This window comes from Bufo bufo, chromosome 7 (genome assembly GCF_905171765.1).
Source record: "Bufo bufo chromosome 7, aBufBuf1.1, whole genome shotgun sequence".
NCBI lineage: Eukaryota > Metazoa > Chordata > Amphibia > Anura > Bufonidae > Bufo > Bufo bufo.
The window spans coordinates 135420904-135709261 of NC_053395.1; the positions used below are offsets into that span (position 1 = coordinate 135420904).

General features: G+C 42.8%; 1 protein-coding gene across 2 annotated transcripts; it reads right to left on the reverse strand.

Annotated features, from left to right (window-relative positions):
* Nucleotides 1–76374: 76374 nt before the first annotated feature.
* Nucleotides 76375–206712, reverse strand: NRP2 (neuropilin 2). Of its 2 annotated transcripts, XM_040441380.1 has the most exons (17): nucleotides 206489–206712; nucleotides 167597–167774; nucleotides 157211–157392; nucleotides 150626–150856; nucleotides 149273–149428; nucleotides 147866–148035; nucleotides 139505–139660; nucleotides 129212–129356; nucleotides 125767–126110; nucleotides 125239–125383; nucleotides 108345–108449; nucleotides 106566–106706; nucleotides 103456–103721; nucleotides 99126–99222; nucleotides 96667–96705; nucleotides 78654–78716; nucleotides 76375–78531 (listed from the first exon to the last, which is right to left on the reverse strand). In XM_040441380.1, exons 1-17 carry the CDS (start codon nucleotides 206559–206561, stop codon nucleotides 78236–78238), a joined length of 2787 nt encoding a protein of 928 aa, XP_040297314.1. In that variant the 5' UTR covers nucleotides 206562–206712; the 3' UTR covers nucleotides 76375–78235. The 2 variants fall into 2 exon arrangements, with proteins under 2 accessions (XP_040297314.1, XP_040297315.1); XM_040441381.1 differs by lacking the exons at nucleotides 76375–78531; nucleotides 78654–78716 and adding an exon at nucleotides 86477–87690.
* Between the last annotated feature and the right edge of the window lie 81646 nt (nucleotides 206713–288358).

Genomic DNA, 288358 nt, shown 5'->3' on the forward strand with positions numbered 1-288358 from the left:
GGGCACGTCGCATATGAGGCGGTGAGCAGGAAGGCCGAAGTTACACTGCAGCACTGACAGGCGAAAAGCAGCAGGGTGAGAACGCCGAAAGCGCGCACAGATGGCCCGCACTTTATGCAGCAGCTCTGACATATCGGGGTAATTTTTAAGGAATCTCTACACCACCAAATTCAGCACATGCGCCATGCGTGTAGCTGGCACAGATCGACCACGTCCTTTCCCTGCAACAGGAGCTCCACCAGCAGCACCATGACCTGGACCACGTCCCTTATTTGACGCTCTCCTCATATTTCTCGAATTTAGGATCTTGCCCTAAATGGGTGTTTAATTAATAGTAGAATAGAACGACAGTATGTACAGAGTGTATCTCACATGCCCTGAACCAGACTAGGCCTCAATTAAATTTGTTTGCCCAAAATGGCGTTATTTCAAATACCTGAATAGAAGCCTTGTATTTAAAGGGTGTATCTCACACGCCATGACACACACTAGGCTGCAATTAAAGATTTGTGCCCAAAATGGCTGTATTTCAAATAACTGAATAGAACACCTGTATATAAAGAGTGTATCTCAGACGCCCTGACCAACACTAGGCCGCAATTAAAGATTTATGCCAAAAATGGCTGTATTTCAAATAACTGAATAGAACCCATGTATATAAAGAGTGTATCTCAGACGCCCTGACCAACACTAGGCCGCAATTAAAGATTTGTGCACAAAATGGTGGTATTTCAAATACCTGAATAGAACCCCTGTATTTAAGGGGTGTATCTCACAATGACATCGGCAGCAAAGGCTCCTAAATAATTTTTTTTTTGCCCAAACGGTTGTTAGTTTAATAACTGAATATGACAGCAGTATATAACCCTGGAATTTCAAACGTCTTGATGATGTAAGGGCGCAACAATTGTGTATTTTGCACCAAAAAGGGTGTTTTATTAATAGAAGAATATAAGCCCTGCATATACAGTGTGTATCTCACACGGCCTGACCCACACTAGGCCGCAATTAAATATTTAAGCACAAAAAGGCGGTATTTCAAATACCTGAATAGAACCCCTGTATTTAAAGGGTATATCTCACAATGACATCTGCAGCAAAGGTAGCCAAATATTATTTTTTTGCCCAAACGGGTGTATCTCACATGCCCTGACCCACACTAGGCCGTTATTACAGATTTGTGCCCAAAATGGCTTTATTTCAAATAAGTGAATAGAACCACACTATGTAAAGGCTGTATCTCACAATGACATATGCAGCAAAGGCTGAAAAAGAAACTTTTTTTTCCCCAAACGGGTGTTTTTTAACCCCTTCAGGACCGGGCTCATTTTCACCTTAAGGACCAGGCCATTTTTTGGAAATCTGACCAGTGTCACTTTAAGTGCTAATAACTTTAAAACGCTTTGACTTATCCAGGCCATTCTGAGATTGTTTTTTCGTCACATATTGTACTTCATGACACTGGTAAAATGAAGTCAAAAAAATTATTTTTTTTGCACAAAAAAATACCTAATTTACCAAAAATTTGGAAAAATTTCCAAATTTCAAAGTTTCAGTTTCTCTACTTCTGTAATACATAGTAATACCCCAAAAAATTGTGATGACTTTACATTCCCCATATGTCTACTTCATGCTTGAATTGTTTTGGGAATGATATTTTATTTTTTGGGGATGTTATAAGGCTTAGAAGTTTAGAAGCAAATCTTGAAATTTTTCCGAAATTTACAAAAACTCAATTTTTAGGGACCAGTTCAGGTCTGAAGTCACTTTGCGAGGCTTACATAATAGAAACCACCCAAAAATGACCCCATCTAAGAAACTACACCCCTCAAGGTATTCAAAACTGATTTTGCATACATTGTTAACCCTTTAGGTGTTGCACAAGAGTTATTGGCAAATGGGGAGGAAATTTGAGAATTTCATTTTTTTGTCTAACTTTTCATTTTAACCCATTTTTTCCACTAACAAAACAAGGGTTAACAGCCAAACAAGACTGTATCTTTATTGCCCTGACTCTGCCGTTTACAGAAACACCCAATATGTGGCCGTAAACTACTGTACGGCCACACAGCGGGGCTTAGAGTGAAAGGTGCGCCGTTTGGTTTTTGGAAGGCTGATTTTTATGGACTGGTTTATTTACACCATGTCCCATTTTAAGCCCCCTGATGCAGCCCTAGAGTAGAAACTCCCTAAAAGTGACCCCATCTAAGAAACTACACCCCTCAAGGTATTCAAAACTGATTTTACATACGTCATTAACCCTTTAGGTGTTGCACAAGAGTTATTGGCAAATGGAGATGAAATTTGAGAATTTCATTTTTTTGCCTAATTTTCAATTTTTACCCATTTTTTCCACTAACAAAGCAAGGGTTAACAGCCAAACAAGACTGTATCTTTATTGCCCTGACTCTGATGTTCACAGAAACACCCCATATGTGGCCGTAAACTACTGTATGGCCACACAGCGGGGCGTAGAGTGAAAGGTGCGCCGTTTGGTTTCTGGAGGGCTAATTTTGCTGGACTGTTTTTTTTACACCATGTCCCATTTGAAGCCCCCTTGATGCACCCCTAGAGTAGAAACTCCATAAAAGTGACCCCATCTAAGAAACTACACCCCTCAGAGTATTCAAAACTGATTTTTCAAACTTTTTTAACCCTTTAGGTGTTGCACAAGATTTAATGGAAAATAGAGACACAATTTCAAAATTTCACATTTTTGGCAGATTTTCCATTTTAATATTTTTTTTCCAGTTACAAAGCAAGGGTTAACAGCCAAACAAAACTCATTATTTATGGCCCTGATTCTGTAGTTTACAGAAGCACCCCATATGTGGTCGTAAACCGCTGTACGGGCACACGGCAGGGCGCAGAAGGAAAGGAATGCCATACGGTTTTTGGAAGGCAGGTTTTGCTGGACTGTTTTTTTTGACACCATGTCCCATTTGAAGCCCCCCTGATGCACCCCTAGAGTAGAAACTCCAAAAAAGTGACGCCATCTAAGAAACTACACCCCTCAAGGTATTCAAAACTGATTTTACAAACGTTGTTAACCCTTTAGGTGTTCCACAAGAATAAATGGAAAATAGAGATTAAATTTCAAAATTTCACTTTTTCGGCAGATTTTCCATTTTAATATTTTTTTTCCAGTAACAAAGCAAGGGTTAACAGCCAAACAAAACTCTTTATTTATGGCCCTGATTCTGTAGTTTACAGAAACACCCCATATGTGGTCGTAAACTGCTGTATGGCCACACGGCAGGGCGCAGAAGGAAAGGAACACCATATGGTTTCTGGAAGGCAGATTTTGCTGGATTGTTTTTAGACACCATGTCCCATTTAAAGCCCCCTGATGCACCCCTAGGTTAGAAACTCCAAAAAAGTGGCCCCATTTTGGAAACTACGGGATAAGGTGGCAGTTTTGTTGGTACTATTTTAGGGTACATATGATTTTTGGTTGCTCTATATTACACTTTTTTGTGAGGCAAAGTAACAAAAAATAGAAATTCAGAAATTTCATCTCCATTTGCCATTAACTCTTGTGGAACACTTAAAGGGTTAACAAAGTTTGTAAAATCAGTTTTGAATACCTTGAGGGGTGTAGTTTCCAAAATGGGGTCATTTTTTGGAGTTTATACTCTAGGGGTGCATCGGGGGGGCTTCAAATGGGACATGGTGTCAAAAAACCAGTCCAGCAAAAACTGCCTTCCAAAAACCATATGGCACTCCTTTCCTTCTGCGCCCTGCCGTGTGGCCATACAGCAGTTTACGACCACATATGGGGCATTTCTATAAACTAAAGAATCATGGCAATAAATATTGAGTTTTGTTTGGCTGTTAACCCTTGCTTTGTTATGGGAAAAAATGAATTAAAATGGAAAATTTGCCAAAAAATAGCTGTTTTGGCACTGTTTTTATTTTTTATTATTTACAAAGTTCATCTGACAGGTTAGATCATGTGCTATTTTTATAGAGCAGGTTCTTACGGACGTGACGATACCTAATATGTATACTTTTTTATTTATTTAGGTTTTACACAATAATATCATTTTTGACACAAAAAAAAAACATGTTTTAGTGTCTCCATAGTCTGAGAGCCATAGTTTTTTCAGTTTTTTGGCGATTGTCTCAGGTTGGGTATCATTTTTGCGGGATGAGATGACGGTTAGATTGGTACTATTTTGGGGTGCACATGACTTTTTGATCGCTTGCTATTACACTTTTTGTGATGTAAGGTAACAAAAAAATAACTTTTTTGACACCGTTTTTATTAAAAAAATTTTAGTGTTCACCTGAGGGGTTAGGTCATGTGGTATTTTTATAGATCAGGTTCTTACGGACATGGCAATACCTGATATGTCTACCTTTTTATAATTTATCAGGGTTTTACACAATAATATTTTTGAAACAAAAAATCATGTTTTAGTATCTTATCATAGTCTGAGACCCATAGTTTTTTTATTTTTTGGGCCATTGTCTCATGTAAGGGCTCATTTTTTGCGGGATGAGGTGACGGTTTGATTAAAACTTTTTTGGCGTACATGCAACTTTTTTGATCACTTTTATTACCTTTTTTGGGAAGTAAGGTGGGCAAAATTTCAATTTCCTCATAGTTTTTATTTTTTTATTTTTATGACGTTCACCGTGCAGGGAAAGTAACATGACCGTTTTATAGATCAGGTCGTTACGGACGCGGCGATACCTAATATGTGTAGTGTATTTTATTTTTTTTATTTTTATTCAGTGATAAATGTGTTTTTTTGAAACTTTACTTTTTTCACTTTTTTTTACTTTTTTTTTGACCCAGACCCACTTGGTTCTTGAAGATCCAGTGGGTCTGATGTCTGTATAATACAGTACAGAACAATATATATTGTTCTGTACTGTATTTTACACTTGTCTGAACAGATCTATGCCTTTTAGCATAGATCTGTTCAGCACCATGGACAGCAGGACGCCTGAGAGGCGTCCTGTTGCCATGGGAACCTTCCCCGTCTGCTCAGTACTGGTCAGAACTGCGCAGACGGGAAAGGGTAAGTACAGGGCTGAGGGGGGCTCTCTGGGGGCTCTCTCCCTCTCTCATCGGGGGGCTGCAAAGGCACAGCAGCCCCCCGATGGGAGAGGGAGGGAGCTCCCTGCGCTGTTAACCTTTTCCATACAGCGGTCCGTACGGACCGCTGTATGGAAAGGGTTAAACGGCTGACATCGCATCGCAGATGTCAGCCGTTTATACCAGGGTGCCAGCAATGTGCTGGCACCCTGGTATCCCCACTAGACACCAACGATCATTGAAGGGGAGGCGGACGGGGGATCGCGATCCCGCCTGCCGCACCGCCCGCCTCCCGCACCTTACCGCACCTCCGCACCGCCTGCGACACCCCCCCTGCACCACCCGCCCACATAACATCATTCAGGGGGGCAGGGGGGGTGAAACATCTTTATTTTAGGCATACTAAAGTTTCTGATCCCCGCGGTCAGGGACCGCGGGGATCAGTAACCGCAGAAAGCGCTACAAACCGCAGGTCTGAATTGACCTGCGGTTTGCAGCGATCGCCGACATGGGGGGGTCACAGGACCCCCCTCGGCATTGACCTAAGGTGCCCGGCTGTGTGTGACAGCCAGGATCTCAGCGCTGTCACCATGTCTGCAGACATGGTGACAGTTTATGCCATGACGTGTATACTCATCATGGCGCGCTAAGTAGCAGTGCGCCATGACGAGTATACTCTTCATAGGTGGGGAATATTTTCACACTTTCTCCTTCTCTGATCGCTTCCCTGACAGGAATTGGGGCGATCAGAGAAGGAGAAGCACATAGTCCCTCCCTAACCCCCCCTTACCTGCCCCGATGCGCTGTGATTGGTCCCTCTGCAGTAATGGACCAATCACAGCGATCGCGGGCGGGTCAGAGCTCCAATACAGCTCCTGCCGGCTTCTCTGGTTGCCTAGCAACCCCAGCACGCCGGCTTCACTGAAGCTTCAGCGCTTCGCTCCCTGCGCTGACAGTGAAACCCGATCACGTACATGCACGTGGGGATGCGGTGAGGCACCACATTCCCCCACGTACATGTACGTGATGTTGCGTGAAGGGGTTAATAACTGAATATGACAGCAGTATATAACCCTGGAATTTCAAACGTCTTGATGCTGCAAGGCCTGAAAAATTGGGTATTTTGCCCAAAAAAGGGTGTTTTATTAATTGAAGAATATAAGCCCTGTATACAGGGTGTATCTCAGACGCCCTGACCCACACTAGGCCGCAATTAAAGATTTCTGCCCAAAACGGCTGTATTTCAAATATCTGAATAGAACCTCTGTATTTAAAGGGTATATCTCACACGCCCTGACCCACACTAGGCCGCAATTAAAGATTTATGCACAAAATGGCGGTATTTCAAATATCTGAATATAACCCAAATATATAAAGGGTGTATCTCACAATGACATCTGCAGCAAAGGCTGCCAAATAAACATTTTTTGCCCAAACGGGTGTTAGTTAGAGTTGAGCGAAAACCTGGATGTTCGGGTTCGAGAAGTTCGGCCGAACTTCCCGGAAATGTTCGGGTTCGGGATCCGAACCCGACCCGAACTTCGTCCCGAACCCGAACCCCATTGAAGTCAATGGGGACCCGAACTTTTGGGCACTAAAAAGGCTGTAAAACAGCCCAGGAAAGAGCTAGAGGGCTGCAAAAGGCAGCAACATGTAGGTAAATCCCCTGCAAACAAATGTGGATAGGGAAATGAATTAAAATAAAAAGAAAAAAAATAAAAATGACCCAATATCAATTGGACAGAGGTCCCATAGCAGAGAATCTGGCTTCACGTCAGCAGAGAATCAGTCTCTTCATGCCATAGCAAAGAATCTGGCTTCTTGTCAGCAGAGAATCAGTCTCTTTATGCCATAGCAGAGAATCTGGCTTCATGTCACCCACCACTGGAAGAGGCCACTGTCACATATTTAGGCCCCGGGCCCCAGACAGAGGAGAGCGGTCCCGTAACAGAGAATCTGGCCTTATGTCAGCGCAGAATCTGTCTTCATGTCATAGCAGAGAATCAGGCTTCACGTCACCCACCACTGGAACAGGCCACTGTCACACATTTAGGCCCAGGCACCCAGGCAGAGGAGAGAGGTCCCGTAACAGAGAATCTGGCCTTATGTCAGCACAGAATCTGTCTTCATGTCATAGCAGAGAATCAGGCTTCACGTCACCCATTACTGGAACAGGCCACTGTCACACATTTAGGCCCAGGCACCCAGGCAGAGGAGAGAGGTCCCGTAACAGAGAATCTGGCCTTATGTCAGCGCAGAATCTGTCTTCATGTCATAGCAGAAAATCAGGCTTCACGTCACCCACCACTGGAACAGGCCACTGTCACACATTTAGGCCCAGGCAGAGGAGAGAGGTCCAGTAACAGAGAATCTGGCCTTATGTCAGCGCAGAATCTGTCTTCATGTCATAGCAGAGAATCAGGCTTCACGTCACCCACCACTAGAACAGGCCACTGTCACATATTTAGGCCCAGGCACCCAGGCAGAGGAGAGAGGTCGCGTAACAGAGAATCTGGCTTCATGTCCGCACAGAATAAGTCTTCATGTCATAGCAGAGAATCAGGCTTCACGTCACCCACCACTGGAACAGGCCACTGTCATACATTTAGGCCCAGGCACCCAGGCAGAGGAGAGAGGTCCCGTGACAGAGAATCTGGCCTTATGTCAGCGCAGAATCTGTCTTCATGTCATAGCAAAAAATCAGGCTTCACGTCACCCACCACTGGAACAGGCCACTGTCACACATTTAGGCCCAGGCACCCAGGCAGAGGAGAGAGGTCCCGTAACAGAGAATCTGGCCTTATGTCAGCACAGAATCTGTCTTCATGTCATAGCAGAGAATCAGGCTTCACGTCACCCACCACTGGAACAGGACACTGTCACACATTTAGGCCCAGGCACCCAGGCAGAGGAGAGAGGTCCCGTAACAGAGAATCTGGCCTTATGTCAGCACAGAATCTGTCTTCATGTCATAGCAGAGAATCAGGCTTCACGTCAACCACCACTGGAACAGGCCACTGTCACACATTTAGGCCCAGGCACCCAGGCAGAGGAGAGAGGTCCCGTAACAGAGAATCTGGCCTTATGTCAGCACAGAATCTGTCTTCATGTCATAGCAGAGAATCAGGCTTCACGTCACCCACCACTGGAACAGGCCACTGTCACACATTTAGGCCCAGGCAGAGGAGAGAGGTCCCGTAACAGAGAATCTGGCCTTATGTCAGCGCAGAATCTGTCTTCATGTCATAGCAGAGAATCAGGCTTCACGTCACCCACCACTAGAACAGGCCACTGTCACATATTTAGGCCCAGGCACCCAGGCAGAGGAGAGAGGTCGCGTAACAGAGAATCTGGCTTCATGTCCGCACAGAATAAGTCTTCATGTCATAGCAGAGAATCAGGCTTCACGTCACCCACCACTGGAACAGGCCACTGTCACACATTTAGGCCCAGGCACCCAGGCAGAGGAGAGAGGTCCCGTAATAGAGAATCTGGCCTTATGTCAGCGCAGAATCTGTCTTCATGTCATAGCAGAGAATCAGGCTTCACGTCACCCACCACTGGAACAGGCCACTGTCACACATTTAGGCCCAGGCACCCAGGCAGAGGAGAGAGGTCCCGTAACAGAGAATCTGGCCTTATGTCAGCACAGAATCTGTCTTCATGTCATAGCAGAGAATCAGGCTTCACGTCAACCACCACTGGAACAGGCCACTGTCACACATTTAGGCCCAGGCACCCAGGCAGAGGAGAGAGGTCCCGTAACAGAGAATCTGGCCTTATGTCAGCATAGAATCTGTCTTCATGTCATAGCAGAGAATCAGGCTTCACGTCACCCACCACTGGAACAGGCCACTGTCACACATTTAGGCCCAGGCACCCAGGCAGAGGAGAGAGGTCCCGTAACAGAGAATCTGGCCTTATGTCAGCGCAGAATCTGTCTTCATGTCATAGCAGAGAATCAGGCTTCACGTCACCCACCACTGGAAGAGGCCACTGTCACACATTTAGGCCCAGGCACCCAGGCAGAGGAGAGAAGTCCCGTAACAGAGAATCTGGCCTCATGTCAGCGCAGAATCTGTCTTCATGTCATAGCAGAGAATCAGGCTTCACGTCACCCACCACTAGAACAGGCCACTGTCACATATTTAGGCCCAGGCACCCAGGCAGAGGAGAGAGGTCGCGTAACAGAGAATCTGGCTTCATGTCAGCACAGAATAAGTCTTCATGTCATAGCAGAGAATCAGGCTTCACGTCACCCACCACTGGAACAGGCCACTGTCACACATTTAGGCCCAGGCACCCAGGCAGAGGAGAGAGGTCCCGTAACAGAGAATCTGGCCTTATGTCAGCACAGAATCTGTCTTCATGTCATAGCAGAGAATCAGGCTTCACGTCACCCACCACTGGAACAGGCCACTGTCACACATTTAGGCCCAGGCAGAGGAGAGAGGTCCCGTAACAGAGAATCTGGCCTTATGTCAGCACAGAATCTGTCTTCATGTCATAGCAGAGAATCAGGCTTCACGTCACCCACCACTGGAACAGGCCACTGTCACACATTTAGGCCCAGGCACCCAGGCAGAGGAGAGAGGTCCCGTAACAGAGAATCTGGCCTTATGTCAGCGCAGAATCTGTCTTCATGTCATAGCAGAGAATCAGGCTTCACGTCACCCACCACTGGAACAGGCCACTGTCACACATTTAGGCCCAGGCACCCAGGCAGAGGAGAGAGGTCCCGTAAAAGAGAATCTGGTCTTATGTCAGCACAGAATCTGTCTTCATGTCATAGCAGAGAATCAGGCTTCACGTCACTCACCACTGGAACAGGCCACTGTCACACATTTAGGCCCAGGCACCCAGGCAGAGGAGAGAGGTCCCGTAACAGAGAATCTGGCCTTATGTCAGCGCAGAATCTGTCTTCATGTCATAGCAGAGAATCAGGCTTCACGTCACCCACCACTGGAACAGGCCACTGTCACACATTTAGGCCCAGGCACCCAGGCAGAGGAGAGAGGTCCCGTAACAGAGAATCTGGCCTTATGTCAGCACAGAATCTGTCTTCATGTCATAGCAGAGAATCAGGCTTCACGTCACCCACCACTGGAACAGGCCACTGTCACACATTTAGGCCCAGGCAGAGGAGAGAGGTCCCGTAACAGAGAATCCGGCCTTATGTCAGCACAGAATCTGTCTTTATGTCATAGCAGAGAATCAGGCTTCACGTCACCCACCACTGGAACAGGCCACTGTCACACAGTTAGGCCCAGGCACCCAGGCAGAGGAGAGAGGTCCCGTAACAGAGAATCTGGCCTTATGTCAGCGCAGAATCTGTCTTCATGTCATAGCAGAGAATCAGGCTTCACGTCACCCACCACTGGAACAGGCCACTGTCACACATTTAGGCCCAGGCACCCAGGCAGAGGAGAGAGGTCCCGTAACAGAGAATCTGGCTTGATGTCAGCACAGAATCTGTCTTCATGTCATAGCAGAGAATCAGGCTTCACGTCACCCACCACTGGAACAGGCCACTGTCACACATTTAGGCCCAGGCAGAGGAGAGAGGTCCCGTAACAGAGAATCTGGCCTTATGTCAGCACAGAATCTGTCTTCATGTCATAGCAGAGAATCAGGCTTCACGTCACCCACCACTGGAACAGGCCACTGTCACAGATTTAGGCCCAGGCACCCAGGCAGAGGAGAGAGGTCCCGTAACAGAGAATCTGGCCTTATGTCAGCGCAGAATCTGTCTTCATGTCATAGCAGAGAATCAGGCTTCACGTCACCCACCACTGGAACAGGCCACTGTCACAGATTTAGGCCCAGGCACCCAGGCAGAGGAGAGAGGTCCCGTAACAGAGAATCTGGCCTTATGTCAGCACAGAATCTGTCTTCATGTCATAGCAGAGAATCAGGCTTCACGTCACCCACCACTGGAACAGGCCACTGTCACAGATTTAGGCCCAGGCACCCAGGCAGAGGAGAGAGGTCCCGTAACAGAGAATCTGGCTTTATGTCAGCACAGAATCTGTCTTCATGTCATAGCAGAGAATCAGGCTTCACGTCACTCACCACTGGAACAGGCCACTGTCACAGATTTAGGCCCAGGCACCCAGGCAGAGGAGAGAGGTCCCGTAACAGAGAATCTGGCCTTATGTCAGCGCAGAATCTGTCTTCATGTCATAGCAGAGAATCAGGCTTCACGTCACCCACCACTGGAACAGGCCACTGTCACATATTTAGGCCCAGGCACCCAGGCAGAGGAGAGAGGTCGCGTAACAGAGAATCTGGCTTCATGTCAGCACAGAATAAGTCTTCATGTCATAGCAGAGAATCAGGCTTCACGTCACCCACCACTGGAACAGGCCACTGTCAGATATTTTTAGGCCCCGGCACCCAGACAGAGGAGAGGTTCATTCAACTTTGGGTTGCCCCGCAATATAATGGTAAAATTAAATTAAAAATAGTATTGAATGAGGAAGTGCCCTGGAGTAGAATAATATATTGTTAAGGGGAGGTAGTTAATTTCTAATCTGCACAAGGGATGGACAGGTCCTGTGGGATCCATGCCTGGTTCATTTTTATGAACGTCAGCTTGTCCACATTGGCTGTAGACAGGCGGCTGCGTTTGTCTGTAATGACGCCCCCTGCCGTGCTGAATACACGTTCAGACAAAACGCTGGCCGCCGGGCAGGCCAGCACCTCCAAGGCATAAAAGGCTAGCTCTGGCCACGTGGACAATTTGGAGACCCAGAACCATCAGTCAGTACGTGGAGGGGTGTGCACAGGTACTGTTCTACCATGTTAGTGAAATGTTGCCTCCTGCTAACACGTTCCGTATCAGGTGGTGGTGCAGTTAGCTGTGGCGTGTTGACAAAACTTTTCCACATCTCTGCCATGCTAACCCTGCCCTCAGAGGAGCTGGCCGTGACACAGCTGCGTTGTCGACCTCTTGCTCCTCCTCTGCCTTCGCCTTGGGCTTCCACTGGTTCCCCTGTGACATTTGGGAATGCTCTCAGTAGCGCGTCTACCAACGTGCGCTTGTACTCGCGCATCTTCCTATCACGCTCCAGTGTAGGAAATAAGGTGGGCACATTGTCTTTGTACCGGGGATCCAGCAGGGTGGCAACCCAGTAGTCCGCACACGTTAAAATGTGGGCAACTCTGCTGTCGTTGAGCAGGCAGCATGTAGTCGCTCATGTGTGCCAGGCTGCCCAGAGGTAAGGACAAGCTGTCCTCTGTGGGAGGCGTATCGTCATCGTCCTGAGTTTCCCCCCAGCCACGCACCAGTGATGGACCCGAGCTGCTTTGGGTGCCACCCCGCTGTGAACATGCTTCATCCTCATCCTCCTCCACCTCCTCCTCATCCTCGTCCTCCTCGTCCTCCAGTAGTGGGCCCTGTCTGGCCACATTTGTACCTGGCCTCTGGTGTTGCAAAAAACCTCCCTCTGAGTCACTTCGAAGAGACTGGCCTGAAAGTGCTAAAAATGACCCCTCTTCCTCCTCTTCCTCCTGGGCCACCTCCTCTTCCATCATCGCCCCAAGTGTTTTCTCAAGGAGACATAGAAGTGGTATTGTAACGCTGATAACGGCGTCATCGCCACTGGCCATGTTGGTGGAGTACTCGAAACAACGCAACAGGGCACACAGGTCTCGCATGGAAGCCCAGTCATTGGTGGTGAAGTGTGTCTGATCCGCAGTGCGACTGACCCGTGCGTGCTGCAGCTGAAACTCCACTATGGCCTGCTGCTGCTCGCACAGTCTGTCCAGCATATGCAAGGTGGAGTTCCACCTGGTGGGTACGTCGCATATGAGGCGGTGAGCGGGAAGGCCGAAGTTACGCTGTAGCGCAGACAGGCGAGCAGCGGCAGGGTGTGAACGCCGGAAGCGCGAACAGACGGCCCGCACTTTATGCAGCAGCTCTGACATGTCGGGGTAGTTGCGAATGAACTTCTGCACCACCAAATTCAGCACATGCGCCAGGCAAGGGATGTGCGTCAAACCGGCTAGTCCCAGAGCTGCAACGAGATTTCGCCCATTATCGCACACCACCAGGCCGGGCTTGAGGCTCACCGGCAGCAACCACTCGTCGGTCTGTTGTTCTATACCCCGCCACAACTCCTGTGCGGTGTGGGGCCTGTCCCCCAAACATATGAGTTTCAGAATGGCCTGCTGACGTTTACCCCGAGCTGTGCTGAAGTTGGTGGTGAAGGTGTGTGGCTGACTGGATGAGCAGGTGGAAGAAGAGGAGGAGGAAGCTGAGTAGGAGGAGGAGGAGACAGGAGGCAAAGAATGTTGCCCTGCGATCCTTGGCGGCGGAAGGACGTGCGCCAAACAGCTCTCCGCCCGGGGCCCAGCCGCCACTACATTTACCCAGTGTGCAGTTAGGAAGATATAGCGTCCCTGGCCGTGCTTACTGGTCCACGTATCTGTGGTTAGGTGGACCTTGCCACAGATGGCGTTGCGCAGTGCACACTTGATTTTATCGGACACTTGTTTGTGCAGGGAAGGCACGGCTCTCTTGGAGAAGTAGTGGCGGCTGGGAACAACATACTGTGGGACAGCAAGTGACATGAGCTGTTTGAAGCTGTGTGTGTCCACCAGCCTAAATGACAGCATTTCATAGGCCAGTAGTTTAGAAATGCTGGCATTCAGGGCCAGGGATCGAGAGTGGCTAGGTGGGAATTTACGCTTTCTCTCAAATGTTTGTGAGATGGAGAGCTGAACGCTGCCGTGTGACATGGTTGAGATGCTTGGTGACGCAGGTGGTGGTGTTGGTGGTACATCCCATGTTTGCTGGGCGGCAGGTGCCAACGTTCCTCCAGAGGCAGAGGAAGAGGCCGAGGCGGCGGCAGCAGCAGCAGAAGAGGCCGAGGCGGCGGCAGCAGCAGAAGAGGCCGAGGCGGCAGCAGCAGAAGAGGTAGCAGGGGGAGCCTGAGTGACTTCCTTGTTTTTAAGGTGTTTACTCCACTGCAGTTCATGCTTTGCATGCAGGTGCCTGGTCATGCAGGTTGTGCTAAGGTTCAGAACGTTAATGCCTCGCTTCAGGCTCTGATGGCACAGCGTGCAAACCACTCGGGTCTTGTCGTCAGCACATTGTTTGAAGTAGTGCCATGCCAGGGAACTCCTTGAAGCTGCCTTTGGGGTGCTCGGTCCCAGATGGCGGCGGTCAGTAGCAGGCGGAGTCTCTTGGCGGCGGGTGTTCTGATTTTGCCCACTGCTTCCTCTTTTGCTACGCTGTTGGCTCAGTCTCAGCACTGCCTCTTCCTCCGAACTGTGAAAGTCAGTGGCACGACCTTCATTCCATGTGGGGTCTAGGACCTCATCGTCCCCTGCATCGTCTTCCACCCAGTCTTGATCCCTGACCTCCTGTTCAGTCTGCACACTGCAGAAAGACGCAGCAGTTGGCACCTGTGTTTCGTCATCATCAGAGACGTGCTGAGGTGGTATTCCCATGTCCTCATCATCAGGAAAAATAAGTGGTTGTGCGTTAGTGCATTCTATCTCTTCCACCCCAGGGGAAGGGCTAGGTGGATGCCCTTGGGAAACCCTGGCAGCAGAGTCTTCAAACAGCATAAGAGACTGCTGCATAACTTGAGGCTCAGACAGTTTCCCTGATATGCATGGGGGTGATGTGACAGACCGATGGGCTTGGTTTTCATGCGCCATCTGTGCGCTTTCTGCAGAAGACTGGGTGGGAGATAATGTGAACGTGCTGGATCCACTGTCGGCCACCCAATTGACTAATGCCTGTACCTGCTCAGGCCTTACCATCCTTAGAACGGCATTGGGCCCCACCAAATATCGCTGTAAATTCTGCTGGCTCCTGGGACCTGAGGTAGTTGGTTCACTAGGACGTGTGGCTGTGGCAGAACGGCCACGTCCTCTCCCAGCACCAGAGGGTCCACTAACACCACCATGACCATGTCCACGTCCGCGTCCGCGTCCCTTATTAGATGTTTTCCTCATTGTTCCCGTTCACCACAATTTTGAGAATGGCAAATTTGGGAATAGTTTTTCAACCCAGAACAAAAACTCTGCTTTTACGGTCACTACAAATAACTTGACCAGCTAAAACAGTACAGATTTGGTTGAATAGAAATGTCAGGCCTGTTTTTTTTTTGCTCTGTGTGACAGGTATAGGTTTAATCACAGAATCAGACTTCTATCTGTACGGTAGTGTGTGTCTTAGGTTTTTCTGAATGACACTATCAGCACCTTCAATGTAAGATATCCTTTTTGGGATAGATTTCAAGTAGGCCTCATATACCAGAAACTAGTTATTTTGAGAATGGCAAATTTGGGAATAGTTTTTCAACCCAGAACAAAAAGTGTGCTTTTACGGTCACTACAAATAACTTGACCAGCTAAAACAGTACAGATTTGGTTGAATAGAAATGTCAGGCCTGTTTTTTTTTGCGCTGTGTGACAGGTATAGGTTTAATCACAGAATCAGACTTCTATCTGCACGGTAGCGTGTGTGTTAGGTTTTTCTGAGTGACACTATCAGCACCTTCAATGTAAGGTATCCTTTTTGGGATAGATTTCAAGTAGGCCTCATATACCAGAAACTAGGTATTTTGAGAATGGCAAATTTGGGAATAGTTTTTCAACCCAGAACAAAAAGTGTGCTTTTACGGTCACTACAAAAAACTTGACCAGCTAAAACAGTACAGATTTGGTTGAATAGAAATGTCAGGCCTGTTTTTTTTTTTGCTCTGTGTGACAGGTATAGGTTTAATCACAGAATCAGACTTCTATCTGCACGGTAGCATGTGTCTTAGGTTTTTCTGAATGACACTATCAGCACCTTCAATGTAAGATATCCTTTTTGGGATAGATTTCAAGTAGGCCTCATATACCAGAAACTAGTTATTTTGAGAATGGCAAATTTGGGAATAGTTTTTCAACCCAGAACAAAAAGTGTGCTTTTACGGTCACTACAAATAACTTGACCAGCTAAAACAGTACAGATTTGGTTGAATAGAAATGTCAGGCCTGTTTTTTTTTTTGCGCTGTGTGACAGGTATAGGTTTAATCACAGAATCAGACTTCTATCTGCACGGTAGCGTGTGTGTTAGGTTTTTCTGAATGACACTATCAGCACCTTCAATGTAAGATATCCTTTTTGGGATAGATTTCAAGTAGGCCTCATATACCAGAAACTAGGTATTTTGAGAATGGCAAATTTGGGAATAGTTTTTCAACCCAGAACAAAAAGTGTGCTTTTACGGTCACTACAAAAAACTTGACCAGCTAAAACAGTACAGATTTGGTTGAATAGAAATGTCAGGCCTGTTTTTTTTTTGCGCTGTGTGACAGGTATAGGTTTAATCACAGAATCAGACTTCTATCTGCACGGTAGCGTGTGTCTTAGGTTTTTCTGAATGACACTATCAGCACCTTCAATGTAAGATATCCTTTTTGGGATAGATTTCAAGTAGGCCTCAAATACCAGAAACTAGTTATTTTGAGAATAGCAAATTTGGGAATAGTTTTTCAACCCAGAACAAAAAGTCTGCTTTTACGGTCACTACAAATAACTTGACCAGCTAAAACAGTACAGATTTTGTTGAATACAAAATGTCAGGCCTGTTTTTTTTTTGCGCTATGTGACAGGTATAGGTTTAATCACAGAATTAGACTTCTATCTGCACGGTAGCATGTGTCTTAGGTTTTTCTGAATGACACTATCAGCCCCTTCAATGTAAGATATCCTTTTTGGGATAGATTTCAAGTAGGCCTCATATACCAGAAACTAGTTATTTTGAGAATGCAAATTTGGGAATAGTTTTTCAACCCAGAACAAAAAGTCTGCTTTTACGGTCACTACAAATAACTTGACCAGCTAAAACACTACAGATTTGGTTGCATAGAAATGTCAGGCCTGTTTTTTTTTTGCGCTATGTGACAGGTATAGGTTTAATCACAGAATTAGACTTCTATCTGCACGGTAGCGTGTGTCTTAGGTTTTTCTGAATGACACTATCAGCACCTTCAATGTAAGATATCCTTTTTGGGATAGATTTCAAGTAGGCCTCATATACCAGAAACTAGGTATTTTGAGAATGGCAAATTTGGGAATAGTTTTTCAACCCAGAACAAAAAGTGTGCTTTTACAGTCACTACAAAAAACTTGACCAGCTAAAACAGTACAGATTTGGTTGAATAGAAATGTCAGGCCTGTTTTTTTTTTGCGCTGTGTGACAGGTATAGGTTTAATCACAGAATCAGACTTCTATCTGCACGGTAGCGTGTGTCTTAGGTTTTTCTGAATGACACTATCAGCACCTTCAATGTAAGATATCCTTTTTGGGATAGATTTCAAGTAGGCCTCAAATACCAGAAACTAGTTATTTTGAGAATAGCAAATTTGGGAATAGTTTTTCAACCCAGAACAAAAAGTCTGCTTTTACGGTCACTACAAATAACTTGACCAGCTAAAACAGTACAGATTTGGTTGAATACAAAATGTCAGGCCTGTTTTTTTTTTTGTGCTATGTGACAGGTATAGGTTTAATCACAGAATCAGACTTCTATCTGCACGGTAGCGTGTGTCTTAGGTTTTTCTGAATGACACTATCAGCACCTTCAATGTAAGATATCCTTTTTGGGATAGATTTCAAGTAGGCCTTAAATACCAGAAACTAGTTATTTTGAGAATGGCAAATTTGGGAATAGTTTTTCAACCCAGAACAAAAAGTCTGCTTTTACGGTCACTACAAATAACTTGACCAGCTAAAACACTACAGATTTGGTTGAATAGAAATGTCAGGCCTGTTTTTTTTTTGCGCTATGTGACAGGTATAGGTTTAATCACAGAATCAGACTTCTATCTGCACGGTAGCGTGTGTCTTAGGTTTTTCTGAATGACACTATCAGCACCTTCACTGTAAGAAATCCTTTTTGGGATAGATTTCAAGTAGGCCTCAAATACCAGAAACTAGTTATTTTGAGAATGGCAAATTTGGGAATAGTTTTTCAACCCAGAACAAAAAGTCTGCTTTTACGGTCACTACAAATAACTTGAAAAGAAAAATCCCAGCAGACGAGTCTTCAATGCTTGCAAAGTTTTATTGCCTGTAACAATAGTCCATCAAAGGGACGCGTTTCGGCTCAATTGCCTTTCTCAACAAATAGATAAATATACATGTTCAGCAACTCATATATATATGCGTATCAATGATTGAGGAAAGGAAAATCACAGTGAGGTGAACGCCCATAATAGGGGCGGTATGTACATGGTCACATGGTAACAAAATCAAGGTAGTCAATCAGGGAATCATTGCTGCATTGGGTGTTTTGGACAGGAATATGCACACTTTCCTGATTAACCAAACACCGATCACACCTGTTTTTTACGTACTCCCTAAAGTACATAAAACTTTGAATGATCCCCCTGGTCGCCCCATTGTGGCCTCGGTGGGTTCCATTTTGTCTCCCTTGGCAATAGTGCTTGAGAAAGTCCTTACACCTTTAATTAGAGGTATTCCATCATACCTGGCAGACACACAGGACTTCTTGCACACTATTGCACAATTGGGTCCAGTTCCTCTGGACAGTTTACTGGTTACGATTGATGTGGTCAGCCTGTATACCTCCATAGAACACAGTGGAGGTATTCAGGCTGTCAGGTTATTCCTAGAAAGGAGTAATTACTCCCCTATAGAGCGAGTATTTTTTGAAGAGCTGCTTCACCTCGTCCTATATGAGAATTATTTTATGTTCGAGGACTCCTATTATTTACAAAAGCGGGGGACCGTGATGGGGTCTAATGTGGCCCCGCCTTATGCAAATGCATATATGTCTCAATTTGAGGATAACTTTGTATACAGCAGTCAGTGGTATCACAACCACATTTTGGTGTGGAAAAGATTTATTGACGACATTTTTTGCATATGGGCGGGGTCACAGGAGACCCTCACGGTATTCGTTTCATACCTGAACCAAGCATGTACGAGTTTACAATTTACAGTCACAAGTGACAGTCGGATGGTCAGCTTTTTGGATACAAGGGTTATCAAGGATGTGAAAGGTAATTTGTCAACTGATTTATTTCGAAAGGAGACAGACAGAAATAGCATCCTCCACTTTACCAGCGCCCATCCATCTGCTCTAAAAAAAGCTATTCCAAAGTCCCAGTATCAGAGGGTCAGACGAATTGTCTCTGACCCCTCAGTACTGGGCCATAGAATAGAAGAGATGACCACAAGATTTGAAGAAAGAGGGTACCCGTCATCCATCCTAACTAACACCATAAATGAGTTGGATTCTCCCCGTAGCTCTGAGAATAAACAAGACAAAAGTCTACGAGTGGCACTGATTCATAAATTCCATCCATTCAATTCTAAATTAGATAACATCGTTAAAAAACATTGGTGTTTACTAAGTAAAGCATACCCTCAAATTAGGGAATTCCAAAATCCGCCCCTCATTTGTAATAAGAAAAACCCTAGCTACAGAGATAAGCTAGTACGAGCGGATATTGGAAGCACCCGTGGTACTCTTAAACAAGGGGTCCTGGCTACACAGCGGAAGGGTACGTTTCCATGTCTCCATTGTTTCCAGTGCTCTAATGTCATCAAAGGGCCCAATGTTCACCACCCACATACTGGACGCTCACATGCAGTTGATGGCTTTTTCACTTGTGAATCAGCCAACGTTATATATCTAATAAAATGTCCCTGTGGGTTACTTTACATTGGGGAAACTATGCAGAGCGTCAAAGACCGCATTGGAAAACATAAATCCACCATTAGGACGAAAAATTTGCTTTTACCAGTTCCCTCCCATTTCGATAAGTTTCATCATACAGTCGCTCAATTAAAATTTCAGGTGATAGAGCAGATTTCTAGACCCAGACGGGGTGGCGACATTAAAAAATTACTTTTGCGTCGGGAGGCGTACTGGATTCATACCCTTGATACCCTATATCCGAGAGGCCTCAACCGCGACTATGAAATTATGCATATCTGACTTCTTGTAGTGCTATTTTTTCTGTTCATCTCAATTTTACTGATTTTTATAATCTTTTTTGCATTATTATATTTTTTTCCAGTCATCTACTATATAAATGAAGGAGTCCCTCAGCTGTTTTGGTATTTAACAACATTATTTCGTTTTCATTACGATTGACATGTATTTTGTTACCTGTTGCGCTTTTTGATTCCCTGATTGACTACCTTGATTTTGTTACCATGTGACCATGTACATACCGCCCCTATTATGGGCGTTCACATCACTGTGATTTTCCTTTCCTCAATCATTGATACGCATATATATATGAGTTGCTGAACATGTATATTTATCTATTTGTTGAGAAAGGCAATTGAGCCGAAACGCGTCCCTTTGATGGACTATTGTTACAGGCAATAAAACTTTGCAAGCATTGAAGACTCGTCTGCTGGGATTTTTCTTTTCATCACACGTGGTAATTATCCTATCCCGTGCGGCGAGCACCTCAGCGTGTGCCGGCCAAACCTCTTGCTACTACAAATAACTTGACCAGCTAAAACACTACAGATTTGGTTGAATAGAAATGTCAGGCCTGTTTTTTTTTTTGCGCTATGTGACAGGTATAGGTTTAATCACAGAATCAGACTTCTATCTGCACTGTAGCGTGTGTCTTAGGTTTTTCTGAATGACACTATCAGCACCTTCAATGTAAGATATCCTTTTTGGGATAGATTTCAAGTAGGCCTCATATACCAGAAACTAGTTATTTTGAGAATGGCAAATTTGGGAATAGTTTTTCAACCCAGAACAAAAAGTCTGCTTTTACGGTCACTACAAATAACTTGACCAGCTAAAACACTACAGATTTGGTTAAATAGAAATGTCAGGCCTGTTTTTTTTTGCACTATGTGACAGGTATAGGTTTAATGACAGAATCAGACTTCTATCAGCACGGTAGCGTGTGTCTTAGGTTTTTCTGAATGACACTATCAGCACCTTCAATGTAAGATATCCTTTTTGGGATAGATTTCAAGTAGGCCTCATATACCAGAAACTAGTTATTTTGAGAATGGCAAATTTGGGAATAGTTTTTCAACCCAGAACAAAAAGTCTTCTTTTACGGTCACTACAAATAACTTGACCAGCTAAAACACTACAAATTTGGATGAATAGAAATGTCAGGCCTGTTTTTTTTTTTGCGCTATGTGACAGGTATAGGTTTAATCAAAGAATTAGACTTCTATCTGCACGGTAGCGTGTGTCTTAGGTTTTTCTGAATGACACTATCAGCACCTTCAATGTAAGATATCCTTTTTGGGATAGATTTCAAGTAGGCCTCATATACTAGAAACTAGTTATTTTGAGAATGCAAATTTGGGAATAGTTTTTCAACCCAGAACAAAAGGTCTGCTTTTACGGTCACTACAAATAACTTGACCAGCTAAAACACTACAGATTTGGTTGAATAGAAATGTCAGGCCTGTTTTTTATTTTGCGCTATGTGACAGGTATAGGTTTAATCACAGAATTAGACTTCTATCTGCACGGTAGCGTGTGTGTTAGGTTTTTCTGAATGACACTATCAGCACCTTCAATGTAAGATATCCTTTTTGGGATAGATTTCAAGTAGGCCTCATATACCAGAAACTCGTTATTTTGAGAATGGCAAATTTGGGAATAGTTTTTCAACCCAGAACATAAAGTGTGCTTTTACGGTCACTACAAATAACTTGACCAGTTAAAACAGTACAGATTTGGTTGAATAGAAATGTCAGGTCTATTTTTTAGGCGCTGGGTGACAGGCTCAACTTGCCCCTGATGTAGTATATGGCCAAAAAATAACCACACTGTTGATGGTTAAATGCACTTGGGTGACACAGGCTCAGCCTGCACCAGATGTAGTATATTGCCAAAAAATAACCAGACTGTTGATGGTTAAATGCACTTCGGTGACACAGGCTCAGCCTGCAGCTGATGTAGTATATGGCCAAAAAATAACCAGACTGTTGATGGTTAAATGCACTTCGGTGACACAGGCTCAGCCTGCAGCTGATGTAGGATATAGCACAAAATAACCACACTATTGATGGTTAAATACACTTGGTGATAGCTTGTGCTGGCGCACCACAAGTCACAAAATGGCCGCCGATCACCCCAGAAAAAAAGTGATCTAAAAACGCTCTGTGCAGCCTCAAAAAAGTGAGCAAGTCAATATTAGCACTTCAATGATCCACAGCTGCAGATCGATCACAGAATGAAGTCTTTTGGAGGAGTTAATCTGCCTAATCTCGCCCTAACGTCGCAGCTGCAACCTCTCCCTATGCTTGAATCAGCAGAGTGACGTGCAGCGCAACGTGACCCAAGCTTATATAGAGGCTGGGTCACATGCTGCACTGGCCAATCACAGCCATGCCAATAGTAGGCAAGGCTGTGATGGCCTCTTGGGGCATGTAGTATGACGCTTGTTGATTGGCTGCTTTGCAGCCTTTCAAAAAGCGCCAAGAAAGCGCCGAACACCGAACCTGAACCCAGACTTTTACGAAAATGTTCGGGTTCAGGTCCGTGTCACGGGCACCCCAAAATTCGGTACGAACCCGAACTATACAGTTCGGGTTCGCTCATCCCTAGTGTTAGTTTAATAACTGAATATGACAGCAGTATATAACCCTGGAATTTCAAATGGCTTGATGCTGCAAGGGCGCAACAATTGCGTTTTTTGCCCAAAAAAGGGTGTTTTATTAATAGAAGAAATAAGCCCTGTATATACAGGGTGTATCTCACACGGCCTGACCCACACTAGGCCGCCATAAAAGCTTTGTGCACAAAATGGCGGTATTTTAAATATCTGAATATAACCCAAATATATAAAGGGTGTATCTCACAATGACATCTGCAGCAAAGGCTGCCAAATAAACTTTTTTTCTTATTATTAATAGAAGAATATAAGCCCTGTATATACAGGGTGTATCTCAGACGCCCTTACCCACACTAGGCCGCAATTAAAGATTTCTGCCCAAAACGGCTGTATTTCAAATATCTGAATAGAACCTCTGTATTTAAAGGGTGTATCTCACACGCCCTGACCCACACTAGGCCGCTATTAAAGAATTGTGCCCAAAATGGCTTTATTTCAAATAAGTGAATAGAACCATACTATGTAAAGGCTGTAGCTCACAATGACATATGCAGCAAAGGCTGCCAATTAATTTTTTTTTTGCCCAAACGGGTGTTTGTTTAATAACTGAATATGACAGCAGTATATAACCCTGGAATTTCAAATGTCTTGATGCTGCAAGGCCTGAAAAATTGTGTATTTTGCACAAAAAAAAGTGTTTTATTAATAAAAGAATCAAACCCCTGTATTTAAAGGGTGTATCTCACACGCCCTAAACCAGACTAGGCCTTCTTTTAATTTTGTTTGGCCAAAATGGCTGTATTTCAAATACCTGAAAAGAACCCCTGTATTTAAAGGGTGTATCTCATACGCCCTGAACCAGACTAGGCCTCAATTCAATTTGTTTGCCCAAAATGGCTGTATTTCAAATACCTGAATAGAAACCTTGTATTTAAAGGGTGTATCTCACACGCCCTGACCCACACTAGGCCGCTATTAAAGAATTGTGCCCAAAATTGCTTTATTTCAAATAAGTGAATAGAACCACACTATGTAAAGGCTGTATCTCACAATGACATATGCAGCAAAGGCTGCCAACTAATTTTTTTTTGCCCAAACAGGTGTTTGTTTAATAACTGTATATGACAGCAGTATATAACCCTGGAATTTCAAACGTCTTGATGCTGCAAGGCCTGAAAAATTGTGTATTTTGCACAAAAAAGTGTTTTATTAATAAAAGAATCAAACCCATGTATTTAAAGGGTGTATCTCACACGCCCTGAACCAGACTAGGCCTCAATTAAATTTTTCTGCCCAAAATGGCTGTATTTCAAATACCTGAATATAACCCAAATATATAAAGGATGTATCTCACAATGACATCTGCAGCAAAGGCTGCCAACTAAAATTTTTTTGTTTGTTTAATAACTAACCCTGAAATTTCAAACGTCTTGATGCTGCAAGGCCTGAAAAATTGTGTATTTTGCACAAAAAAAGGTGTTTTATTAATAAAAGAATCAAACCCCTGTATATACAGGGTGTATCTCACACGCCCTGACCCACACTAGGCCACAATTAAAGATTTGTGCACAAAATGGCTCTATTTCAAATAACTGAATAGAAAACCTGTATATAAAGGATGTATCTCACACGCCCTGACCCACACTAGGCCGCTATTGAAGAATTGTGCCCAAAATGGCTTTATTTCAAATAAGTGAATAGAACCACACTATGTAAAGGCTTTATCTCACAATGATATATGCAGCAATGGCTGCAAAAAAACCTTTTTTTTCCCCAAACTCGTGTTTGTTTAATAACTAAATATGACAGCAGTAAATAACCATTGAATTTCACACGTGCTGATGCTGCAAGGCCAGAAAAATAGTGGAATTTGGCAAAAAAGTGTATTTTTAAAAACCCAGAAAATGATGGCTGCGAATCCAGATGTTGTATAACGAGATGTTGACTAATCGAGTGGTTTTTTGGTAACAGAATATGAAAGCTGTATATATTAAACTTGAATTTAACACTTGCAGATCTGTAAAATAGTGGATTTTGGCAAAAAAGTGTGTTTTTAAAAAAAATTATGGCTGTATTTCTAGCTTAAATTGCACACTGGCTAAGCCTGCAAATGCACCAGATGTTGTAAATTGCAAAAAAATTGTTTTTTACAAACAGATTATGTGTGCTGTTATTAACCGCCTCCGGACCGCCTAACGCAGGATTGCGTTCCGGAGGCGGTCGTTTTGCTCCTCCTTGACGCGCCGGCGCGTCATCTCGTGAGACGCGAGATAATGCTCACAGCCGGCCCGCGCATGCGCATTGCGGGCCGGCAAAAGTTAAAGGAGTATTTCGTCACCAGCCTGCCAGCCAATGATCATCGCTGGCAGGCTGGTGATTTTCAAAAAATCAAATCACAAGCCAGTTAACACATTATAATTATAAATATAATGTGTTAAATGGCTTCTGTGCTCCTCTGCTGGTCCTTTTCGTCGGTTGGTCCCAGCAGAGGAGCACACATCACTGTGAGTACACACCAAACATTACACTTAGCCCAGATCACCCCCCATCACCCCAATTAACCCCTTGATCACCCCTGTCAATCACCCCTGTCAATCACTAGTGAAAGGGAAAAAAGTGATCAGTGTAAACTGTCACTTTTTTTTTCCACTAGTATTGACGGTTAGGTTTTAGGTTAGTTTAGGCCCCTTTGTTAGGTAGTTAGCATCGGTTAGCGCCCAGCCCACCGCACCGCAGTCACTGATTCGCTGATTAGCGTATCACTAATCAGCATTGGTACTTTTATAGTATCTGTAAGTGATCAGAACTGATCACAGTCAGATCTATAATAGTATTAGTGTCACCTTAGTTCTCCCTCCACCCAAAACGCAGTGTTTGCCCGATCAGTCCTGATCGGTCGCCCACACATGCGTTCACCCACGCCCGCCCCGCCGCAGTGACAAAAATTTTTATTTATTTTTTTATCACTGCACAATCACTTTACAAGCGCTGCGGCAATAAAAAAATCAGTTTTGATATTTTTTATCAATCGCAGCGGCTTCCGGTACTTCGCTAGCCTCCCATTTTTTCTTGGGTAGTCTCAGGGAATACCCCCTAAATTTAGTTGACAAAATGGCAAATAAGGGGTATTCTTCTGAAGAGGCCTACAGGATTCTGACCCAGTCGGATGAGGAATGGGAACCCTCATCTGACGAATCCAGAGGGTCAGAATACGAACCTGTAGAAACAGTGGCAGTCTGACCCAAAGTTCGGACGATGAGGTTGAGGTCCCTGATACTACCAGGCGTACCCGGCCCCGTGTTGCTAGACCACAGGTTGCGCAGGATCCGCTTCAAGGGCAGCAGAGTGGGGCTGGCGCTGTCGGATTACGTGGTGAGGCATACACCAGCAGCGCAGCCCATCCTAGACCTAGTACCAGCACTGCCGTAGAACATTGTGAAGTGGCGAGCACCAGAAGGGCAGTTGAAGCTGGTACGGTGGCACGTGCATTAGTTCCCCGTCGCAGCCAACGCACAGACAGGCCCGTAGAGCCCCTAGAGTCCCTGAGGTGCTGGCAAACCCTGATTGGCAGCCCCCAACTTCAGCCGCACCAGTAGTTCCCCCTTTCACTGCCCAGTCTGGAGTTCGGGTTGAGACAGCTCAGATCGGATCGGCACTGGGGTTTTTTGAGCTGTTATTGACTACGGAGCTCTTGGACTTAGTCGTGGCAGAAACAAATCGGTATGCCACTCAATTTATAGCCGCCAACCTGGGAAGCTTTTATGCCCAGTCTTTCCGGTGGAAACCCGTCCAAGTTTCCGAATTTAAAACTTTTCTGGGCCTTCTCCTCAACATGGGCCTGACAAAAAAGAATGAATTGCGGTCATATTGGTCCACAAACCCAATTCATCACATGCCCATGTTCTCTGCTGACATGTCCAGGACACGATTTGAGACCATCCTGCGTTTCCTGCACTTTAACGACAACAGCACCTCTCGTCCCAGAGGCCACCCAGCTTTTGACCGGCTCCACAAAATTCGGCCCCTCATAGACCACCTTAACACCAAATTTGCAGATTTGTATACCCCTGAGCAAAACATCTGCATAGACGAGTCCCTTATACATTTTACCGGACGCCTTGGCTTCAAACAATACATCCCAAGCAAGCGCGCCCCGGTATGGGGTCAAATTGTATAAGCTCTGTAAAAGGGCCACAGGCTATACGCACAAATTTCGAGTCTATGAGGGTAAAGATCAGACCCTGGAGCCGGTCGGTTGCCCTGACTACCTGGGGAGCAGTGGGAAGACAGTCTGGGACTTGGTGTCACCCTTATTTGGCAAGGGGTACCATCTTTATGTGGACAATTTCTACACAAGTGTGCCTCTCTTCAGGCATTTGTTCCTAGAACAGATTGGCTGCTGTGGCACCGCGCGACCTAGTCGCCGGGGCTTCCCCCAACGGCTCATTACCACTCGTCTTGCAAAGGGGAGAGGGCTGCCTTGTGTAACGAAGAACTGTTCGCGGTGAAATGGAGAGACAAGCGTGACGTTTACATGCTCTCCTCCATTCACGCAGACACGACAATCCAAATAGAACGAGCAACCAGTGTCATTGAAAAGACCCTCTCAGTCCACGACTATAATTTGCTCATGGGAGGGGTGGACTTCAATGACCAGATGTTGGCTCCTTATTTAGTGTCCCGCCGCACCAGACGCTGGTATAAGAAGGTGTCTGTATATTTAATTCAATTGGCTCTGTACAATAGTTTTGTTCTCTACAGTAAGGCTGGGAGAACAGGATCCTTCCTCAAATTTCAGGAAGAGATCATCAAGAACCTCCTGTATCCAGGAGCCATCCCGAAAAAGATGTCGTGTCTGTAGCAGGAGTGGAATAAGGCGTGACACCCGCTATTTCTGTCCTGACTGCCCTGACCACCCTGCCCTATGCTTAGGGGAGTGTTTCCAGAAGTACCACACACAGGTACACTTAGCATAGGGATTGCATTACACAGGACAGGCACACAGGGCTCTTAGGGCCCTTTCACTCACAGCTGCTGCAAACCTCTCCTTTCACCTGGGACAAAGTGCATAATGTACTTCGCCACATCTCTGGGCGATTTGCGCTTTTCACATTGTCCCATGGGGAAGGAGAGGTTTGTCCTATAAAGGTAAAAAAATAAAAAATAATCACCGGTAAGCAAAAAAGTTCATGTTCTGTTCCAAAAGTTCAATAAAGTTTATAAAAGTTAATGTTCTGTTCAAATGTTATATAAAGTTAATGTTAACAAATTTATTGCGTTGCGGCCTGTTTTTTTTTTTTTTTACCTTCTAGGTGGACCAACCGATGAACGAGCTGCAGCACTGATGTGCATTCTGACAGAAGCATTGCGCTGCTGTCAGATTACACAAAAGTCGGTGTATGCGGCGCTGCAAGACGAGATTTCTCCTCTGCAGTAAAAAAGATACGTTTGCCGAGGCATATGAGCTGAGGGGCGGTGTTTATATGCTTTGGCAAACACTTTGTATATAAAAAAAATTAAAAATCCCGGCAATGATTTATTCATCCACATCGATTGATGTGAATGGAGAAATCGGGTTTGCCAGGGCATACGGGCTAAGTGGGTTTGGATGTTGGGCGGAGCTCCTATGTCCTGGCAGACGCCTTTCCCCTCCTTTTTTTTTTTTTGGCAGAGTTTTTTTTATCCACATTGATCGATGCGAATGAAGAAATCTGTGCCGTTAATTTTTTCTTTCAGCCCAGAGGCTGAACGGAAAAAAAAAATCTCATTACACGTATGCTCAATATAAGGAGAATAGCAGAAACTCCTAATGCTGGCCATACATGTAATGATTGCGGAGACCCTCAAATGCCAGGGCAGTACAAACACCCCACAAATGACCCCAATTTGGAAAGAAGACACCCCAAGGTATTCGCTGAGGGGCATATTGAGTCCATGAAAGATTGAACTTTTTGTCCCAAGTTAGCGGAAAGGGAGACTTTGTGAGAAAAAAAAAAAAAAAAACAATTTCCGGAAACTTGTGCTAAAAAAAAAATCTTCTATGAACTCGCCATGCCCCTCATGGAATACCTTGGGGTGTCTTATTTCCAAAATGGGGTCACATGTGGGGTATTTATACTGCCCTGGCATTTTAGGGGCCCTAAAGCGTGAGAAGAGGTCTGGAATCCAAATGTCTAAAAATGCCCTCCTAAAAGGAATTTGGGCCCCTTTGCGCACCTAAGCTGCAAAAAAGTGTCACACATGTGGTATCGCCGTACTCAGGAGAAGTTGGGCAATGTGTTTTGGGGTGTCTTTTTACATATACCCATGCTGGGTGAGAGAAATATCTCTCTAAAAAGACAACTTTGTATAAAAAATGGGAAAAGTTTACTTTTAGAGAGATATTTCTCTCACCCAGCATGGGTATATGTAAAAATACACCCCAAAACACATTGCCCTACTTCTTCTGAGTACGGCTATACCACATGTGTGACACTTTTTTGCAGCCTAGGTGCCCAAAGGGGCCCAAATTCTAAAGAGCACCTTTAGGATTTCACAGGGCATTTTTTAGGCATTTGGATTCCAGACTACTTCTCACGCTTTAGGTCCCCTAAAATGCCAGGGCAGTATAAATACCCCACAAGTGACCCCATTTTGGAAAGAAGACACCCCAAGGTATTTCGTGAGGGGCATGGCGAGTTCATGTAAAATTTTATTTTTTGTCACAAGTTAGTGGAATATGAGACTTTGTAAGAAAAAATAAAGAAAAATCATAATTTTCCGCTAACTTGTGACAAAAAATAAAAACTTCCATGAACTCACTATGCCCATCAGCGGATACCTTTGGGTGTGTACTTTCCGAAATGGGGTCATTTGTGGGGTGTTTTTACTGTCTGGGCATTGTAGAACCTCAGGAAACATGACAGGTGCTCAGAAAGTCAGAGCTGCTTCAAAATGCGGAAATTCACATTTTTGTACCATAGTTTGTAAACGCTATAACTTTTGTGCAAACCAATAAATATACACTTATTGCATTTTTTTTATCAAAGACATGTAGAACAATAAATTTAAAGAAAAATTTATATAGAAATGTAGTTTTATTTGAAAAATTTTACAACTGAAAGTGAAAAATTTCATTTTTTTGCAAAAAATTTGGTCAATTTTGATTAATAACAAAAAAAGTAAAAATGTCAGCAGCAATGAAATACCACCAAATGAAAGTTCTATTAGTGAGAAGAAAAGGAGGTAAAATTAATTTGGGTGGTAAGTTTTATGACCGAGCAATAAACCGTGAAAGTAGTGTAGTGCAGAATTGTAAAAAGTGGTCTGGTCATTAAGGGGGTTTAAGCTAGGGGAGCTGAGGTGCTTAAAGCTTGGATTTCAATGTCCAAAAAGCTCAGATGTAGTGCTGGTGCACTGAGCTTGCATAAAATGGCCGCTGCCCACCTAACTGACTTATAAAAGTTATTTTTTTTTTCGGTCACTGGGCTCAGGGCAGGATAAAAAAATTGTGCCCTGCACCCATACAACACAATGTATGTAGATCGCTAAGTTAGATTCACGTTTTGAACAAACATTCTCTCCTATTCTTTCCCTGCAGCATCCTCTCACTACACTAAGCACAGCAGAGTGACGTGCAGTGCTACATGACTCCAGTCCAGCTTATATAGAGGCTAGGTCACATGCTACACTGGCCAATCACAGCCATGCCATTAGTAGTCATGGCTGTGATGACTTCTAAGGGCACAGAGTTAAACGCTTGTTGATTGGCTGCTCTGCAGCCTTTTAAAAAACACCAAGAAAGCGCCAAACACCGAACCCAAACTTTTACTGTTCGGGTTCGGGTCCGGGGTCCAAAAATCCTAAAGTTCGGTACGAACCCGAACTTTACAGTTCGGGTTCGCTCAACCCTACCAGGCAACTGTCTGTTGGCCATAGTGTACAGTAACTGTATCAATAATGTAACAAATGAACTAAGAATGTGCCAGCAGTCTACAAGATGCAGACGACGATAAATCAGACCGCCCTTTAATACTGAGGCACATTTATTCTAAATATAATCATTGTGTCAGCAGTTCAACAAGATGCAAATACGAAAAAATGGTGGCTCACTCACTGCGACACTTCTGGAAAGGTGCACTGCCCTACAGCACTCCCTAATGCTGGTATAGTGGAAGAAAAGAAATAGATTGGGTTTGGGCGTCATTCAATATCAGGAAAACATATGTTGAAGCTGGATTATATCAGAATAAAATTTTTAGTAAATAATAAACACATAATATGTACAACATGTTGCATTTAAAAACAATCTGCATTAAAAAACACAATCTGCATTAAAAGACCTTATTCTAAAAGTCAATGGCACTAAGGAGGGGCTGTTGACGTTGATTAGTATCCTAAAGTATATAGCCCAAAAGGAGTCAAGTCAATTGAGGATGTATATCACAATGAGCTTGGCATCAGGATCATGTATTAAGATGTGTAGGCAAAAGCAACTGTGCTCATATTAATATTGTACTTTACCGCTTTACTTTAGACTCCAATATGCAATCTCCAGTCTCTGATTTTAGTATTTTTAGCATTTTTGGAAAAAACGCATCGAAAACGAGAAGAAATCACATATGCGTTTTTTCCGTTTTTATGTTTTATTCATGTTTAGGATAGGTATTGACACAATTAATGATAAAGGCACCATTTTAAACAGTATGAGTTTTATAAAAGGTGGAAGTATATGTAACCTTGTTTTATAACAATTATATTATGAAGATTCGAGATCATTTCCCAAAATGGTCATCTAACAGGAACATTTATTTAGATATATATATCCTAGAATGAGAAAACCGGGATCCACATCCATGTTTTCTAGATATCCCTCACTGTCCCAACATGCATTGTTCCAATAAAGGATAACATATAAAAGAGGACATTTGGCCAACACTGTTCACACCACTGAAGAAGGGGTCGTTTTACCCCGAAACGCGTCTGGTAATAACAGTGAGGGACCATCAAGACAGAAGAGCTTATATTTGTATATTTCCTCATTCGGAATAATGGCAACTTCGAAGTAAACCACCTACGTCGAAAGAGATTTGAAAACCCTGCCTGAAGCTAAGTCACATGACCGTGCAGTAAACCACGTGGGACGCCATACAGGTCCTGGCAGGTCACAGCGGTGAAACAACACCAGACCACTGCAACATACAACTAAGAGCGGGAGAACTCTACCTACAGGTCCTTGCACAACCGAGAAACACGCTACAGCTCCGGTATGCAAGTGGACCGACAGTAAAAGACGCAGGAGTGGTAAAGTACCATATTAATATGAGCACAGTTGCTTTTGCCTACACATTTTAATACATGATCCTGATGCCAAGCTCATTGTGATATACATCCTCAATTGACTTGACTCCTTTTGGGCTATATACGTTAGGATACTAATCAAAGTCAACAGCCCCTCCTTAGTGCCATTGACTTTTAGAATAAGGTCTTTTAATGCAGATTGTGTTTTTTAACCCCTTCACGCAACATCACGTACATGTACGTGGGGGAATGTGGTGCCTCGCTGCATCCCCACGTGCATGTATGTGATCGGCTTTCTATGTCAGCGCAGGGAGCGAAGCGCTGAAGGTTCAGTGAAGCCAGCGTGCTGGGGTTGCTAGGCAACCAGAGAAGCCGACAGGAACTGCATCAGAGCTCTGACCCGCCCGCGATCGCTGTGATTGGTCCAATACTGCAGAGGGACCAATCGCAGCGCATTGGGGCAGGTAAGGGGGGGTTAGCTTCTCTGATCGTCCCAATTCCTGTCAGGGAAGCGATCAGAGAAGGAGAGAGTGTGAAAATCTGCCGTACATTAAAACCCCTTCCCGACCCCTTTTCACCCCCCCCTGCACCCCTGAATGATTTTATGCCAGCGGGTGGTGCAGGGGGGGTGTTGCAGGCGGTGCGGGCGGTGCGGCAGGCGGGATCGCGATCCCCCCCCGCCTCCTCTTGAATAATCATTGGTGGCCAGTGGGTATACCAGAGTGTCAGCACATTGCTGACACTCTGGTATAAACGGCTGACATCTGTGCTGCGATGTCAGCCATTTAACCCTTTCCATACCGCGGTCCGTACGGACCGCTGTATGGAAAAGGTTAACAGTCAGGGAGCTCCCTTCCTCTCCCATCGGAGGGCTGCTGTACCTTTGCAGCCATCTGATGGGAGAGGGAGGGAGTCCCCAGACAGCTCCAAGGCATCCCCCCTCCTTCCCTTCCCCGTCTGCTCAGTTGTGGCAGACGCGGAACTTTCCCATGGCAACAGGACGCCTTTTCAGGCCTCCTGCTGTCCATGGTGCTGAACAGATCTGTGCTAAAGGCATAGATCTGTTCAGACAAAGTGTAAGTAAAATACAGTACAATACACTATATAGTGTACTGTACTGTATTATACAGACATCAGACCCACTGGATCTTCAAGAACCAAGTGGGTCTGGGTCAAATTTTTTTTTTTTAAAGTGAAATAAGTAAAGATAAAAAAAAAACATTTATAACTGAATAAAAAAATAAATAAAATACACTACACATATTAGGTATCACCGCGTCCGTAACGACCTTATCTATAAAACGGTCATATTACTTTCCCCGCACGGTGAACGCCATAAAAATAAAAAAATAAAAACTATGAGGAAATTGAAATTTTGCCCACCTTACTTCCCAAAAAAAGGTAATAAAAGTGATCAAAAAAGTCAGATCTACGCCAAAATAGTACCAATCAAACCGTCACCTCATCCCGCAAAAAATTAGCCCCTACATGAAACAATGGCCCAAAAAATAAAAAAAACTATGGGTCTCAGACTATGGAGACACTAAAACATGATTTTTTTTTTGTTTCAAAAATGATATTATTGTGTAAAACCTAGATAAATTATAAAAAGGTAGACATATTAGGTATTTCCACGTCCGTAAGAACCTGCTCTATAAAAATACCACATGACCTAACCCCTCAGGTGAATACTGTAAAAAAAATAATAAAACCGGTGTCAAAAAAGCAATTTTTTTTTTACATCACAAAAAGTGTAATAGCAAGCGATCAAAAAGTCATATGCACCCCAAAATAGTACCAATCTAACCGTCATCTCATCCCGCAAAAATAAGACCCAACCTGAGACAATCGCCAAAAAACTGAAAAAACTATGGCTCTCAGACTATGGAGACACTAAAACATGTTTTTTTTGTTTGTTTCAAAAATGATATTATTGTGTTAAACCTAAATAAATAAAAAAAAGTATACATATTAGGTATCGTCGCGTCCGTAAGAACCTGCTCTATAAAAATAGCACATGATCTAACCTGTCAGATGAACGTTGTAAATAATAAAAAATAAAAACAGTGCCAAAACAGCTATTTTTTGGCAAATTTTCCATTTTAATCCATTTTTTCCCATAGCAAAGCAAGGGTTAACAGCCAAACAAAACTCAATATTTATTGCCCTGATTCAGTAGTTTATAGAAATGCCCCATATGTGGTCGTAAACTGCTGTAAGGCCACACAGCAGGGTGCAGAAGGAAAGGAGTGCCATATGGTTTTTGGAAGGCAGTTTTTGCTGGACTGGTTTTTTGACACCATGTCCCATTTGAAGCCCCCCCCCCCCCCCCCCCCCGATGCACCCCTAGAGTAGAAACTCCAAAAAATGACCCCATTTTGGAAACTAAACCCCTCAAGGTATTCAAAACTGATTTTACAAACTTTGCTATCCCTTTAGGTGTTCCACAAGAATTAATGGAAAATAGAGATACAATTTCAAGTGACTTCAGACCTGAACTGGTCCTTAAAAAATGGGTTTTGGAAATTTTCTGAAAAATGCTTCTAAACTTCTAAGCCTTGTAACGTCCCCAAAAAATAAAATGTCATTCCCAAAATGATACAAACATGAAGTAGACATATGGGGAATGTAAAGTTATAACTATTTTTGGAGGTATTACTATGCATTATAGAAGTAGAGAAATTGAAACTTGGAAATTTTCAATTTTTTCCAAATGTTTGGTAAATTTGGTCTTTTTTTATAAATAAAAATGAATTTTTTTTACTCCATTTTACCAGTGTCATGAAGTACAATATGTGACGAAAAAACTATCTCAGAACGGCCTGGATAAGTAAAAGCGTTTTAAAGTTATTCACACATAAACTGACATTAATCAGATTTGCAAAAAATAGCCTGGTCCTTAAGGTGAAAAATGGCTTGGTCCTGAAAGGGTTAATGCAGATTGTTTTTAAATGCAACATGTTGTACATATTATGTGTTTATTATTTACTATTAATTTTATTCTGATATAATCCAGCTTCAACATATGTTTGCCTGATATTGAGTGACGCTCAAACCCAATCTATTTATTTTCTTCAACAAGATGCAAATTGTCATCTGAGACATGCTTTAAATTGTTAGGCGAATTCTACCAAGTACTAAAATATCATAAATGTGGATGTAAACTTCTTTTTGGTTACTTTACAGGATTTAGAAGTTCTAAAAGGGAAATTTTGATGGATTGGTTATGGCGCCATGTTGCCTTTAAATAGCCTCTGGGTACCTGTACAGCCATTTTTTTGAGGACCATACATTTCTAATTTCTCTCAACAGAGCTGTGTGAGGGCTTATTTTTTTGCATTCCTTTTTATTTTGCTTTTGGGGGAGCAGGATAAATAAAAGGCATCAATTCTGCTGTTGCTTTTTGGGGTTTGTTATTGCAGAGTACACTTTGCTGGAAAAATATGCTATCTTTATTCTGCTGGTCGGTATGATTACAGTGATACCAATTTTATGTTTATATTTATTTTTTTACATCTTACCACTTTTACACAAAACATTTTTTTTAAATCCTTTTTTTGCGTTACCATTTTCTGAGAGCCATATATATTTTTTTATATTTCTGGTGATGGAATTGTGTGGGGGTAGGTTTTTTGCAGGAGGAGGTAACGATTTCATTGGTACAATTTTTTTTTTCACAGCATTCACCTGAGTGAAGTTTATTGTGTAAGTTTTACACAATAAAAGAGTTTTTGAAATGAAAAAATGTTTTTGTTTCGTCATTTCTGAGAGCCATATTTTTTTTTACTTTTCTGGCAATCGTCTTTTGTGAGAATTAATTTTTTGTGGGATTAGGTGACAATTTCTTTGTTACCATTTTGGGGTACATATAACATAGTAACATAGTTTGTTAGTCTGTCCATCTAGTTCAGCCTGTTATCCTGCAAGTTGATCCAGAGGAAGGCAAGAAAAAAACCTGTGAGGTAGAAGCCAATTTTCCTCATTTAAGGTGAAAAAATTATTTCCCAACTCAAATCAGGGAATCAGAATAAATCCCTGGATGACCCTTTTCGGGTAATCTAATAATTATAACCTGTAATATTATTACACTCCAGAAATAAATCCAGGCCCCTCCTGAATTCACCACCTCCTCAGGCAGAGAGTTCCATAGTCTCACTGCTCTTACCGTAAAGAATCCTCTTCTATGTTTGTGTACAAACCTTCTTTCCTCCAGACGCAGAGGATGTCCCCTCGTCACAGTCACAGTCCTGGGGATAAATAGATGATGGGAGAGATCTCTGTACTGACCCCTGATATGTTTATCCATAGTTATTAGATCTCTCCTTAGTTGTCATTATTCTAAAGTGAATAACCCTAATTTTGATAATCTTTCTGGGCACTGTAGTCCTCCCATTCCAGTTATTACTTTAGTTGACCTCCTTTGAACCCTCTCCAGCTCTGCTATGTATGCCTTGTTCACAGGAGCCCAGAACTGTACACAGTACTCCATGTGTGGTCTGACTAGTGATTTGTAAAATGGTAGGACTATGTTCTCATCACAGGCATCTATGCCCTTTTTGATGCAACCCATTATCTTATTGGCTTTGGCAGCAGCTGCCTGACACTGGTTTCTACAGCTTAGTTTGCTGTTCACTAAAATTCCTAAGTCCTTTTCCATGTCAGTGTTATCCAGTGTTTTACCATTTAGTATGTACTGGTGACTTGCATTATTCCTTCCCATGTGCATAACCTTACATTTGTCAATGTTAAACCTCATCTGCCACTTCTCTGCCCAAGCCTCCAATCTATCCAGATCCATCTGTAGCAGTATACTGTCCTCTTCTGTGTTAATTACTTTACACAGTTTAGTGTCATCTGCAAAAATGTATATTTTACTGTGCAAGCTTTCTACAAGATCATTAACAAAAATATTGAAGAGAATAGGGCCCAATACTGTCCCTGAGGTACTCCACTAGTGACAGTGACCCAATCTGAGTATGTACCATTAATAACCACCCTCTGTTTTCTATTACTGAGCAAGTTACTTACCCACATACAGACATTTTTTCCCAGTCCAAGCATTCTCATTTTATATACTAACCTTTTATGTGGCACAGTTTCAAATGCTTTGGGGAAGTCAAGATATACGTCATCCATTGTTTCACCGTGGTCAAGTCTTGAATTTACCTCCTCATAGAAAGTGATTAAATTAGTTTGACATGACCGATCACTCATGAAGCCATGATGATATGACGTTATTGCTTATTTTTATTGAGGTACTCCAAGAAAACATCTCTTAGAAAACTTTCAAACAGTTTACCCACGACAGATGTTAAACTTACCGGCCTATAGCTTCCAGGCTCTGCTTTTGACCCCTTCTTGAACATTGGCACCACATTTCCTAAGCGCCAATCCTGTGGAACACTCCCTGTCAGTATAGAGTCCTTAAATATCATAAAGAAGGGTCTGCTATGACATTACTTACTGTAATTCTCTTAGGATACGGGGGTGTATGCCATATGATCCCAGTGATTTGTTTATTTTAATCTTATAAGACGCCGCCACACTTCTTCCTGGGTCAGTCAGTAGGGATGAGCGGACCCATGGATGTTTGGGTTCGCTGGGTTCGGCCGATCTTCGGGTCAAAGTTCGGGTTCGGGACCCGAACTTGACCTGAACTCAAACCTAAACCCGAACCCCATTGAAGTCAATGGGGACCCGAACTTTGGTGCACTAAAATGGCTGTAAAAAAGTCATAGTAAGGGCTAGAGGGCTGCAAAAGGAAGCAAAATGGGGGTAAGAGCAGGACAATTGCCCTGCAAACAAATGTGGATAGGGAAATTACAAAAAATAACAATGAATAGAATTTAAAAAAAATTATAATAATCTTGAACTAGGAGGCGGAGGTCAAAGTGGAGTAGGAGGTTGATGAGGCGGTAGACGTGGTGGTGTAGGTGGAAAAGGCGGTGAAGGGGGAGGAGATATCCAAGACTGTTTTATTTAATTTTTTTCTCCTTTATTTATTTATTTATTTTTTATAAATTTGGGAAGGCCCCAAAACATTGGGAAATGGAAAAGAGAACACAAAGAGAAAGTCCGCTGGAGTATAACAATGGCTGGGTATGGCCGGTATACCTTTCTATTCAGCACAAGGTACAGACAAGTCCTGTGGGATCAATGCCTGGTTCATTTTAATTAATGTGAACTTGTGGCTGCACTTGTCTGTGATGACGCCCCCTGCTGTGCTAAACATACGTTCAGACAGTACACTGGCCACAGGGCAGGCCAGCACATCCAAGGCGTAAAGGGCAAGCTCAGGCCATGCGCCCAATTTGAAGACCCAGAAGTTGAATGGGGCAGATCCATCAGTCAGTACGTGTAGGTGTGTGCACACATACTGCTCCACTATGTTGGTGAAATGCTGCCTCCTGCTAAGATGTTCCATATCAGCTGGTGGTGTTGGTTGTTGTGGCATGCTGACAAAGCTTTTCCACATTTTGGCCATGCTAACCCTCCCTTCTGAGGGGCTGGCGGTGCCCCAGCTGTGTTGGCGACTTCTTCCTCCTCCTCTGCCTTCGCCTTGTGCTTCCACTGAGCCCCCACTGTCAGGTGGGAATACCATCAACAGCACGTCTACCAGCGTGTACTTATACTCGTGCATCTTCCGATCACGCTCTAGTGACATAGAAGTGGGATAATAACACTGAGGGCGGGGCCATGTTGGTGGAGAACGCGAAACAGCGCAACACAGCACACACGTCCCGCATCGAGGCCCACTCACCCATGCGTGCTGCAGCTAAACCTCCACTATCGCCTGCTACTGCTCACACAGTCTCTCCAGCATGTGAAAGGTGGAGTTCCACCTTGTGGGTACGTCGCATATGAGGCGGTGAGCGGCAAGGCCGAAGTTACACTGCAGCGCGGACAGGTGAGCAGCAGGGTGCGGACGCCGAAAGCGTGCACAGACGGCCCGCACTTTCTGCAGCAGCTCTGACATATTGGGGTAATTTTTCAGGAACCTCTGCACCACCAAATTCAGCACATGGCAGGCAAGGGATGTGCATCAAAGCTGCTACGAGATTTTGCCTGTTATCGCACACCATCAGGCCGGGCTTGAGGCTCAGTGGCACCAACCACTCATCAGTCTGTTGTTCCATGCCTGCTCACAGCTCCTGCGAGGTGTAAGGTTTTTCCCCCAAACAGATGAGTTTCAAAACAGCTTGCTGTAGTTTCCCCCTGGCTATGCTAAAGTTTGTGATGAAGGTGTTACGCTGACCGGATGAGGAGGTAGAGGAGGAAGCGGAGGAGGAGGCAACAGGAGGCAACGAGAAACATCCTGTAATTCTCAGTAGTGGAAGGACATGCGCCAAACTGCTATCTGCCTCTCGCCCAGCCGCCACTGCATTTACCCAGTGTGCAGTTAGGGAGATATAACATCCCTGCCCATGCTTACTGGTCCACGTATCGGTGGTTATGTAGACCTTGCCACAGATGGCGTTGCGCATTGCACACCTGATTTTGTCCGCCACTTGGTTGTGCAGGGATGGATCGCCTGGAAAAGTAGAGGCGGATGGGAACCACGTACTGTGGGACAGCCACCGCCCTAAGGTTTTTAAAAGTCTCCGTCTCCACCAACGGAATAATTCCAACGGAATTACAGCATTTCAAAGGCCAGAAAATTTTAAATGCTGGCATTCAGGGCCAGGCATTGCTGGAGGGTAGGGGGGTACTTCCACTTTATCTCCAGTGTTTGGGGGATGGACAGCTGAACGCTTCCATGGGACAGTGTGGAGATGCTTGGTGACGGTGGTAGAGGTGGTGGTGTTGCTGCCACATCCTCTGTTTTCGGGGTGGTGCCACTGTCACTCTAGAGGTGGAAGAAGAGGCTGAGACTGCAGCAAAAGAGGGAGCAGGAGGAGCCTGAGATCTTTCGTGGTTTTTGAGGTGTGTACTCCACTGCAGCTCGTGCTTTGCATTTAGATGCCTGGTCATGCAGGTGGTGCTCAGGTATAGAATATTTATGCCTCGCTTGAGGCTCTGATTGCACAGCATGCAAATCACTCGCGTCTTGTCATCAGCACATTGTCTGAATAATTGTCACACCAGGGAATTCCTTTGAGCTGGCTTTGATGTGCTCAGTCCCAGGGTGCGGTCAGCAGTAGCAGGCGTACTGGCTAGGGGAAGGTCACTCTGCTTTTGCACTCTGCTACCTCTTTTGCTGTGCGGCTGGCACTGTGTGAGCACCATCTCTTTCTCCAAACTGCACACGTCACTCGCATGACCTTGATTCCATGTGGGGTCTAGGACCTAATCATCCTCCAAATCATCTTCCACCCACTCTTCACCCCTACCCTCCTTGCCGGTCTGCACACCGAAGAAAGCTGCAGCAGTTGGCACCTGTGTTTCGTCATCATCAGAGATGTGCTGCGGTGGTCCTCCCATGTCCAGATCCTGAAACATAAGTGGTTGGGCATTAGTGCACTCAATCTCTTCTACTTCTAGGGCAGGGCTAGGTGGATGGCTCACGAAAACCCAGCCAGCAGTCATCAAAAAGCATAAGAGACTGCTGCATGACTTGTGGCTCAGGCTGCTTGAAAGACAGATGCCCATGGGCTGCAGGTGCCAACTCTGCGCTTTCAGCAGGGGACCGGGTGGGAGACTGTGACGAGACCAATCTCGCCACATTGCATTGGAGAAGCCTGGTTGCCTGCCTGCTTCCTTTAGACTATGGCCCCATGTTGAAACGCTTGATTTCCCCCTGCAAAGACTATGTGAAAGAATTTGGCTCCATGGCAATGAAACTGTATTCGTGTAGTCTGAGTGCCATTCAGCTAATAATTGAATGCACTCAGACCTGGGCTATCTGGGGATATGTTAAATGTCTATGTTTTATGCAATAGCTGCACAGTTAAATATTCTTATGTCTTTTATTGTCTTTTGCTACCATGTGGCTAATGGCGTTTTGCCTCTGCCCTTGGAGATAAATTTGATTACGGCACAAAGCAAGTAATATTCAGCGATATTTTCATACTTACCTGCCCCAGGTCAGCCTTGGACTCTGCTGCACCGCCGATGATGACAAGAGGGAAGAAGAAGGGAGCGCAGCCTCAGAAAATGACGGCGTTCTTCCATCCAGCCGCAGGATCTTCTCAAAATGGCGCCAATTCCCGCCACACAGAAGGAGAGCTCCGTTCTTCCTCTGCAGCCATATGCGATCAGCATTCTTCTGGGTCTCCCTCTTCAACAGGCTCCAGCCCTCAAGCATCCCAGGAACCTAAAAAACAAAAGATGGTGAGTGAACAGCAATCATATAATCCTCCCCTTGATACTTACCCTGAATCACCAGGCAAGGTCCCTGAATTAACAGTAGCCACTATGCAGGATATGCTGGCAGACCTGATAAGATCTATCCATGGCGATTTTAAAGAGACAATCTCTGTTATACATGCAGATATAGTCGCCATAGGAGAGAGAACCGCTCATTTAGAAGAAAAAATGGAGGAATTTGTTACAGCACATAATTCGCTGGTAGATAATAACAATGTGGTTGAAGATGATATAGCAGCCATTAAACTTCAAATTGCTGATCTGGAGGATCGCTCCAGAAGAAATAATATCAGATTCAGAAGCATTCCTGAAAGTGTTCTGGACTCTCAACTACAAGAATTTATCTCAGATCTTATCGTAGCATATCTACCAGATACCCCTGGATCAGAGTTAATCATCGACCGGCTACATCGGGTCCCTAAACCCAAAGCTCTTCCAGCCTCTATTCCAAGGGACGTCCTTGCTAGGATTCATTTTTACCACCTAAAAGATTCCCTGATGAGAGAAGCTCAAAAAAAGAGGAAAGATATTCCTGAAAGATTCTGTAATGTCCTCCTATTTACCGACCTCTCACCAGCGACACTAAGCAGGAGACGTGATTTTCAAATTTACACCAAAGCGTTAAGGGATAACAATATCCCCTACAAATGGAGTTTTCCTGTTAAGCTGATTGTGAGATATCAAAACTCATCAATTGTCCTAGTTTCTCCTCAGGAAGCGTCAGAAGCCTTTTCCAAATGGAACATTATTGTGCCACCAGAGGGCGCCAAAGACAAAGTAATGAACTCTCCTACCAACAAGTCCTCTCCTGATAGAAAGCACCTCAATCTAACACCTGAGTGGACCAAAGTAGGAAGAAACCCTCCGTGATCTCCATTCTGGACAGTAACTATAGTCTCTTAAGCTTATTGCTATGTTATACAAGTATTACGGGGTTCCACACCCTGCCGCTCTACCTCTCAGAACACATATTCCACCTAAGTGTTCATATCCCCTAATCCACTGTTTCCTTTACGCCTCTCATACTAAGTGATAGACATCACAGTTTTGTGGTCATTGTTAGACCCTTATTATGTTATTGTTATTTATTACTTACTTTGTTTTTTATGTTTTAATTTATTATTTTACAAGGTTACATATAAGGGATCTACCCCTATCTCATCAAATATCTGAAAACAAAGGTACAATTCCACGGTCCCCTCAATTATTATACGGTAACATTTGGGTACTTTATTCTTTAGTACTTGTTTTTTTATATGTATTCAGGTTAGAATCTTTAGCAGGTTTCTTTGAAGTTTTAAAATGGCCAGTAATGGTATAAAGATCCTCTCAGCAAACGTTAAGGGTCTAAATAGCCCTTTCAAGCGTGTTGGAATGAGGTGAGAAGACAGAGAGCTGACATTATTTGCATTGAAGAGTCTCACCTTAATGAGGAAGACTCCCACAGATTTTGTCACCCCTCCCTTCCGCACATTTTTATGTCTCCAGCTACTAAAAAAAAGAAGGGTGTGATTATAGGTTTTAAAAATACTATTGCCTTTCAATGCCATAATATAATATCATATAAGGAGGGTAGATATATTATCATTATTTGTGACATAAACAACTCTAGATACACAATAGTAAATCTTTATGCTCCCAACTCTGATCAGATAAATTTCATCAAGTGCACCATTAAATTGGCTCAGGACTCCAAACAGGGATCCTTGTTGATTTGCGGTGACTTTAATATGTGCCCTGATTCTTCAATTGATAGGCTTCCAGCCCCTCTCCCTTCTCATAAAAACTCGCACCTTCACGACTTTTTATTTCAGGAAGGACTTCTTGATTTTGGAGGGTCCATCATGCAAATGAAAAAGATTTTAATTTTTTCTCACATCCGCATAGTACATACTCTAGAATTGATCTTTTTATTTCAGATAAGTGACTTCTTCAAAAAGTGTTAGATGTATCTATTTCCAATATAACATGGTCTGATCATGCATTTATAACTCTCATATTAGATGACATGTATAACAATAGAGTATACTCCCCTTGGAGACTTAACAACTCATTACTCCAAAATTCCTCTTTTCGTACAGATGTAGAGAACTCACTAAAAGAATATTTTATGACTAATGATAATAATTGGATATCAGACACCACATTATGGAGCGCGCACAAGGCGTTCATTAGAGGGGTACTGCTAAAACATGCGGCTATTCAAAAAAAAAACTGAGGGAAAACCTTGGATAAATTAATAGCTGACATTAAGTCCCTAGAGGAATCTTCTAAATCTTCTCTAGACCCAAAAAATTTTAGCAAATTAAAAACAGCCAGACATGACCTCTATCTTCACCTTCATGAAAAACATGAGTTCCACCTCCGTAAAATTAAATCAGAACATTATTCACAAGGTAACAAAGTTCAAAAATCCTAGCAAATAGAATTAAAAAAAGAGAAGTCAAAACAAGAATTCCCTTTCTATATGACACTCAAGGCAAAAAACTGTTTAATCCCAAACATATAGCAGAGGAATTTGCCAAATATTACGCAAATCTATATAATTTAGAAAGTTCAGCTGACACTGTTCAACCTACTACTGAATATATCAATGACTTCCTTAGTGGCATCTCCCTTCCATCACTAACGCCAAACCAAAATCAAACCCTCAATTCTAAAATTACACATTCAGAAATTTCTGACGCAATCTATTCCCTCAAGAATAACAAATCCCCTGGCCTAGACGGTCTTACAAATGAATATTATAAGAATTTCTCACACATTTTAAACCCCTTCCTGAATAGAACCTTTAACTTAATAGCAACACAAAAATCAATTCCAAAAGACATGCTAAACGCACTGATCATTACCCTCCCAAAACCTGGTAAACCTGCAGATAATCCGGCAAATTTCAGACCCATATCACTTTTAAATTCTGATATAATGATTTTTGCGAAAATACTGGCAAAAAGGTTATCTAGCATTCTGCTGTCACTACCAGAGCTTTGGGACGTTCTCACAGCTCTGTTTCTCCACCCCTGTGATGATGTCACTACTAGAGCTGGGAGGAGTTCTCACTGCTCTGTTTACTTTTGGTTTCCTTCCTCCCAGCTGTTCCTCATGCGTTTGATTTCCCTCTCTTTATATCACCCCTCCTCCTATTGTAGGGCGTGGATTATAGTTCTCATTTCAGTTGTAGCTCTTGCTTTAGTATCTTCACTTGTAGCTATCAGTTCACTGGACCTGTGTTCTGCTGCAGCAAGCACTCCAGATATTGCCAGCTGTCCTTGGATCCGTCTTCTCTGCGGCTGCAACACCTTCAGCTAAGTGTACAGACATTGTTGTGTACCTGATTATTTTCTGACTGGATCTGAGGTGGCCACAGTTCCCTCCATATACTGAGTAGGGCACCGGTGGCCGTGCCCCTTCCACTATTGTAGGAGTTACAGTGGTCATCAGTCTTAGGCACGTGGGCATGCCTCGTTCCGCCATTTTGATCCGGGCATGTGCTTTAGCAGCATAGGGAGAGCTTTGAGGGTCGGACAGGGGTCACCCTTTATCCTCCCTAGTTTGGGTCCAGTCAGTAGCTCTTTTACTGTGTATACTATTGTTGCTCACATACAGCCGTGACATTATAATCCACCAAAACCGTCCTTTTTTGACATGGATCCGCTTTCTGGCCTGGTTGACCGCATGCAGGGTCTTTCTTTGGAAGTAGTGGATCTCCGTCAATCTATGACTCAGCTTCAAGCATTGGGCTCTGCTCCGGCTCATGGAGTCTGTTGGGAGCCAAAGGTCTCACTTCCGGAAACGTTCTCCGGCGGCAGTGAGAATTTTGTTCGCTTCAGAGAGGCATGCAAACTCCATTTTTGCTTGTGTCCCCACTCCTCTGGTAATCAGGAGCAGAGGGTGAGGATTGTCATCTCCCTGCTCAGGGGTAATGCTCAGACTTGGGCTTTTTCGCTGCCATCAGGGGATCCCTCCCTTCGATCCGTGGAAAGATTTTTTGTGGCCCTGGGGCAGATTTATGATGACCCGGATCGTGTTGCTCTGGCCGAATCTAACTTACGTGTTTTATGCCAGAACAAACTGTCTGCGGAGCTTTATGAATTTCGGAGATGGGCAGCTGATTCGGGTTGGAATGATGCTGCACTCCGGAGTCAGTTCTGTCATGGTCTCTCAGAGAGATTGAAAGATGCGTTTGCTTTCCATGAGAGACCAACGTCCTTAGAGTCTGCCATGTCATTGGCGGTACGCCTTGACAGGCGTCTAAGAGAAAGAAACGAGACCTCTCTGTCCAGCCATTGTCAGTCTAGGGGCAGTGGTGCGGACTCATTCAGTGTGCAGGGGCCTCATCCTGTCTCGCTCCCCTCTGAGGAGGAGCCCATGCAGCTAGGTCGACTTGCCCCTGATAAAAGAGGATTTAGTCCTCAGAGTATGGTGTGTTTTTGTTGTGGGGGCATAGGTCATTTGGCAAATGTTTGTCCGTCTAGGAGATTCTTGAACTGTACTAAGAGTGATAATAAGAGAAAAACCTCAAAAGGTAAATCATCAAACTCTGCTTCATCTGCTACTTTGGGCAAAGTTGATGTAGGAATTGATGCTTTTTCTCTGACCTGCAGTTCCCGTTTTCTCCTGTCTGCCAGGGTGGCGCTAGAGAGCAAAGTCATTTCTTGTGAGATTTTTGTCGATAGTGGAGCGGCCGTCAATCTTATTGACACTCAATTTGTAGCCATGCATGGTTTTCAGGTTTGCACATTAGAAAAGGATATACCTGTTTTTGCTATTGACTCTGCTCCACTCTCACAGAGATCTCTGAAGGGCATTGTTCACAATATCCGGCTAGCTGTAGGTGACACTCATGTGGAGGATATATCTTGTTTTGTCCTTAACGGATTGCCTTCTCCTCTAGTTTTGGGGTTACCCTGGCTCACTAGACATAACCCCACTATTGATTGGCAAGGAAGGCAAATAAATGAGTGGAGTGACTTTTGTAGAGAGAATTGTCTCACAGCGACTTTTGCAGAGGTGTCTACTAAAACTGTGCCATCATTTCTCTCTGATTTCTTGGACGTGTTTTCCGAGAGCGGTGTTCAGGAGCTACCTCCTCACCGGGAGTTTGACTGTCCCATTAACCTCATTCCCGGCGCCAAGCTGCCAAAAGCACGCCTCTACAATCTCTCACAACCGGAAAGAATCGCAATGCGAACTTATATCTCTGAGAGTCTCGAGAAGGGGCATATTCGTCCCTCAAAGTCACCTTTGGCCGCGGGTTTTTTTTTTGTTAAAAAAAAAGATGGCTCTCTGAGACCTAGATTTTAGGAAGCTGAACCGTATCACGATTCGCGATCCCTATCCCCTTCCTCTGATCCCGGACCTCTTCAACCAAATTGTTGGGGCCAAGGTGTTTTCCAAATTGGATTTGAGAGGCGCGTACAACCTGGTCAGGGTCAGAGAGGGGGATGAATGGAAAACGGCCTTTAATACCCCTAACGGGCATTTCGAGAATCTCGTTATGCCTTTCGGCCTGATGAATGCTCCGGCCGTCTTTCAGCATTTTGTTAATAGTATTTTCTACCATTTAATGGGGAAATTTGTATTGGTGTATCTTGATGATATTTTGATTTTTTCCCCTGATGTTCAGACCCATCAGGATCATCTTTTTCAGGTTCTGCAGATTCTGCGGGAAAATAAATTGTACGCCAAGCTGGAGAAATGTCTTTTTATGGTATCGGAGATTCAATTTCTGGGTTTTCTCCTCTCTGCTTCTGGTTTTCGCATGGATCCGGAGAAGGTCCGTGCTGTACTTGAGTGGGAGCTTCCTGAGAATCAGAAGGCATTGATGCGCTTTCTGGGTTTTGCGAACTATTACAGAAAGTTCATTTTGAATTATTCCTCTGTTGTCAAACCCCTCACTGACATGACAAAAAAGGGGGCGGATTTTTCCTCTTGGTCGGAGGAGGCGCTTGCAGCCTTTTCTAAGATTAAAAAGAGTTTTGCGTCTGCTCCCGTCTTGGTGCATCCCGATGTTTCCTTACCTTTTATTGTTGAGGTGGATGCTTCCGAGGTGGGTGTGGGTGCGGTTTTGTCCCAGGGCCCTTCTCCTGCCAAATGGCGACCCTGTGCCTTTTTCTCTAAAAAACTCTCCCCGGCAGAGAGAAACTATGATGTGGGAGATAGGGAGTTGTTGGCCATCAAGTTGGCTTTCGAGGAATGGCGCCATTGGTTGGAGGGGGCCAGGCACCCTATCACCGTTTTTACCGACCATAAGAATCTGGCATACTTGGAGTCGGCCAGGCGTATGAATCCGAGACAGGCCAGATGGTCTCTGTTCTTCTCCAGATTCAATTTTGTTGTTACATTCCGACCTGGGATAAAAAATGTGAAGGCTGATGCTCTCTCTCGCTGTTTTCCGGGAGGAGGAAACTCAGAGGACCCGGGTCCCATTTTGGCGGAGGGGGTAGTTGTTTCTGCTCTATATTCCGATTTGGAGGCCGAGGTCCAGGCTGCCCAGACTGAGGCACCTGCCCGTTGTCCTTCTGGGAAGTTGTTCGTGCCTCCTGAGCTACGTCACAAACTCTTTAAGGAGCATCATGATACGGTTCTTGCTGGTCACCCCGGGAGTAGAGCCACGGTAGATCTCATTGCTTGGAGATTTTGGTGGCCGGCTCTTCGTAAGTCGGTGGAGGGTTTTGTGGCTGCTTGTGAGACGTGCGCTCGCGCTAAGGTCCCTCGTTCACGGCCTTCAGGTTCCCTTCTCCCGTTACCCATACCTTCCCGTCCTTGGACACACCTGTCCATGGACTTTATCACGGATCTTCCTCGTTCCTCGGGGAAGTCGGTGATCCTGGTGGTGGTGGACCGTTTTAGCAAGATGGCTCATTTCGTACCTTTCCCTGGTTTACCCAATGCTAAAACGTTGGCGCAAGCTTTTGTCGACCATATTGTTAAATTGCACGGCATTCCCTCTGATATTGTTTCCGATAGAGGCACGCAGTTTGTGTCCAGGTTCTGGAAGGCTTTCTGTTCTCGCCTGGGGGTTCGGCTGTCCTTCTCTTCTGCTTTTCACCCGCAGTCGAATGGTCAGACTGAGCGCCTCAATCAGAATCTGGAGACATATTTGCGCTGTTTTGTGGCAGAGAACCAGGAGGATTGGTGTTCATTTCTCCCTCTTGCTGAGTTTGCTCTGAACAACCGTCGTCAGGAATCTTCTGATAAGTCACCATTCTTTGGTGCATATGGGTTCCATCCGCAGTTTGGGACATTCTCGGGAGGGGCTCTTTCTGGTTTACCTGAGGAGGAGAGATTTTCCTCGTCTTTGTCTACTATTTGGCAAAAGATTCAGAGTAATCTTAAAAAGATGAGTGAGAGGTATAGGCGTGTGGCTGATAAGAGACGTGTGCCTGGTCCGGACCTGAATGTGGGTGATCTGGTGTGGTTGTCTACAAGAAACATTAAACTGAAGGTTCCCTCCTGGAAATTGGGTCCCAAGTTTATTGGGCCTTATAAAATCTTGTCAGTCATCAATCCTGTTGCCTTCCGTCTTGATCTTCCACGGGTTTGGAAGATACATAATGTATTTCACAGATCTCTCTTAAAACCAGCCCACGGTACCCTCCTCTTTGCCTCCTCCTCCGATTTTGGTTGATGGCAATTTGGAGTTTGAGGTTTCCAGAATTGTGGACTCTCGCATTGTCCGCGGTTCTCTTCAGTACCTCGTTCATTGGAAGGGTTATGGTCCTGAGGAGAGGATGTGGGTTCCGGTGTCGGACATTAAAGCCACTCGCCTCATCAGGGCATTTCCTAGGGCTCATCCTGAGAAGGTGGGTCCTGGGTGTCCGGAGTCCACCCGTAGAGGGGGGGGGTACTGTCACTACCAGAGCTTTGGGACGTTCTCACAGCTCTGTTTCTCCACCCCTGTGATGATGTCACTACTAGAGCTGGGAGGAGTTCTCACTGCTCTGTTTACTTTTGGTTTCCTTCCTCCCAGCTGTTCCTCATGCGTTTGATTTCCCTCTCTTTATATCACCCCTCCTCCTATTGTAGGGCGTGGATTATAGTTCTCATTTCAGTTGTAGCTCTTGCTTTAGTATCTTCACTTGTAGCTATCAGTTCACTGGACCTGTGTTCTGCTGCAGCAAGCACTCCGGATATTGCCAGCTGTCCTTGGATCCGTCTTCTCTGCGGCTGAAACACCTTCAGCTAAGTGTACAGACATTGTTGTGTACCTGATTATTTTCTGACTGGATCTGAGGTGGCCACGGTTCCCTCCATATACTGAGTAGGGCACCGGTGGCCGTGCCCCTTCCACTATTGTAGGGGTTACAGTGGTCATCAGTCTTAGGCACGTGGGCATGCCTCGTTCCGCCATTTGGATCCGGGCATGTGCTTTAGCAGCATAGGGAGAGCTTTGAGGGTCGGACAGGGGTCACCCTTTATCCTCCCTAGTTTGGGTCCAGTCAGTAGCTCTTTTACTGTGTATACTATTGTTGCTCACATACAGCCGTGACATCTGCCTTCTTTAATTTCTAATGACCAAATTGGATTTGTTCCTAATAGACAATCATCAGACGGTACTAGAAGGTTTATAGATCTATTAGATGTGGCATACACCACTCGGACGCCTTCTCTGCTTCTCTCCTTGGATGCGGAGAAGGCATTCGATAGAATACACTGGGATTATATTTATGCAACTTTAAAAAAGTTTGGATTTGGGGATTTCTTTCTATCTGCAGTTATGTCCTTGTATTCCAATCCCAGTGCCTCTATATATTCGTCTAGCTTTCTCTCTGCCCCATTCAATATCAAGAATGGAACCAGACAAGGCTGCCCTATGTCATCCTTGATATTTGCTCTTGCAATGGAACCCTTTGCTGAACATATCAGATCCTCCCCGCTTATTAAAGGGATACTAGTAGGAGACATAGATCATCGTATAGGTCTCTTCGCAGATGATGTCTTAATAATTACATCAAATCCAACTACGGCATTAACTGCTATTAATGATATTATTTCCATGTTTGGCAAAGCATCCTTCTATAAAATAAACATTAATAAATCCCAAATACTAGACTTAGGTTTATCCCCGGCTTCCAAACGTTTAAATTTCCAATTCATATAAATTTCCCTGGGCAGATGAGTCTCTAACATATTTGGGCATTTAACTTGCTTTCCCTACCAACAAATTATTCAAGGTTAACTTCTGGCCTTTATATAATAAAATTAACGACTCCTTAAATAACTTAAGGATGGACTCCCTCTCATGGCTAGGAAGAATTGCTGCACTGAAAATGGTCATCCTTCCCAAAATTATTTACATGTTTCGCAATATTCCAATTTCCATTCCCACTGGATATATAACCAAGCTTCAATCATTAATTAACCGCCACATTTGGGGAAAATTTAAACCCAGAGTGAAAGCACTTATCCTTAACAAACCACTCAAAACAGGAGGTCTCAATGTTCCTTCTGTTAAACATTACCATGCGTCATCTATACTTGACCAATTGAGATATTTGATTAAAGACGACACTTCAAAAAAATGGGTCTCATTAGAAAAGAGTTTTATGGGATCTTATGACATAAATTTACGTCTTTCCGCTTCAGCGGCCTTTGGTATCAAAAATAACTCTCCATTATCAACTTTGACTGCAATACTTAACACCTGGTACTCCATTGCTAGAATAGATAAGCTAATTCCTACCTCATTATTTTCAATGCCTCTGAAAATTTGTGAACTTGCCATCCCAGACATACGGTTAAATAATTGGGTAGATTCGGGCATTACTGATGTTAAACAACTATGGAAGTATGGTATCTTTGTTGAATTTGCCCAATTACATAGAGACTTTAATATCCCCAACTCGGATTTCTATAAATATCTAAGGTTAAGACACTTACTAAAATCTCCAAGAGTTTTTATCCATAACACCAATAACCAGGCATTTCTAAAATGGATACATATGTCCCAAAACTTGGACAAAGGCATCACTAAGGGTTATCAGCTCTTGAAAGAATCAAGCATAAACCCATTACAACATACCTTGGACCTCTGGAATTCTGAATTGGGCTCTGTCCTCGCGGATTCTGATTGGACAGAAGCCTTCACCTCCGTATCCAAACTGTCTAAATGCTCTGACCATTTAGAGGGGGCAAGGAAAATATTATATAGATGGTACAGAACCCCTACATACTTAAATAGAATCTTCCCTGAGATTTCTCCAGAGTGTTGGAGATGTGGCCAAGCTCCAGGTTCTTTTTTACATTTGTGGTGGGATTGTCCGAGTGTTAAAGTTTTATGGGATTCAATATTTAAGTTCATCTCATCGTTAGCTTGTTATCCTATTAGACCTTCATCTAAGATGGCTCTTTTGTCTGTAGGATTGATAGATCTTCCATGCCACTTTAGGTCTATAGTTAGCCACCTAATATTCACAACTCGTTTAAAAATTGCTGCTTGTTGGAAATCTGGGAACCTCCCTAATATTAATAGAATCTTCAGATCTCTAGATAATAGCTGCTTATATGAAGGTTTGTGGGCATCTTCTAGGAATATGAAGTCTTTATTCCTAAAGAGATGGGAAGTTTGGTTAAATCATAGCAATTGTAAACTACCTCCTAATGCCTCCATTAGACTATAAGTCTTTTCTCAATGTTATTTGCCTTAGATACAAGTACTTATCTCTTTTTATATGTACCTGTCAAGCTTTTTTCCTTTACATGGTTAATATGATCTGTCATATGCTGCGTAATAACTTCTAATTCTTTAGAAGCTTCACATTTGCCTTAACCTTACTTGTTTCAAATATGTACATGTGATTGTTATTCATTCATTCTGTAACCTATTTTTATGAAAACCTTTTAATAAAAATTATTGTAAAAAAAAAAAAAGGGTTTATTGTACTCACAAGCGTCTTTAAAATCAAGCGTATAAAACACAAATCCTGCGTCCTCATACAGCCTGACCCGGGTTTCGCTCCATTAGCTTCATCAGGGGCGTACTTCCAAAACCCTTAAAATTAAACTATCATTGGTCCACCATATATAAATGATCCTCAATCCACCTTAGTCTCAGTGTATTAAAAAGACTAAATTACCACTGTATTTTTTACAACTAGAAGCCTGCGTTTTGTAGTTTGGACTAGTCACCTGACCTCCACCCTTTCATTCATGAAATAGCTAGACCTACCTCCAAATTTTTATTTTATTCTTCTCTCTAACCCATTATTTAATTTCCTATTCCTTCAGGCACGCTTTTAGGTTGAACTCAACATTCAGACCTCCTGGTTGCAAGGTATTCATCCCATAAATCCACCTTACTTCACACTTGTCAATTTTAGCAAGCGGATCTCCTCCTCTCCAGTTTCCTCTAACTTGCTCAACGCCAGCAAACTTTAACCCCTCAGGTCTGGGGGTACTGATGAGCTAATCTCAGGTCTGGGGGTACTGATGGGCTAATCTCAGGTCTGGGGGTACTGATGGGCTAATCTGAGGTCTGATTGGGGGTACTGATGAGCTAATCTGAGGTCTTATAAGGCTCTGAGTGGGCTGATATGAGGTCTGATGAAAAATATTTTTTCTTATTTTTCTACTTTAAAATCTGGGGTGCGTCTTATCATCGGGTGCGTCTTATAAAGCGAAAAATATGGTATATATATAAATTAACACTTCCTTCAACAATCCCCCTGTTGTCGGGAACATGACAATAAACTTTTGGGGGAAGGGTTGGGATGTACAAGGTGGGCCATTTATATGGATACACCTTAATAAAATGGGAATGGTTGGTGATATTAACTTCCTGTTTGTGGCACATTAGTATATGTGAGGGGGAAACTTTTCAAGATGGGTGGTGACCATGGCGGCCATTTTGAATCCAACTTTAGTTTTTTCAATAGGAAGAGGGTCATGTGACACATCAAACTTATTGGGAATTTCACATGAAAAACAATGGTGTGCTTGGTTTTAACGTAACTTTATTCTTTCATGAGTTATTTACAAGTTTCTCTTTGTTTACAGCCATTGACATGTTGCCGAGGTTAACACGTGAGGAGCGGATAGAAATTGTGTTGATGTCTGGTGAACGCAGTAACCGGGTCATTGCAGCAGATTTCAATGCAAGACACCCTACGAGACCACCCATCTCCCATGTTACAGTTAGAAAACTGCTTGCTAAGTTTCGTGAAACTGGTTCAGTGTTGGATTTGCCAAAATGTGGACGCATGAAATCTGTCTCTAATGAAGAAACATCAGTGGCTGTCCTAGCTTCATTCAGCAAGAGCCCACAGCGTAGCACTCGCCGCATGTCACTGGAGAGTGGCATTAGTCGAACATCCCTTCGGCGGATATTAGCTACTCACAAATGGCACCCTTACAAACTCCAGCTACTGCAGCATCTCAACAAGGATGACCCAGATCGGCGCACTGAATTTGTAGAATGGGCAAAACAAAAATTGGAACAGGACCCTCAGTTTACGCAGAAGATTTTGTTCAGTGATGAGGCAAACTTTTATGTGAATGGTGAAGTTAACAAACAAAACCACCGCTATTTGTCTGACACTAACCCACATTGGATAGATCCCTCCAAGACTGTTGGAACAAAAAAATTGATGGTATGGTGTGGTATATGGGGTACAAAGATAGTGGGGCCATTCTTCATCAATGGAAACCTCAAGGCCACTGGATATGTGAAATTGCTACATGATGATGTGTTTCCCTCTTTATGCACTGAAGCTGGCACGTTCCCTGAGTTTTTCCAGCAAGATGGTGCACCACCACATTATGGGTGTCAGGTCCGAGCATTTCTAGATGAACAGTTTCCTGGAAAGTGGATTGGTCGTCGTGGGCCAGTTGAATGGCCCCCAAGGTCTCTCGATCTGACCCCCTTAGACTTTTATCTTTGGGGTCATCTGAAGGCAATTGTCTATGCTGTGAAGATACGAGATGAAACTGAAACTACGGATACTGGAAGCCTGTGCTAGCATTTCTCCTGCGGTGTTGCTATCAGTGTGTGAAGAGTGGGAGAAGAGGGTTGCATTGACAATCCAACACAATGGGCAGCACATTGAACACATTTTATAAGTGGTCAGAAACGTGTAAATAACTCATGAAAGAATAAAGTTACGTTAAAACCAAGCACACCATTGTTTTTCTTGTGAAATTCCCAATAAGTTTGATGTGTCACATGACCCTCTTCCTATTGAAAAAACTAAAGTTGGATTCAAAATGGCCGACTTCAAAATGGCTGCCATGGTCACCACCCATCTTGAAAAGTTTCCCCCCTCACATATACTAATGTGCCACAAACTGGAAGTTAATATCACCAACCATTCCCATTTTATTAAGGTGTATCCATATAAATGGCCCACCCTGTATTTGCCTCCTCAACTGCACTCACTGTTGGTGACAGTTCAGGAAGGACTGAAGTATAATCTGTCCCTAAGGTACTTAGACATCACCCATCACGACCGACACCTCCGACCTGCCCTTCACCGTAACCAGCCATCTCTAGCCACAGAATACACTGTTTTCTCTCTGGATCTTGGTCTGGAACTTTCTTGGTATCTTTCGATATGATCTTCAGGTATCAGCCACTCCTAATGTAATATAGCGAAATGACTTCACCCTTGCAGTCTCTAGGTTAATCCACGCAGCAACCGTGGACTGGCCTTCTTTTTTTCTTTCTGTCAGTGTTGCTCTTCTGGCGTCAGCCACCCCCCAATGTCAGTGCCAATCATGTAGCACCTACTTCTGGCTGGCTTCCTTTCAACATAAGTACGACTTCCATCTTGATTGAAGAATCAGTTGTTGGGGAGGTTCTTCCATGGACAGATACGTAGGTCTTTACAAGGAAGGTCAGAAATTCTGGTAAGAGGTGATGTCATGGTACCTAAATTCTAACTGCGGGAAAGAACACCTCACTACCAACATTCAGTCCAACCCTTACAAACGTCACCGTTGTTTGGGTTAAAGTGGCAAATGAACTTGGTAAAGGAGGGGGTGTGTCCCTAGGGAATCTACTCTTCCCCATTCACAAAAACAAGTCACATCCCTCCCAACACCGCCAAATTAGATTTAGTGTGTGTACCTATAGAGACTCATGCAACCTGGCATATTGGGGTATCGTCTGCCACACATTTTCACCTAGAGTGTCCATGGGTACACAATTAACCAACATGCAAATAATCAATATATACACAAAACTATGAGGTTACAGGATGGCATTGGGTTACATCCCGGACCCTCATAGGAAAACCTAATACAATATATATACACACACACACACACCACACTATGGGGTTTCAGGATGGCTTTGAAATTTCCTCCTGAACCCTCATAGGAAACAGTATGTCCATGAGGTCCCTGGCTTCAGGACTTTGTTGGAGCTATGTCCCGAGCCTCCTACGATTAACTTCATGAAGTTCTGTCTGGTTCTGGTTTAGTTGGTCCGCAAGTCTCTTGACCCTCCTGTAAATTAGACACAGTCCCATGTACATGATGATTACCAGAACCAGAAGAACTATCACCAGGTGTATCAATAGGTTGAAGAAGGATGTTGCCTTCGGACTGTAGCCGAACAGACTTTCCCACCAGGAAAACTTGGAGTCCTTTTCTAAGGCAGTAGCGATCACAGTTATTTTGTTCTTGTCATGCGATAGAAATGGTGGCCTGTTTCTCTGTCTCTCGAAGATATTGAAGTATTTTGTCCTCTGAAGTCTAGCAGGAGATGCTTGAGTTCTATCCCAAAGCCAAGAGGAATCTTCTGGAGTCTCACTGGAACGTCATGGCTGCTCTGCGACGTCTAAACCTAGGACGGGACTAAAGGTGCAATATGCTCTGGGGAGGAGTTCTCCTCTCACAGTGCAAATAGTCCCATAAATTGTATAAGACATATTTTGCCTTTGCATTTTGCCTTCATCTCACAGGACCCCTCGGTGTTCCAACATTGGTGTCTAAGCACCCGATCCTGACTACCTTGACAGAGGATAGCATCCTCTTTCTTCCAACATCCCTCTGTGTCTAACAGATAAGGATGGCCTCCCTCATAGGTTAGAATGCCCGATGGGAGCTGTGGATGAAGTACCGTCCGGTTATTTATAATAATTCCTAGGTAATGGCACTGTATCTCTGTCTAAGATGGCCTGATACAGGTGCCAATGACTAAGCAGTGCAAGTGAGGTTCTGAAATCCGTGCCACTGGACCACCCACCAGTTGGTGTGATTGGCTGCGAAAGGGGAGATCAGGGGACTTACCTGTTGACGAAGGTTGAATGGGAAGTGGCCGCTGTACAAGGAAGATACAATATGTTTAAGGTTGTCCGAGAGTTCACTTTGGACCTGTGAACACGCCAGAGCAAGCTGAGCTCTATCCTGCTCCTCCGAGAGACCCACAACTAACCTTCTAAACTTTTCTCGTAGAGCATAAGATAGAGAGGTAGTGGCATCTATGTGCGAATGCTGCAAACCCTCCAGGACGTGGTTTATATCAAGCTGAGTCTTGAATCCTTCCCCGGCGTGTCGCGCAACATCCCCAAGTTTACTTCTCAGGACTTCCATATCCATAGTGTTCAGGGCGCCCACTCCCAAAGCACCTCCGCCTAATCCCATGGCAACCAGATCTCTCTTCCCCCTGAATTTCCTGTGTCAAGGGTCATCTTTTCTTTCCTCTTGCCAACCACTGATAATGTCAATTTGGTTCCTCAGAAACTTCCCACATCCGTGGTCCCAATAATCAACTCTGAAGTCATCCACGTAAATTCTCCAGGTGAATAGGACCATTTTGCACCCGTGATGATCTTCCATGGGGATGACAGTTGAGGAGATATAGGATCTGCCAATTGATGGATAGGGGCGTTGCAAGAGTCTGAATGCAGTTTCACAGGTTGGAGACCTGTCGTTTCATAGGGGATCTTCACCACTGTTACACAAACTGGCCCTCTACCTCTGAATGGATACCATTGGTCACTTTCTCCAGCCTGTAACACTAGTTTTCCTACGGGTTTGGATTTGGACCGATAGACCCACTGTGTAAATGTCCAGCACCCTTCATCTACTGCCTCGCAAAAAGGACATTTAAATGAACCATCTATATTGATGTCAAAGTTAATATCCCTGCCACTGGGGTCTTTCCAATCGGAAGACACATACCTACCCCGGTATTCCTCAGTCATAGGGGTATCGTCCATCCATACATCCACAGTAGGGGTATCCACCCCATTGCACACTAAATCCCAACTCCAGGGATTAGTGTCCAACATTACCATCTGGGTATCTTGTTCCCAGTGGGCATAGGTGACGAAATAGTATCCAGTTCTCCTGAACACTATTGTCTCTCATGATGGTGATCATGAAAGACCGTATGGATGGAGATGCCTTTAACTGAGCATACCTAGGATCCTTGCCATCAGTCTGTACCTTTTAAACTGTGGCTCTGTAAAAGCCTTCCAGTTTTACCAGACCACTCTGGTCATTCCATAGGGCCTGACCAGAGTTACTGCAGTTTAACTTTAACATCATTATACTGGTTTGTATGTAATCTGTGGACAAATGTCCCTGAACATAACTGGGAATCATCTGGGAATCCCTCAACATATAATAAGCTTTTAGAGTACCCTTTACCCGAATGGGTCTATCAAAATATGTCCTTACCCTCAACCCATCATGGCTATCCTTCCTTATGAAGGTAGCTTTAAGGATATACCAGCCACTATACTCTGCGCCAGTGACATCTTTAGGACTCAGCACCCCTTCCTTGGTACACAACACCGTGGTAGTGTTGGCTTCCACTTGCTTGTAAGGGTGCAAGTGAGGGTCCCTAGACACCCATCTTAAAGATTTGATAGGTGTAGGGTCTTGAAAATGTCAGGATTCCTTGAGGCAGAGGGCATGTAAGTCATGTTGTATGACAGACACATTCTCCACAGGGGTATAATGTTGAATTACACCATTGGCAAAACCCTCCCTCTGGAAACCATACAGATACCACTGTACCGGTGTAAAGGAGAAGTTCTCGTATGGTTCCAGGATTTTGCCATCCAAACATTCCACCATTAAAAGACCGGGTTTACTAATTGATATGTTGGCCATACCATTATTAACTCCCAGGCCCTCCCCCGAAGAGGCTGAGCCTGCCATCATCATGCTTACCACCAGTGTCACAAGCTGGAGATGTACCATGTTCAGAGGATCCCTAAATCTTTTCTGGCTAGTCGGAACCTTGGCAAGTCTCCCTCCCGTGATCTGTCAATTCAATGTATATGTAAATGAGTACACATGGATTGCACCATCGAACCACCAAACCCCCCCTCCTCACCCAACCCTAAGCGGGTACACGTTATTGAGTTAGGGAGGCTTGGGTGGCCTTGTCCTGGTTGATATGGATCCACAAAACTTCCTGCCTCCTACGGGACTTTTTCTTGGTCGACATCGGCCTTTGCACCTTTAGCATTGTGTCACCCATTACTTTAAGGACCTGATAGGGTCCTTCCCAGTTTGCATCCCAAGGACAGGCCCGATGGAAGATTATTACCATCACCAGTTCTCTTACAGAGGGCATCGTTGTCTCTCCCTGTAGATACGGTTTGTGAAGCCGTATCGCTGCATGAGGCAATAACTTTTTCAGGTTCTGTTGAACCTGTTGGAGAAACATGTCTCTAGCGGTGGCGTTCTTCCTGGGTTCTGACACTAGAGCTTCATTGGGCAGGCATAGGGGCATTTTGCGTTCGGTCATGAGTTCAAACGGTGTGATACCGGTACAGGTAGCCTCGGTAGCTTGGATTCCCATTAGCACAGCTGGAAGAGGGGTCACCCATGAGGAACCTTTCTCCAGTAGCACTTTGGAAAGTCGTGTCTTAATGGTTCGGTTCATCCGCTCCACGATGCCCGCAGACTGAGGGTGGTAAGGCACATGAAACCTTTGCTTTATGTCTAAAAGACCACAAAGCGCTTTCATTACCTTACCCGTAAAATTGGTTTCTCTGTCTGACTCTATCACTCTGGGGATACCCCATCGTGACAGAACCTGTTCCTAGAGAACATGAGCAGTGGTTGTAGCTGAATTGTTGACCATGTGGATGGCTTCTACCCATTTAGAGAAGACATCCACTACCACCAGTGCGTAATGACAGTTACGACTTCTTTTTGGTAAAGGTTCGATAAAATCAATTTGTATTGCGGACCACGGACCCCGGCTTCAGGGCTGACGCCCTTGGGTTAACCTGAGCACATACCAGGCACTGTTGTGTAACTTTCTCTACTGTATTGGACATTTCCGGCCAAAGTGTCCAAACAGTTGGTGGTTCAATCTCGTCAGCTCTGCTTGCAGAAGCTGCAGAACAATGGGAAGAGGAAGTTGCTGTGTACCGGTATCGTAACACAGGATCCCTTGTTGTGTTGACCAGGGATGCTGTAGAGATGTGAGTTGTGTCATTAGAAGAGGATCTTTGGCTTGTTCCTCCTCAAATGACACCGGGCCTTTTTTCAGATCGGTACGAAGTGCAATCCAGTAAGCTGGTAGTTTCCCAGACGATCCCAGGCACTGCAATGCCCCATTCCCATAGTTCCTTCAGGACCGACACATGAGCCAGGGGTTTGTTTTGGCTGTCCACAAATCCTCTTTTCCATGTGTCCAGGTGCAGGGTGAGAGAACGAACTACATATGAACTGTCTCTATATATATATATAGTTAGTTTCTCTGGGGATTGAAGAAGCAAGGCTTCCTTGACCGCCTCCAGTTCTGCCCGCTGTGCCGACATGTGACCTGGTAACCTGACGAGACTCTGGGTACCTGTGGTCTCATCCAGCACAGCAAAACCTGTGACATACGTCCCATCCATGTAGAATCGAGAGCCATCAACAAAGATGACTCTGTCTTCTGGATGTCTATCGGTCCAGAACATTTGTGGCGCGTTGATATGCGCTGGTTGGCCACAGTCATGTTCGGTTGCAGTCAGGTTCAGTAACTGGGAGAGAACATACTTGGCTTTGTGGTTCACCTGCAGATTCCGGCCACTGAGTTCCAAAATGCACCTCCCGGATCTCTGTTGGGAGACTCCAGGGAGTGTATCACGGAGCAAGAGGGCCAATGGAGAGTGTGGAGTCTGCAAGGTGAGTGGCCTGAAGCCTACAATATGCTTGGTGATTTTGAGGGCATAGTGTATGGCTGCTAATTGTTTGGCACACTCATCGAACCCTCGTTCAATGAGCGAAAGTAACCTGGAGAAGTATCCCAGCGGTCTAGTATCATACCATATCTGCTGTAGGAGGACTGCTGAGATAGACTCCGTCTCTGCATGCGCCTGTATGGCTATTTCCCCTTCAGGATGGGGAGTGGCCAGTACAGGGGCAGAGGAGAGGTCCCTTTTCAAAGTAGAAAAAGCCTCTTCCTGTGCATCAGACCAACCTTTGATTGAAGGGTCTTCTCGGAGGAGTTCATAGAGGGGTTTCACTTTGAAATCCACTATGAACTCGCTCATGAAGTAGGCGACTCACAGGAATTTTCTCAAATCCTGAAGAGTGCCAGGCCTAGGTAACTTTACCATGGCTTCCACTCTGGCTGCCACGATTCCTTTGGCTCCAAAAGAAATTTGTACCCCAAGGAAAGTCACCTCTGTTCTGGCCAGATTTGCCTTGTGGGGACTCAACTTGAGTCCTGACCTGCCCAGGAGTCCAAATAGCTCTATCAACAGAACCAAGTGTTCTTCTATGGTTTCTGTGTGCAAGAGCAAGTCGTCCACGTATTGCAGAAGACATACCGGCTGTGAAAACACATTCAGCACGGCCGCCAATGCCTGGTGAAAATACGTGGGACTACTGTGGAACCCCTGGGGGAGTACACCGAACATGTCCCCCACTGTAAAGGCAAATTTGTACCTACAGTTTTCGGTGAGTTCGATTGAAAAGAACCCATTGGCAACATCTATGGTCGAGAATATGTGACTTTTGCCACTTATTCTGGCCATGATGTCGGGAGTCTGTGCCACCACTGGAGCGGACATTGGGGTGTATTTGTTAAGGACCCGGAGGTCTATGGTGAGCCTCCATGCATTGGCATGCATTGGCCAGAGGGCATTGTTGCATTTAGAATTTCCCTCTATGACCACACCCCTAGTTTTCAATTGCTGGACGGTGTCCAAAATTGAATGGGTGGCTTCTGGCGGAAAGCGGTATTGGCGTTGAGGTGGAGGGTCGGGACCTTGTATGTCCACCTGAACTCCAATCAGTCTGCCACAATCATTTTTGCTCTGGGCCCACAGATCGGGGTACTCATACACAATAGGCTCCAGGTCTGGATAATGCGAGACCTCCGGCCATTTGTGTTCAAGTACTTCAGTAGACTTCTCTACTGTTGGAAATAGTGGTCCCAGACACTGGCGTTGGATGACAAACACCTTGGATTGCCTGGGACCCTTCCATACAATACCATTTGCCAGATCCAGGATCCACCCATTTTGTGTCATTACGTCGGTTCCAATAATGTTGTCAGAACTGGGGTAATACCACATTGGTATCCTAAGGGTCATGTAACTGGTAATCTGGACAATTACCTTTTCGATTCTGTGGGCCTTCACCCCCCCCCTTGTTGGTGATCAAATCCGATCACCACACACTGAGGGCTGTTGGGATGTAAATCATGTTTGACATTGGTAATGGAGATTTCCGCATCAGTGTCAAGCATGATTTCAGCATCCTGGTTCTTTATTTTGACTTTTATGTGGGGTCTCCCTGAAAAATCCAGTATTATGTGACATACTGGTGCCAGATCTTTAGGGACCCCTGATCTTCAATCAATTTCTACCAGACTCCTAGTAGGTACCTGTGAGGTACATACTGCCCCATGTGGGTTCTTGCCTTGGACACTTGGTGTGGGTTCCTTGGATTCCACACCCCTTACTGAATGCCCTGGGGTATTCACAACAGCCACGCGTTTTGGTGTCTGGGCTTGTGAATGTCCCAGGTTTTTATCAACATATTCCCCCACTGATTTGGCATAATTAGGTTTCATCTTGAAACCATTATTATTGCCCATTCTCTCAGGATTTGTCCGGTTATTACATGACCATTGTGGACAATTCCTCTTTATGTGCCTGTATTGTAAACACAGGAAGCATAGAATGCCTCCTGTCTTTTCCAATGGCAGGGCCGTGGGGCAAACAGCTGAATTAGCCTGGTGTGCTGTACCTGTTCATCTTGAGATGTAACGTGTACAGGCACACGCTCCCTCACTTTGACGGATTTCTTATTGTGCAGTGTATTCTGTCCACACTGCTCAATAATCATAGCTGCATCTGTGACGGATGGCTCCCTAGCTGCACTCAGCCGGATTGCAGTATCAAGGTATGGGAATTTTTCCACAAAAATACGTATCATACCCTGTGGAATTCCGATACCTTGATCCTTTGTAACCCTCCTGTACATTGCTTCAAACCAACTACACAGAGACAGAGGTTCGTCATGTATAGTGGGTCTGAACTTAGACAGGATATCTGGAGTGATATCCCAATGGCCCGTTGCCAGTCTCATGAGTATAGAGAGATGTTCCTCCTTATCATAAAACTGTCCATTCATGGGTTGCGTCCTCCCCGTTACCTCATACCTTTGGTTTAGGTGTGTAGGTAACCACAGCTTGAATAACTCCAGCCAATATTTGGGAGCCACTGAATACTTGTTACAGTGACCCTCGAACATATCACATGAAGTAAACGGATCTACACTGGGATCGTATTTTGGGATCTCCTTGCAAATCCGTAACAGGAAGTTTATCCTTTCCATACTGGAATGGTTAGGATAAAAGTCTTCCTGTCTTTCTGGACATATTGGAGGATTGGAAGTGATAAATGGCCAACCACTTTCCTCTACCTAATTGTTGTCCTGATCGTGGAAGCGGCTGCAATACCTCTTCTCCCTGAGTGGTTGGGTGAAATGTAGCGTCCGTTCCACCTCTCCCCTAGTGTCTACCGCATCGGATGTTTGATCCGTGGGAGACCTTGGCGCACTTCACTCGGCAGTTGAGCCAGCAGTTCCTGTTTTGTGGGCAACATGCTGTTAGCACCAGGTCATGACAGATTTTAAATGACCTGCTGCAAATCCGCAATGGTTTACGTTTTCGCAGTCAGGTCCTCTCGAAGTTGAACAATCATGGCATCCGTAGATACCGCATTGTTCCTGAACTGATTTATTTCAGTGTACAGTCTGAGCAGCTCTTTGTCCATGTCGGAGTAAAAACTCTCCTTGTCCGAGAGTCTAGACTCTAACACGCAAATCTCTCTGCCCCTCTCGACTGTACACTGGCCCTTTTCTTGCAGTTGTGTTTGTAATGTGTGTAACTGTTTGCTGTGTTGGAAACTTCCTCTGCCCTTGTGCTGGTAAGTGTTTCAAGATGTTCTGGCTTCCAAATGGTATCCTCAAATGTGTAAACCAATTTGGCTAACATTTGGAGCCGTTTTTTGTTAAAACACTATTATTAATACAGATTTTATCATGAGCGTATGCCTGGTCCAATAAAGTGGACCATAGCAGCTCAGTGGATTTGTAAGTGGTGGGGATGATGGGGTTGAATGTGCTACGTTTGCTGAGGTGTTGCACACTTACACATATACAGTATATTATATACATAGAGATGTATGCTGACAAGGGGGCATACATACATCTCTATGTATACACCTACACCCCCTGGACAGGCCCATGCAAAAGGGCCAATATATATGCATATATGTAAGGCCATATATACATATATATATTTAAATCTAACACTTCCCTCAACAGTCGCAAAGCAGAGAATCTGTGTCTGTATTGTGGAGGCAATAGCCACTTTGTGCGTAATTATCCACAGAAGCCGGGAAACGACAATGTCTAGGATCAGTTGGAGAGGTGGTTCTAGACCAGGAGAAGTCCTCTCCGAAACTTTCACTTCCGGTGACTCTCTCTTACAAGGGAGTCACACTGTCTGTGCCTGCATTTTTGGGACTCTGGGTCAGCCGGCAACTTCATTCAGCAAGCTCCGGTCCATTAGTATCGGCTTCCCACCATTCGTCTGGAAAGGCCTTTGTCAGTGGCCTCCGTAAATGGATTACCACTACCTGAACCAGTACTCTCTGGTACTATACCCCTTAAGTTACAGATAGGGGTTCTGCACTCTGAGTTGATCTCCTTCTATGTGCTGCCTGCATCTATGAATCCAGCTATCCTTGGGCTACCTTGGCTGCATCTGCACACTCCAGCTGTGGACTGGCACTCCGGTCAGATCCTGCGTTGGGGATCATCTTGTCACTCTACCTGCTTAGCGGAGGTACGACCTGCTTCCAGGCCTTCTGTACCTGTAGACCTGCCTGGCTTTCCACAGCAGTATGCCAGCTTTGCGGACGTCTTTAGTAAGAAAGACGCCGAGACCCTGCCTTGATTGATCTTCTGCCTGGTGCTATACCTCCTCGTGGTCGAGTCTACCCACTCTCACTTCTAGAGACTCAGGCGATGTCTCACTACATCAAGGAGAATCTGGAGAGGGGGTTTATCCGGAAATCCACTTCACCTGCCGGTGCTGGGTTCTTCTTTGTGCAAAAAAAAGATGGATCCTTACGGCCCTGTATCGACTATCAAGGTCTGAATAAGGTCACGGTCAAAAATCGAACTCTTTGACAGGATGCGGGGGCTAAGGTCTTTACCAAACTCGACCTGCACGGTGCATATAACCTTATCCGCATTCCAAAGGGTGACGAGTGGAAGACCGCTTTCAACACTCGTGATGGACACTACGAGTATCTCGTCATGCCCTTTGGTCTGTGCAATGCAGCTGCGGTATTCCAAGAGTTTGTTAATCATATTTCCCGAGATCTGCTCTATATATGCGTAATCGTGTACCTGGACGATACACTGATTTATTCTCCAGATTTAATCACTCACCGGAAGCATGTACGTTTAGTCTTACAGTGGTTGAGGGAGAATCGACTCTATGCCAAACTCGAGAAATGAACCTTTGAGAAGACTACTGTACCGTTTCTTGGATACATCATCTCAGATGCCGGATTACAGATGGATCCTGAAAAATTTAAGGCAATAATGGATTGGCCACGCCCACAGGGTCTTCGTGCTGTACAGCGCTTCTTGGGATTTGCCAATTTCTACCGGCAGTACATTCCAAATTTTTCATCCCTTACGTCTCCGATCTCTGCTCTTACTAAGAAAGGGGTGAATGCCAAAGACTGGACTCCTGAGGCAGAGGCCGCTTTCGTCCAATTAAAGAACTCCTTTGCCTCTACACCTGTTCTGCGACATCCCGATGTCTCCCGCCAATTCTTTTTAGAAGTGGACGCCTCCTCCAATTCTTTTTAGAAGTGGACGCCTCCTCCATAGGAGCCGATGCTGTTTTTCTACAAAAAGGTTCCAAGGGCAAGATGTTTACTTCTGGATTCTTCTCCAAGCTCTCCTCCTCCACTGAGAGGAATTACTGTATAGGAGACAGGGAGCTTATGGCCATAAAACTCGCTTTGGAGGAGTGGCATTATCTTTTAGAGGGAGCCCAGCATCCAGTAATAATTTTCACAAGCCCAGCCGAGAAGATCATCAAGGCGGATTCTCTGTCTCAATCATTTGACTTTTCTGACCAGCAGAAGAAGCCCCAATACTTGATAGATCCTGCTCACTTGATCACAGTGGCTCCTGTCCTGGTAAGAGACATTCCTACCAGAAAGACATTTGTGCCATCTGCCAAAAGGAAACGTGTCCTGACGTGGGGGCATAACTCCAAACTGGCCGGTCATCCCAGGATCCGCAAGACCACAGAACTAGTGTCTCGCCACTACCGGTGGCCCACATTGTCCAAGGATGTGCGTGACTATGTCTCTGCTTGCACCGTCTGTGCTCAGAACAAAATCTCCAGGAGAAGACCACCAGGCCTTTTGTTACCCCTACCTGTTCCTGATGCTCCATGGCAACACATTGCTATGAACTTTATTACAGATCTGCCCTCTTCGGCTGGATGTACCGTTATTTGGTTGTTCTTGGACCGCTTCTCCAAGATGGGGCACTTAGTTCCTTTGACGGGATTGCCCTTGGCTTTGGTACTTGCTAAACTGTTCGTTAAACATATCTTCCATCTACATGGTTCACCTGGGCACATTGTTTCTGATCGAGGAGTCCAGTTTACATCCAAGCTCTGGAGAGCTCTCTGCCAACTGCTAGAAATTGACCTGGACTTCTCTTCCGGTTATCACCCTCAAACCAACAGGCAAGTAGAGCGGGTCAATCAGCTATTGGAGAACTATCTTCGGCATTTTGTTTCCGCTCAACACAACAACTGGGAAGGAATAATGCAAGTCACCCGTACATACTAAATGGTAAAACACTCGGTAACACTGACATGGAAAAGGATCTAGGAATTTTAATAAACAGCAAACTAAGCTGCAAAAAACAGTGTCAGGCAGCTGCTGCCAAGGCCAATAAGATAATGGGTTGCATCAAAAGGGGCATAGATGCCCGTGATGAGAACATATTCCTACTACTTTACAAATCATTAGTCAGACCACACATGGAGTACTGTGTACAGTTCTGGGCTCCAGTGAACAAGGCAGACATAGCAGAGCTGGAGAGGGTTCAGAGGAGGGCAACTAAAGTAATAACTGGAATGGGGCAACTACAGTACCCTGAAAGATTATCAAAATTAGGGTTATTCACGTTAGAAGAAAGACGACTGAGGGGAGATCTAATTACTATGTATAAATATATCAGGGGTCAGTACAGAGATCTATCCCATCATCTATTTATCCCCAGGACTGTGACTGTGACGAGGGGACATCCTCTGCGTTTGGAGGAAAGAAGGTTTGTACACAAACATAGAAAAGGATTCTTTACGGTAAGAGCAGTGAGACTATGGAACTCTCTGCCTGAGGAGGTGGTGATGGTGAGTACAATAAAGGAATTCAAGAGGGGCCTGGATGTGTTTCTGGAGCGTAATAATATTACAGGCTATAGCTACTAGAGAGGGGTCGTTGATCCAGGGAGTTATTCTGATTGCCTGATTGGAGTCGGGAAGGAATTTTTTATTCCCCTAAAGTGAGGAAAATTGGCTTCTACCTCACAGGTTTTTTTTGCCTTCCTCTGGATCAACTCGCAGGATAACAGGCCGAACTGGATGGACAAATGTCTTTTTTCGGCCTTATGTACTATGTTACTATGTTACTATGTTAACTGCTACCTTGGGCAGAATTCTCCTATAACAACCACACTAGTGAGTCTACTGAATCCTCTCCATTCTTTGTTGTTTTTGGTCAACATCCTCATACTCCTCTTCCTGTTCCTGCATCTTCCGGGGTACCAACTGCGGATTCCTTTATTAGAGATTTTTTGAAGATTTGGCGTGACACCAAGATCTGCATCAACAAAGCGGCGACCCGCTTGAAGACAAATGCAGACAAGAGAAGTAGACCACCTCAGTTTTTCGTCTGGGGATAAGGTATGGCTTTCCTCCAAAACATCTGCTTAAGGGTCCCCAGTTTTAAGTTTGCTCCCAGGTTCCTTGGACCCTTGCAGCCTTTCAACAAGCTTTATTAAATGCCCGAACACCGAACTCGAACCCGAACTTTTGCTGCCAAGCTCGGGTCCGGGTATCCGAACTTGCAAAGTTCGGTATGGACCCGAACTTTACAGTTCAGGTTGGCTCAACACTATCAGTCAATTCACTTTTTTTTACTTTTGAATCACTTTTTGTGAGGCAAGATGACAAGAAATGTTTTTTTCGGACACCATTTTTTATGGTGTCCACCTCATCGGGTAGATCATTTTTATAAATCAGGTCATTATGGAGACGGTGATACCTAATATGTCTTTTTTCACTTTTTTTTTATTCAAAATGGCTTGATGAGAGGAGAAGTACCCTTTTTTTTTTACCTTAAGGCCTCTTTCACATGAATGTGACGGATTAGGTCCGGATGCGTTCAGTGAAACTCGCACCATTTTGCAAGCAAGTTCCGTCAGTTTTGTCTGCAATTGCATTCAGTTGTTCAGTTTTTTCTGTGCGAGTGCAATGCGTTTTCATGCGTTTTTCTCACGCGTGATAAAAAACTGAAGATTTACAAACATCTCCTAGCAACCATCAGTGAAAACGCATTGCATCCGCACTTGCTTCCGGATGCAATGAATTTTTCAATGAAGCCCCATTCACTTCTATGGGGCCAGGGCTGCGTGAAAAACGCAGAATATAGAACATGCTGTGTTTTTCACGCAACGCAGAACTGATGTACACAGACCCATTGAAATGAATGTGTCAGGATTCAGTGCGGGTGCTATGCATTCACGTCACGCATTGCACCCGTGCTGAAAACTCGCTCGTGTGAAAGGGGCCAAATTTTCTTTACTTTTTTCACTTTTTATTTTTCCTACTATGAGACTTCAACTTTTTTCAGTCTGATCCCTGTTTCAATGCAGTAGAATACATGCTGTATTGTTCTGCATTGAACTGTCAGTTTTACACTGACAATTTTCTTATGAGACCCAACCTGGGGATTAGGCCTCATAGGCTTCTGTAGCTGTCAGGCCCTGTGGTGGAGCTGATAGATCCCGTGAGGGATCTCACTCCCTCTGCAAACTCCTTACATGCAGCGGTCAGCATTGACCACGGCATCCAAGGGGCTAATTGGGCAGCATTGCCGCTGGCCCCCCCTGTCACCGATTGAATGAGCGCAACTTCTGCTCCAGAACCATAATCGTGCCATACTATGGTACTGGCTGGGAACCCACTTCCCACATTTAAAAAAAAAATTCTGGTGATGGTCGTATGGGAGGGCTTTTTTTTTGTGGGATAATTAGATGTTTTCATTAGTATCATTTTGCTATACATACAACCTTTTGATCGCTTGATATCATGTTATGCTTTTTGCAGGTGAGGTGACAAAATTTTTTCATTTTTATAAAATTTATTTACAGCATTCACCTGATGGGGCAGATCAGGTCGCCACATCTAAGGGGTTAAACAGATATATCTCTGATGCTAGCAGTTACAGTAGTCAGTAACAACCAGCCTTCTGCCCTGTTTGTGCTAGATCAGGGATGCTCAACCTGCGGCCCTCCAGCTGTTGCAAAACTACAACTCCCAGCATCCCCTAATAGCTGTAGGCTGTCCAGGCATGCTGGGATTTGTAGTTTTGCAATAGCTGTAGGGCCACAGGTTGAGCATCCCTGTGCTAGATTGGGGGGGGGGGGTCTGATTCCCAACATCCCCACTGACTGTGGCCTCTTCATAGGCCAGTGATGTTATGGTCACCAGTCACATGGCCTATTAATAACTCAGTAAATTTCAAGTATATGTGCCTGGGCTGTAATACCAAGCATAGCCACTATGCAATCTAAGGCGCTATGCTTGGTATGCTGTGAGAAGGCCACTGTTCTGTGCTCACTGAAGCGCCACTGTCCCTTTAAACAGCTGAATGGTAGTGGTGCCAGGTGTTGGATCCCCACTGATCATATATTGATAACCTATCCTAAGAATAGGTCCTCAATATTGTACTCCTGGAAAACCCCTTTAATTATATTATTGCAAGTGGCTACTAAATGATGGAATTTAAAATGTTAGATAGATATGGAAAAAATAGGCATGGAAAAGAAAACCCAGGAACTGACCTACACATTCTATAGGATTGCATTGTGAAGCTAATATCTTATAATTACAGTTTTCCCATAAATCACTAAAGATTTGGACTTGATATCTCACAAACCATGCTCATGTTTGGTCCACTTTCTCTATATAGATAAATGTGTATTATCAGAGCTCAAGGCATGAAGCCCCCTCCTCTCCCTAAATACTTTTTGTGGTTTTTATCCCTTTCACTTATAACGCTTCATGCATTTTGTGGTTATACCCTTGTAGGTTGATATATGGATAGTGGTAATGGAGCAGTTAAGAGCGCTATCAACCAGCAGTAAGTCCTGCAATAATATGGAAAGCTCTTTATGTCAGCAGCATTACTGCACCGAGGTGATAGCACTTTATGTGGTCAATTTGGATGTGGTGTCACATGCATTCAACAATCCTTTAGATCTTAGAAAATGCATTTTATTGTCTGAGCTTTTTGACATATATTTTTGTGTAATAAGCAATTAAAGTTACATATAGTAACCTATAATTACCCATTCTAAAGAGTTTTTCTGAATTTAGGATCATGAAACATACTAAAACGAGAGCTTTGTGTAACAAAAATAGTTAGGCAAAATGATTGTGGATGTATGTGACATAATTACCTTTGCATTTTTGAATAACTTCTAAACAGTTCTGAGTGTTGATCTGGGAATGCAGCTGCCCCCCAGCTGCTTAGCCTCATGGAGACCTTTACTGGATGCTCCAGCTGCAGTACCTGACGAGAAGACCACAGAAGGTCTTGAAAAGGATTGTAAGCCTACAAATAAAAGCCTTGATTCCCTGATGAGAGTATTCTCATTATCATTTCTACAAGTCCTGCTATGGTTTTATACAGTGGAGCACCCCTCCCTCCCTTCGTTTTATTTGCTTCAAACCTTTTTGAATAGACGTTTTTGTAAAATGTCCATTTAATGATTGCAGACACGTTTTCCGTACCGTGTCCTAATTGTTGGGCGATCACAGCTAATATCAGCATGTGGTTACAGGGCACAAAACACTAAGAGGGGGCGATGTTAACCCTAACTATGAAGGATTGTGGCTAGGGTTGTGAATGTCCACCTTAAAAGCCATTGAAAACACATTAAAGTCAAGCCCAATCACCACACATTTTTGTTCATGTAACAGAGTATTGAAATCATCTGAAACATAGAACAAGCAGAGCAGCCTGGTTTTATAGCGTGTAGATAAATGTGCATGAGCTGAGCAGAAATAAACAGTTGTAATGATAGATAATGCTAAAATAAAAGAACACATCTGCCTGTGTAAAGCTGAGGCCCATTTACATGGGCAGATGATAGGACCAATTATCAAGAATGAACTCTCATATGAATGCTTGTCCCAGATAATTGGCCCATGTTAATGCGATGCTTGTTTGCTGGCTGATTCAGTCATTTATATGCCACAAGTAAATCATTTGTCAGCAGCATATCACACTGTACACTGAAACAATATGGGGGGACGAACAATCATAGTAATGATTGTTCATTCCCATACTGCAGAGATAATTGTAAATGCAGCTTATGAGCAGATCGGGAATGAACATTCATTCATGATCATTGCTCAGTGTAAATGGGCCCTTAGGATCAATGTTTTTTAATATAAATTAGCTTTCACATTATAAATATGGCATATGATACAGAAAAATGGCAGCTTACTGGCTTATTGCTCTTTCTCTGCTCTCAGCTCAGTCTAAAGGGCTGTCCAGGATTTAGAAAAAATTTCTAACAGCAGGGAATATACTAAAGATAACTAATACTCGCCTGATACATCCCCACACAACACTGCTGCTGCTCCAATGAACCAGTCTTTGATGCTCCAATGAACCAGTCTTTGATTACCTTTGTGCGGCAATCACATTGTGTACACCCACATAACTGCTGCAGCCAATCACTGGTCTCAGTGCTGATGCCTGCTTCTATGGCAAGGGACCCCTAAAGCGGCAGGGAATTTATCAGGTATTTTTATTTTAGCATACTCTCCGCCGTTATATAATTTGTTTACATTCTCAAGCAATCCCTTCAATTAGACCATGGGCAACTCTGTGGTCTCCTGATGCTGCTGCCACCTCCACACTCTGTCATTGTGTCACTCTGTAGCCTCTTGATGCTGCCGCCACCTCCAGACTTTGTCATTGTGCCATGACAGAGTATACCATGATCTGATTAATCTGAGGCAGGCTAGTTAAATGACTGTGGAGCCAGTACAGAAAACAGTCATGCTCCACCAGATGGCATCTGATTAATGGCAACCCAAATGAAACAATACTGTGTCTGGCATAATTATGGACTACATAATTAAAGTAAAAGAATTGTGGCAAATATGTCACTGACTAAATTTTTATATAAATAAATTTAGTTATAGATATGTATCCCTAGTAGTAAATAAGAGAAAACCACTAACTTATATAGTTGAAAGGGGATGATCAGGAACACAACCTATACAGATAATGTAGGAAGATATATTTTACATGAATAGGAAGTTCGCCCAAAATGTGAAAGTGTCCATATGTACATAAATCAGGTAGAACAGCAGGTAATTATATTTGCACTTTCCTGTTGAGTTGCACTGGTCATTTTTGAAAAGTAAAACCTTACTTATTACAATTTGGGACTTCTTAGTGTACTAGGATCCTCATGTAAGTGCCTCTGTAGAGCTTTTACATCATCAAAGAGTGAGCCATTTTACAGACAATCTAAAGATGCAACCCAGTGACAGTCACTGCTTCTACAAGCTTGTTAGTTCACATATTGTAACATGCTGGTACATTCCTAGACACTGCTTGAATTAGTCCCAAGGTTGCGGTGATCACAGGACTTACTAGGGTAAATTTAGAAAATCTTCCCCATAAAAGTACATTGCTTGTAATTCCTGAGGTGAGCATACTATTAGATGAATGTCAGCTGAATTCACCAATTTTGGCAGGACCATTCAAACATCTTATATGTAGTGGATTTCAACATGCCTAATCCTCTATCCTTTTGCTTACAGAAGCAAAGCTACCACCAGAGATGTCTGTCAGCTACCTATTACCCTCTCCCCTGTGTGCACACTTGCACTCATAGTCAAGTGTACATGTGTATGGCAGGGTCGGGAGTAATTGCTATCGACCAATTAAGCTTTGGTCAACAGCTATTAAGTAAGTGTATTGCCACCTTTAGATATTCAAGATATTTAAGTTATCTCATTATATCTGCTCCTGAAGCCTACATCAGCAGGGAGTAAGTAAAGAGCTGTAGTAATTCAAGTCTCCTCCTACTCCGCATTATACTCAAATAACTGAAGCTTATAGCTCTAAAAACCCTCATAAATCCTTATGGTTCCTCTATAAGGAAATAATTGAATTGATTATTTAAGCTCAGAAATATCCCTAAATGGGTAGTGTTTGTTATTCCTGCTCTTATCTTCTTGCTGTGCTAGATGGAAATGTTGACTAAAATTTTATGATGAGATGAATAAAAGCTTGGTTTTTTTGGCATCTCCAGTTCCTTGGATCTCTTCTTTTCAGTGTACTTGCAACATAGTGGAAGGTCACGCCAAGTGACGCCTAGAGGAAAAAGAGTTGTGCATGAGATCTAAATCAACTGATAGATAAATCCCATAAACAGCACCACTCATGTACATGGTCTGTATATGTTATTGCAATTTATTTTGATTCACTTCAATGAAGCTGTCTGTGGAAGAAGACAAAGCCTATGGACAAGAGTGATGCTGTTTCTGGGGAATGCAGACCCTTTTTTTTCTCATACAAACCCTTTAAGATGTTGATCAGACTAAAGCAGCCAGATGGAAAATGTGTGTATGATTTGACACTTAAATCTGTGTATATACTCACAATAACTGTTGTCGTTGACATCTCCCTGATCACAGAAAAATACAGACACGCAATAATCCAATATAATAGAAAACCAACAATGGCAAATTCTGGCTTATTATTTTATTAAATAGTTATTTAAAAAAATGTTTATACAAATTACATAACACAGTTTCCATTGTATCTCTAATTCTTTACATAAAGAATCACAGTAAAGCTCTTAAATCCATTCATTCTGGCTCAGCCAGCAAATGGAATGATGTCATTTAACCCCAATGCTACCAAAGGAGCATGCAAGGCCAAGCCATTCCAAGCCCCCCCGTAAAAGGATTAAAAAGCAGCAGGTGACAAAAAATAAAATACTCAATGCAAATTTCATATTTACATAAAGATTTAAAAAGAATTAGGGAAATATAAATAGAAAGGGAGTTACAGCAAGTTGTAATAGAAATTATTTACAAATGATAAAAGGTCTTGGACTGATTATGTTTGTGAAAGCATATTCTAAAAATTAGAATCACTTTTAATATCAAACACTTACAGAGGCCCTTAACATTCAAGAGTGGCAGAGTGACTTATGTTTTGAGAAACAAAATATGAAATTTGCTGAGTATATTTCATTGCCGCTTTAACATTACACATAAATAAAAACAATTTAAATTATGGTTGCAAGATCAGACCCTTCAATTCTACAAAAACATTCTTACTGTCCAGTATGGAGTCATGGTTGCTGTAATGAATGACTGCTTGTATTATCGGGTGTAATATTTGTCATTTCATATGAAAAAAAATCCTGCAAAAGGCATAATACAGTTTAATGGACTTTCATGGAATGTTCCTTGAAATTCTGGACAAACTTACTGCAAAAATATGCTTGAAAACGACTGTTAGTCATTTCAAAGTTGCTTTTAAGACCCATATTTGTTTTTACTATTATCATATAAAGTGTTAATTTGATTTGAATCTGATATAAACTCTATGGAGGAAATTTATGATGAGGGGGATATTTGATGTCAGTTTTGCTTGAGTCTGTGTTTATGTACTTTATGCTACATTTATATCACGTGTCGCATGTTTTTTGATAAATTTGTCTCCTCCTTAAATCAAACACTTTTGTCTAGAAAAGCTACTCCACTCCCCTGCTGGAGTGAGATCGCGACTTTTTAAAAATGTCTGAATAATTAATCTGAAGTGAAACTCATTAACACAGCTAACCTCACATACTTTTCCATGCACAAAAATGCAAAAAGTCGTAACATTTTATTTTGCGCAAGTGATTGCAAACTTGTGACTTTTTGAAGCCAGAAAAACATACTGGCTTCATCAGTGAAACTATATGGATACATTCAGTAATAGTAGCCTGGTTCTGAAGGGCTTCTAGGAGGTCTGAGTACATTCTCAGGTAGCCGTATAACTGATCGGCAGGGTATAGTAAGTGACCTTGGTGGTATAGATGTCTGAATACATTCTCAGATAGCCGTATAACTGATCGGCAGGGTATAGTAAGTGACCTTGGTGGTATAGATGTCTGAATACATTCTCAGATAGCCATATAACTGATTGGCAGGCCATAGTAAATGACCCTGGTGGCACAGCGATCACAGTACAAAAAGAATGCAAACAAAAAAAAAGTTTTGAAAACTAATCCTTACACATCAAAAATGTTGCACTACAGTAATAAAATGTCTGTACTGCTGCATTGTTTGCGTTGGGTATAAACTTTAACCTTAAAGAGGCACTGAACAGTTGGCAACTGCAACACAACATTCACTTTTCCTTCCACTGTGGTATAGGAACTGTTTAATGGAATTCTTGACATGTCAATGGGCTTTAATGACTCTATGGTAGCAAAGCATTTGAATAGTTGGTAGCCATGATGATGACAGTATGCAACATTAATATAAATGAACCTTCTTTATGTACTAAGTAGAAGTATTTAGTGTAACTGGAACAAGCAAAAACAATGATCCTATATCTTCTATGAATCATCACCCGATGGCTATATCTATCCATACTTTGGCAACAGGAACTACACACTTACTACATTAGTTTTCCAAACCAAGTCCTAAACATGTGCATCACATTCACATTTGAAAGGGCCCTCAAGAAATCACGGCATTAAACAAAAAGTTCCATCTTCTTCTGAATATCCAAGGCACTTACGTAGGAAACAGGACTATGTGTAAAGGAAAAGTTATGACTCTAGCTGCTCCTGATATGTAAACAGCCCCTATTTCCTTAATCAAAAGTACAACAAGAAAACCCCCGTAGGTATAAGACACTAGTTTACGCTATTTTACTAAAAAACATACACAGTACAATGAACTGGGCAATACAATCCATAAATAAAAACCAACAAACAAAAGTCAACAATTAGGCACCAAAGTAACCATAAAAAGCCCAGGTATTGCCCCTTACAATTGATACTAAGTGCTAGTTAATGTGAGAGTGCGCACCTATAATTATATTCACCCAATCTGACCATTTATTACTGATGCTCGAGCTGGTGTGGGATTTTTTTTGATCTGTTGTGCCAAAATCTTGTTCGTATAGTGGCATATTATAGACTGCTTTAGGGCTCATTCACACGACCATGGTTTTGTTCCGCATCTGAGCTGCATTTTTTGCAGCTCGGGTGCAGACTTATTCACTTCAATGGGGCCGCAAAAGATGCCGACAGCACTCTGTGTGCTCTCTGCATCCATTGCCTCGCAAAAAGAGTCTGGTCCTATTCTTGTCCGTTTTGCGGACAAGAATAGGCATTTCTATAAAGGGCCGTCCGTTCCGCAAATTATGGAAGGCACACGGGCGGCATCTGTGTTTTGGACCGCAAAATACGGCACGTTCCTGTGAATAAGCTCTTACACAGCAACAGATCCAAAATCAGCACTGCTCGTGAAAGACCCCTGCGTGGGTCACAGCATAACATATTTTTACTATGTTGGATCAAAATATTTTATTAGATGAGGTTGTGTTCTAACTAATCCAAAAACTGTGACTGGATCCTAAAGAACAAAGAGAAGCATGATGGAAACCTACACATTTCTCCTACTTATTTGGATTTGATATTAGGTTTGATGAAATGCTCCAACATTGAACTGCATGAATGTGTGTCCTGTGAGCTGGGTATCACCTTAATAAAGGAATGCCACTTACTTTCATATGAACTAATGCTACATGACCACTACATGTAAACACATTGCCAATGAGTTATGCTACATATAGTTAAGGCAAGTACAGATAAGAAGTAGCTCTTAGTTTACTCCCAGCATGCTTTGCTACCCAGCTGGTTATGCATGTTTTAAGGCTGTTCATACTTCCAGATTCCACCCTAACTTAGTATGTGCTCTAAAAATGCTGCTCTTTTTATAACACAAAGAGCAGCACCTATTAAAGGATATGATATGTGTCCATACAGAAGTATGGAGAACATCTGATGAGGAAGTACTACATAATATGTACGTGATGGAAGTATACTAACCCAAAGTTAATACTTTTTTTTACTGCTGTCTTGAGTTATGCCAGTAGAATGACTTGTCTATTCACCTTACCATTGTACTAAAATCTAAGAGGACAGTGAATCCCCCATTTGGGTCTCTCACTCATAACTATGTTTTCTGGAATTGCACTAGTACATCTTCAGCAAGGGAACTGAAATAACAATGTTCAGTGTGCAGTGTAAATATGCAGGAGACATTGATCTTATCAGAGTGTCCATTCTCGTTACCTGAAAAGCAAAAGACTAGATACTTTAAGTGCTTCTCTCACATTCATATAGAAAAGGCAGCCATTTGGATATGAACCAGTGCTCACAAGAATGCCACATAGAAATGCACTGGTATCACCAAGCCAGGGTTTAAATAATTGAGTATCTCATTAAATGGCTTTCTCTACTATTTGGTGGAGGAAGGTTCACTTTAATAAATCTGTCTACAGCACAATGATAGCAAATGCAATTTTGGGGGTCAACTGTAACTTGAATAAGCTTCACCAGAAAACAATACATGAATTGTAATCAACCCTACCCACCCAAACATACAATACATAAAAGGTACAATCAAAGCCAGCTCTGAATATAAAACCCTTTAAAAATGTGTCCTTTGTTCTAGGCATTTGGGGGAGAAATTTTTTTTTTTATAGACCGTATGCAGAAGACGGTCACATTTCCTTTAGAGACCTGGCTGTAGAAAATGGCTCTGAATCACAAGTAATCTTAAGGCTCTTCTACTCATGTCTAGATGCTGTCGTGCAACTCCTTACTTGGGGCAGGGGGAAGTTGATCTCGTCCTACTAAAAGTGCTGTTGTTCCCAAAAGTCCAAGTGGTAACAGCACTGATACGAGATTTTAATCCACATCTCTCCTCCGTGGAGAAATATGCCATATGTACGATAGTCTAAAAATTATACATCAGGTCTGTAAAACTGGGAGGCATTGGAGTTTTGGGAGACATTGGTATAAAGTCCTTTCTTCTCAAACTATTTCAGTGTCCGTATGAAGAAAAGTAGCTGAAACAGCTAATTTACTGCCACCACATATGATGGCTAGGAGACTTCTAAATGAGAATCGCCACGTGTTCAAAATCACTAAGTTGGAGAATTCCGTCATGCTTCAGAGCAACATTTCTGTGGATTCATTTTCACCTTATGTTTTATTCCATCATAAAGCTCAAAATTGTAGTTCTCCAAAGTTGTAGAGCTACGAGAAGAAAGGCCAGTATAGGAACAAGTGCAGTAGAGTAGCAAACCAGCACAAATAGCCCCAAGAAGGACTCCAAGAGAACTCATGGCAATAATGGTTACCAAAATTGGATCCAAAGTATAAAGCCAACTTTCTTCTTTGTCAGATCTTGGAGTTACCACATTACTAGTGGGAAATGTTGTGTAGGATTCATAGTCACCTACAATACAGTAAATATTTATTAGAAATTAAATAACAATATAAATTATATAAAAGAAGATCTAATACAGAATAGAAACAACAAGAAAAATACGACATAGAGTAGAAAGTAGTGTTTCTTACTTAGTTTCCCTCCAAAGTTACGTTCCTGCGGGTCATAATTGTGTCTTATAAATGGAACATCCACTACAAAGAAGCACAAAATAAAAACATTTTAGATGAAATTTAAACAAGTTGGAATATATTAGAGAAGATTCAGAAGCGAAATATATATATTACATAATTAATTGTAAGTTATTGCTCCAATAACAGGGTTTTATTATAAAACAACCTAGATGGATTAGTTTACCTTTACTGATATGTAATAATTGTTAAATTTCTTGTGTATTGTGTATGGGTATTACTAGATGTTAATATTCTGCTTCTATCAAGTAGCCAGATACCAATCCATACTGACAGTTTTACAAGTTATTAATACTAGGGTTATTAAATTCTATTTAGATATTCTAGGACTAGTGTACACATAAAATGGATAAGATTTTTATAGACACGGTAGAAAACAAAAGGAGATATCTCACTGGTTAAAATAATAAACTATGGTAAACACTATATATATATATATATTCTGTCTACCGTAGTTTATTATTTTATGGACTCTAAAATGTTGAATTGGTGAGCTGCCCATAGTAACCAGTGAGATATCTCCTTTTGTTTTCTACCGTGTCTATAAAAATCTTATCCATTTTATGTGTACACTAGTCCTAGAATATCTAAATAGAATTTAATAACCCTAGTATTAATAACTTGTAAAACTGTCAGTATGGATTGGTATCTGGCTACTTGATAGAAGCAGAATATTAACATCTAGTAATACCCATACACAATACACAAGAAATTTAACAATTATTACATATCAGTAAAGGTAAACTAATCCATCTAGGTTGTTTTATAACATATATATATATATATATATATATATATATATATGGCCAGGGAGTAGACCACAGCAGAAGATGGTGCTATGGACACTGGTGAATAAACATACAATTTACTTCCCAATTCTGCAAGTGCTGTGGTCCCTTCCCTGTCTACATGTGTGACCTGGATCACGTGGACCATTATTTACAATTTTTTTTCTTGTGCTGCTTATATATATATATATATATATATATATAAATATATATGAGAGAGAGTCTAGAGCACCAAAAAAGATAAATCAGACTATACACATGAGATAACTGTTGTCTGAACGCTTGGTTGACTGACCACCATCTCTCCTGATCTTCCCATACATATGTGTGGCTAAGCATGCATGCGTTATTAATGGAAGTCGCTGCCAGACACCTCCTGTGGGATACCTAATTTGCCTAAGAGCAAAAAATCAGGCTGTTGAAAGCCAACATCCTTAACCCTTCTGTCCTTTGGCACTTGCCTTGGGGGAAGGTTTGGAAGGCTCCATACACAATAGATAGAAGGCTGATTCCAATGAAATTAATAGGTTCAGTGGACATATATTTATTGTATATGGCCAGCTTAAGAGTATCAGGAAGTATCCAATCCAAGATTGTTCATATGCTTAAACAAGCCATCGTGTCTTTACATTACCAATCATTTCATCCACATAATGGCACTAACAAACATTAGTTTAGAGTAGTTAAAGTAGTCACCAACATCATACATATGTTGCTTATGTCATGCCAGTAAAGTTGTTACATGATAGTCGGAACTCGCACTTTTCAGTCTTAAACCAGGTGTTTTGAATACTATATATTTAGTATACAGATAGTATACTGATTTTTACCATGTTTCAGATTTGTTTGTTCTTGCAAAACCTATGTACTGTATGTGTGAATTAAAATCTGTTGTATTGTACCAGGCATAGCTTTCTGTCCTAAAAATGACTAATTAACAAACAGTCTAATGTATTACAAAATCAATGACATACAAAATGTGTTCAATAACGTTCAATTATAATATTGAAAAGGCAAAGTAAAATGTTTGTGCATTCTCCTTATCCTATTATATTGGATTGGCTAATCACATATTAGCTGATGAAGTTGAATCAGGGTTACAGGTCACATGTGGATCTTAGAAAAGGACAGTTATATCCCATCAGTTGCAACAACTTCCAGTATTCTTTCCATTTGACCACCTACTCCTTTTCCACTGAAAGTACCGTTTTTCACAAAATACCGGATGAACATTGCACCAGCTGAGAAACTAAGTCTGATGAGATCCTGACAATAAATTTCCACTAAGCTGCTGATGCACACCAGCGTGATTGTGTTGCTTATTTTTGCCCTTTAGGGAAAGGGAAAATGATGTCCCATTTTGTTGATTACCCCAGAGAGAGGACAATCTTCATTATAATCACATTCGGGCAATTTAGCACTTAGCAACTTTAGTAAAATCCCGGAACTACCATCATTGTCGTCTCAGGTGACAGACTGATTGAAACTTCAAGACAGTAAGCAAAATGCTGATACCATAAGAAAGAGAGGCTGATGGGGATCACAAAAAGCTGTGAACTTGTTTAAGTGCTGGAGAGCCAGCATCACCTATATGAGTCATTTTCAGGGGAAAGTAAATAGAAACAGATGATTGTACAAAAATATTATCCTTTAATCACATTCCACACAGCACATAATCAAATAAGTTTCAAATTTCCATAAGTTTTTTTGTCTTTCATTCTCAGGCAGAGGACAAAGCAAGAAATGTGCAATTATAAGGGAGGGGGAGAAGATGATTGGATATCAATATTTTTCAATATTGATTTTACCAGGGTTTTCATAGAAAAGAACATTTTACAGCATATAGATAAAGAACAGCATTCACCATGCCCAATTGTTTGCAAATAATTAACAGGTAGAAACATGGATAACATTTATGGTGTGGTCTTCTATTAAAGGGTTGTGCCTTCCATCACTTATAATCACATTAATATAAAAAATGTCTTAATATCTACAGGAGAAGAACCATTGCCAAAAAACCTGAAAAACCGTCTGGACCAGGACTTTGAAGTGCATTTGGCAGATGAACCAATACTTAGAAGTGGTCCCTTGTGATCAAAAAATGCCTACTAATAAATACTGATTCAAATGTTGCTTCTTTTGTAAGGCATGAATGTAGGACAACCATGGGTAAGTGATGGGCAACCAACTATTGGAGAAGATGGTATTTCTGTATAGGCAAGAAAAGTGGCCATCCAGTTACCCAATATAAAGATATAACCTGCATACAGCTTTACTTTAATGTGATTATCCCTTTAATAAAATACCATAACATCTCCCCCTTGCCACAAGGCATATTAAGAACTATTTGTTAAGTACAGTTTATGTCTTTTCTACAAAGAAACTGTGTTTGACCGAATATGAAGTCCAAATAGTGTGTTTTTACTTTAGGCTTCAATAACTGTATTTGTATAACATTTTAAAGCAACCCCTTCAGAACCAGACAGCAACATGACAAACATTGAAAGGAAACAGACTTTATATCGCTGAGAAAAGAGAACATACATTTCATGATATCTGTCTTTTATGCATTCTTTCAAATTTTATCAACAATAACGCAAGCATCTAAAAAGGCAGCAAAGATGCAGAAGAAAAACACATTAATGAGAAATAGTTTCCAAAAAATAGGAAACTTAGGAGAAAAGGTGCCTTGTTGTATATGTTCCTTTTGTTTAGTCTCTTCATTTGTGCACAATGCAGCTGGTTACTTCTTTTTGTATATATGTAGATATATTATTTTTAATTTTTTACTGTCAAACAGTAAATGCTATTTACAATCATGGAACTTTGTTCTAAGCATGTGGTAACAGATGGTAAGCCTCAGATACTGCTGTTAGATTACACAGACAAGAGAAAAATAGCAGCGTAATTACATTTACACTTTAGGACTGATGTGATTTTTAAAACAGTTACAATAAATTTCCTCCTGTAATTAGGCTCTGTGAAAAAAAATCTCTGTACAAACACATAGCTCCAGAAGGAAGCCATTTTGTAAGAACCACTTTCATGCTCAATGGGTTTATAATGCATTGTGCAGCAAGTTTGCATGACAACAGACTAAGTGGATCATGAGAATGAATTCTTGCAACATAGATCCCTGAAGAAGATTGGTACTCACTGGACATAGACTTAACAACTGGCTTCCATGCACCGCTATGCTGTCCAAGTGGTTTTGTGATGAGAACTACATAGATCTTAAGCAGGTCACACATATAACATTAAAGGGATTCTGTCACCTCCTTTTTACCCTATAGAGGTGCGGACATGCATGGCTAGATCGCCGCTAGCATGTCCGCAATATACCTGTCCCATATCTCTGTGTGGTTTTATTGAGTGTAAAAAATGATTTTATATATATGTAAATCAGCCTGGTAAGGAGCCCAAGGGGCTGTACTAACCGTTCTGGAGCCCAGCCACGCCCCCCTGTGAAGGAGCCCAGAACCGCCTGTTTCCAGGAATCTCCTCCTTGTCAGATCGCCGTAATCTTGCGATGCGCGACCTCGCGCATGTGCAGTGCTGGCATAGTGTTCCTACCCTGTGCTGGCATCAGCCTCGCGGAAGGAACTGCGCATGCGCAAACTCGCGCACCGCAAGATTACAGCGATCTGACTGAGAAAGGAGGAGATTCCTGGATACAGGCGGTGCTGGGCTCCTTCACAGGGGGGCGTGGCTAGGCTACAGAACGGTTAGTACAGCCCCTTGGGCTCCTTACCAGGCTGATTTACATATATATATAAAATCATTTTTTACACTCAATAAAACAACTCACAGATATCAGACAGGTAGATTGCGGACATGCTAGCGGCGATCTAGCCCTGCATGTCCGCATCTCTATAGGGTAAAAAGAGGCGACAGAATCCCTTTAATGATGGCCAATCACACAGATTTCGGTGAGACCAGCTGACCATATAATATATATAGGAGGCTTCCAACTGTCTCCTGATGGGGCATTTCAAGAGAGATAAGAATAGGCAGTTGGATATCAACTTGTCTGATCCTTTTAATCTCAGAAAGATAAGGCACCACTAGAGGTGACTGGTAATGGCCTTATCCCCTCTCCCCTGTTCAGAACACAAGAACCTTATATGTATATAGAGCGGATTGAAGAGATAGTAGTCAGCTGAATGAGCGTTCTACTGACAACACCTAACGTGTAAGGCATTAAGCTATGTAAAACAAAAAAATCCTTATAGAGGTAGCTTCATTTAGCCATACAAATTAGATACATATACAGTCAAACATTCCAATTTTGGCAGGTCTGGAGTCTCCTGATGTTCCCCAAACAGCTGATGTAGGGAGCAAAAAGGATCAGACATATTGGATTTCAATTGCAGTGGCTTTCTTCCATCTTCTCATGTATATATGTATGGGAGAATCGGGAGATATAGCTTTCTGCCAATTATTTGGCTGGGTTATCTTATGTGTATCCCCAACTTGAATGCTATGAAAAGGACATTGTGGACCCGATCTCTTCTATGCAACACCAGTTGGACAACAGTGACACACAGAACATGGAAGTCTTCAATGGGAAAAAGTAAAGAATCTCCCCCAAAAAAACAAAAACACAGCAAACAGTGAACATAGGGTTGCCTTAAAGTAAATGGGGTTTTTGTTCCATGTGAAGTCAATGAAACATGGTAAATTTTAAGCTGGTAAAATTTAGTCTCCGTTTTATCTTACTACACTGCCTGATTTGCCTCCTGGTTATACAGGTACTTTACAATGTACAAAATATTTCAACCTCTAGGCACATACTTATGTGTGCATTACATTACAGAAAAATAATTAGCAGTAATGTCAAATGGACAAAACCAATCTAATACAAAAAGGCTCAAAATTATTATACACAGCAGTGAACTGTATACTAGCATTTCTGTGAGAAATACATTCAAACACCCAAAGAACAGCATGGATACAAAAAAAATATACATTTCTATGTCACTTTAGCATATAAGGCCACCCATTTGCTACCTAAAAAAATAAGTAAAACTTATTGTTTTTAAGCTCCACTAACACCAAAACTGCAAAATGTGTGAGCCACAATTGTTATGTACATTACAAAAAATAAATAACACACATGGCAAAAGTGCATGTGTCAGATCAATGATAGATGTGTGTTTTAATCTGGACCAGAAATAATGGTCAGATGATGAGCTATTCTCCTGAAATGTATGACCAAAACTAAAGAGTTGTAGTACCAAGATTTCCTTTTTTTGGCTTATTTTGTAAATATGGTAAACAAATGTTGAAGCAATGGCCAAAATTTGCTGTAGTCAGGCACCAGTAACCTCGATGGAAAATTTTAGTTATGTCTTGGTGGTACCTAAACATGTGGTGCAGTACAAGATTAGAAAATTGTGTCTGCTTTTTCACCAGATACAGCATCAAACTAGACCATGGACTGCATTTAGTATTCCAGCCCAGTCGCATTCACTTGAATGAACCCAAGAGCAAGAGTGCTGCTGTTCCTGGGAAAAAGAAGGTTCCATATTAGAACCAAGCTAGGAAATATGAGATAGACTGTATTGGAAAAGTCTATTATAACATTTGCTAACACAGATGTATATCTCAACATGTTAAAGAGGACTGTCACCCTCCTGACATGCCTGTTTTAGTAAACACTTGGATTTTTCATGAAATAACAGTGTTGGAGCTTCATTTCTTCCAGCTCTGCGCTGTTCCTCTAGTAGCCATGCTCAAAAAATGGATATGTCTGCACAAAGTCTGGCACTTCCAGCTATGATTGGTCAGACTGTGCGGTAACACCCAGTAGTCAATTTATTTATACATTTCTACTAGGAATAACAGAAGAATGCCACAACACAAAGTTATAAGAAAATATGCTTCTGAATTCTTATACTGTGTGGAATATAAGAATTTACTAAGGCATGTCAAGAGAGCTGACAAGTCCTCTTTAACAGTATATCCAAAGAATCCCATTAAATGACACCATAGCCTGAAATTTTGGATTACAAAGATATAACGCTTACACCCAAATTTACTTCTGACAAAGTCTAGGAACTGTACCATATACATCTCTGTGTTAGTAGATTGAACATTTATGCAAAGTGAGTTAAAATAGGGTAGCAGATTCTAATGGTTCATGTAACTTGTACAACCACTATTTGTTCATCTGAAAAACTAAGAGAGCATTGGATACTGACTGCTTTCGAAAGCTCAGATAAATCAAGTAACTGGCAATAAATGTGTCCTGCCCAACAGATATCGATGGTACATCAGTTTCCCCAAATACCAAAATGTTTTAAAACTGTGGCAAATCTGTTTAGATATTCAGTTGCTGTTTGTTATGTCCTGCATTGGAGTCTTGCAATATAGGACTCAGGAAGCCTCATTGGTAAGAACAAGGGGTGTGGTTAGTGTCACATGATCTGCTGATGCCAAGAAACATCTCACTGCCATAAGGCATGATGTGACAGCAGACACATTGCAATTATGGAAGTAGGGTTCAAGCATGGGGGATAAGAGAAAACTGTAAATGAGGTAAATAAAAAAATAAAAAAAAGCCAAGGAGGTATGGGAGCTAGAGTAATTGATGAAAATACACCGTGAAAAGCAGTTTATGGCACAACCCCTTTAAGCAGAAATAACTTCATTCATAGATGGTTGGGAGTTAAGAATGAAATGAATTAATAGTTTATAAAGGAATTCATTAGTATTCCAGTAATTCAGTACTGAGATGCCCACCCAATGACCATGAAGATCTGAACATATAGGGGCAGCTGCTCTGACACTCCTCTCCTTTGACACAAGATACATCAGTAGGTGAATTATACCTGGGGATGCGTATAAAGACAGTACAGAGAAAAAATAGTGGTTTTCCTCAAGGTAGCCAGAATCAGAAGGTATGCTTTCATTGGGTAACCTTTACTTTGTTACGTGATACTATTGCTTTCCTTTGCATTCATTTTTAACTTATATCCCATTTATGTTCTAATCCCCTGTCAACAACTCTTGTCTTGAAAACAGGTCCATTTGAGTGTTATTCTGTATGTTGTGAGGCCATTAAATAATTGCTTAAGCAAAATGAATTTCTGAAATTTTACAAAAAGAACAGCTTCCAAGAAATAAAAATAACTCTGTTTTTGTAATTGCATATATGTAGTATAAGGTGTCTAAAAACGTACTGCAGTGAGCTCCACAGTATCGACAGAAGGTTGTCCCATTACTCCTTTGGTAACATTACATTTTTTTTATGTAGCTACCATGCTTTAAAGATATTGTCCCCAAGCACAAGTTGAAAAATTGGCACAATCATTTAAGAGAATGAACTCATGCTTAGAAAATTCTATCCTTAATGGTAGCATAAAGAGTGTGGGGAGATAAGCACAAGTAGCAAAATAATATTTTGTATGCACTGTAGTAAATTAACTACAAATTTAATTTACATTTTTACATCCTGGGCTCTAGCATGGATAGTACTGAATGGCATCAGTCACATGGTTTGGCCCGCATTGTCCATGAGCTCACTGAAATACATTTGTTTTAATTGCCTACTTCCATTAGTGGTTTGCACCACTACTTACGTGCAATCTCATACACACAGAGATATAGATATGTATGCTCTTAAAAAAAATTCCTTCATATTTTCAGGCAATGTTTTTTTTTCCATCTGGGGGAAAATTAAAAAAAACTTGGAAAAATAATTGTCTTTGAAAATAAAAAGCATTCAGGTTCTAAAAGGCATTGCCCCTTTATCTCAAACATTTTCCAAGATGCAGCATTAGATTTTAGAGACAGTCAAGAGGGGACGAGATGTTAAAAGGAAAGGGAGAATAAAAGTGCAAATTGAGCCAACAGTTCTTGAGTCTTTTAAGTCTAGATCCAGCGTCCATATCGCCCTCAGCAACGTGAACTGTGATCAGGATCATCTTGCTCTAGTTTTATAGTTAAGGTAGGCTCCACTGCCAGAGGTGCCCCATTAGCGTAGTGTGAGGTTTTGTAGGTGATGGCTGGGTCGCTCTTCTTGGCCGCATAGCGGAAGCGGTGGTAGTGGAGCACCAAGGCTAGTGCGACGGAGACCAGCACCAGAACAGCGCCTCCTGCTGCCATAACGTAATACCAGTAGACTGGGATTGGCTGCACTGACACCGTATCCACTGTGGGCTCGCTCCCTGGTAGAAGGGTGCCCCCTGGTGGAGAGACACAGAAGAGCGTTGCTAGGTGGGATGTAGGAGGACTAAGATCAAGATAAATCACACATGCTTTTACATGCTTTTCTATTTCTAATTATAAAATACAGTTCCACTAATCTAGCAGAATAAAAAATATTACTATTATGTAATAAAGTGATGCTCCATCTTAAAAATCCCCCCATGTTATTACTGAAAAGCATCCATGACTAAAGAAAGCATTTTCAATAATATTATATCATTAAAGGTGGAGCTTCACTATAAATAAATTCAATAATTTTATATTATACAAGCACAGTCCAACTTTTCAAAAAGAATCCATTTGGAATTCGACACACATACACATAGCGTTGGGATTTTTCTCTGAAGAGTCACCTAAGCTATGGTCCATGAACCGAGATGTTTTGGCAGAATTTTTTGGCTGAATGCAGAACAAGTAAACTTAATTACAATGGTGGCTTATCATGCACACATTTTAGGTGAACAAAAGGGGTGCTAATCAGGCATCACAGCACACATCAGCCGGACAGCACACCTAGATTACAGCATGATCTTATTCCTTACTGAATGTCCAAAATCTATACTATAAGAACCTCTATATCTCATATAAATATGCCAAGAGTACAAGGGTGGCTTCACACGTGGCAGATCTTGTTGCAGAAAATGTCTGCAACTGAAAATCACTTCCATTCACCTAAATTGGGCTTGCAGAAATCCATGGACTTGGAACTGATTTTCAGAATTGATTTTCTGCAATAAAATCTGCCACGTGTGCAGGTACCTTAACTACCATCCCGAAGATCTGGGTAGCAGGGTGCTTTGAATTAGTGATGCTCTATTTGTTGTTCGAAAGGCACTCCTGGCTACATAAAACTTCTCTAAAAGTATCTTCAACTTTTGTAAGCAACTCATAAGCACAAGTCTTTAAGATGTTCCAAGTCTGCACAAGTTCAAGCAGCCAAAGATCTCAAAACAATTTCAAGCAAACGTTGTCTACAAATGTTTTGTCCATTAATGCTTGTCAGAATTTTATGTGGTGCATAAACCGGGATGGGAAATGTTGATTTGATGAAATGAGAAATGTAAAAAAAGAAGGATGCCTTTAAATCTACTTGACTAAAACAAGCATAAGTTCCTAAACTTTTGGGAAATTGCTTGCTTCTGAACTAGACTGGCCTTTGCTACGTCTAAATGTATGTTGAGTAAATGATATCCAGTTAAATTCTTGGAGGTGTATGAACTACCACAGAATCTAAGCTGGACCTTGAAGAAATATATACCGTTTCCAATAACACTGGGTCAGCCAAATCCCTCATCATGTAGATTTGTCTTTATGTTGCCTGCTCAGCAATACTGTTCTCTTTCTTAATTTGTCAACTTAAGTTGAACAGGCAATTCACTTGTTTTCTTCTCAAGGGTAAGTCAACCTCTCTGCAGCTATTCATATGTCAGAGGCTGAGTGGATATGTGTTGCACACTGTGTAGCAGAAGAAATGTTCAGTGTTGCAACCTGCACTAACTTCCTTTTAAAATATGAAGCTTTATTAATATTAATTATATACAAAATGTGGCTAGTACAAGGCGAATAAAATAGTAGCTTCATCACAAAAATTACCTCTTAAAATATTATATAGGTACTTTAAAACATTAAATAGGCTACAGATTTTGATGACCTACTCTTAGGATAGGTCTTCAACACCAGATACATGTGGGTCCAAGACCCGTCGCCCCCAGAGATCATCTGTTTTGGGCTGCCATGCAGTGTACAGAGGCAGAAGGCACCATATACTGTGTAGTTTCTGGCACTAGTGTACTGAAGCTCAGCTGCCATTCTCTTCTCTGTCTGCCCCCCAGCTCTGTACACTGTGTAGTTTCCACAGCAGCCTGAAACAGCTGATTGGGGGTGCTGGATGTCTGACCCACATGGAACTGATACTTATGTCCTATCCTGAGGATGATGAGATCATTACCTATAGCAGGGAGAACCTCTTCAATTCCCCCAAATATTTTATATCTAAGCAATATTATTAATCTGTCACTAGCAGCCCATAACATGGAGAAAAGCCATCGATACTACATGATATGGCTGCCAGTGTAGACCATAGGCATTGCTTTGGCATCATAGGCCATTTACGTTAGGTGAATTATTGACAGACTGAGGGATTATTTTATCTAACAGATTATATTAAATGGCAGTACGGCAGAATGGCAGCTGGTCATCGTATCAATTACATAGGTCAGTAGAGTGTACATGCATACTGCCAAATATATCCAAAGGTGAGGCGTGGTCAGCAAATTTTTGCAATATAGCATAATTCATTGGACAGTGGATCTCATCCACTGTACAATGCTACAATTTTGGCATGCAAACAAGACCATACCTGGAGACTGGATATAGTTGCAGCTAGCAGTTTTACCAGCAAAACTGTACAGCCATTACAATATAAAACCACACCAATTAGCAAGGAATCCACATGCTGGCACAGTATTGGCCACAGTGGGCTAAAATGTGTGAACCCAACCTTAGATATTTATTACTCAGACTTTTCTGATGTTCATGTATTTAGAAGCTGGGAAGCAGGATGTATTAAAGGAGTTGTCTAGCTTTGTAACACTTTTTGGTCCCCTCCTTCCCTGTGATGTGCTCCTTGGGGGACAAGTCAATGCTGCGGCCAGGCAATGGCTGCAGCAGTACATGTGACCCCCCTCTGTGCTGGAAGTTTACTGGTAGATACCAGCGCACAGTGAACGTAGCAGTGGACCAAAGGAATCAGAACCGAGCGTCGTGGAGCCTACTGGGGGGACGGGGAGATGGACAACTCCTTTAAGTTAAATAAACATTAACTAGAAATATAAGATTTATTATTAGTGGCTTTGATTAACTTTACTGTAATTTTGGCATGAAATGTCTTTACTCAGGGGGACATTTGAAGAATGTGGTCTAAAGTAGAATAGCCGTGTGCGCATATTCACAGAACTTTACTATTATGGGAAGGAATCTAGATATATGAAGTGCCGAGGATGTGTACTTGAACATTCCTGCAGTAGATTCATGGCTATGACAATTTCCTGGCCTCGCAGTTCATTGTTTATTATCTGTAGCAATGAATGTGTCACACTGAAAGTTTTTTAGTACCCGTCCCCAACTGCAAAATCAAAATCTGGGAACAAACAACACCCTGTTCCCCTTGTCACCTCTCCTCCTGCATCTATCAGACATTCACTGCCACTGAAAGGGGTGTACAAATAATGAGTGGGATAACAAGGCACAATCACTCAGAGGCAATGTGCAGAACACAGATCCAAGGACTTTCATGGGTAAGGTTCACATTTCATTTTATGTGACAAGAAACAAAACAAAGGACGGGACACCATTTTTTTTTACATAAACGCGCCTGTTCTAAGAAGCTTTTCAACCAGATATTAGAGGCTTTGAAACACAGAAATGAAAACAGCTTTATTCTAGGATTTTTAAAATTGCTTGGAGTAGGACTTATCCTGACATGCCAACATTAGTCACATAGGGTTAACATAAAATTTTTGTATGAGATACCACAATTGCTGTCATCACTGCTGTATATGTGATATTACTAGTTAGAGGGTATTCCAATAATAGCAAGTTATGCCCTATCCACTGGACAGAGGATAACTGTTAGATTTGTGGGAGTCCCAATGGGTGCGTGCTGTACTCATCTAACTCCAGCACTCCCAATGGAGTGGCATCGCGCATGCTTGACCTGTAACCCCAATAAGGTGGTGAATATGGGTCCCTGTTCTCATGATTAGTGGGGGGCCAAAGGTTGGATCCCCACTGCAGTTATCCCCTAACCAGTACAAAGGGGATAACTTGCTATTACCCCTTTAACGAAAAGACAAACTATTAGGAGTCATGTACATGAACGTATTATGACTCCACACAAACTCTGAGCTATATGGAGTGGTAACACACAACCTATTGTACCTCCATATGCCTCTACATTTGGAATATGTATTCCAAGGAGAATAATCCTGTAATACAGCACCATACAAAAGTAGTATGCCTCCTTGCAACCCAGATGCATGCAGCTCAGCAGTGTGAATAAGGGCAGTGCTTATTCCAATAACATGGATATAGTAACTAAAAACTGTGAAAAATCTGTAAAACTGTAAAAATCATTATTATGTATTATTCACTAGTGCTGTAATGTCCCAGTGAATGTAACTGTTACTAAACAAGATATAGTATGGGAAAACGAGCTATTCTTTAGCCAAGCCGATGCTAGGTTTTCACTGCCTCTATTAGCTTTCAGCATTATACCGATAAAAGTGGAAAAACAACAAAAAAATATAGATTTCAGACATGGATAAATGGAAAGTGCCAGGGAACAAAGACTTAAAATAGCTAAATAAGGGGCCAGATTGCAAAGCAAAGAACTCCTAAGCAGGAATTATCCATAATTGAGCTTTTAAACTAGAGGACCCTCTGCAACCAGGGAGATAAATCAAATAATGCTGATATACACAATGACCGGAGGAAAGACCGGGCAGTGAAATACAAAGGCTTACACAACTCATGATTATTTCAATCCCGGAGCATGAGTAAATATTCAACTACGGTCTTGGCTCAACATTGCATTTTTTCTTGTTTGGTTATAGAAGCAACTGAAGGAGAAAAACAACATGCCAGCGAGGCTGGGGGGAGGTGTGAGTGTCAATGTTCACTTAGCATATCTGTAGGGCTGCAAATTTACAGCAGTCTACATAGAAGTAGCTGCTGCCTCTTAATTCAAGCCACTTTGACATGAGAGCAACGAAACTCATTCTGCAGTCTGAATTTTGATTTCATTAGTTAACTTTCTCGGCTTGAAAGGCCCTTAAATCAATCACTGATTTGGCATAACATCCATGTTCTACTCTTTATGCCACATGCTTATTTCCTGTTATTTATATCGCACCAACATATACAGAGAATATCTCCACTTACAGTACTCATTTTTTAACACTTTTAAATCCAAATAATTTTAGTATGTAAAATAAGTGACTATATCAGACTTTTACCTCACACAACTATTTTTGTGCTTTTATAGTGCTCTATTATACTATATTATTTAGCTATACGATCCTTTAAGTGGTGACAGGTGGGTCTGTAACCCATTATGTCTCTCCTATTGAAATGTCATACATGACTGCAGGTACATTCACATCTGCGGCATTCCTGATCCGGCACAAATATGCCAGAAAACGGTCGGATCAACGCCGGACCCCATTATAGTAAATGGGGATATTGTAGGATTTGGGCAAATCTGGCAGGCTGCTCTCTGCCAGAACAGCCCGCCGGATCTACTGCCGCAGATGCAAACGTACTCTAACCAACATGCATGTCTCTGGGGGAGTCAGGAAACATAGCTGCTTGATAAAGAATCTTTGATCTATTGTTGACAACACATTTTAATGTTAATTATGTTTTAGAATTTCTGGTGTTTTTTTTTATTTTTCTATGTCACTATCTATATAAAAAAAAATATACAGTACAGATCAAAAGTTTGGACACACCTTCTCATTCAAAGAGTTTTCTTTATTTTCATGACTATGAAAATTGTAGATTCACACTGAAGGCATCAAAACTATGAATTAACACATGTGGAATTATATACATAACAAACAAGTGTGAAACAACTGAAAATATGTCATATTCTAGGTTCTTCAAAGTAGCCACCTTTTGCTTTGATTACTGCTTTGCACACTCTTGGCATTCTCTTGATGAGCTTCAAGAGGTAGTCCCCTGAAATGGTTTTCACTTCACAGGTGTGCCCTGTCAGGTTTAATAAGTGGGATTTCTTGCCTTATAAATGGGGTTGGGACCATCAGTGGCGTTGAGGAGAAGTCAGGTGGATACACAGCTGATAGTCCTACTGAATAGACTGTTAGAATTGGTATTATGGCAAGAAAAAAGCAGCTAAGTAAAGAAAAACGAGTGGCCATCATTACTTTAAGAAATAAAGGTCAGTCAGTCAGCCGAAAAATTGGGAAAAGTAAGGGCTATTTGACCATGAAGGAGAGTGATGGGGTGCTGCGCCAGATGACCTGGCCTCCACAGTCACCGGACCTGAACCCAATCGAGATGGTTTGGGGTGAGTTGGACCGCAGAGTGAAGGCAAAAGGGCCAACAAGTGCTAAGCATCTCTGGGAACTCCTTCAAGACTGTTGGAAGACCATTTCAGGGGACTACCTCTTGAAGCTCATCAAGAGAATGCCAAGAGTGCAAAGCAGTAATCAAAGCAAAAGGTGGCTACTTTGAAGAACCTAGAATATGACATATTTTCAGTTGTTTCACACTTGTTTGTTATGTATATAATTCCACATGTGTTAATTCATAGTTTCGATGCCTTCATAGTCATGAAAATAAAGAAAACTCTTTGAATGAGAAGGTGTGTCCAAACTTTTGGTCTGTACTGTATATACGGTATATATATGGTGCATGCACAGTTGCCAACAGTCCTGAATTTGCAGGGACTGTCCCTAATTTTCAGAGACAGTCCCTGAAACTTTGTCTGCACCAGGCCAAAAATGATTGCGACTTATGTAAGCCGCAACTATAACTGTAACTATAAATGTGATTTTGGGCAGGTTTTGCATGTCCTTAATTGTCCCAAATGCAATGTTGGTAAGTATGCGCATAGCACACACAAGGAGGGAATGCTCACTAGAAAGGTTTTACCTATGGGTAATTAAATGTTAGCAAAACGTCCTTGAATTACCCAAATCACCAATAGCATTGGGACTGCTGGAACTGAAGACAGATCATAGAACCTCGCCTGTGCAGATTTAATCCCAAAATAGCTTTAAAGGGTTAATATTCAGGCTGTATCAAGTGTCAATGACAAACAACAAGTAACACTTTTTCACAAGAAACGGATAAATATCTGACTCACCAGACACACATAAGACTGGTGATGAGATCTGCCTATAACCACAGTGTAACCCACCCACGCAAGCCCTAACATTTAAACTAACGTTAAATGATTCTCAAGCGTTACCCTTAGGTATGATTTTATTTATTAACTTACATCAATCTAAATCAATGTTCAATCACTTACCTTCAACAGCGACCAACTGGTATAATATTTAAGCCTAACTTCACTCAAGACCTGAAAATTCTGGCAGATTTGCAAGTCTATGTAAAATCCCAAGTCTTCATGTCATACACATTGGGATCCAGGAAGCCAAGATATGGGGTTGTAAGGGTATATCCAGATGTAGTGGTTGAGGTGTGGGGAAAAAACTCTTTGAAAACAGCATTGCGTTTTTGGTGGGATTTTTGATGTGGTTACAGTTTTTAAAGGTGAAACACGCTAAATGTATGTTATTAAAGGGAATGGGTATCACTGCATATAAGGTGTCCAGATCACCATTTTTTTATTTTCTTAATGCCCCCCGTTTCCCCTCTGTCAACACTCAAAGATGCACTGAAATCAACAGTCTGGACTGCTGTGCTATTATAATGGAGAGGACTCCTGTGCGCATACACACCTGTCCCAACAATGTACTTCAGTGCAGTTTTAAATGCTGACAGCAGTGGAATGGATGGGTAGTAGGGAAATAAAAAAAAGAGATCTGGATTCCTTATCTGTAATAATCCAAGATCATGGTGACAGATTCCCTTTAAGCTGTAAAAAAGGCATCCACACTGAAAACCATCGTAAAAACGCATGCGCACCTCAATGCGCAATGTGTGAACATACACTTTGGTAGGATGCTAATACTGATACCTACACTTCATCACTGATTTTCTTATCTGTATAACCAAATAGAACTTCCTTAGGGTTAAAAGGGTTTTCCAACATTTTAATACTGACGATCTATCCTCAGGATAGGTCATCAGTATCTGATCAGTTGGGGTCTGACAACCAGGATCCCCGCCGATTAGCTGTTTGAGAACATCTGCCTTCATGCAGCTTACTAAGCCGATCACCGTACATTGTATAGCGGCTGTGCTTAGTATCATGCTCAGCCTCGCTCACTTCTATGGGGCTGAGCTGCTCCCAGGCCACGTGACACATAAAAGTGTCATCACTGGCCTAGGAAAAGGCGTAAGAAAAACACTGTATGGCTGCTGGCGCCTCTGCCTTCTCAAACAGCTGATAGGCTTGGGTCCCAGGTGTTGGACCCCCACCAAAGGATAGGCCATCAGTATAAAACTCCCAGAGAACTCCTTAAACAAATATCCTTAAAAGTTAACTATCATTTCCAAAAACTTCTGAGATGTCATTGTGACATGTTAAAAGTTTTGACTGGTGGATGCCTGGGTGCAAAACAATCAAATGAGGGACAATAGTTGCCTTTTAACCCTGCAGAGCTCCCATTTTGTAAATGTGGGAAAGAAAAAAAAAATCTGTGCTTACTGCTTTCCATGGACCCTGCCAAACAAATCCCCATAGCTCAGCTTCCTGAACCCCTGTGTTTCAGGCTGTGGGTGAAGTGAAGCGTTAAATAAAACCTATTAGGTAATTTCTGCTTAATTATCTGAGAGCAGGATCTAATGGAAGGAGAGAAAATGTGCTCTGTGATATACAGGTATATAGGATTTACAGCAGGAGTTCCCAGGACTCCTAGGAGAGACAGTGAGAGTCCTGAGTACCCTGCCCACACACAGTGATTGACAGCCTTCTCTATACACAGTGATACAGGGAAAGCTGTCAATCATCCTGTGTGGGCAGAGTAATTAGGACTCTTACTGTCTCTCCTAAGAGTCCTGCCAGGATTTACTTCGTTTTTTTCTCAGAAATCCTGCTCTAAATCATATAACTTTATATATCTCAGAGCTCAGATTCTCTCCCTCTACCATACTTTGCTCTCAGATAGGGTCACAGAAATGACCTGACAGTTTCTGTTTGATACCCCATTCACAATAATCCCATTATAAATGTTTATTTAACTCAATGCTTAAGAATTCATTTAGCTGTGAATAAAGGTTACACATGGCGGATAAATGCTTACCTGGATATACAGTCGGTTTGGGGAAAGCAGAGATTGGTTCTAGAATAGAAAACAAAATACATTTTATTTCTTTTATTCTATTTTTCTTTTCGTGTTATTCATCCAAATGAACGGATAGTTACATGTCTGTCACCATTACGTATTTATTACTTCATTTTACACTGCTGTGTTAGAAGCATTTATGCTCATGTCAGAACCCAGCCCTCATAGATACCTTGCCATGAAACACATTAGTGGGTTCATTTTAGATGCAAGCGCAAACCTCCCCCTGGATTCATTACATTTCATTTATTATGCCATGTCGATGCCGAGCATGTGTGCAAGAGAAGTGTATTGATTAGGTGCTCAGTCTATATTCCATGAAACACAGTGAACCATCTCCCCACTGCTGTGTCATCTTTAAATGGGATAAGACAATTATGATCTCATGGCTACCAGTAATTATACACGGTAGGATATTAAATGTTAGCTTCGGCAGAACTACATTTCCCATGAATCTGGGCCTGATGCTTTGGTTGAACATCCTTGTAGTCTAAATACTTGTCTACAAAGAAAAGGCCAATTGGTGTGTTTAACGACCCAGAGAAAAAAAAACCATGATCAATAAACCACCTTCGACAGAAGGGACAATTATATTGTATTTTTTTTGGTGCAGATCTTAGGAAACCCACTTATCTAAGTCACTCAATCTCTACGGAAAACTTACAGGGGAACTTTGACGGAAACATAAGGCAATATCCATTGTAAAGCTATTGTTTGGTATGATGCTATGTAGGTTATGAAGCTAATACTGATTCAATACAATATTGATTATTACTATTTGCCTTTAGATCAGTATGATATTAATATGGTTATTCTGATCCCATACTTAGTAGTGTTGAGCGAGCACCAAAGTGCTCGTGTGCAACACTTCGCAATGCTCAGGTGCTCTACCGACCACCCGAGCACAATGGAAGAACCCCAGGCACCCCCTGCTCTGAAGAGGGGAGGGTGTTGGGACTCTAGTTCGGATTAGGAGTCCCTGCTATAGCAATGTCCATATATGGAGTCAGTGCTTGGGGACACCCCAGTGTATTTAAATCTAATTTATCCTCTATTTCAGAAAAGTTTCTGACAGGATTCGAACTCACGGCCTTCTGAATTAGAGGCAAGGCACTTAACCACTCAGCTATAATAGCTGCATATGAGACTACATCTGTGAGTTCAAATCCTGTCACAAACTTGAGACTTCTACTGTATAGGTCTCAGTAAAAGTACAGTACAGTATGTCTCATATTTTATTTTATTTTTTTATTAAAGTAACTTTCTATGCGTTTAAAAAAGAAAATAAATATTTAATAAAAAATAAATAAAAAAGTAATTGGATATGCAGCTATTATAGCTGAGTGGTTAAGTGCCTTGCCTCTAATGCAAAAGGTTGTGAGTTCTAATCCCAGCATAAATTTTTCTGAAATACAGGCTGAATTAGATTTAAATACACTGGGGTGTCCCCAAGTACTGACTCCATATATCGACATAACTATATATAGAGTCAGAGCAGGGACTCCTAAGCCGCTGACTCACACTGAGGGATTCCCTTACTGTACAGCGACATTCTGCATAGAAATAGAGGCTAAATTAGATTTAAATACACTGACTCGAGCACACATGGCCGAACTCCGTGATGTGCCGAGCATAGCGATGCTGGAGACGAACTGGTGTTCGGCCGAACATGCTCGCTCAACACTAATACTTGTGTCATTCTAGGCCATTAGGCAGTGTGTATGTACCTGACAATGCTATTTTTTGGAGAAGGGTTAAAAAGCAGTTCTAAATGCCCATCATCCTTTAAATGTGAAGCTTGCAGCTGGGTGCATCTCTGGGGAAAGGATGCTACAGTGATCACACTTTATGCTATTTTAGATCTTTTTTTGTTTGTACATTGCCTAATGATACATTTTCTCATCCACACTCTCTACGCTTGATATTGCGTGTACTAAAACTTACGGCTTAGAAACCTCACTGGTGGACTAGGGACATGAAGACTTCTAAAAGCTTGCTTCGATTTAACAACACTCAGGGTGACTGCAAAATTTTGTATTCAATGTAGAATACACTTCCAGAGCTCTGCTTCTTTGTTCAACTACTTGAAAGGTTTTCTAAAATCACGGTTACTATGTAGCCCCTTCTTTCTTATATCAGACATAACATCTGGGTTTTTACTGTGCTGTGCTAGATGTCATACCATATCATACAGCAGTTGATAAGGGACCAAACTAAAAGTCCATATATAAAAAACCCAGTGTATAAGGAGTTTATAAACCAGTGAGGAGGCAAGTGGTATACAGCTCTTTCAACACCAAGGTCAACAAAATAAAATCTTTGACCAAAGAAGGGATGGGTTTTAAACAGATGGAAAAGCTTGCTGGAAATGATAACATTCTGGGTAAAGCTAGGCCTTCCAGTCCTAATCCTCTTACCCATGCAGTTTTCCAGGGGGATATCATTAGTTATCCGAATGTCATCCACTGCAATCTCTCCTGATTGGCCTTTACCAACAATTCCTTCGATGACAACCTGCAAGTAAAAAAGAAGATCTATAATCATACAATATCTAATCATAGTATAACAAGCTCCTTGCATATCTACAAAAACACAAATCCGAGGTTATTTGTATATATTTTTTACTAGTAGTGGGGGCTAAAATTTGTTACTATGGATTCTGGTAGCAGCACACCTCATCTACACAGGATAGTCATCCAATAGCACCTGAATAAATGTGTATAATCTACATAGGAGAGTCAAATCAATTTGAATAACTTATATAGGATAGTTATCTAGTAGCTCCAAATGAATGTGTATAATCCACTGAGGGTAGAAATCTCGTAGTGCCCAAATCAATGCTTAGAATCTATACAGGATAGCTAAGTAGTTGTGCCCAAATAACGGGGTACCTAGCGTATCGCTTGGATGCACAACAAATGTCAGATAGGTGCGGGTCTCACTTCTGGGACCCATGCCTATCTCTACAATGGGACCCTTCAAAGTAAAGGAGAGCAAACCGCACATGTGCTGGTTTCTCTTCATTCACTGCGTCTGCTATGTGACCTCCGCAAACTCCCATTCCTGTGAATGGAGGTTGGCCGTGCATGCATGGCTGCTTTCCCTTCAGTTTGAGGACTTTGTTCTGGAGATAGGAGCAGGTCTCAGAGGTGGGACCCACATATGACATTGGTGGCATATCTTAGAGGTATGCCACAAATATTGAGATGTGATATATTCAAGATTAATGAGACACAATTGGGCGGACTGCATGCATTTTGAAGAGATCTATGATGCAATACATGACCCGAGCTAGGTACTATGCTGTGCATTAGTCATTACACGGTGTTATGTCTACTGTTGCATGGTTTAGTAAAGCATCAGCATAATGTCCATTTAATCTCTTGCCACGACAGCACAGATAGTGAACTGAGGGATTGAATTCCTGCTCTTAATGTCAACAAATATTCTCTACCTGTTTGCATTTAACTTAGACAAAGCAGATTGGAGAGGACAGCTCTCCCCCTCCCGATACGCTACAATTTGGCTCACGGTCAGAGTCCTGGCTGTTTTGTTAAATATAGTCCTACAGGGACAGAACTATGTTCATAATTTATACTCTAGGCTCATTTTTGAGAGTGTGTTCAGCACAGCCGTGTTGCTACTAGCTACCAAGAAAAGCACAAGGAAGCCTGCTGCTGAACATTAACGGCAGGTCCCTCTGACTGAGGACTAAACAATTAGAATTTAAAATGCAATTTCTTTCCAGCGCCAGGGCACTTCCTCACTCGCTGCTGATTAATACAGTTGCTTACCTCTTCAATAATCAATGCAATCATGCCTGTCTTTAAAGAGACAGCACAGGGAAAATGACAGCTTAGCCCTTTAATGAGAAACTATAAGAAATGCTTTGAACTATGCCCTTTTCTAAAAAATGTCGTTGGCATAAACAGGGAGATGATTATTTAATTAAATGTCAAATATGGCCACCTAGAATTCTCCTCGAGTCCTGCTCCCTGCGCAAATGTGTGCCTGCAGCTCCAATGATACCAAAATGAAACACTGAAAGTGATGTGATTGTCTTGCTGTTAAGTGATGTTCCATATTTCTTAATTTATACACAACTATCCAAAAAAATAAATGGCGTGTCATGCATCATGTTCAAGAAGAAATTAAAAAAGGACTGATGTGATGGATGAAGGAAGGGTGTTTATGAAGCACGTACCAACCGCGCCAATGTCAAAGGGATTATCACAGCTACGTATAGATTCGGTCACATACGTCATCTTCCTGCCTTATTATTGCCTGGAATCACTCATATTACTATACTGATAAAACATTTTTCAGCAGTGTAGCTGTGTACGTGTGACTGACACCAGGAAATACGCAGGAAGTCAGTGCTGTGTATCATTCTGCAGATCACACCTTAGATATCTCACCTCTTCTGCCCGTCACATTTTATCCATAGATGTGTTAATTTGCACAATAATTAGCAGTAACACCTTCTACATATCTGCCACATCACTTGCATCAATTGTATTTGCTGAACTTCCATCATGCATTTTCATGTAAATGTGGGGAATGATGCAGAAAGGCTGTACTTTTCTGAAGCTTCCCGGATTGTAGCAAGGAGCACATGCAGAATACTTGGCTGGGGAGATGACTACATGGAGCTCTTTTCCAGAAATTACTAATCTACCGGTCATGTGTTATCCTGCACTGAATGACTATTTGTCATTACCCATACAGAAGAAGTTCTAGTCATGGTCTGTTCGCATCCTGCGGGTATAGACAATACATGCCTTATGATGATTAGTACCTCACTATATTGAACACTGCTTACACTGCATTCCCTTCCAGATGAATACAGAGCAGGGCATATATTCTCTAATAAGAAAAAACGAATCCATTCCTTTCGTGCAGAATACAGCACATACAGAAACTGCACAAAAGGCTACAGAGAAATTAGGAAAATAAATGACCCGAATATTTTATGTTAATACAAATGCATCTGCAAATAAATATGTAGCTTGAAACATTATGCTCAAAATCAGATTTTTCCACCAGGGGCGCTGTCTGACTGAAGTCTGTAAGTCTTATCCACTTATCAAGTGTATGTTACATTTATATATAGAACGAAAATTTTGGAGGAACAAACATTTAGGGGGAAATTTACTGATACTGGCGTTTCATACTAGGTTGTAGTAAGATACACTAAATGAATAAAAAAAAAATATATAATCTTTGTCTATCTATGTTCCAGAAATTCAAATCTATGCCTACTATGAGCAGGCATAAATTATTGCTAGAATTTGTGCAATTTGTGGCGTAGGAGGCCACACACCCCTGCCTCTAAACCTACTTTCTTTGGCAAGAGAAACTTAAAGCAGCAAAATATTGCCCAGTGGGCACGTGTATGAGGAAATCAGGAGGGGCAGCTATAGGCCAAACCAGGCAGCCTAAAACCTGCATTCATTTTCATAACTCCCCCAAGTGACTATATAACAGCAGTTATCCATTCCACATAACGCAGTAGAATAACAGTATCACTGAGTGCCTGGATGACAGGCATAAAGTGAGAAGAATGCCCGAAAACTGTTGCTACATATAAGCATCGTTATATCATAAAAATATTATCTCTTGTAACACATTGGATAATATTCATGTATTCTTCAAAGGTTGTCTTTATTCCACTGACTGTCTGTTTATGCCTAGGTGTCATCTCCATTAGATTACAATCACACGTGGAACAGAGAGCTGATGCCTACATGTCGAAGCTACGGGGAGTGGAGAACACTTTTTTTTCCATAGCAAGACAAGACTTCAACATTCTGCCGAATACATCAAAAGCCTAATGCCATCCACAAAGACCCAAATGCTGCTATAGATCAGTGCTTTCTGAATAACAAGCAGCGTACCATTTAGTTGCTATAACAACACGAGAAACAGAATGAAAACAACTCTGCTTAACTGAAGTCTCCGATGGGAGCCATCCAGATTCTCCTGTAATATTAAAATAAACACTATAAATCCTCTTAATACAAATCTCTTATTGCATATCTGCCAGAACTGTCCCTTTAATTCAAATCTCCTGGAAGTTGGATTGCCTCCTAGAGCCCGCTGACAATTTATTAACCTCGTGATATATGCACACTGCAAAAGCATCAAGGCTTGCAAAATCTGTCTAATGGCGCCAGGAACAAATTTAGGGCTCTTTGTAATCAAGAACACTTTGATAAATCCAGGTGACACATGAACTAATTGCTATGATGATGAGAGGCACAACTAGTAAAAGAGATGTTTGAAGAACCACAACATTAGTTAGGAGAAACCAACCAAAAGAAGTTTTTTTCCCCTTTCAAGCTCAAGAAAGCCTATGTACATTTACTGTATTATGGCTGACAAGAGTAAGCTGAGATGCCAAGTAAATTTAGAAAATGACCTCAGATCTTGGAGAGTGACGGAGTAAAGTTGGCCATGCACATTAGATAAATGTCACCTGAACCTGACGATATCAGTGAGACGGGCCAACCATCTAATGTGTATGAAGACTGGCCGACTTTCCCCCTGATATTGGAGGATTTCAGCTGCCCCACTCTTTTGTTCTTGGGGAAATAAGCTCCTGCCACAGAGGTAATGTGTATGGGGCGCTGGGAGAGAGAAAGCTTTCAGAAGAACAAGCTACCTAAATTGTATAACTGGCCTAAACATACAATATTTGGCTACTCCTTGGATATCACATCCTTCTCTTTAAGCTAGACTTTGTACCTGGTATTCCCCATCATAGCTTGTTAGGAGGATTCGGCCATCTTTCCATTCACTTCCCGGTTCTTCCCTTATTTTCCACAGCAAACTGTTCTCCTGGCTGGAATTCCTGAGCACTCGCAATGTGGCACCACTAGTTCCTGATGCTCTATAACGGAAGGCCAAGCAAAAGGCACAGTTGGGCTGATGCATTCTGGGGCTAAGTAAACGGGCATGTTGGCCCTCTCTTCTTCCACTGCTGGGCAATCTCAGGTAGTTTTTACTGCTGGCTATAAAAAAGTAAGAAAAATGCCAATGTTAACGATTTTATACATAAACAAACCACAATCCATGATGCTTCTTCTACGGCGTGGCTGTCACCAGAGCCCATGTGGATAAGGCTTGGAGACAGTCCCTGTTGCTTCACATAAGTCATCTTTTTAGTATGTAGCGTATGCAGTTCTTATCAGTCAATGTATCAAGGCAACCTTTGTAATGCCTGCTACATTCACTTGTTTCGTTTTCAAAAAGTGTGGATGTCACAAAGTTAAACTAACAAAAAAAGCTTGTATTTGTTTAAATCTGAGCGTATCCTGGTCTAAACACTGATAAAACTCCTGTTTTCCAAGCTTAGAGAACTAACAACAGCTGTTTCTCCCTCTTAAGCTGCTGTTGTCTTTCATCAAAGAACAAGACCACCCTGAACTGAGATCATCTGTAGCCCCTTTTCTTGTGCTTGGATCCTAAAAGTAAGCCTGAAAGTAGCTCCAACAGGCAGTAAAATGCATTTGTAGAAAAACCCGTTGTCAGCAAAATAAGTAATACAGTCTGTGAGCATCGAAAAGAACAATGAAACCTGATCAAGTGATCTCAGAAATACACTTCAAAGAGCAGAACTGATCAGGAAAAACTATAGGACACATTGATGTACTGTGTCATATATTACATATGCACAGCACAGGCTGTCTATTTGAAGAGTACTCTACAAACTAACTTATTGTTCGGTTTAAAACTAAAACATCCTTTAGTTTTTAAGAACTTCAAAACAGTATTGTGGAGCTATAGAGAAGGTGGGCCCTAGCCACCCGAAAGTCACAAGTTCTCAATGTCAGTGTTGTATGCACCCTGCTTTGTTGTAGACACACAGATATCCCCTCTGTCCACTGTCAGATGTGACCGCTATGGGAATTCTTGGTCCTCAAGTATAAAAGGCATTAATAAGGCCTGTGACAAATCTTTCTTTACAGGCACAGTTTTGATGCATGAGAGAAGCTTCTGTAAGGAGCCATGAACACTAAAGGCTTTCTGTTCATGTGCAATATCCTATATATTCAATATTTGTAATATGACTGCAAAGATTCAGTAAAAAAAGGGAGTCAGCAGCACTTTATGACTCTTTATTGATAGTCATGAGAGTGAAAAAAACAAAAAACTTAGGGTCAGGAGCATTACACAGGTTTTTCTATCCAAGAATACTTTTTGTATGAAGTAAACCAAATGTGGGTAAGCTATACAGATATGTATAGCTTAGCATGTATTAATTATGAGTCATAAAACCAGGTAGAAAGGGTTGTACGATTGGTAAAAGAAAATCTGTCCTCAGAAACAGCGCTGCTCTTGCCTATGGGCTGTGGCTGGTATTGCAATTCAGCCCCATTCATTTTAAGAGCAGGATCAACCCTATTCAACCAAGCATAGCGCCTGGTTGATAGTTGATCCTGCTAATTAAAAAACGATAACTGGCTTGTAAAAATTGGTTGTAGCATTGAGTACTTGGGTGTAAAGTGGGGTGGGGCGTTGCCCCTCTGTGCACCACAGGTACTTATCTTTCCAGTGCTGGACTCTGCCCTCAGTGCACTAAAGCTCTCAGCTGCATGAAGAATGAAAAGCTTTTTTCTTGGGAACCTTACAACCTATTTTCACTAGACATGTATAATTTTTATCAGAAGGTTAAAAAAAAATGGATGACACGTGAAAAAGAAAACCAAGTATAAGTGGAACCTAAGAGTGATATGTTACTAGATCGAAGCATATTAATAAACCACTGCATAGCAGATATCTCTAATAGTAAAGAGGTTGATATTTGGAACCAAAAGCAGCCTTTCTGGAGGTACACAAAAGGTTAACAAAATAACAAGCAATTATAATATCCCAGGGGAGAGGAAATGAAAAGCGAAATCCAGCATAGGTTATAAAAATAGGTCCTTCCCTTCATGCAAAAGGCTCATTATATTAATTAAACATTATTAGGCTGATGGAGATGGGCAGGCAGTGATTTCTACTGAGACCTTTGGTAAGTGTTCTTTCTGTTGCTGCAAGCTTATATTTTCTGCCTGAGGGGTCCAAAGTGGATTACCGACCCCGTAGGCAATGGTGAAATACTTCCAAAACCAACATGCCCAAAAATGAAAATGTATATTCTTCAATATGATTTATTGATTGTTGAGATATAGCTTTTTTTTATGTTTTAAGGAAATTGGGAGAGGCACAACCTCCGCTGCAATGCAACCTGCAGAGGAATTATGGGAAATGTAGTTCTTTACAGCTGCAGTGTGGAAGGTTGACGATCCCCACTTGGAGGGTTAGCTTTAATAAATGGAAACTGTAATAAAAGCTGTTTTTATATAGAGAAATGGAAAAATTTGGCAAAACATGAGAATGAGGTAAGTCATTAAAATGGGTCATGCTGAGGAGCTAGGGTGCAACTGTACCTTTTCTATAAACTGTGTGTAAAGGAAAACCTTGTAGGTGGATGAATATAAGATTTTCAGCATCATTATACAATACATCAAGTTCCAATAAAATAGAATGAGCTGCTGGAGCTTGGAGACATATTGAAAACCTCTATATCATTATTCTCTATGAACATTTTACACAGTGGGGGCCAGGAAATAATGGAATGCTTCATCTGAGATACTTTGGTCTTATAAATTACCACTATGGTTGTTGAAGTGTTGTATACTATTCAGTTACAACAATTAAAGTTAATCTAGGACAGATTGCAGATTCATGTTACCTCTTTGCTTTTTTTTCTTATTTTTATGCAGATGTAACACATTTCCTAAATCTATATGTTTATTCATACAATAATCCACATATATACTCAAAGAACATATGCTATGTAACAAACTTACCAGGAATGGATCCATAATGTCCCATCCAGGTGCTATTGGGATGAAATGACCACGTGAAGTTAGCTTTAATATCATGTGTCCAGCTGCAAACATCTTCCGAATGGTCAAAATTACAATTGAATCCCGGTGGAACCACACAATCTTTAAGAAGGAAGAAGAAAAAAAGATTATTTTTGTCTCTCTAGTGTACTCTGCACTTAGCTAAGCCTCACTTTTGCATTGTTATATTGCTAGAACATTGTGGACTATAAACCTCTGTCACCTGGGATCCTTTTAGTTGGCTCACAAGTCTTAAAACTGACGGTAGTTTTGATAGACTGAAGCCTATCTAATCCCACCAACAAAACAAAGACAGAAAACAAGGCAAAGAAGCCTGGGGTGTAAAAAATCAGTCGGTATCCACTATACGAAACTAAAACTTCTAAAAGCTGGGGAACTAATGCAGGAGGTGTTACCTACAGGACTTCCTATACTGAAGTCTTTTTAGGCTACTTTCACATCGGAGTTATTGCTATATGGTTTTGAGATCCGGCATGGGATCTAAAAAAAACAGCAAAACGCTTCTGTCCTGTTCAGAACGGATCAGGTTGTATTATATCGAAAATTAAGAAACAAGATCTGGCACTAAAACTTTTGTAAGTCAATGGTCGCCAGATCAGTTTTTTTCGTGTCTGAGAAAACTGGATTCAGCACCCATGACTTACATGGTTTTTGGCACCAGATCAGTTTCCCTAGCCGCACACAGAAAACGCTGCTTGCAGCGACATTGTGTCCAACATAGGAACGCAACAAACCACTTTTGTCCCCACTGACAATGAAAGAGGACAAACCTGAAGCTTTGTGCTGCAGTTTTGAGAGCCTGTGCCGTATCTCAAAATCAGACAGCACAACGCTGATGTGAAAGTAGCCTTATACATATGACTCTATAAAAGAAATTAGATAATAAACAGTAGCCTAATTTTCACTTAGCTGATTATCAGCATTTCAACATATTGCTTTCACAAAGACTATAGCTACCATATTACACAAAAATTTCTAAATTGTACTTAAAGAGAATGTAATGCAATCTGCAGGCAGGAGGAGCTAAGCAGATTGATATATAATTTTGTGGGAAAAGATTCAGTAATTTAAACATTTATATCTCTGCTCATTTTATTCTTAAGATTACCCTGTGTACAGCTATAAGTGACTGACAGCTGTCTCTCTATACACACTTCAGGCGGCCATGCACATTCAACAGATATCAGCTGAATGCTTGTTCGGCCAACAGCTATCTCTTCCAACTCTATCTATATCTGCCATACATATACATGTTTGGCTCAGCTGAACATGTATGTGTATTCAATGGGGACTGAGGAGAGAACTGCTACTAGACTCCTCTGGCAGTTGCTTATCTCCTGGGAGAACAAAAAGATCAATGAAAATATTCACTTCATCCGATCCTTCTCTCCCCCAACATCATCTGTCGGGAGAAAATTGGGAGCGCTCCATACACATTATACTGTTGGCCGAACCCATTATTCTCAGGGGGCCCAGCCAACAATACACTCATGTTTATGGAGGCCATTACAGATAGAATGCTATCAATCACTGATAACACCTCCCTTGTGTACAATTGAGATCAGAGATAGCAGAATTTTAAATTTAGAAATGACAAGTGTTATTCTTTACCCACAAAACTACATATCAAACTGATCAGCTTCAAAAATCCTTAAGGCTTACATATGCCTAAACAATGAAAAAAATCAGCCATGTGAAAACAGATGAATCTTCTACTACCTTCAGCGTCTATGGAGTCAATGGTCTCCTCTTCAATAGCTACTTGTGTGGTTGTCTCTTCAATCTTTATGGTTGGTTTCACTGTCTCTGAGGTAGGTGCCATTTCTGCAAAAAGGCACAAAGGTTTCATCAAGCAAAATTCTAAAACCAATTTAGTTATGTGAAAACAGATAATATTTTAACTCAATAAAACAACACTAAATAAGCCCAAATCCTTGGATATTACATTTTGCCATTGAGCTCTCCATTATTATGTCGTTAAACTAAGTGCAATGTTTACATGGTAGCGGTACACTTATCCCTCCTGAATCAATAAAAGCTTCTGCCCGTGTAACGACAATTCAACCATATAGACCTTCACACGGGCAGATAATTGCCTGAATAAACAGGGTCATGTTCTGCTGAAAAAAAAGATCATTGTCATGCTGGCCTAAAAGATTTGATCAGCCAAAAAACAATAATTTGCTTGTTTGTCGACTGATTGCAGGCATTTTATGGGTGAATGTTTGGCAAAGAATGTTCTTTCTGGGCAACAATTGTGGTTTACATAAAAGGACTTTTGTGCCCATATAATGTAATTTTACTTTGAAAAGAGAAAAAGATAGTATCTGCCATTATTTTCAGTAGAAAAATGTTTAGAATTTGGTATAATCTAAACTACTACAACATAATTTTAATAAGCCGAAAGTTTCATCATAGAGATGTTAGGAGTCTTGATAATGATCAAGATGAACTTGAGACTGTACTGAAAAAGTTTGCAGACGACTGTGTTATTACACCCATGTGTTGTACATTGAGAAAGTTGAATGTGAATGGAACACAAAAAGCAGCCAAAATCTGTGATGTGAGGATAATTTCCCTCTTGAGTTTAAGAGGAAAAAAAAAGAGAAAAAAACGGGATCTTTTGATCTGTGCTCTCTTTGGTCAGATTCTTTATTTTCCACTAACGGTAGTTCTCATTCTTTGTTCTAGTTAGCAAGTCTTAAGTTTGCACTGAATTTGAAAGACTGAAGGAATACTATAAAAGGTAATGTATTTATAGAGTAGTTGGGATTAGCAGATGGCTCACAGTTTAATGCCAGGTTGTTGATTGTGAAAGCAGCCATGTCCTTAACAGATGCCTATATAAGTTTAACTTGAACAGTGTCTGTACCTTGTCTTAAGCATTTACTGGTCTTATTATTAGCAACAATCACAGGATTTTCAGGAAGTCAGGAGAGATGAAGTTTACAATGCATTTCTATACATGTACAGTACAGTATATCCCTGATACAGAATTACATTGTGTCATCTGAACAGACAAGGCATTACTTTAAAGTACACCATATTCTAGCTGCTTGAGAACACAGCCAAGGAATTGTTGAACTACACACTTATAAATGGAAATTTTTGTTGTTGTGTTGGTGAGATGGTTTTAAAACGCTGAACAGTAGAATAATACATTAGATGAGTGTGCCTCTCCAGACACTCAGATATTACTCATATGGGAAAACTCCAGTAAGACTACCAGTTCTTGCAATCTGTTTCTTGTAAACTCCAGGATGGGGTCTTCCGTGCTACACACCCTTGCAACGGATTCTATGTCTGCAACTAGGGAATTTTAAAAATGTTCAAAGAACTTTCCTGCCTACATGCCAATCAGTGAGACTTGTTTTCCAACCAAGTCAGTTCTTAGCGAATATTAGGCTGACGGCTAATACCAATAACAATTCATCCTCTTGTGACGACTACATATTTAGATAGTTATATAATATAATAATTAGTTCATCTCAATCTCCTTAAGGGACCTATGTAGACTGTTAAGGTTAAAATGGTAAGTGAACACAAAAGATGGTGGAATGCCAGTCACAAGTACAAGTGCCACCTGATCACTTAGGTCAAGATTTGTATAGACCTTTCACTGTTGCAATTAGTTGCAAAAAGCTCACTCAGTATGACACATGCTGTACCGTATAAAATAGCTAACACAAAATCAAAGTTGATATTAAAATGATATGGATTAGTGAAGGATGATATCATACTATTGAATAATGATCACCATGAAATCCTGTAATAAAATGTATCTAGAATGACTGAATGTGAAGACAGGCCCCTTCACTTGTGTTTCTTTCTACCCAAACATTTTAAAGCTCATAGCTCCATAGCACCAGTTTATGTAGATCTCACAAGCGTTACTTTAAGGCCTCTTTCACACGGGCGTTGCGGGAAAATGTGCGGGTGCATTACGGGAACACCCGCGATTTTTCCACGCTAGTGCAGAACATTGTAATGCGTTTTGCACTCGCGTGAGAAAAATCGCGCATGTTTGGTACCCAAACCCGAACTTCTTCACAGAAGTTCAGGCTTGGGATCGGTGTTCTGTAGATTGAATTATTTTCCCTTATAACATGGTTATAAGGGAAAATAATAGCATTCTGAATACAGAATGCATAGTAAAATAGCGCTGGAGGGGTTAAAATTTTTTTTTAAAATAATTTAACTTAATCTGTCTCCTTCTGTGCTTCTGTGCTGAACAGGACCTGTGGTGAGCATTCATTCCAGGACCTTTGATGACGTCACTCCGGTCATCACATGATCCATCACCATGGTAAAAGATCATGTGACGTACCATGTGATGACCGGAGTGACATCATCAAAGGTCCTGTAACTGTACTTAATGCTCACCACAGGTCCTATTCAACAAAGGAGACAGAAGGAGATGCCGGGCTACGCGATCAAGTGGACTAAGGTAAGTTAAATTATTTTTTAATTTTTTTTAACCCCTCCAGCGCTGTTTTACTATGCATTCTGTATTCAGAATGCTATTATTTTCCCTTATAACCATAATATAAGGGAAAATAATAATGATCAGGTCTCCATCCCGATCGTCTCCTAGCAACCGTGCGTGAAAATCGCACCGCATCCGCATTTGCTTGCGGATGCTTGCGATTTTCACGCAACCCCATTCACTTCTATGGGGCCTGCGTTGCGTGAAAAACGCAGAATATAGAGCATGCTGCGATTTTCACGCAACGCGTAAGTGATGCGTGAAAATCACCGCTCATCTGAACAGCCCCATAGAAATGAATGGGTCGGTATTCAGTGCGGGTGCAATGCGTTCACCTCACGCATCGCATCCACGCGGAATACTCGCCCGTGTGAAAGGGGCCTAAGGGTGTTTGAATAAAAATAGAACACTATAGGGTGAATGGAGAGGACTATACATGGTCAGTCACAGAGTCTTAAGCAAACATCTCTGAATGGAGAACTAATAGAAAAAATATATGACTGCTACAAGGCCACCTCTTTACCCCAATGTTTCCTGCACTTATATGAAATATAGTAGAGAATAGAGATGGCCTTGTGGCTCGGTGGTAGCTTCGCAGCGAACTTTTCTCGTTCACGGTACGCCGAACATGCGAACATATGGCGATGTCCGCCGGCGCCATATTATTTTGCATTGTGCCGAACTTTGACCCATGACACATGCATCAGGTGGGACAGGACAGCCAATTGAGACATTTCAGCACATGGAAACACCCCCTACCCTACAAATAAACCCGATCTGGCAGCCATTTTACATTCAGTTTTTTGCCAGTGTAGGGAGAGGTTGCTGTGTGGAGCAGGAACAGACTGTTAGGGACACCAAAGGCTAGCTAATAAGGCCACAAAAGCCCTTTTAAGGACTGGTATAGGTGTGCTATCGATAGGTGTGACATAATGAGGGGCGTAATATACTTATAATATACTTTCTTATAAGAAAGTATATTATAGTGCATTTGTATTGTGCAGAAGTTGTGTGCGGTTCTGCTGCAATACTGCAGCTAGATAGAGGAGAGGGACAAACGCTATTGGAATAACTAATTGCAACTGGTGTGATATACCTGTTGCACCCCAAAAAAAACTGATTAAGGGGTGTGATATACCTATAATATACCTTCTAACATAGAAAGTATATTATAGTGCATTTGTATTGTGCAGCAGTTGTGTGCGGTTCTGCTAAGATACCGCAGCTAGATAGAGGGACAAACGCTATTGGAATAACTAATTGCAACTGGTGTGATATACCTGTTGCCCCAAAAAAAAGCTGATGAGGGGTGTGATATACCTATAATATACCTTCTAACGTAGAAAGTATATTATAGTACATTTGTATTGTGCAGCAGTTGTGTGCGGTTCTGCTGAGAGACTGTAGCTAGATAGAGGGACAAACGCTGTTGGAATAACTAATTGCAATTGGTTTGATATACCTGTTGCCCCAAAAAAACACTGATTAAGGGGTTTGATATACCTGCTTCCACAAAATACTGATTGAGCAGTGTGATACACCAGCTTCCACAAAATATTGATTGAGGGGTGTGATACACCGGCTTCCACAAAATATTGATTGAGGACTGCGATACACCAGCTTCCACCAAATATTGATTAATGGGTTTGATATACCGGTTTCCAGCAAATAATCATTAAGGGGTTCTATATACCTGTTTCCACAAAATACTGATAGAGGGGATTGATATACCAGCTTCCACCAAATATAGATTGAGGACTGAGATACACCGGATTACACCAAATATTGATTAAGGGGTTTGATATACCAGCTTCCAGCAAATACTCATAAAGGCTACTTTCACACTCGCGTTTGGTGCGTATCCGTCATGGATCTGCACAGACGGATCCGTTCAGAACGGATCCGTTTGTATTATCTTTAACATAGCCAAGACGGACCGTCTTGAACACCATTGAAAGTCAATGGAGGACGGATCAGTTTTCTATTGTGCCAGATTGTGTCATCCGACCCCATTGACTTACATTGTGTGTCACAACAGATCCATTTGGCTCAGTTTCGTCAGACGGACACCAAAACGTTGCAAGCAGCGTTTTGGTGTACACCTCCAAAGTGGAATGGAGAGGGAACAGAGGCAAACTGATGCCTTCGGAGCGGATCCTTTTCCATTCAGATTGCATTAGGGCAAAACTGATCCGTTTTGGACCGCTTGTGAGAGCCCTGAACGGATCTCACAAAAGGAAAGCCAAAACGCCAGTGTGAAAGTAGCCTAAGGGGTTCTATATACCTTTTTTCACAAAATACTGATAGAGGAGATTGATATACCGGCTTCTAGTGATGAGCGGCAGGGGCAATATTTGAATTTGTGATATTTCGCAAATATTTGGGTGAATATTTGCCATATATTCATGAATTCGTTATGTCCAGTCATTATTTTCTTTATTGCAGAAATCGGCAATTGAAAAATTCGCATTACGGAAATTCGCAACACTACTCCTAAAGTCAAAGATATTGCAGCCTTCTCATTGGCCCACAAGCTAGAAGCAGGGAGGGATCATGTGTACTGATTAAAAAAAATCACGAATATTTGAAATTCCGAATATATATCACCATATTCTAAATACTCATTAAGGGGTTCTTGAATTTTTATACCTGTTTCCACAAAATACTGATAGAGGGGATTGATATACCAGCTTCCACCAAATATTGATTGAGGCTTGCGATAAACCAGCTTCCACCAAATATTGATTAAAGGGTTTGATATACCTGCTTCCAGCAAATACTCATTAAGGGGTTCTTTTTACTTTTTTCCACAACATACTGATAGAGGGGATTGATATACCAGCTTCCACAAAATATAGATTGAGGCTTGCGATACACCGGCTTCCACCAAATATTGATTAAGAGGTTTGATATACCAGCTTCCACCAAATATTGATTGAGGCCTGCGATACCTGCTTCCACAAATACTGCTGTTCTATAGAGACTTTGTCACATCGTCATTTTGAAAATGACAGGCAGAGGAAGAGGCAGGGCATTCCGCAGGGGTGGTAGGGGTCGGGCAGGTGCACAGCCTAAGTGGGAAGTTGGAGAAGATGCGTATGATTACGTCATTAGACGCACTAGAGTTGGTTAAGTGGCTCTCTCAGCCTTCCGCTTCTGCACCCTCCTCATCCTCTGTATCTGTACCCTCCTCACTCTCTGCTGTGTGCACCCCCAAAACCACCACCACTACCATAGCCCCTCCACTCGAGTCAGAGGAATTATTTTCCCATCCATTCCCAGAACTTACCGATGCGCAGCCATTCTTGGCATCGGATCAAGAAGAGAAGGTAGCAACGGCCCCCAGCCAGCGGTCTGACAACAATACCCAGATCACCCCAAGGAGAGTGGTCCCCGCTGTTGCTGCCTAATCCGAGATCTCTAATGTCAGTGGTGGTGAAGGTGACGATGATGACGTGTCGATGGATGTCACGTTGGTGCCCATAAGAGAGGAAGATGAGGGGAGTTCAAAGGGAGATACAGAGCAGCAGATAGGGGGTAGAAGGAGGAGAAGCAGGCAGAACTCTCAGTGCACAGGAGGCAAAAAGCAGACTGCAAATGTATCTGAAGCGAGCCACCCACCATGCATGGTCACATCTGGCGCTCCCAGGACGCCGACACATGGCTCCGCAGTATGGGCTTTTTTTTTAACGTGTCAGCTGCTGACAATAGTGTTGCCATCTGCAGCCTTTGCTGTCAATGCAAAAGTCACGGTAAGCCCAACACTCACCTAGGGACGACTACCTTAAAAAGGCACCTGGCCTCCCATCACTGAGCCCAGTGGGAGCAACACCGTCAGAACCCACAAAGCCACTCTCCCGGCGCTCCACGTCCTGCCTTTTCTCCTCCCATTTGTCCTCCACTCCAACTTCCGCCGTGCCGTCATCGCGTTCATCTGGCAAAAGGCAGGCTTCCGTGGCCCAAATGTTCGAACGTAAAAAGTTGATGACGCCGGATAAACCTCTTGCCCAACGGCTGACCGCTGACTTGTCAGAACTGCTAGCCCGCCAACTACTGTCATATAAACTGGTGGACTCGGAGGCCTTTAGAAAATTTGTTCTGGGGACCTTCACACTGCAATGGAAGGTCCCCGGAAGGAAATATTTCTCCCAGAAGGGCATCCCAGAGCTATATGGCCACGTTCAGCGGCAAGTGAATGTATCTCTGGCACACAGTGTCGGTGCCAAGATACATCTGACAACAGACACGTGGTCTAGCAAACACGGGCAGGGAAGGTACATACCTTTTACTGCCCACTGGGTGAACCTTCTGACGACTGTCAAGCATGCAACCCGTGGCACCCATGTGGATTTGGTGTTACCGCCATGGATTGCATGCAGGCCTGCCTCTTCTTCTCTTCCTCCTACTTCATCCTCCATCTCCTCCTCTTCCACTGCTACTGCCTCTTCTGCTGCACCCCCCATATTCCCCAGAACCTATTCGACATGCCAGTTGAGACATTGCCATCTGTGCTGCAGCTGTTGTGCCTGGAAGCCAAGAGCCACACCGGTCCTGCACTGCTTTCAGCTCTGCATCACAGACCGAGCAGTGGCTAACCCCGCTCAATTTGACAGTTGGTAAAGTGGTGTGCGACAACGGTGCCAATGTGCTGAGCGCACTGAAACAGGGCAAAATGACACACGTGCCATGCATGGCACACATCCTGAACTTAGTTGAGCAGTGATTCGTTGGCAAATACCCAGGGTTCCAGGACGTCTTGTGGCAGGCTAGGAAAATCTCTGGCCATTTTAGAAGATCTTACACAGCCATGGCTCGCCTTGCTGACGTTCAGCGGCGACACCACCTGCCCGTCAGATGTCTGATTTGTGACAGCCCGACAGGCTGGAACTCCACCTTGTATATGCTTGATAGGCTGCTCCAGCAGCAACGTGCCGTTAACGACTACCTTTACAAACTCTGCAGCAGAACAGATTCTGGGGAGCTTGGTTACTTTCCACCGTGCCAGTGGCTGCTCATGCGCGATGCATGCAGACTTCTGCGGCCATTTGATGAGATCACCAAACTTGTCAGTCACAGCCCGGATACCATCAGTGACATCGTACCTTACGCCTTCTTTCTGGAGCATGCATTGTGTCATTGATCAAGCCATCGAGGAGCAGAAGCTGGAAGATGAGGAAGTCGCAATGCTGAATGAATTCCCAGGGGGGGCTACTCCATCTGAGACAAGTCAGCAGGAGTCTGAAGAGGTGTCAGAGGAGGATGGTGGCTAAGGGGAGGAGGAGGAGCAAGAAGAGAACTTTTAGGGGATCCCTGGTGTTGTCCGTGACTGAGGGAGGAGACTGAGGACGACATTCTCCTGGGCGATGAGCAGGAGCCCGGGCGCTCCACCGCTTCCAATTTAGTGCAAATGGGGGACTTTATGCTCCAGTGTTTGAAGAGAGACCCCCATATATAAAGCATAAAGGACAAGGACCTGGGTGGAAACGTACTTAGACCCCCGGTACAAACACAAAATGGCGGACATGTTAACAGCATCACAGAGGGCTGGCAGAATGCAGCATTTCCAGGCCTTGCTGCGAGAGATGCTGCATTCTGCTGTTGCGGGCGCTGGCAGAGGAATTTCCACCCACAGAGATACAGGTGCGGGTACCAATCCTACCGCGCATGCAAGAAGAGGGCGGTTTGATGATGTGTTGGTCACTTCGGATATTAGATCATTCTTGCAGCGAACTCATCAACAGCCGCCCTCCGGATCCAGCCTCAGGGAACGCCTAGACCGACAGGTGCCCGGCTACATTGGGTTAATGGCCAATGTGGACGCTCTGAGAAGCGATTAACCCCTGGACTACTGGGTTTGCAGGCTTGACCTGTTGCCAGAGCTGGCACAATTTGCCATGGAGCCGGGGGGATCGTGACTGATAAGCACAATCGCCTAGCTCACGACAGTGTGGACTTCCTCACATTTCTAAAAAGGAATGAGGCATGGATCTCGGAGGAATTCAACACCTGTGACGACCACGTTTAATTTTAATTTCCTCATGCCAGCCCACACATATCCGCCACCACACAGAACAAAAAATGGTCCCTGTCTTATGTAAATACAGCGGCATAAAAGGCCTTTTCTGTCCGGTGAATGCCTAATGTTTGGGGCCTGTACTCCACTGGCCTGCAATAAAATTGTTATCCAATGAGCGTCTAATATACCTCCAGCCAGATAATCATTTGATCTTTTTTGTACGGTGAATGCCTAATTGTTGGGGCCTCTGAGAAATTTTAACACCTGTGACGACCACGTGTTATCAAATTTCACCGATTATCATTTGGTGTTTATTCAAGAGGGAGGATTTCGTTAGCCATGTTTTTAATCCAATTTAATATTTTTAGTTTTTTTAAACATATGTATTTGACATGTATTTGTACTGGACTACAGTAAAATCGTTAGCCAATGACAGTCTAATATACATCCAGCCACATAATCAATTGATGTTTTCTGTCCGGTGAATGCCTAATGTTTGGGGCCTGTACTCCACTGGCCTGCAGTAAAAGTGATATCCAATGACCGTCTAAGATACTAACAGCCACATAATCACTTTTTTCTGTATGGTGAATGCATAATTTTTGGGGACTGTAATCTAACTGGCTAACATTAAAATTGTTATACAGGGACTGCCTAATGTACCTCCAGACACCTAATCACTTGTTCTTTTCTGTATGGTGAATGCCTAATGTTTGAGGCCTGTACTCCACTGGCCTGCAGTAAAATTGATATCCACTGACCGTCTAATATACCTCCAGCCACATGATCACTTGATCTTTTCTGTACGGTGAATGCCTAATTGTTGGGGCCTCTGAAGAATTCAACACCTGTGATGATGACGTGTTATCGAATTTCACCTATTATCATTTGGGGTTTATTCAAGAGGGGGGTTTCATTAGCCATGTTTTTAATCCAATTTTATATTTTTTGTTCTTTTAAACATATGTATTTAACATATATTTGTGCTGGCCTACAGTAAAATTGTTATCCAATGACGTCTAATATACCTCCAGCCACATAATCACTTGATATTTTCTGTATGGTGAATGCCTAATGTTTGGGGCCTGTACTCCACTGGCCTGCAGTAAAATTTGTATCCAATGACTGTCTAATATACCTCCAGCCACATAATCACTTGATCTTTTCTGTCCGGTGAATGCCTAATGTTTGGGTCCTGTACTCCACTGGCCTGCAGTAAAATTGATATCCAATAACCGTCTACTATACCTCCAGCCACATAATCACTTGATCTTTTCTGTATGGTGAATGCATCATTTTTGGGGCCTGTAATCTAACTGGGCAACAGTCAAATTGTTACACGGTGACCGCCTAATGTACCTCCAGCCACATAATCACTTGTTCTTTTCTGTACTGTGAATGCCTGTTTGGGGCCTTTACTCCACTGGCCTGCAGTAAAATTTTTATCCATTGACCGCATAATGTACCTCGAGCCACATAATCACTTGTTCTTTTATGTCAGGTGAATGCCTAATTTTTAGGGCCCATCCTCCCGTGGCCTAAAATAAAAAATTTCTAGGCTCCAGCAGGGCACATTTTTGAGAATTTCCCTTTAAGATGCATAAAAATGGCCCCTGATTAAAATACATATTTTTTGTGGGAATTGTTGTCATTGATCCCCCTCTAGTATGTCACTGTCCATGCTGTGGGACTATTTGTGCACTTCTAGTTAGTATTTGGTGGCTGCAATTATGACCTGAAGGTTTTCCAGGTTCGTCTGCCATTAAAGTGAATGGGGCTCGCCGCGAACTTGCATTTGCGCGATTGCGTTCGCGAACCGTCCCGGTCGATGTTCGTCCATCACTAGTAGAGAAGTTGTCTAGAAATGTACTTATGCTACACTACTTGGGACCACTGAGAGATTTCTAACTACTATGATGCAATCCAACCTTGGATGCCTAGGTAAGATAACGTATCATGTTAGTCAACAACTTGAATTCAATACGATTCCTGGCAAGTGGTTTACATCCTTACTTTGTAGTATGTGCATTGTCAGGTATGGTTATAATATTTCATACACAGCATGTGACTTTGGTGAGTAATCAGAGTGCAGTTCAAAGTCAGAGGTGGCTGGCCTGAATGGGAAGTGGCTGAGAATAGTTGCTAATTAACAAGCGGAAGACGGTGGAGACATTTCCTTACAAAGACCTTCCATCTTACTTTATAAATAACTGGTGCGAAAGGAAACTTGCCAATCACATGCCTAGAGGTCTTGTAACTACAAGGTGGTAAAAAAGAAAGAACATGAGGAGGGATGACATAAAATGGTGTGAAACCTCTTTAAGACTTTCAATATAATTGGCCTTAACCTATTACAAAAAGAAAATTGTAACTATAACCTAAGGAAAAGTTCAATATCTGAGATTAAAGGTTCTCTGGCACAATTCACAATGCTTATAATTCCTTTAATTCATCTTCAAGGGGTTCCAGATGATCAAATATTCTGGATTACTGGACAGTTATTGAAAAGTCTTCTTCAAGAAAGTCCAAAATAATACGTTAGCACAAAATCGGATACTATCAAGTAGCTTTCTAGTTAAAAGAACTTCCTGTTGGATTAGATCTCCTCAGCAATCATGGAACCCAGGCTAAAAGGTTAGATTTTTCTATATGACGTTTACTCTTTTGAAATGTATTTCCTTAGTCTAGTCTGGATCCTATGTAATAACCATTTAGTAGGCCTCTAATAACATCCTCACATCAGCCTAATACCCCTATTACAGATAATTATGCCTCTGATAAAATAAAATAACCTTGACATACAGAGCTCATGCAGCTAATTATATTACCATTATATGGATATACTGTAAGAATATTGCTAAATGATTTATTAGATTGCATAGTCGACAACTAGCGTGCCACAAAACTACATTTAATAATGTTGTGTTTATTTGGGCCCCTACATTGTTAACATTGTCCTCTAGATGCAATTAGCAATGAACTTTCTAGATTTCCCACTTCAATATTCCAAAGATAATTAAAATAAGATCGGGGCACGTCTAAAGCAAAGTAAACACATTTATTTTGTGCAAGATTGTAAAGTAATTCCTGTGACAATGTTGTATATGAAGTTACAGCTGTTTACCAGCAATACGGGCACCCTGAGGAATACCGCAGGAGAAACAGAAGAGACTCTGCTTTGTGACATGGTATTTTAAGAACCATGCATATTTGCGGCTCACTTCATAGTGAGAATTATAAGTATACGCCCATGTCTGGAAGATTCAAAGGTTTTCTCATTTAAAAAAGACACCTAAACAAAACTAGAATAAGACTACTTTCACACTAGCGTTGTTCGGATCCAGCGAACCGTATGCAAATGGGAATATGTTTTTTCTGGATCCGTTAGATGGATCCGGTGATATACCGGTAATTTTTTTTCAAATATCGAAAGAAAAAATAGCTTCTCCTATGTCCCGACGCATGTGCAGACTGGAAAACCGGAACCGGCAACGCGGCAATTTCTGGAACACTTGGTACCGGATCCGGCATTAATACATCTCCGGCAAGTGCGGTAGTGTTCCAGGATTTTGTCCGGTCAAATACCGTACAAGGGACGGAACGGAAGACATCCTGATGCATACTGAATGGACTGCTTTCCATTTAGAATGCATTAGGACAAAACTGATGCGTTTTTCCGGTATTGAGACCCTTTACTGGATTTCAATACCGGAAAAGAATAACGCTAGTGTGAAAGTACCCTAAGAAAGCAATTGTTCTATGTAAAGCTAAATGTAAAGCTAAAATAGGTATTTTCCTGGAACTGCTTATAAATACTAGTAAGCAAAAAGTAAGCAGAACACAATAAATTACATGACCACCAAAGCTGATTATCTTTAAATGAGTATTTCAGAATAGGCCATCCATCAATGCTCAGGATAGGCCATCATCATCTGAGCTGCTGGGGTTTGAAACCCCACATCCTCACTGCTCAGCTGTATCACAGTAGTTCTGGAACCAGAATAACATAGCTCCATCCACTGTGTAGTGAACAGAGTTGGTAACCACAGTGCTGCTCCAATTGAAGTGAATGGGAGCAACGCTACAGTCACAAGCTCCATCCACTGCACAATGGATGGAGCAGTGTAGTCGGAGCTACTCTGAAACAGCTGAATGGCAGGGGTGCGGAGTATTGGAGGATAGGCCTGAGGGTAGGCCATCAATATTAAAACCCTAGACCTGGGTTCGCACATGGGTTGAGAGCCTCCATCGGGGTTAAATTGACCTTTCTGATACTGTTGATGGCAAAAATAGTACAGTATGCATAGCTAATCTAGCTGAAAAAAAAGTAGAGCCCCAACAGACCCAATTCAAGTTTATGGGATTTGTCAGAGTCTGTTTGGATCCAATGACATCTCTCATAGCGCCACACAGCTTCCACGTAACTTCCACATAGGAAGAGTAGAACAAATATTTATTGATTTTCAAACGGATCAAATGATTTTATGTGCCAATCTGTCCACTGTCCAAACTGCTTAATATTCATGCGACCTTAAAAGTGAATCACTTCTTTTACCTCTTTAATACCTCCAACCAACAAGCCAGCCATAAAAATATCCGCTTACAGCCACAGAGGCACACGATTGGCAGGTGACGTAGGAAATGTTTGTGTATCTCATTATTCTACTATAGCGCTGAACATTTGTCTGAGATAATGGAAAAAAAAACTATCAGACACTGTGGTGTGCGAAATAGAAAGTGAAGAAGAGAAAGCCCCCCTTCTGAGCACAGACCGGCAGCAGAAAGAAATTCCAGATTGAGACGCCCAACAGTGCAGTAATTGAAAGCAGACGCTCGGAACTTCAAAAAAAGATCCATAGCAGATGCAGGACAAGGCTCGGAGCAGCGAAACACATCAGAAGGAAGCTGGACCCGCAGAATGAGCTGTCAGGTGTTCTGTATTTGGGCTGTTTCCAGTATACTCTCTTGTTTGAGCAGCTATGTAAGTTCCCAGTCTGAAGTGCTATTCCCAAAATGTATCAGCAGTTATAGATATTGATGAAAAAGTCACAACCTTAAGGCCTGTTTACTCCGAAAGATGATCGTCGTGATGTGAACAATTTAAAGAGGACCTGAAAGCTCCCCTGACATAATTATTTTTTCAGCCACTTGCATTCCTCGTGTGATAACAATTCTGGATTATTTTTTCTTACAACGCTATGTTATGCCATACCTCTGTTATTCCTGTTAGACGTTCATGAATAAAGGTACAACTGGGTATTGCCAGTTGGGGAGGGGGGGGGGGTGTCCCTGCACAGTCTTTCCATTGGCAGCATAAGTCATAGTCAGAAGAATAAATGCTCCAGAATTGTCATTTCAGGTGGAATACGATTATTTACTAAAACAGACATATCAGGAGAAGTGATAGGTTCTCTCTAAAGAGCATCTGTCACCATGATCAAGCCTATTAAACCAGGCATACTTTCCACATTTATATAAAAACATCACAATTCAATTCAAATTAGACAGATAATAGAAAGAATATATATATAAATATATATCATTATTTTCCCTTTTCCTGTTGTTCCTTTAACCCTTGACCATTGCTTGCCAGATCTTTGCTTAATCAAGCTTGTGTTACTTCATTTAATTGTTCTTTGCATTAATTACATGTTACATGTTAAAACAATTCATCACACAGTATGCTGACAAGAAAAATGACAGCCCCCACTGGGCATTATACGGGTCTAAAAAGGGCCAAGTCGTCTGGAGTCATTAGTGTTTAGCTAACCAGAGTTATGTGCAAGTTACAGTCTCTGGTGGAACATCAGATGGCAGCTCACTAGGGAGTTAAAACCATGACCATAGTGCTTCTTCATTAGTGACCCAAAGACATATGATATGTTCAACCTTTAGTAAACCATAACCTCAGCCTAGAGCTGGCCAGCTATTAACCCTGGGCAGCCAGTGCTATGGTATCTGAGACTGGCGGAAAAGGAAGGAACATAGAGGTGCCAGCTGTCATCCTCACTCACATAGCTTAGATCATGAATGTAATATTGAAAAGGAGAGATTTGTTTTCAAAGTTTTTTGAAAGTAAGAATAAGGTGAAGACAAGCGGGATTAAGAAGTGGCCACTCATATTTCATATCCAGGATTCCACAGATCATGATGAAGTGCTACAAATAGCCACTCATCATATGTACACTGGAAAATCCCATGTTCAATAATAAAAAATAAAATAAAAATATATACCGGTATATACTGTATATATATTTATTTATTTTTTACTGAACCAGTCAATTATGTATATTGGTTGGACTTGTTTAGCAATATGGTGCAAGCATGTGCTTTTACTACAACAATCTTCTTAAAGATGCTGCTGATGGGTATAGCATCTTGAGGTTTTTTTTAAACTAAGCCCATGGGCCTAAGACAGGGTTCATGGAATTGGAAGTGTCAGCACCGCAGTTGCAATCTTATGAAGAAAAAAATAAGATAGGAGTGAGTTATGTTTTTAGGTGAACCACTGAGAAGTAATATATTAAGGACCAATCTTTTTTACTTCCTGCAATGACAAGTAAGTAAGATGTGTTTGCCAGATGTGGTTACGTATATCTCCAGGGCCTGTCACCGAAGCACATCTGGTGAACAGGTTTTCTATGTTTCATAAGTAAATACTGTAACAAGCATCCTTCAAAATACAATATCAAAGAGACTACTTTGAGTCACATATTTAGATGGCTGGACCTTTGTTTTTTGTTTTTCAGTTTGAAAAAAATTACGATTCTGTGACATTTCCATAACACTTTTATGGATAATCAATGGGGGTCTATGGGGGTGCTTTTTTCCATTGTCCACATTTTTAAATTCCATACAAACTTTGGCAAATGTAATGAGAACTTCAGGAAGACAAGTGGAGTTCTTTTTCTTTATTTTTTTTTTTTCATTTATCAAGCAAAAGTGTCCAAGGGTGGACAGATGTGATTATATAGAGGTTTATGGATTATGCAATTCATATGACCATCACTGTTTTCCGTATTTTGTAAAACAAAAGATAAGTTGCTCAAATGTAAAAAAAAATTATGTGTATACCAATAAATAGTGTTGAGCGAATTGAAGCCAAACAAATTGACTTTGATTCGAATTTAAGGAAAAATGGCGGTAAAAAATTAAACAAAACATACTCACTTCATTCATTTGTATGCAAAGGGGCCTTGCGGCCATCTTGATTGCAGAAACTGCGCAAAATCTCACGTGAGGTGACGTATAATGTCACCACGCCAGTGCAGTGGCTGGGTGAGATTTTGCATGGTATCTTCAATCAACATGGCTGCGACTGCCTCTACGCGAGCAAATGGATAAGGTGGGTATTTATTTATTTATTTTTTACCCTGATTAAAAAATTGTAGCCTCAGAAGTTGCAACCACGGCATTAGAGGGGCTTAATGACGGGGGGGGGGGGGCGGCAAAAGCACCTACTACATACAAAGAAATGCGCTTTGTTATGAAATAATTTATCATGAATCGAATTTCTTTGTTAAAGTCGGCAAAGCAGCTGAATCGATTTTTCATAACTTCACTCATCTCTACCAATAAACAAGTAGGACTATATCCAATGAACTAGCTTTTTCATTAGCAATAAAAAGGAATAGGTCCTTGAAAAACATTAAAACATGTATCTGTAGAAGCTGTGACAGTTAAATGTCCCCTGAGCTGCCAGCTTGGACTTAATCTAGCAGAGCAGTTGTAGTAATGGATGGGGAACTCTGGATCTATATGTGGTACAGGGCTGCTTTCAACTTTGTTAGAAAGAGATTCTCATGTATGATGTCGGATTTTCATTTTTTATAATAAACATGGGATAACCCCTTTAAACTCCGGCATGCATATACTTAGTACAGTGAGACCTCTTTGAGGTGATCACCTAAAATTGCCATGAAAAATGGTCTTCTTTGTACCCACCAATGTAAAGAAATGTAAAACGGATTTAATAGTAATTGAAAGTCGGACTAGAACATGAAAGAAAATACATTGACTAAATATGTTAATAATAGAAAATGTATAAAAATGTCATTCATCAAAAATAAATGTGTACAATTAATCCCATGCCTTTTAATAGATTATCTTACCTGTTCTATCGCAGCCGAGTATCTCCATCCTCATGCCCATGCCAGCTGGAGACCACCTTTCTGGATAAACCCGTACAAACTGTGCAGCAACGGGATCAAATCTGCGCACTTCAGGAGTATCATAATGCATGTTTCCCTCAAACAACTGACAACAAGATCAAACAAGACATTAAGTTACTTCTGGATAACATCTCCCTTCACAGCCAAGTCATAATGTAAGCAAATGAACAATAGATCAATAACTATCGCTGAAAGACTGAGAAAAGCTGAGGACATGTAAAGTAGGAAAGTATTCCCAAAGATTGAAACAGAAATAACACTTGCTCAAGTATGAAATACAAGTCATATAAGTTTATCATAGCTAATAAGGAATTCAAATATAAGAACTGAAGCTGTCTACAAGGAGCAAGCCAATATGAACCACAAGCCCCAGCACATAGTCTTAGCCAACTTTTTCAAATCTACATATTAACGTTAAAGTCCATAATGGTCTCATTTACTCTTTATTTAAAAAAAAAAATTCCATACCTTGGCCTGCTCTGTTTTAGAATCCTGAATATACTCCCAGTCATTTCCATTCAAACTGTACGCCACTTTAAATTTCCGCACAAATGCCCTGTTTTCAGTGCTGGTATCTCCCCCTCGAGCACCCTGTATAATAATTCCTTTCACAGTCTTAAGGGTTCCAAGATCAACCTGCAGCCACTCCTGTCCTGCTTGCTCAGTAGTCATACGGGAATACCAGCCTGATCGACTGCTGACCAAGCGTGCCCCACCAGGAGGCCACAAATAGTCTCTGGTGGAAGATGCTGTGATCTGGGAGTCTGAAATAAGGCCAGACATCATCCCCAGCATGTTGGAGCATGGACCATCTGAAAAGCCAAAGAGGTATGACAGTTAAAATAATAATGTGGTATTCATACCCACACGCATTCCCAAGAACGAATCTTGTTTCATTGAAATTTGTGCAGAATATAAAACAAACAAAACAGACGTCGGCATATTTAGTTCAAAGCCAAAGACAGCTCAATTGACATATCTGCAGAGCCTAGATCCAACAAAGGTCATACAAGTATACTGAGTTCCACCTCAGCCTGAAATACTACAGGATAGTAGAAAGATCATTCATTTAGTTGAGGGGAACAGAGAGTTAAGGCTGTATTACACAGTCCGATGTAGCAGACAGTTGTCGGGAGGGAATTGCCTGCTCGCTAGCGGAGGAGACAGCTGCTATTACATCCAGCGATCTCCTCCGCAGCATGGGGAGAAGCGATCGCTATGCCATCACTTGTCCCCATGCTGTGTAGTGGTTTGCCGGCAGAAGATCGTTATTAGACACCACAATCTGCCGCCTGCCAATACTAATTTTTTAATGTGTCAAAAGATTTGGATTGCCCGTCAGTATTACACTGAAAGATGATTGTAAGCATTCATGCGAACCTTTCTTAGCGATCATCTGCTGAAAAATCAGGCAATGTAATACAGACTTAAGTGGAGACACCATAAGGCCTCTTTCACACTACCGTATGGCTATTTCAGTGTTTTGCGGTCCGTTTTTCACGGATCCGTTGTTCCGTTTTTTTTTTTTCGTTGTGTTTCCGTTTCCGTCCCGTTTTCCTGTATGACATATACAGTATACAGTAATTACATAGAAAAAATTGGGCTGGCATAACATTTTCAATAGATGGTTCCGCAAAAACGGAACGGATACGGAAGATATACAGATGCATTTCTGTATGTGTTCTGTTTTTTTTTGCGGTCCCATTGACTTGAATGGAGCCACGGAACGGGATTTGCGGGCGATAATAGGACATGTTCTATCTTTCAACGGAACGGAAAAACGGAAATACGGAAACGGAATGCATACGGAGTACATTCCGTTTTTTTTGCGGAACCATTGAAATGAATGGTTCCGTATACTGACTGTATACGAAGAAAAAAAAACGGCCCTCAAAACGGAAAAAAACCCAGTAGTGTGAAAGAGGCCTAAGCCTCATAATTTGTTACATTTCTCCTGAAATCCCCTACCTACCCCTAGACTATTCTATTAAAGGGTATAATTGAAATTACACCATGCCGAGATTGTGGAAAGTTTAGGATCCATCCATTTAATCCCTTAAAAATATCCCAGTATGGTGTTGCCAATGCTCTTCTCCGAGTATTCCAGAGACAAGCTTCAGGGAGAAAGGGTACTGGAGTCCCAATAATCTCAGAAAGAAGATCAGTGGCCTCCTTCCATAAACCCTGCATAACTGGTTGTTCCTAGATCATATGTCAAAAGTCGGACCGTGTGCAAATCACATCTAAGGGTACTTTCACACTGGCGGCAGGACGGATCCGACAGGCTGTTCACCCTGTCGGATCCGTCCTTCCGCTATTCTGCCGTGCCGCCGCTCCGTCCCCATTGACTCTAATGGGGACGGGGCGGAGCTCCAGCACAGTACGGCAGTTCGCGGTGAGAGGCCGCCGGACTAAAAAGTCGGATATGCAGGACTTTTAGTCCGGCGGCCTTTCGCCGTGCACTGCCGTGCTGCGCCGGAGCTCTGCCCCCATCCCCATTATAGTCAATGGGGACGGAGCAGGGGTCCAGCGGCACAGCAAAATAGCGGAAGGACGGATACGACAGGGTGAACAGCCTGTCGGATCCGTCCTGCCGCAAGTGTGAAAGTAGCCTAATACAAATGGCAGATGAGAGCCAGCTCAACTTAACCTGAGAGGTGTGAGATAACACCGGTTAAAGGGACTGTTATCAAAAAATTACCTATTATTTAATTCATGTTATGTAAAACATTTTTATAGACTTTTTGGTGAGGTTTTTTTTTCCATGTCACTACGTTTACAAAAATATATAAAATCCTGTAATTTTAACACTGGCCATAAGATTTCCTGTCTTTTGAGTGCAGGCACATAGGTCATAGACACAATGGACAGGAGCTGACCCCATTCACTTATATGGAAGAGTTTTCTAGGTATGCTCTGTGACCTGTGCAGATATCACGAGGTAGCTGATAAGCTGTGATATCACCTATTTTGAATGGTGGATCCTGTGTTAGGCTACTTTCACATTCGCGTTTTGTGCGGATCCGTCTTGTATCTGCACATACGGATCTGCACGAATAATGAAAACGCTTGTATCCTTTAATAACGGATCAGTTTGCATTATTCATAAAAAAAAGTCTAAGTCAAAACGGATCCGTCTTGACTTACATTGAAAGTCAATGGGGGACGAATCAGTTTTCAATTGCACCATACTGTGTCAGTGAAAAACGGATCCGTCCCCATTTTCTTACATTGTAAGTCTAGACGGATCCGTTAGGCTCCGCATAGTCAGACGGTCACCAAAACGCTGCAAGCTGCGTTTTAGTGACCGTCTAAAAAACGCAACAGAGACCAAACGCAGCCAAATTGATGCATTCTGAACGGATCCTTATCTATTCAGAATACATTGGGGCTGAACTGATCCGTTTTGGGCCGCTTGTGAGAGCCCTAAAACGGATCTCACAAGCGGACCCAGAAACGCCAGTGTGAAAGTAGCCTTATCTATATAAAGTTCTCTTTCTAATTCTGCCTGTGGCGATAATGATAATAGCTACTGAAAAGTTACCTGTACAGAACAGGAATTGATGACCTAATATTAGGCAAAGTGGCCAATGAGAAAATTGCAGGATTATACACATTTTAAATGTAGATAGTGACATGAAAAATGTTTAAAAAAAAAATCACCACACAAAAACATGATTTAAACAATAGGTTCTTTTCTGATGATGATTCCCTTTAACAATATATGGAGTCAAATACATTTAGACTGAGTCAGGTTTAAATACATTATTTAATAATGTCATGAATCTAAAATATCCATGTAAATACTAACTATTGTCAGTTCATTTACAGCCCATAACAAACATCCTGTCTCACCTTAAAAGCTATAATAATTAGAAAAAGTTATGTGCTAAGTATAACAAATGGCGCTTACCTGTGATCTGGCAGCCATAAAGTTCCACCCTCATTGCTATCCCCACGTTCCAAGTCTGAGGACGGAATCGGACAAATCGAGTCAACACTGGCTGAGGGAACTTGTTCAATACCACTTCTGAGGTGTCATTGTTTCCAGGGAAAATCTAGAAGAGAAGAAAAAGGAACATGAGCTGATGTAACTAGAAATATATATCTATACATCATCTACACTATTGACAATGTGTGAAAGGAAAGTTTGTCTTTCTGCTGGGCCAACAATGAGCCTGGGCTTGGATGGCATGGCCTGGTACACAGAAGATCTGTAAAAGCTGTGCACATGGGAAAGCTCAGTTGACCTTACTATACCCATGAAAAGCAATCAGATTTGTAATTAAAGAGAAAAGATCAAAGAATGGTAGTTTATGGACAATACTACGTTCCCTCTACAATAATGTTTACATGATTGTAGAAGACATTTCTTTTAATTGCAGGAATATTGAGGTATCACTAAGCATATCAAGAAACAGAGACCAAGAATGGCACAAATAAAAGAAAGATGCTCACAAGCTCAGACTTAAAGGGTTTGTCCAGTCTTTTTTCTTTTTCTTTTCTTTTTTGTTAAAGGCTCATTATGGTTTAAAATAATAAAATACTCACATCACAGGCCCCCTGCTGTTCCGATTCGAGAGGGACCAGGAATCAGAAACTGGTGGGGAATGTGAAGAACCGGAACAGGAGCGGCGGAGAATCAGTGAAGTGAGTATTGAGTTATTTTATTATTTTAAACCATGGAAAGTCTGTTGAAAGAAATTTATTCAGCTGGACAATGCCTTTAACCATATGCAATTCAAGTGTTATCCCTAATAGATGCAGACATAAGAAACCACTTTAATAAAGATCAGTAAATAGGACTCATTTTCTTGATGTGGTTAATGCTTACCGGCCTCTCGTACCAGATCTAAAAATTGTAAACAATCTCATCAAACTTTCCCAAATGGAGAATGTACTGTTTCAATGAGCTTAAAGTGATCAGAGACTAGATATGCTTTCTACATACAAATGAGATGCAAAATAAATTACAAGCAACTTGATGGGAAAAGCAAGGAAAAGGGAATGGGATTCCTGGCATTAATTAGAGTTAATAAGTTGAAAAGACTTCCTTTGGTAATTCAATGAAAATTCCCTAGCTTTGTAGAAGTGGGAAAACATCCTGTCTAGTAGGACAACATACTGGCTTCTATGTTGATGTTCTATTATAAGGTAATTGTTCACAAGCACATTAATACTCAAAAGCTCCAAACAAAGTAAACGGCTCTAATTCTTGCAACAAACTTCTATATGTTAGTAGAGCATAGATAATAACATCATTTCTCTGTGCTACCCACATGAGCAGGACCACATTACAGATCCAAAGGTTGTATGGAGTTGTAATACAGAAACTATAAACTAATGGTGGTCATACACATTAGAGAAGTAAATTGATGGTTGAACAACTGCTGAACAATCGATCTGGTGAACGACTTGTTTTACAGACGCAACCATACACAGTTTAATACATATTGGACATTGTAGTGATTCAAGCTGGCCATACGTGATCAGTGAAACCAGGTGAGGGATAAAAGATATTTCTTTAGATGAAAGTTTTTTCGACCCACAATCGGAAGAAAATGTAAAATACCCAAAAATTATTTCGGGTGATGATAGTCTATCATCAGTCATTCATTGTAAAATTTTACCTGACAATTATTTTGGTTGAAATTGGCAGTTTTTATCCACTTTATACTAATGTGTATGGGTACCTTTAGACTTTTTTGGACCCTATTGTACCTTTGTACAATTCATACAAAGCATGCTCTATTGTATACCCTATAATGGAGCTACTCTTCCCTGGAAGCTTCTAGTGGAAAATAACTCAAGAATATGGGACAACACAGAGCATGAATGTGTTTATTGAAAGACTGATTTATTGTCAAGAGGTGTATATATATATATATATATATATATATATATACAGTGCAGACAAAAAGTTTGGACACACCTTCTCATTCAAAGAGTTTTCTTTATTTTCATGACTATGAAAATTGTAGATTCACACTAAAGGCATCAAAATTATGAATTAACACATGTGGAATTATATACATAACAAACAAGTGTGAAACAACTGAAAATATGTCATATTCTAGGTTCTTTAAAGTAGCCACCTTTTGCTTTGATTACTGCTTTGCACACTCTTGGCATTCTCTTGATGAGCTTCAAGAGGTAGTCCCCTGAAATGGTTTTCACTTCACAGGTGTGCCCTGTCAGGTTTAATAAGTGGGATTTCTTGCCTTATAAATGGGGTTGGGACCATCAGTGGCGTTGAGGAGAAGTCAGGTGGATACACAGCTGATAGTCCTACTGAATAGACTGTTAGAATTGGTATTATGGCAAGAAAAAAGCAGCTAAGTAAAGAAAAACGAGTGGCCATCATTACTTTAAGAAATGGAGGTCAGTCAGTCAGCCGAAAAATTGGGAAAACGTTGAAAGTAAGGGCTATTTGACCATGAAAGAGAGTGATGGGGTGCTGCGGCAGATGACCTGGCCTCTACAGTCACCGGACCTGAACCCAATCGAGATGGTTTGGGGTGAGCTGGAACGCAGAGTGAAGGCAAAAGGGCCAACAAGTGCTAAGCATCTCTGGGAACTCCTTCAAGACTGTTGGAAGACCATTTCAGGGGACTACCTCTTGAAGCTCATTAAGAGAATGCCAAGAGTGTGCAAAGCAGTAATCAAAGCAAAAGGTGGCTACTTTGAAGAACCTAGAATATGACATATTTTCAGTTGTTTCACACTTGTTTGTTATGTATATAATTCCACATGTGTTAATTTATAGTTTTGATGCCTTCATAGTCATGAAAATAAAGAAAACTCTTGAATGAGAAGGTGTGTCCAAACTTTTGGTCTGTACTGTATATATATATATATATATATATATATATTGGGGTCACTTATTAAAGACCGGCATTCCCCTGCACTGCTGGAGGATGCACCAAATTTATGATGAGGCATGTGTCTCGTCATAAATTAGGCGCATCCTCTGGCCGTCTGTGCCCCTGGAGTGACATGAGTCAGGTACTGGAGTAGACTTCTGACTTCATTTATGGCTGTTTACAGGCGTATATGTTAGTGAATTTACCTGGGCCAATAGCCCGGCCCCAGCCATTCTCCAGTAGTGAGGACGGCATAAAAACGTTAAAGAGGACCTTTCACCTGGAAAAACATTGTGAACGAAGTATGCTGACATGGATAGCGGCGCCCGGGGATCTCACTGCACTTACTATTATCCCTGGGCGCCGCTCCATTCTCCCGTTATGCCCTCCGGTATCTTCTCTCACTAAGTTATAGTAGGCGGTGTCTTCCCTTGTCCTGTGGGCATCTCCTTCTCCTAGGCTGTGGCGCTGGCCAATCGCAGCGCACAGCTCACAGCCTGGGAGGTTTTTTTCTCCCAGGCTGTGAGCTGTGCGCTGCGATTGGCCAGCGCTGCAGCCTAGGAGAAGGAGACGCCCACAGGACAAGGGCAGACACCGCCTACTATAACTTACTGAGCGAAGATACCGGAGGGCATAACGGGAGAACGGAGCGGCGCCCGGGGATAATAGTAAGTGCAGTGAGATCCCTGGGCGCCGCTCTTCATGTCAGCATACTTAGTTCACAATGTTTTTCCAGGTGAAAGGTCCTCTTTAAGTTCAAAGCACTTGCAACTGCAAGTGATGAGGCTAACCATGTACTGTATATATCATGATAGAACAGACATACTGACAATGAACACATAAGTGCTAAGAATAATAATTTATTGTCACCCAAACAAAGTGCTGTTTATGATCTAATCACAAATCACAAGCTTCACCACTCTGGTAAAATAGAAATGTGAAAGTCCAATCTTTGCACAGAAGAGAGATGAAGGCAGAGAAGCAAATAAGATTGATGAGCCGCACAATAATGGCTTACTTACACTTGTATCATTTAAATGTTGTGCTAACAAATTGCCAATACTTCTCCTCTTACATTTCTCATTGTGAAAAACCTTGGAGCGATTTCTATAAAGATCCAAAATCTACAAAATGCTTCATTTCTATAATTCCTAGATCTAATTAATGGTGGTTTTCCAAATAAAAATCATTGAGGTCAGCCAGCTTATAAACTCATTTTTAAAGGGAGTCTGCCACCAGGAAATTCATTGTAAAACCAGGAATAATGGGGGAGATTTATCAAAATTGGTGCATAGGAAACCGCCTATAGCAACCAATCAGAGTGATCCTTTCATTTTCCAAAGGAGCTCAGACAAATGAAGGATGGAATGAGTTTTTCTTTACTCCAGTTTTGATAAATCTCCCCCATTGTCTTGTAGGGCTATATCAGTTAAATGCAATGCTGTCTTTCACTAAGCAATCCATTGCTTCATTCTGGAAGAAAAGTACTTTTAATCCATATGCGTAATAATTAGCGAATTTTAGAGGTTCTTGCCAGTTTTCAAAAGTGTCAATAAAAGTTGTGGTGCTTAGCAGAAAAGGTGGGTCTTAGCACAGTCCGCCAGATTTAGCATACCACCAGACACTAGAGTACGTTATATCTGAAGTCTACACCAGCCTGTTTCTGGTGCACGGCAAGGCAGAGAGGCACCTAATTTATTAAGAGGTATCTTACTCCAACACAGGGAGATCAAGTCTGGTGTACGGGAACACCAGTCTTAATAAATCTCCCCATATGTATTTTCTGTATTTCTCTACATTTGTCTCCTATACGTTGCAGATAATTTACATTTAGCTCCAAAAGTTCAGGCCACTGAGAAAACCTATTAATTTACAGTGACAATAGAACACTGTTGAATCCACAATTTTGAGCTTTGAACTACGTCTCTTTCATGATTACACTGCACACTTAGACGGAGCAGACATTTCTGCTAGTTGACTTGTGGCTCTTTCTGCCATCTGTGCATTTGTACTGCACCTGTAGGCCCTTTGTAGGATTATCTGCCCCCTCCCTCCATAAATATATAGAGCGAAAGGGGGTGAGGAGAAAAGTGCTTCAGAAGTCTGTGTACTAACAGGATTAGGATTTCAAAACTTCATCCGTGTGGAATTTGGGGATTGTAGTGGAGAAATTCAGATAAGAAATGACTTCAGCTGGAGGATAGCGTATAAGAGCAGCGCCACCTGTACGTTAAAGACACTTCTGGTCTGGATGATGCAAATGAAAGAGACGGAGAGTGTGCCCATGTCCTGTTTTCACAATGAATTCTAATCATACATAAATTATCACCTATTAATTCTGAATCTTTATGGTCTAATGGACATTCGTGAAACAAGTAAGTGGTATCAGCTCAATAGCAACCTTGTGCAGATTTTTTACGTATTTCTTTTACGGAATGTAATCAGGATATAAAATAGATGTTGTGTAAGGTGGTCATAAACACATCCTTTTAGTGTACGGACTGACTAAATCCAGGACATCAACAAAGGTCCCTTTGAGTAGATTTTATGATTAAAGGAAAATATCGTTTCTGAGAAATCTATCTGCTAAAACACACAGAACCGTTGTGCCTTTTACATGAGATCTGTTTGAGGACATGATCAAAGGAGCTGATATTGCCTCCTCTAAAGGCATCTTCCACTTGATTCCATGCTTGCTAAATATTCAGTAATGTTGCAATTGCCATGGAAACACTAAGGCCCTCACGCATAAAAAACAGTTTGAACACAAACTATCAGTGCTTCCCGTAGTAACCAATCAGATTGCTCCTTTCATTTTCAAACCTGTAAAAGCTGTAATGTCATTGGCTGCTATGGGTAAAACCTTATGGTAGAAGCATGAAACCACACATATGGTAGTTCTGGGATTTTATGACTTTTTATAGGAAAACTAATAGAAATATCTGCAATGAGAAGCCCCAATAGAACAAATATGATGCTGTCACTCTAAACTTAAGGGGACACTCCAGGAACTCAATATTCTTATGTACATGTACACAATAACATGCCAACATCGACACACAAACCTGACAGTATTCTACATAGTGACAACAGGTGCCATATAATTGGGCCTTTATGCCTGTGAGGCCTATAACATAAGACAACTGCACATAGGAAAGAGGTGCAGCAATATACAATACTAATTGGACAATGATACAGTCACAGAAGACGCCCTACCATGCGATGCCACGCATACATAACACTTGTGACGTCTCACTTCACGGGCCCAGTTCTAGTTTTTATATCTTTAATATTTTTCACTTAGGAACTTCAACTTATAGCTCTGTATGTGTGTCTATGGCATATCAAACATCATCTGCTGTTAGGTCCAAGAATGTTTCTTTAGAAATGTTAAAATGTCCTTAGTAATCGAGAAGCATATTGGATGTGATGGCCTTCACCTGATTTCTACAAAAGTCTGAACATAGTCCTTCTTCCTGCCAAATTACATCCCAGAAGCAGAGGCGCCTGTTCTGAGGCTTCGCTCTTGCTATCTGCACGTACAGTCATGAGAACTCATTAAGCAGGCTTCCCCTCTCTATCCTTTTCCATTTAGTATGCTGTATTAGTGCCGTTGACAGCGGGATGGGAATTCATTTCTGGTTTTTGCATTCAGTATCAGGCATCACTACCTCAGCACAGCTAGTCCATGCAACGGAGACAGAGGGATTTTCAGGCAATTCCTTTATTAAGGCCCGTGTCTCATTGTGTCAGAAAAGAAGTACTGTAATGTAATAACTCCCCAGATTATTTAGTGGGTGTGGTGGATATCGCGGAGACCATTTCTTTGGAAAATTAGGAGTTAATTGTCTGCAACCCCTTTAGATGGTGTATTAATGCAAACATTTGCTGTAAAATAAAACCGTACAGCATGTTTTCCATTCTTCCATGCCTGGCACTTTCCATGCTATGGATATAAATTTCGAGACATTCCATGGAAAATTGAAGTAGTGGAGAGAGAGTCATCAGAAGGAACGGTGAAAATATTCAGTGCATGTCAGGAAAAGAGATTATATAGGAGGTAAGCTTCATTACACTCATCAATAGCAAGGGATAGCTTACACAAAAAAAGAAATATTCTAAAAATGCATGTGCAAACTATGAACAATATAATTATAATCCATGCCTGATCCCTTTTCGGTGCCTCTGGCACGTCAGTGAGAACTGGACGTTACTAGAATATATAGGTTAAGCAAGATATTCACATTCTTTAATGTGCATAAAGCATGTAAATATCTCCAGTGAGACTGCAGACCTAAAACACTGGTTAATGGAAAAAACTCTTTTGTCCTAAGATATTTCAGCCACCAGGTGTCATGTCTCTTTTACTATGACCATTGAGGCCAGTGATAGGCTGCAGCGGTCATGCTGGCGGGGAGCGTCGGAGCAGGAGCGCTGGAGCGGCAGGGGATCCAAGTAATGTTTATTTTCCTATTTTATGCCATTACCCACCATTGGTTTGTTATTGGTTGATCCAGGATATTCTGTTTAATAGTTTTTTTAAATGACATGTAAATTGTCCCAGAAAAAAAAAAGTTCATGTTGCCTGTAGCAACCAATCAATTGAAAGAGTAGTCTGGACTGTGTTAGCTATGGACAAGCAGGAGATTCTTCCTCTGCAGCACTAAGTATAAAGCACTGGTGCATTAAGGCACAGAACTTTCTAGCTGGACCTCAATATAAAGACATTCACATAATTTATAGTAGCACTGTATTAATGTAAAGGATTGAGAACTATTAAATGTATCACTCTGCAAGCACATGAGGTCATGCACACTAGAAGGCTGACTTACTCATTTTCTTCCCTGACTGGAGACATATTTCCACTTTTTCTATTTCTCTCTGCTAAGAAAGTACATTTAAGCTGTGATTCCTTGATCCAGCTGGCAATGCGCCCACCCATCAGGCAGCAGGCAATAATTCAGCCATGCCTTTAATGGCCTGACACGTATATAGACTTGTATACATCTATTTAAACGCCTGCCTCTTCTGTGGCGCTGAGTCAAGATGCGGCAGTTATGACAAATCTACTTGGCATGACTACACAGATCATAATACTGCAGTGATCCGCCATGATGCCCTGCTCAAAGGTCTCTTGCATAAATAATCCTTTCCTTCCTACAAGTGTATTTGATCAGCATTTTCCCTTTTTGCTGGTGATGTTTTTTTTATCTTCTGTCACTATAGGTGTTTTATATAACTCTATAGTTTACAATACATTACATAATACAGATATTTAGAAACTGCAAACTCATTTCGGAATGGTATGGCAGTTTTAGCCCAAATTACATTAATATGAACTTATGAGACGCAAAATATTGCAACAATTAAAGGGGTTGTCCGGGTTCATACCTCCATTTTCACCCAGGCAGCCCCGCTGACTTGAGCATCGGAGCAGTTCATGCTCCAATGCTCTCCTTTGCCGCAAATGCATTTTCAGGAGTTCCGGTGACGAACCGGGCTCTCCATGGGGCTGCCAGGAAGCCCGGTGACATCACCGGCACTGATGGGCGGGCTTTAGCGGGCTAAAGCACGCCCATCTGAGCTGGTGACGTCACCGAACACACTGCCGGGCGGAAGCCTCCGTCCGGGAGTGTGTTATTGTAAACAAAAGAGCCCTTGCCCTGCGCGATCTAACGCAGGGCAAGGGAGTGCATCGGAGCATGAGCGGGCTACCTGAATGAAAATATGGGTATGTCCGGGTTCAGCTCTGAACCCGGACAACCCCTTTAAATCTAGCAGTTATAACTACAACATAGCAGAGTTCATTGTGTGCACTTATGTAAGCAACAAGTCAATAAGGAGAAAGGCGAAGAATGTTTTATAAAGGAGGGGGTGTTTTTCATTATATTCTTTCTATGATACGTGTGTCACATGTCCAATAGGAAATGGGGTGTCATGACCCAGAACCACTACCTCATTCTTCTTGAATGTTTGCTTTCTACTGCTGGTAAGAAAACAGGGGTTAACGCTCCCTTGGGAAGATGCTACACACACAGAACATAGTCCGCTTCCTTCCAAAATCTACAGATGGTGGCAGCAGACGGAAGACTCCATACATCTCTGCCAAACGTGATTGCTACAACAGATCCTATTTCCCTGACTGTCTGCATCCCTTTTCATTCGGTACTGATCACCCTTGCAAATTTCTTGGATATAGTATGGATCAATTAAGAAGATTGAATCAGAGTATTTTGGCCAATTGTATCACATTTGATCACACTTGAAACATCTGCTCTCAGTAGGAAATGTGATTAATAGGAAGCAACTGCTAGGAATGAGTAAGTGGTTTATAAAAATATAAAGTTGAAGGCTTTTACGGGGACAGTACAAAATGGTTGACACATTTTCTTCCTGTTTATTGGTTAGAGTTGGCTAGAATCTAGATTTAAGCTAAGCTGATTAGATGGGACAGGTCTATTGTATAAAATAACATGCCAATTACCCATAACCTGGTTTTTATAAGAGGAACATGCCTGCTACCCATAATATTCTTTTTATAAGAGGGGCATGCCTTTTAAGTGCACATTCAGCTCCGGTTAGTGAAATTGTTTGCAGAAAGTCTTGCTCTCTTAGTTTTAGGCCTCACTAGTTCCTGAACCGACGCTTCATGTGGCTTTCTTATTGCTTTCACAGCATGTGGAGGAAAGGAGCATAGATTCTCCACATATTCCAACCAGGGGAAGAGACACAGCTATGGGAAAACATTTTACCCTGGACTTGCTGTCAAGCACTGTACACTAGCACAAGGTCTGCTTTGCTGACAAGTACTAGAAGTCTGTGTAGTAGTCTGGTCTATTAATACATCTTTTTACTGCCAGAAAGATTGGTGACACACAGTACAGCAAATGGTTTCATTTGAGTCAATTGGAAACAGCTGCCCTAAATATCAATTCATAGAAGAATTCAAGTGTGATAAAACATCGTAATAAATAAGCCAGCGCCAGAAATCTAGTGGCCGACTAGACTGTCAATGATATATATCAGTTCATTATTGGTTGAGCTGAATGTCCACGTGGATAAACCAATGTGGCTGAGATATTCCCACTTCATGCCGCTCAGAGATTTCAGCCGCGTTCCTCCACTGGGACATCGCTGACTTATGGCGTAAGCTCGGTCTGTCATTGTGCCCAGTGGTAACATGGTAATACCATTATGTATTTTCCTCTAGAAACTTCCAAATGTGCACAGACCCTCCTGATGCCATCCTTAACTGCTTCCTGGAACTCCAGCTATCATTTTTCATTTTACATTGAGTTTCCACACAATGACATACAATTAGCGGTAAAGAAATGTTGCCCTACCTTGTGGTTTTTGCCATTCCGGAACATCATCCAGTCCTCACCATTGGTACTGACTTCCAGTTTGTATGACTTGACATAATAGGAAACTCCAGTATGTTTTGATACCGCGCCTTGGGTTGCCACCGCTTTCAGCAAAGTCAAGAAGCGGAGATCAATCTGTAAATACAGTCATGATAACAGTATAATCAGTATTTTGGAGTTGCACAGCCTTATCTTTGGCGTTACTGAAATAATTAGGACATACTTATCTAAAACCCATCTAGTTGTGATGTCTATATTTATATATTATCTGATACATATACAGTATTTTCATGAATCCACTTACGAAAAATGCAACTATGGCCATACATCTGAAAGCTGACAAGTCAATTATTTCTAGTATTTCCCCAGACTGATATCAGCAGCTCCTGGATGTTAAGGACATTTTGTACTTAGCACAGGGTAATGACCTCGTACAACAACAGATAAACCGATTATGTTTGGGAACTTAACAAATATAACTCCATTCAGAAAAAAAAAAAGTGGATATTTCTATATGTAATACACAGAGTCAATACCTTTTCTAATTTCACTACTGTATATCATTTTTATGGAGAGATGACAGAACCCAAACAAGCACGTGCCCTACTCCAATGTGGTTTCAAACTGTAACCTGAGGACTTGTGTACTATGATGCTGACCACAGATATGTGATTTGTATGCTCTAATTTGCCAACAATCTTACTTCTACAATGGTTAGCAGAATCTGCATGCCATTTGCTTGGCTATGATGAATTACTTATCTCAATCTCCCCAAGTCAAACAACGGCAGAAGAATACAGCAGAGTATCACCCTTCTTTCTTGCCTGCTGATACTGAACCTGTTCATGGGGAACTGATACATATACCAGCCAACCAAGCAACTTTCAGCGAGAAGCTGGCTATCCAAAGGCTGTGTCCATATATTTACTTCTGTTATCCTATTCAAGCTCCAGCATGATAAACATGACTGATAAACAGTGAGAAAAATAATGAAGAATCCCCCTCCCAGACCCAGTAGCCTACATTTACTAACGTTGTCTTAAAAACAGTGACGGTCTTAAACTGAGCCGAATTTATCATAGTAGATGATGCTGGGTAGTCCACCTATAGACTGTCCACCTGGTCCACCTATAGACTGTCTAGGTCTTACGTCATCTATTTTTTGGCCAGTGCCCAGGAAACTGTGGAACGGACCAACTGTCATTGTTTCAGCAGCTCCCATTGTGGTGCACAGGACCTACGGAAGCAGTGTAGTACAGCAAGCTATGCTGTTTGTGAGTTAGGGATACGGCACAGCTTGCCGTACTACGCTGTTTCCGTGGCTCCCATGCACTGCAATGGAAGCTACTTAAAACAGTGTGCTCCAGTCCGCTCCACTGTTTCCCAGCCACTGGTGGTCAGGATCTCGCCTTAGTAATGGCGAGATGAGACAAGCCATTTAATAAATGTCATGCAAAGCACGTGCACCATTTTTGGTGCAAATTGCTCCCAAATTCTGGTCCATTTTGATCAGCAAATCTCCCAAAGTATTTTGCAATCTTGTAGCAAGAGCTTCTCTTATGAGCAGAAACAACTTGTAAAATAACTTTCCTAAACTTGACTAAATCTCTTTTCTGCAGTAGAAAATGCGAGGCGAGAATCAGATTATGCAGTCCTGCCATTTTTCTTAGAAAAAAAAAAAACATTTCAATGCAGTAACTGTCCAAGACACTTAGCATTTTGCTTGGTGGCTTCTTTTTCCTGCCAGATTACTAATGTGGAATAAATTATCCTATTATTTGGCAGTGGGACATAGCCCTGCTGAAACAATGTCCTTCCCCTTGGAACTATAGGTGGGACCATGAAGTGTCTCAACATTTATAGCCTGACCTTCATAACATGAGGTGGAGAGGTCCAGTTATTATGCTGTAGTCTTTTTCAGCATCACCAGCGTTAAAGCACTATCCTGTTGCTGTTGAGGAACCTCTGAGCTTGGTGTTTCGTGATGTATGTTTAATGAACAGGTTTAGTTTTGTTATATAGTAGCGTAGGGTACCATAGGTTATTACCACTCCACATATCCCTAGCATTATAGCTGCATTCTATATGGTGTACAGCGATCAGAACAAAAACTGCAAGGAACCGTAGAAAGAGATGTAGTTATCTAAGTTGTTTAAGCTGTAACCCTCACATGTGGTAAGTCATATACATATATTATTCATTTCCTGTTCTAGGAAGCCTACAGACAATTGCTATTCATAAGTATGATGTTTTTCTAGATATAGTTTTAGTTCTTGTTTTTTTGAAGAAAAAAAATAATATATATATATATATATATATATATATATATTGCATAAAATCCAATTCAACACCTGATGTAGACCTTGCTCCTGTTGAGCAGAGTAACAAGTGTTTATTAACCTGCTACGCTGTAGACTGGCTCAGAAGGAGTTCGACTTTTCTCTTGTACACTAAATCCCGGTTATAACTTGGCTCACATCCTGAGGGAGCTGACTGGTGACGGGGTGATTTAAAGCGCTGCAGCCTCCTTCTGCAGAGGATCAATTCATTACGGCACTCCCACCAGCCTTAGCATTATGCTTCCTGACTAACAATTAATCCTGAGCATGGTGCAGTGAGATTCACTTAAGAGGGCTACCTTCCCAATGCAAAGCAACTGCTTCCAAACCACTGTGTTGTAAGGGATTCAAATGAGCCCTTGACAGGAGCCCAGTGTGATACATCAATATACCTGATTTAAACCAGTTCACTAGACATTGCAGCATAAGCTTTTTGCCTCATCTATTGGCATTACTCGGCAAATGATTCTTACAGCAGCATTGCAGGTATGTAATACAGCCAATAACAGCGATTTCAGATGTTTAATAGTACTGCTAAGGTAGGCTGAAATGAATAATTTGTGAGAAATACAAGTGAATAAACTCCTTTCACTCATTAAAGTGAAAGTGTTGCCATGAAAATGCATGCAGTCTGAAATAGTGAATGGAATGGAGGATCAGCAGGACCTACCTTGTCTCCCCCCTAGATTTTGCATTTATTTATGTTAAAGAGAACATTCCCCCATGAAAATGCAGTCCATTCTACAGACAGCATGTTATAGAGCAGGAGTAGCAGTGCAGTCTGCAGGCAGCATGTTATAGAGCAGGAGTAGCAGTCCATTCTACAGACAGCATGTTATAGAGCAGGAGTAGCAGTCCATTCTACAGACAGCATGTTATAGAGCAGGAGTAGCAGTCCATTCTACAGACAGCATGTTATAGAGCAGGAGTAGCAGTCCATTCTACAGACAGCATGTTATAGAGCAGGAGTAGCAGTCCATTCTACAGACAGCATGTTATAGAGCAGGAGTAGCAGTGCAGTCTGCAGGCAGCATGTTATAGAGCAGGAGTAGCAGTCCATTCTACAGACAGCATGTTATAGAGCAGGAGTAGCAGTCCATTCTACAGACAGCATGTTATAGAGCAGGAGTAGCAGTCCATTCTACAGACAGCATGTTATAGAGCAGGAGTAGCAGTCCATTCTACAGACAGCATGTTATAGAGCAGGAATAGCAGTGCAGTCTGCAGGCAGCATGTTATAGAGCAGGAGTAGCAGTCCATTCTACAGACAGCATGTTATAGAGCAGGAGTAGCAGTGCATTCTGCAGGCAGTATGTTATAGAGCAGGAGTAGCAGTGCAGTCTGCAGGCAGCATGTTATAGAGCAGAAGGAGATGAGCAGATTGATATATATATATATATATATATATATATATATATATATATATATATATATAGTTTATTGAAGGAAAAGATTTAATACAACTTGTACTTTATTCAATTAAATCGACATTCTGAGCTAAGGAGTCCAGTGGGCAGCCCTACTCAGTGACTGACAACCTTCCCTCTATGAGGGCGTATACAGAGAGACCTGTCAATCACAGATAAAACGCCCACTGGACTCCTAAGCTTAGAGTCAGCAGGAATTTAAATAAATAGATGACAAGTTTTACTGAATCTTTTCCCATAAAACGATATATTCCCTTACGTCCTCAACAGCAGCACAGATGGGGTTAACTGCCCCTGTGGACTGGTAGGACGGGCGGAATTTTAATGAGCCCAAGAACCAATAAACGATCTTCAGCTCCCTGAAAGGGAGGAGATCACCCCCCAGCCCACCGTGTTTTTTTCTGTCCTCTGGACAGGTGGACTGGCGTGTCGCTCCCTCTCTGGGAGCTGAAGATTGCTTAGGGGTTCTTTTCCCCTCCTTAAGCTTAGTGATTCCTCCCAGATGCAGCTGAAGCTGGCCGCCAAAACTATGGCCCTAGTTTCAGCTGCCCGCAGACCACTCTGGCTGAAACCGTGGATCGCGGATAACGCATCCAAGTTTAACCTTTGTGGGCTCCCCTTCGAACCAGATAGGTTATTCGGGTCCGAATTGGACAAAATAATGGAGGGGCTCTCCGATAAAAAAGGGAAGAGCCTCCCCCAGCAGCCCTTTCGGGGACGCCCCCGACAGGAAAAGAAGGGCGGAGGTCGTCCTGGGCAGCAGTCTAGGCGCAGAGATTGGGGGGGGGGCCGTCTCGTAAATATCCGAGACGCCCCCGCAAACCCACCAGAGAGGCAAAACCCTCCTGACTATGGGCCTCCTCGAGGCTCTTGGATATGCCCTGCTGCCCCTGCAGTGTCTCCTCTAGATTTTCCCGTACCCCTCCCCCAGATTCCCGTGGGGGGCCGTCTTACCCATTTCAAAGACTCTTGGAGCCGGTTGATTGCAGACCCCTGGGTCCAGGACATAGTTTCCGCCGGGTACCGGGTAGATCTTATCTCTCTCCCCCCAGAGAGATTCATCGCCACACGAAACTTCGGGTCTGCCAAACAGGTGGTCCTAGAATCTTACATTCAGGACTATATTTCCAAGGGAGCCCTAGAGGAGGTACCGGCAGGGGAGAGGGGCCTAGGGATTTATTCACCAGTGTTCCTGGTTCCCAAGAAGACAGGAGATCTCCGGATGATCATCGATTTGAGATTCCTCAATCGATTTATAAGGAAAACAAGGTTTCGCATGGAAACCATAAGGTCAGTCAGCCATATCCTCAATCCTGGGGACGTCATGGCTACTCTGGACCTCAAGGATGCGTACCTTCACATTCCGATCCATTCCGCTTCCCGGAAACTCCTCAGGATCGCGGTCCAGATTTCAGGGGTTTGCAGGCACTTTCAGTTCGCCGTGCTTCCCTTCGGAATCTCTTCTGCCCCCCTTATCTTCACCAAGGTGGTGGTTTCGGTGGTGGCAGCTTTGAGACTCCAAGGACTGACTATTATTCCTTATCTGGACGATTGGCTTTTCTTAGCCTCTTCAGTTCCGATCCTTACCCACCATCTTCAGGTCGCAATCTCTTTTCTCTTCCGCCTAGGCTGGATTATCAACTGGCAGAAGTCGAATGTGAGCCCATCGACTTCAATCCATTACTTAGGATTCGTGGTCGACTCTGTGGAGATGTCCCTCCGGTTGACTCCAGAAAGGAGAGCGCGGATTCAGGACCTGGCAAAGGTCCTTTATGTCCCTCGTCGAGTCTCTATCCGGACTCTCATGAAGATGCTGGGGCTCATGTCAGCGGCTGCGGATGCGGTCCCTTGGGCGCTATGGCACCTCCGTCCTCTTCAGTCAGAGGTCTTACACCTATGGAACGGCAGCCCTGCGGGGCTAGATTCCCTGTGCTCCCTGTCCGGTCAAACCCGAAATTCCCTCAGATGGTGGTTTCAGCTACCAGCAGGGAAGTCTATGACCCAACCAGCTTGGGTCATATTGACTACAGATGCGTCCCTTGTAGGCTGGGGCGCTCACCTGGACGGATCCCCAATTCAGGGATCTTGGTCTCCTCTGGAGCGGCATCTTTCCTCCAATCTTCGCGAGATGCGAGCTATCCGGCTAGCCCTCCTTCACTTTGCGCCTCAGATCCGGGGCAAAGCAGTGAAAGTCCAGTCAGACAATATGACTGCAGTTCTCTATATAAACAAACAGGGAGGCACAAGATCATTGCCCCTTCTGTCAGAGATCGGGGTAATTCTTCGGTGGGCAGAGCTGAACCTTTCCCATCTATCTGCCGTTCATATTCGAGGCTTCCTCAATATGATAGCGGACCGCTTAAGTCGAGGATTACCGACCATGGAGTGGTCTCTGCATCCGGAGATCTTCAGGCAGCTAGTTCACAGATGGGGTATGCCAGAAGTGGATCTCATGGCAACCAGGTTCAATGCCAAGGTGATGAGGTTCTGTTCCCTCTACAGGGAAGACAACCCCCTGGCGATAGATGCTCTGTCAATACCGTGGAGGTTCAGGCTGGCTTACATCTTCCCTCCCTTTTCCATGATACCGAGGGTATTGATGAAAATCCGTCAGGATCAGGCCTCGGTAATAGCCATCATACCGTTTTGGCCCAGAAGATCCTGGTTTACCCAGCTCATTCAGATGAGTCGGGGACAATACTGGAGACTCCCCCCGGAGCAGAGCCTGGTGTCGTGGGACACTCACCTCTGCCTAGATCTGCACAGGTTCAACCTGACAGCCTGGAGGTTGATCAGTCCCTTCCCAACATAGAAGGGCTTTCCGAGTCGGTCCTGAGAACTTTGTCGCATTCCCGAGCAGAGTCTACAAAGAAGGCCTACTCCAGGATCATGAGAATCTTCGAGGCATGGTGTGATTCCAGACAGGTGGCGTCTGCAGATCCGCCCCTTCCTGCGATACTTTAATTTCTTCAGGATGGATTAGATAGAGGCCTATCTCCAGCTACCTTGAAGGTACAGGTTTATGCCATCTCGGCCTGTCTCAACAGGCCACATTCTCGGGACCCACTCAACAAACGCTTCCTGAAGGGAGCTGAAAGACTAAAGCCTACTATACTGAAACCTATCCCCCAGTGGGATCTTTCAGTAGTGCTCAGGGGGCTAGCATCTCCCCCCTTCGAGCCCTTGGAGGAGGTAAATTTTAAATTTTTGACTTTAAAGATGGTCTTTCTTCTGGCTATAGCTTCAGCCAAAAGAGTTTCTGAATTGCAGGCTTTCTCCGCAATTCACCCGTACATTATTTTTCTACAGGATAGAGTACTCCTGAAGTTTTTACCTTACTTCAGGCCTACTTTCCAGAACATCAATCAGGTAATATCTTTACCAGTTTTGTTTACAGCCTCCTCCTCTGATACTCCAGCTAGAGACCCGCTGGATATTTCAAGATGCCTCCAGATCTATGTGGATAGATCTAGTGAGTTCAGGATAGATGAGAATCTTCTTATCCTGTCCGGTAAGTCTAAAGGCCGTAAAGCGTCTAAAGCCACCATTAGTCGCTGGATCAAGGAGGCCATTATGGAAGCTTTCGTCTCCCAATCCTTAGATCCTCCTGAGTTTGTGAGAGCCCATTCTACTAGGGCGGTCTCCACCTCGGTTGCGGAGAGAAGACTCCTCCCCTTAGAGTTGATCTGTAAGGCGGCCTCCTGGAGCTCTGAGTCAACCTTCATCTCCCATTATAGGATAGATGCTAGGATGGCAGAGTTTTCGGCTTTTGGGCAGACTGTTCTTAGTTCTGCCAGGCATGAGGACCCTCCCTAGGGGATTCTTCTTGCTATCTCCCCATCTGTGCTGCTGTTGAGGACGTAAGGGAATCGTTAATTTCTAACGATAATTTGTTTTCCCTTAGTCCTAACAGCAGCACACAAATATCCCACCCTAAATACATTATGCTTGTTAAAAACACGGTGGGCTGCGGGGTGATCTCCTCCCTTTTAGGGAGCTGAAGATCGTTTATTGGTTCTTGGGCTCATTAAAATTCCGCCGGTCCTACCAGTCCACAGGGGCAGTTAACCCCATCTGTGCTGCTGTTAGGACTAAGGGAAAACAAATTATCGTTAGAAATTAACGATACATCTGCTCAGCTCCTCCTGCTCTATAACATGCTGTCTGTAGAATGTACAGCATTTTCATGGGGGCAGGACCCCCCATTCACAAATTCAAACTGCACCGTTATGAATTAATATAATAGCATTATATTCCTCAGTATTGCTTGGTCCTGCTAGAATTTTTCCCTGTGAAATGTGTGTATTGTTGGAATGTCATTTATACGCACTCCTCGGATGAGTGGGTGACTACCCTGGTCTCAATGGGAGCTTGGGGTAGTCACCCACTGCCTATGTTACTATGGTCTCCGAATAATTCAGGACACTGGAGGAGCTTAACATTGCTTTTCTTGTATGATGCAAAAAATACATCTTCTGTTTGTCCAGGGTCTATCCTGGTGCATGGTAAACTTGTGTTAGATTTCATTTCCAGTACAACTACTTTTTACTTGGCCATTTGCCAAAGAAACGCACCTGCAGATATTCCCTAGTGGTTTCATGATTGGGAGCCCAAGCATTGTCATCGCTATTCAGTCTGGCTTGTTGGGCAGTCCACCCGCCATCCGCATAGGTAGAAGAAACAGAGATCTGCTCATTGGATATCCGTCTAGATTCCATTCCCAGGGGATAATTGCACTGAAAATCTGCAGAAAACATAAAGTTGGTCAAATGCATAAACCTAGACAGAGTTATTGTCCAAGGCTGCTTTACCCACTCGTCACATTACACGATAACTGTCAGGTAATACTCCGCTGATTTTCTCTAGCCTTTTAAATACTGCTACTAAAATTGAATACACATCCTCTGCAATTTGCGGATCTCCTTGAATCATCCCGTTCCTGAGCTTTCTAATGGCTAAAGACAAGCTTCACTATCTCGTGTGCCTTAATTGTGAAAATTTGCAAGAGCAGAACAAATTAGGGAGTGCAGAACACAGGCTTATCAGAGAAAATGCTGCTAATCTTCAGAGTTTAAACCTTAGCAGATTAGTAGAAAAAATACGTATTTATGGACCTAATCCACAAACAAGCCTCTGGAGACGGACACATTTGGGCCTGCTTCCTACCTTATATTGTGCATGTACCTCGCTGATACATAATTATTTATGACAACTCTGCATATTATAGTCAGATGTCTATGCTTGTGTTTCCATCCCAGAGGTGTCTGTATTAAGTTTCCTAGACTATAACTGGCACTGATGATATAAAAATGATAATTAATAATGCTGTACGGCTGCTATAGCCGCATACAGCAGTGCCGCATGTTAACACTAGAGAAGTTTTGCAGACAATAAGGTGCTACTGAGACAAAAAGAAGTCGAAAATGCAGGAACAAGCTAATTAAAAAAACATCAACATCCGTATATATTGTCTTCATCTTCAGTTTTATAACCTAGAAACATTACAGTTTGCTTCCAAAAGACATTCTTTAATTAAAGCCACTCTGCAGAAAAACTATTCCCAAGGCATTGTGGGAATTGGCCTGCAAATGACGGAGTCTCACTATTGCACCTCCTACAAGGTTTAGTTTTACAAGGTTTTAGTTGTAAAAGAGCTACAAATAAGCATGCAATGTGGGTGAAGACACATGTTTGTAGGGAGAAGAATAATAATGCTGGCGAGTGTGGAGGGGACAGAAATGACTGACGGCGAACTTACTGTACTGTCAAAAACAACTTCAATAACATTTGATGGATACAAAACACATAATCACAATCCAGGATGAGGGACCCAGGACATAGGAACAACATGAAAGACACGAAACCTAGAATAATTCAGGTATTACAAAGCAGATATAAGACAGGTGTTTGGCAGGTGTACTGACAGATGAAAACAAAGACTGCCAGGGCCTGCCAGCCGGGCAGAAAGATATTCAACTCACTTTCAGGGACCTCCTGAGGGGCAAGGTAATAGCGAGCAGAAAACCCATCTTTAGCCACTGCCATGTCCGTGTGAAAGGTGAGGGAGAGGATGCCAGTTGAAGAGCGGATCTCGGAGGGGGTCTTCGTACCACAGTACCTGCCAATCAAGGGCCCCACTATAGAGAGAAATAAGAGCATCGGCTGTCATTTTCTTCTGCGTTTCACTAATAGCACTCTGGTGCTTTCTTATCATCTATAGAGCCTACCAGCTGTAATGGTGTAGGTAGGAGACAGCTGAAAATTCCAATAATCTAATACAATATACCGCAGTCCAAAAGCTAGTGATTTGATTGTTTAGTATCTTGGAGAGATGAGGCGGGGACGAGGTAGAAAGACTTGAAAGTGTGCGGTTAAGAGTGTAGGAACCTCAAAGTGATGACTCCTCACATGACATTCCATCTATGTTGTGCTATCCTAAAAGTAGGTGTAAAATGCAACTAACTATCTATCTATCTATCTATCTCATATCTATCTGTCCATCTATCATTCATTCAGTTAAAGTGTAACTGCCATTTCACTTTATTTTATAGGGACAGGGATGTTGAACATATTTGCAATACACTTCATTAGGAAAATATGTTTCTTCGTTCTAGAAGACATAGTGTAAATAGTCTTCTAATCAAAGCTCTAACATCAGTGGTAAGGAGAGTCCGTCTTTAGTCTTCAGCGTTTTACTGAGCATTTAGCATTATTCATCACTGTCCCCACATTCACCCTGATAGTTTTAATAATTACACATAGGGTTCTTTTTTCGGTTAGAGTTTTAAATAAACATAATAAATAAGTAGTTTTAAATAAAACGTTAGTGAGGACCCCTAATTGGATTGGGTGGTCAAATGACCGTTATTTTGTGCATGGGTATTATACCGAGGGTTCCAAATAGGGCACTGTAGTTTAGTGAGTGAGCAATGAAGACCCTGTGTGTAACACATAGAGGCTTCCAGACTGCCTCCTGTCACTATCCCAGTCCATGACTATGTACGGTATGTGTCCTATCACTGCCCCTAACCCTGCCTATTTGATGACAGTTACAGTTTAAGGCATGACTGATTAGTATGGGGGAAACTTACCAAAACTGCTACCAAGGAAACTGACTTAGTTGCCCATAGTAACCAATCAGATTGATCTTTTTACTTTCCAAAAGATCTCTGAAAAATGAAAGGTGAAATCTGATTGGTTGCTATGGCCGGTTAAGCTAGTTTCTGTTTGCACCAGTTTTGAATTATTACCCCCCTAATGATTTCAAACCTTCAAACAACAACCCACAATTGATATAAACCTCATATATTATCCTATTTTTCTCTACATCTTACCAGTTGGAATGCCATCCCAGATGTCTAGCCAATCATATTTGCAATCTCCTTCTGCAACTTGCAGGGGGTCATGCTCCAGGTCAAAGGTCAAGAACTGCAGGATGATCTCCACCTTTGGCTTGGCCAGGATAGTAAATACACAGTCCAGGTTGTGTGGGTATTTGTCTGGATAGCCAGGAGACTCGATGGTGCCATTAGTGTTGGTGAAATTCCTGGAGCAGTCTTCAGAGCCTGCAATAATACAAACAGGAAGTGGTGACACAATGCTGAATGACCTCCATAACCTCAAGAAATCATGGCACATCGTGAGGTAAAGATGGCGTGTAGGACATCTTACACCAAATCTGCATTGGTTTGGGGAAATAGCTGGAAATAGGAAGATTCAGGCACTATAGTGTATGGTGATTCTGATACACCATCTTATGACTGAAACAATAAAAATGCAACCTAGAATAAGATGAGTGACATCATTCTTCATATATCTCAGAAATGGTTGACATCGGAGGTCTTCACATATCCCTACCATACAATGTAGAATGTGTTAAAAATCAAATCTCCAGATCACATGAAAAAGGTGACAGACATGAAAGAGATGGAACTAGACAGTAGGAATGGGTGTTAAGTTTCTAATATTAAAGAAGGCTTTCTGTTTGACACTAGGCCAAAGATTATTAATGCAGACTTCAACAATGGTCCCCATTGTATTGCATCTGGATAGCGTCCTGCTGTGTGCCCTATATCTCTGATGTGCCTTAAGGGAATGATTTAGAGACGAAACAGAGGGCAAGAATCCCATTCACGTGTTCAAACTAAAATGTCAGAGAAGTGTGCTATTCACAAGTACAAATCTGTCCCAACGCTTTGTCAGATTTCCAAAGGATGATGTTGACAAGATAATGGGGGAGATTTATGAAAACTGGTTTAACGGGAAACTTGCTCAGTTGCCCATACCAACCAATCAGAATACATCTTTCATTTTCCAAAGGCGCTCTGCAAAATGAAAGGTGGAATCTGATTAGTTCCTATGGGCAACTAAGCCAGTTTCCCTAAACACCAGTTTTCATAAATCCTAATGAGTCTTAAAGGGAACATTTGCCTTTGTGTTTAACCTCTTTCTTCCATTTGTTTCCCAACCGAAGACGATGCAGACATACAGTAACATGCTTACACCTGAGTGGATGGGTTCTGCTCTTCTAATCTCTCTCACCGATAATAACAATATATCAGCATGGTTGCAGGGAATGAATTCTGCTACCTTGTGTTTTCTAACTGGAGAATCTTAGAGATGCTACAGATTAAAAAGAACGCTAAAGCTAGAAATGAATAATAAAACTGGGGACAATATTGTCAATCTGCTGGATTCTTTGCAACCTTCTGAAGCAGACAGCCTTGATAAAGGAGTTCATTTCTCTCGATCCCTTCCATTTTTAGATTACAGCAGAAGGAGGGGGTGGAGCTCAGCAAAGGGGCGTGTCTTAGAGGTTCTTCCTCCAACTGCAGGCAGAACAGTGGGGGCGCTCCTTACAACCACACACACACAGGAGGGGGAGATGGCGGAAGCACAGTTGTGCTTGTAATATTATTATGATAATAGCTCACTATAAGTGTCTTTAAAGAAGCAAGAGAGTAATCTAGGCAGGGGTCTGCTGTACTTATCGAGTTTTGTAACATCACATTCAGTTAACGGATAAAGGTGAAGCATAATGGACACCTTTGTATTACTGCATGTCTAATGGAGATGCCAAAATCATTATAGCTTTAATACTCTGCAACCTTAGCACTGGTGTATGAAGATCTGCACCTGTATAAGCGTCAGAAATGGTTAAATGCCCGAGCCCCATATAATGTGGGCTTCTTCTAACTGCTCTTTTCTTGGCACCTAGCCCCACCATCCTCATTTACTGCACAATCAAAATGCTACCAGAAACCTTTCTTGAATATATTTATACAGTGACCTTCAACCTTCAGCTTACTATTCAATTATCCCAAGATCTTGCTTGTCTTCTATATTATGTGCATAAATATTTCACTCTGATACACACTGATACCGCCGCAAGCTGGGATATATGCAGAACCTGCTCTGACATTCTGTTCACACACACAAGCTTATAGACCCAAGACAAAAGCTAGATCACTGATACCTCACACATCCGAAAACCTCTGGAACCGCCATGCATATCTCTAGCCTTTCACAAATGGCCCTCTTTCTTCTTCTCTTCCATACAGTATCTTGATGAGACAGTATATTTCTACAGTTCTTGTGCAATACAAATGAGAGTAAGTTAACTGATATTTTCCAGATCTGCCAACAACTCCAGCATAAAAAATGCATAAGGGAGAGGATGTTTTTTTCATATGTACAAAGCACATGGACAATACAAATTCATGGAGTATGCAGGATCAGATTTTACTTCCACCAGAAAAGGCATAAAGAGTCATAAATCTGATTATCTGATATACGGCTGGAGATTATTTCTTCCAGGGTAAATGTACAATGGATACTTCTTTTGCTCGAAATAATCTTGGTTCCAGAAAGTGCTGAATAGCATTCTTTAAGGCACAGCAGGCGCAGTCTTTGTCACTTCCTTCTTGACCCTGTGCTGCCACCAATCCACAGCAAAGCCCCACAGGCACATTGACCTGTTGGCTTACCAAAAGAATACTGTCACTGATGATCTTAAATTGTGTATGCACAAAAAGAGCTGTTGATGGCCACACAATCTCCACTTAACCCTATCCCCTTTACACATGTATGGGAGGAAGTGGGAGTTTGTTTACAAACAATGCATCAAATACAGTTAGGTCCATATATATTTGGACACTGACACAAATCTTGTTTTTATTACCTGTTTACTAAAACATATTCAAGTTATAGTTATATAATGGACATGGACATAAAGTCCAGACTTTTAGCTTTCATTTGAGGGTATCCACATTACAATTGGATGAAGGGTTTAGGAGTTTCAGCTTATTTACGTGTGGCACCCTTTTATTAAAGGGACCAAAAGTAATCGGGCAATTGACTCAAAGGCAGTCTCATGGGCAGGTGTGGGCAAATTCCTTCATTATTTCATTCTCAATTAAGCACATAAAAGGCCTGCAGTTGATTTGAGGTGTTGTGCTTGCATTTTGAAGATTTTGCTGATAAGTAATTATGTGGTCAAAGGAGCTCTCCATGCAGGTGAAACAAGCCATCCTTCATCTGCAAAAACAGAAAAAACCCATCCGAGAAATTGCTACACTATTAGGAGTGGCAAAATCTACAGTTTGGTACATCCTGAGAAAGAAAGAAAGCACTGGTGACCTCAACAATGCCTGGACGCCCACGGAAGACAACAGTGGTGGATTATCGCAGAATAATTACCATGGTGAAGAGAAACCCCTTCACAACAGCCAACCAAGTGAACAACGCTCTCCAGGATATAGGCGTATCAATATCCAAATCTACCATAGAGAGAAGACTGCATGAAAGTAAAACAGAGGGTTCACTGTACGGTGCAAGCCAATTATAAGCCTCAAGACTAAGAAGGCTAGATTGGACTTTGCTAAAAAAAAATCTTAAAAAACCAGCACACTTCTGGAAGAACATTCTTTGGACAGATGAAACCAAGATCAACCTCTACCAGAATGATGGAAAGAAAAACGTATAGCGAAGGCATGGTAGAGCTCATGATCCAAAGCATACCACATAGGGTCAATTCACACGTCCGTTGTTTCTTTCCTGATCTGTTCCGTTTTTGCGGAACAGATCTGGACCAGATCTGGACCCATTCATTTTCAATGGGTCCTGAAAAAAAACGGACAGCTCAATGTCTGATTTTTTTTCAGGACCCATTGAAAATGAATGGGTCCAGATCTGGTCCAGATCTGTTCCGCAAAAAACGGAACAGATCAGGAAAGAAACAACGGACGTGTGAATGGACCCTAATCTGTTAAACACGGCGGAGGCAGTGTGATGGCTTGGGCATGCATGGCTGCCAGTGGCACTGGGTCTCTAGTGATTATTGATGATGTGACACAGGACAAGAGCAGCCAGATGAATTCTGGGGTTTTCAGAGACATACTCTGTGCTCAAATGCAGACAAACTGATTGGTCAGCGTTTTATAATGCAGATGGACAATGACCCAAAACATAAAGTCAAATCAACCCAGGATTTTATTAAAGCAAAGAAGTGGAATATTCTTGAATGGCAAAGTCAGTCATCTGAGCTGAACCCAATAGAGCATTTCACTTGTTAAAGACTAAACTCCAGACAGAAAGGCCAAAAACAAACCGCAACTGAAAACCGCTGCAGTAAAGGCCTGGCAGAGCATTAAAAAGGAGGAAACACAGCGTCTGGTGATGTCCATGAGTTCAGGCAGTCATTGCCAACAAAGGGTTTTCAACCAAGTATTAGAAATTAACCTTTTATTTATAATTATTTAATTTGTTCAAATACTTTTGAGCCCCTGAAATGAAGGGATTGAGTTTAAAAAATGCTTTAGCTTCTCACATTTTATGGAATCATTTTGTCTAACCCACTGAATTAAAGCTGAAAGTCTGAACTTGTGGTAATGTACAGAACAAAAATTTGAAAAAAGTTGTCTCTGTCCAACTATATATGGACCTAACTGTATGTTACCATAATGAAATTGCCTTGTATACCCTTCTCCTTCCAGTAGTGGCCAAGCTTATTTTTATGATTGCATCCACGTGAGCTCCCTCCACCACATGGATAGGAATATTTGACTCCAAGCTATCAATGGGATAGTATGGATGCCACATCATGTCTCACTGCTCCAGTCTGCTCTGCTATAAACTGCTTACAATAGTGGTAGATACAAATTACTCCAAGCTGCTTCTAACGGGGCATTCACACAGACATGACCGTTTTGCTCCCATGTGCTTCCAGGTCAGGGCAGCCGCACCACAAAAGACAGAATATGTCCTTTCTTTGGTCACAACATGCGAATCACCCTGCACGGCTAGTGTCCGTGTTTGCGGATCACGGTCATGTGAATAGCCCCTACAGATCCTTTAACACAGGCCGATCAAGCAGGAAATTATCGAGAGTGAACTGCTCATCAGAAAAGATGAGAGCTGCATTTACATGATGCAATCAACTTCAATGCTATGACTGCCCGACCCCATAGAGCAGGCATGGCCAACCTGCGGCTCTCCAGCTGTTGCAAAACTACAACTCCCAGCATGCCCAGTCTGCCTACAGCTATCAGCCTACAGCAGTGCATGGTGGGAGTTGTAACTTTCTAACAGCTTGAGAGCCGCGGGTTGGCCAGTTCTGCCATAGAGAATCATCGACTTCTACAAAAGAGATCATCAAAATGTCCTAAGGTTAGTCTACAAATCTTGTATTTCTTGAGATACCGTATACTTATCTCCCTACAAATTCTATTCAGCCTTTTCACTTTAATGCAGAAGACAAAAGTAGGATGACGGCTGAAGAACCGCTGAATGAACGATCACCTGGTGAAGGAGTCCACTAACACAGTCATAGGTAGCACAGTCCAATTGGCCATTACAATCATTCAGAATGGCCATAAATGTTCAATTATACAGTCAGAAGCATAATCTTTCTAGGAATACTTCTTTGTGGACTAGTGACTACTGAAAGAACATTTTAACACCGTCAACTTCTTTGCAGATGATGACGGTCGGTCATTGGCCAGCTGAAACAATCACATCGCCAAAATCTTCTGTTTTGCTGGACTTTAGATTAATGTATATGTCACCTTAAAACTATATACAATATTCAGATGAACATCAGATTTCAATTACCTCAATGAATATTATCTGTGATAACATCATTAGCAACATATAACTGGTAATCGCTGCCATCTGTCTACGCCATTAGACGTTTTACAATATTTTGTAGGAGGGATATAATAATTCCTTTTTTCTTCTTCTGCAATGATTCACAGGCGGCAGTAACTAAAGAGATGAGGTTGTGGGGTCTAGAGGTTGTAAAACTCAATTGACCTTCAACACTTTGCCCTTGACTTCAATGCATCACTAGAGTCATCACCTGATTGGGAAAGCAATAAAAGGGAATGTCCTAATGATTTGCACTGATCTAAGAGAATACTCAGCTCATCAGCTGCAGGCTTATTTAAAGCTGACTGAGATGTAGGCATAATAAGTCATAAACAGATATTGATTAAGCAAGAAGTCTTTCAGGAACAGTGACATACAGTCAAGATAAGAGATGGTTAGGTAATCACAATAACTTGGAACGCAGTACAACCGCATTTAGTTTTAACCCCTTTCAGTCATGGGGGGAAGAGAGGTTGTGCGTGGTCAATTTCAACACACCCATCCTCTTGTTCTCATGTGGTTACAGTAGCTTACTTCCCTCTCCTCACTGAGACCACATGCATGCTGGGTGGCAGGAGAAAGAAATGGTGTAAATGAGTGGCCATCTAAAGTATAGGACCAAATTAAGAAGTAGATCTTTGCAAAATAATCTGCAGGTGACTGCATATATAAGTATGCTAGAATAAACTGGGCGTCTTCCTTACAATGAGCAGTGGCTATAGATAGGTTTGACTATACAGTTAGTGCTCAGTGGTTAACTTTTCAAAACTGACCTGTCTTGAAGATCTCATAACGTAGTGAAAAGCCAGCACCCTGACGAGCATAATCTGAGATAAAGCGAATGTAGATGTGCGAGCCAGATGAAGTGATTGTAGACGGGGCAATATTTCCACAGTGTTTCCCTAGCAGCTCCGCTGATTCACTGTCACCATCCCGGATCTCAATGAAGTCATACCTGTAAGATCAGAGAAGGTAACATTAGCACTAGAAAAGCAGACTGGTCTCAGAAAAGAACACCCTGTAAAACGTAGACATTAACACAAACACTGCCATCTACAATAATGGCCATTCCCTTTCTTATACATGAAGATGACCTTCTCCAGAATTGACGGTTTTGGTAAATATTTGCATTGCCCCAAAAGTAATAATGCTAGAGCACTTTTATTTTTTTTGCTTTTTTCTCTATTATTCTTCCTCCAAATATATTAATAAAGTGAAATCTGGATGTTAACGGGACATGTCCCTACATACCGTGACCAAATTATCTAAAAAGATTGAAGTCTCTCTGCTTAGTGCTCACACTTCTCTGAGACTAGTTACTTCTCCAAGTATTGGAACCATTCAGTCATATCCTTCTAAAGCCATATGTTTTACATTGAGTGTCATGATGGAACCAGTGCAGGAAAGTGCTGTACAAACTGCTGCATTTTTGCCTTTGATATCCGTTGAGATGTGTTCACTTTTATCAGCAGTTCATGAGAATGCTTTATTCTAACTAATAACATCCCTCATATTTGGACGCATTTTGTTTCCCGACTCTAAGGAATGTAGAAGAGGTTGCATCAAGATTGGCCAAAACAAGGCAACACTCTAAATCCGTCTCTGGGCACTGTCAATGTGTGTGTCAGTCAGGACCACGTGTAGGAACATTCTGCCTCGTGATGCTATATAAACTGAACCACAGGAAACTCCAAGGAGACTTTAAGGAGACGGGATGGTGATTAGGAGATTACATGGCGTAAATGTGCTGCTGTGTATTCTAGATGTTCTGGTAGCCTGGTGACATTTCACTTCTCTCCATAGTTCATATGAGACCGAGTACACATTGGCAAATGCAAAGAATACCTCCAGACCAAAAATGTTTAATGAATAATATATCTGTAGACCTCTATGTGCAATAATCTGTAGATTTAATTAGATATTGAATGCTCTGCTAAATATTTACTTTGTGCTCACAAAGAAAATGATCTATAGACATTCTCCAATGCTGAATAATACATGAAGCGTTTTGCGACAGAGGCAGAGATTTGCTTTCCTGGAGGTAACCGCACAATCTATTCCTAGCCTGACGCGGGAGCAAGGGTTAAATCTACCGACAGCTGTCTATGTCCACCTCTACTGCTGAGAGTGACACAGTAACACCTTGTAAAGTGTCTTTCTCAATCACTCCCCGGCCTGTTTACACTGACACTGTCTTGTAAGACAACTGCACAGATCTTCTGCACTGAGGGTGGGCGATGGGAGGCACTGCACCCTGGAAGGCTCTGCTCCTCTGCATGGGAATGGAGATGTGACTGTAGCCGTATTGCAGATGACGGAGCTCCACTGTCTCCTGTGTCTGTGAGTTCCTTTCACTCAGCAGCTATCTTCTAAGCAATCTCCTGGAAGATGAGTGATCTGCTAGACAGCTCAAGCAGAGTGGGAATATTTCCTCTCCCCACTCGTACGTGTGCCTCGGGCATGAAAATAAGATGTTAAGCTCCACTGTGTATCCATCCATGGCACTTTAAAATGTTATTTTACAGTCTGCAAGTGAACATGCGCATAAATGTATAAGAAATATGTCACGGTTATTATCCACTGTACTGACACACAGAATGACTTTACCGCATGCAAGCACTTGAACCTGAAATGCGCCTTTTAGAATTTGACCCTGTAAATATGGATGTCAATTTTAGAGCACCGACTGCAGAATGTTGGAGACATCTAACAGTGCAGCCGTGCTGAGATGATGAACAGCGCCGGCAGTCTCCCCCTTTTTTGTTACATCACAAAATACCGGCACGACCGTTACTAAATAAATGAATCGCTGTCTGTTTTATGTAAAAAACCATGTAAACTTGTAGAACTTCACATAAATAATAAGATGCATGTATAATAAACACTGATGGGTCAGGATAACATTGTGGTTAAAGTCCTAAAAAGCAGAAGTTGACTCATTATTCTTATTCTGAAACAACTGGAATCATCCTTTTTTCCAAGTGAATATAGTCATTCCACTCACTGAGTCACCTGGTACCCTACATAAAGTCAACTGTATGATAATCGCTGTACTCTGGCAGCAATGACTACTTTGGATATAAGTGGGGGCATCCAGCGTTCTTGGGGATATAGAAGTAGCAGTCATCAATGGGCCAAAGTCCCCTCTGCTCCATGAATAGACCCTAGTACTATAAACAGCACATGATAGGAGTTATAGATTTTGCATCGGGGCTCAAGGCCGCTATTAGAATCCTCAGGGTACGCGGCTCACATGTCTGGATTTCTTTCGGAGTTCAGCACAGATAGACATGCGTGAAATCTGAATCACATGCATGTGGCCTGGGTACTCGCAGCCTTCACATTACATAGGAACATTGCCACGTGAATTTCCTGCTGTGTAGTGGATAAAAATCAGCCACTGAGATGAGTAGCGTGTCACTTATTTAGGACTGAAATGCCGAGGATCACCCCGCAGAATGGCAGTGAGGCAAATCCTTTCTGAGGATCTGCTGTACACCTGCAGCATGTAGGGGTTACAGATATGGTCTCCTGTCATGGAAATACATATTGGAGATCAATCTGATGAGTGCAAATACCCTCACTAAACCCAATGTATCTCTTCTATGTTCCTCAAACATTGGGTAACAAGGTGTCCTGATATCTGAGCTTCAGTATAGTCTCTCTAGTCAACTGAAAATACTTCTGTCCATCCCCATTGACCTGGGAGAAGTTAAAGGGGTTGTCTCATGAACAATATTAGACATTTTACAAACCAGCACCTGGCCTTGAATACTTTTGTTATTGCATGTAATTAATAATTTTGTGTAGTCACTGAGTTATTCACTGAAATCTATCTGTATAGCGCCACCTGCTGTTTGCTCTTTTTCTCATTTCTGTCCTGCTCACTGAGATGGAAGCACATGCTCAGTTCCATCCTTCAACTGCCACCAGCTGCAGCAGAAAGGACACGCCTCGTGAAAAAGTGCACAACCCATAAGCTGCCAGCTTCAAATAAATCTAGCAGAGCGATTGGAGCAATGAATGGGGAGATCTCTGGATCCATGTGAGGTACAGAGCTGGTTCTAAGTTTGTTAGGGACTGATAAGTACTATGTGATATCAAACTTTCATTTTTTTAATTATTCAAGGGATAACCTCTTTAAGGGCAGCTACAATCTTGTGGGTTCACTACTGACAACACCAGGGAAGAAAGGTGGATGAATTGTTACTATGGTTAGTAGGGGGCTTTCTACAACCGATAGCTATTATTACTCAAGGGAAGGGGAACAGATGAGATATTTTAGCATTTAATATGCTCTTTCATATTCTTAAGTGTGAGTTCTCTTTTAAGTGACACTTACAGGGAACTGATAAAAAGCCATTCCAATCCCAAGCAAGCAGATGTAACAGTTCTAGCTATATTTAACCTATAGACATATTGATTCCATACATATCAGCTATATGAAAGTGGGACACATAGAGGCAGGCTGACTTTTTCCTCCTTTTTCAGCTGTTAAAAACAGGGCTCTGATATTATTTCTTATCAGCCAGTGCCAGAGACAGGGAGGAAGAGAGATAAAGAGAGGAAAACTCCTCACTGAAACACATTGCACATGACAAGCTTGGATGTAGGAACGATGATATCAGCACATAATCAGCTATCATGTGAGCGTGTTATTTAACCATTACTATATGGTGAGCATCACTGCAAGCTCTTACACTGTGACCGCTGCACATTGCAATCAAGACATTCCATATCTATGTCATGGTGTATGTTTGAGATGATTGCAATGTATGGTCCGACAAAAGGAAGACATCTTAAACGCTGTCAGCTGCTAAGAGAATGAAGCCTGTGTTTAATTTTGGGTTTTCTGCAAACTGTCATTCAGACATTATACACTTTAATTAAAGCTTATTTCTGTCCCTAAAATCATTTCTATAAATATGCTTAAACTGGAGATTAATTACAGTATTTAATCCAGAGCATCCATTTTGGAACATCCTTCTGCATCAAAGGAGAGGGCATGAAATCAGCCAAAAGATGATTAGTGGAGGAAGTGCCACTTTCTTTAGAAAACAGTGGGAACATGGTGGTGATTTCATATACATGAATTCTTTATCTAATAATGGTTTTTAAGCCTTTGGATTCTATCAACGTGCTAAACACTCTTGGTTGTGTCTTAGTTATGTCTACGAAAGCTGGGTGGATTCAACAGTCTGCCATTATAGTCATCAATGAGTGCTCCTAAACTTCTGGATGGTAATGCTCCCTAGCATCACACTATAAACTTGGGTTATCATTCAAAAGCTTTAGGCAGAGTACTGACTCTCCTTAAAGATACCAGCTACGTATGAAGACTTATCGACAATGCTCCATGGTATGGATCTTAGTGGCAATGCTCCATGGGAAAATAATATGCTAAGAGGTATCTCCTAGGGAAAGAGAACCATCTCACTAGCACTACCTTTTGGAGGTGGTTCCTTATAAGTGAAAGTCCATCTTTTTAACAAGCCTTGGGACAGGACAAGGGAAAATAGCCAAGTCAAACCATCTCGCTTGCGCCACCTATTAGACATGGTCCACCATGAGTCAAAGTCCAACTTTTTGAAAAGCCTTGGTACATGACAAGGGAAATAGCCAAGCCAAATAGACCTTTGAAAGCTGGATTTCAGAACCAAAGAAAGCTGAAATGTTGGCCATGTTGTCACCCATTTTTCCCTATTATTACCATAAAATAATTGGAAGACAGAATTTTTATCAACTTGACAAAAGAGAACAACAAAATGACTTATTTTGCTTGAATGTGTAACTGACCAAAAGTATTACCAACCCCAAACCATGACTAAAAGGAATTTCTAGAGGAATCACAATCTGACTTCTCAGTAATGGTTCCAAAGAGCATATCCTCTCTGGGCAGCAGAGGGTGATAGTAGAATGTCATTTCCGTTTGTCCATCATGTCACTCCAGTCTGAAGTCAATGCCACTCTGACTTCAGATGCTTAGCCTGCGATCCAATCCAGGTGTATTTAGAGGCAATTCTCACCTTCCATTGCTTTCTGTTCAGCTTCAATGACCCTCAAGGCAGAAGAATTCTCAGAGTGTAAGGAATCAATTACTTCCTGAGATACTTTATTACAAGTCCACACTCCTCCTAGCATTCAATGAAAGAAGGGTGAACAGATAGGGAGGGGGAAGCTCCAGGGTTTTCAGCTTTTGATACAAGCTCAGCCTGGACAAAGGCATAAATGTCAGTGTCCATTCCTACTGAAAGGCAAACAGTGCCCATTAACTCACTCATCCAGCAGCCTCCGCTGAGATCAAATATCAGAGGTAACATGACAGACGTGATGACATTCAATCATAGCCATTTCTAAGACCAATAACATTTCCAATGGAAAGAACCCTTTATTTGTTCATTTCGCTGAGTGGCTTTATTGGCCTTGTCTGAATTTCAACTACCATGAAAGCATTAGATCTTGAAGTGCTAGGGATGCAGTGACAGTTCTCTGCAGGAATAGAGTTAACTACATTTATAATAAAGAATTTATGGGAGTTCTGATAATGCAGTCTATGGAGTTTATGCTTTGAGTAGGATCAGCTGGGGATGTTCAGATAACATACATCTCTACAGATTTACCTAAAAGCTAAGTGTAATTTAGAGATTGTGAGCCATCAAAACCCTAGAGACCTATGCTGACATTCCATAAATATACAGGAAGGGTCAATCCAATCCTAAATGCTGCGCGTCCACTGTGCCGCCAGCCTGGCAGCCGGCCATCAAACCCAAAGCCCAGTGGATTTTGCTTAAATGTATTTTTGACTTTCACTCGGTGTGAGAGACATGTAGGAACAAACTGCTTGTTCAGTGATAAGGGTTGTCATAGGTTTCTACAGGTTTGTATACATGCCTTTGTAGATAAGCGTTTTCCAGACATGATATCTTACCTACCATCAAATACTGTAGTATGTACTCCCAGTGCTGATTTCCTAGGAATTATATTACACTTTTTAATATGCACTTATAAATTTGACCAGTTTGGATTAAATACTAAATAAATCTGAAAATGGAATCATCAGCTGCATTCACGGTCCGCAACCAATTTGTGAGATGATCCCAATGGAGACAATGAAAACAATGATCATTGATGAAGCATTTAATGGAAAAATGCCCAGCCAGCATTTCCTAATAACCATCCGTGAATCATGGACTGCACATGGATGGGGTACGTCTGCTGGCCCATTGTCTTGAATGGGTGAGTCTAGCATGAAAATCGGACTAAAATAAGGGTTACTCTGAATTTTTCTATGTGGACTAATGGTCTGTGAAAAAACTGGACATGTGAATTTAATGGGTCAGGGTTTAGCCCATGTTCTTGCCATTCTACACTTGGACAGCACAGCAGCACACAGATCCGAACCTCACTCATCTGAATGAGCCCTAAGGTATTTGTTGTTGAGCACTCAGGATGGTGTTAAATCATAAAAGAAGTAGGTCTCACTTTACTGATCCCCAAAATCATCTGGATGGAAGCAGCAAGGGATCAGTAAGGTGACTATTACTTCTCTTAAATCTTTTCAAGTAGTATCACTAAGTTTAATCGTAATAACTGGGACATGGGGTTTAAATATATATATATGCATTTGATATATTTTTTGCTTAAAAGGAATATCCTAGGCACAACTATTTTGTGTTATGCCTAGAGTGGTGCCCTAGGGGGAAGGTACATAACATTAAAGATCAAGGACTGAATCCGTGTGCTAGCCACCACTCCTTCAGGCCTTCCATTATGCAAAACCCAGTGTTGCCTTCAGCTTTCCTTTAAAGTAAGTTTTGCGGTCTTGTCATAGAATAATTAGACCTATATATAATTGCCAGGTGATACTACACTGCGTGCAGAATTATTAGGCAAATGAGTATTTTGACCACATCATCCTCTTTATGCATGTTGTCTTACTCCAAGCTGTATAGGCTCGAAAGCCTACTACCAATTAAGCATATTAGGTGATGTGCATCTCTGTAATGAGAAGGGGTGTGGTCTAATGACATCAACACCCTATATCAGGTGTGCATAATTATTAGGCAACTTCCTTTCCTTTGGCAAAATGGGTCAAAAGAAGGACTTGACAGGCTCAGAAAAGTCAAAAATAGTGAGATATCTTGCAGAGGGATGCAGCACTCTTAAAATTGCAAAGCTTCTGAAGCGTGATCATCGAACAATCAAGCGTTTCATTCAAAATAGTCAACAGGGTCGCAAGAAGCGTGTGGAAAAACCAAGGCGCAAAATAACTGCCCATGAACTGAGAAAAGTCAAGCGTGCAGCTGCCAAGATGCCACTTGCCACCAGTTTGGCCATATTTCAGACCTGCAACATCACTGGAGTGCCCAAAAGCACAAGGTGTGCAATACTCAGAGACATGGCCAAGGTAAGAAAGGCTGAAAGACGACCACCACTGAACAAGACACACAAGCTGAAACGTCAAGACTGGGCCAAGAAATATCTCAAGACTGATTTTTCTAAGGTTTTATGGACTGATGAAATGAGAGTGAGTCTTGATGGGCCAGATGGATGGGCCCGTGGCTGGATTGGTAAAGGGCAGAGAGCTCCAGTCCGACTCAGACGCCAGCAAGGTGGAGGTGGAGTACTGGTTTGGGCTGGTATCATCAAAGATGAGCTTGTGGGGCCTTTTCGGGTTGAGGATGGAGTCAAGCTCAACTCCCAGTCCTACTGCCAGTTTCTGGAAGACACCTTCTTTAAGCAGTGGTACAGGAAGAAGTCTGCATCCTTCAAGAAAAACATGATTTTCATGCAGGACAATGCTCCATCACACGCGTCCAAGTACTCCACAGCGTGGCTGGCAAGAAAGGGTATAAAAGAAGAAAATCTATTGACATGGCCTCCTTGTTCACCTGATCTGAACCCCATTGAGAACCTGTGGTCCATCATCAAATGTGAGATTTACAAGGAGGGAAAACAGTACACCTCTCTGAACAGTGTCTGGGAGGCTGTGGTTGCTGCTGCACGCAATGTTGATGGTGAACAGATCAAAACACTGACAGAATCCATGGATGGCAGGCTTTTGAGTGTCCTTGCAAAGAAAGGTGGTTATATTGGTCACTGATTTGTTTTTGTTTTGTTTTTGAATGTCAGAAATGTATATTTGTGAATGTTGAGATGTTATATTGGTTTCACTGGTAAAAATAAATAATTGAAATGGGTATATATTTGTTTTTTGTTAAGTTGCCTAATAATTATGCACAGTAATAGTCACCTGCACACACAGATATCCCCCTAAAATAGCTAAAACTAAAAACAAACTAAAAGCTACTTCCAAAAATATTCAGCTTTGATATTAATGAGTTTTTTGGGTTCATTGAGAACATGGTTGTTGTTCAATAATAAAATTAATCCTCAAAAATACAACTTGCCTAATAATTCTGCACTCCCTGTATATAACATATATATATATTTGTCTTGTGTATGAGCAGCATAGACAGCCTTGTGCAATGCAGCAATGAAACATCATTTAGCATTAACTATACAAGTCAGTATATCTAGGATAACATTTTTACAATATGGATTTTTCCTCTTAACACCTTTTAGTGCTGCAATTTTCACTAATTAATTCTTGGGCTGGATTAACACCCTTTTTATCAGTGTTGCGTAAAATATCAATTTGCACCTAGATTTTAGCCTCTCTTGGTAGCGTTAGCACATCACACTTAAAAATGATATGGATTATACTGTACACCTAGGTATCAAAAATGTATTTTACACTGTTTTAACATTATTTTATGCATATACAGACCAGCTTAAGGCCATCAGGAGACAACATGGCAGCCGTAACTGTAAAATGCTGAAATATGGTAACTACTTGATTGTTAGAGGGCTTCAGTCAGCAGAATTCTACCTATGAAACTGGCTGACCTGATGCATGTGCCCTTGACAGGACCAAGCTGCATAAACGTCATCACGACTTGGTGTGAGCGTGGGAAAGTCACAGATTTCGGCGCAATCTGTGCCAGAAATATGCCTAATATAAGCGTATTTCTGGAGAAATGACCCCCCATTTAATAAGGGTCCATTCAGAAGTCCGTAACGTGTTTTGCGGATCCACGGACACAGCAAAACACGGACACGGCAATGTGCGTTCCGCATTTTGCGGACCGCACATCACTGGCACTATAGAATATGCCTATTCTTGTCTGAAATTTTGGACAAGAATAGGACATGTTCTATTTTTTTGGGGAAAGGAAATGCGGACCCGGAAGTGCGGGTCCGCATTTCCGGAGGCAAGCCGCACATCGTGCGGCCCCATAGAAATGAATGGGTCCGCAATTCCATTCCGAAAAATGCGGAACGAAATTGCGGACGTGTGAATGGACCCAGTGCAATATAAACTATTCCTTTACAAAGGTGGTGTTTTTGACTTTATCCCACACCATTCCTGAATAAACCTTCTATTACTTAGTTACCAAGGGCCTTGGCATGTCAGCAAAAATGCAAACTGGCATATATGGGTCAGGGCATCAATTATTTAAGAATTACGGTATTCTAACATGAGAACTCATTTACAGAAGACAGTGAAGTTTACCCATTCCCTGCCAAATAAAGATGTCTTCCTGGGATTGTTCTTCTCACAATGCCCACTTTGACCATGCCGCTCTACTTCTTTGTCTCTAATAAGCACATGAGTAAAAGGGCCTATCCAGCAAGTTGTATAACTGCTATAGCAATACCGCAGTTTGGAATGGCATAAAAGGGCTATGTCATTTATTTATGGCTGAAAGTTTGCTAGCCCTCCTGAGTAGAATCTGTGTAGAAGTAGATTTGTGTGATGACTTCATCTGTGTATTGGGGATTGGAAAAATGCACATGCTTTAAATAGTGCATTGTGAGTGGCGGGATCGACATTCTCATGCTGGGCCAGAAATTCTCCAGTGTGCACAAGAGATCAATACTGATCAATAGCTTAGTGCAGGGGTCTGAGAATCCTCAGCCCAGCGGGTCACACGAGGCTTCTGTCTAATCTATAGAGTAATGACATCATGGTGCCTATGTCAAATATTAGAAGCATCCTGGAAGCTTACTACTCTGTATTGTGTGTATATGTGTGCACATACCGGTACATGTGTGTGTGTTTTCCACATATGGTTAAATTGAAAACAATTTCTTACTTGCAATCATGTTTTTCTATTTCAAAATGAGGATTGAAGTTGAGCACTATCTTCTGGTTAGGCTCTGGTGCACTGACGACCCACACGCAGTTCTGGTGAGAAGGATAGTCATTGGGATAACCCGGTGAGGTGATGTAACCAGCAACTTTGGCATTTAAACGTCCTCCACATGTATTTACTGGAAGATGAAAAAACAGGATTATTTCAATAGTTTCCAACCATAACCAAAATCATAATGCAAAGAATTAGGAATCACAGGTTATGTATGATGGCTGTCCCTCTTCATATGCTAAATAATGTATGTAAACCCATTGCCTACTGTACTGTCATTTTAATGAGAATTACATGCACAACCACAGGAAATTTGGGGTGGGGTTATATTTTAATAATTTGCATTATAAATTCCAACTTTTGAAATGTACTTTACCAAGTATAGAAGGTTTGAGCTTAATTATGCACAACAGCTACTGTAGAAAAATCCTACTCTATATTATCCGACTGTGGAATTATAAGCAAACTAAAACAGTACATTGACAATTGAAACCACCAGGGAACTTCAAATTAAGAAACACTTTTCTATTCAAAACACCAGCGACATTCAAAGCACCTATTCGCAACTGCATATGCAGTGGGAGCTTTCTTCTACTTATGGAACAAAGACATTTCACTGTATGCCAAGTCCCTTACCACAGACATACATTTACATTTTATGTATTCATGATTTATCCTTTTGTAAGATTTTCCAAAGTTTATTCCAACCAACATACACTCCTCAACAACGATATTGCAACACCAAGAAGGAAAAGTCATGGCATTATGGAAATCCCAGGATCGACAGACATGTTAAAGGGGTTGTCCTACGATAAATATTCTACAGTTTTCAAACCAGCACCTGGATCTGAATACTTTTGTAATTTCATGTAATTAAAAATTTAGCATAGCTACTGCGTTATTTAATAAAATGTACCTGTATAGTGCCACTTAATTTCTTATCTCTTTGACTGGGTCATTAAGAAGGCCGCACATGCTCAGTTTAATCTTTTAACTGTCTCCTGAGCTGTGATAGGGAGAACATGGACACGCCTCCTGAGCTGTGATAGGGAGAGCAGGGACACGCCTCCTGTGCTGTGATAGTGAGAGCATGGACACGCCTCCTGAGCTACAGCAGAAAAGACACTCCCCTTGAGCCTCCAGTTTGATATAAATCTAGCAGAGCAAAGAATGGGGAGATCTCTGGATCCATGTGAGGTACAGGGCTGGTTCTAGCTTTATTAGGAAGACATTGTCATGCACTATATGATGTCCGATTTTAATTTTTTACATTATTCATGGGATAACTACTTTAATGATATGCAAATGATAAAAAAATGGAAAGAAAATATTCCAAACATCTTGATTTATTCAGTATCGAGTATGAGCGCCACGCACAGCAATACACGCACTGACACACCTTGGCATGCTATCAATGAGATAATTAATGGTTGTCTGAGGAATGTTCTGCCACACTGAATGCACTTGGACATCACAATAATCATCAAGATCTACTGCTGGCAGTTCCCTCTTTAAATGCTGACCAATGACGTCCCAGACGTGCTCGATGGGAGACAAGTCTGGAGATGCTGCAGGCTATGGACAATCCGTCCGTGCAGAGGTTCACCTCTGTGCACCTCTTGCTATCATTCTAGTTCATTATTGTTCTCCCAACCACATGGACACGCAACATTGAACAGTGCTGACATTTCGCCTAGGTGTGTAGCGATCTGCCGGAGTGATAAACCAGGGTCTCTCAGTTTACAAGTGGTGATAACTGGCACATCAACAAACAGAAGTCATCGCAGAATTATCCCAACACAACTTGATTTGATTTTCGAGGTTTCATGTGTATAAAAAAACTTTGCTTTAAATCTAGCTTTTATGCCTCTCCCCCATGCCATAGATTGGAGCTAGGTGCTTGAAAATTGTATCATCTGCAGAGCTTATCAAAACCTGCCGCTTTCTTGATCTGCCTAACCTTACAGCTTGTCCTTCTTGGTGATGAAATTTCAATTTTGAGCAAGGTATATCTTTGTATCATTATACACATTTCTGAATTTGTTAAAATTAGGTGTCATCCTTTTCTAAGGATTGAGATGGAGGTCTGCTTTTTTGGCTACTGGCTTACATGTATTTTGGGAATATTTAGTATATAAAATTGTGCCCACTACATTAGCTTTAGTAATCACTGTGCAGACTCCCTTATGTGACCATTACGAGGTGGTCCTAATAGGAATACATGGTTGTATGAATCTACACAGTGTACATAATAATATTCCAACGCTGCATCGTAGCAACTTGTAAACCTATGAAATGTTTTCAACTAAAGATCACTAAGAAGAATCAGTTGATGAGTTGCCACCATGTAGCATTTGAATATTTCTGTATCCTGATATGAAAAAAAAAAAATGATTTCGGAATACTAAAAGTACAACAATGGTAATATGCCAGTCACTGATGGGCCTATGACACAGGACTATCAGATCGCCCAAATGATTGTTCGTTAGAATGATCGTTCACAATCATTGGTCAATAAAAACCTGCAGCAATCAATTAACGAATTATAATATGCTTGTTTGTGATTGATTACCTTTTATGTTGATATAAAAACCATCGTTTGACGGCGGTACATCCACACATGTAAGCAGGCCTGTCATCAAATGTAGCATGTAAAATGCAGCCTTGCTATTCTAAACGACTTCTTATACTGCTGATTTGTTTGCCCGTGTAAAAGGACCTTAAAAAAGTTTTACAGTCACACAATCCAAAATATTTCAGACATAGGTTTCATAAAACCAAGATCTTTCCAGTAAATTGTTTTACAACCAGATAGCTCATAAATTCCCTTGTGATTCCAGATGGAGCACAAATTGCAGGTTGTATTGTTTGGTTGTGATAAAAGACACTTCCTTTCAAGCATTTACCAGAGAACATAGAGAGTGAGATTTCACTGGACAGCACATTCATTTCCTGTTGAATTCCACATGTATTACACAGTTGAAGTTCAATGCCAAACATGCAAGAGGAGCAGCTAATTAGAGAGACTCTGCCAAAATCTATACAAAAAAAAACTTTGTAAGAGCAGCTAATGCTTTAAAAAAAATAATTCTACCCCATGTCGGTGTTTTTTTTTTAATGTAATTTGGTTCATTTTATATTTTAATAATTGTCATGTTTAGTCTCTATAAATGCGCCCAATAATTCAGAAGTTCACCCGCTTTAAGCCCCTAGATTACTTGATCAGTTTTACATGTAAGCATGACATCCCAGATCTGCCAGGATGTAAAACTGAATGTCAGCAAATTATATCATCATGAATCCTATTTACTGCTGCCATTAATGAAATAGGATTATTAATTCCCTACAATATCCAAATGAAAAAGACAAAGATGGTTTTTAGGTATAAAAAGTTGAAGTTGATGGACTAACACTGGTTAGTCCATCAATCAAGCAAGCAATTGGCAAACAGCTATTGCTCCCTAGCCCTCGATACACATGTGCACTCAGCTAAGGATGCATGTGTCCTGAATGGTGAGACAGGTGAATACAGCTGTCCGACACATCTGAAATCCAACTGCCCAATACTTATCTCCCCAAAAGAGTTGAGAAAGCTTCTTGCACAACAGGTGGTCTGCCCGTCCTGTCAACATCATTGGGTTCTGCTGATATTTATTGAATGTGACTGGACAGCGTTAGTTATTTTTCAACGCCTTGTGTAGTTTGTTAACATGGAAGACGAGTGATCAAACTGGTGTATGAAAGTTGCCTTTTTAATAAGATCTGGGAAGGTTCTCTCCCAAGGCAAATGTCTCTCACTGCACATTCCATCTAGATCTGCATATTTTTGGTTTTCAGCCTGCCTGATCATTTTCCCCATCAAAATCCTCAGAGTTTTGTCTAGTCTGCATGGGCACCTTTAGAATAAGCATCTGTTTAGTTACTAACACGAACAAACATCTAATAGTCTTCCTGATGTGGTATACAGCAGGCTATTGTTTCCCAACCAGGACTCCCAGGAGCCCTCAACTTTTGTCAGCCCTCATCAGGGGTCCCCAGAAACCAGCAACACGACCTGTCACCATGGAGAAGGAAAACTGATGTCAGTCGGCTCAAAGATGCTATGCAAAGTAGTAAATTACCGGTAATTATAGCATTTGGCAAGAATTATAGAATGCCTTACCCGCTCCTACAAGATTCTTCTTTAAGAGTAAAAACATTTTTCAGGGGTTCCCCTTCTGTAATAAGGTTAGAAATCACTGCCCTTGGCATTTCTATTCCATCTAAGGTGTTCACAGTGGCTCTTGGCTTACCTTCTGATACTTTTATTTCTTTCAATAAGATCTATCAAGTCCAATATTTGAAGACTATTCTAACGTCATGTACTAAGGAATGAATTTTATCTGCTACCAAATGACAGGGGCTATTGGAAAATATACTAAAAACCAAATCTCACTTCCACAGTCTCAGTTTAATTCTCTCTGACAGACATAATCGTCTTTCAGACTTTGTGGCTTTTTAAAACCACTTTCTTCACATAGCGTAATGAGAAGACTTTCTCCTATACTTGAGGTACTAACTATTCAGTCAGCCCCACCATACCTACAGTACTAGTGTCTTCACAGTGGCAAAGAAGGCTCATATTACACTGACATTTCCCTGGTAAAATAAACTGTATACAGTATTTTAGGAAATAGCTATCAATAAACTATTGTCCTTTTAGAAATAAGTAGAATGGGATTTTGTTCACACATTCCATTTAAAATGAGCAGCCTGGGTGAGCCAAGCACTTCTTATCTGCTGTCAAATTCGCTTTCACTAAGCGATAACGAGTGTCGATGCTTGTTATATATAGCCTTGATTGACAAGTTCTGCTTCTTCCAAAGATCCCGAAGAAATACAATTCAATGTGAAGACATGGATAACAACCGAGCTTCCAGGTTAGCTTATGGGAGCTAATTACATTGTTAGGTTGTGGACACAAGGTGGCTTGCCGTTTCCTGATTGACTGACATATTTAAGCCAAGAAATGAAAGGCACATACGTACCTCATACCTCATCTGGACAATCATACTGGCTGGGATTAGAAAAAATATAATATATAATTGTATCATACAAATCTAAAAATTATTTTTCAGCAGGTCCCTTTCACAAAACAATGTCATGCGTTGCTACAGGAAAGCACCTATTTTAAACCCCTTATGTGAATGATCCAAGCCAAAACCAGTGTCAGGCAGCTGCTACCAAGGCCAATAAGATAATGGGTTGCATCAGAAGGGGCATAGATGCCCGTGATAAGAACATAGTCCTACCACTTTACAAATCGCTAGTCAGACCACACATGGAGTACTGTGTACAGTTCTGGGCTCCAGTGAACAAGGCAGACATAGCAGAGCTGGAGAAGGTCCAGAGGAGGGCAACTAAAGTAATAACTGGAATGGGGGGACTACAGTACCCTGAAAGATTATCAAAATTAGGGTTATTCACTTTAGAAAAAAGACGACTGAGGGGAGATCTAATTACTATGTATAAATATATCAGGGGTCAGTACAGAGATCTCTCCCATCATCTATTTATCCCCACGACTGTGACGAGGGGACATCCTCTGCGTCTGGAGGAAAGAAGGTTTGTTAAACAAACATAGAAGAGGATTCTTTACAGTAAGAGCAGTGAGACTATGGAACTCTCTGCCTGAGGAGGTGGTGATGGTGAGTACAATAAAGGAATTCAAGAGGGGCCTGGATGTATTTCTAGAGTGTAATAATATTACAGGCTATAGCTACTAGAGAGGGGTCGTTGATCCAGGGAGTTATTCTGATTGCCTGATTGGAGTCGGGAAGGAATTTTTTATTCCCCTAAAGTGGGGAAAATTGTCTTCTACCTCACAGGGTTTTTTTTTGCCTTCCTCTGGATCAACTTGCAGGATAACAGGGCGAACTGGATGGACAAATGTCTTTTTTCGGCCTTATGTACTATGTTACTATGTTACATTAATGTTTAACTGGTTATAATAATAATAATAATCTTTATTTATTTATTTTTCGCCAACATATTCTGCAGAGCTTCACAATCAGAGGGTTCATGAACAATCAGACATGACATAGTAACAAACATGTCATCAATTAACACAAGAGGAATGAGGGCTTTGATTGCAATGGCTTACAATCTATGTGAAGACACAAATGGTTAAAAGAGCTTGCTTTTTACAATGGTCTGGCTATTCTAGGGAAGTAGATATAAAGCCACATGAGCCAGCCTCCAGCCCATATCTGTGGTGCTTCTGAGTGTGATGGATAGTGTTGGATGGTGGATCGAGCTCTGAAGAATGAGTTTGATGGGGGGCTGCATGGAGAAGAGTTATTATTAGGGGATGTGATAGGCCACACTACACATACACATTAGAGTATTGTCTGAACCCATTGATTTTGTCAGGACTGGTCAAACATCTAGTGCTCATGAAGAAGCCTGACTGTCCTGAAGAAGGATCAGGCTGTTAAATCTCAGATCCTTTTGTTCTCAGCTACTACCTCTGCCTGGCAAAGGCTTTCTCTGCTTCCCGTGAACAGTAGACAGTCTATAAAAGATATCATAGCAAGAGCTTGAAAAAAATTTATTCATGGATTGACCACATTTAATCCATTTTTAAGTCTCCCTCCCCAGCACTATTGGACATTGCACTTGTCACTCACATTACAAATAAATGTGAAAATTGGAAAATAGCCTAGTACAAATAATGGAAAATTTGGTACTTTCAACATGAAACCAGCACTTTGATGAAATCATCACAGTATCCAAGTTACTCATGAACTGACAAAGCTACGGAAGATCAGCAGATTAGCTGATTCACATGAGTGGCACAGGACAGTGGAGAACATAAAAAATCAGTTCCCATATACTGGAGCCAAGAGTCTTTACTTCCACAATCTATTTTCAGTCTGTTCCTTTATGAAACATGCTAATTTTGATTATCAACTCCTTCTATTCCACATGACTGGGTTACCACGTCCATGACACCCCTTGTTTTAGAACTGATTTTCATTGCCATACTTCCCTTGTACAGTAGGTGCTAATTCTGCCTCTTAGATCTTTCCAATATTATTTTTACAAGTGACCAACTCATGATTTACTGAAATTAATTGAAAAGGATATGTATTATGTCTGTAGATACTATGGATCCAGATTGTCAAAGATAGCATGTATATTTTATACAGGACAGAAGATGCATGATTTGGTAGCTATTAACATAATCCCTTTTCATATATTTATGCCTATGTATCGTATATTGTATTCTTATGTTATTATGTTGCATGGAAATTGAAATATTATGCCCTATATAAAAGAATTAATTAAAACAAGTGACAATAACAACAGTAATAATAATGGGAAGTTTACATACAAAATAAAGGAGGAGGAGGAGGCTCTGAAGCTAACAATGTTTTCTTAGTTATAAACTTTAGAAGTCAGATTACACAAGGGGACTGAGAGTAAAACACACAAGATGTTCTTAAAACATCTGGTCTGATTCCTATGGGAAATAGCACAGTCTGCCAAACATTAACAAACCAACCTCTTTGCACAAAACAACTTTCCGCGGAGCAACACAATGGGTTTTGTCTAATAAATGTACTCTCAAAACATCTCACCTGAGTGTGTAGACAGGTTAGAGTCTTAACAAAGTCACACTTTACTCACCTACTCTAATCCCTTACTAAAATGCTAATCGCATCTCCTCCCATTACATTTCACACACTGCAAGAAACTTTGAGACTTTTTAGAGCAATGGGCACAGACCTTCACACCTCATACAAAGTGCCTTCACCAGTCGTGGTTTTTCATGAAACTTCTGAGACATACTCAGCATAATATGGTTTTGTTAGCTAAACAACAGGCGATTCTGATAACCGCTATCTGGACCTGTGGTCTTACTCATAACCTCTCTGTTCTCCGGATGAATTGTGTTATTGTGGTGTCCGATGTGTACAGTATGTGGTTTTGTTCCAAGACCCTGATAACAGGCTGAAATGGTCTGTCTGATGCTCTGCACATGATGCACCAGCTGTTGTTCATTTCCACAAAGTATTTTAACTCCTTTGAGGCTGTTAAGAACAAAGCAGGCCTATCCTCTTGGGATCCCCATAACCTAAAGAGCAGAATTATTTATAAAGTAGGACTCACATTCATTTCATCTTAAAGGTCAATTTATCATTTGGGTAATTTAGATATTAAATCTTATAAAAGACTCCAAAGGTATAGGGACCAAAAATTACCTTAAAGGGGTTTCCCGTTTTCATCAACATCTTTTAAAATAATTATTTACGAAGGTAGATGTAATTTTGTAATGTGTTTCTTTTACCCTTATTGCTCCTATCTTCCGTTCTGGGTTATGATCACATGACCATGTCCATGCAGCTTTCTTATTTCCTGTGATGTTATGTCCATGGATGTGTCAGTGATAGGGGAGTGTCTATATAAATAGCTGGGTTGGCGGAGCTATAAACTATCTGGGTGTTAGGGGCGGTGCTGGAGCCATGGCAGAGGAAGGAGAAATGCATCATGGGTTTGGCTGGACACAGCAACAGGAAGTGCTACATACAGGATAGAAACAAACCAGAGGGCATTGTTTACATGGCAAAAACAGGAGAGTCCAAATAATAATAATAAAAAAGCATGGGGAAGATGTACATGAAGTAAGCATCTTCATAAGCACATGTGTTAAAAACCATAATAATTCTGGAAAACCCCTTTAAAAAGTTCTTATTACATGACAGGACACATTTCAGCGCCCCCCCCCCCCCCCCCTCAATGACTCCTATAATGATTTTTATTCTTGCTTCACTAGGCAAAACAACTTGGTAATGGCTGAAAAGTTGTCAATGAAACCAGTCATCCAATCAGCTGCATCGACATAAAGATTAGCGCACTCAAACCAACACCGACATACTACGACATGGTAAAGAACTTGATATAAGCCAAGTATTGACCATGCTCTTGTAAGACCCAATGTAATTGTAATTGACAAGACATTTGTGAATTTGTCTATAAAATAATTAGTAAGACATGAATTCTTGAAAAATCCCAGCACTGATTTAGTAGACAACCTGGCATAAATCAATCTAGTGATCTATACTGCTTTTAATGGAGATCAAAAATGTATTCTCATTTTTTATTTTCATGCACCAGAAACATTTGGCCTCAAATTTCACTCACAAAACGAAACAAGTCTAATAAACAAATTTCCTATGGCAGGCTAAACTATTCTGTATACAAGTATGCATTAGGAACGCTAACATTTTTCTCACAGTGCTTTACAGTGAAAGGTCTTGATCCTTCATGATATTCTTTAGCAAATATTTACATTGTGGGGATCTTAATGAGACCGCTATTTCCTTGTACATTGAATGGACTGAATGTGGAGAATATAGATATCATGGAGTGTGTGAACTCGATGAACATGCTTCATTCATAGTAAATAAACTAGTACTATTTTGTGACGTCCTACTGCTATTATAAAGACAGTAGATGCCACTGCAGTTGTGTTTGCTGAGCACCGAGGTAGAGCCAGTGGGGGATATGCTATGGATGGTTGTAACAAGCCTCGGCCAGGGTATTTATATACCAAGCTAGAGTAGCAGACTAAAGCTGGCCATGCACATTAGATTAATGTAGGCCGAACACCCCAATTTCAGTGGGACAGACTGATCTTCTAATGTCACCTGACTCTTCTCTGATGTTGAGGGAGAGAAAGATGGGCAACTGGATTTCAACATGCCAGACCCTTTTAATCTTGGCAAGGTATGCAGCAGGTGTTTGGTAACATCTCTTCCTATTCAGAACACATGAACATACATATGTATGGGTGGTGGGTCGGATGAGATAAATGTAAGGTCACAATTAATCTTTGTTCCAGGTAAAAGAAAGCCTACTTATGAGATTCAGAGTTAGCCCAAGTATCAGCAAGTTGGCCAAAAATATGTCTCTAAACAGGATACGATGCAAATGAAGCACCAGGTACAAAATATCATTGCATAACTGCTGACAGGCTGCTGTCAAGGAGAAACAAGAATCGGGAATTTGGCATGCCCATTCCTTTGTTGCCTCTAAATATATGCAAAGTAGCTCTCCTCCAGGAAGAAGGCAAACTGTCTCTCTAGTGTCATCTACTGGGGACAGCTTCCATATTACTCATTAATCCAAGTCATTATCTGACCTTTTAACAGGTCTTACAATATAGCTTAGGATATAAGCCACTCCAGAGTGTCCTCCAGGAAAGAGACCATGTTGCAAGTCCTATTAGAAGGTCAGACACTGACTCATAGGAAAGCACCAGAGAGAATCTTCTCCCTCCTGGAGGATAGCTATCTGCATGTCTTTACCATTGCCTTTGGTCCATAAGACTCAGTCACCACATACAGAAACTTTATTTTCCTTCCGCCTTGGAGAGAAATGCTGTTGAAGTGTCTGGCAAGAGTATTTACTTCTCTTAACCATAAAGGGAACCTGACATCCAGATATTGAACATTTAACTATGCATTTTACCTTATTATTTCAAGCATGATGTCCCCCATATCACCATTATTTTGCTTTTATGTTTCATGGTTTCAGAGGAAACCAACTTTATTCCACAATCCCATGCTAATGAGCACTTGCAAGGAGGCTGACTCTTGTATCCTTCAAATCAAGTTTACCACACCTTCTTCCTTCACCACCCCTTGATAGACATTTCAGAGCAGTGGCAACATGACTTCTTTGCCTCCTCACATCTTGCACAGGCCCACTCTGTCACCTCCAAGGCGCCTGCACAGTGAAGGTGGGTGTGCAGTGCCTGGCTTCAGTACTTCTCTGCTCTGACAACAGTGTGTGCCTGGAAGTTTCACTGTCATCTTGGATGACCGGGAGCATGCCACCTCTGCACACAGAGCTCAAGCAGAGAAGTTTTGAGACCAGGCCCTGTACACCCAGCTTCACTGTGCAGGCACCCTGGAGGAGAGGGAGTGCTCAAGATATGAAGAGGTTTGAGAAGAAGTTGACACTGCTCTAAAATGTCAATCAAGGGGCAGGAGACAGGAAGAGGGCACGGCAAACTTGGGATGCAACAGCCAGCCTCCTTGACTTTAAAGTGCTCATCAGCACATGGTAGGAGGGTGGAATAAAGTAGATTTTCTCTGCAACCATGAAACATAAAAGCAGAATAAAAATACCATGATGGACAACATGTTTAAAGTAACAATGCAATGTGCATAGTTGAATGTAGACTATCTGGATGTCAGGTTCCCTTTAAAGTAATATGCATTAATGTGAGCATGCAGAGGATACAGCTGTTAGCACGTGTTTGGCTGGCAGCTATCTTACATGTATGGCTGACATAAATGTAGTTTGCGTAGTCAGATGCTAATAAAGCCCTTCTATAAAGCACTCATGAACCTGATGTGAGGCTTTTCCTGTGTCAAACAAAGTGGATAAATATTGACCCGTTTTATACAGATAAAGGCGGCTGCACGCATAATGGTAAAGTGTGGAGGCTTTGAATTACTTCTTAATGCCTCACTTGACAAGGCTAAGAGATGGAGCACGTTTCTGATGTGAATTTGCATGAACTCAATTGCAGTCAGCTGTGGCCCAAAATGACATTAGAAATATATATTAAAAAATAATGTCCCTAATAGGTTACGACTTGAAATATTTTTTTTTCCCTGAAAAGATGTAATCTTCCCTAAAGCCACCTTATTCTGCCTCCATTGTTTTGTACCTAATTGCATGTCATAGTTACTGAATAATTGGAGCACAAAGATAATTATACTTGATGCACTTTTAATTCATTTCAGCTTTCTTCCCCACCAGCTTGTGTGCGGCATGAGTCTGAGCAGCCGAATGTAAAAGGATGACATCGGACAGGCTGTAAAAGGCATTCATTTAGTGACACGATAATTTATCCTCCCCCCGAATGTGATAACTGTGGCGGCTGATTTCCTAGCACTTCATCAAACAATATTAAAATTCCTGGAAATTATAGAAAACGATTTCAAAGTTGCTGAATTGGAAGCTCGGTAACTGTATGAACTACACAGTAGGAGCGTGGCGAATTTCAGATGTGAGAATCTACAAAAAACACACTGTACTGTGCAAATGTTTTAGGCAGGTGTGGAAAAATGCTGCAAAGTAAGAATGCTATAAAAATAGAAATATTAATAGTTTAAATGTATTCTGCAGCAGGACAAAGACCCCAAACACACAGCCAATGTCAGTAAGAACTGCCTTCAGCATAAAGAAGAACAAGGAGTCCTGGAAGTGATGATATGGCTCCACAGATCCCTGATCTCAACATCGAGTCTGTCTGGGATTACATAAACTTGTACAAAAAAAGAGCAAGGATTTAACAAGGTAAAAAAATCTCATTTTATTTGTTATAAATCACATGAACATTACAGGTGAGACTCAAAAGGGACAGAACATGGAGACTGGGCCACAAAAGGGCTCTGCAATGTGGAGAATCACAATGGGGGATAATGTGACCATATACAGCAGGTAACAGACAATTAACAGAAGCTGTGAATATTGGAGTAGTTGCGGGTACAATTGCTGTCCCCTAGTGTTGAACAACTACCTAGCTCTTATTCACAGAGTCCAAGCAATGGATGCTGTAGGGTGTAATTGGACGGTGCAATACTACTCATAAAGATGGCATATAACAATAACTGTAAATCACTAGTCCCACCCTAATCCAGAGGTCGAAGCAGTGGGGGAACCGTGTCACCAATTTTCAGCAGCAACATGGGTAGGTAACATGGTATCTGGATTAGGGTGGGACTAGTGATTTACAGTTATTGTTATATGCCATCTTTATGAGTAGTATTGCACCGTCCAATTACACCCTACAGCATCCATTGCTTAGACGCTGTGAATAAGAGCTAGGTAGTTGTTCAACACTAGGGGACAGCAATTGTACCCGCAACTACTCCAATATTCACAGCTTCTGTTAATTGTCTGTTACCTGCTGTATATGGTCACATTATCCCCCATTGTGATTCTCCACATTGCAGAGCCCTTTTGTGGCCCAGTCTCCATGTTCTGTCCCTTTTGAGTCTCACCTGTAATGTTCATGTGATTTATAATTAATAAAATGAGATTTTTTTACCTTGTTAAATCCTTGCTCTTTTTTTGTACAAGTTGCAGTAAGTTGGGGAGTGAGGTTCGATTTTTGGGTTATTGTAGGCTCTATATGGGATTACATAAAGACAGACGGGTTTGAGGAAGCCTACATTCACAGACGATCTGTGGTTAGTTCTCCAAGATGTTTGGAACAACCTCCCTGCCGAGTTCCTTCAAAATGTGTGCAAGTGCATCTAGAAGAACTGAGGCTGTTTTGAAGACAAAGGGTGATCACACCAAACATTGATCATAGATTTCTCTTTTGTTCATTCACTTTGAATTTTGTTAATTGCTAAAAAAGAAACTTTTTTAAAAGCTTTCCTACTTTGCAGCATCTTTTTCACACAAACGTATGGTACTGTACATCAATTGCTTAATGTACTAAGACGCTGTTCACACTAGCTTCATGGATTCTCTTTATATTGGAGACATATCAATTTTGTAATGGATCCAAATGGACATTGATGGATCCTAATGTCTTTGTGGGGGTCTGTCAAGCTTCCAGTATTTTTATGGCAAGCATGAAGCTATAGCCTGTGCAATTAATACAGTGAAAACACCAGAAAGCTTAAAGGGAATCTGACAGCTTCCAGACACCCCCCAAACTAGACTACGCGGTGTATAGTGTCAGTGGCGCTTTTATGTGAGTCCTATTGTGTAATCTTCATACCCTCATTCTGGCCCTGTGCCCCCCCCCCCCCAAACCAGCCGTGAAATGCATTGAGAGGACTCCATTTTGAGTCCTCTCCATTATGTGCATGAGCTCAGGAGTCCTCTCATTCCCTTTTATTGCTGGTTTGCGGGAGCACTGCGGCAGACTGCGAGTATGAAGCTAAAAATGACATAATCGGACTCAGCGTCACTAGTTTGGGGGATGTTTCGGATCTGACAGTTTCCTTCAATGGACACCTAACGCTAATCTTCTTGTGAAATCTACATGATAGTATTTGCACCTGTACAGATACTGTATCATAAGGCGGAAACTGGGATTAATATTGAGGGCTATCGAGTAAGTATGGTTTTGGGGGTGAGATAATGAAAAATCTCTTCTGTTCAATGGAAAGTCTTCTCAACGGAGGTCATCATAGTCACCTGTATAGTTTTCCCACTGTTTGTGTTGCTGGTATGCTGGACCATGTTTAACAATGCTATTGCAGTAGATGTGAGTTTAAATGGCTTAAAATGTGCATTTAATTTTTTTTTAAACTAAAGCTTTGATGAAATATTTTTCTCCATGTAATTTCATCTGGTGAGAATCAGAGTTTTTGTAATCTCATAACACAGACAAAGGTAATTTTGTTAGGACAGAGTAGATGATATAATGGTGTTAGGGAATGTTTATATCCTGCTTTCTCCGGACATAACGGCTAATAGAATTGTACCAGCAATAATGATGGGTCTGGCATTTCAATCCATGGTCATCTCTTGTAGTCATTAATTTATTGCTTGAGATAGATCAGTCCAGTCAGCACAGCAGACAAATGGCTCTCTGAGACGAGCGTCTCCCCACAAGTCAGCCTAGAAATGAGCGCATAATGGGGGGGGGGGGGGGGGGGGGCTAATTTTGTGTAAGAATGACTTCACATACAAAATGACGTGTGGAATCCAATCTGACTCTAGCTGATTCATTTTCTATTCCAAAGGGTCCTTTACACAGGCCGAGAATCGTGTAGATCATCGTAACAAGCGTTCATAGAAATGCTCGTTAGCGATGATCTGGCGGTGTAAATGTACCGCGAATTGGATGGTTTGTGCGAACACAAAAATTCTCGTTTCCCAACAGCAGATCACACTGTGTAACCATGATCTGCTGCCAGGAAACAGTGAGTCAGTAGGGGGAAGAGCGATGGCATTAGTGATCGCTCCTCCCCATCTCTGGAACTTTCCTTCCTGACAATCTGCAGTAATATTGTCCTGCGTAAAGGGACCTTAAATCGGCAAAGAGGCAGTGGCCGATGGGATGTTACAGTGTATACAGTCTACTGTGGAGCCACTGACTTCCCAGGCCCCAGCCACTCAACTAGCCCTGCGAGAAAAGCACATTACTAAGGTTATCATTGTCATTATATATGTACAGTGTATACCATCTATGTATCATTGTAGAAAACTGGAATGGCGCCTGAATTGTGAAATGGAAGCGCTTTACAAACATCTGTACGAGGCACATAACGGGATAGAATAGTGGGTGCTAAGGGCTCTCATTTTACAGCTTCCAGGACCAACGTGTGAGATGCTGTGCATAGCATCCGGCTGAAAAGGACAGACAAGAGTTGGAAGTGCTGTCAGCAATGCCCGGCCCCTTCCAAATGCCCTTTTCAGCTGGATGCCTAGCAGTGTACAACCCACAGAACTTTGGTTCTGAGAGCTGTAGAAAGGAAGAGCTGAGTTAAACCGTTATGGACATATAGATATTCATGTTTAAAGGGGTCTTGTAGGTTTCTATAATTTGTTGTCCTATACCTAGTATGGGCCATCAATATTAGATCGGTGCGGGTGCAACACTAAGCAATCCCGCCAATCAACTGTTTGAAGGGCCATGGTACACGGCATCTTCATTGCTCATTGGGCTTCATACTGTACAACGCCACTTTTTGTAGAGGCTGTGGTTGGTATGGCAGCTTTCTCCTATTTTATTGATCACATGACCCAGCTGCCCATAATGAAAGGGTACAAAATGAAAGGATGCAGCTGAGCTGGGATGACATAAATGACACCACTAGAATATTGCTATGGCAATATTTGCCCCCCATTTAAAAATCTCAGACAACCCCTCTAATGCGCTACAATAAGAAGAACATTGTATGCTCACCTCTTACTCCAGCCCCGTATATGATTTTTTAAAAATATTTTAACACATTGTTGGGTTTGGCCGGGATTTTTAATGTTCTCAGACCCCCCCCCCCCCCCCCTTTAAGTTTATATATAAAATCATTACTGTGACTGCAAACGAACTGATACTGTATTTGCTCGACAAGGTGTGAAGTGGCTGAGTGCTTAAGTGGTACTGAATATACTACGAATTAATGCTAGCAACTCTAATGGATTGGGGCTTAGGGGAATGAAGTTGGAAGTGAACAAGGTGGGTCTGTATTCCCCATAGAGAAGAGCATTTTCCACAACCGCTAATTGCTAATTAGAAAGACTCTGCAGCAATCTATACTCGTCTTATATTTCTGATGATTAATATCACAAACTATGGGAGGAAACTACTTTTGAAAACAGTATCACCCTTCTGCAAATGATAGTTAAAAAGCAAGATGGAATCATTTTCTTCCTCCCTGGGTTGAACGTTTATTGGCCTGCTCTCGCAGACACGCCAACTCAGACCACAGTAATCCAAGCGTCTGTTCCTTCAACTGTGCTCCTTGCAATGAATGTTTCATTCCCCTAGAGAGTCTCGGAGGAGCTGAGGAAAAGGCAGGAATAGATTTCTTGAAGTCATTGTTGGGGCTTGTGACCTCCCTTGGGTGACTGCTTATTACTGTAAAAAGCGCTGCGTGACATCATGAGCTACTGCAAGAAGTCCAACTGACAGTCACCTTACCGACATAATTCAATGAATCAGAACTCCGAGCAGCCGAATAATCCACATAACGGAGCAATCCAGATGCATTTTTTTCTTAAACTAGTTCACAATATGTTTTCAGCCAATTTCTGCAAACATGCAGAGGTTTACAGAGAAATGGGTTCAGTGGAAAGAAATTGGAAAATGTTATACAAGCTACAAAAACAAATTGTGACGGTAAAGTGCAGATTTACTGTGGGGATATATATATATATATATTACATGTACACGTACACATACAGCAATGTCTGGAAGTAGGGACTACACAATAAGAACCTGAAAGTCTGTTATCCTGTGATTGCACAGGGAGACGATGATGCTACTGTTAGGCTACATTCACACAACCATATGTGTTTTGCGGTCCGCAAATTGCGGATCCACAATAAAAACGGACAACGTTCCGTATGGCATCCATTGTAACAGTGCCTATCCTTGTCGGCAAAACAGACAATAAGACATGTTCTATTTTTTTTTTTTGTGGAGCTACGGAACGGACATACAGATGCGGATAGCACACTGTGTGCTGTCCGCATTCTTTATGGACCCATTGAAATGAATGGGTCTGCATCCTATCCGCCAAAAAAATGGAACGGACACAGAAACTAAATATGTTCGTGTAAATGTTGCCTAAGGGCTCATGCACACAAACGTATTTTCTTTCTGCTTCCATTTTTTTTGCGGACCGTATGCGGAACCATTCACTTCAATGGGGCCACAAAAACAATAGAAGGTACTCAGTGTGCATTCCGCTTCTGTTAGGGCTGCAGTAAACGATTATTTCAGTAATCGAGTATTCTATCGATTATTTTCGAGTAATCAAGTAATCTAATAAGAAAAAATGAATTAATAGACTGTTTTCCTTTATAAAAACTCATCAGACCCCCTTCCATCCGTCCCCAACACCCTTTGTTCCCCCCTGTGCGATCAGCCCAAGTGCATCAGTTTCCCCAGTGCCATCAGCTCCACTATCCCCCAGTGCCATCAGGTCCCCCCCACCTGTGCCATCAGCTCCACTCCCCCAGTGCCTTCAGCTCTCCCCCACCCCAGTGCCTTCAGCTCCACTCCCCCATTGCCATCAGCCCCTTCATGCCATCCATTGCATGTCCCCCACTCCCCCAATGCCATCAGATCAGCCCCTCCATGTCCCGCACTCCCCCAGTGCCATCAGATCAGCCTCTCCATGTCCCCCAATCCCCCAGTGCAACCAGAACAGCCCCACCCTGTCCCCCACTCCCCCAGTACCATCAGATCAGCCCCTTCATGTCCCCCACTCCACCCGTGCCATCAGATCAGCGCCTCCATGTCCCCCACTCCCCCAGTGCCATCATATCAGCCCCTCCATATCCCCCAGTGCCATCAGATCAGCCCCTCCATGTCCCCCAGTGCCATTAGATCAGCCCCTCCATGTCTCCCAGTGCCATCAGATCAGCCCCTCCATATCCCCCAGTGCCATCAGATCAGCCCCTCCATGTCCCCCAGTGCCATAAGATCAGCCCCTCCATGTCCCCCAGTGCCATCAGATCAGCCCCTCCATGTCTCCCAGTGCCCTCAGATCAGCCCCTCCATGTCCCCCAGTGCCCTCAGATCAGCCCCTCCATGTCCCCCAGTGCCATCAGTCAGCCCCTCCATGTCCCCCACTCTCATCTGCCCCTCCATGCCATCCATTGCTGGCTGTCCCCTTCAGTGCCATGTCCCCAGCGCCAGTGAAATAAAATACTTCCACAGCTCCTTCCTCTTCTTCTCCACGTGCTGCACTGGATCCTGAAGTCACACAGCGCCGGGTCATGACCTGATGATGTGTCAGGATCCAGTGCAGCGCGATACGGGCCGGCGGGTGACCACAGAGCGGTAAGTAATAGCAAGCGCTTCACTCCCGCTCCGTGGTCACATGACACAAACTTTGCATCGAGGATTTTTTTGTGTCGAATTACTCAATTCAATTCGAGTAATCTTTTCAGCCCTAGTTTCCGTATTTCCGTTCCGCAAAAAAGTAGTGCATGTCCTATTATTGTCCACAAATCACGGTCCGAGGCCCCATTCAAGTCAATGGGTCCGCAAAAAATACGGAACGCACAAGGAACACATCCGTATTTCATAGATCCATACTGTAGAAATGCTAAGCCCAGCCCTTATTGCTCATGTGTTTGGTGATTAATAGGTTACTGTTTCCGTTTCTGATCCGCAAAAAAACGGATCGCATACGGAAACCATACGGATGTTTTGTGGAATAACGGAATAGAAGAGGACTTAAATCTGAGAAAAAAAACTCAGATACGGAACAATGGATCTGTGAAAAACAGACCGCAAAACAACAACGGTCGTGTGCATGAGCCCTTATTTGCAGGGTGATGCTCTAAGAGACCAGAGACACAGTCTGTCATAAAACACCAAGGGCCTCATTTATCCAAACCGGCCTTGCTGCCCATACCAACCAATAGCAGCACAGCTCGCATTTTTCATAAGCATTTTACAAAATGAAAGCTGCACTGTGATTGGCTGCTGTAGGCATCAAGGTCAGTTAGATAGTTTGGATAAATGAGGCCCCATGTGTGACCAACAGGAATGTCATGGAGAATTTGAATTCCTCATGTCTTCCCAATCTTAAGGGGGTTGTCCAAGATAATAATAAAAAATTAGGAAAACCCTAAAATGGCGTAAAATAAAAAAGAGTTAGGGAAAGTGCAGACACCTGCGCTTTCCCATCCAGTGAAAGAAAATAACAGGAAGGTTAAACAGGTGAAAGTGATGCACTTTTGGCATCAGTTCTTTTTTTTTATTGAAGCCCAGGTATGATTTTTTTTTTTTTTGTCAAACCTGATCAGTTTTACTGAAACAAAAAATCGTGGTGTGAAAGAATCCTTAAACAAACCCTTTTCCCCAGCACCACCGAGGACAGTAATTGGCTGCAGCGGTCACATGCCATATCCATACACATCAGGAGAACCGGATCAGCGCAGCAGTGAATGGCGCTGGAGAAAGGAGAGAGTATAACGTGTTTTTTAAATGCACATGTATAGCATGGAGATAATGACTCTTTTGCCTCCTTGTTCTTCTATCTCATACATGCACTACAAATATAAACCCATTTATTACATGCACAGCATATAAGTAATACCTGTTTCAGTGCGGTCACCTCCAGTGGCCAGTCCTAAACAGTTCAGAGCAAGCAATAGCCTTTTCTGAGATCTCCTAACATATTCATTAAGTGGAGTTTCCCTTTCAGCATAGTCAAATATCCTTAAAGAGGATGCAAAGGAGCAGCTTCAATTTAAATATGGTCCAGACTTTAAGGGCCCTGGTGAGAGCCCTTTCACTAAGCTCTGCCCTAAGAGCACTAAGACCCCCCCCCCCCCATTTAACTATGAGCATATTGATATTTGTTTGCAACTGGTAACTGTGGAATTGGAACAACTAGAGATCAGCCAATTACATCATATGAATATGTCTGGGGAGGAATTAAGAGCTCTGAGAACACTAGAGAAGGACAAAACCATCATTGTGAAACCTTCTGACAAGGGAGGGAATTTGGTCATTATGGACCACGATAAATACTGTAAGATGTGTATGGACTTATTGAAAGACCATAAGGGATATTGGGTTTTATCTAGTGACCCCTCGACTGTTTTCCTCGCTAAATTTAAATCCATCCTGGATTTTGGTCTGAGAAATAGAGTGATCAGTGAGGCAGAATTTAATTTCATGTTACCAGAGACTCCACAGATCGCCACGTTTTATGGTCTTCCCAAGGTCCATAAAGGGACTAACGTATTGAAGGGTCGACCTATAGTATCAGGGGTGAATTCCATCACCCAAAATAGCGGGATATATCTGGATCAAGTCCTTAGACCTTTTGTCTTGTCCCTCCCATCGTACACTAGGGACACAATGGATTTTTTGAACAAGATCGAGTCCCTGGTGATCGAACCATCTTACCTTCTGGCCAGCATAGACGTCGAGTCCCTTTATAGTAGCATCCCTCATGATAGAGGACTAAAGGCGGTTGCACAATATTTGGGCACTAGGGGTATCCACTGTAGAGCATATAATGAGTTCACCATCACACTTCTCGAATACATCCTCACGCATAACTTTTTTTATTTTTAATATGCGGTTCTATCACCAGCTCAGGGGGACAGCGATAGGTAGCCCATGTGCGCCTACCTATGCCAATCTCTTCCTGGGATGATAGGAGGATCACCCTTTGGTTTGAATGAAAGAGTGACCTTTAACTGTTTCATTTAGGGTTATTCATTTTCATTACTACATCTTCGCCTCAGTGTATTAGTAGTACTATTCTTGTCATGGATGCGGGAAGCATCCTAATTTCATTATTGTGGTTTATATTCTATCGCCACTCATATCCCTGTATTGTGTTCACCATTATCATTGGTACTCTGGTATGGCAAGGTTTATCTTCCTTTTTTTGCCTTTCTATATGTGACATTTGTACATAGGTATCTAAGTGTGCCCCCATACTACTATAAGTTGGTGTTTTTTGTTCCCCTAGGCTCTATTTATCTATTTCTTTATTTAGGGTTGGAGTCGGCAGGGATTGAACCAGGGCTTTTTTTCTTTTTGTGGATTTTTCCCGGTATTATCGTAGCATCCTACGCTGTTTGATATCAATCATATTTTTCTATTAGTTTCATCTTATATGGCTTAGTATATTCATAGCCACACCTCTGTTGTATTAGCGCTTCATTTTTAGGCATTTCCTATTACCTTTTGGGCAGCCCTCCTTCTGGCGGTTGGCATCTGACGCCTATCTGACGTCAGGCGCTTTCCATTTGGTCGTTAGGATCGCAGGCAGCTTAACTTCCAGTTCGCATGGCAGATATGTAATGTGACCGGAAGTTGCGTACGTTCCACCGGCCGGAAGTATGTGTTCCACCAACCGGAAGTCATCAATCCGGCGCCAGGGGAACACGATTTGGCACACTTTTTAAATTCATCTGCCCTTTGTCACATGTTGCTGCATCATCTGCACTCCCTGGGCGTCAGGATCAACAAGGGAACCCTCCATGTAAGTGTTCATGGTTATCATGTACCCTCTTTTCCTTCCTATTTGTGATCTGGGATTGAAGGTTTTATGTGTTTTCTTTTTAGGTAGTATCTTCTGCCAGTTGACTGTGGTGAACTACATATGGTAGGACATATCTTTTTCCCCTGTTTTAATACGCCTAGTGGGAATTTTTTCGTATTCGTGTACATCTTTTGTTATCCATTTCCTTTGGAACGTTTTTTTTCCCTTACATACCCCCTGATGAACCCATCATGGGGAAAACGTGTCGGGGTTAACCGGTAATAGGTCCCACAACGTAGGGTTTTTTAGGGTATATTAGGACAGGTACGGGCAAGGGGAAACCCCACCATCAGGAGTTGTCCCTGGGCTAAAGGTAGACCAGGGTTTTTGTTAGGGACAGTCTCCCCTTCTCTGGTTTACAGGTGACTCCCCCGACACCTACAGTCCACATTCCCTTCCCTTCCCTGTGATAGTGGATTTTTTTATTTTTTTATTTTATCTTTGTGTATCTCTATTTTGTGTTTATTGGAGTTAGCCAACAAATTAGGTTTGGGATACTTTTTTATCTGAATAGAAATAAAGTATTGTGTATTAAAGGGTCTTTCTTTGCAGTATGTGATTTATATTTATATTGGGACACCACGCTATATCTTTTGTGTCAATATATATTTCCCCGTTTTTTATGGTCCAGACTTTAACTTACAGAGAAACTTGAAAATATGCAAATGAATAGTTATACAACGCCAGAGCTAAATAAAGGTATCTGCACGGATGTGGGATACTACTGTGCACATGATACTGCACGATGGCGACCTGAGTGAAGGTCAGTCCTTATAACGGAGCAGCTTTACTGGCATGCCAGAAGAGTGATTAGATGGTCATACCTTTGGTATCCATAAAATGTAAGGATCAGTAGCTAAGAAAGGAAATACAGGGAACAGTTGAGACGGCAGAAGCAAATTCATCATAAATCCATATTTTATTAATTGGAATTAACTAAGTGACCACTGCACACTTTCCTGGCAGGAGCATGTAATAATCCATATCACATGCCTGGTGGATGAAGCTACAGAGACATTACATCACATTTTCCCCGCAATGAGATGCTTTTCTTTATTCTATCAGATATCCAAAAAACCCTTTCTAGGGAGAAGTGAACCTCGGGAGAGATACTTAACACTGTTAAGCCTCCATTCGCTGTATGTTCAGCAGCCGGGCTTTCTCCACTCCAGGACACACGGGGGGATATGGTGTCTAGCACCGTGCGTCTGTTTTCTTTTAGCACTGTAGTAGATATTACATATTCTGAACCATGCACTGGTACAAGCTGATATACTGCAAATCATCATGAGCAGTCTGCAAAAATGACCAGAATCATAAAAAAACATGTCACTGAAAATACCAGCTGCCACATATAACTAAGCAAAATATGTAGAAATATATAAGAAAATCTAGTCATGTAGCAAATAAACAATCTTACCAAAGGCCAATCTACCAATACAAGGATCAATCTACCAATAAACTTCCCACTGTAATCACACAACAGCAAATCTACCATCCAAAGACCAATCTAACCACACATGAACCAATTTAACCATACAAAAGCTGTTTGAACATAAAAAGGCCAATACTATCCAAAACCAAAATAATGGTGAATACTAACTACAGAAAGCTAACCACATAGGGACCTGTATAACAACACAAAAGCCAAGTCAGCCATACAAAGGCTAAATTTACCCAAAAATGACCAAAAAGGCCAATTTGACCATAGAATGATCAGTACTAGCTACATCCTAGCCATGCAAAGGCCAAACTTTTCACAAAATGGTCAATTCAATTGCACAAATGCCAAATATATTGCACAATGGACAGGATAAGAATGCAAGGTACAAGTTAACAATACTAACCACATTCAAGAGCCTATTGAATCACATAAGCTCTAACGTAGAGGGTTAATACTGATGACTTATCCTCAAGATAGGTCATCAATATTAGATTGGCTTGGGTTTGTGTCACGTGCCGGAGGCCCAAGGCAGACCTCTGGGACGTCTTGCAAACAGGACACAGGCAAAACAGACCAAGGACCAACAGAGTACATGTATTAAAGGAACATGACAGTAAGATATGCAGGTTAGGCAATAGTGGTAGCACTACCAGAGAACCAAGTGCACCAGTAGACCAGAGGCAAAACCCAGAGGGCGGAGAGCCAGTGAGCCCCATTCTTCACAGAGCCCCTGGTGGTGGGGCTCACTGGTTGCACCTCCAGGAAGGTCTCGGCACACTTGGCCCCTACCAGCAAAGAACCACGCTGGTGCAAGCACCAGCAGAAGAGACAACAGAACTGGAACCCAAGCAAGCACAGGACATGGATCAAACAACAAACGGGAACCAGCACAAAAGAAGATGCCTGGACCCCAAGTGGAAGGAAGCATGGCGGTCTTAGGCAATGCTGCACACATACTAGAGATCCTCCCTCCAGAGAACCCAGGGGCCAGGAACAGAAGCAGTAAGGCACTGCAGGACAGAAAAGGAACAGACTAGATCAGAAGCAGGAGGCACTGCCAGGCTGGACATAGGACAGGATCAGAAGCAGTTTAGCACTGCCTGGCTATCAGACGCAGTTAGAGGACTGCTAGGCTAGACATGGAACAGAGTGGATCCAGACAGAGAACAGGTACAGAAGATCAGGCAAGGCATGGACAAGGATAACAACATCATCACAGAACAAGTACAGAAGAACATACAAAGCAACAACAATGCATTACCAGGCGACACCACAAACAAGGGCAGATGGCAAAACCCCCTGGGTCAGCAGCAAGGGGCTACACCCCAGAAGCAAGGGGCTACACCCAGTAAGGCACAGGACAGACAGAACCTCCTGGGTGAGCAGCAAGGTGCTACACCCAGCAAGACATAAGACAGACTGACCACAAGCCCCACAGCTCACAGGTAGATATAGCTGCATAACGAGGGCACCTGATAAGCCACACCCAGGAACAGACCAGGGAAATAAAGCCAACCATAACCAAACAGGGAGTGGAGCCTGCATAAACAGGGAATGAACACACAGGCTGCAGCACTGGACTTTGCCTCTGGCAACCAGCATACACAGAGTCCACCGCAGCCACTACGCCAGAGCACAAACAACCCGTGTCACAGTGACAAACAGAAAAGCATCCACATACAGACCCTGTTCACACACAAGGCCGCAGCCAGCAAACATCGCAGAACCAGCATACATAGGAACACCCACAACCAGTACACAAAGCGCATGCAGCCAACCTGCACGGCATCAGAGACAAGGGCCACAGAGATGCAGACACGGTAATCCACAAACACAGGCTGCAGTTCACACACTACACCGCAGCCAGCACGCAGTTCCAAGCAACCAGCATACACAGGTGTCAGCCTGCAGCCAGTACACAAGGGAGCCTGCAGCCAGCCTGCACGGCAACAGTAACAGGAACTGCACAGAGATGAAGACACTGGGAGCACACACATTCACTGGCATAGCTCACACAAGACACCACAGCCAGCATGCAGCCCCAAGCAACCAGCATACACAGGAGTCAGCCTACAGCCAGTACGCGAGAGGGCATGCAGCCAGCCTATACAGCTACAACTGTCACAGTGAACCGCACCATAACAATCTGACTACCGGAGCCCCCGCCGATCATGTTGTACAAACACTACTTCCTCTTCAAAGTTACTTGTGCGTTATCTCGCCTCTACAGGCGCTGCAGTGTAATTACAACTGCTCATCCCATGATGAACAATCAAGTTATTTTGAGAGGGTGTTTTTCATAACTGGCAAAAGGGTGTGTGATTTCAGCATGTTTGCTTAGTAGTTTTGTCATACTCCAACCAATGTAATGTTATTTTATTTGGCGTTGTTCCTGCCTCAGGGAGCAATGTGAACACTCAGGTAGACACACATTGTACTGACGTGTTTGTTCAGGGGCCATGTTGAAGGGTCAGATCACAGTAACATTTCTTCTGACCCTTCAAATGATTAAAGAGGGCCACTTAGGACTTGATGAAGGATACTATAATGCGTTCTTGGACTTCTCCACAAACCCCAGCAGTCTGTCAACTACCCTTTGTCACAAGTAGCAGTTACCTATAGACTCACAAACTGAAAAACACACACAATGTTAAAGGGTTGTCTGAGATTAAAAAATCTGGGACAAGCCCTGCATTAGCCTAAAATAAAAAATCAACTTATACTTACCTCTTTCTCCAGCACCAATCTCTGTGGCACTAGTCTGGTATTCCTGCCGCTGCTTGTCTACAAACTGTGGGAACATGCCAGAATACGGAATGTCACTGCTGCATCCAATCACTGTCCTCAGTAGTATAACACTGATTGGCTGCAGAAGGGACGTGCTATACACCTGCACTTCACTGACACTGTGATATACACAGTGACATGCAGGGATATGGCATATGACTACTGCAGCCAATCACTGTCCTCAGTGGTCTAATACTGAGGACATTGATTGGCTGCAGAGTTCACGTTCCATACACCATGTCTCTGCTGCAGTGTGAAAACAAGCAGCGACAGGAGTAACAGATGAATGCAGCAGAGGAATGGGGCAAGTATAAGATGACTTTTTTTATTTTGTATTTAAGGCTATTGCAGAGCTTGTTTCCTGTTTACATCTATGCGTCTATCTATTGAGTCTATTGAGTCAGATGACTAACCCTAATAAATGCATTGCCTTATATAAAAATGTATGTGTATACCTATGCACTGAAGCCTCTCTTATAGACCACCTTTTTAAGACCACCCCTTATCCAGATCAGATTTTATGTGACAAGATTTTCAGTTCCACCAATTCAGGGGAATAGCTATAGGAGGTGCAGAGGTAGCAGTCGCTACTGGGCCCAGGAGCCTGAGGGGGCCCAAAGACCCTTATGCCACATAAGAAGACAGTGGTATTATAGAAAGTGCATGCTGGCAGGGTTCTGTTATAGATTTTGCACTGGGGCCTTGAATGTTCAAGTTACATCTCTGGCTGGAGGGAAGGGATTAGGTCAAGAATTTGGCATGGGGGGGTGCTGTTTCAATTTTTGCCTCAGGCAGCATGTGCTTCCCTGCCCCTGGCCACAAAGTACTGAGGGAAGGGGGGCCCAAGCTGAACTGTTACACCAGGGCTCATGAATATTTCTCACTTTCACAGTGGCCGCCCCTTTAACGGTGACCGCCCCTTTAACAGTGACTTTCACAGTGGCTGCCCCTTTAACAGTGACTTTCACGGTGGCTGCCCCTTTAACGGTGACCGTCCCTTTAACATTGACTTTCACAGTGGCTGCCCCTTTAACAGTAACTTTCATGGTGGCTGCCCTTTTAACAGTGACTTTCACAGTGGCTGCCCCTTTAACAGTGACTTTCATGGTGGCTACCCTTTTAACAGTGACTTTCACAGTGGCTGCCCCTTTAACAGTGACCGCCCTTTTAACAGTGACTGCCCCTTTAACAGTGACCGCCCTTTTAACGGTGACTTTCACAGTGGCTGCCCCTTTAACATTGACCGCCCCTTTAACAGTGATTTTCACAGTGGCTGCCCCTTTAACAGTAACTTTCATGGTGGCTGCCCTTTTAACAGTGACTTTCACAGTGGCTGCCCCTTTAACAGTGACTTTCATGGTGGCTACCCTTTTAACAGTGACTTTCACAGTGGCTGCCCCTTTAACAGTGACCGCCCTTTTAACAGTGACTGCCCCTTTAACAGTGACCGCCCTTTTAACGGTGACTTTCACAGTGGCCGCCCCGTTAACAGTGACCGCCCTTTTAACGGTGACTTTCACAGTGGCTGCCCCTTTAACATTGACCGCCCCTTTAACAGTGATTTTCACAGTGGCCACCCCTTTAACAGTGATCGCCCCTTTAACAGTGACGTTCACAGTGGCCGCCCCTTTAACAGCGACCACCTCTTTAACAGTGACCTCTACGATGCCTGCCCCTTTAACAGTGACCTCCACGGTACCCGCCCCTTTAACAGTGAACTCCACAGCGCCCGTCCGTTTAATAGTGGCCCCTGCCCCCCAGCATGTAGCAGTGTAGTTGTGCCATTATACGTCATGACTGAATATTTCAGGACCTGCGAACTGCTAAATCCTGTGATCAGTTGTTATGGCAACCTGGAGTAGGATCTGCGAGCTTCTATTGGCTGATAAGAGACATGTGACCCCCGCAAGATTTCTTTCTAGGTAGCAAGGGATGTGTATACCAAGTTTCATTGAAATGGATGGTTGCGTTTTTGAGTTTTCATGGAACATACATACATACATCCTTTTTATATATATAGAGAGAGAGAGAGATTTTGGTGGTTTTCTCAAAGTTTTCACTGTTTATATATCTGGTTTTAAACAAAGTCAGAACTACTCCAATAGCAGCCATAGTGATCCTCACTATGGGGGTGGGCACTAAGGGGGAATAACTACTGTGTGGGGCACTAAGGGGGCGTTCTACTGTTAGGGGGGCACTAAGGGGGAATAACTACTGTGTGGGGCACTAAGGGGGAATAAGTACTGTGTGGGGCACTAAGGGGGCATTCTACTGTTAGGGGTGCACTAAGGGGGGATAACTTCTGTGTGGGGCACTAAGGGGGCATTCTACTGTTAGGGGGGCACTAAGGGGGGATAACTTCTGTGTGGGGCACTAAGGGGGCATTCTACTGTTAGGGGGGCACTAAGGGGGGATAACTTCTGTGTGGGGCACTAAGGGGGCATTCTACTGTTAGGGGGGCACTAAGGGGGGATAACTTCTGTGTGGGGCACTAAGGGGGCATTCTACTGTTAGGGGGGCACTAAGGGGGGATAACTTCTGTGTGGGGCACTAAGGGGGGCATTCTACTGTTAGGGGGGCACTAAGGGGGGATAACTTCTGTGTGGGGCACTAAGGGGGCATTCTACTGTTAGGGGGGCACTAAGGGGGAATAAGTACTGTGTGGGGCACTAAGGGGGCATTCTACTGTTAGGGGGGCACTAAGGGGGGATAACTTCTGTGTGGGGCACTAAGGGGGCATTCTACTGTTAGGGGGGCACTAAGGGGGGATAACTTCTGTGTGGGGCACTAAGGGGGCATTCTACTGTTAGGGGGGCACTAAGGGGGGATAACTTCTGTGTGGGGCACTAAGGGGGCATTCTACTGTTAGGGGGGCACTAAGGGGGAATAAGTACTGTGTGGGGCACTAAGGGGGCATTCTACTGTTAGGGGGGCACTAAGGGGGGATAACTTCTGTGTGGGGCACTAAGGGGGAATAACTACTGTGTGGGGCACTAAGGGGGCATACAGGGTCCAGGCAGCATACTGTAAAGTAAACTCCTAACTCCACGTCCTGCCTAGGGCTTGTAAGCATTTTACTTTTATCATTTTTACATGACTGAGTGGGTCAGGATTGAGGGAGTTGTGGATAAGTTTCTTCGGTGGGAATCGTACAAAAGTTGCTATGGGGGCCAGCCTTCTCTAGTTACGTCCCTGTTTATAGATGATATGTTCCCACAATTTTGTAATTTTTTTTCTAAAATATTTTATTTCTTACATTTAAATGGTGTTGATCACTGTTCGCATACATCTCTTTGCCTGTCCGGTGTAGGTAGACAAGGCGTAATTCTATATCTTGTGTTACAATGTGTCATTGTGAGAACAGAGAACTGGAGATATTCTACAGCAATGCTCAGCCCACCCTTCCCCAGAGGAAAAGGAGACTTAAACACGCTCTGTTCTTGCTATCGACTCTGGTGGGATTCACAGATTTCACTTATCGAAGGTTTATTTTTACACTGCAGCTGCACCATTGTAAGGTCACATAATTTGGCAGTCATCCCAGTAGTTAGAAATTAATTTTTTCCTTTTTAATACAAACTGGTATCCCCCAAGGCTTAAGATCAAGAGCCTTATCTATGCTTGACAGTTTCCTAAACCCCCAGAAAGAGACGCTTTATTCTGTGAGGGTCTCTACAGTGCAAGACCACAATGCTTTGCAACATTGTGATGTGGAGAAGGCAGCGTAACTGGGGTCACATCCCATAGGTCTCCTGTTCTTTAGATTGGCACACTGTAATCAAGTGTTCGCAGCTCCAGAATAATCTGTAACTGGATATACACATCCCAAGCCCTAATAATAACCTCCGAAAACTCAACGGCATTGTTTTCTTCCGTAATCTAATTGCGCTTTATTTTCACAACTTGCCAGCTGCTCCCTCCATTTTCACATTAGCACTGGATTGGTTTTCTGCGCTTTACCGTGGAATTGCTATTAACATATATTTTACAAATTCAGTTATGTGTTCACCATTATTACAAATAATCTTATTGACACTGCCATTCAAATAGTAGGTAGTGTCAGTGAAATACTACTGAGTCACATAATCAGCAATTACCTAATATATTGTAGTTACAGGAATTAAAGGAGTGATTCAATAATAGGACAAGGCTACAGCTGGGAATCCCAAATTCCTGCATCTCTCCTGGCGTCCCATCAGTAGGCCACAGGCTATGATGGTCTACAGTCTGTTTCATTAGCTGAGTCTACGCAATCTATCTACGTACCCGTTGTAAAGTTGGTGGTGGTCACTACCTCTCAATCTATCTACCTGCCCATTGTAAAGTTGGTGATGGCCACTACCTCTCAATCTATCTACATGCCCATTGTAAAGTTGGGCTATTAACTCTCAGTGCAGCTGGAACTTTCAATATAATGGCCTATCGCATGACTCTTAAGACCCCCATTGATCAGCAGAACTAAGGGGCTGTGCTGCTCCTTTGTCTTGTGTGGCCCCTTCTTTATTAAACCAGCCAAAGCACATAGTACCGCAGTTCAGCCAATCCAAGTAAATAGCCATAAATGAAGCTGAGCTGCAGTGCCATGCCCAGCCATACCCATATGTATGGTACTGTGCTCGGGATGTTGGTGGAGCATCAAACAGTGCAGTGGACCCTGTATTCTGTTGATTACGATGGTCCTGGGGGTTGGACCACTCACCAATCAGACATAAAAAATAGGCCATCAATTGATGTTCTGGACGCTATGCACTATGTAGAGTAAGGCCAGAGTAAGAGAAAGGCAATTGTAACTACATTTTCAGTGCGGTGATCCCTAAACGTTGTAGGATGAGTTCACACAAATTGACTGAAGGGGCTGTGTCACCACACCATCCCCTTTCCATACATCTTATTGGGGCATATGGATCTCATAGGAGAACATACCAGTCATTTGAAGAGCCAGCTGGTCATACTATACTTCTCCATAATGTATGGCTGACCTCAGCTTCCCTGCCAATAACAGCTAACCTCCAGGTCTTTCTGGAGTTGGATCCATGGAGATTTGAGCTGAGTTGACTTCAATGTAAAAATAGGTTCTTTTCATTAGACAACCCCTTTAAGACCTAAAATCCCATAATTATTATCAGTTAGTTTCCAATATGTTCTTCTATGCAAATATTATTGAATGTAATGGCCCCCTGCAATGTGCTCATGTGTCTTAGTGGTGATTTAGCGCCACACATAAGGAATCAGTTATGCTGCCTGTATGAAACCTGTGTGGCTACGTGTCTGTTCTGATACTTCTACTATTCCAAATAATGGTTTCACTTTCTTCTTCTGTACTACATAAGACAATGATTTTGTATGTCTGCAAATCAAACAGGAAGCACAGGAAGGAAACGGGACACTTTTTTTTTTACCATAGAAGACTGTTGGCAATGGAAATGTATGAGCGCTGTCACTAGACTCTCCATAGTTTTCAGCGTTCAGCTCATGGGATCTATAGGGGGGAAGCACTTCTGCTTACACCTCCACATGCTTACCGCATTGCCGTATCTCAACTTCATGACTCATATCTGGACTTTTTGTTATAGATTTACAGTAGAAAGTAGATATCAGTTATTTTTATGTATTGGAAACTATTGGCAGCTCTTGGAGAGTTTGGCAATTAATGGGTTAATCTTTAAGAGAACACCTGAGCCGCTAAGTGATCTAATGGGTAGAACCCACAGGGCACAATTGTAATTAATTCTCTCTGATGCAATACACATGTGAATTACAGTATCTACAAGGGCACGGGTGGGCACATTATTATTGTCACCCCCCACCTGAAGATGAAAGGTGTAGCAGTGTTACCGTGCACCAGTATCTGAGCAATGGGTCTGGAAAAAAGTAACCGGATATGAAAGAGAGTAACCTCAATAAATATGAAGCCACATAACGTTCCATAAATGACATATTCCTAGTCTCAAGGTGTTCTTGCTCCATATGGTAAAGTCTAACCTATTCATGTGCCCTGATCATAGGCACACATAGAAACAATGCCACCTGCAGGCTACATTCAGCTACTGCAGATATATGTAAAAAAAAGAAAAAGGTGTTTCAAACCCAGTTCACTTTAACAGGGGATCTAAAATCGCTATTTTGTGACTTGAAATGACAACCCCTCCATATACTCTAGTAAGGCTATTGTGAAGAGAAAAGGCATTGTGGTCTACATCTAATGCAGGCATATAGCCACATGTTTATACCAGGAAGCAGTTCAATAGCAGAGTTTCCTATAGAGTCAACTGTACTCTACACGGAAAAAACAGGAAGTCACAGGATAGGGTAATATCCTTTATCCATAGCAAAAACAACAAAAATCCTCATTTGAAGAATAATGTAATGTGAAATGATTTTAACAAAATCAAAGGTGTCAATCTATCCCAATCCCTAGCCCCCACGTGAGTATTTGTATGCCTTAGTTATTAGCATAGGATGTGGCCTACAACACGAGATATATAGATCATCATCAAGTCAGCTATTAATATTGCATTATTTCCAATGACAAGTGGAAAGTGAAGATCAAAGAAATAACAAATCATCCCCCCAGACATGAAGATTATTGTAACTGATAGAATTGTGTCTGACCACTGTAAATGGCCATTGTATGTGCGAGAGATTGTGTAGAGATGATCCCTGTCACCCATGCCCTAGTATTATGTAGGAACGACTCTAGTACAGGTACACAGTATCAAGTGAAGATGAGCACTTAATTCAGCCAAGCTGAAGAAAAGGTCCTTAAGGTCAATAGATCTCCACTAGAACTGAAATCTCTCATAAGTCAAACCCAGCAACATATGTGTTCTGCTTCTAAGGGCATGAATCACCTATCAACTTGTGAACATACGGCTTCAATCTGGAAAATACATCACTGCCATCCCAATGCCGTTTCCTTATGGGAAACACACTGAGACTGATGGGATGTGACGAGTGCATGCACACCACAGTGAGATGTGCCTCTGACCATTTGAGGCCAGGTGGAGAAAGCTGTTCATTGTGCTTCTAGTGACCACCTGCTGCAGAACGTCAAGAACAAGGTCAGAGAGTAGGGACATGCTGTCCATATCGATACGGAAGTGCTGAAAACCAGCTCAATGATACCGCTGGTCAGATCTGGTAACTAACCTCATTCTTCACACATTTTAGTGGAACCTATCGGGTAAGGAAAAATAAGATTTCAACCTTAAAATATTCCGTATTTTGGGTCTCACACTTCACTAGCCGTATATGTGTCCGTTATTGTTCATCATGTGTCATCAGTTTAAGGCCTCATGCACACAACCATATGTATTTTGCGGTTCGCAAAAAAACGGATCCGCAAAAAATATGGATGACATCTGTGTGCATTCCGTATTTTGCAGAACGGAACAGCTGGCCAATAATAGAACAGTCGTATCCTTGTCCATAATGCGGAACGGAAATACAGACATACGGAAAAGAAATGCACACAGAGTACCTTCCGTTTTTTTGTGGACCCATTGAAATGAATTGTTCCGTATACGGTCCTAAAAAAAAAAACTAACGGACGTGGAAAGAAAATACATTCGTGTGCATGAGCCCTAACTGGAGGCATTGGCAACAAGGTGTTGTTCCTCCCTTGTGTTCAAACATTAACCATTTTAAAGCCTAGGTGGCGCTGTGACTTTAACTAAGCGTTTGATCCCCCTTATCACAAAAAGCTCTGAAAATGTTGACTCTTCACCCTATTATGAGGCTGTCAGGTCTGAATATTTCCCTATAAGGTAAAGCTATTATATTGGAAGCCAAGATGGAATATTTTTGTTCTTATTCACACATCTACATCTTATCTAGTGAACACATGACTTCACGGAATTCTTGCGTATACTTACTTATAGTTACGTAACCATTTGTGCATTATTATTACTATTATTATTCCAACTTCTCATTTTCATACGCTCAAAATTCTAAGCCACTACAATACTTGACATGCAGTCACATAGTTGTATATACTTCTGATCAAAAACCTAGTTAAAAAGATGGATCCTATAACAGAAATCATATACACAAACCTATGTCCTATACAGAAGACGTCTAAGGAAAAACTATGCATCAGGTATGTTCAAAATGTGTGTGCTGACTACTAGCTGCGGACCCGCCGGGTGGCAATTTGCTTTGTCCCCTTGCCTTGAATGCTTTGAAAGCTCTCCTCAGTCCTATGGGTTGAAACCTATTTTGACTCTCCCAAAGGGAGCTTTAAATGGTTTACCCCAGATGTCCCCTAGCCTATTCCTTCATGGTAATAAATGGGTTAACCAGGACACAGCTGTCAGGCTTAATGAGAAGAGATAAGTGTGAAAACTAAATCTAGCCTGGATGACACAGTGAGGAGGGTCTCCACATGGTATGGATAGAGCAAGTCTATTTCTGGAGCTTCATTACAGAACTGATCAGTGAATGGCATAAGGGATGTCCCTTGTGTAATACAATGGAAAACCGTCCATACTGTAGGTAGACCAGCAGCAAATGTACTATGCAACCAGGGAGAACCGATACGACACCCACAACATGCATTCAAAAATGGTTCAAAGTAACTAATCTAACAAGTTTTCTTTCAACATGTGAACAAAAAGCTCATTGCACAAATTGGGATATGATTCTCCAAAAAGGTTGGTTGTCCATGACAGAGTTGCTTTTAGACATTTGACAAATGAGTAGTCAGGGTTAAGCACCGGTCTCATTCCACCCGGCCAGTTAACATCACTCAGATAACCAGTTTGTTTGCCAAACCATTCAGCTGCCCATGACGCCCCTACCCTCATCAGTCTTTCTGACTTGGCCAAAGAGGGAGATCAGTAGATGAGAGGGGATCAACCCTAATGCAGCTCTACCAGGTGAACCCTGTCTGTCTATTGGTATCAAGTAATGAGACTGACACTGTGTATGACCTTATTGCAAGGAAAGGAGTCAAAGAGGGTCAATAAAGTGATAACAACATAAATGATTGAGAGGGGCAGTAAAATGAGACACCAGACCTGCTGGCCAGAAATGAGCTCCCCAAGCTAGCAGCCCACTCCTCTAGAAATCATTTGCCTACACATCAGATACAGAGCTATATCCAGTATATCATAACCCAAGGGGAACAGCCTTTCGTGTGCCAGGCTAGATCTTTCCTATACTATGGCCAATAACATCTACATGGGGAGTATTGAGCGGGTTATTCTAGGTGAAGCCAGGAGGCCTGCAGAAATCAGGAGACTTTATGCATATGACTATAGAAAGCCAGGTGGCCGGCCTTTGATCGAATAAGAATCTTACATGGCTTTATGATCCAATTATTCCACAACATAATTCCGCCAGCCAAAGGAAAATGGGCTGCTTGTCCCTGTGCGAAGATGTGGAGAGAGCAGACAAGATGGGTATTATGGCTCGGGCACCCCCCAGGCGTGCTTTCCACCCTTTAAAGTTTTAATCACATGAGGATCGTCAAAGAAGGATGATTGCCAAAGCCACTTAGCGAGCCAGGGATCATAAGATGCCACTGCCTTGTGAAATCCCCTTTCCAACACCGAGATGGATAATCCTCTTTCTGGAATCACAGGGCTCATTTTCTCTACTGCCAGTTCTGCAATTTGCTGTTTGGTGTCATTGCTGAGCCCTGTGTTACTGAGTCCCTGATGTGTGGGCTATAGCCCTACTCTGGTCGGCAGGGCATCGCCCCTTACTAAGCCTACTGGCTACACAATCCTTCTTGTAGGCCTTATGTATGTGCCCATACATGAACCAATATGATGCCGCCTTGACTGTACTGATCACTGGTTGCATGCATTATGCCATATCTGTAGAAATGACTTACCAAGACGCTCAGAAATCATGTCTGACACAGATGGTAGAAATAGTCTACAAAATACAATCCCATGACTATTGTAATGTTGGGCACCCTAATTTCAGTCTGCGCCACCATGTATGAGAGGAAGGAATCCTATGAGAAGGGTTAGCTCTCCACCATGTTACACTGGAGGGAGACGTGTGGAGTGTGTGAGGGGGGGCAGATATTAGGCTTCTAAGCATCCAACGCCTACCATGTATTCAACCAGTGTTACAAGCCTCTGCAAAACACTATCTACACCCCCTGGAACCAGTACAAGAGTGGGACCCAGCTCCACACGCCACCTCCGGCCAGTGCAGCCATGTACCCAGCACTACAGGTCGCTGGCACTGGCAAACTAAACAGTGCCATGTAGGAAACAATGCAATGCTGCCATGAAAAATGCAAATGGGTCCGTCCACCACTGATTTGCAAATCTCCTTTTATCTGTCAATTAGAGATTAACAATCCCCCTGCATTGTTACATTGCATCCTCACACCCATAGCACTGTCTTCTGCTCCAATACAATAGGGGCTAATCTGATTTACAAGTTCTATTGAGGTCCAAGGGGATTTCGGTGTGGATTGCAGCAGAGAATGGAGATGTGACATCCTGTACTGTGTGTGACTCTACATATTGGGGATTGTACTCCGCTGCAGGATACACATCTGACCCCTTAGCCATGGAATTGATGGCTACACCTGGAACTGTATTAGCCCGGTCCTGTATCCACGGACAGGAATTCTGTATGTCTGTCCTGCAGGTAAACTGTCCATCACTACAACAGCCCTCTCCTGGTGCAGATCCATTCCTACAGGTTTCCATCTGCCTATACAGTCTAGTGCCATGTACGATATCAGAATATCTCTCTAATTACTACATCTCTAGTGTCAGCAATGGACAGATAATATTAGATCTCTCTTAGTACATTACTATACAGTGCCATGATAATGTACAGATATAATATCTCTTAGTACATTACTATACAGTGCCATGATAATGTACAGATATTATATCTCTTAGTACATTACTATACAGTGCCATGATAATGTACAGATATTATAATATCTCTCTTAGTACATTACTATACAGTGCCATGATAATGTACAGATATAATATCTCTTAGTACATTACTATACAGTGTTATGATAATGTACAGATATAATATCTCTTAGTACATTACTATACAGTGCCATGATAATGTACAGATATTATATCTCTCTTAGTACATTACTATACAGTGACATGATAATGTACAGATATTATATCTCTCTTAGTACATTACTATACAGTGCCATGATAATGTACAGATATAATATCTCTTAGTACATTACTATACAGTGCCATGATAATGTACAGATATTAGAATATCTCTTAGTACATTACTATACAGTGCCATGATAATGTACATGTATTATACCATCTCTCTTAGTACATTACTATACAGTGCCATGATAATGTACAGATATAATATCTCTTAGTACATTACTATACAGTGTTATGATAATGTACAGATATAATATCTCTTAGTACATTACTATACAGTGCCATGATAATGTACAGATATTATATCTCTCTTAGTACATTACTATACAGTGCCATCATAATGTACAGATATAATATCTCTTAGTACATTACTATACAGTGCCATGATAATGTACAGATATTAGAATATCTCTTAGTACATTACTATACAGTGCCATGATAATGTACATGTATTATACCATCTCTCTTAGTACATTACTATACAGTGCCATGATAATGTACAGATATTATATCTCTCTTAGTACATTACTATACAGTGCCATGATAATGTACAGATATAATATCTCTTAGTACATTACTATACAGTGCCATGATAATGTACAGATATTAGAATATCTCTTAGTACATTACTATACAGTGCCATGATAATGTACATGTATTATACCATCTCTCTTAGTACATTACTATACAGTGCCATGATAATGTACAGATATAATATCTCTTAGTACATTACTATACAGTGCCATGATAATGTACAGATATTAGAATATCTCTTAGTACATTACTATACAGTGCCATGATAATGTACAGATATTAGAATATCTCTTAGTACATTACTATACAGTGCCATGATAATGTACAGATATTATATCTCTCTTAGTACATTACTATACAGTGCCATGATAATGTACATGTATTATACCATCTCTTTTAGTACATTACTATACAGTGTTATGATAATGTACAGATATAATATCTCTTAGTACATTACTATACAGTGCCATGATAATGTACAGATATTATATCTCTCTTAGTACATTACTATACAGTGCCATGATAATGTACAGATATTAGAATATCTCTCTTGGTGCATTACTATACATTTCTAGTAATGTACAGATAATATTATATTAGCACATTACTATTCAGATATTAGAAGAACTTGAGATCATGGCTTGCAATACTTCAATCTGCTCTGCGTTATCCTGGTATATAGGATTACAATACAGGGACTACACTATCTTTCCCCTGGTGCCCATGGACTTCTGTGGGCCATTGCCTCCCTTATCTTGCCTGTGCCCCCTTGCCCCTGTGTCACACGCAGAGTTGCAGCCACTTTCCGACGGTCGGAGCTGAGCGCTGCCTGCCTTGCCCAGCGGGCACACACATGTGCCAGGACCAGAGGCACAGGGCACTGCTGCTGATCCCTGGTGCCCAGTCCCATGCCCCATACCCTCTCCTGCACAACACATCTAGGCGGCATTACGATGAGGTTCCTATCAAAGCTTGGTGTGCCTCTGGTGGGACTGTGGGTAAAACTCCTGGGAGACAAGATGAAGAGCCCCGCACAAGGCTTTGTAGTGTTTTCAAGCCTTTGATTCACTCCAGATGTGACATCCAGCAGCAGCAGCCAGAGCCTGTCTCCAGAAGAACATCCAGAGGAGCAGGGGCTCTCATCCAAGACCCTGCTCTATCAACCCAGCATCTGGGACCCTCTTACCTTCTCGTCCTGACACCGAGCATCCTGAGAAGTGCAGAGAAATAACTCCAGCCACCAGCACAAGGAAATCCATGCTGAAGGAACTCAAAGATGTCTTCACTTCTCCTGACAATGAGTCATTTAGGTTGGACAGTGCTTGTCTTCTGCATGTGCAAAATGCCAGTAAGGTCCTGGGTGATTATATTCCGGGGATATGGTATAATATCCACACAGGCAGAAGTGTCCAGTCTTTGGCTGGGGTCCGGCGCTGCTGGCTGTGAGGAGTGCGAGCTGTGAGGCTGGCTCTGCTGTCTGCTCCCTCCCAGCTCCTCCGCTGCTGCCTTATACAGAGAGAGCAGCATGTGCAGAGGGCAGAGCCAGCCTCCCACAGCCCGCCCCCCGAGCCGGCCCAGGGGCTCCGTCTGCACCCCACAGCTCCTGGGCACATACAGGGCAATGAAGACTATAGGTAGACGTCTCAGGGGAGAGACTGCTAAGAACAATAGATAGGTGAGAGATAGATAGATAGATAGATAGATAGATAGATAGATAGATAGATAGATAGATAGATAGATAGATAGATAGGAGATAGGTAGAATACAGATATTAGATAGAAGATAGATAGAAGACAGACAGATATTAGATAGATAGATAGATAGATAGATAGATATGAAATAGATATATAGAAGACAGATATTAGATAGAAGATAGACAGAAAGAAAGAAAGATAGATAGATAGATAGATAGATAGATAATAGATAGATAGATAATAGATAGATAATTGATAGATAGATAGATAGATAGATAGATAGATAGATAGATAGATAGATAGATAGATAGAAACAAGTTTCAGAGGAGAGACTGCTAGGAAGCCTTGTGCTGAATATATATATATTAGATACATAATGTCATGGACCAGTTTAAGAGGAGAGACTGCTCAGAAGCCTTGTGCTGAGGCTACTTTCACACTAGCGTTGTTTGAATCCGGCATTCAATTCCGTCACCGGAACTGCCCGCCGGATCCGGAAAAACGTGTGAAAACGGATTACATTTGAATCCTGATCAGGATTTTGATCACAATGAAAAAATGCATTGGAAAAAACAGATCCGCCATTTATGGACTTTAACTTTTTTTTCACATTTTTCGGGTTTAACATGCAAAAGCCGGATCCGGTTTGACGGAACACACGGCACCGCATCCGGCGTTAATGCAAGTCAATGGGAAAAAGCCCGGATCCGGCGTTCAGTCAAAGTGTTCAGGATTTTTGGCCGGAGGTAAAAATACAACATGCTACGGTTTTCTGAAAAGCCTGATCAGTCAAAAAGACTGAACTGAAGACATCCTGATGCATCCTGAACAGATTACTCTCCATTCAGAATGCATGGGGATGTGCCTGATCAGTTCTTTTCCGGATTTGAGCCCCTAGGACGGAACTCAGCGCCGGAAAAGAAAAACGCTAGTGTGAAAGTACCCTGAGGAGATATATAGATAGATAGATAGATATAGATATATAGATAGATAGATATGAGATAGATAGATAGATAGATTTAGATAGATAGATAGATAGATAGATAGATAGATAGATAGATAGATAGATAGATAGATGTATATATTGTCACGGACCACTTTCAGAGGAGAGACTGCTCAGAAGCCTTGTGCTGAGGAGCAATGGCTGCATCTATCATGTGAGTCCTGGTGCTTTGACCTTACTGATTGGATCAGTGCTGGGCATCGCTCTTGTTCTCCAGTGTAAGATACTAGGGAAAGTAATACTCAGAGAGGATTTGTGATATTGACATAAAGATTTGGAAAATCCAATACCAATAAATAACCTGAAATTGGTTCCTTTTTTTACCACTGCAAACTATCCAGATAGAAATAGGCAGGCGTGCTCTGTGCACACAATGGACTCCATTTCTGAGTCACCTCTAAAGCCTCATCAATGGCAGCCGTCCGATCTATTAGAGAATAAGATGTTTTTAGTAGTGTTGAGCGCAAATATTCGAAAAACTAATTTTTTTTTGCGAATATTGGTACTTTGAGAATTTGCGAATATTTAGAATATAGTGCTATATATTTGTAATGACGAATATTCGTTTTAGTTTTTTTTAACAGTACATTTCAGGTGATCATCCCTCCCTTCTTCTAGCTTGTGGGCCAATGAGAAGGCTTTGTCACAGCTTAGCAACATCCCTAGCAACCAATAGAAAAGTTGCCTACCCCACGCCGATATTTTATGTGCATTACGCGAATAATACATTGCCGATTTTCGCAATCAAGAATATAATCTCGAATTCGTGAATATTTGATGAATATTGTGCAAAATATTAGCGAAATATTGCAAATTCGAATATTGCCCCTGCCGCTCATCACTAGTCCTTAGTTGTAGCTGTTACACATTTGTGTCTGGTCATTATATCAGCAGTAACCTGGGTTGTGGGCTTGTTCTTTGTCCAGGAGGATGATGAGACGCCCCAGAAAAGTGGGGTTTGGGATTCAAGTTACTTTTTGCTATTGGAGAGACGCACTTTGTATGTTAGTGAATTTCATACAATTCAAGAACCTCTTTATATTTAGATGATTGTTTATCAGTTTTCTTTGTTCCCATGTACGCGGACAGTAAGCTCCTGAACACACATATCACAATGATCGAATATATTCAGAATACAGAGCAGCAATGGTGCATTCAGGAATGTGAACAACCCTCCCCCCAGAGAAAGTAAAGGGGTTGTCTCACGTCAGCAAATGACATGTATCATGTATAGAACGTTAATACAAGGCACTTACTAATGTATTGTGATTCTCCATATTGCCTCCTTTGCTGGCTGGATTCATTTCTCCATCACATTATACACTGCTCATATCCAGGAGTTACAATACAGCAGACACCCAGAGATGTGGGCACCTGGTAACGAACTGCATATCCCCAAATGAAGGGTCAAATAAATTGGCACCTTGGTTTGGTGCAGGCTCCCTTCCTATCTATATTCCAAGATGTGGCGGGAGAGTAAGACTAGAAATCCTTGTGCATCTGGAATCCAAGATGATCGATCACACTTGGGAAGGGTGAAAATGAATTGAGGCACAGGTTCCTATGACAAGGGGGTGGCCATTTTGGTTTTCACATATAGATCCCTTCCTGGATATGTATTACCCAAATTTGGAGATAATAACTTCATTTGAAGTAAAGGTTACCTCTGGGAAGAATTTCTCTATCCAGTTAGAGAAGTTTTTACCACCAGTGCAATATGCAGACAGCATGTTATGGAGCAGGAGGAGCTGAGCAGATTGATATGATTCAGTAAAACTTGTAAATTATACATGTATATCTGCTTTTTCTGAATGTAAAGGGGTTGTCTGGGTTCAGAGCTGAACCCAGACATATCCCCTTTTTCACCCAGGCAGCCCCTCTGATGAACTGTATCGTGCAGGGCAAGGGCTGTTTGTTTACATTTTTATACTGCTAGGCAGTGTTGCTGATGACATCACCAGCACTAATGGGCGGGCTTTAGCGCTGCTATAGCCATTTTACAGGCTGGGGCAGTGCTAAAGCCCACCCATTTGTGCCAGTGTTGTCACAGGCAGCACGGCTAAGTGGAAGCCTCCACCTAGAAGAGACCTGGTACGTGACCGGATCTGTAGAAAAAGGCCTTGCCCTGCGTGATTCAGCGCAGGGCAACGGAGAGCATTGGAGCATGAAATGAGGGGGGCTGCCTCGCTGAAGAAGGGGTTATGTCCGATTTCAGCTCTGAACCCGGACAACCCTTTTAAGACCATCCCATGTACACCTACCAGTGACAGCTATCTCTTTATACACACTTACACAGAGAATGTCATCAATCACTGAAAAAACCACTCCCTGCACAGCTATCAGTGACTGACAGCTATCTCTGTATACACAGTTACACAGAGCATGCTATCAATCACTGTTAACACTTCTCTGTGTACAACTATCAGTGACTGACAGCTATATCTGTATACAAACTTACACAGAGAATACTATCAAACATTGATAACACCCCCTTCTACAACTATCAGTGACTGACAGCTGTCTCTGTATACAAACTTACACAGAGAATACTATCAAACACTGATAACACTTCCCCTGTGTACAACTATCAGTGACTGACAGCTATCTCTGTATACACAGTTACACAGAGCATGCTATCAATCACTGTTAACACTTCTCTGTGTACAACTATCAGTGACTGACAGCTATATCTGTATACAAACTTACACAGAGAATACTATCAAACATTGATAACACCTCCTTCTACAACTATCAGTGACTGACAGCTGTCTCTGTATACAAACTTACACAGAGAATACTATCAAACACTGATAACACTTCCCCTGTGTACAGCTATCATTGACTGACAGCTGTCTCTGTATACACACTTAGGGTACAGCCACATGGCACGGTCTTGATCTGGTCGGGTTGCGGCCATGCCACATTCAAGAACCATGCGGCCAATTAGCCCGCAGCTGACGTTCATTTATATTACTGTGCAGCCATTAACAATAAAGACCGACTAAACAGTGCGATCTAGTTTAATGAAAAGCAGCTGCGGGCAGGGGCGTACACAGAAATCATTAGGCCCCATAGCAAGAATCTGAATTGGGCCCCCCTAACTCCACCCACTACCCACCCCTGGACCATTCCACATCTAAACTCCTTGCTGCTGATGCTTAGGGCTCATTCACACGACATAATGAATGGGTCCATATCCGTTCTGTAATTTTGCAGAACGGGTGCGGACCCATTTACTTCAATGGGGCCGCAAAAGATGGGGCCATGTGCTGTCCGCATCTGTTGTTCTGTTCTGCAGCCCTGCAAAAAAGATAGAGCATGTCCTATTCTTGTCCGCATTGTGGACAAAAATAGGGATTTTCTATATAGTATTGACCCTGTACGTTCCACAAAATGGCCTGTATCCGTGTTTTGCGGATAAGCAATTTGCGGACTGTAAAACACGGCACGGTCGCATGAATGCACCCTTAGTGTGGACCAGGCCCCCCCCCCCCTCCACTTCATGGTGTCTGAGTTGGGATGGGCACACTCTATATGACCAATTCAACAGCAAGTAGAGTTCATAGGGGGGGGGGGGGAGCTGGATCAGCAGGCTCAGGGGTGTATATCACATGTATAGTACACAGCAGGCTCAGGGGTGTATATCACATGTATAGTACACAGCAGGCTGAGGGGTGTATATCACATGTATATTACACAGCAGGCTCAGGGGTGTATATCACATGTATATTAGACAGCAGGCTCAGGGGTGTATATCAAATGTATAGTACACAGCAGGCTGAGGGGTGTATATCACATGTATAGTACACAGCAGGCTCAGGGGTGTATATCACATGTATAGTACACAGCAGGCTCAGGGGTGTATATCACATGTATAGTACACAGCAGGCTCAGGGGTGTATATCACATGTATAGTACACAGCAGGCTCAGGGGTGTATATCATGTATGCTACACAGCAGGCTCAGGGGTGTATATCACATGTATAGTACACAGCAGGATCAGGGGTGTATATCACATGTATATTACACAGCAGGCTCAGGGGTGTATATCACATGTATATTAGACAGCAGGCTCAGGGGTGTATATCACATGTATATTACACAGCAGGCTCAGGGGTGTATATCACATGTAAAGTACACAGCAGGCTGAGGGGTGTATATCACATGTAAAGTACACAGCAGGCTCAGGGGTGTATATCACATGTATATTACACAGCAGGATCAGGGGTGTATATCACATGTATATTACACAGCAGGCTCAGGGGTGTATATCATGCATATTACACAGCAGGCTCAGGGGTGTATATCACATGTACATTACACAGCAGGCTCAGGGGTGTATATCACATGTATGTTACACAGCATGCTCAGGGGTGTATATCACATGTGTATTACACAGCAGGCTCAGGAGAGTATATCACATGTATATTACACATCAGACTCAGGGGTGTATATCATGTATATTACACAGCAGGATCAGGGGTGTATATCACATGTATGTTACACAGCAGGCTCAGGGGTGTATATCATGCATATTACACAGCAGGCTCAGGAGTGTATATCACATGTATATTACACAGCAGGCTCAGGGGTGTATATCACATGTATATTACACAGCAGGCTCAGGAGTGTATATCACATGTATATTACACAGCAGGCTCAGGGGTGTATATCACATGTATATTACACAGCAGGATCAGGGGTGTATATCACATGTATATTACACAGCAGGCTCAGGGGTGTATATCATGCATATTACACAGCAGGCTCAGGGGTGTATATTACATGTACATTACACAGCAGGCTCAGGGGTGTATATCACATGTATGTTACACAGCATGCTCAGGGGTGTATATCATGCATATTACACAGCAGGCTCAGGAGTGTATATCACATGTATATTACACAGCAGGCTCAGGGGTGTATATCACATGTATATTACACAGCAGGCTCAGGAGTGTATATCACATGTATATTACACAGCAGGCTCAGGGGTGTATATCACATGTATATTACATAGCAGGATCAGGGGTGTATATCACATGTATATTACACAGCAGGATCAGGGGTGTATATCACATGTATATTACACAGCAGGCTCAGGGGTGTATATCATGCATATTACACAGCAGGCTCAGGGGTGTATATTACATGTACATTACACAGCAGGCTCAGGGGTGTATATCACATGTATGTTACACAGCATGCTCAGGGGTGTATATCACATGTGTATTACACAGCATGCTCAGGAGAGTATATCAGATGTATATTACACAGCAGGCTCAGGGGTGTATATCATGTATATTACACAGCAGGATCAGGGGTGTATATCACATGTATGTTACACAGCAGGCTCAGGGGTGTATATCATGCTTATTACACAGCAGGCTCAGGAGTGTATATCACATGTATATTACACAGCAGGCTCAGGGGTGTATATCACATGTATATTACACAGCAGGCTCAGGAGTGTATATCACATGTATATTACACAGCAGGCTCAGGGGTGTATATCATGCATATTACACAGCAGGCTCAGGGGTGTATATCACATGTACATTACACAGCAGGCTCAGGGGTGTATATCACATGTATGTTACACAGCATGCTCAGGGGTGTATATCACATGTACACTGCGTGCAGAATTATTAGGCAAATGAGTATTTTGACCACATCATCCTCTTTATGCATGTTGTCTTACTCCAAGCTGTATAGGCTCGAAAGCCTACTACCAATTAAGCATATTAGGTGATGTGCATCTCTGTAATGAGAAGGGGTGTGGTCTAATGACATCAACACCCTATATTAAGTGTGCATAATTATTAGGCAACTTCCTTTCCTTTGGCAAAATGGGTCAAAAGAAGGACTTGACAGGCTCAGAAAAGTCAACAATAGTGAGATATCTTGCAGAGGGATGCAGCACTCTTAAAATTGCAAAGCTTCTGAAGCGTGATCATCGAACAATCAAGCGTTTCATTCAAAATAGTCAACAGGGTCGCAAGAAGAGTGTGGAAAAACCAAGGCGCAAAATAACTGCCCATGAACTGAGAAAAGTCAAGCGTGCAGCTGCCAAGATGCCACTTGCCACCAGTTTGGCCATATTTCAGAGCTGCAACATCACTGGAGTGCCCAAAAGCACAAGGTGTGCAATACTCAGAGACATGGCCAAGGTAAGAAAGGCTGAAAGACGACCACCACTGAACAAGACACACAAGCTGAAACGTCAAGACTGGGCCAAGAAATATCTCAAGACTGATTTTTCTAAGGTTTTATGGACTGATGAAATGAGAGTGAGTCTTGATGGGCCAGATGGATGGGCCCGTGGCTGGATTGGTAAAGGGCAGAGAGCTCCAGTCCGACTCAGACGCCAGCAAGGTGGAGGTGGAGTACTGGTTTGGGCTGGTATCATCAAAGATGAGCTTGTGGGGCCTTTTCGGGTTGAGGATGGAGTCAAGCTCAACTCCCAGTCCTACTGCCAGTTTCTGGAAGACACCTTCTTCAAGCAGTGGTACAGGAAGAAGTCTGCATCCTTCAAGAAAAACATGATTTTCATGCAGGACAATGCTCCATCACACGCGTCCAAGTACTCCACAGCGTGGCTGGCAAGAAAGGGTATAAAAGAAGAAAATCTAATGACATGGCCTCCTTGTTCACCTGATCTGAACCCCATTGAGAACCTGTGGTCCATCATCAAATGTGAGATTTACAAGGAGGGAAAACAGTACACCTCTCTGAACAGTGTCTGGAAGGCTGTGGTTGCTGCTGCACGCAATGTTGATGGTGAACAGATCAAAACACTGACAGAATCCATGGATGGCAGGCTTTTGAGTGTCCTTGCAAAGAAAGGTGGCTATATTGGTCACTGATTTGTTTTTGTTTTGTTTTTGAATGTCAGAAATGTATATTTGTGAATGTTGAGATGTTATATTGGTTTCACTGGTAAAAATAAATAATTGAAATGGGTATATATTAGTTTTTTGTTAAGTTGCCTAATAATTATGCACAGTAATAGTCACCTGCACACACAGATATCCCCCTAAAATAGCTAAAACTAAAAACAAACTAAAAACTACTTCCAAAAATATTCAGCTTTGATATTAATGAGTTTTTTGGGTTCATTGAGAACATGGTAGGTTGTTCAATAATAAAATTAATCCTCAAAAATACAACTTGCCTAAAAATTCTGCACTCCCTGTATATTACACAGCAGGCTCAGGGGTGTATATCACATGTATATTACACAGCAGGCTCAGGGGTGTATATCATGTATATTACACAGCAGGCTCAGGAGTGTATATCACATGTATATTACACAGCAGGCTCATAGGCGTATAATACTCTGGCCAGACTCAGGGACGTCCATTATCAGCATATTACATGACAGGGGTGCTGTCTCACTATGAAGGGTGCACGGAGAGTTTGGGCCTTCTGCTGAAGTTGTGAACACGTTCCTGTGCAGTCTGACAGGTTGCAGTCCGCAGTTGTGGGGATGGGAGCGCGAGTGTCCCTGCTGCCCCTTTCCCTGCACCCCCTGCATATAGAAGGGAGCAGAGAACACAGTTCTTACCCCAGGGTGCTGATGAAGCCATTGACTGCCAGCCACACTGGGTGCGCGCCTCTGTGTGTGCTTGAGCCTGCGCAGCTACTGCTGCCTGCCAGGCCAGCGATACATAGACCAATCAGCAGCAGGATCTTTGCGCTCCTAAAAGCTGATTGGCCAGTGTGAAATGCAGACACAGTGGAGGGAGCCCGCAGCCCGGATCATGGAGGTCAGACAACAGGGAGGGGTCGTGTCAACCAAGGGGGGAGCGGAGCCGGGGTTGAAGCTGGAGGGAGCACACAAGTTGGTGGGCCACAGGCCGCCTCAATGTCCTTACTATGAACTGTCTGTGTCTTGTGCAGAGAAGACATAGACATAGGGGGCGGGGCCTTCCATGCACTCCGGGCCCCCCTGTGCCACGGGCCTCATAGCAACGGATTGGTCTGCCTATGTAGGCTGTGGGCTAATTGGCCACGGAGTTCTTGACCGCAGCATGGGCGCAACCCGACCTGATCACGACCATGCAGTGAGGTCATACGCTTACACAGGAAATAATAACACCTCTCTGTGTACGACTATCAGTGACTGACAGCTATCTCTTTATACACACTTAGGGTACATTCACACATCCGTATGTGTTTTGCGGATCCACGGATCCGCAGATCCGCAAAACACGGACACCGGCAATGTGCGTTCCGCATTTTGAGAACCGCACATCGCCGGCACTATAATAGAAAATGCGGACAAGAATAGAACATGTTCTATTTTTTTCGGGAGCCGCGGACCGGAAGATCAGCGGCGTGCTCCGGAAATGCGGATGCGGAGAGCACATAGTGTGCTCTCCTCATCCATTACGTCCCCATAGAGAATGAATGGGTCTGCACCCGTTCCGCAATTTGCGGAACGGATACACACCCATTATTACGGATGTGTGAATGGAGCCTTATACAGAGAGTTCTGTCTATCACTGATAATAGCTCCCCTGTGTACAACTGAAGTCAGAAAAAGCATAGATTTAGGGGCACATTTATTAAGATTTGCGTTTTAGATGCCGATCTTAATAAAGCCCTGCACTAATGGTTGATCTACATAACTTCACCAGATCCACCGCAGTTTCCTAGCTGTCTTACATTTAGACCTAAAACAGGTGTAGACAATGGTAAATGAGATGGGTCTGCTGGCCCGTCCCCTTCCCTTCCCACTTTTTTAGACCTGGCGTGAACGGGGAAAAGTCGCAGAAATACTCCAGAAATATGTGTAATATAGGTGTATTTCAGTTTTTTTAATTACTCCTAAATATATAAATTATAGGTTTTACTGAATCTTTTCCCACAATACTATATATCAACCTGCTCAGCTCCTCCTGCTCTATAACATGGTGCCTGTAGATTGCACTGCATTTTGTGGTGACAGGGTTACTTTAAGATCCAAGTTTCCAACATACCATATCTTCATTTACATTTTACCGAATTTTCTGTTAGGGCGATGCAATAAATGACAGGTCCACTTAAAGATCAGGGTGAGCGAACCAGCTGTGTGGTGGCTTTATTTTCCTAGCACAGTGATCAGAATGACATTAGCTGCAGCATTTTGGACTAAATGTGAGGGAGAGATTATATGGAGCAAATTCCTCATGGCGTGAGATAATCCAGTTGTTTCATGAGTTAAGGGTGGCAGCTGTTCATAGTAGTGCTGGTGTCAGATATAATGTTTATATCTCTCATTTTTACTTTGTGGCCTCTGGACTCCTCACATAGTTTTTCTGAGGCCGAGGTCACTATGCAGCTTCCCTTACAGAGAATAGTTTATTTTACGCTGTACAACCCATACATGTAGTTTGCCCTTCTTGGCGCCGTGCTGTCATGTCATTTGTTTTACTCTCTTTCCATGCAGATAGTGCCTACATGCCAGAAACGTGTTGTTATAATATTCATACACCTCATATACCATTTTAATGCCTTTCGAATAAGGGTGTGGCAGTCGTCTTAATGGACTGGTAGAAATGATTGCAGACTGTAGAATTGTATCTAATAATTTGACTTGCAAACTGCAAATGTTTGTGTCTGGATATTAGTGGTTTCTCAAAAATAAGGCTATGCTCTGCTGGGTAAATCCTTGCTTTAGTCATGTCAGTTTAATAATGCTCTAATAAAACATTACTTTGATTCTAGGAATACCATGTACTGTACTTAGATCATTAGGTATGCCTCTACAATATATATGCATATATCATCCATATGTTTCCCAATGCATTCTGTCTTAGAGCCTGATGCAAAACCTGTACGTGGGCCCTCCACTGTTTTTTTGTACCATCATCCTGTATAGACAAAGCATAAAGTAAGGTAGCGTAAAGTGTATAGTGCATTAGCCTTGCATTTGGTGAAATAACTAACTTCTGTTAGTTATTGATTGGAGAAAAAAAAGTGTCTGGTGGTTACAGGAGGTACCTGGTTGGGCGGGTTAGGGTGACCGGGCTCCAAATACTCAAATACCTGCCACATGTGAGTCTTGTGAATTCATCAATTAGATTTAATATAAAAGCAGAGTAACTACTGCAACAGAACAAGGAATAATTTCATGTGGCAAATATATCTACTTTTGGGCAACATTCATGGAACATTCTGGAATCTGCAGAGGAAACCTGCTGATCACCTAAAGCTTGTCAAGAAATGGCTTTAATACTGGCTTGGATAAGTTCTCTGTGTAGATCAGCGATCTCTATAGTGAGGTAGGTTTTCTGAGAATAAATCATATGGATATGGAGATTTGATGCCAAGTACATTGATATTAGAAGAACCATCATTGGTCTATGGCTGCTATTAGAGGTTGAACCTCATCATCTGGGCTAGGTCATGCCCTAGATGAAAGTTTATGTTGGGTGGTGGAAATGTATTCAGGTATTTTGTATCATTGGATCTTAAGATAATCATATTCCAAGGTGTCTGGGTAAGAAAGAAACATTTTAATAAGTAAAGTGATTATTAATCATTTTTTAAATTAGATATTTGACAAGAAAATGTTATATTAACTAGTATAGTTGCCCTTAAAAGACTAATATCCATCAAAACTAAGTAGAACCATAACCCCCATTACTGGCATTAACAACACAATAGAATATAGCAGATCAGGTCTGTACGTATTCGGTATCTAAGCAGTTCTGTGCAAGCGTTAAACAATACTGTGATGCAGGAACAAAAAAAAGCAAGATGTGAGAGGCCTATTGCCAGTAATTTAGCTGTGACATTAAGAAAAAACATTAAGCACAAGAAAAAAGAATGTCCTCTGCTGACCTCCCAGCATGGAAGTCACCAGAAGGATGGGTGCCTTTACACCCACAGAAGTCATTAGTTTTCAAACCTGCCTAATTTTCACACCCACTCTGTTTGCTTAGCTGCCAATCAAACACCATAGTGCATTTAGGGGCATTTATTTCCCTGCTTAGATGATGGTCTAGAGAAAAATGTGATGGAAGCTTCACTGAAAAAGATTATCCTACACACTGGAAAGAAACACTCTTGCTGGGGGAAAAAAATCTTGAATATTTGGCCGATTATATATATAGTCATATTTATGCCACTCATTTCATCTTCACCTCAAGAACATCTCCCATAGAGACTTCCAACACCCTGGTTTTTGCTTTGATTTGTTCTCATCTTGACTACTTTAAATCATTAATCAGTCTTCCCCTCACTAAATTCTCCCCCCTTTAGTCCCAGGCTCATCTATCTGTCCATCCTCTACACCGAAGGCTCTATAATGTGCCAGTCACTCTACTGGTTGCTCATCCACCACAGAATACAGTTCAAACTTCCTACCCTCACCCAAAAAGCTCTCCTTGGGGCTGCACCTCCCTACATACCCTCCCTCATTTCTGTCTACTACCCTACACAGGCTCCCCATTCAGCCAATGATCTAAGATTATAATCCTCCAAAATTTGAACCTCTCACTCCTGTTTTCAAGACTTTTCTTGAGCTGCACCCGTTCTGTGCAATGCACTGCCCTCGACAATAAGGTTAGTTTGTAACCTTCTTATCTATAAATGTACCTTAAAAACACATCTGTTTAGGCAGACTTATCATATTTCCTAAACGGACTTTCCCGTTTACCCTACCTCCACCACCATTCATTCTTCAGAATTGAACACCGTCATCCAACACTAATCCCCAGACTCCATCTGCACTACCATGTTTAGTACAAAGATGCCTGGACCACAATCAGTTTTTTCTATTCTGTCACCCCCATTTCCTCATGGATTGTAAGCTCTTGTGAGGAGGGTGTTTTAATTGCATATTGGCCTGTAATTCTTGGATGTCTATTTTGATGTACCTTCTGAATTGTAAAGTGCTTCAGAATACGGTGGCGCTGTATATAAAGTGTTATTATTAGTGGTACTATTTATCTGTTATAATATATTTGGATCTATTTGATGCCAGCTACCAGGATACAGGGGGCTCATGTATCAATCACCTTTTGCTAAAAGAAATTGCACAATTGCATTGTCATATGTAACATGCACTATATGTATAATGGCAGTTTTCCTATTTTTCAATCAATTACCCAGCAGTTGCATATTTTTTACATAAGGGGACAGTGCAACATTGTAACATATTTACCATCCCATTACACCGGTTATATATGACATTCCGCCTGGTGTTTTACAGGTTTTAGCCACTGGTTTATGCCTGGACCATGTATAAAAATTTATGCAGCCTTTTAAAATCAGATGCTGCCATTTCAGGTATCATTATATCCGAAACAAAAGCTTTACATCTCCATCTTTTACATTTCATGGTTTGGGTTATATTCTATTCTGTATTTTGATCTAAATAAAATATAATGCATCTTTATCTTATGCAACAAATATATTATAATTGTAATGTGACGTCAAATCCAGTAAATAGTTATTCAATTTTCTTGGATTATATGACTACAGCAGTTTGTTGGCTATAGAAGAGTACACTCTGATCAGCCTGTGTTCCTAATAAATGTTGTTTTCCTGAGATCTGATCAGACCTCTTCCATGTCCCGAGCAGAGAAGGATGTTCTTGGCTGTAATACATGGAAATTGCCATTAGGGGGAGCATGTGACCAATAAAGAGCATAGCATAGGGAATAAACTTATGAAATGCCACAGCAAATTAAATTGCAACAGAAAAAAGGGATTGAAAAGTCTGAGTAACAGGTAAAATAAACAGAACTTAACAGCAGAAAGTACTTCAGGGTGAACATAACACTGTGCAGTGCTAAAGGACTGCTCTGTACAATTACTCATTGAATGTTTGTCAGCAAGGGCTGAAATGAGTATAAATTAATAGCACTTAGCTGCATAACAAAATATGGTAATGCAAGCTGAAATTAGTTCAGATTAAAATTTACATTTACAAAATAGCATATTCTGATAGACTGGTTATATTTTATGTTTTGAAATGAAATATTAAGAAAATGCTTGTTCATTTTAGGCTGGGGCTACACGACAATCTTGGCTGTGACACCAGTTGCACGACCAAAGATTTCTATACATCAGTGCAACTATTAAACTGAATGAGGTCATAGTGCGGCTCGCTAGTTGTTTCAACTGCGAATACAGTATCGCAAAAAAAAAATCCAAGACTGTTGAATTTTTGTGATTCTGGGGTAGTGGTCGCAGCAACTACAATCCCATTCAGTTCAATGTCTGCACTGCCACTAAGTTATCTTTGGTTGTGCGAAAGGTGTCGCAGTTTAGCCCTAGCCTTAAAGTAAGACTATTGTTTGGCCAATGTGATCTACTTGTGGTACCGTGTTTTTGTAATGCTAAAGAATGAGACAGCCAATGAACAAATATCTGTGCAAATATTGATTTTCCATATTGGATTGTAAAAAGTTGTTTATGCCAAACTACTGTACATATGTGCATCGCATTAACAGAAGCCTAGGCCAGGTAACCGATCAAGGCAGAGATGAATCTGCCAAGTAGGTGCAATATATCCTTTTAAAGGAAGTCTGTCAGTAGTTTTGACCAAGTAAAACTGCTAACAGTGCTAGGTACTAGGTAGAAAATGGGGAGATCGGGACAGATGTACTTTTTGTGTAGATTTTATTATTAGGAATGTGAATCTGAAGTTTTGTTCTGCTTGTTCTGTCAGCTTTTACACTAAGAAAGTAAGGGTAGAAGCACTAGATGAAATGGTGAAAAGTTTTGACTTAAAGGTAGCTATCCATAAATTATTGAGAACCAGTCACCATAAAATACAGTGCAATTTGCAGGCAGCATGTTATAGAGAAGGAGTCAATGAAACATGTAATTTATACATTTAAATCTGTACTCTTTCTGATCTCAGTTGTACACGGGGGCCATCTTATGCGTGATTGATAACAGTCCCTGTATAAGTGTGTATACAGAGATAGCTGATAGTCACTGATAAGATGGCCCCCGTACAACTAAGCTCAGAAAGAGCAGAGATTTAAATGTACAAATTCTAAGTTTTACTGAATCTTTTCCCACTAAACTATATACAATCTGCTCAGCTCCCCCTGCTCTATAACATGGTGCCTGCAGATCGCATTGCATTTAGTGGTGACAGGTCCTTTTTAAGGATCCTGATGGCCATTTTGTTCCTCTCAAATGGACCAGAAATATGAAAGCATATGGAAAAACCACAAGATAGTAGTTTTCAGAGAATGCGCTTCTCATGCTGTGTATGAATTTTACCATGCACTATACTATTAAAAAAATATTCCTGCGCACCATGAAGCAACTGGGTTCTGCATGCAGGGAACATTCTTACCAGAGATTTGTTGTTTTTTATGATTTTTTTTTTTTTTTGGAGCATACCATTTGCTAATTAGCTTGATCAATGTCAAGTTACTTGGTATAAGGACCCTAAAATGAATAAGAATTCTTCTGTCATAATCAGCTATTTTGAAAAAATATACTGCAGAAAAAAATGAGCTCAAAGAATTTTTTTTTTAAATCCTCTAAATTGCAAGTATAAATCGTCTTACATAAGGCAGCCATGAATAAACTATTAAAACAGCAGAATGCTGTTAATCTGGCTCTCTTTAGAAAGCGTGATAATCAGGCATGAAATCACCAAATGGCCCAGCATTTTTAGAGCACAGAAACATTAGAATCATAGGAGGACATGGCCAGATCTGCACTGAAGATGTCTTGCAGAGGACCTAGATAAATAGCAGTAGAAAGCATTCACATGTCGTAATTTTACAAAGGATGTTATTTTACAATACAAAAATGATGAGGCTTTCAAAATGGACCCAATTCACTAGACATGATGAACTCCCAAATGAAAACAGCCACAAGATTATAAATCCCTAAAGAGAACAGGGAAATGTGGTACATTTCAAATTCTTGATGCTGTCTGTTGCTTTCATTTGCAGGCTGCAAACTGACTATACAGACTATAGAAAGCTGTGAAATAGCCTATGTACTACCAAAGCACAGTCAGGCCTAAACAGAGAATTCATATTCATGCTGTTCTTTAAAGGGGTTTTTCAAATGTTTAATATTGATGACCTATCCTCAGGAAGGTCATCAGTATCTGATCAGTGTGGGTCCGACACCCATAACGTCTGCCTGTCAGCTGTTTGAGGAGTCCTGGTGCCTCCTAGCAGCTTACTAAGCACAGTGCCCTACATTGTACTCAGCTGCTCCTAGGCCACGTCACTGGCCTAAGGTAAACTGCAAGGAGACCACGGCACTCCAGTGAGCACCGCGGCCTCCTCAAACAGCTGCTCGGTGGGGGTGCAGGGTGTCAGACACCCACCAATCAGACGACGATCAGTATAAAACACATTAAGAAAACCCCTTTATTATTATAAATACATTATCTCAAAACCTGATCAACTATCAACAATGGTAAGACTACTGGATGAGGTGGTCCTACATCTGGAATACAATAGGGCAGACCTATCAATGCAATAGCAATCATCAACTTGACACTGAATCCGTTAAACACACAGTAGCAGACAAACTTTAACTTGACACTTTTTTACACGTCTTTTGTTGTGTTAAAGGGGTTTTCCCACTAGCGACACACCTATTCACAGTACAGTCACATAGAGGTGAATGGAGCTGTGGCCACACACTACTGCCCGGGATCCTGCAGTCGGACCCCCAGAGACTCAACACCCATGCCCTATTGTGGATAAGTACTTTAGGTAAACTGCTTTAGATATTGCGTTAAAGTTTGCTGCAAAATGTGTATTAAATGTGTTGTGTCAAGTTTATGACTGCTAAATCCACACATCAGCTTTCTAGTGCAATTGCATTGAATAAAAAAATTCATTTTGTATGAAAGCCATATTTATGAAGCTCCTCAACATTGTTTCCAACACTTACAGTGTCAGAAAAGGGGATCCGATTTACAAGCTGCTCTGTGTGACTGACAGCACATGGAACCTCCTGGTGCTGATGTCTCAGGGTCTGAAAACTGGAGGAAAACGCTTCCCCATTCATTGTCGATGGGGTCAAAACGGGACAAAGTACACCAGAATGCATTCCGTATCGTTTTGTTGCCTTCCGATGTCGGACACAAAACCGATGCAAGCAGCGTTTTTGTGTGCGGCATGGGATACTGATCAAGATGGATTCGGCATCAAACACAATGTCAGTCAATAATGCCGGATGTGTTTTTTCGGATCCGGTGCCCTTTGACTTGCAATGTTTTTAGTGCCAGATCCGTCTTGTTCATTTTGGAGATAACACAACCGGATCCGTTCTGAACAGGTGTAGACAGTTCTATTATTGACTGGATGCGTTTTTGCTGATCCCTGCCGGATCCAGCAAAAACGCAGATGTCAAAGTAGTCTTAGTGTTTGCCCCGAGTGTCCATTAGACCGTGTCCACATAGTACAGTTAGGTGCAGTTTCATTTTGAAACCCAGACTTGGTGAAGCTCAAATGAACAAGTTAGGCCTTATGCGCACTAGCACAGGGCCTGTAAGATAATAGACGGAGCCTTTTAGTATAGAGTCATACAGCCTCTGTCCACTGCCATGGAGTCTCCTCTGTGTGTGGAGATGTTCTTTGCTGAAAGCAATACTTTTGGGGGTGAATACCTCTGTGTCTACAGTATCCATTAGAACACGTCCAGGTTTTTCCCGTCAGATTTGTGTACAATGTTAAAAATCTCAATATAAGATAGTACAGTAGAAACCTTGTGCATCTCCATGGAAGCCCTATAAGGATATGTTCACATGGCTGTGACACCACAGAACATCTGCAGGCCACTATTTCCATGGAGACTCCAACTTCCCACTCATACATGCCAGCGCACAGATTAGGCCTATTAAACGTGATCTGAGATCTGTGAATGAATAGCTACAAACCCACAACAGAATTCCAAGGGTTAACCTTGGATGGATTTCTGGTGCGGAATCTGCGTCAAATACAAGACAGAGATCTCCAGTGTCTATTTTGCCACGTGAACATGGCCTTATGACGCCTGCTATGAAATGGCAAGTGTTAGAATAGTGGTGTAAGTATAGTCTTCAGATGTGAGGTCCTGGCAGTATATTAAAAGGTCTTAGTCTACCAGTGCAGAAGGCAAAGTAAGACCACTATGGAGCAAGCTCACCGTTTGAAGGTATATGTTTTTTTCTTCACAGACTCAGTGCAAGGATATAACAGGTCTCCAGCTGCCTAAGTTTAGCAGCATATAAATGTAGTGGTCATAAAAGAAGAGAATGGATTTCTTTGAACAGCTTACACTTCCTACAAGCTCGCTGCTCCTTTCAGCAGGTATTAAATTCTTTATCTGTAGATTTAATGCTTCCCAGGGTGCATTAGCTATAAACCCACCTTACCTTTAAATAGCAGTGTTTTGGATTTTTGCAGGGGTAATAATCTAAAAATGATCATTAAGCCTTCACTTTCCTACATTATTTATTAAAATTGTTAACGAAATGTGTGCACATGCTCAAAATCAGGACTTACTATAATCAGGACTAAATATATTGGTGGACCCAGTGTAAAGGTTTCATGAGTGGGTTCCCCCCAGATGTAAATTATTTTACAATATCTACATATTCAATTAAACAATATCATAAAAACAGCTCTATCTATCTAGAGAAAATGTTTTACACACTGATTAATGGTAAAGGTTCAGACTTACAAGTTCTTCTATGATAGGAGTTTATAACTTTCCCCTTTCTTCTCAATGCAGCTCAGACCACCATGTTATCTTTTTTCAGGCACATCTAGATAGTGCTCCAGAAAACAATAATAGCATATAGATAGGGATCCAAACAGCAATAATAGTTCAGATGATAGCCCCACACAGTAAAAGTACTTCTCTTTGTGCCAGACACAGTAACATTGTCCCTTTGTGCCACACACAGCAATAATACCTCCTTGTGTGCTTCTCAACACAACAGTAATGACCCCTTTTGTGCTCTCATTTTGTGTCTGAGGCCTCTTACAGCCTATACTATTAGAATCATGATTAAATACCTTGTTGCTTTCTCCACAAGAATCTGATCCTTAGTCCTTACCAATGAGGGGAAATTGTGCAGCATCTGTCTGATTCATGCCTTCAGTGCATACCCATAATACTAAAAGGCACCCATAGCCCCCTTACGTTCCTCCATTGCACTTACACCATTCCTTCCTTTTACCTCTATATCCTTCGTGCACTCTGCAGTGTATTCATACTCTGAAAGGGGGAGATGATATATCACATTCATGTGATGGCATTGTCATGGAGGTCCTTCCAGAGGATAGGAAATAACCGCTGCCGTACTGTTAGCTGCCCAGTGGAGGTATCCCAGCATAGGCAATATGATGCTGTGACGTTATCACATCATCTGCACCAGGCCTTGTGCAGGTTCCTCATTGGGCATATGGTTAAAGGGTTAAAATAATTCACCTAAACAAGGCAATGCCCAAAGCTGGCCATACTTATTAAATAAATGCTAATCAAGGGATTGGGACTGATGATGGTGAACACTCTCTGTAACCATGCTGTGGAAAATGTGTGCACTATATAAGGAACAGGAAATAAAGTAGACACAAGGTATTCAGAAAATCCCTCTGATCATGGTATGGAGTGCTAGCAACAATCTAATGTCTATGGGCGACATGAGAATAGCTTTTTCATTCAATATACATTGATCTAGCTCAGTCTCCTGTGATCTGTCTTTAACAGCAGTGAAATAGAGCAATCCTCTATATCAGATCATTTAGTAAGGGGATTAAAGATGTGCGATCCCATCAGCGAGGACACTAAGTGCACCTAAACTTCTTTAGGGGGTACACAAATCGCCAGCTTGCACAGATACAGCTCTAGTTGCTATGGAGTTACGATGGAGCTTTTTGGAATGGGATTTGGTAATCGTATTACAGTCAGTCATTACAGCTACTAATTGGACAATCGTCTGACAAGCACCTTATTATTTAACGAGAGGAGAAAAATACAGTAAACAAGCAGATACAATTAAACAAGCCTTTATGATTTCAGACACAGCTTCCACTTCCAATACAGAGCATTTGCAGCCGTTTCTAGATGAAATTATAAGAGCATTTGACCTTGAGAGTGAGACTGTTAAAATGGCATTTTATTCTGTGCATACCAGCTTGTTATACTGTATGATCACATTGAGGAATGATTGTTCATGGTATTTAAAGGTTCACACGCATGGCACAGATGTACGCACAGCGAGCACAGGAGAGGGAGGCGAAGATGGGAGGAGTGCTAATGTCTATGATGGTGGTAATAGTACTCACAGTTCACGGTGGCAGCCCTAGCTCTTCCTGAGCTGTGCACAGTGAATGGAGGGCACACCCTTTATAGGGCTTCTGCCTGATGGTACTTCGGGTGCCCCTGATGTTAGGTGGTTGGCAGGGTGCAAGGCAGGAGTATAGATGCAGGACTGGCTCCAGTGGATGGATGATGGAGTTAATAATCAGGCCTATTGGTTGCAATAAATGAAGTCTTTCTTTACTAAATTAAAAATGGGGGTAGTAGTGCATATAGCAGCAAAAGGCATAGTACCAAAATATATCACAGTGTAGTCTCCTTCCAGTAGCTGTGTATGGGCAGCAATGATGATGTTAGTAGTAGCCCCTTAATTCCACTCCAAATACACTTTGCAACTTTTCAAGATAACCACAGGTGTAGTGTTGGTCAAGCACCAAAGTGCTCGGGTGCTCAAGTAGAACACCTCTGGATACTCTACAGAGAAACTTGATGGAAACACCACTGAAATTGATGGAAACACCACTAGAAATTGATGGAAACACCACTGAAATGGTTCAGGAACAGCAGGGGGAGGATGTCTGGATGCATCTTTGAATCCCAGGTCGCTGCCGCGAACGATGTTGTCCGAGTAGTACGCCACTTTTACAGACTGACAATAATACGCACAAAACCAAAGATAAAATTGATTTTAGAGGAAAAATTGTTAGGAAACATTCTTTCCTGTATATTAACTTGTATATAAAGTGCAAGTGCTGCCACAAATTACACTCCGATACAACCTGTATATCACATAAAGGAGGGCCTCATTCACATTGTGGTGCAATTGTTCATGTAGTGGGACTCCTACACTAATAAAGTCTATGCACTAAGTAAAAGGGCTGCCAAAAATTACAAGGAACCTGCAATACAATACACCCTTTATTACACCTAAAGGAGGGCATCTTACACACCCTTGAAAAATTATGATTGATTGCCTGCTGGTGACCCTCAAAAACTATTGGAGCAAGGGCCCGCTGATCTGACCATCTAAAACATTAGGGTCGAGGGCCTGCTGCTGATGTGACCATCTAAAACAGTAGGGGTGAGGGTCTGCTGCTGATCTGTCCATCTAAAACATTAGGGGCAGGGGCCTGCTTGTGACCCTCAAAAACATTATGAACAAGGGCGTGCTGGTGACCCTCTAAAACATTATGGGTGAGGGCCTGCTGTTGACCCTCAAAAACATTATGGTTGAGGGCCTGCTGGTGACCCTCAAAAACATTATGGGCGAGGGCCTGCTGGTGACCCTCTAAAACATTATGGGTGAGGGCCTGCTGGTGACCCTCAAAAACATTATGGTCGAGGGCCTGCTGGTGACCCTCAAAAACATTATGGGCGAGGGCCTGCTGGTGACCCTCAAAAACATTATGGGCGAGGGCCTGCTGGTGACCCTCTAAAACATTATGGGAGAGGGCCTGCTGCTGAGCTGACCCTCTAAAACAATAGGAGCGAGGGCAGCCTAATAAGCATGTTGATATGGTGGAGGAGGAGGAGGAAGAGAAAAGAGAGATTGAACCATATACCCTTTTTAGTGGTGGAAGGGGTGCATGGGAATACAGTGTATTCAATACACCATAAAAGCCACATTTAGAGTGCCTTTATGTTCAGCCGCTTTCCTCTGGTGGAGTAGAGAATTCAGGGGCAATCCAGGCCTTGTTAATTTTTATAAGAGTCACAGGCGGATGCACTTATCAGTTATTATGCCCCCAGCAGCACTAAATACACACTCTGACAAAACGCTGGCGGCGGGGCAGGCCGGGGCAGGCCTCCAAGGCATAGAGTGCCAGTTCGTGCCACGTGTCCAGCTTGGACACCCAATAGTTGTAAGGCACACAGGGATCACTGAGGACGCTGACACGGTCTGCTAGGTACTCCTTCACCATCTTCCAAAATTTTTTCCTCCTTGTGACACTAGGCCACGCATCAGGTTGAGGGTCCTGGCGGGGTGTCATAAAACTATCCCAGGCCTTGGAGAGTGTTGCCCTGCCTCTGTTGGAACTGCTGTGTGTTCCCCTCGTATCCCCTCCTTGGTGGGCCAAGGAACTACATACTCTGCAACCAACGTTGTCAGCTGGAAATGTTTTGAGCAATTTTTACACAAGGACCTTCTGGTATTGCACTATTTTGCTCATCCTCTCCACCACAGGAATGAGAGATGAGAAGTTCTCTTTGTAGTGGGGGTTGAGAAGGGTGAACAACCACTAATCGGTGTTGGCCAAAATGCATACAATGCGAGGGTCACGGGAAAGGCAGCCTAACATAAAGTCAGCCATGTGTGCCAGAGACACAACAGGCAAGACTTTGCTGTTGTCATCAGGAGGATGACTCTCAATCTCCTCATCCTCTTCTTCCTCTTCTACCCATCAATGCTGAACAGATGGAATTAAACTTTCATGGGTACTACCCTCTGTAGCGGAGGCAACCATCTCCTGCTCCTCCTCCTCATCATCCAATTTGCACTGATAAGACGAACTGAGGGTGGTCTGGCTATCACCCTGTGTACTGTCTTCCCCCATTTCCACCTATTCCACATGCAAAGTGTCCGCCTTAATTGTGAACAGCAAACGTTTGAGTAGACACAGAAGTGGGATGGTTAGGCTGATAATAGCGTTATCGCCGCTCACCATTTGTGTTGATTCCTCAAAGTTGCGTAAAACCTCACAGAGGTCCGATATCAATGCCCACTCGTCGCTTGTGAAGAGCGGAACCTGACTGGAAAGGCGATGACCATGTTGCATCTGGTATTCCACTACTGCCCTCTGCTGCTCACAAAGCCTGGTCAACATGTGAAACGTCAAGTTCCAGCGCTTGCTCACGTCGTACAACAGTCGGGGAGCTGGCAATTACAAGCAGTTCAGTCTGGTCCCTTATCCCCTGCCATAGCTCTGTGGCGGTGTGCTGCTTGTCACCTAAGCAGATCAGTTTAAGCACAGCCTGTTGCCGCTTCCCCACTGCAGTGCTACACTGCTTCTAGCTACCGACTGATGATTGACTGGTGCTGCACGCGGATAATTCAGAGGTGGAAGTAGAGGAGGAGGCAGAGGAGGAAAAGGGGGGTTGCAGCCACTAACATAGGAGGTGTCGGAAACCCTGATAGATGTAGGGCCCGCAATCCTTGGCGTCGGTAGCACCTGTGCAATCCCAGGGTACGACTCGCTCCTGGCTTCCACAACATTCACCCAGTGCGCCGTCAGGGAAATGTAGCGTCCCTGGCCAAAAGCACTTGTCCATGTCGTTAAGTGGACCTTCCCAATAACTGCGTTGGTCAGGGCACGGGTGATGTTACGGGACACATGCTGGTGTAAGGCTGGGACTGCACACCGTGAAAAATATTGGCGGGTTGGGACAGAGTAACGCGGGACGGCCACCGCCATCAGGCTGCGGAAAGCCTCAGTGTCCACAAGCCTAAATGGCAACATTTCCAGGCAGTGTCGGACTGGGGTACCTAGGGACCACCAGTAAAATTTATTTTGGGGGCCCACCGTACGGACACATTCAAATATAATAAATAATCTAACATTTTTTTAATATGAACATAAGCTGGTTGATGTGCTGTACATTGAATATATGTATGTAGTGTACTAAATCTAATGTGTTATGTGCCACTTGTGCAGGGGGTGGGAGACTAGGGGCCCACCTTGCTAAGGGGCCCACCGGGGGATTCCCCTGTACCCCTGTGGGCCAGTCCGAGCCTGTTTCCAGGGCCAGCATTTTGGAAAGGTGTGCTATGGCCTGTGGGTGGGTGGCTGGGTATTTGCGCTTTTGTCCAAAGGCCTGGGGTATAGACATCTGTACGCTGCGCTGAGACACAGAAGTGGATTTGCTAGCTGATGGTGCTTGCGAAAGTCCAGGTGCATGACGGGAGGCATCCAGGCCTGCGGCTTGGACAGGGGATTGGCCAGCATGTAACACAGGGGAAGAGGAGGTAGTGATGTGACCCGCAGACACTGATTGCGGACCCAGGCGTTCGGCCCACCTATTAGAGTGCTTTGATGCCATGTGGCGGATCATGCTGGTGGTGGTGAGGTTGCTAGTGTTCACGCCCCTGCTCATTTTGGTACGGCACAGGTTGCAAATGACAATTATTTTATCGTCCGCATTTTCCTCAAAAAAGCGCCAGACTGCGGAACACCTACCCCATGGCAAGGGAGATTGCTCCGGGGAACAGTTGTGGGCCTGTTTGGTGTGGCCCGCCTTCTCCCTTTTGTCACCCCACTGCCTCTTTCAGTTTGTTGCTGTGCTGCAGATCCCTCCAACTCTGTACTGCTGTCCTTTCTCGGCTTGCCACCTTCCCAGGTTGGGTCAGTGACTTCATCGTCCACCACATCCTCTTCCACTTCCTCAATCTGGTTATCCTTCTGACTTGTTGACCTAACAACAACCTCAGTTATTGACAACTGTGTCTCATCCTCATCATGAACCTTTTGAGACACTAATTGCGGTTGACTTATTGGCAACTGTGTCTCATCATCATCATCCACCTCGTGAAACACTAATTGCCGTTCCCCACCGTCATCTTCTTGTGACTGTGGATGCTCAAGAGTTTGGGAATCAGGGCACAATATCTCCTCATGTCCCTCTTCGAGCGGGCTTGTCGAGAGGCCCAAGTCAAGGAATGGCGATGAAAAGAGCTCCTTGGAATATCCGAGTGTGGGATCAATTGTTTGCCAAGACTCTCCATGGTGGGAGGAAGGAGTATCAGGGTGAGAATTCTGTTGACCAGACTCTTGGCTACTGAGACTGGACTTTGTGGAAGACAGGGTGGTGCTTAACTGACAGGAAGCATTATCTGCTGCAATCCAACCGACCACCTGGTCGCACTGGTCTGACTTCGAGAGTGGTGTTGCCCTGCAAACTGGGACATGAAGCTAGGTATCGTGGATGAGTGTGTTTCTTGTGCTCTGGCAGCAGACACAGTTTCACAACGCCCAGAGCCACGGCCTCTGCGTGCACCATCAGCAGCACGGCCACTTCCCCGTCCCTTACTGCTCGCCTTGCGCCTATTAAATGGTATATATTCTTGCAAGTATGTCACATGTACAGTAGCACATGGTTTGTAAGTGTATGCGCAAATAAAGTACACAGAATGTCAGATATTTTTAGGATGCGCACACGTTAAACAGGAGATGTAGCACAGATAATGTCGCTGTCAGTAGCGTCTAGGAAAAAAGTACACTGAATGTCACAGAAAATTTTAGGATGTGCAAAGGTTATACAGGAGGTATAGCGCAAGTAATGTCGCTGTCAACAGCGGCTAATAAAAAATTACACTGAATGAATGTCACTGATATTTAGGATGCGCAAACATTATACAGGAGGTATAGCGCAAGTAATGTCGCTGTCACCAACGGCCAATCAAAAATGACACTGAATAAATGTCACTGATATTTAGGATGCGCAAACGTTATACAGGAGGTATAGCGCAAGTAATGTCGCTGTCACCAACAGCCAATCAAAAATGACACTGAATGAATGTCACTGATATTTAGGATGCGCAAACGTTATACAAGAGGTATAGCGCAAGTAATGTCGCTGTCACCAGCGGCTAATAAAAAATTACACTGAATGAATGTCACTGATATTTAGGATGCGCAAGCGTTATACAGGAGGTATAGCGCAAGTAATGTCACTGTCACCAGCGGCTAATAGAAAATTACACTGAATTAATGTCACTGATATTTAGGATGCGCAAACGTTATTCAGGAGCGCTGGTCATGTCGCTGTCATTAGTGGCCAAACAATTGCGCTGAATGTCACAGATATTTAGGCTGCACAAATGTAAAATAAAAGATGTAGCAGAGGTTGCGTCACTATCAGAAGCGGCACTAACAATTGCACGCAAGGACTTTTGGGTCTCTAACAATTCCACGTTATTTATTGCAGGTTATGATAATAATTTTTTTGCTGCCAGATACAACAATAGTCCTTAAAAGTACTTTTGGGTCTCTAACAAGTTTTTTCACAAAAATATTACTATTTCACTCCCTACACTATCTGTCCTTTCTTCAGCACAGCTCTCCCTGACTAAGACTGAGCTGGACACGTGTCATTGGGTGCTATATAGCACCCGATGATGCATTCCAGCCAGCCAATCACTGCAATGCCAGTAGCCAACATGGCTACGGCATTACAGTGAGTGCCAGTACCTCCGCGCATGTTTATTGGCTGTGTGCAGGGAGGAGACTCGAGTAAAATTAGTGTTTGGGAGAGCATGCTCGCCCAACACTACACAGGTGTGCTATTCCATTCTTGTTAACCCTTTGTGCAATTCCCAGCTGAGGGGTACAGAATTTAGATCCAGATAGTCCTTCTCAAAGTGTGGTGGGTGCCGCAGGAAATTAACCTTTTTCACAACAGCAAAGTCTTTTTGCCATAAATGAGCATATAACTTGCTGTCCTTATCTTGCACAACCTTTATGGTTCTGGACCATCTAAGATGGCTAGTCCCTTTTACTTTAGGGGTATGCTGAAGATAAAGGATCTTCTTTGGCAGCGGAAGTCTCAGAGACAAAGGTTCTCTGAACTTGGGCCTAGACTGCAGGAGCTAGCACATGTAGGTCTTAAATGTATATACAGGGAGTGCAGAATTATTAGGCAAATGAGTATTTTGACTACATCATCCTCTTTATGCATGTTGTCTTACTCCAAGCTGTATAGGCTCGAAAGCCTACTACCAATTAAGCATATTAGGTGATGTGCATCTCTGTAATGAGAAGGGGTGTGGTCTAATGACATCAACACCCTATATTAGGTGTGCATAATTATTAGGCAACTTCCTTTCCTTTGGCAAAATGGGTCAAAAGAAGGACTTGACAGGCTCAGAAAAGTCAAAAATAGTGAGATATCTTGCAGAGGGATGCAGCACTCTTAAAATTGCAAAGCTTCTGAAGCGTGATCATCGAACAATCAAGCGTTTCATTCAAAATAGTCAACAGGGTCGCAAGAAGCGTGTGGAAAAACCAAGGCGCAAAATAACTGCCCATGAACTGAGAAAAGTCAAGCGTGCAGCTGCCAAGATGCCACTTGCCACCAGTTTGGCCATATTTCAGAGCTGCAACATCACTGGAGTGCCCAAAAGCACAAGGTGTGCAATACTCAGAGACATGGCCAAGGTAAGAAAGGCTGAAAGACGACCACCACTGAACAAGACACACAAGCTGAAACGTCAAGACTGGGCCAAGAAATATCTCAAGACTGATTTTTCTAAGGTTTTATGGACTGATGAAATGAGAGTGAGTCTTGATGGGCCAGATGGATGGGCCCGTGGCTGGATTGGTAAAGGGCAGAGAGCTCCAGTCCGACTCAGACGCCAGCAAGGTGGAGGTGGAGTACTGGTTTGGGCTGGTATCATCAAAGATGAGCTTGTGGGGCCTTTTCGGGTTGAGGATGGAGTCAAGCTCAACTCCCAGTCCTACTGCCAGTTTCTGGAAGACACCTTCTTCAAGCAGTGGTACAGGAAGAAGTCTGCATCCTTCAAGAAAAACATGATTTTCATGCAGGACAATGCTCCATCACACGCGTCCAAGTACTCCACAGCGTGGCTGGCAAGAAATAGTATAAAAGAAGAAAATCTAATGACATGGCCTCCTTGTTCACCTGATCTGAACCCCATTGAGAACCTGTGGTCCATCATCAAATGTGAGATTTACAAGGAGGGAAAACAGTACACCTCTCTTAACAGTGTCTGGGAGGCTGTGGTTGCTGCTGCACGCAATGTTGATGGTGAACAGATCAAAACACTGACAGAATCCATGGATGGCAGGCTTTTGAGTGTCCTTGCAAAGAAAGGTGGCTATATTGGTCACTGATTTGTTTTTGTTTTGTTTTTGAATGTCAGAAATGTATATTTGTGAATGTTGAGATGTTATATTGGTTTCACTGGTAAAAATAAATAATTGAAATGGGTATATATTTGTTTTTTGTTAAGTTGCCTAATAATTATGCACAGTAATAGTCACCTGCACACACAGATATCCCCCTAAAATAGCTAAAACTAAAAACAAACTAAAAACTACTTCCAAAAATATTCAGCTTTGATATTAATGAGTTTTTTGGGTTCATTGAGAACATGGTTGTTGTTCAATAATAAAATTAATCCTCAAAAATACAACTTGCCTAATAATTCTGCACTCCCTGTATATATAGGCGGGTGGCTCTCACCTGGTGGCTATGATGGGTGCTACTAACTCAGAATTGGGTGCCCGATCCCAAGGTATTATAGAAACTTAAAACAAGAAAGAGAGTGATCACTCACAACATCTGCGTCATATGGTAATAAAATATTTTACTTATAGGATAAGACCTATGCGGTCAAAAAGGGGTAAAACAATTACACACCATTCACAATATAAAATACATTAGCATAAAATAAAATAAAAGGTTGCAAATTGGTACCAATATTTTCCAACTGATGTCGGGGTAAAAACCTGTTACCACAGTCTATGTGGGTGTTAGTATTCAAGGAAGGCTCTAATGATGAAGCGAACTCTCTATGGCAATTTATGTAGCAGTGTCCAATCACTACCACTGCCTACTATATCATACACCACACATTGAATAAAGACGTCCTGAAGATTCCTCAGATAGGGCACTTATAGTGACTTGTTTCCAGTGCAAAAACAATCCCTCCAGGGGTGCTTAATCCAGCAAAAAAGATAATGGAATAGTCCGTGTTCAGAACAACAGTTTTGCAATTCCTACCCGGTTCCTGGTAGTATATCCTGCTGTGTGGCGTCTCACGATCCTTCCACGAGGTGAGCGGTGCCGGCTGTTCAGGCGTCTTGCGCCGCACGTCTCAGGCCGATGACGTCACAGTATCGCGGGATTCAACAGGCAAGGATATTATCTGATCAGCAATGTCCGTTGCTCCAAACTGGGTCTGTAGTTATTCGCTGGAAATCTATTCTTGCATGGCCATGCAATCTGTAAGAGGGTCCAGTAGATTAGGTGGGCGCTTTTTCCTTTTCTTTCACCAGACGCGTTTCGGGGCGTCTACACCCCTTCCTCAGTGGTCAAAGCGCCATTGATCATTCTCCACCTTTTATAGTCTGTTTGGTAATCCCAAAAATCAGGAATCTGAATGATCTGAGTATAATTTCTTCCGGTGCGGTTTTTGGTGCGATATATATGCGGTTTCTTTAACCCTATTGCGTTTTTATTAAAATTGCATCTAACACATTACAATATTATGCCCGACTCAGTGCTTGAGGTTAAAAATAATAATTTAATACTTTAATACGTGAAATATGAAAACTTGTGTTAAAATGAATAAATAAACATACATACTAACCCTTTCTATATACCCATTAATAAACATTGGCTAAAATGCCTACAGGGGGCATTAATATTTAAATATATAAATAAATAAATAAAGAGGGAGGTCACAAGAGAAATAAAGTTTCTACCAATGAGATAAATGTAGAAGATTTATAGAGAATTTCTGCCAATGAAATAAATGTAGAAAGTAGGGTTCAGAGGTTAGGGGTGCTGATCTCCACTCCGAGGGGGGGCCCCAGAGCCGATACACGGCTAACTATGGGACCCCCCATCAGAGAAGGGACCAGCACCCTATAAAAAACCGAAGATCTCCAGGTCCGAATTTAGGCCTGCTGGTAATAGGCAGCCAAATTCATAGATGTGTTTCGATTCGGCTCTGGACATCTTCCTGATGTAATCACCCCCTCTCCAATGTCTGTAAATTTTTTCTAAAGCAACAAAAAACAATTTAGATGGATCCCTATTGTGTACTTCATCATAGTGTCTAGAAAGCGAGTGTTTTAAATACCCCTTTTTAATATTTGATACGTGTTCACTAATTCTGGTTTTTAATATTCTTTTCGTTCTGCCAATATATTGGCGTTTACATGGACACTGTATCAAATAGATAACTCCAGATGAGTTACAAGTAAGGCAATTATTAATTTCCCAGACAAAGAAGTTATGTGCTGAGTGTACTGTGGTTGTTTTTCTTTCTTGTAGGCTCATCCTGCACCCCATACATCTCCCGCATTTGAAAAAACCTTTTAAATTCATAAAGGATCCTAGATTAGTCATTATAGGTCTTTTCTCTTTCACTGACGGGGCTATTTTAAGTTTTAAGTTTGGGGCCTTTGTGTATATTACTTTCGGTACGTTAGGCAGTAGTGGGCCTATAACCTTATCACTCACAACATGATGCCAGTGTTTGGATATAATACTTTTTATCTTTTTATAATCGCTACTAAAAGGTAAAATAATTTTAATGTCACTCTTAGGATCCTCAGTTACCTCAATTATTGTTTTTTCTTCAAAAAAGGACTTTCTTTCGAGTTCTCTCACCTTATTCAGGGATTCATCCAAAACCGTTGCTGGGTATTTCTTATCTATAAATTGCGATTTCATTCTGGCTGCCTCTTCCTCAAATTTATCATATTGTGAATGGTGTGTAATTGTTTTACCCCTTTTTGACCGCATAGGTCTTATCCTATAAGTAAAATATTTTATTACCATATGACGCAGATGTTGTGAGTGCTCACTCTCTTTCTTGTTTTAAACATGTAGGTCTTGTCTGTAGCTCTGCTCTGCTAAGACTCCACAACTACCTAGTCCATTAAAACTTAACTTTTATTACAGATACTTTAAAATAAAGAGAAAATGCCAAATATTAGATATAGTCCCTAATAGTGATGGACGAACATTGGCCGGGACATTTTGCGAACATGTGTTCGTGATAAAATGTTCACAAACCGTGCGTTCGCGGTGGGCCCCATTGACTTTAATGGCAGGCGAACCTGAAAAACCTTCAGGTCATATTTGCAGCCACCAAATACTTACTAGAAGTGCACAAATAGTCCCACAACATGGACAGTGACATACCAGAGGGTGACCATTGGCAACAATTCCCACAAAAAATATGTATTTTCATCAGGGGACATTTTTATGCGTCTTAAAGGAAAACTATCAAAAATGTGCCCTGCTGGAGCCTAGAAATATGTTATTTTAGGCCACGGGAGTACAGGGCCCAAAAATTAGGCATTCACCTAACAGAAAAGAACTTGTGATTATGTGGCTGGAGGTATGTTAGGCGGTCACTGGCTAAAAATTTTACTGTAGGCCAGTACAGGCCCCAATAATTAGGCATTTACCTGACAGAAAAGAACTTGTGATGATGTGGCTGGAGGTATGTTAGTTGGTCACTGGATACAAATTTTACTGTCGGCCAGTACAGGCCTCTAAAATTAGGCATTTATCTGACAGAAAAGGCCTTTTATGCCGCTGTATATACATAAGACAAGGACCATTCTTTGTTCTAGCTGGTGGCAGATATGTGTGGGCTGGCATGAGGAAATTCAATTACACGTGGTCGTCACAGGTGTTGAATTCCTCTGAGATTCATGCCTCATTCATTTTTATAAATGTGAGGTAGTCCACACTGTCGTGAGCTAGGCGAGTGCGCTTATCGGTCACCATCCCCCCTGCTGCGCTGAACGTCCTTTCAAACAGGAAACTCGACGAAGGACAAGCCAAGAGTTTCATGGCAAATTGTGCCAGCTCTGGCTACAGGTCAAGCCTGTACACCCAGTAGTCAAGGTGTTCTTCGCTTCTCAGAGCGTACACATCGGCCGTTAACCCGATGTAGTCGGACACCTGTCGGTCTAGGCGTTCCCTGAGGCTTTATCCGGAGGGCGGCTGTCGAGGGGTTGGGTGCAAGAATGATCTCATATCCGAAGTGACCAACACATTTTCAAACCGCCCTCTTCTTGCATCCACGGTAGGATTGGTACCCACACCTGTTTTGCTGTGGGTGGAAATTCCTCTGCCAGCATCGGCAACAGCAGAATGCAGCATCTCTCGCAGAAAGGCCTGGAAATGCTGCATTCTGCCAGCCCTTTGTGATGCTGGTAACATGTCTGCCATTTTGTGTTTGTACCGGGGGTCTAAGTACTTTTCCATCCAGTACTGGTCCTTGCCCTTTATGCTTTTTATATGGGGGTCCCTCTTCAAACACTGGAGCATGAAGGCCCCCATTTGCACTAAATTGGAAGTGGTGGAGAGCCCTGGCTCCTTTTCATCGCCCAGGAGAATGTCATCCTCGGTCTCCTCCCCCCAGCCAAGGACAACACCAGGTATCCCAGAAAAGTTTAAAGTCCCCCTCAAAGCCTGCTCTTTTTGCTCCTCCTTCTCCTCCCCCCAGCCACCATCCTCCTCTGACTCCACTTCAGACTCCTGCTGACTTGTCTCAGATGGAGAAGCCCCCCTGGGAATTTATTCAGCATTGCGACTTCCTTATCTTCCAGCTCCTGCTCCTCGATGGATTGATCAATGACACAACGCAATGCACCCTCCAGAAAGAAGGCATAAGGTACAATGTCACTGATGGCGCTCTGGCTGCGACTGACCAGTTTGGTGATCTCTTGCATGAGCAGCCACTGGCGCGGTGAAAAGAAACCAAGCTCCCCAGAACCTGTCCTGCTGCAGAGTTCGTACAGGTAGTGGCTAACGGCACGTTGCTGCTGGAGCAGCCTATCAAGCATATACATCTGACGGGCAAGTGGTGTCGTCACTGAACGTCAGTAAGGTGAGCCATGGCTGTGTAAGATCTTCTAAAATGGCCAGAGATTTTCCTGGCCCGCCGCATGATGTCCTGGACCCTGGGGTATTTGGCAACGAATCGCTGCTTGACTAAGTTCAGGACATGTGCCATGCATGGCACGTGTGTCGTTTTGTCCTGTTTCAGCGCGCTCAGCAGATTGGCACTGTTGTCGCACACCTCTTTCCCAACTGTCAAATTGAGCGGAGTTAGCCACTGATCGGCCTGTGACCGCAAAGTTGAAAGGAGTGCAGGACCAGTGTGGCTCTTGGCTTCCAGGCACAACAGCCGCAGCACAGCATGGCAACCTCTCACCTGGGACGACGAATAGGTTCTGTGGAGCTTGGGGGGCGCAGCGGAAGAGGCGGGAGCAGTGGAAAGGAGGAGTCAGCCAAGGATGGAGTAGAAGGAGGAGAATAAGAGGCAGGCCTGCATGCAATCCTTGGCGGTAACACCTAATCCACATGGGAGCCACAGGTTACATGCTTGACGGCCGTCAGAAGGTTCACTTAGTGGGCAGTAAAAGTTATGTACCTTCCCTGCCCGTGTTTGCTAGACCATGTGTCTGTCAGATGTATTTTGGCACCGACACTGTATGCCAGAGATATATTCACTTGCCGCTGAACGTGGCCATATAGCTCGGGATGCCCTTCTGGGAGAAATATTTCCTTCCGGGGACCTTCCATTGCAGTGTGCCAAAGGCCACAAATTTTCTAAAGGCCTTTGAGCCCACCAGTTTATATGGCAGTAGTTGGCGGGCTAGCAGTTCCGACAAGCCAACGGTAAGCCCTTGGGAAAGGGGGTTATTCAGCGGCATAAACTTTTTACGCTCAAACATTTGGGCCACAGAAGCCTGCCTTTTGCCAGATGAATGCGACGACGGCACGGTGGAAGGTGGAGTGGAGGACAAATGGGAGGAGAGAGGAGAAGGAGAAGAGGCAGGACGTGGAGCGCCGGGAGTGTGGCTTTGTGGGTTCTGACTGCGTTGCTCCCACTGGGCTCGGTGATGAGAGGCCAGGTGCCTTCTAGGTGAGTGTTGGGCTTACCGCGACTTATGCGTTGACAACACAGGCTGCAGATGGCAACACTATTGTCAGCAGCTGGCACGTTAAAAAAAGTCCACACTGCGGAGCCATGTGTCGGCGTCCTGGGAGCACCAGAAGTGACTGTTCATGGTGGATGGCTCGCTCCAGATACATTTGTAGTCTGCTTTTTGCCTCCTGTGCCCTGCGAGCTCTGCCTGCTTCTCATGCTTCTCCTCCCACTCTGCTGCTCCGTCTCTCCCTCTGAACTCCCCCCCTCTTCCTCTCTTGTGGGCACCCACGTGATGTCCATCGGCACGTCATCATCGCCATCTTAACCACCACTGACATTTAAGATCTCGGAGTAGGCAGCAACAGCGGGGATCTCCCTCCTTGGGCTGATCTGGCTACTGTCGTCAGACCATTGGGTGGCGGTCGTTGCTACCTCCTCTTCCTCATCCGATGTCAAGAATGGCTGCGCATCAGTAAGATCAGGGAATGAGTGGGAAAATAATTCCTCTGACTCGAGTGGAGGGGCTATGGTGGTGTCTTTGGGGGTGCTGTCACATAAGGGAGGAGAGTGTGCCGCCCTGGGCACCACCCTCACCTCTGTCCCTGCCTACTTGCACTGTCCACCCTAGGTGACAGTGTACAACTTGACGGCGGTCCCTAATCTGAGTTCATGCAGGGCCTTAAAGGTAAGAATACAATAAAGGAGAAGAAAACAAACAAAGTGACAGGCAGTCACTGAGGGGTTAATCAAATATCAAAGTCAATTCGAGCCAAGGTCAGGAGCCAGGAGGTACAACAATACAAAAGGGAAAACAAGATCAAGTCAAACACACGCCGGGGTCAAAGCCAAGAGGTCACATCAAACGCAGGAGGAAGCAAGAGCAAGGTCAAAATAAGAAGCCGAGGTCAAAACACAATAAACACTAACAGGCGATATGCTGGTGAATGAAATAAGAACAATCACAGGCAACCTGTGGCCAGCAGGCTGCCTGTTTAAATAGCCCTAGCTGGTGAGTCACATGACTCACAGTACACAGCCCAACATAGCCGAGCACCGATAATATTTCTTGGTGCTCAGCTCCTCTACCGCTTGCCTTCTGCCATGGAGAGGAGGACGCAGGCTGCGTTCTTGACCGTCTCCTAGCGCAGGGCGCTGTCGGTGCTGCAAAGGAAGCACATGTCGCCGGCCTCGCGTTACGGATGCACACAGCAGAAAGTGAGGAGGGTGAGAAAACAGAGGCTGAAGAGGGTGCAGAAGCAGAAGGCTGAATGAGCCACTCAACCAACTCTGGTGCGTCCTATGAAGTAATCGCACGCGCCTTTTCCAACTTCCCACTTAGGCTCCAGCCTGGTGCACCTGCCCGACTCCTACCACCCCTGCGGAACAGCCTGCCTCTTCCTTTGCCTGTCATTTTCAAAATGACCCTGTGCCTAAGTAGCTAGAGAAGAGCAGTGTTTGTGAAAGCAGGTACAGTCAGGTCCATAAATATTGGGACATCGACACAATTGTAACATTTTTGGCTCTATACACCACCACAATGGATTTGAAATGAAACGAACAAGATGTGCTTTAACTGCAGACTGTCAGTTTTCATTTGAGGGTATTTACATTGAAATTAGGTGAACGGTGTAGGAATTACAACAGTTTGCATATGTGCCTCCCAATTGTTAAGGGACCAAAAGTATTGGGACAGAATGATAATCATAAATCAAACTTTAATTTTTTAATACTTGGTTGCAAATCCTTTGCAGTCAATTACAGCCTGAAGTCTGGAACGCATAGACATCACCAGACACTGGGTTTCATCCCACGTGATGCTCTGCAAGGCCTCTACTGCAACTGGCTTCAGTTCCTGCTTGTTCTTGGGGCATTTTCCCTTCAGTTTTGTCTTCAGCAAGTGAGATGCATGCTCAATCGGATTCAGGTCAGGTGATTTACTTGTTCATTGCATAACATTCCACTTATTTTCCTTACAAAACTCTTTGGTTGCTTTTGCAGCATGTTTTGGGTCATTGTCCATCTACACTGTGAAGCGCCGTCCAATGAGTTCTGAAGCATTTGGCCGAATATGAGCAGATAATATTGCCCGACACACTTCAGAATTCATCCTGCTGCTTTTATTAGCAATCACATCCTCAATAAATACAAGAGAACCAGTTCCATTGGCATCCATACATGCCCACGCCATGACACTACCACCACCATGCTTCACTGATGAGGTGGTATGCTTAGGATCATGAGCAGTTCCTTTCCTTCTCCATACTCTTCTCTTCCCATCACTCTGGTACAAGTTGATCTTGGTCTCATTTGTCCATAGGATGTTGTTCTAGAACTGTGAAGGCTTTTTTAGATGTCGTTTTGCAAACTCTAATCTGGCCTTCCTGTTTTTGAGGCTAAGGCTACTTTCACATTTGCGTTCGGGGCTCCGCTTGTGAGCTCCGTTTGAAGGCTCTCACAAGCAGCCCCGAACGCATCCGTACTGCCCCAATGCATTCTGAGTGGATGCGGATCCGCTCAGAATGCATCAGTCTGGCAGCGTTCAGCCTCCGCTCTGCTCAGCAGGCGTACACCGGAACGCTGCTATCAGCGTTCGGGTGTCCGCCTGGCCATGCGGAGGCAAACGGATCCGTCCAGACTTACAATGTAAGTCAATGGGGACAGATCCGTTTGAAGTTGACACAATATGGCTCAATTTTCAAACGGATACGTCCCCCATTGACTTTCAATGTAAAGTCTGGACGGATCCGTCTGAACAACTTTCACACTTCGAATTCACATACACCTACCTCCTGGAGAGTGTTCTTGATCTGGCCAACTGTTGTGAATGGTGTTTTCTTCACCAGGGAAAGAATTCTTCAGTCATCCACCACAGTTGTTTTCCGTGGTCTTCCGGGTCTTTTGGTGTTGCTGAGCTCACCGGTGCGTTCCTTCTTTTTAAGAATGTTCCAAACTGTTGTTTTGGCCATGCCTAATGTTTTTGCAATCTCTCTGATGGGTTTGTTTTGTTTTTTCAGCCTAATGATGGCTTGCTTCACTGATAGTGACAACTCTTTGGATCTCATCTTGAGAGTTGACAGCAACAGATTCCAAAGGCAAATAGCACACTTGAAATGAACTCTGGATCTTTTATCTGCTCATTGTATTTGGGATAATGAGGGAATAACACACACCTGGCCATGGAACAGCTGAGAAGCCAATTGTCCCATTACTTTTGGTCCCTTAACAAGTGGAAGGCACATATGCAAACTGTTGTAATTTCTACACCATTCACCTGATTTGGATGTAAATACCCTCAAATTAAAGCTGACAGTGTGCAGTTAAAGCACATCTTGTTAGTTTCATTTCAAATCCACTGTGATGGTGTAAAGAGCCAAAAATGTTACAATTGTGTCGATGTCCCAATATTTATGGACCTGACTGTATATCGCAGGTCTCAATCAAAATTTGGTGGAAACAGGTATATCAAACTCCTTAATCAGTATTTTGTGGAAGCAGGTATATCGCAGGCCTCAATCAATATTTTGTGGAAGCAGGTATATCAATCCCCTTAATCAGTATTTTGTGGAAGTAGGTATATCAATCCCCTTAATCAGTATTTTGTGGAAGCAGGTATATCAATCCCCTTAATCAGTATGTTGTGGAAGCAGGTATCTCGCAGGCCTCAATCAATATTTTGTGCAAGCAGGCATATCAAACCCCTTAATCAGTATTTTGTGGAAGCAGGTATCTCAAAGAACTCAATCAATATTTGGTGGAAGCAGGTATATCAATCCCCTTAATTAGTATTTTGTGGAAGCAGGAATATCGCAGACCTCAATCAGTATTTTGTGGAAGTAGGTATATCAATACCCTTAAGGTCCATTCACACATCCGTAGTGTATTGCGGATCCGCAATACACCCGGCCGGCACCCCAATAGAACTGCCTATTTTTGTCCGCAATTGCGGAAAAGAATAGGACATGTTCTATTTTTTTCCGGACTCGCGAACCAGAAGATCAGGGGCTCCGGAAATGCGGATGCAGACAGCACACTGTGTGCCCCATAGAGAAAGAATGGGTTTGCACTCGTTCCGCAGAATTGCGAAACGGATGCGGATCCATTCTACGGACTTGTGAATGGAACCTTAATCAGAATTTTGTGGAAGCAGATATATCACAGGCCTCAAACAATATTTTGTAGAAGCAGGTATATCAAACCCTTTAATCAGTGTTTTGTGCAAGCAGGTATCTCGCAGGCCTCAATCAATATTTTGTGGAAGCAGGTATATCAAACCAATTAATCAGTATTTTGTGGAAGCAGGTATCTCGCAGGACTTAATCAATATTTGGTGGAAGCAGATATATCAATCCCCTTAATCAGTATTTTGTGGAAGCAGTTATGTCACAGACCTCAATCAGTATTTTGTGGAAGCAGGTGTATCAATTCCCCTTAATCAGTATTTTGTGGAAGCAGGAATCTTGCAGGCCTCAATCAAATTTTGGTGGAAACAAGTATATTAAACCCCTTAATCAGTATTTTGTGGAAGCAAGTATATCGAAGGCCTCAATCAATATTTTGTGGAAACAGGTATATCAAACCCCTTAATCAGTATTTTGTGGAAGCAGGTATCTCGCAGGCCTCAATCAATATTTGGTGGAAGCAGGTATATCAATCCCCTTTATCAGTATTTTGTGGAAGCAGGTATATTGCAGGCCTCAATCAATATTTGGTGGAAACAGGTATATCCAACACCTTAATCAGTATTTTGTGGAAGCAGGTGTATCGCAGACCTCAATTAATATTTGGTGGAAACAGGTATATAAATCCCTTTAAAGGGAGTCTGTCACCAGCATTTCACTTTTTTAACCCTTCCCACAGCTCCCTAGCATGCTTACAGTTAATAAAAACGTTACCTCTGGCATCAATCCTGGACTTATAGAACCATCACAAACGATCTTTATAAGATATGCAAATGAGGGCTCGCAAGTGCCCAGGGGCGGCGTTACTCTCTTAGGTGCCCTGCTTGCTCAGCCTTTTCATTGCGTCCCCCCGCCCCTGCCTACCCTCCGCCCGCCTATCCTTTCCCTCTGACCGCCTTTCTACTAACTTGTTATGCTGCCGATATCCCGCGCCTGCGCACTCATTCCTTTGGCCGGCACATGCGCACTGCGATGCCCATTCCTTGTACAGCATCACAGTAATTAATGCGCATGCACCGATGGACCGCCTCCTTTGTTGTGTTTTCGCGTCGTTAGCCGGCTCATGTGCAATAGTTACTGTGATGAAGTTTTTTCTGCTTCACAATACAAATGCGCTATATATTTCTATGTTAGAAAGTATATTATAGGTATATCATACCCCTCAATCAGTTTTTTTGGGGGGCAACAGGTATATCAAACCCGTTGCAATTAGTTGTTTCAATAGCGTTTGTCCCTCTGTATAGTTGCGGTATCGCAGCAGAATCGCACACAACTGCTACACAATAGAAATGCACTATAATGTACTTTCTATGTTAGAAAGTATATTATAAGTATATCACACCTCTCAGTATATCACACCTATCGATAGTACGCCCTATTAGTTAGCGTTTGGTGTCCCTAACAGCCTGTCCCTGCTCCACAAAGCAACCTCTCCCTACACTGGCAAAACATAGAATGTAACATGGCTGCCAGATCGGGTTCTGTGATAGGGTGGGGGTGTGTCCATGTGCGGAAACTTCTCAATTGGCTGTCCTGTCCCACCTGATGGATGTGTCATGGGTCAAAGTTTGGCGCAATGCAAAAGAATATGGTGCCGGCGGACATCGCCATATGTTCGGCGAATTGCAAACGTGCAAAGTTTGCCGCAAAACGACCGCCGGTCAAAGCCATCTCTAGTGCCTAATAGATAATGTAAAAAACAAATAAGGTACACATTGGTACACATTGGTACCTAGGTGCACAGAAGCACCTGACTCAGTAACAAAATATTAGAGCAAATTGTCCTACCGTAACCTGATAAATTAGATAGTCATTCCAGTAGTAGGTCCAATCCTTCAATAGATAAATATCCAAACAGAGTAGGGAGGGTCTGATGCGGTACCTTGAGGGATAAATCGATGAAGTTAGGGTACTAGTCTGTCCCTATTAATGCCCTGTGGGAAGGGGGGTGCTACACTAGCCCTGAAAGAGCCTATATATGGAGCACTCGCCCTGATAAGGGCAACCCCACCTGGAACTTGTCCCTGAAATAAGTTGCCCTAAACAAGCCCTACATTCCCTACATGCAAGTTTCACCAAACTTATTGCTCATCAGGGGAAGTAACAATGGGAGGACCGAAAGAAATGTACAGCGGACAAGAGATCGATAGATATAAGTCCCTCTTCCAGGGGCTAATTGGCTAGGTACTAAACTGGTATCGTAGTATATAGTAAAGAGTAGTGATGAGCGGCATAGGCAATATTCGTTTTTGTGATATTTCACAAATTTGTAGCATAATATTCGCAATAAATCTCCAGTCATTATTTTCACGATTGTGCAAATCGGCACAAATAATGCGCAAAAAAAATTAGCAATACATGCAACTTCACATTTTATCAGGTCTGAGTAGATATTACTGATTGGTGAACTAAGTATTGTTGTGACATCACAGCACTGTGTCTAACAGAGACACTAATCCCTATCACAGCACAGTAATTCCTATCACACTACCTAACACCCTGCACTGGAACCGCTACACTATATCACTATAGATAGTGACCTACACTGACTATCTCCCACTAACTATCTGTATTAAATATATAAGCTAACAAACTAACTACACTGCCTGTCCCAAAAAGTTGCCACCAAAAAAGAAAAAGGTCACACACTGTAATATTTCATTGGACCGCCTTCAGCTTTGATTACGGCACACATTCACTGGGACATTGTTTCGATAAGCTTCTGCAATATCACAACATCCAGTGTTGTAAACATTTTTCACCAAGATCTTGCATTGATGATGGAAATCTACAAGATTAGGCAGAGAGAGGCCAAGCAAGTTATAAGAACTTCTAAAGCGCAGGCAGAAGAAAAACTAGCTCAGTCTATGAAAAAAGGGGATAAGACATTCTTCAGATATATAAATGAAAAAAGGAAATTAAAACAAGGAATAACTAAATTAAAAACAAAGGACGGAAGATATGTAGAAGAGAATAAAGGGCTAGCCGACTGCCTTAATGAATACTTCTGTTCAGTTTTTACAAAAGAAAAAGGAGAAGGACCTCCACTAGAAAGGATGACTAATAAATCATTTGATGCATGTATCTTTACAGAGGAAGATGTTCTAAGTTTGCTGTCTAAGGTGAAGACAAATAAGTCACAGGGGCCTGATGAGATACACCCAAAATTATTAAAAGAGCTTAGTGGTGAGCTGGCAAAACCGCTAACAGATTTATTTAACCAATCATTAGTAACAGGAGTCGTCCCGGAAGATTGGAAATTGGCAAATGTCGTGCCCATTCACAAGAAAGGTAGTAGGGAGGAATCGAGCAACTATAGACCAGTGAGTCTGACATCAATAGTAGGCAAATTAATGGAAACCCTATTAAAGGATAGGATTGTGGAACATCTAAAATCCCATGGATTGCAAGATGAAAAACAACATGGGTTTACTTCAGGGAGATCATGTCAAACAAATCTTATAGATTTTTTTGACTGGGTGACTAAAATAATAGACGGTGGAGGTGCAGTAGACATCGCATATCTAGATTTTAGTAAGGCTTTTGACACTGTCCCACATAGAAGACTTATCAATAAACTGCAGTCATTGAGCATGGACTCCCATATTGTTGAGTGGATTAGGCAGTGGCTGAGTGACAGACAACAGAGGGTTGTAGTCAATGGAGAACATTCAAAACAAGGTCATGTTACCAATGGGGTTCCACAGGGATCTGTACTGGGACCAATTTTGTTTAAAGGGTTTCTGTCACCCCGCAAAACTCATTTTTTTTTTTTTGGATAGTTAGATTCCTCATAGTGCGATATAGGAGAATATAATGCTCTTACTTACTTTCATGCGGCCGATTCTTTATAAAACGATTTTTTATAATATGTAAATGAGGGCTCTACCAGCAAGTAGGGCGTCTACTTGCTGGTAGCTGCTGCAGAAATCCGCCCCCTCGCCGTGTTGATTGACAGGGCCAGCCGTGATCTCCTCCTCCGGCTGGCCCTGTCAGTAATTCAAAAATCGCGCGCCTCGCGTCATTCGGCGCAGGCGCTCTGAGATGAGGAGGCTCGTATCCTCAGCACTCCCTCAGTGCGCCTGCGCCGATGACATCACCGAAAGAGAAGACGTCATCGGCGCAGGCGCACTGAGGGAGTGCTGAGAATACGAGCCTCCTCATCTCAGAGCGCCTGCGCCGAATGACGCGAGGCGCGCGATTTTTGAATTACTGACAGGGCCAGCCGGAGGAGGAGATCACGGCTGGCCCTGTCAATCAACACGGCGAGGGGGCAGATTTCTGCAGCAGCTACCAGCAAGTAGACGCCCTACTTGCTGGTAGAGCCCTCATTTACATATTATAAAAGTTCGTTTTATAAAGAATCGGCCGCATGAAAGTAAGTAAGAGCATTATATTCTCCTATATCGCACTATGAGGAATCTAACTATCCAAAAAAAAAATAATGAGTTTTGCGGGGTGACAGAAACCCTTTAATATCTTCATAAGTGATATTGCAAAAGGCCTCGATGGGAAGGTTTGTCTTTTTGCTGATGACACAAAGATATGTAACAGGGTTGATGTTCCTGGAGGGAAATGCCAAATGGAAAAGGATTTAGGAAAACTAGAAGAATGGTCAGAACTCTGGCAACTGAAATTTAATGTGGATAAGTGCAAGATAATGCACCTGTCGCGTAAAAACCCAAGGGCAGAATATAGAATATTTGACACAGTCCTGACCTCAGTATCTGAGGAAAGGGATTTAGGAGTAATTATTTCAGAAGACTTAAAGGTTGGAAGACAATGTAATAGGGCAGCATGAAATGCCAGCAGAATGCTTGGATGTATAGGGAGAAGTATAAGCAGTAGAAAGAGTGAAGTGCTTATGCCGCTGTACAGAACACTGGTGAGTCCTCACTTGGAGTATTGTGCGCAGTACTGGAGGCCATATCTCCAGAAGGATATAGATACTCTAGAGAGAGTTCAGAGAAGAGCTACTAACCTAGTACATGGATTGCAGGATAAAACTTACCAGGAAAGGTTAAAGGACCTTAACATGTATAGCTTGGAAGAAAGAAGAGACAGAGGGGATATGATAGAAACTTTTAAATACATAAAGGGAATCAACTCGGTAAAGGAGGAGAGCATATTTAAAAGAAGAAAAACTACCACAAGAGGACACAGTTTTAAATTAGAGGGGCAAAGGTTTAAAAGTAATATAAGGAAGTATTACTTTACTGAGAGAGTAGTGGATGCATGGAATAGCCTTCCTGCAGAAGTGGTAGCTGCAAATACAGTGAAGGGGTTTAAGCATGCATGGGATAGGCATAAGGCCATCCTTCATATAAGATAGGGCCAGGGGCTATCCATAGTATTCAGATATATTGGGCAGACTAGATGGGCCAAATGGTTCTTATCTGCCGACACATTCTATGTTTCTATGTTTCTATGGTAGAGTCTGACCGCTGTGCAAAGCCTTCTCCAGCACATCCCAAAGATTCTCAATGGGGTTAAGGTCTGGACTCTGTGGTGGCAAATCCATGTGTGAAAATGATGTCTCATGCTCCCTGAACTACTCTTTCACAATTTGAGCCCGATGAATCCTGGCATTGTCATCTTGGAATATGCCCGTGCCATCAGGGAAGAAAAAATCCATTGATGGAATGACCTGGTCATTCAGTATGTTCAGGTAGTCAGCTGACCTCATTCTTGGAGCACATACTGTTGCTGAACCTAGACCTGACCAACTGCAGCAACCCCAGATCATAGCACTGCCCCCACAGGCTTGTACAGTAGGCACTAGGCATGATGGGTGCATCACTTCACTTGCCTCTCTTCTTACCCTGATGCGCCATCACTCTGGAACAGGGTAAATCTTGACTCATCAGACCACATGATCTTCTTCCATTGCTCCAGAGTCCAATCTTTATGCTCCTGTAGCAAATTAAAGCCTTTTTTTTCAGGTTTGCCTCACTGATTAGTGGTTTTCTTATGGCTACACAGCTGTTCAGTCCCAATCCCTTGAGTACCCTTCACATTGTGCGTGTGGAAATGCACTTACTTTCACTATTAAACATAGCCCTGAGTTCTTTTGTTGTTTTTCTTCGATTCGATTTCACCAAACGTTTAAGAGATCGCCGATCACGATCATTCAGGATTTTTTTACCACTAAATTTCTTCCTTGAATATGATGGGTCCCCACTATCCTTCCAGTTTTTAATAATGCGTTGGACAGTTCTTAACCCAATCTTAGCAGTTTCTGCAATCTCCTTAGATGTTTTCTCTGCTTGATGCATGCCAATGATTTGACCCTTCTCAAACAGACTAACATCTTTTCCACGACCCCGAGATGTGTCTTTCGACATGGTTGTTTAAGAAATGAGAAGCAACTCATTGCACGAGTTGGGGTTAAATAACTTGTTGCCAGCTGAAAGATAATTGCCCATGCAGTAATTATCCAATAGGAGGCTCATACCTATTTGCTTAGTTAAGCCCAGTTTTATTTTTGGACAGGCAGTGTATCTAATGTAATGACACAGCAAAGCACAGAGCACAGCAATGACACTGCTCTCTCTCTCTCAGAAATGCAAAAAACAGTAGAAAATGGCTGCTGGGGAGGTTTTTATATAGTAAGGGGTAGGCAACTTTCCTATTGGTTGCTAGGGATGTTGCTAAGCTCAGACAAAGACATTGCAGCCTTCTCATTGGCCCACAAGCAAGAAGCAGTGAGGGTACTGATGAAAAAAAAACCTAGAATATTGGCGATTCCGAATATATGGCACTATATTCTCGAAGTGCCGTACTCGTGATAACATTTCGCGATTAGAATATTTGCGATCAACACTAGTAAAGAGGCCAGATAGGAAGTGCTGACCTCCTAACAGTGGGCTAACTCAGGCATCTGGGCTATGAATGGCTTGGATATTCATCTATTGAAGGATTGGACCAACTACTGGAATGACTATCTCATTTATCATGTTACGGTAGGACAATTTGGTCTAATATTTTGTTGCCAAGGGAGGTGCAGCTGTGCACCTAGGTACCAATGTGTACCTTATTTGGTTTTTACATTATCTATTAGGGACTATATCTCATATTTGACATTTTCTCTTTATCTTAAAGTATCTGTAATAAAAGTTACATTTTAATGGACTAAGTACCCACATGGGTTGTTACCCTTTGAGAAATTATTAAAGTTATCCCGGTGACTTTTTGTGTACTCACTTTAAAGGGGTTCTGCAGTCTGTTTAAACTGATGAGCTATCCTCTGGATAGATCATCAGCAACTGATCGGCGGGGGTCCGACACCCGGGACACCCGCCGATCAGCTGTTTGAGAAGGCAGCGGCGCTCACTGTTTACCGCTGGCCCAGTGACGTCATGACTAGTATCATTGGCCTGGGCGGGGCTAAGCTTCATTCAAGTGAACGGAGTGTAGCCGCGCCCAGGCAAGTTGATACTAGTCGTGACGTCACTGGGCCAGCGGTAAACAGTGAGAAGGCCGCAGCGCTACTGGAGCGCCGCTGCCTTCTCAAACAGCTGATCGATGGGGGTCCCGGGTGTCAGACCCCCGCTGATCAGATGCTGATGATCTTTCCAGAGGATAGATCATCAGTTTAAACAAACTGCAGAACCCCTTTAACTAGTAGCGTTTGTAGTTAGTTTAGGACTCCACAACTAACTAAGGGATTATGCACACGACCGTTGGCCGTTCTGCAGTCCATACATTCCGTATTTTGCGGAACAGCTGGCCCCTAATAGAACAGTCCTATCCTTGTCCGTAACGTGGACAAGAATAGAACATGTTCTATAATTTTGGGGACGGCACAGAACGGACGTGCGAATGCGGACAGCACACCGAGTGCTGTCCACATCATTTACGGCCTCCATTGAAGTGAATGGGTCTGCATCCGACCCGAAAAAAATACGTTCGTGTGCATGAACCCTAACTAGCAGGTGGACCAAGTCAATTGTGCGCTCTCTGTCAGCCCATGTAAAAGGATTCTAAAAAATGAGAAATAAACAGTTCTTACCAACAATAGAAAGTAAATATTGGGACAGATTCACACATAGTACAATATATCAATGTACTTTTTTCTGCAGTCTTTTATTCTCTGAACAAAAATCACGAAGAATGCAGCAGAAAAAAATTCATCTAATGCCTCATTCACATGTCCATGTCCAAGATGAAATCTGTGATAAGGTGGTCAGTGATTTATCGGTGAAGATGTTGGTGAAGGATCTGTGTTTGGTCCATTTTCATAACATCTCCTTCTAATGGTCTGTGAAAAACGGATGAAACATGGATGGCATCTGTGTTGCATCCATGTTTTTCAGGGACCAATAGACTAAAATGGGTGTGATGGATCTGTGACAAAATAGAGAATGCTTCAGTGCTAAAACCACAGACATGAATGTGAGAATACACACATTGAAATAAATGGTTACGTGTGCTGTCCGTGAATCACTGATGTGTGAATGAGGCATAAGGCATATAATCAGTGGCGTAACTACCGGCGAAGCAGGGGAAGCGGCTGCTTTGGGGCCCGGGCTGACAAGGGGACCGGCAGCGTGCCCTGTCTATCACTGCAGAGCTGCACAACATTCACAGACAACATATGGGGGTCCCTCAGCTCCGCACCTCCCCTCCCAGTATATCAGACATAGGGGCTACGTGGCCGTGCCCTGCCACTCAGTGTAGATGCTAGATCCTTCTAAGCTACAGGACCTTTGATGATGTCATGACCATGTGACCAGTCATATGGGTGGGAGGAGCCAGGCTGTGGGCTGGTAGCACCTTTATGATACTCATCCGCTCCTGACTTTGGTTTGAACATATGAGGTTAGCGCCCTAGGACTTAAAATTCTGGGTCCTTAGAGGTTAATGCCGGGATCTGTAGAGGACTGTATGGCCTCAAGATGTACAGCGTGTAGTATAGCTGTGTGTGTCTGCCTCCCCAGAGCAGCTGTGTGTGGGGTGCATGCAGCAGAGCTGAGGGTGCTTCATGTGTATAATGCAGCAATGATAGTTGTATAGTGTGAATCCAGCACAGTAATGTGTGTGGTGTATGTAGCAGAGCTGTATGCAACAGAGGAGCGTATAATGTCCACAGCAAAGCTGGGTATGTAAAATGTGCAACACAGTGATATATAATGTGTCACCCAGAGCTGTGTATGTAAAATATGCAACACTGTGATATATAATGTGCCACTCAGTGCTATGTATGTAAAATGTGCAACACAGTGATATATAATGTGCCACCCAGAGATGTGTGTAGAAAAGCTGTGCATGTAAAATGTGCAACACAGTGATATATAATGTGCAACTCAGTGCTATGTATGTAAAATGTGCAACACAGTGATCTATAATGTGGCACCCAGAGCTGTGTATGTAAAATGTGCAACACAGTGATATATAATGTGGCACCCAGAGCTGTGTATGTAAAATGTGCAACACAGTGATATATCATGTGGCACCCAGAGCTGTGTATGTAAAATGTGCAACACAGTGATATATAATGTGCCACCCAGAGATGTGTGTAGCAAAGCTGTGCATGTAAAATGTGCAACACAGTGATATATAATGTGCAACTCAGTGCTATGTATGTAAAATGTGCAACACAGTGATCTATAATGTGGCACCCAGAGCTGTGTATGTAAAATGTGCAACACAGTGATATATAATGTGGCACCCAGAGCTGTGTATGTAAAATGTGCAACACAGTGATATATAATGTGGCACCCAGAGCTGTGTATGTAAAATGTGCAACACAGTGATATATAATGTGCCACCCAGAGCTGTGTGTGTGTGTGTGCGCATGAAGCAGAGTTGTTTATGTAAAGCGTGCAAAAACCCTGATGCTCTCAAAAAGAGCAAGCAATATAAAACATTGTAGTTTGATACCTTTTACCCCTTAAAGACAGGGCCTATTTTCATTTTTACATTAGCCATAACCTTTTTATTTTTCCATTCACATAGTCATATGAGGGCTTATTTTGTGTGGGACAAGATGCATTTTTTAAATGCCGCCACTTAATTTACCATGTCTTGTATCAGAAAGCAGGAAAAAAATTCTTTGTGGGTTAAAATAATTTTTTTTAAAAAACACACACAATTCCACCAAGGTTTTTGAGGTTTTGTCATCACGGCGTTCACTAAAAATGACATCTTTATTCTGCGGCTCAATACGATACTAAGGCTGCGTTCACACTTGAGTTATGTGATCAGTTAGGCTAGGTCTACATGACGACATTTTTCGTGCGACAGGGCACAACTACACTGCAACATTTGTCGCACCAATGTCGCGCGACAATTTTTATAATGGCAGTCTATGGTGTCACACTGCAACATGCAACATGCTGCTACTGCGACAGTCACAGAAAAATCCATCTCAAATGGATTTTCTGTGACTGTTGTGTCGCAGTCGCAGCATGTTGCATGTTGCAGTGCGACACCATAGACTGCCATTATAAAAATATGGCCACGCAACATTGGTGCGACAAATGTCTTAGTGTAGACTTAGGCTTATTGTGAGCCAAAACCAGGTGTGCGTCAAAAACACAGAACAGGTGCAGATCAAATAATTACACCTGATCTCTGTGAAGGCTTCACTACTGGTTTTGGCTCACAATAACTGATCAAAATAACTGACCAAATAACTGAAGTGTGAACGCAACCTAAACCTGTATAGTTTTTATTTGGTTAAATTACTTAAAAAAATTACATTTCTATATTTCGGTCTATGTGAGGGCTTGTTTTTGTGTAATGATCAGTAGTTTTCTTGGGGGGGGGGGGGGGGGCATACAAAAATTTGCTGTGGGGCCCAGTCACTTCTAGCTACGCCCCTGCATATAATGCACCTGTATTACCCGTGTGTGAAACTGCCTTTAAGATCTGTGCACATTTCAGCTATGGACCACATTATAACGGTTGCTCTGGTGTTTTTTGTTTTTAAAAAAAGCCATAGAAACTGCTTGTTTTTTCCATGCTAAATGTGGTTTTTATGCCTTTTTTAGTGGTGGTTTCTCCCAGGCTTCTGAAGATGCCGCGCACTGGACTCAAATTCTTTGACAGTCCAGCACCAATCACACAGGCAGCGCTCACTTACTGTGCTGTGTGCAAACTGACTTGACGGTAACTGGGCGGTCCTATAGGCACTTCCTGGACTTCTCCTAGATGGGTCACATAGCCATGCACAGATGTAGCCATACCTTTCCCTTTCCTCCTACTGTAATTTCAGCTGGCAATACCACCTATCCATATCAAATAGACACATAAATGTATGGAAATAGCGGGGCCCCCTCAAACCTAAGTCTGGTGTCACACAGTTTTGAGGGGTTTTGCAGTTGGGCAGCATACCTTGGGTATCTGCGTCATTATTTGCCATTTTTGTGCCAGAAACATTGAGGGTTTTTTTCTTGTACCAAAAAATGCATGTGCAATGTGTGTTAAAGTTTTTTAATGGCAGTTTTCCGTACTGATGTGTTTTCCCTGTACATCACTTTTTTTATGCTTCCAGATGTTACTTTCACTGCAAAATCACTACAAACAGTTTCTCCAAACGATGCTTTTTTACTTTTTGTATTGCATTTTTGGTGTTTTTGACAAAACGCAGCATGCTCTAGGTATGGAGTTTTTTCAGGCATTCTTCCCTCAGGTTCTAAATATGCAGTTAAAAAGACGCTAAAATAAGTTGCAAAAGTGTGTGAAAAAAAATGGTACAAATGTATGGTGCTGTTTTTTAACCATAAAAAGAATATATGTGTGAATCTGGCAGAAGGGTAAAACAAAGGGTAGAGAACTGACAGCTGAACGCCATTAACCAGTTGTGTTAAAAAGAAATAAAACTCGGTTCATGTTCAATCACACAATCATCTGTGTGTCGGGAAGAATGATTTATTGTAATGCTTTAAATATTTTGTATTCATAAGACAGATATCCAGGTATTGCACGTTTCATGCAGGTCGTCCATTGTGAATAGTCTTTGTTGCTTTACATTGTATTTTTCGTGCTGATCCCTTAGGTGTGATATTTTTCGGTGAAATGACTGTTTAATAGGGACATATGTGGTCCACGAGTCACAGAAAACTAAGTCCTCAGCTGCCAGTAGCAACAAAAGACGACCAGCTGGCCGTTAAATAGGGCCGTACAATTGCCATGGCAACGGCAATGGCAGCCGCTCTAGTCCTCTGCTGTTAATTAGCAGGGTGCTTTTGTGAAGAAAATAGGGGTAGTTTCCTAGAGCTGACAATGACTGGATGACGTCTTTTCTTCATGTGACCGGCCCCAGCAAAGGAAGACTGGCAGAATGAAGGCACAGAGCAGGCAGAAGTGCTGACAAGTCTCTCCAGCATTTCTGTCTGTGGGGTTCTCTCCGGAGAGCGGAGAATAGGGGCAGATGAGAAGAACATGGCCGACTTCTCTACTCGTCTCCTACGCACTTTAAAGTCAAAAACACTGTCTGATCCCTGGTTTCTATAATCTTGAGTGTTGTTCTTTCTTTTCAGAGCATTTACATTCACGTGTATCGAGGGACCTCTGTCAGAGGGAAGTCGGAGACAAGTGACATTACTTCTGTTTTCCTGTGCACAGTCTATCTATCTTTCTGTCTATCTATCTATCTATCTATCTATCTATCTATCTATCTAATATCGATCTATTTATTATCTATCTATCTATCTATCTATCTATTATCTATCTACCTATTTAATATCTATCTATCTAATTCATTTCTATATACAGTATCTATCTCATATCTATCTATCTATCTACTATCTATCTATATTCTATCTATCTATCTATTGTGGAAATTTTATTAGGATGTGTATTTAATATATTGTGCATTGTCATCATGTCTCTCAGTGTCAGGATAAACCATTGGAGTGGATATCTTCCCGTGTATGTTCTGTATAAAAGGAACGTGCGTTTGTTGTCTCTATGCGCCTGATCAGCCGCTGGAGATAATAACGTTGTCCTGTAAAAAAACATGCATGAGGATCATAGTAATTTTATCTGGCATTGATCACTGAGCAAGGCTAGATAAAGTTCGCTCCAGTGGTTATTGTATACATGTGTTTGTGAGCTGGCTATGTTCTTGTCTTCCTATGTTATCACTTCCTGTATGTCATCACTTCCTGTATCCTTGTCTTGGGCCAGCCCCTTTTACACCTTTTGTTAGTAAATAAAAGGATCAGACTGGGCAGGGCGGGGAGGAGTTGCTCAGCAAGAATTCAATATGGTAACAACTGGGTCTGGCTCTGACTGCGGCTGAGGGAAAGGAGATTTACCAATTTCTTTACACAAAGTTTGATGCGAGCAGATTACAACTATTAAAATTTCCACAACAGTATCTATCTATCTAGTTAATGAAAAGTATGTGGATAGCTCACCACCCTCCTCAATAAGGTAGGGGTGCTCTAACCGGAAGACTGTTCACTCAATCAGTCCAGGGAAGATATGTAAAAAATAGAAAAAAGCGGCTGGCACTCACTATGTGGTTTCACATCAAACAACAATTTAATAACCGCTAATTCAACAATGGAATAATAGCAGCAATGCATACAATATTACAGTAAAAACATAGATATTAAAAAACCCCTAAAAAATGAATAATATAAAATACAGTGCACTGATGGTAGCAATGTTAGCAAAAAAACGCACTAGAGTATAATCTCCTGAAGATGTATTAAACAACAGTTCTCCTTTGCCTGATGGCAGTGTGTATCCAAATTAATTGTATCAGGGATACTGTCTCTTTAAATAGAGAATGTAGCCAAATCCACAGGCTATATTGGCTGCTGTTGAGGGATATCGTCTCTCTCAATAAGTTCGTCTTCAGCAGTTCCTTTGTTAATTAATATTATAGCCTTCAATAGTTGGGTATGTTGTGGGTTGTTAGGAAGTATTGCTTACCCACATTGGACGAGTCTCCGGCAGTCTGGTTCCACCGCTCGTAGTACCGTTCACTCTCGGCGTCCCCGCACTCTGGTGTTGGTCACGTGGTATGCCAGAGATATCGCGGGACTTGAGGACCCCAGTCCGATGTTCCTATGCAGGGTGCAGGTCAGATGAAAAAATGGAGCGCTCCACTTGTGTAAGATGGTTTAAATTTCATCGATCATATCCAAGAACTTGATATCGGCAGGGATATAACGCTTTAGCGTTATATCCCTGCCGATATCAAGTTCTTGGATATGATCGATGAAATTTAAACCATCTTACACAAGTGGAGCGCTCCATTTTTTCATCTGACCTGCACCCTGCATAGGAACATCGGACTGGGGTCCTCAAGTCCCGCGATATCTCTGGCATACCACGTGACCAACACCAGAGTGCGGGGACGCCGAGAGTGAACGGTACTACGAGCGGTGGAACCAGACTGCCGGAGACTCGTCCAATGTGGGTAAGCAATACTTCCTAACAACCCACAACATACCCAACTATTGAAGGCTATAATATTAATTAACAAAGGAACTGCTGAAGACGAACTTATTGAGAGAGACGATATCCCTCAACAGCAGCCAATATAGCCTGTGGATTTGGCTACATTCTCTATTTAAAGAGACAGTATCCCTGATACAATTAATTTGGATACACACTGCCATCAGGCAAAGGAGAACTGTTGTTTAATACATCTTCAGGAGATTATACTCTAGTGCGTTTTTTTGCTAACATTGCTACTATCAGTGCACTGTATTTTATATTATTCATTTTTTAGGGTTTTTTTAATATCTATGTTTTTACTGTAATATTGTATGCATTGCTGCTATTATTCCATTGTTGAATTAGCGGTTATTAAATTGTTGTTTGATGTGAAACCACATAGTGAGTGCCAGCCGCTTTTTTCTATTTTTTAAGTATCTATCTATCTATCTATCTATCTATCTATCTATCAATCAAATCAATCAATCAATCAAAAAAGCTTTATTGGCAGGTCTAAATTATACATTAGTATTGCCAAAGCATGTGGGAAATAGAGGGTTGAGAAATAGGGACACACCTGGGGTCGGTGTATAGGAGTCTGTGGCGTATCATGACGGAGGGGAGGGGGAAGGGGTGCGGACACACCCCGGGTCAGGGTATCGGAATCCATGGCATATCAAGCTCCTCTCAGTTTGTGTCAGGCACTGAAATATTGTGCTGCTATGTCCACAGTGTTCTCTTCCTCTCCCAGCAGGATGGGCAGTTTCTCTTCATGGAGCTGAAGTCTGGGCAGAGATCAGGCAGTCTCCCAAAGTGGATGTCCCTCACTGCTGAGTATTTGGGACAGTATATCAGGATGGGCCTCATCCTCCACCGCCTCCAGGTAGCACTGCTGGCACAGTCTGCTTTCTCTAGGCATGTAGCTCTGTCGATGCCGTCCGGATTCGACGGGCAGGCTGTGGGCGCTCAGTCTGTAGCGGCTCAGGATTTTCCGGTCTCTGGGGTTCCCTAGTTTCTCCAGATATGGGGCCAGTTTGTAGTCTCTCTGCAGGCTCTGGTACACCGTCAGCTTCTGGGATGCTCTCACCTCCTTTCTCCATTCACTGACATATCCCTTTTGTCTCTTGTTTACTGTGTTCCTGATCACGTCTTTTGTGAGGTGGTGTGGGGTGATTTTCTGGTTGGGCTGGGTTTCAATAAGTTGATTTTGGGGCTTTGCCTTGCCTGGGATCCCTTGGTGTAGCAAGACTTTATGGTGATGGGAGCCTTCACTACTATCATGTAGATGGCCCAGAATGATAGCGCCCTCTTCTGGATTGTAAAGTGTAGAGGGAATCTGCCCAGCTCCCCTCGACAGGCACTGTTAGAGGTGCTCCGATGGACCTGGAGGAGATACTTACAGAATTCCAGGTGGAATATTTCTGTTGGGCTGGAATCCCATCTTGACCAGTCAGGGTACGTGTGAGGACCCCAGACTTCACTGCCATACAGGAGGATTGTTGCAATGACGGAGTCAAAGATTTTAAGCCAGACCCTCAAGGGTGCTTTGAGGTGGTACAGTCGTCTTCTGATGTTGTAGAAGGTCTTGCATGCTTTGTCTTTCAGCTCCTTAATGGCTGATTTGAAGCTCCCAGTTTGGTCAATTATCAGACCCAGGTAGGTGTACCTGTTGGTGGCTGTAAGAGGGCAGTTGTGTAGCGTGAAGGTAGGGGTCCTGGCTAACTTTGATTTTCTTCTCTGGAACACCATAGTGTTGGTCTTTTTTAAATTGATGGGAAGGGCCCATGTGTTGTTGAATTTCTCCAGAATGACTAGCTGGTCTTGGAGACCTTTCTGAGTTGGTGATAGTAGTAGAAGGTCATCCACATACAGGTGAAATTTCACCTCAGTGTCATGGAGGATGAGACCTGGTGTTGAGGAGGACTCCAGAGCTGCTGCCAGCTCATTGATGTAAATGCTAAAGAGAGTTGGACTGAGGCTGCAGCCCTGTCTGACTCCTCGGCTCTGCTGGAAGTAAGCCGTTCTTTTCCCATTTACCTTCACACTGCCTCAGTTCTCGGTGTAGGAGCTTTTGATGACGTCGTATGTCTTTCCTCCTATTCTGCTCTCCAATAGCTTCAGGAGCAATCCTGGGTGCCACACCGAGTCAAAGGCCTTTTTGAAGTCCACAAAACAAGCGTATATCTTTCCTTGCTTTGTGTTGTGGACATGGCTCTGGATGAGGCGGTGCAGGGTGTAGATGTGGCCTGTGGTGCGGTGGTTTGGCATGAACCCTGCTTGGCTTTTACTGAGTACATTGTGCTGGGTGAGAAAGCCGAGGATTCTCTAGTTCAGGATACTGTTAAATAGTTTCCCCAGATTGCTGCTGACACATATCCCTCGGTAGTTGGCTAGGTAATACCTGTCCCTGCTTTTGTATATTGGGGTTATGACACCTTGGTTCCAGGCTTGGGGGAAGTAGCCAGCGCTTAGCACAATGTTGCACAGTTTTGCTATGGCTGCCTGCATTACTGGTGGGCTGTACTTTATTAATTTCGGGTGGGATGCCATCTGTGCCGCTGGCTTTCTTACCTCTTATGGTTGATATTCTCTCTGATATCTGCTGCAGTGTTATGGGTGAGTCTAGCGGGTTTTTGGAAATCTTTAAGTATCTGTTCCATGCTCTTCAGTTTTGACCTCATTTGTTCTTGGTCTGGGTTATGTTCTTCTTTTGGGATGTCTCTGTAGAGGTCTTTGAAATACTGGAGCCAGATGTTGCCGTTCTGAATATGAAGGTTGTTTTTCTTATTTGTGCCCAGGTGGTTCCATAGTTCCCAGAAGGAGTTATCTTGGAGGGCATCTTGAAGCTGTGTAAGTCTGGTTGAGGTATATTCTTGCTTTTTCCTTCTGAGGAGGGTTTTGTGTTGCCTCTGTCTTGTGTAGTAGACTTCCCGCAGGTTGGTGTTGTTGGGATCTCTATGCTTTTTATTTGAGGCCGATCTCAAGGTCTTCTGTACAGCTCTGCACTCCTCATCAAACCAAGTGTTGGGGTTATCTTCTTTTTGCTTCAGGTGGCTATACTTTTTTAGATCAGCCATTTCTGCCATTGTGTAAAATATATTATTAAGATCTCTTACAGCTTGGTTGACTCCTTCTGGGTTTATCTCAAACACCTTGTTGTTGAAGTAATAGAGCATCACTTGGATTTCTGGTTTATTGTGCTCCTCTTTATATTTCTGAGCCGATGTCTTGGACCACTTATAAGATGGAGGTAGTGTAAAGAGCCCCGCCTGCTAAGGTATTTGTCCTGGTGGTTTATTTGTGGACTTAATATATAGGGATGTTTGTTTGTGATCAGACAAGTGCAATTGTGGGCTGACTACGAAGGCCCCAATATTTGCGGGGTCCATGTCTGTGATGGCGTAGTCCACTGCGCTGCTACCCACATGGGAGTTTAATGTAGTCTGTAAAGGGGGAATATTAATTACTAATATTTATGCAAATATCAGTAATTGATATTCATAAATAGGAGGAGCCGTCTATTGATGACTCCGCCTATTTATACCTTTATATAAATATACAATATTTTCACTATACTTTACGCTAATCACTAGACTAGCTGCATGTGCCTTACTGAACTATCGCCAATAACTACACGTTACACAGATAGCTACAAGTAAAACAAGATATTTATTAATACCTAGTACACTACACACTCAATACACTAATACAGCACTAAATATACAGTACTAAACTACCCTACACGTTCCCGGATTCCACCCACAAACTAGCTATACCATACACACACAAATATTAACAGCCCACCCACCTGGTTCTATTTACTATCCCTATGGGGTACGACGAGGGTTAACGGTGGTCTTGCAGGGGTGTATGCAGACCACAGACACAAATACGGTAATAGGGGTGAGGTACCGTGGGGGGTGAACAGGGTGAATCAGGGATATCAATGGAAGGGTAATCAGGGGCACAACCAGGGACACAACAATGCAAGGGTTAATCAGGGACAAGGGTAAATCAGGGGCACAGAATCAGGGGCACAACAATGTAAGCGTTAATCAGGGACAAGGGTAAATCAGGGGCACAGAATCAGGGGCACAACAATGTAAGGGTTAATCAGGGGAAACAAGGGAGTAGGGGTATGGATGTATCAGGGGTTACAGGGTTAACAAGGGGAGAAATCGTTGGTGGGATAGCGGTAGGGGATCAGGGGATTTAAGGGTTACTTAAGGTAAATCGTTAGTGGGATAGTGGTAGGGGTCAGGGGTATAAGGGTTAATATTGTTGGTGGGATAGGGGATAATAAAGGGGGTGATACTTAAGATATAGTTGCTCGTTCGTCCAGGGGTTTGCTCGTTCGTCCAGGGGTGGTCTCCTTATGGGGGGGGCGGCACGGCTCTTCTTCCTTAGTGCAGGGCCCGCCGGATATTTATCTCCGACGGCCCGCACTGCCGCACCGCCCACAGGGTGGCGCGCGCGCGCACGCCACCATTGGAGACACGTGGGCCGGCGCAGTGAGATGACGTCACTGCGCCGGCCCGTGCGTCTCCTGAACGAGCGCATCGGGGCCGATGCATGCCAACAGGCGGGAGAAGCCTTTGATCTCCCGCCTGTAGCACTCTGCATTCCGGCCAGTGAGATGTTAATTTCACTGCCGGAATGCGCATAATAGAAGGAGGGGAGGCTTCTCCCTTCCTTCTATCATGCATAATTATCTCCAGCAGCACTGGAGATAATTACAACAAAGGACTTAGATTCTGTTGAATCTGAGTCCTTTGTAGTTATCAGGATGACCGGACCTTAGTCCGGTCATTCTGATGCAATCAACCAGATTGCATCTGTGCGAATGCTTGGGGCACATTCACACCGATGCACCTGGTTTCAGGTATAGGGAGGGGGGGGGGGAATAGATATATATTATAAGGAGGCATAGAAGCTGGCACAGTTATGCATTCTAAGGGGGCACAAATATATAAAAAGGGGCACAAGGGACCTATAAAGGGGCACATATTTCCCACAGGGGCCACCATGCGCCCCTGTGGGCCACTACGGGCATCCCGTGATGTGGCATTCAACGTATGCATATATACCATACCTGCATGCACGTGTTTGCATGCACGCATGGACATATATGCATACGTCTTCAACCCTTCCTCAACATAGTCCTTCCTAAAGAGTCTCCCTTGGTGTGACAATTGCGGATGTGGAGTCCTAGGCTTTGGCAAAGATTTAACAATTTTTTGCCACTTTTATTTACCGTGCTGTCGTAACTGTTCCTGTCTGTATGTACTGAGCTGTCACTGTCAGTCTGTGCTCCATATATATAGATGTTTCCATCTGTGGTCAGGTAGTCTCTTTCCCTAGCTGTTCTGGCATTAAGGTCTCCGATGATAAGGACTATGCCCAGGGTTTAATAGTGGGCGGCTTCCCTTTGCAGGATCTCAAAGCATTCTGGGTTGTAGTAGGGGGACTCAGGTGGTGGTATGTAGGTCGCACAGAGGTAGATGTCAGACTGGGAGGTGAGGATGTGGCTGTTTCCCCGTTTCACTGGTCTGATCTGCTCATGGAGCTCCACTTTATACCACACTAGTATTCCTCCCGAACAGCGTCCCATTTAAATAATATCACTCCTCCCACAGCCGCCCTCAACTTTCAGTCTCATATAAATAACATCACTCCACTCCACTGTCCCATGTAAATAACTTCCCTCCCTTCAGCCCTAACATACAGTCCCAGTTAAATAACTACAACATTGCTCTGCCTCTCACACTGTGTAATCTACCCCTTCACTTACCTCTCCTCATGTAGCAGACCTCACCACAGCTTCTTCCCAGGACTTCTCTTCACTGCTGAGCCGTCCTCTCCTGCACTGGTCACATGACCTGTGATGTCATCCTTCAGCTCTTGCAGGGCATTAGATAAAATTGTATTGCCATCCTGAGGATGGCGATACAGTTGTATCTAGCAGGCAGTCAGTACATTCGGGGCCTGGGACAAAACATCAGGGGCCCAGGCCCTGAATATTTTAACCTAGCAACGTCCCTGCTACCTATCTCCTATCTATCTATTATCTATCTCCTATCTATTATCTATCTATCTATCTATCTATCTATCTATCTATCGATCTATCTATCGATCTATCTCATATCTATTATCTATTTATCTATCTATCTATCTGATATCGATCTATTTATTTTCTATCTATCTCCTATCTATTATCTATCTATCTATCTATCTATCTATCTATCTATCTATCTATCTATCTATCGATCTATCTCATATCTATTATCTATTTATCTATCTATCTATCTGATATCGATCTATTTATTTTCTATCTATCTCCTATCTATTATCTATCTATCTATCTATCTATCTATTTATCTATCTATCTATCTATTTCCTATCTATCTATCTATCTGATATTGATCTATTTATTTTGTATATATCTATATCTATCTTTCTATCTATTATCTACCTATCAAATATCTATCTATCTAATTCATATCTATATACAGTATCTATCTCATATCTATCTATCTATCTATCTATCTATCTATCTATCTATCTATCTTTCCGTCTATCTACCTATCTATCTATCTATCTATCTATCTATCTATCTATCTATCTATATATCTATCTAATATCGATCTTGTAAGACACTCTCCTGTTTCACGGTCCACTGGGGCCCCCAGGAATTCTCGTGGGGCTCAGCTTGCGGGGACCCCATTGGAGTAGCGGAACAGGTCACGCATGTGCCTGCGGAATCTTCGTTCCGACTCCTTTGCGGGCAGACGCGGTTCCGGTGTGATCGCGTATCCATGCTGGGCCGCTTTAGTGTCCGCGTGCACGCTTGAGAGGAGGTTCGCAAAGGGTTATGCAGCTGAACGTTCACACATCTTATTCGCTACGCCGGCTGCTGACGGGGAATATACCTGTACATAAACTCTAGTGGATTAGAGGGCAGGCATGGGTTAAGTGATCAATGACCAGCTAAGGCCGCACAAGTGTCAGGGATTAGGATAATCATATGGCCTAAGAGGAATAGACACATGGCACTCTGTGATTGGCTAGCAGGTGTTTAAGAGGTGATCTCCCTGGCTGGTCAGTGCTGTTCACATTCTTCCAGACTACCTGTGCATGACCTCTGACTTCCTCAATCCATCTCTAGAGACTGCCTGTGGGAAATTTCTATGCGGAACAGTTTGTCTCGTGTTGGACCTCGGATTGGACCCTGGAAATGTCTCGTCCCTAGGTACTACGTTACACAGACTATTTCTGTGCATATGAACTTTGGCCTGGTCTGGCTGTCCCCTTGTGAGTTTTCCTGCACAAGTTATTATTTGGATTGATTAGCTGCATATGATTTCTGGTCTGGACTGCCGTCCTTTATTAAATCCACCATTGTTTAAAGGGAACCTGTCACCGGGATTTTGTGTATAGAGCAGAGGACATGGGTTGCTAGATCACCGCTAGCACATCCGCAATACCCAGTCCCCATAGCTCTGTGTGCTTTTATTGTGTAAAAAGAACGATTTTATACATATGCAAATTAACCTGAGATGAGTCCTGTCCTGGAGATGAGTCAGGGACAGGACTCATCTTAGGTTAATTTGCATATGTATCAAATCTGTTTTTTTACACAATAAAAGCACACAGAGCTATAGGGACTGGGTATTGCGGATGTGCTAGCGGCCATCTAGCAACCCATGTCCTGAGCTCTATACACAAAATCCCGGTGACAGGTTCCCTTTAAACTCTGGTTGTTTGGGGTTCTGCACCATTACAGATCTATCTGTCTGTCTGTCTATCAAATCAAATAAGCTTTATTGGCAGGACTAAATACGTTTTAGCATTGCCAAAGCAAGTGGGAAATAATTGGGTAAGGTTGGGGGATGGATCTATCTACCTATCTAATATCTACAGTGGATATAAAAAGTCTACACACCCCTGTTAAAATGTCAGGTTTCTGTGATGTAAAAAAAATGAGACAAAGATAAATCATTTCAGAACTTTTTCCACCTTTAATGTGACCTATAAACTGTAGCACTCAATTGAAAAACAAACTGAAATCTTTTAGGTGGAGGGAAGAAAACAAAAAATAACTAAAATAATGTGCTTGCATAAGTGTGCACACCCTCTTATAACTGGGGATGTAGCTGTGTTCAGAATTAAGCAATCACATTCAAAACCATGTTAAATAGGAGTCAGCAAACACCTGCCATCATTTAAAGTGCCTCTGATTAACCCCAAATAAAGTTCAGCTGCTCTAGTTGGTCTTTCAAGTGAATGGAGCTTAGGCTACTTTCACACTAGCGTTTGGAGCGGGTCCGTCTGAAGTTTCATCAGACGGATCTGCTCCTATAATGCAGACGTTTGCATCCGTTCAGAACGGATCCGTCTGCATTATAACTTAGAAAAATTTCTAAGTGTGAAAGTAGCCTGAGCGGATCCGTTCAGACTTTACATTGAAAGTCAATGGGGGACGGATCCGCTTGAAGATTGAGCCATATAGTGTCATCTTCAAGCGGATCCGTCCCCATTGACTTCCATTATAAGTCTGGACGGATCCGCTCGCCTCCGCACGGCCAGGCGGACACCCGAACGCTGCAAGCAGCGTTCAGGTGTTCGCTCACTGAGCGAGCGCTGAACGCTGGCAGGTGGATGCATTCTCAGTGGATCCGCCTCCACTGAGAATGCATTAGGGCCGGACGGCTGCGTTCAGGGCCGCTTGTGAGCCCCTTCAAACGGAGCTCACGAGCGGACACCTGAACGCAGGTGTGAAAGTAGCCTTAGCTGCGCCCAGGCCAGTGATACTAGTCATGACGTCACTGGGCCAGCGGTAAACAGTGAGAAGTCCGCAGCACTGCCGGAGCGCAGCTGGAGCGCAGCTGCCTTCTCAAACAGCTGATTGGCGGGGGTCCCGGGTGTCGGACCCCCGCCGATCAGATGCTGATGATCCATCCAGAGAATAGATCATTAGTTTAAACAAACTGCAGAACCCCCTTTAAGCTAGAGGGAATTATGAACAGTTCCAAATACCAGTCAATATTGGCACAAAACCTTCAGGCTTCTGCTAGAAAGCTGAACATGAAGAGGAACTTCATCTTTCAGCATGACAACGACCCAAAGCATACATCCAAATCAACAAAGGAATGGCTTCACCAGAAGAAGATTAAAGTTTTGGAATGGTCCAGCCAGATCCCAGACCTGAATCCGATTGAAAATCTGTGGGGTGATCTGAAGAGGGCTGTGCACAGGAGAAGCCCTCGCAATCTGACAGATTTGGAGTGTTTTTGCAAAGAAGAGTGGGCAAATCTTGCCAAGTCAAAATGCGCCATGCTGATAGACTCATACCCAAAAAGTGCTGTAATAAAATCTAAAGGTGCCTCAACAAAGTATTAGTTTAAGGGTGTGCACGCTTATGCAACCACATTATTTTAGTTTTTTGTTTGTTTTCTTCCCTCCACCTAAAAGAGTTCAGTTTGTTTTTCAATTGAGTTGTACAGTTTATAGGTCACATTAAAGGTGGAAAAAGTTCTGAAATGATTTATCTTTGTCTCATTTTTTTACATCACAGAAATCTGACATTTTAACAGGGGTGTGTAGACTTTTTATATCAACTGTATCTATCTAATTTATATTTATATACAGTATCTATCCAGAGCCGTCTTTGCCACAGGGCAAAAGGGGCAGCTTCCACGGGCCCAGTTGTTCCTGGGGGCCCAAGGGAGCTCCGTTTCCCGACTCCCATTCACTAGTCCTGGGGCGTCGCTAGGTTAAAACATTCAGGGCCTGGGCCCCGGATGTTTTGTCCCAGGCCCCGAATGTCCTGCCTGCTAGATACAACTGTATTGCCGTACACAGAACGGCAATACAATTGAATCTAATACACTGGGAAGAGGTGAAGGACCTGTGGTGATATCACAGGTCATGTGATCAGCAAAACAGGCTGTGATAGGATGACCTGGATGATGTCACCATCATGTGACCAGTGCAGGATTGGACCGGAGTGAAGAGAAGGAGCCTAATTCTGATGTCTGTATATGAGGAGAGGTAAGTGAAGGGAGAGGCAGAGCAATGCTGGGGGTTGTAGTTATTTAACTAGGATGTATGTTAGGGCTGAAGGGAGGGATGTTATTGACATGGAACTGTGTGCTTGAGGTGGCTGGGGGAGGGTGTGATGTTATTTACATGGGACTGTATGTTGAAAGTGGATGGTGGGGGGGAATGATGTTTATGTACATGGAACTTAATGTTTAGGCTACGTTCACACTTGCGTTTGGGGATCCGCTTGTGAGATCCGTTTCAAGGCTCTCACAAGCAGCCCCAAATGCATCAGTTTAATTCCAATGCATTCTGAATGGATGCGGATCCATTCAGAATACATTCGTTCGGCTCCGTACGGCACCCCGTTCCGTTTTGGAGGCGGACCCCAAAATGCTGCTAGCAGCGTTTTGTATCTGCATGGCCTTGCGGAGCCAAACGGACCCGTCCTGACTTACAATGTAAGTAAATGGGGACGGATCCCTTTGCATTGACACAAAATCGTGCAATTGTAAACGGATCCGTCCCCCATTGACTTTAAATGTAAGTCAGGACGGATCCGTATTGGGACTTAGAAATTCAAATCTAATACAAACGAATCGGTCCTGAACGGATGCATTCGTTTGTATTATCGGTGCGGATCCGTCCTGTACAAGTACAGGACAGATCCGCACGAACGCAAGTGTGAAAGTGGCCTTAGGGAGTGATGTTTACATGGGATTGTGCGTTGGAGGCGGCTGAGGAGGAGGTGATGTTATTTACATGGGACTGTATGGTGGAGGGAGGATTATAACTGCAGGGGGCACTGCAGATCCAGGGGACATTATAGCATTATAGGTGGTCTTATTACTACTGGGGGCTCTATAGGAGGGTCTTATAGATCCGCCTTTTTTCTACTAAGCGCACTATGGGGGCCTTACTAATACTGAGGGGTCTATAGGGAGCTTTATTACCACTGGGGGAACAATAGGGGGCCTTATTTCTACTGGGGACTCTGTGAGGGTATTATTAATATGGGAGGGCTCTTCTAATAATGGGGGCATTGTTGAGCATTATCACGGTTGGGGCAGTGTTACTAATGAGGGCATTCTAGAAGGGAATTACTATTGATGGGACTATGAGGAGCACTATTACTATGGGGGGCAGTAATGTTTCTTCAGGATAGTATTGGGGGGGGCAGGGGCGTAACTAAAGGCTCATGGGCTCCGGTGCAAGAGTTCAGCTTGGGCCCCCCTTCCCTCAGTGCTTTGATGTCTTCTTATGCGGCACAAGTGTCTTTGGGCCCCTTCAGGCTCCTGGGCCCGGTAGAGACTGCTACCTCTGCACCCCCTATAGCTACACCCCTGGGAGGGGGGGGGGGGGGGCACAGCAATCAGCAGGATAACACTGTGGGGACTCCAGTTGGGGGATAATGATAGAATGTGAGGAAGCTAAGATGTCTGTGTGCCACACTCTGCAGAGACGAGGCGGCTGAGAGAAGTTGTCCAGACCGAGTGGAGAATATGATGAGAGAGAAGATCTACAGAGAAGATGATGACAGAGAGGAGACGTCACCTGGAGGCCCTGGACGTGACAGGTAAGTGCTGCTGTATAGCAAGTACAGCAAAGTGTGCGGGTGGGGGGGGGGGGGGGCGGGATACAGGGGGCCCAAGTAAATTCTTGCCCAGGGTCCAATCAATATTAAAGACGGCCCTGTATCTATCTATCTATCTATCTATCTATCTATCTATCTATCTATCTATCTATCATCAAATAATCTTTATTGGCAGGACTAAATACATTTTAGCATTGCCAAGGCAAGTGGGAATTAATTGGGTAGGGTTGGGGGGTGGGGACACGTCCAGGGTGGGGATAAAGGAGTCCATGGTATATCAGGCTCCTCTCTCTCAGCCTATGGCAGGCAGTAATATATTGTGCTGCTACAGCCACTGTGTGCTCCACTTCCCCTAGCAGTATGGAGAGTCTCTCTTCCTCCTCCATGGAGGTGAAGTCTGGGCAGAGATCAGGCACCGCAGCAGGAAATGAGCCTCATCCTCCACAGCCTCCTGGTCGCACTGCGGGCACAGTCTGCTCTTCCTGGGCTTGTACCTCTGTCGGTGATGCCCAGATTCAATGAGCAGGCTGTGGGCGCTCAGTCTGTACCGGCTCAGGATCTGTCAGTCTCTTGGATTGGGGAGTTTCTCCAGATATGGGGCCAGTTTGTACTCCCTCTGCAGGGTCTGTTATACTGTCAGCTTCTGGGATGTTCGTATGTAGTTTCTCCAGACGCTAATATACTCCTCTTTGCTCTTGTGTATCGTCCTCTGGATTTCCCCCTTTGCCAGGCTGTATTGGTTGGTGGCTTGGGCAGTTACAATAATAACGAAATTGAATTTTTTTTTATTTTCATTTTTCCTTACCTATCTTCTAAGAGCCATATTTTTTTTTCTTTCTGTTTACATAGCTATATAAGGGCACTGTATATTTTACCATAGCTTGTATTGGGAAAGAGGAAACAAATTCTTTATGCTGTGAAATTGGAAACAATGACATATATATATATATAATTTATTTTTTGGGGTGTGGGGGGGGGGGTTGTTTTTATGCCATTCACGCTGCACTAAAAATGACATGACAACCTTATTCTGTGGGGCAGTATTATTAAGGCGATACGTTTTATGGAAAACCTTTTTTTTTTCTGTGCATCACCATATTCTTAGAGCGCTATCACACATACAGAAGAATACAGCTCCACATACAGTCAGGGCATCGACACAATTGGGACATCGACACAATTCTAACATTTGTGGCTCTATACACCACCACAATGGATTTGAAATGAAACGAACAAGATGTGCTTTAACTGCAGACTGTCAGCTTTAATTTGAGGGTATTTACATCCAAATCAGGTGAACGGTGTAGGAATTACAACAGTTTGCATATGTGCCTCCCACTTGTTAAGGAACCAAAAGTAATGGGACAAAATAATAATCATAAATCAAACTTTCACTTTCTTAATACTGGGTTGCAAATCCTTTGCAGTCAATTACAGCCTGAAGTCTGGAACGTATAGACATCACTAGACGCTGGGTTTTATCCCTGCTGATGCTCTGCCGGGCTTCTACTGCAACTGTCTTCAGTTCCTGCTTGTTCTTGGGGCATTTTCCCTTCAGTTTTGTCTTCAGCAAGTGAAATTCATGCTCAATTGGATTCAGGTCAGGTAATTGACTTGGCCATTGCATAACATTCCACTTCTTTCCCTTAAAAAAAACTCTTTGGTTGCTTTTGCAGTATGCTTTGGGTCATTGTCCATCTGAACTGTGAAGCGCCGTCCAATGAGTTCTGAAGCATTTGGCTGAATATGAGCAGATAATATTGCCCGAAACTCTTCAGAATTCATCCTGCTGCTTTTGTCAGCAGTCACATCATCAATAAATACAAGAGAACCAGTTCCATTGGCAGCCATACATGTCCACGCCATGACACTACCATCACCATGCTTCACTGATGAGGTGGTATGCTTAGGATCATGAGCAGTTCCTTTCCTTCTCCATACTCTTCTCTTCCCATCACTCTGGTATAAGTTGATCTTGGTCTCATCTGTCCATAGGATGTTGTTCGAGAACTGTGAAGGCTTTTTCAGATGTCGTTTGGCAAACTCGAATCTGGCCTTCCTGTTTTTGAGGCTCACCAATGGTTTACATCTTGTGGTGAACCCTCTGTATTCACCCTGGTGAAGTCTTTTCTTGATTATTGACTTTGACACACATACACCTACCTCCTGGAGAGTGTTCTTGATCTGGCCAACTGTTGTGAAGGGTGCTTTCTTCACCAGGGAAAGGATTCTTTGGTCATCCACCACAGTTGTCTTCCGGGTCTTTCGGTGTTGCTGAGCTCACCGGTGCGTTCCTTCTTATTAAGAATGTTCCAAACAGTTGTTTTGGCTACGCTAAATGTTTTTGCTATCTCTCTGATGGGTTTGTTTTGTTTTTTTCAGCCTAATGATGGCTTGCTTCACTGATAGTGACAGCTCTTTGGATCTCATCTTGAGAGTAGACCGCAACAGATTCCAAATGCAAATAGCACACTTGAAATGAACTCTGGACCTTTTATCTGCTCATTGTAATTGGGAAGTTGAGGGAATAACACACACATCTGGTCATGGAACAGCTGAGAAGCCAATTGTCCCATTACTTTTGGTTCCTTAACAAGTGGGAGGCACATATGCAAACTGTTGTAATTCCTACACCGTTCACCTGATTTGGATGTAAATACCCTCAAATTAAAGCTGACAGTCTGCAGTTAAAGCACATCTTGTTCGTTTCATTTCAAATCCATTGTGGTGGTGTATAGAGCCCAAAATGTTACAATTGTGTCACTGTCCCAATATTTATGGACCTGACTGTACCTCTTATATCCAGTGATGTCTCCTATGATGTAGATGTTCTCTTTTCTACATTGGAAGCAGACCCCCTTTGTGACACCTTTTAGCCTTGTCCCGTCTCTGCAGAGTTTGACACAACGACGTCTTACATTCAACACTTTTCTATCATCCTTTCCCTCCTGGTGCCCCAACAGTGTTATCCTGCTGCTACCTCTAATACTGTACCCACTGTGCTCCCCAATGGCCACAAACACTGTACTGCAGAAATAATAGTGCTATGCAAATAGTTCTCCCATAGTAATAGTGCTCCCAGACTGCCCTTAATAGTAATAGTACCCCCTACAGCACCCCCAATAGTAGCCCTATTAGTAGTAATGTCCTCCATATTGTGCCCAATAATAATAATGTCCCCATAGGCGGCTTAATAGAAATAAGGCCCCCTATAGTGCCCCCAGCAGTAATAAGGACCCTCCATAATCTTTTAGAGTCTCTAGTAGAAATAAAGCCAATTTCTAATGCCACCTATAGTGGCCCTAGTATTTATAATGCCCCAGTACTTATAGTCCCAATGCAGTGTCCGCTGTAGTTCTAATTACCGCAGTTAGTGCACCCTGTAATTATAGTGCCAGTGCGTATAATGTGCCTCCCTGTAGTGCCCATATGTATAATGCCCCCTGTAGTGCTCTGGCTTGTATTATAATGCCCCCTGTAGTGCTCTGGCTTGTATTATAATAACCCCCTGTAGTTCTCAGTCCTGTTTTTATAATGGCCCCTTGTAGTGCATTCTGTATTATAATACCCCCAATTATGCCCCCTTAGCAGAAATCTTGATTGTCCTATAGTTTCTTAGCAATTAGCTTTGTATTTTCTGATATTGCATTGTTTGACCAACGTATATGTGTGATATACAGTATATACCATATTATATATGTGTATGTATATATACATATACAGTGGAAATAAAATGTCTACACACCCCTGTTAAAATGTCAGGTTTCTGTAAAAAAAAAATTAGACAAAGATAAATCATTTCAGAACTTTTTCCACCTTTAATGTGACCTATAAACTGTATAACTCAATTGAAAAACAAACTGAAATCTTTTAGGTAGAGGGAAGAAAAAATATAAACATAAAATAATATGGTTGCATAAGTGTGCACACCATTAAACTAATACTTTGTTGAAGCACCTTTTGATTTTATTACAGCACTCATTTTGACTTGGCAAGATTTGCCCACTCTTCTTTGCAAAAACACTTCAAATATGTCAGATTGCAAGGGCATCTCCCGTGCACAGCCCTCTTCAGATCACCCCACAGATCTTCAATTGGATTCAGGTCTGGGCTCTGGCTGGGCCATTCCAAAACTTTAATATTCTTCTTGTGAAGCCATTCCTTTGTTGATTTGGATGTATGCTTTGGGTCGTTGTCATGCTGAAAGATGAAGTTCCTCTTTATGTTTAGCTTTCTAGCAGAAGCCTGACATTTTAACAGGGGTGTGTAGACTTTTTATACCCACTGTATATATAAAATAAAATGTTTCTATGATATTTTATATCCACTTTACTGATTCTTTTGCAAACCTCTTCCATCCCCACATAGGTTTAAGAGCCCCGTAACTCATGGTCAACAACTCTGTCAATTCAAAGGCTTAAAAAGTAAGTGTGAATGACTAAAGTGACCTCATGTAATTTATACTTTTCTGCTTACCTCCGCAGGGATATGCAAGGCATGTGGTTCCTGCCCCTTGAAGAGGAAAGGGTTAATAGGTTATTATAAGTAATTAATACCACAAATGAAGGAAACCACAGGCATGTCTTCAAGCATTATCTAGCAAGTCAATTACTTGTCATCTCTGAATTATGGCTCACACTAAGGCCTCTTTCGCACAAGCGATAGGGAGTGAGTCAGGGTCTGTTCAGAGAAAAACTGATGGTTTTGCACACAAGTTTAATCAGTTTTGTCTGGGACTGCATTCAGTGTTTCAGAAGAAAAACTGAAGAATAAAGTTGGATTTAAACGCAACGATTGTCAGGCAGATTATCGGGAACAAATGTTCCAGCGAACGCTCATTCCCATCAACATGCCCATCTAAATTTACCGCCAATCACCTTGTGAATGAGCGAAATGCTTGTTCATCGGATGATCCTGTTGCTCGTGCAGGCATATCAATTATCGGGGCAGCAGATCGTGCAGCTGTATGAGGACGAGCGATGGCAATAGCGATCCCTCGTCCTCACACTCAGGAGGTGATCACCGCATGTAAATGCATCGGTCTCCTTCACTGAGTGAGCAGTCGAATGTCGGGAAGAAATTCTTCCCTCCCGACAATCGGCTTCTCCTCGACCAGTGTAAACCCGCCTTAAGACCTCTTTCACACAAGCGAGTTTTCCATCCTGATGTGATGCATGTAGTGAACACACAGCATCCGGTCTGAACCCTGATCCTGTCATTTCAATGGGTCTGTGCACATGAGCGTTGTTTTTCACGTATCATTTCTGCGTTGTGTAATAATCGCAGCATGTTCTATATTCTGCGTTTAGAATTGAATGGGACTTCAGTAAAAAACGTATGGCTGGATGCAGTCTGTATGCAATGTGTTTTTCGTGGATTCTTTCTTTTTTCTTAACACAATTGCAGACAAAACTGACTGAACTTGCTTGTGAAATCATGTGAGTTTCACTGGACGCACCCTGGACACCAGGGGTGGGGGTGCCGAGGGGGCCACGGCCCTCCCTACATCACGCTGTGCCCCCCCAAGTGAGCCGCCGCAGTCGGGCACAGGGAGATGAGTGCTTCCATTGCATTCATCTCCATAGTCATCTGCCTGTGCTGCGGCGGGGCAGGGGAGGGAGAGGCGTGTCCCTTCCCCTTCATCTGATAGGCTGCAGGCACTAGGCCGGCAGCCTATCAGAGGCTGGCGCAGGCGGCGTGATGACGTCATCGCGCCGCCTGAGCCATACAGCGCGGGACACAGGCCGGAAGAGGTCTGCATCACATCGCTGACATGGAGGTAAGTATAAGTGTTTTTTTTTTTTTTTTTACAATAGTTTTACAGGCACATTAGGGGGGCTCTTGTTACTGGCACATTGGGGGGGCTTATTACTAGCACATGATGGGGGGGTTTATTACTGGCACGTGATGGGGGTTTATTACTGGCACGTGATGGGGGTTTATTACTGGCACGTGATGGGGGGTTTATTACTGGCACGTGATGGGGGGGTTTATTACTGGCACGTGATGGGGGGCTTATTACTGGCACGTGATGGGGGGCTTATTACTGGCACGTGATGGGGGGCTTATTACTGGCACGTGATGGGGGGCTTATTACTGGCACGTGATGGGGGGCTTATTACTGGCACGTGATGGGGGGCTTATTACTGGCACGTGATGGGGGGCTTATTACTGGCACGTGATGGGGGGCTTATTACTGGCACGTGATGGGGGGCTTATTACTGGCACGTGATGGGGGGCTTATTACTGGCACGTGATGGGGGGCTTATTACTGGCACGTGATGGGGGGCTTATTACTGGCACGTGATGGGGGGCTTATTACTGGCACGTGATGGGGGGCTTATTACTGGCACGTGATGGGGGGCTTATTACTGGCACGTGATGGGGGCTTATTACTGGCACGTGATGGGGGGCTTATTACTGGCACGTGATGGGGGGCTAGGCTCTTATTACTGGCACGTGATGGGGGGCACTTGTTACTGGCACGTTATGGGGGGCACTTGTTACTGGCACGTTATTGGGGGCACTTGTTACTGGCACGTTATTGGTGGGCACTATAACAGGGCATCTACTGAGGCCACAAAGAAGAGGTATTTTATATGGGGGGCTCTGTACAGTAGCACTTTATACTGGGACACATTATGGTGGGTACTATGGGGAAGGGGGGGAGAGGAGTACTATGGAGTCATCTACGGGGGGCACTAAGAAGAGGTATTTTATACTTGCACATTATAGGGGACACTGGGGCATTTACTGGGGCACGATATATGGGGCATTTTATAATGGTACATTATGGGGGGCACTAGAAGGAAGGAGAGGAGCACTATGGGGGCATTTACTGGGGGCACTATATAGGGGTATTTTATACTGGCACATTATGGGGGACATTAGCTCAACTGGGGGCATTATAAGGGGGTATTTTTTGCATTGTCACATTGTAAGGAGAATTATTTCTACTGGTGGGGCCTTATGGTGGGCTTTATTACTCCCCCATGGTATGACCCCCTAGTAGCAGCACCAGCCTCTCCCTGCTCTGTGACCCATCTGCCCCTTCTCCAAATCCTTATTATGAAATCTTTCTCATTAGGATAAAGCACATCGGCTCTGCCGAGCCCCCGGCCAAAGTGTTGAAGTGGTGTCCGAGATCCCCAAGGGTCAAGCCAAGTAATTGTAAGTTTTTGTGAAATATGTTTGTTATACACATATAGCCTACACTGTGCCACACAATGTACAGTATACCTCTACACTGTGTAGTCTGTTCTATAAGCACCCTTGTTCTGTGGCGGCGGACAGAAAATAATCTAGAAATGCCCCTCCCGAGACCAGGCTCTGGATCCGCCACTGGTCTGGACCCTCACAGGAGTATACATTTCTTCTAAACTGTAATCCGTATGCTCTGACCTGCAGAAATCAGCACTCGCTCGGTAACAACTAACAGGCAGTGCCTGTAGGCTGTAGCCTGGCCCTGTTACCAAAGCTAGCCAAGTGGTGTAAGGTTAAGGTTGGAGATGTCCCGAACTATTCGCCGGCGAACAGTTCCCGGCGAACATAGCTTGTTCGCGTTTGCTGCGGCGGGCGAACATATGCGATGTTCGGTCCGCCCCCTATACATCATCATTGAGCAAACTTTGACCCTGTACCTCAGTCAGCAGACACATTCCAGCCAATCAGCATACCCTCCCACCTCCTATCAAAAAGCAAGGACAGCATCCATCTTAGATTCATTCTGAAGCTGCAGTGTAACAAATTTGACTAAGTTGTAATCGCAATGCGATTAATACAGGTTATATTAATCGCATTGTGAATTCAACTTAGAGCTGGGTTCCTAATGGTTGTATTGCTAGAATATAACGAAGATTGAGAATATAGTGCTATATTCGTTATATTCGTCAATTCTAGCAATACTACCATTAGGAACTCAGATCTAAGTTGTAATCACAATGCGATTAATACAGGTTATATTAATCGCATTGCGAATTCAACTTACCACACTCTGCGTCAACTACGTAATTTTCCATGGGAGTTTTGCCATGGATCCCCCTCCGGCATGCCACAGTCCAGGTGTTAGTCCCCTTGAAACAACTATTCCATCACTATTGTGGCCAGAAAGAGTCCCTGTGGGTTTTAAAATTTGCCTGTCTATTGAAGTCTATGGCGGTTCGCCCGTTCGCGAACATTTGCGGAAATTCGCGTTCGCCGTTCGCGAATGGAAAATTTTATGTTCGCGACATCTCTAGTTAAGGTACTAGTAGAGATGAGTGGCCGCTTAATCCTGATTTAAAGTTAAAGTTACTGCAGGATATGGATTACAGTTTAGAAATGTCAAATGTACACTCCTATGAGCGGCGGGGAGGGGGATCTGTGGATGACACTGTTATAGGGAGGGGGATCTGTGGATGACACTGTTATGGAGGGGGAAATCGGGATGACACTGTCATGGGGTGGATCTGTGGATAACACATATAGCATAAGATGCTATATACGGTATGTGTCATCCACAGATCCCCCTCCCTATAAAAGTGTCAACCACAAGCAACTAGGACATGTTGAAATCTGAGTGATTTATTTTATTTTTTTTTAAACCACAGACAGCAGGACTTTTCTTCCCTGTTGCGGTTTTAGGTATTGGGTAAAGTATCGCAGCATTTCTAATCGTACTTGTGTAAATGTATCGTTGCTATAGCTGCCCCCACCCTACTTTTGTCCTGGCCCCCAGTGTGCCCCCCCAAAATTTGAAAGCTAGAGACGCCACTGCTGGACACATCCTGAGAGAATTCGTATTGCTAGTGGGAAAGAGGCCTATAGAACATGCTGCAATTTTCCTGAACTCAGAAATGATACGTGAAAAAGGCACAACATAGAACTCCGAGATGATACGTGAAAAACCACACTCATGTACACAGATCACTGAAATGAATGGGTGAGGATTCAGACCGGATGCGGTGTTTTCACTACATGCATCACATCAGTACGGAAAACTCACTTGTGTCAAAGTGCCCTTAGATCCTGTGGGGAGGTTTACTGACAAGTCAGTGTTTGCCCGTTGGTTGGCTTGATCACTGCCAGGACCTCCGCAGGCACATCTGGCCATCAAAATACCAGTTCCATGCAGAAAAAGCATACAAAACAGTAGTCCGGGTCCTTTTTGTGAAATTATAGAAGGAAGGTCATTGACTATAAAGAAAGCTCCGGTTTTACACATTTTACAACTTTCTACAGTTTTAATCTGCACAAGATGTTGATTATATTTGCATTCACTTTCTTTACATCTCTTGTACTACTTTTTAATGATATGGTGTTTTACCAGACAGCAGTGCATCACCACAGAACAAGGCAGTGTGAAAAGAGCAGTAGCCCTTGGGTACATGGTAAAGCCACAAGGTGCATTTAGACAAACCAATAATCGTCCAAATTATATGGAACTAGACATTAGGCCCATTACAATAACGGGCGCTAGAACAGTAGTGCATAAACATTAGTAGAAACAGTCTATATTAAATGGCAAGGGAAAGGCTGGCACTGACTGGTGGCAGCGACTGGTGGTGCTAAGACTGCTGGCAGCGACTGGTGGCAGCGACTGGTGGCTGAGACTGCTGGCACTGTGACTGTTAGCTGTGGCAGCGACTGGTGGCTGAGACTGCTGGCACTGTGACTGTTGGCCGTGGCTGGTGGCTCTGACTGATGGCTGAAATGGCTGGCAGCGCACTCACACAGCGCTTTTATTATATAGGATAACTGTTCTTATGAACATTCGTTCCTGATAATCTGGCCATTTAAATGTGTCGCCTATCACCCAGTGAACAAGCGAAACACTCATTCATCGGGTGATCCTGTCGCAATACCGTTCCCCTGTCCTCATACTGTGAAGGAGATCGCTGCATGTAAATGCAAAGGTCTCCTTTACTGAGCGAGCAGCTGACTGTTGGGAAGGAACGCTTCCGTCCCGACAATCGGCCACTCCACCCGCCTTTACGTAGCCCGTGGGTACATGAAAAAGCTGTGTGCATTGAAGCTCTGTGGAGTTCTTTTGTTAGATTCATAGAGACACATAAGGTAGAGGAGGTCCGTAGTGAACTGTATGACTGCAGGTTGTACGCAGCCGTCATACGGCAGTGCGCATTAGGCCTTATTTCCAGCTTGATGCTGCAGTAAATATGGTTATTTATGAGAAATGTTTGGTTCATAACACAAGAAAATGGTGATACAATTATGAGATGCATCTGACTACATTAAACACACAGCATATTTCTGAGGAAACATTGCTTTCAGATTCTTGGAAACCAAGGTGGATAATTTGCTATGCAATCATGAACGACAGGTGACTCATACTACAATTTCCATATAGTCACATGACATTACGTACATATCCTCTAACTGCGCTAGTAAGGCTCTTAAATCTTTCCTTGTCTGTAAAAGTGTCAGGTAGATTCCTGTCTTCATGGACATGCTGTTATACTTGGAAAACAGTATAATTGAAAGGGCTCACACTAGAAAAAATGGACAACGGGGGGGTTCTCCACCTGTTGTACCACCCTCTGTCCAAAAAAGGGGGCTAAAGAGCCAAGGAATATATATAAATCAGGCAGGCACACCCCCTTCTGATATTGCAGGAACAACAATCCACAGGGAACCAAATATATTAAATAGATAAAAATACTTAAATGAAAAAATACCGGTCTAGTGCATATATTCTAAAACAAAACTAAAAATAAATCCATCTAAAAACATGGATAACGAAATCCCCCCTTTTCAAAAAGTGCACAATATGCGATAGTATACCACTCAATAAGTATCACTCAATTGATAAAAATAAATCTGGACATAACAGACAACCATGAAGTAGTAGTTATGAGTATTACTGATTAGGTATACTGCAATTAGTACGTAATACACACTATGCGGATAATTGCTCAGAGTAGTTGGTTTCTGAGGCCTCATGCACACGACCGTTGTTCTGGTCCGCATCCGAGCAGCAGTTTTTGCGGCTCGGGTGCGGACCCATTCACTTCAATGGGGTCGCAAATGATGCGGACAGCACTCCATGTGCTGTCCGCATCCGTTGCTCCGTTACGTAACCCCGCAAAAAGAATATAGCATGTCCTATTCTTCGTTTTGCGGACGAGAATAGGCAGGGCCGGATTAACGTAGGGGCTGATGGAGCTGCAGCTCCAGGCCCCTACCATAAAATAGGCCCATCTGCCAGCCAAAAGGCCGTCGGGAGGGTTAATAGTCCTCTGTTGTACACAGCGCAGCGTCACATAGAGCACAGACAATGCAGAGACGCTCACCTCACGCTGGCAGCAGGAGCCTGAGGGAGGGACTCGGGAGGAGCGTAATATGATCCTAGAGTGGAAGCTGCTTCTGCCAGCCCCTCCCCTCCCCGCCCACCAACCAATCAGAGCTGAGGCAAGGCAAGCACTAGCAGCTCTGAGTCGTCTGAGTAGTACAGGGAGTCTTCACAGGTCCTGTAAGGGAACTGCACAGTGTAAAGTGTAGTTCCCAGGTTAGAACAGTGCATCTGCCAGGACCTGCGATGACATCATCTTCAGCATCACAGGTCCTGCAGAATCTAGCAAAGGAACTGCACCAAAAATGGTGTAGTTCCTAGGTTTGAAAGGTACATCTGCCAGGACCTGTGATGACATAATCACAGGTCCTTCAACCCCTAACAGCAAGTATTAGAAGTTCACAATCAGCTCTGCATTGATCCATACAGACTGGAATGGAGTGGTAAGAGGAGGTCCTCCACTTTTCATCATTTACCCCCCCTCCATGCCCTGTTTTTACTTATTGCTCACTCATGTATAATACTTCAGACAGTTACAGTGACCACTACCTCATGTACCTCACACACACAGTGACTATAATGCATAACTGACCACATATTTCTATAAACACTGCATCTACAGTATTATACCTTGTATGCCTCACATCTATATATATATATATATATATATATTAGGGCTGCACGATATATCGTAAAAATAATCAAATCGCGATAATCGGCAAATGCGGTTTGGCGATTCGGCCGAGCCGAAAATGCCGCGATTATTATATATGAAGGGGCCCCTATTGATAAAAAAAAGTCCTCTGTCCTATTGATAACAGGTCCAGCCTCTGTACTTACTTTTACAATGTATGCACTGCAGCGACAAGCGGGAGCGAGCGAGGCAGCCGGCCGGCGCATGACTGACGTCACTTAGTCACGCTCCTGCTTCCTGAATTAAGTGGGAGGAGCGTGACAGTGACGTCAGTCACGCGCCGGTCGGCTCGCTCTCTGCAGTGTGAGTGCATTCATAGTGAAAGTACAGAGGCTGGCCATTTTATGAATAGGAGAGTTAACACATGAAGGGACACATGGGGCCATGAGGGGGACCAGCATAAGATGCTATATGTGTGTCTTATGCTGGCCCCCTTCGTGGCCCCATGTGTCATAGCACACATCCCCCATAACAGTGCCCTCCGCAGGTCCCCCATAACAGTGCCCTCCGCAGGTCCCCCATAACAGTGCCCTCCGCAGGTCCCCCATAACAGTGCCCTCCGCAGGTCCCCCATAACAGTGCCCTCCGCAGGTCCCCCATAACAGTGTCCTCCGCAGGTCCCCCATAACAGCGTCCTCCGCAGGTCCCCCATAACAGCGTCCGCCACAGATCCCCCATAACAGCATCATCCACAGATCTACACCTCCACAGATCCCCCACATAACAGCGCCATCCACAGATCCCCCACATAACAGCGCCATCCACAGATCCCCCACATAACAGCGTCATCCACAGATCCCCCACATAACAGCGTCCTCCACAGATCCCCCACATAACAGCGTCATCCACAGATCCCCCACATAACAGCGCCATCCACAGATCCCCCACATAACTGCGTCATCCACAGATCCCCCACATAACAGCGTCCTCCACAGATCCCCCACATAACAGCGTCATCCACAGATCCCCCACATAACAGCGTCCTCCACAGATCCCCCACATAACAGCGCCATCCACAGATCCCCCACATAACTGCGCCATCCACAGATCCCCCACATAACTGCGCCATCCACAGATCCCCCACATAACAGCGCCATCCACAGATCCCCCACATAACAGCGCCATCCACAGATCCCCCACATAACAGCATCATCCACAGATCCCCCACATAACAGCGCCATCCACAGATCTACACCTCCACAGATCCCCCACATAACAGCGCCATCCACAGATCCCCCACATAACAGCGCCATCCACAGATCCCCCACATAACAGCGTCCTTCACAGATCCCCCACATAACAGCGTCCTCCACAGATCCCCCACATAACAGCGTCATCCACAGATCCCCCACATAACAGCGCCATCAGTGTACTGATATGTGAGGTACAAGGTATAATATATGCAGTGTGTATAGATATATTGTATATACAGCAGTGTACTGATATGTTAGGTACGAGGTATAATAGATGGTGTGTACAGGTATATTGTATATACAGTATTGGATTGATATGTGAGGTACGAGCTGTAATTTATACCTCATATATCAGTACACTGCTGTATATACTATATACCTGTACACACTGCATATATTATACCACGTTCCTCACATATCAGTACACTGCTGTATACACTATACATCTGTACACACTATCTATTATGCCTCTTTTGTGTGCCAGGCCTGTTTTGTAATCCCAATCCGGCCCTGATGGCATAAATTATAAAACAGCAGCGAACATAGTTCATGGAACAAAGAGAGAGGCCTGGAATGGGTAGTGGGAGGGGCTATAAAAGGGGAATGGGGGCCCAATTTAGATTCTTGCTATGGGGCCCAGTGATTTGTATGTACGCCTTTGACAGGAGCAGAGAGATAAGAGAAGTGACAGATGACACAGAGTTTAGATTACAGGTTGAATTAACCCTTTAGGATCAAATTGGCTTCTCAGGAGATAAATATGTTAAAGGCATCTCATTCAGTAGCTATATAACTAAGGGTGGGTTCACATCTCCTTTATGGATTCCGTTAAGTGGGGACTGTGGGGACTATTTTATTATCAGCCAGTGACTGTGTTACTGTAATACTGTTATCAGCACATAGTTTTCCCTGTGCATTCACATTTCACTTCACTTGGCTCGTTGTACTACTGTCAGTGTCAGACTGTTGTCACTGTGGGTAACAATGCACAACAGACAACAATGCACACCACAGTGACAGCTCCTGAGTCCTCCTGTCCGGCGTCAGCCTCAGCTTCCCTTCCCTTCACTATAATCAATCCCTCTTCCTGATCCTGACTCACTCAGAGAGCTGAAGAGCCGACTGAGTCAGCAGCAGCAAGTGAATCGAATGGATAGCATCTGCGCATGCGCACCGGCACCTAGAGTCTTCGGTTCACTTGCGAGTCAGCTCAGCAGTCAGTGACTCAGCAAGTGAACCGAAGATCCGATTCATGAACCGATTCATCTGAAAGATCCGAACTTCCTATCACTACTGAGGTGATATCCGGCGGGCCGCGGCATTACAGGAACAGCACCAGCTGCTCTGACGTCCTGCCGCCGGATATACGTCACAGGATATCCGGCGGCAGGACGTCAGAGTCGCTGGTGCGGTTCCTGTAATGCCGCGGCCCGCCGGATATGACCTCAGTGCGCCCGCGGTTATCCCTCCTGCACGCTGCGCTGTGTACAACCTACTCAGCAGTTTCGACCAGCACACGGCCCACAGCGCTCAGCCACACCAGCCCGCGAGACAGCAGGAGCTTCTGGAGCAGGGCAGGTATCAGATAAACTCATCCAGTTGGAAGGACAATCATAGTGCTGTTATGATTTATGGACACAGCTCTCAGCATGCTTAGCCAGCCTTCTATCTGGCTGTTTCTGAGCCTGTGGACTGTGACTCTCAAGAAGCACAGCCAGATAGAAGGCTGGCTAAGCATGCTGAGAGCTGTGTCCATAAATCATAACAGCACTATGAAAATTACTGACTGGCTAAGCATGCTGAGAGCTCAGTCTAAATAACATAACACATTAAAGAAATTACTGTTTCTAGCTGCTAGTCCACAGCAGCTAGAAACAGTAATTTCTTTAAAGGGATTCTGTCACCAGGTTTGACCCCTGTCAGCTAAACATATGCTGATGTTCAGGGCGTCTTCACGATTCCTAATGTGGTCTTATAAATGTCATATGTGGGCTTATTTAGCTAAAAAACAGCTATTACTAACCTGTCAGTCAAACAAATAAGGTGCCCAAGGGGATGTTAATGGTTGCAAGATGCCCGCCGCACCCACCGCCGTTCGTGCCCAGCGCCGCCTTTCCGGACTTCTGCACCGCCTCCTAATCCTCTGTGCCGCCTCTCGCTCTCCCTCCCTCCCCCTCCTTCTGCTGTAAGATCTCGCGCTTGCGCAGAGGGCTCTGCCTGATGCGCCCGTGCAGACTTCTCCATTTGGCTTCTTACAGCGAAGTGCGCATGCGCCGGCATTTCGCTCAACCCCTGTATGTGCGAGATCTTACAGCAGGAGGAGGGGGGAGGGAGGGAGAGCGAGAGGCGGCACAGAGGATTAGGAGGCGGCGCAGAAGTCCGGAAAGGCGGCGCTGGGCACGAACGGCGGCGGGTGCGGCCGACACCTTGCATTCATTAACATCCCCTTGGGCACCTTATTTGTTTGACTGACAGGTTAGTAAAAGCTGTTTTTTAGCTAAATAAGCCCACAGATGACATTTATAAGCCCACATTAGGAATCGTGAAGACGCCCTGAACATCAGCATATTTTTAGCTGACAGGGGTCAAACCTGGTGACAGAATACCTTTAATGTGTTATGTTATTTAGACACAGCTCTCAGCATGCTTAGCCAGCCTTCTATCTGACTGGCTAAGCATGCTGAGTTCTGTGTCCATAAATCATAACACAGCTCTATGAAAATTACTGTTTCTAGCTGCTGTTGTCCACAGTCCACAGCAGCTAGAAAACAGTAATCTTCATAGTCATGTTAAATGATCACTATAGTGTCAGGAAAACAAAGCGGTTTTCCTGACACTATAGTGCCCTGAGGGTGCCCCACCCTCAGGGTCCCCCTCCATGTTGCCAAGATAGACGCCAAATGAAGGGGTAGTTGCAGGAACAAAATACTTTAATGGTATCGATAAAATATATATGTAATTAAGACACTGAGTGCAGTTCCATAAAAAGGCCCAGAAAAATCCTCAGCACCAGGCCCATGATGCTCTTAATCCGGCCCTGAGAATAGGCATTTCTCCAATGGGGGGCCTATTGCCCTATACAAATCCTGTCTTTGATTGAGTCCACAATATCAATGTGGCCAAATATATTCCCTCCAAATATAAGCAACAAGTGTCCAGAGTAATCCGTGCTTGACAATGCAAGGTGGATGCACAGTCCACATAAAAGTGACAAGAAGCAAATGTGCAGAATAATCCGTACTTATCAATGAAGGATAGATACCCAGACTACACAGCGTTATGCTGTTATACTTAGGGCTCGTTCACACAAACGTTTTTGCATTCCGTATACAGGCCGTTTTTTGAGTTCCGTATACGGTCCCATTCATTTAAAGTACTCCGTATGCATTCCATTTCCGTATTTCTGTTTTTCCGTTCCGTTCAAAGATAGAACATGTCCTATTATTGATTGCAAATCACGTTCCGTGACTCCATTCAAGTCAATGGGTCCGCAAAAAAACGGAACACATACGGAAATGCATCTGTATGTCTTTCGTGTCCGTTCCGTTTTTGCGGAACCATCTATTGAAAATTTTATGCCCAGCCCAATTTTTTCTGTGTAATTACTGTATACAGTATATGCCATACAGAAAAACGGGACAGAAACACAACGGAAACAAAAAATGGAACAACAGATACGTGAAAAACGGACCGCAAAACACTGAAAGCCATATGGGCGTGCAGGTTAAGTTACAGAATCCAGCAAAAAATGTATATAAACAACAAAAGGATGAAATGCCTGAAGTGGTATTTTGTCCTACAGAATGCTGGTGTACATGTCGGGCACCTAACAGACCCCATTATAGTGCATGTAATCCATCGGGCGTTGGTAGTAGTGATGGACGAACATCTGCCGGGACGGTTTTGCGAACGCGATCAAATGTTCGCAAACCGCAAGTTCGTGGCGGGTCCTATTCATTTTAATGGCAGGTGAACCTGAAAAACCTTCAGCTCATATTTGCAGCCAAGAAATAATTACTAGAAGTGCACAAATAGTCCCACAACATGGACAGTGACATACCAGATGTATTATTCGAATTTGAGATCTCCATTTA

Bases quoted from the DNA above. Each gene is read 5' to 3' on its own strand.
- NRP2 (XM_040441380.1), bottom strand. From the start codon at position 206,561: ATGGATTTCCTTGTGCTGGTGGCTGGAGTTATTTCTCTGCACTTCTCA. The intron at 150,857-157,210 runs GTCAGTTTTGAA...GTATTATTGCAG, and splicing joins TTATGAGATCTTCAAGACAG to GCTCTGAAGACTGCTCCAGG. The intron at 78,532-78,653 runs GTAAGAAACACT...ACTGTATTGTAG, and splicing joins TAACTTTGGAGGGAAACTAA to GTGACTATGAATCCTACACA.